The following is a 264,334-nucleotide window of genomic DNA, read 5'->3' as shown; positions in this document are numbered from 1 at the left end:
GTTTTAAATTAACCAACACATTCAATTTATTACATTTCCAAGATTTGAATTTGTACATGAAGAGCAGTATTGTGTATATTTGTGTTCTTAAAAATTAAAGACCTACAAGCTAAATCCTTGAGCTGTTAATAAAAAAATAAATTCAGTTCAAGCAAACACCTGTAAGCAACAAGAATTCAGGATTATTCACACATACAAATTTCTGCAGCCTTACCACATTACTCAAAATGAATATTCCATAATCAAAATATTAAGCAATTTCAACTGATGTTTTATACAGGGAACAAGCATTTATCTAACCTTAGAAAGGCTCCTGTATTTGCACTGTAACAGCCTATTGCCTTTCCAGGCTCTCTCAGGCATTATCAGTCCTTACAAGCATTGAATTAGAATGAGAGACCTCCAAGATAAATCTGGGCAGCCACAGAAACTATTTTTGATAACAGAAAACAGTATTTTTCAGCATTTAGTAGCAATCTTAGGATCTAGCATGGTAAGAAGGTGGGTGTCTAAATTGTAATAGAAAAATTAGTCTCTGATATCTCTGCTTATTAAAATTCTATGAACGCTTTTGCAGAGGAGAGGCAAAAAGTATAACTATAAGGGGCTCCAATAGAAACAGTTTTGCCTATGTTCCAGCTTAGCATTGTACAAATAGCAACAATCAGCCTCATCCCAGTTAATTCAGCAAAGTGTTACAAAGCCAAAAAAAATATAAGGTGAAAGAAAAGATTACAAGGAGAGTTTACCAGTTTCACTGATACCTTGACTTTAGGCAACTTGGGACTCCAAGAAGAATCTACAAAGGTGAATTAGGCTTTTGAGGAAAGTCTACTCCATTCCTTGTGTCTGAACTTACAGCAAGCTTGCATATCATTATGTGAAAACGCTACCTTAACTAAAGAGCAAATTATGATTTATGTGGAAGCATGTGGAACAGATGAACTATATTTTAAGATATATATACTGTGAAGGTCTAAAATGCAATGGCATGAATCACAAAAGTCTTTATTTTTAAAATGCAACAGAAAAATCATTTTTCATCTTGATAAAGCACTGATTTCATGAAATTCAGTCTCTTTCAGACATAGCATCTTAAGGGAAACTTAATGGCAGGATTTCTAACTTCTTATAATTAATGGCCTTCTTGCAGAGACCACAGAAGTATCATATAATGAAGGTGATGGCTTGGATTTAGGGATGGCGTGTAAATACATCATATGTCATGTAGTCATAAAGCTGATCAAGTATTAACAAGGTAAATAGCATGATCTTTTGTAATTTAAGAATAATGTGGTCTTATGAAGACAAAAACAATGACCATGAAATACAATTACAGCAGAAAAGTTTTGGTATATTGCCAGTGAATGAAAGTTAGTGTGATTAGCCACAAATCCACAAGAGGATTTAAGACCCCAGAAGGAAAATTTAGAAGTGCTGGTGCTGAAAGTGATTTATTGCTGTATTTAAAGTGCATAGAGCTGGGCAGTATTCCTGTCCTCCTTTTCTAGTGCTTTGCAATGAGTGAAATATTCACAGAAGTCCCTGTGGGAGCTTTGACATATAGATCTCTCATGACTGAAGATCTGCCAATAACAACTGGAACTTTGTCCAATGTCTTTCATCTTCTACCTCCCAACACTGAGTTACTGTGAAAATTCTAGCAGTGGCAGCACACTTTCATTCTGTACCCATCACATGAAAGAACAAAAAGAGATGTGTGTAAAAGTAGTAAAAGTACTCAAGTAAAGGACAGAAATACCTATAAAAGGAGAAGAATGAGGAATCCTGACTGGACAGAGGCTATAATTTTGAGCGAGGAGAGAGAATGCTATAGCATGAAACTTGTTTTATGCCATAATTATGATTCTTGGCAGTTCTTACTAGCTGCATCAGGAGTCAATATGATGGCATTAGTGCATCCTATTCGGAAGAACCTTATTGTCTCTCCACACTGTACAAAAAGCCTCAGCTTTGCTTGTCTAGATACCTTTCCTTAGACAGTGCAACTGTCAAGTTTGTGTTATCAACATTATGAATAAGAATCCACGGGCAAAAGTATTTTATTAAATTGAAATAACAATGCTTGAACTCACCACCACACTTAAAATATTTTCTACTGTTCTGCCTTACTGAATTGCCTGGTAGGTTTCCCAAGCGTGGCACTGACTTTCCAAATTTATTATTTCATTTGTAATTATTTTTTTTTATAAATTGAAAGATTAAGGCAATGGTGAATATTAGCAGAAAAAAAGAAAATTTTTCGGAGATGGAATTGTCAAACAGTTTGTAGAAAGAGGTATTAAAAGGAAACAGACATTGAAAAATTAGATTTCTATTTGGTAAATGAAGCAATAAAAATATTTTCACAATATGGCTACCAGCTCAATAAATAGATTGTTCAGTAGACACATCCTACATTATAAAAAACATTTTATAAATTGAAAGACACACTATAAATCTGAAGAAATACTCGTACTGTTTTCAGCTAAGTTCATATTCACTTGAATAAATGTGCATGCTTATGAATCATTCTCTAGTTTTTTGTTGGTTTGTCACAAATCAGGAAAGTAAATGATCTGCAGAAGTTCAACTAAACATTCTCCACAAATTAAGAGGTCACACAACACCACTCTGGGACATTTAGTGTTCAAGTGTATCTTACGAATGTGTAATATAAACATCTTGGCTATCTGACGTCACGTCAAGGTTCCACTGAACTTGAGCTGTTGATTTTAATGTCCTGCTGAGTTTGAAGTATTCTGTAGCTTAATGTATGTTTTAGAAAAGTTTCAGACTGCAAAAAAAAAACAACAAAAAAAAACAAAAAAACCCAAATCAACCAACAAGTAGTGCTCTAGTATACACAGGAAAAATGAACATGACAAATATTGGGCTCTCAGCATGAAATGTTAACTAATGAAAATGAATGAAAATCATCATATTTAAATGAATATTAAAAAGAATCAAACATTAAACAAAGAATGGTTCAAGCAGTTGAAGAGATGAGAGAGCCAATGTCTACGTGTATATATAATATTATGTAGGTCTACACATAAAATTACATGGAAATAGTCACAGTAAAATAACTCATTTTTCACTAAGGTCTCCATCACCTAAATGAGGCAAAAAATAATGAGACACTGTATTAGACTGATAAATCCAGCTACTCCTCCTATTTTAACTTCTAGCTTAACATAAACTCTGTAGTAGCGTGTGGGCTGGTATTTATTATGGGCAACCTGAGACAAGATGACAAATCAGCTGATCTGCTCATGTGTATATTGCCGTAAACCATCTGGACATTTTTGCATACTTGTAACATTTTTTTTTTCTAAAAACATATCCCATATTTGTTTCTTTGTCATTTAATCTTGAAGTTCAATCACTATTGATAGCAAAACAAATCTGTGCCCTAGTCAGCTGAATGGTATTTAACAGCAGTACTGTTCACCTCCTGAGAGGATCATAGTTCCCCTCAGAAATAACTAAATGTGTTAATGAGAAATAAACACTCTGTAGAAATGTTGTTTGATGGGAAGCAACACTTCTGGGTGCTTTTTGTTAGCATAGTCTTAAAGTAAGTATGCCATAATATAATTTGTACTGTGCTATATTTCAGCATCTAGATACTCTTTAGATCTTTTTTCTGGTTTTCAACAATACCATCAAGGATCAAAGAGCTTCTTATAATCTAAAAGACATGGGTGTCTTTCACTGGTAAATACTACCAATGTTATGTATAGGAGTTTGTACATCAACACTGGAGTGTCTGGTACTGAAAGCTACTGCTGCTAAATTAAATGTAGCTGGGATATTATATAGCCTTCACCTGTGCTAGTGGAACTCCCCAATCAGGAGATATGTATCTAAACTGCCTGTAACAAACCTTACTAATTCTGCAGGCATGCCTATAGGCTATTTAATGTGTGAGAAAAAACTGTACCAGAGATGATTTTCAGAATTATACCACAAAGATATGCAGGCCCTCTGAAGATTTTCTGCTAATGTTCAATTTACTAGCATTGAAGTAAGAAAAGGATCTTCCATAGGGAAACAAGTTGAGAATCAATCAATCTCTCTATACAGTTTTTCAGTATGATTGAATGCCACAGAAGACAGAATTATCTCAGACTCCTCCCTGTGTGGTGGAATATACCATTATAACATTCCTAGGCTTTCCTGATGCCTTCTAAGACAAAATGAGCTTTTCAGAACTCTAATGGGAGTACACGGTTAATCAGTTCCAGTTGGGTATTCAAATAAGGGGATACCACATGATAGGACCAGGAGATAGTTGGTGATGTGACAAAGATAATGAAGTACCTTTGAAGAACTATGAACAAGAAGTCACTCTTCTGCAGACGGAGTAGAAAATACTAAGCAGAGTCTGAAGTCCTGTGCATAACTCAAACAGATGATTATAATCTTCATACATCACTTAAAACCAAATAATATTATGACACCAAGTAATTTTTCTTAATATACACAAATCTAGAAATGATGTTCTCTTTTTTTCCCCCAACACACAGAGAAGTTTACATCATAGAATGGCCTGGGTTGAAAAGGACCACAATGATCATCTAGTTTCAACCCCCCTGCTATGAGCAGGGTCGCCAACCAGCAGGCCAGGCTGCCCAGAGCCACATCCAGCCTGGCCTTGAATGCTTCCAGGGATGGGGCATCCACAGCCTCCTTGGGCAACCTGTTTCAGTGCGTCACCAGCCTCCATGTGAAAAAACTTCCTCCTACTATCTAACCTAATGTCTCAGTTTAAAACTATTCCCCCTTGTCCTATCACTATCCATCCTTATAAACAGCTGTTCCAGTACTTGAAGGGTGCGTATAAACAGGAGAGGGAAGGCCACAATGAGGTCTCCCTGGAGCCTTCTCCAAGCTAAACAAGCCCAGTTCCCTCAACGTTTCCTCATAGGAGAGGTGCTCCAGCCCTCTGATCATCTTAGTGGCCCTCCTCTGGACCTGCTCCAAGAGCTCCACATCCTTCCTGTACTGGGGGCCCCAGGCCTGGACACAGTGCTGCAGATGGGGCTTTACAAGAGTCAAGTAATCACCTCCCTCTCCCTGCTGGCCACCCCTTTGTTAATGCAGCCCAGAACACAGTTGGCTTTCCTGCTGCAAGCACACACCGCTGGCTCATGTCCAGCTTCTCATCCACCAGGACCCCAAAGTCCTTCTCTGCAGGACTTCTCTCAAGGAGATCTCCTCCCAGTTTGTATAAATTGGAAGGTTTGTATAACTTGGAATTGCCCCAACCCAAGTGTAGCACCCTACAGTTGGCCTTATTGAATCTCATTAGGTTTTCATGTGCCCACTTCTCCAGCCTGTCCAGGTCCCTCTGGATGGCTGCCCTTCGTTCCAACATATCGACTGCACCGCTCAGCTTGCTGTCATCCACGAACTTGCTGAGGCTGCACTTGATGCCATCATCTGTCATTGATGAAGATGCTGAAAAGCACTAGTCCCAAGACCAACCCCCATTACTGAAAGGTGAGATGGGCCCCATGAGTGAAAGTAAAAAGGCAAATAGTCTTCACAGTGACTGAGAATAAGGGGGGTGAAGGGGAATAGTTAGAGATAGTTTATAGAAGTAAGAATGTACAGCTTGTTAGAAAATAAGGAATGGCAGACACCAAGTCTGGGATAGTGAGGGGGATGAAGACCATACCGATAAGGTTTGAGAACAACCTGAGGACATTTGGCAGGGAGGTGATTAGATGTTCACAGGGCAAGAAGAAACTGGTCTGGGGGGATGCCCCTCTGAAAGGTCAGAAGTTTACAGCAAGAAAGGTCAGAAGCCTTTGTGAGAAAGACAACAAATCGTCATCCCACAACCCACTACGGATGCGCAAGAGGGGAGGGTCTGCATGCAATGAACTCTTGGGGGTGTAATGAATATGCGTCTGAATTCTAAGAAAACTATTGATTATGTATTAGTTTTGCCTATATCTGTAGCATGATTTTTCCTGGTAACTTGTGACCTGGTGGAGGCAATGCACATTCTCACAGGTTATTTATTCTGAAGTCTAACTGTAACAGATAAACACAATGGTCTCATGGCCTCCAACAGACAGGTATTTGCTACCCATGCACAGGGAAAAGCAGTGGAGAAGAAAGGAAGATGCTAATGAGTGTAGATCTCATATTACCCAGAGAATTAGCCACCAGAGGAGCATGTCCTGATTGCCCTGAGTTACCTGTCACCTCTTGATATCTCATCTGAGACAAACAGCTTTATTTGCCGAGGCAATGAATATATCTGCCTTATCAAGAAGTTGATTTTTATGCAAGGATGTCATCATTTTGTCAGATGTGAAGTACTCCACTGCTATATCAGCACTATATCGATACGATCAAATTTGTTGCAGCACAGGAAACTCATCTGGGATAACGTGATGTACTTTCTCTGACAAATAGGGACATTAATACAGGCTGGGAAAGGCAGAAGCAAACAGGTTAAAGGGAGGTAAAAGGTGGCAAAGGCAGAAAGTGTATCTTTTAAAGTGGGAACACATGAGAAGAGGCGATAGTAATGGGCAGGAAAAGGCATAACATTCCTGGAAGTCTGCCTGCGCCAGTAGCAGTAATTATATGGCAGAAGAAAGCTGCCAGCATCACTGTTTATTTCCTGTGGAACAGACAGGCTATGGCACATATAACTAGCAAGCAGATGGCAAGAGCCCCATGAGAAACGGAGTTCATGATGACTTTTGCACTCCACTGTTTGTGCCATAACATTCTTTTGAAAATAGTGCATGTGCCAGGTCTGGTAATGGTTTAACAGATGCTTCATCTTGGTTTCTGGACAGAAGACAGGAAAGTTGCCCTGAGAGTCAGGAAGGAGACACTCATGCAGCTATGAATGTTCCAGCATGTAGAACTTTTATACATATACTATTTTGCCTCTAAAATGCCATGGGCCTACATATCTCTGTGCAAGTTCTGTTTTTTTCCTAATTTTTTTCTGTGCAGAAAAAATTGGCATCTCTCTCCATGAGAGCTCATAGAAACTTCATGAATCTCATTATACAGTGAAGTGAACATTTCGCTCACTTATTGGACTGAAGAATTTGGGTTCAAGACGTTGGAAAGCCAAACAGGCACAGACATAGCACAGTCCACTTCATTATGGGACATCTTGCAGAAATGTGAAGAGCCCTGAATCGAAAGTACTAGAAGTAAATATGTTTCTGTACTAGAACTAGTACTAGTTCTAGAAGTATTGTTTCTGGCTTGTTTCAGGGTATTATGTGTCAATCAACTCTAGCAGTTTTCAAGAGTAAGCAGCTTCTCAAAGGATGAAATAGTTAAGAATTATCAAAGGACATCTATTCATAAGCATTTTAATATGCTTAAGTACAATACTTCTGTAAAAATAAAATGTTGTCCTGCTATTTTAATCTGCTTCCTGTGTCCATGTTAACTTGCTCTATGTGTAAGCCATTATGTCCAGGAGGCTCAGCTATCCCTGCGCATGTGACAAGTTACTCTGATCGATTTTCCACAGTATTTTTCATTCGATTCCCCAATTTTTTTTTTTTTTTTTTTTTTTTTTTAAAACCCTAAGAGAAAAATAAATGTTATTACTCTGAAATTAGCCACTGTCTAAACACTCTGGCTGCAGTTGAAATAAAAATATGTTTTCCCAGTTAGCAGGAAGTTTCTTCTCTTTTGGACTGTGTATGGCATGAAATAATTCAGCTCCGTAGTTCCAAGCATGAAAGAAAACAAAGCGGCTTAAATAGTTAATATAATTTACTGCACAGCAATTACATCTATTACCACGAGAAGCAAAATTTACTACCACAGGGAACTGAAAAAGTTCAGTATGTCAATATGTCACAGTAAAACACAGTATAAACCGCATGTAAATGAGACCTTCCGCACAGCTCTGCATTTTGTGTCACAGAGCTATTGGATGGAGAATGGATGATTCCTTTGGACTGGAGCTCAGGATTACACCTCCCCAGCTGAGAGCCCTGACTGCCAAGTTACACAGTGCTTCAGGAGGAAGCCAAGAAATGCTGCCTCTTGAGATGTAGTAGGCAGCTGCCACATTGCTTCCAGGGCCTTAGGAATATGTTGAGGCAACAAAGAGATGTTGCTTAAAAGAAAAGTGCATCCTCTTGCTACCTGCTCTCCCTCAGCTGTGCTTCATGCAGTAAAGCTGCTTGAAGCCTGGCATGCTAATGGTTCCCCTTTCAGAGCTCACTGGAGCTGAAATCCAGGCTGTGAGTCATGAGGTAGGCAAGTATCTTGGTGCTTCTTCCAAGGAAGTATCCCTCAGCAGAGAAGGTAGGTAGGCATATTAGAGTACTTCAATTCATGACTAAGAGATTTTGAACATTTTATCTCCATATAGGTTGTCATTGGTATTAACAAAGAAAGCTTGCCTCCATTACTAGCACACACTGTTTTCCTTTTAGTTACAAAGTAATATTTATTTTCATTCATAATGTACTATTTTCTTGAAATACTGCTATTTCCTTTAGGAAGAATGTCTCTCTACAGTTAGCACCACAAAAAGTCAATGATTCCACTGTTAACAATATTAATATCACCTGCATGGTGGTAAAGGTAGAAAATTAGAAGAAAAAAAAAAAAGGTTTATAAAACATTTCTGAAGTCCTTTTTTCAAAAATCTGCTCTGTAGTGTCAACAGTGATTCTAATGGTTTGCATATTTTCAGTATATTTCCAACTTTTGTGTTGGATGGGTGCAACATTTTACATCTGCTAGGACAGCAAGCAACAAGTACACAAGAAATCTCAAGTTACAGATGAGAATTCTGCTAAGATTTGAAAGCTGTTGACGTGTTGCTGTTTAGTACCTTTGGGTTCAGGACTTCACTGCTGACCTTTTACTGAAAAAATACAATATAAATTGTGGTCATGATGCCTCAGCAAATCCCAGCTGTATGTTTAAACCATGAGTATCCAAACTTTGCCTTGCCTGGGCTAAAATGAGTGAAGAGAAATGGTCTTGGGCTGCACACAAAATAGATAATATAGTTAATATATATAAGTAACAAAACTTCTTTTAATTTTTTGTATTTTTTTATTTAAACATAAAAGAGCAACAAAATCATAAAACTAGCAAGTTGGACACATATGGATTAAACCATGGAAAGTGGGAGTGTTTCAGATTCCTTATAGATCATGCCAAAACCTCACTCTTCCTTGTTATTCATCCCTCCCTCCATATTTGATCTCCACTGCCAAAACTGCTCTTCATGGCTGGTGGAAACTAGAGGGAATCCTGTCTGGTTGATCAGGAGAAGGACTTCTTGGTGGATCATAGATCATGCACACAGCCTATGTCAAAGAAACCAGGCTAAGCCAATGATGATTTATTAAATTAAAAGTGATGTGACCTAGTCCTTTACTGATCCAATGACAAAACTTACCTTTCATGAAACCCACCAAATTACTGATGATATATAAACCTATAGTAACAACTAACAAATTCCTTGTATTTATTTATAAATGACAAAAAGTCATGATGAGCAATAAATTATTTATTCAAAAACAACTATACAAAATAACACTTTTGGAGATCAACACTTCTACATTTTTTTAAAGTGCATCTCTTCATTGCTACAATATTTGGTTTACTAATTTACACTGTACATTCATAATCCGTAAAAAAAATAATTGGTGAGTATTTTCCCAGTTGGATGTTAGTAACATTGACAGGGAGCACAGATTCCATTATAGAAATCACTTTTAAAGTGTATACATATACAAACTATTCATAATCAGAAGACAGCACTGTGACAATAGCAATCACTAGAAAGTGGAATTACAGAATATACGGTACGACAATAGGTTCTCCTATAAAAGATTATGTAAAAGTGCAAAATATATACACCCTGCCTTTATATTACCTCCTAGTTTAATCTTTAATACTTATTAAATCTTGTTCTGACTTCCTGAAATGAAGAAAAAATTACAGTAATTTTACACTATGTACTACAAACATGCACATGTTGCAAGACTGCATTTATATATAAATAAAAGACAAGCAGAGCTTCTCACACAAAAATACCTTTTTAAAAATTTTACTTAGTAAAACATGACAAAGCATATTATGAATATAACTCCAGCTGTGAAATATTATGAATATGAAAAGATCTTGTTAATTTTTTCTTTTCTGTCAGTTATAAGATTGCAAATAGTTCCATGTGCAGTCCACAGATATTATCAAATTTACTTCATCACTTTGTTCTGCAGTATTTTGGCCCTCAATTCTTTCCAGTACACTGGAAAGAAATCTATAATTTGCAGATAGTAAAAAAAAATACCACACTTAATTGCCACATAGCCAATATGAATGACATTTGAACAGCCCCTATGTGTCCATATAGAATATTAACATACATTAGGTTAGGATTTATTATGATCTGTTAAATATTTTAATATACTTTTAGGACAGAGCTAGTGTACTTTGAGGAAATGCTTAATAATATATGGTTATTGCTTGTCATAAGGATACTTTTCAAAATATTTTTCAAAATATTTTTCAAAATAAATTTCAAAATATTTTTCTTAAAAAAGAACCTGTGCATTTATGTCATGTAAAGTTTAGAACAGAAATCTTGTGTTGATGATATAGCATAGCTCACTTTTTTTTCCTGTACCAGGGAATTCAACACATTTGATCTTTTAAAATTTGATTTCTTGGAGGATGATCTTTCCTTTTCAGCACGGAAAGATTTACAGGCTGGAAGTGAGAATGAATGGCAGTTGTGAAAAGAAACTTGAATGTTTATGTCACCATTGATGACTTACTCCTAGACACTCTGTATTCTTAGGTAATTCCAATGATGGCCAGTAATTTTCAAAAGCATTTGTCTGGAAGTGGTTTTAGAAATTTCTTATCAAGTGTCTAAGATACTAATATCTTTGGCTGAGAAAAAGAAAGCATTCAAAATAATATCTGAAACACACATTTTTCAATGAAGAATAGTATGCACAATCAGCCTGTTGAATGGGGTCCTGGGCAACCTAGTCTAGTACCAGATATAGAGGTTAGAGGCCCTGCGTGTGGCAAGGGGGTTGGAACTTGATGATCATCGGCGTCCTTCCAACCCAAGCCAATCTATGATTCTATGATTCTGTGCTGAGAAAACATTTCATTGGAGTGCAAGCAGACTCGAGAGAGCACTGTTGGTGATAGTCACACTTAGGAGAAAAGTGTTACTGTGACAATTAAAAAAATAAATTATCCATACTTCACTTCTACAATGTGTTTTTTCATATTTCCTCCAAGAAGTAAAAATCACTTTTTACTTTGTAAAAGAGAACACATATTATAGGGAGGTAGGGAAGCAAGGGCCACATATTTCACACTGGTCATCTTGGGAAGGAAATTCACACAGTTGTAATACATGGCTCTGGTACAAATGGTGCTTCCCAACCACAGTGAACAAATTTACTGTGGTATTTGAGATGGAAACTCTCGGAAATATGCAGGAATGCTATAAGTACAAATTTTAGGGATTTTTCTTATAAAGAGAAGTCATTTAGTTTTCCCATGCATTTACTAACCACTTTCACAAAGAATAATGTCATCTCCAGTTTTTTACAGTTAAGTGAAACCTGAGCACACTGAGAACTTTAAATCCCATTAATTTAAAATCATCAGTGATTTACCACCTAAGCCATTAGTCATGGTTCTGTTGAAACTGGACTAATACTGGATGAAGATAATATGAAAAATGCAAAAATATTGAGTTAAAATGCAATACAGATCTTTTTGCAGAAAATTTCATTCATTTTCTTGGATTTTCCAGCAGTAATAAAGGCAAAAACATTATAATTTTTTTTTTCATCTTTAAATAATCATATAAAAATAATGCCATAGCATTAATAGCATCAACCTCTTATGTACACTAGATGTTGTCAACTTTAAGGAAAATTTAAAAATAAATGGCATTTTGTATGTCAACACAAAAATAGTTGGACAAATAGGAGAATCAGCCATCTCTCATTTCTAGTACTTCTCATGCTATCAGAAAGATGTATATGCAGCTAAACTCCTACCTCCTTCTGACTCTGAGAGACTTAGGTATTAAAAAATATTGGCTCAAAATGCAAAAATCAGGATAAACTGTTTAACAGAATATAATTTTTGGTTTCTAGGTGAAATGGATGAAAAGCACTAGACCAAATAAACAAACCCAGAACACAATAAGTAAATAACACTACAATCACTAACAAGAAACAATGATGCTGACATAGATGGACGAATAGAGCAAACAGCAAAAATAGAACTAGTGAATATGTATTGGCTGCAGGGTGAGCAAATGCAAAAGGTTGAGTTGGGAAAGCTTTCAGTGGCCACCAGGGATCCAACCTCTTGGAGAATGTGATTTTGTTTGCTTGGGAAACGCTAATAATGTCTCCTCAAATGGATGGATGATATTACAACCTGGGTAGCTGGATAATGAGGTATACATTTACATGCTTTAAGAAAGTACTTACATTTGCAATATCTTTCACTAACACAACAAATATTTTAAAAAGCACCAAAGATTTCACTTCCTCTGACAAGTCTGCTGTTACTGAATAACTGAGCAGTATTTCTTCTTCTTATGCTATGTAGGGAACTGCTGTGTAATTCTCTTTTTCTGCTCCTTACATTTTTAGTGATTGTCTACTCTCCATACTCTGGCAAGCTTAGCAGTGCCTCAGAACACACTCAGCATATGCCCAAGCACCTGGATGCATCAGCTCCAGTGGAGCTCAACAGATTGCATTTTTTTCTGTTTATTTTGTGGCTCCTTCTTTTAAGAGAATCCTTTTACAGTTCAAATATCATTTTTTTTTTTTCAATCAATGAATTCATATTAAAAAAACTTCTAAGCATCAGTGATCTTTATGGGACAGATTATGGAGTCCTGCTCTTTATTCTGAACATTTCAAACATCTGTAGCACAAAAAAAAAAAAAAAAAAAAAAAAAAAAAAAAAAAAGCTTCAACATAAGTATATCACTCTTATATAAGTTCAAGTCAGAAGATTTATGCATGCTTTCACAAAGCTTTGTGGTCCACAGACAAGTGCCTCATGAATGCATTTGTCCCATTTACACCCTGGAATTACTTAGGTTTTAACCACATTTAACCACATTTAATCACATGCATTTATTTGATAAATCACATAAATATTAAAGGCTTGAAACTAAATGGCATGTCATTCTAGATGAAGTGCATTTGTCTCTCACAAGCAGCCTAACTTTGCTTGAACACTTTAGACAAGAAAAAACTGCAAATTTACACTACCCAAGGTTGGCTATAATTCCATAACTCCTCTGTGTGATTAGGCACCATTCTCAAACCGAAAAAAAAAATAAAAAGGTGTTTGTGGTGATCATGACTGTGACAAGCTGAGGAAGCACCACTAAAACTGTGGAATGATACAGAAGCAAGACAATTAGAGAACACAAAGCAGAGAATTAGACATCTCTCACTTCTAGTACTTCCTGACAGTGAATTACTTGAGAAACATACCATTGTTTCCTACATTTCAATACAATTCCCGTCTCCATTCCTTTCTTACTTGCACTCCCTTTCCAGGAAATCCATAATATGCTATTGACAAACTCAGCGTTTTACTGAATAACCTGAAGAACTAGAAGCTACAGAAAAATACATCAGACAAAAGGTCTCTCCTGCAGAAGGCCTGTGCTTTACTGTAACACATCTATCGCCACCAATATTGTTTGTGCTACATGAAGCACTGAATAAGTCACTGTGTCTTTTCCACTTCAAATGATCTGTTCATCAAACCATTTCCTGCTCAGCCCAAGCTCAGCCTGCCACTACTTACATTTGTGCAGGGACAATTGAACCTGCCCTTTAGAGCTATTACAGTGACATCGTTTTCAATTCCTCACTGAATTTCAGCAGAACACTATTTGCTGAAGTGATTTATTGTATGACAGAGAATGAGGGGCTCGGCAGTCCGCAGAGCAACTTTTACTGCTGGAACTGAAATGCCTCTGTGCATGCAGGAGGCTGTGGCTGAGGTTGCAATTGTGATTACTCTGCATACGTTCACAAAGACATTTAGCATGAACTTAAAGAAAGAAGCTTCAATCAGTGATGCAACTGATCAGTCAGCTGCATCAAATGACCTTTCATATTTGAAAATGTTACGCTATTATAGTTTAAAGGCTGACTTTCCTATCCTGCTTAAATATGCTGCAATGAGTACAGAACAAATAAGTTAATTTGATACAATTTAGGAAAATATGGACAGCTATTTAATAGAGTTTTCAAGTGCAAAAATGTACTTATTTTCTTTTATTCTTATTGCCACTACTAATGTTTGCTTTTCTTATTCTAAAAGTACTTTGCAGAAATTTCTCTGTTTCAAAGAATCGTAATAGCTGGAAGGGACCTCTGGAGATCAAAACCTTGTTAAAGCAGTTCCCTACAGTAGGTCTCAAATCATCCAGGCTGGTCCTTAATATCTCCAAAGAAGGGGACTCCATATATTTCCATATTCTTAATTTTATTTCAAACCAACCCTGAAGCACATTTTGGTTAATCTATTTGACCCCAGAAGTCAAAAGATGGATGTCAAAAGATGGATTCACTGATAAACAAACAGGTAATCAGCTTATTATAGCCTAATGACTTCCACTCATCAGCTTAGGCACAGCAATCATCTGCAAGTATGCTCCTAGCCCACTGCAGATATAAAGTGAAACATGCCCAGTAAACAACTGCAAAGGTCAAGGAATATGAAGTGAGTGTCTTAGTAGATGGCTGTGTATTCAGCAATTTTAATTATTAGACTTGTGTCGGGAAATCTAAACAATGAGAACTAATTAGAAAGGTGAGATGTTTTTTTCTCACATCAAGACCTGCTCATAGCAAGGGAGGAGTTATGGATTCAGATTACACCGAATGAATCCCTGTGGATGTTTCAAAGCCTGGTCTCCTATGGTCTTTCTATCCTTTTTCATGAGCACCATCATGTCCATGTTTTTCACTAGTTGGAAGTTGTTCTCTGTTGGGGATTCTTAGAGTCTGCAAACACACTGCCAATAGCACACAGAGAATGCAGGTGTGCCATACTGTTGAATGTTAAGTCTGGCTTTTAAAATCTTGTCTTTTTAAATCTGATCTTTTTTAAAGAGGTCTGCCTATTTATTTAAGTGCTGAATCACTGGGAAAATTCTTACTCAATATTTGATCCTGGACCTTTGCATTTCTAGGTTTCAAAAATCTTAATTGGACTCAAAATTGTAGTTCTTATATGGTTTGGGTAAATTTTTGATACAAAGAAGTCATTTTATTTCCAGTACTGTGATGTTCTGTCTTTTTTGTGTAAGAAAAATATTCCTCATATTTGCAATGTTCGATGAAACATCAGTTCCCTCAGTTTCAATTTTACAATGGGTTCAAACTAATTAAACTATGTCTGCATGCACTCTTGACAATTTTCAAGGTCTGAGATGTCAAAGAATAGTGAATACTGAGCTGCCCTATGTAAACACCTGCAGCTCTTTTTTCATACAGTTTGAACTCCAAGCATCTGAATTTGAAGCAGATGTTTTCATGCCAAAGACATAATCAGTTCAATTTATCTTCTAGAAAAAGCTGCTTTTGCTTTGAAAATCAAGATAAAAGAAGGAAGGTATGAAGATATGAAGAGCAGGATTCAGCATGCCATTAAAAAATTCAAAATCTGACTTTTATTTTTGTCAAAAAAAAAAAAAAAAAGTAGTGAAATGAACAAACAAACAAACAAAATTAATGAAGCAAATTGTTTTAGAACAACTCCAGAGAGTTTCCAAGCTGCTGAAGGGTTTTTTTTGTTTTGTTTTTTTTTGTTCTTTTTTCATATCAAGACATGGGAATCTAAATAGAGAAGAACAAAGGTTGATTGATTACTTTGGAAAGAAGTATAACCAATGAACACAACATGTAATCTTACAGAAAAATGAACTGAAAAATAAATGTGAAATGGTGTGATAAATTAAAGAGAAATGTGTAACGCAGATAAATATGCAAAATAATAATAAAAAAAGCAATTCATTAGTAAGCAATAAGGAAAACTGGGACCCATTACTATTCAGTTTTACATACATGTGTTTTCAGCTAAAATACTTTTGCAAGCAGTTTGAAAAGCTGTGGATGGTAGAAAAAATATTGTACTATATTATAGTTATAATTATTATATTATATATTATAAAAGAATATTGAAAATAATAATAAAAAACAACTGAACCTCATCTATTTGTTCATTTTGTTAGGAAATAAATATCAGTTGTGTCAGACGAAGAGAACAGTTCCTCTGAAGGCAAATGAAATAAGCAATTCTGAGTACAAGAAACCACATGATGATGGCTGGTAAAGCTATTTAGATAGGGAAAGCAAAAATCCAGGAAAACTACATGCCTCTTAGCAAGATTAAGTACAATCATAAGAGGGCATGCCATGGAAACGGATTTACTGCTGATGAAAAGGTGGCTACTTTTGAGTGCTGTATACTAGTTACAAAGGAAAAACGTACTACTCATCCTAGAATATACCAGACAAGAAAGGAGCATGGTGCAATATTTTCCAAGAGAAAAACCCATAAAAATTCTACAAATAAGTCTTTTAAAAAAGATTCATAAAGGAAATTACTGCATAAAAGGAAAAGAGAATTCTCATTTACATTCTTTTCATATGAGCTCTCACAAACTATGAGTTATGTGGTTGTTTTACTATTGCAATTGCAAATTTTCCTCTCCATGATATAAAACAGTGTTTAAGAAATGTGTTAAGAGAAATGTATTAAAATGAAATGCAAAAAAATCTTAAATGAATAGAAATAGTTTATGTGTCAAGAGAAGACATTAGCAGTATTTGACTTTATAGAAAATTACTTCTTTTGGATGAAAAAGATTCTGATAAAAAAAAAAAATTAAGAATGTTTTGATGTCTTTTTAAAACTAAAGATCTAAAACAAATTCAGGGAGTTAAATGGCAGGGAAAGGTAATTCTGTATAAGTTACAATGACCGCAAATTCAAAATGTGGGACTGCCATAAGACAGTATTCTTTCCTACAGTTTAGAGTAATATACAGTAAATTAATATTTTGAACTCCTCAGTGCCTTGATTCAAAGAAAGGTGAAGGGCAAATGAAGTATGAAACATTTTTTGATCCAATTCTGCTTCCTTCCACCTTGCTATGAATACTTTAGTGATGGGGAGAAATAAATCTGTAATAATGCTAAAAATGATGATAAAAAACATAATTTGCTGCCATGAAGAACTAAAGCCCAGAAGTGGTTTTGACATTCAAACCTGCAGATGTTTTAAAGTTACTACATTCCCTATTTCTCCCTGAGTGCATTCATTTTTCACTTGAGGACTAAGAAAGGTCAAGTATATACAGCATACCAAGATGCAAAGTGTGCTACTAAGCGCTGGGCTTTTGTGGTAGTCACTGTGGTTTTAGTAATAGACAATTGAGGAAAAACACTGCCTTTACTCCAAAATCTCTTCTTTGCAGTACTGGCTAAAGCTAGAACACAAGTCAAATGCAAAACACTGTACTACCCAAACTCTTGGTGTGAAAAGTTTAAGGAATTTTTTTTTTTTTTTTTTTTTTTTTTTTCCTGTTTTATCCAACAACAAAATAATCTGCCTAACCATATTGGTTCAGTAAAGGATTTCTACTTTAAAACAGGGAAAGTTTTATCCCTAAAGCCAATTAAATATTCACATTAAATCTGTTGGGGCATTTTTGTCCAGCTTCTCTGCAATAAGAAAACAGTGAGCTGATAATGTAATCTGCTTATGGATAATTTAGGATATACTAAAAGACAGTAATTTAGCTCAGTTCCGACTGCTAATTGAACAAAGTGCTTAAATACACAGTAATATATATATATATATATATATATATATAATACTAGTAGCTTGATGTTACAAGAGCCAACATATCCCATGGGATATAGACCAGTCTACAAATTAACACAGTTTTTACTGCCTCATTTTAGAAATATTTTATACTAAGCACTAGGCAGTAAGCGCTGGTTGGAAAAACAGGCTCTGTTCTCTTTTTTTTTTTTATCTCTTCCTTCCCCACTGCTCCCTGCCTTCTGGGCTGGTCAATGGAGAAAGATGAATACCTTTTCCAAACATGATTCAATCCGCTGGTTTTAGGCCTTCTGAGCAAGTGGGAGGAAAGCACTCCTCGCCACTTCCAGTTTCTCTCCAGTGATTACAGAGTTGAGACCAGCTGATCAATGGAGATTAGATAATTGATTTCTACACAGATTCATGAATAAACTCAAATTCATAAATAAATTCATCACATTGTGTGTGATGTTTCTACCATATTTGAAGAATGTAAGAATCTGGAGGCTTCCTACACTATAAATATGACAAATAATATTCCAAGAACAGTTTGTAACAGAGAGAAAAATAAAATAGTTTTTACATTTAACTTTCTTTCCCTGTTTGGTATTCTGGAAATCCTACAGATCTATGACAGTCACAATCAGCTAAGCATTAAATAAAGAAAGAATGAAGCACTCTCACAGCTCTAACAGCAGTAAGAAATTAGACGTATGAACATTATATATTTTTTCATCCAATTGTTCTGTGATGTTCTTCCAATTCTTGTAAATCCGATTTCTAATAAAAAATGAATTTCTGCATTAAAAAACAACCAACAAGCACCGCCAGTAAAAATCTCCAACCCTTCACTAACAAAATTTCCTTCCTGTATCCTCACACTCTCTAGAAATTAAAACCTTTTTGCTTGTAATGCTTTCCCTACATATTACCACTGCAGTGTTTACAAGAACAGAAGGCTCTTGTGCAACTCAGTTGTCTACGCAGCTCTGACCTGTCTGCCACCCTCAATTCCCAGTTTAACAAGACTTACACAATATATCATGTTTCTTCCCTAAAAAAAAAAACCAAACAAACAAACAAACCAAAAAAAAAAACTAAAAAAAAGAGGGTATTACACATCTGGACTATAGGGCTGCAGGTATGAATACCTGCATAACTGCAATTCCTGCAATTTATTCCATAAACTGATTTTTCAGTTTATGTCTTGTTTAAGTCACTGAGAATCTGTTCCTAAACAGGAGTGGATTTTGGCTTGAGTCCACAGCTCTTAATAAATTTAAATTTAATGAAAAGATTTTACTTGTGGAATTCTTATGATTGAACCAGATTAAAATACATCTTCAATTACATCTTGCATGCTGCACAAGTCCTTTTTGTGCTTTCTAACATTCTAACATTTAACTAACAGTCACTTCAGCATAGACTAGGGCACTGGACTTGAACAATGCATCGAGTGCACCCTCAGTAAATTCGCAGATGACACCAAATTGGCTGGAAGCGTGGATCTGCCTGGGGGTAGCGACGCCCTACAGAGGGATCTGGACAGGCTGGAGAGCTGGGCTGGAGCCAATGGGATGAGTTTCAACAAGGCCAAATGCCGGGTCCTGCACTTCGGCCACAACAACCCCAGGCGACGCTACAGGCTTGGGGCGGTGTGGCTGGAGGACTGCGTAGAGGAAATGGACCTGGGGGTATTGATTGATGCTCGGCTGAACATGAGCCAACAGTGTGCCCAGGTGGCCAAGAAGGCCAATGGCATCCTGGCTTGCATCAGAAACAGTGTTGCAAGCAGGAGCAGAGAGGTGATTGTTCCCCTATATTCAGCACTCGTCAGGCCGCACCTCGAGTACTGTGTCCAGTTTTGGGCCCCTCACTGCAAGAAAGATATTGAGGCCCTGGAACGTGTTCAAAGAAGGGCAACGAAGCTGGTGAGGGGTCTGGAACACAGGCCATATGAGGAGAGGCTGAAGGAGCTGGGAATGTTCAGCCTGGAGAAGAGGAGGCTCAGGGGAGACCTTATTGCTCTCTATAACTTCCTGAAGGGAGGTTGTAGTGAGCTGGGGGTCGGCCTCTTCTCTCGTGTCATTAGTGATAGGACCAGGGGGAATGGTTTCAAGCTACGCCAGGGGAAATTCAGGCTGGACATGAGGAAGTATTACTTTTCAGAAAGGGTGGTCAGGCACTGGAATGGACTGCCCAGGGAGGTGGTGGAATCACCGACCCTGGGGGTGTTCAAGGAAAGACTGGATGTTGTGTTGAGGGACATGGTTTAGTAGGAGCTATTGGGAATAGGTGAACGGTTGGACTGGGTGATCTTTTAGGTCTTTTCCAACCCTGGTGATTCTATGATTCTATGATAACATTGTCTGATCATAGTCTTAATCCAGTGGCAAGTAGTACATTTTTCCACTCAAGTTACACTAGTGCCTAGCTAGTGCTGAACTTCGTACATAAGAGAATAAAAGCAAAAAAGAGGAAAATTTCCATCGCGCTTCAATCTATCGTCACTTCATAATCTATAATTTTTTCACGCTAATAATTGAGAATTGACTATGAGAAAGCCTTTCAGTTTCTAATGCTACCATTTGTCAATGTTAAAATCTCAGTAAACATAAAAAGCTGAAATTTAAAAGCAAAACTGAAAATTAAATTAAAATTTTTTAATATAATAAAAATTTATTTACAATTAATAAAAATATTGCTCAGCTTTTCTAAAAAAATGTTTTCAAGGGAGTTGGCTGTCCTATTACCCCTCCTTGCAAACATCAGGTCTGTAAACAACAATGGAATTGCAAACAGCATCCCTAACATTTAAAATAATTTCTCTCAAGATACCACTTTGCAGTAGGCAATCTTTATGGTAGGATCAAATCACCAACTATAAGCACTTTAACTGTGCCTATGCTTTAGATAGGCAAATAAGCATTCTTTAGAATTAAGTGCCCAAGGCTCCACTGCTGTCTTTCAAGACAGTTACCTGCCTTAAGACAGAGGTGGAACCTTTCTAATTAAATTCAGACATCAAAGTTAAAACAAAAAGACATCAAAGGTAAAAAGACTCCTCACCTAAGAGCTTTTAAAGACACCTACCGACTTTCCTTAGCATACATTGATTTTAGGCTTTTATTCTAGGACACTTTTTAGACAAAATTTAGAACGTTTGATTACATTGATCTATATGCATTTTGTACATTGCCTGATTCTTAATTTTTTTTCTTACATTTCTCAAAAAAATCATAATTTTGCATGATGTTGCCTCAAAACTACAGTTGAAAACAACTGAGATTTTTATCACAGAAGCCTGGAATACTTGTTTTTACTTCCCCCTAAGATTAAAATGTCTTCCTTCAACAGTTTTTTAGTAACAGGAAGCATTATCTGTGCAAATAAGAAAGTGATTTCAGAAGAAATTTAAAGAACAAGTCAAAAAATAGACCCATATCTTCTTTCATTTGTGTTTAAGCATATATGTAAGACAGGGCTAGAGGTGGATGGGCCAGAAAATTCTTTATGTTCACCCCATTGAGAGCATCCTCTGTCAAACAATGAAGTTACAGAGCATCACACTGGAGGATACTGTTAACGGAATATATGAGTGATATGAATGATTCATGGAAGCTTTATTAACAGATAAGAAAATCCTATGGCAAGTTTTCTACAACTCAGTGCCTACAGTTAGGCTCCTCAGCTTAGAACAAAGCTCTTCAGTTGATCTGGCAAGGTATTTAAATACATATGTAGCAATACCTTCTGCATACACTCAGGCTACGTAATAAGGCCAGAATCAAGTACGGGCTTCAATCTTTTCCTCAGACTGAGACAGATTACTTTCTGTTATGCCAGATCTAACTCTCTGGCCTCAAAAATACTGGAACAAGGAACTGTAAATTTTCAAACCCATCAAAGCAAGATGAAAATCCATTTCCTATTGTAGTTTTCTACAATAATCAGTTCTTTTCAGGGAGGACTGTAGAAATTGTGCACAGCAATTTTCAAAATACACTTAAAAATCCTAATTTTTGGACACCCATTTTCAAATGTTAGTTTGTGTTTTTATCTAATATACGGGTAGATATGCATGACCATAAGAACAGAAATCAAAATGACACCACAAATGTTACTGAATGAATATCTGCTCAGAATATTAGATTAGTGCTGCAGACAACAAACTGATTCAGTTTAATATTTGTTAACTCATAGATTCAAAATGTTAAACAAAGTGTGAAAACTGTTAGCATTACAGATAACACAACCATAGACTTAGAAAATCACAAAGTTGCAATATTGTGCATGAAATAACTACTTTCTTTAAGAAAATAATTTATTTGCCATAGTCACATATCAGTTACTGTACATATATTTTCTCGCAATACTCTGGCTGTCTATGAATACTGGATCCACAGATGCCACTTTTGCAGCTATAAAGGAGTGAATACAATGTAAAACTGCTGTCAGATCCTGAAATTCAAGTTCCTGAAAGAGAAAGCAAGAGAAAAAAAAAAAAGAAGAAATTCAAATTCAGGTTAGTAAACATTTGATATAAACACATAAATGACTCATTAGTCGACAACAATGAACTTAGATAGAAAATTTGAATATTTATAAGGAACTGTAAATTTAAATGTCCTAAGAATTAAAGATGTCTATACATAGCTCATTCACAGGCATTGCTGTATGTCAGTTTAGATTTCATCCTTTGTTGCTTTACTGTTTACAATTCCCTCAGTTTAGACAATCAAAATATTCAACTCACAAGAATGTTCAGACATCACCGCATGTTTTAAAATATTTGAATTTAAAGATGCGGTTTCAGGTCCCATTCAGGGGAGGGTGAGGAGGACACAGAGTTTGGCAGCCTCAAAGGACAGTCAAAGAAGCAAGCTGTGAGGCCAGAGGCAAATGGAAGCAAAGATAAAGTCACACCACAGTTTGCACATATAAATATGGGTGTTTGAAATTCACGTGCCCTAATTCAGCAAGAAAGGCAGAATTACTCCTAATTAATTCTCAAATTTCTTTGACTGTATTAGTAAGTATTTCATAAATGACATTTCTGTTTCCCAGTCTACCCAGAGAAAAATGAAGAGATATTCTGACGCAATGACAAAAAACACAGAATAAAAAGCATATTCAATTTACACAATAGTAATATTTACAGACTCTGCAACCAGACATTTTGTATGGTATTCAGTTTGAGGAGAAGGTTTCAACAGAACATTTATTGAACGTATTGGCTATACAACAGCATATCAGGAAATATCCTGTTTATTTTAAAATGAAAATTTAACCACTTCTGCTTTTCATATCACAGTAATTTATGGTATTTTCTAACAAAAATTGCCTCAGAATATTTGGTCTTTATTCCTGTTCAGGAAAAGCTAATTTTCACACGCTTTTCTGTTGAAATCTGTATTTACTAGGTAGGAATGGTATTACTTCTAATGAATGCTTAATTGTAATCAGAAATTCTATTTTCCATTTTATCCAGATGCATAGTGTTCACTGAAAGATTTTTGGCGTTAGAGATTTATTTTTCCATCACAGATTTTATTTTTCCAATATCTCTTATTATCCCACTTCCAATTCGCTTGTGATGAAGCTCTTTCCAGATATATGTACCTTTAACACATACTTTTGTGGTTTTTGTTGTTGTTGTTATTTTATTTTATTTTCCTTTTCAACAGCCTTATTTTACTGGCTTTTTAGTTTGAAATAGGTTGATTCCTTCAGAAGCTGAAGATAACAAGACAGGTATCCTTGCAAACAGCTTGGTATATGAACATACTGTGCAGTAAGCAACAACTACAGTGACAGATATTTGTATTACATTTAATAAATATTTTATATCTCTCTGCTATGTGATAGTAATCATACTGTTTTCTGTGGCAGTAAGTATTACCAGAATGAGAGGTCACTGCATACATCTCAGGCACATAATGACTAACCTAGGTGCTGATACACAATAAGTAATACTGCGATTTCATTACTGAAAAGCAACCTGTAAGCATTAGGTGAGATTCATGAGCCATAACAACGTTCACGGAAAATCTGTGAATTAGTTCAGCCATATTTCTTTGCTTTGCTTCTGCTTGGTAAGTTCCTGTACAATGCTTTGTTTTGAAAAAAAAATTGTATCAGGCTCAGTAGAAATAAAATCAATATGGATTCGTTAAGTAGACACAACTAATAGGTGAGATACCGGTCACAGTATTTCCATCCAATTTCCCTCTGAAACTAATTCTCACAAGAATTTTTACAGTATAAATACTTCGCCAACAGTCTGAATGAAATGAACTCATTGGAGATTTTGAATTATTTTAATACATATATATTTGATTAAAATGGTCAAACCCAGAGGTTCATTGTTGATTTTTCTATATTGATGAGGCTGCAAATATGGCAATGCAAATTTTACATACTTACTGTACCTCACATACTGCAGAATAAAACCAAGTCAATATTTGGCTTTCCAATGCTTCATTCTGAAAATAGTTAGGAATTCTAGTGGGATTGTGATTGGAGACATGGAAAATAAAAAGGCAGAAGAAGGACAAGGTGGTATCAGACTTTCAGTGTTGGAAAATAATAGAATCACAGAATTGCTCAGGTTGGAAAAGACCTTAAAGATCATGAAGTCCAACCACAACCTGACCATACTACCCGAACTCAACCACCCTCTGCTAAATCATGTCCCTGAGCACCACATCCAAATGATTTTTGAACACATCCACAGATGGTGACTCAACCACCTCGCTGAGGAGCCTATTCCAGTGCTTAACAACCCTCTCTGTAAAGAAGTTTTTCCTGACATCCAACCTAAACATCCCCTGACGCAACTTAAGGCCATTTCCCCTCATCCTGTCACCTGTCACCAGTGATGATCCACGGAAGCGAAACAATCACAGCCTCCCTCTGCAATAAATATTAATGTCTATGCATTGAGGGCTTCAGTTCGTGATGAAGAGGAGACTATGAGGATTTTTTCCAACACTTGTGCATGATTTCTTTAAAACCTCAGGCATATACAGCTTATTGTCTCAGGTATTTTATTTTCCAATAAGCAAATTTATTATTCTCAGACAAACTTAACTTCTGTTACCATCTACTTTCTCCAGCATAAGATGACAATAAGCAATATTAATGTACAAAAAGTGTAATGGGATCATATTCAACATGCTCCCAGGATATGCTCTTTCTAGCATGTTAAGTAGTTTTACAAGTACCTTTGTTTTCTACTAAACATCCAAGGAAGCTCTCAGAAAGTCCTCACACATTGTAACTTTCAGACAGAGGAAGCTTTGGCAGCAAACTGTCTTCCTCATAGTGATTATAGCGAGCACACAGAACCCTAAGAGAACAATGCTTTCAGACCCTAAGTCCTGCAAAGAATATGTAAGCAGAGATATTTATATGCATATAACACATCTTGGGTAATTCATCATCTGATAAGTAATTTGATACTGTTTACTACAGTGCTGAGCTTTCTGAATATGTCATTCCATGCATGTGAAGTGGAATACAAACTGCTATAGCACTTCATGCTACTTCCAGTCTCTAGACAGCCAGCACAAGTTTACCAAAATGTTGTATTCTGAAACATGTTGCAACCATCATATATCACTGCAAAAAAGTTTGTAAACTCCTGTTCCTTTAAATGCTTCACTTCATAACATGTGTGAGCCAATATAACTGATGGACAGAATGTGCTATATTTTATTATCATTCGTATCTAGTTAAATAAGGAGGAAAAAAAATAACATTACGGGATGTTACTCTCAACCTTCTGCTTTTGTGTACTTCCAAGTCAACAGCTTAAGAAATAATTACCCTAAAAGAAGAAAAATCTCTTGAGAAATTATATCAAACCAGGCATTTAGGTAACCAGTAATTGGCATTCAGTTGCTGAAGTATTCATTTGGGCCTCGTATTCAAAATTAGATCTTGTTGTGGAAGAAAAATGAAGTGTAAATTTTCATTAAAATCCTTTGAAGAACTTAAGCACATGTAATCTTCATTTTGATTTTTGGGGGAGTAAAGAAGTGTTTTTTTCCATTTTGATTGATATATATGAACATAAGTAAATAAGTATTTTATTGACAGTAGGTATATTATCTATTGTAAAATCAAAATAAAATTAATATAAACACTTTCATTAAGAAGTAGTTGCACTATTTAACTCTCATTGTTTAGGGTTTATAAAACTAAAACAATGTACATAAGTCCCAAAAAGATTTACACGACAAAGGTTTTAAAGATTTAAATATAGGTTTAAATCTCCTGAATAGCAATCTTTAAAAGCAACAAATTATAAAATATGGAAGTACTCACTTTAATCTTAGGTTTGCTTCAAAATAAAATGAAATTCAACAATTTAACCTCAGGTTCTGACTACATTTGACACTTTGACCAACTGCAGCCAAGGGTGCTCAGAGACTAGAGCCCTTCATAAAGCATTTCATTCCCATATTGCAGGTATATACATTTCCAAGATGCACATATTTATCAAGATAAGTGATCAGAGATACCTAACACATATTGTAGGCAAGAACTTCAGGGTGTTCCAGCAATACTATTTTGCTAGAGTTTTTGGATAAGAAAAGAGCAAATACAGAGATGTCTCATCACTAGGAGTTCACCCTTTTCAATGCTCCTACTGCAGAGTTCTCACTGTTTCTATGAATTTAGAATACATCCTACAAGAATCACAGAATCACAGAATTGTAGGGGTTGGAAGGGACCTCCAGAGATCATCGTGTCTAACCCCCCTGCCAAAGCAGGTTCCCTACAGCAGGTCGCACAGGCAGGCATCCAGGCAGGTCTTGAACATCTCCAGAGAAGGAGACTCCACCACCTCCCTGGGCAGCCTGTTCCAGTGCTCCGTCACCTCACTGTAAAGAAGTTCTTGCACACATCTGTGTGGAACTTCCTATGCTGCAGTTTCCGGCCATTTCCCCTTGTCCTGTCTCCACACACTGCTGAAAACAGTCCGGCCTCACCACTCTGCCCCCCACACCGTAGATACTTATAGACCAGGATCAGGTCCCCTCTCAGTCTTCTCTTCTCAAGGCTGAACAGACCCAGTTCACTCAGCCTTTCCTCATAGGAGAGATGCTCCAGGCCCTTCACCATCTTTGTGGCCCTCCGCTGGACTCTTTCCAAGAGGAGCTTTCCCTCCTGTGTACTTTCCCTCCTGTGTTTTCCCTTTTCCAAGCTGGAGCTTTCCCTCCTGTGTACTTCAGAGATGTCTAATCTGCTGTGATTCATCTTTTGGATACTAATGATATGCTCTTATTTCTATATTACATAATTTATACATAGTTGAAATATATACATTACTGACAAAACTGTTTTGACTGGAGACAGCACTTAGAATAGGAAATACCAACTTATTTCTATGAAAGAACACCAATTAAAATTCTTTTAAATAAATGAATTGATACATTATTTTTTATTTATTTTTATTTTTAAAAATAATATATTTCTGCTCATACTCAGCCAGGCAGACAACTAACTAAACATTTCATGTGCCCTGTATAACCTAACTCTATTGTTCTGCTTGCTTGATTCCTCTGTGATTACTGTTCTTACCTTAATCAAGATTGCCCATTTCTAAGTATTTAGAAAAAATTTTACACATCTAATATTTCAATAACCAAGACTATTTTAGTTAATTATACGCATCCTAATAAGTAAAATACAACAAAGACACTAAAAGGAGGACAGCAAGAAAGAAAATGAAAGATTGCATTAAACCTGTGTGAAGACAAGTCTGCAAAACTGCAAGATACTGAGAATATTAAATATGTGCACAGTGTACTGATCTGGATCGCTATGTGTGCAGAGACAGATGATTAAAAAAAATATATGGTTTTGTTTTGCCCATCCACTTGTAACAAATGGATGTATTATATATCATAAAGACCTTAACAGGGCTGTTGCATTGCTACCACACATACACTTAGTTTTATTATTTCTGAGAGCTACTGAATCACTATTTGAGCAAGACATGAGCCTGTATAACGTAAGAGGCAGATAATGTAGGTACTGACTGTTATTGTACCCCGTGTATTTCTTGACTTCTTAAAGGACATTCGTGAGTATCCATGTTTATTAATGGTTGACAAGAGTGCAACTACTGTATTCTTCAGCATATAACTTCATTCCTTCTGACTGAAATACTTATCATGCTTTTTGGGAAAAACAAACAAAACAACAAAACAACACTGATAACGGTATCTAGGTTTTAGCTCTAGTTGTGTGGAAGTGAAAACAGAACAGGTAATTCTAACTTCAGTTCTAAATTTCGGCAAGTATACCAGGGCTTGACTATCATATCATGGTTGAAAAGAACAAATGTACTAATACATCCCAGCTTGTTAAGACTGTTATAAAAACACACAGAATCACACAGTATGGCCAGGGTTGGAAGGGACCTGAAGGATCATGAATCTCCAACCCCCCTGCCACATACAGGGCCACCAACCTCCACATTTCATACTAGACCAGGCTGCCCAGGGCCCCATCCAAGCTGGCTTTGAACACCTCCAGGGATGGGGCATCCACAACCTCTCTGGGCAGCCTGTTCCAGCACCTCACCATTCTCTCTGTAAAGAACTTCCCCCTGACATCCAACCTCAATCTTCCCTCCCTCAACTTAAAACCATTTCCCCTTGTCCTGCTGTTATTTACACTTTCAAAGAGTTGATTCTCCTCCTGTTTGTAGGCTCCCTTTAGGTACTGAAAGTTGCAATTAGGTCACTTCACAGCCCTCTTTTCTCCAGGCTGAACAAGCCCAGCTCCCTCAGCCTGTCTTCGTAGGCAAGGTGCTCCAGCCCCCTGATCATCTTCGTGCCTCTCCTCTGGACCCTCTCTAACAGCTCTCTGTCTTTCTTGTACTGGGGGCTCCAGACCTGGATGCAGTATTCCAGATGGGGTCTCACAAGAGCAGAGTAGAGGGGGACAATCATCTCCCTGTCCCTGCTGGCCACCCCTCTTCTGATGGAGCCCAGGATATCATTTGCTTTCTGAGCTGCAAAAGCACACTGCTGGCTCATGTTAAGCTTTTCATCCATCAGGACCCCCAGGTCCTTCTCTGCAGGGTTGCTCTCAAGGACTGTTCCTTCCAGTCTGTATAAATGCCTGTGATTCCTCTGGCCCAAGTACAAAATTTTGCACTTTGCCGTGCAAACCTCATTAGGTTCACCCAGGTCTACCTTTCCAGCCTGTTGAGGTCCCTCTGAATGGCATCCCTTCCTTCTGTCGTGTCAACTGCACCACTCAGCTTGGTGTTGTCAGCAAACTTGCTGAGCGTGCACTCGATTCCATCACTGATGTCATTGATAAAGATGTAAAACAGCACTGGATCCAAGACAGACCCCTGGGGGACGTCGCTCGTTACGGGCCTCCACCTGGACATAGAGCCATTAATCACCACCCTCTGTCCGTGGCCTTTCAACCAGTTTCTTATCCATTGAGTGGTCCACCCATCAAATCCACATCCCTCCAATTTGGAGATAAGGATGTGGTGGGGGACCATGTCAAAGGCCTTGCTCAAGTCCAGGTAAATGACATCGGTCACCTTTTCCTTGTCCACCAATGCCATCACTCCATCATGAAAGGCCACCAGATTGGTCAAGCATAACCTTCCCCTGGTAAACACAAAGGAGTGTGAAGGCTTGTTCAGCTGTAAGGTTTTATTTGGTCTCCTTTTTGCAAATGTCATTTACACAAACAAAAGATAAGATAAAATGGTGCTCTTACCAATATAAGAACTAGATCCATTATGCCAAAATGAAATGCCAGATGAATTACAACTCTATGTATTGTCCTTAAGTCTTTTAATAGTGTTCTACAGGGATAAGAATGAATCAAATTGATTTTCTCTGCCAGTTTCAGTGATTCCAAATGCCACTGTCTACCATCAAATCTGGAACACTTTCAAATATTCCACTGGCAGACAAAAAACATCTGAAAAGTTTTATGGAGATGTTTGTCTAAATGCAGCCAACTAAAGTCACCCCTTCCAGCACATGTAAACTAAATTCCAGCAGCAGACTGCCCAACACTGTCACCCAGTCAAAGTCTTAACTCATGTCCATCATCATCTTGCAAATGTTTTTCAAGCTCTCAAGATATTCAGTAGTAAATTGCCAGATTTCAGCAACAAAAGACCCATGTTAATAAAATACAGAAGTGTGTGAGTGCTAGATCATGGCTGTTTGATATTAGAGATCAATGTTGCTGTAAACAGCTCTGTTTGCACTATTTAATATCCTTTATCTCTCAGCAGTACTAATATGGAATAAATTTTCTCTCAGGTGAAAATAGTAAATCTAAAGAAAGAAACACACTTGCTGATCTGTCCACAATCACTCTCCTGCAGCTCTCCTGTTTAAACAGCGTAGCATTTAGCAAAACTGTACTGCAGTCTAATTGCAAAAGTTAGTAAGTGTGAAGGAAGTGAAGAAAGAGTACTGTATGTAGTCAGACAAATATGCACAGTTCTTAAGTTACATGCATAACAGTTGGAATGGATAAGAGACAAGCAACATACAGTAGAATGTTCTATATGTCTGTATCAAGCTTTATTTCACATGTAGTGGAAATGAAACTTTACTATTTGGTGACTTAAATTCCAAGTCATTAAATTCTATCCAATAGATGGTCACGTATATAGTGATGATAGCAGTTCCTTTATGTCTCCAAGGAGAACCATCAGAAATGAAGTGGAAATGACCTGCTACCATAGTCATATTATTATAGTGTTGTATCTTTTATGATGTTATTGTATTTGCTACTGCAGTGCCAACAGATAACTGAGGTTCAGTTTGCTGGTGAAAAACTGAATAATTTATAAATATAGACGTACAAAGAAAGACATGATATTTGTTGCTGCTTTATGATGAACAAGGATGTTTAGAGATTATCTCCTTATAGTTTTTTTTTTTGTTTTTTTTTTTTACATTTTAAAGAATAATTAAAGGTATTATCTATGCTACCTTTGTAATACAGTCATTATAGCAAATTTTCACTTTATAAGTCACTTTAACCTGTGTAACTCTGCGTAAAAGTGAGAATTTTCAAATACATTTATATGTGCTTTTTGTTTTCATTGAGCTTTGTCTACCAAATCTCAGTTGGAAGCTGAACTCACTCTTAGCTTCACTTCTTTGTTATATCACATCAAAGTTATCCTCATTCCTTTCAGAACTGCATGACGGAATAATTCTCAATTCATTTATTTATGTTTTTTTAAATTATTCACCACTGTCCTTATTCATCAGCGATCACTGCCTTGGTAATTCATTTCTCCAACTTTCATCCTACCCCTTCAGTTACGTGTACAACTGTAAGAAGCCCAGGTTCACAGAGAGAATCTGAGGCCAGATTGAGGCATTACAGTTGTATCTCCAGATGATGATTCAAAGTACAATCCTGAATTAGAAACTGATGAACTTCAGTTGGGAATCTGAATTCTAAGCTTCACAACTAGATCTGATAATCTCTAGAAGATAAAATACATCAGTATCTCATCCTCAGTAGTGAAAGCATGTTGCCACAGCTTAATGCCAGATCTTGCAAAGCACTGAGAACTCTTGAGTCGCAGTACTGAATGCACTAGAATAAGTTTCAAGAATTACTTGTCCTCTTGTGAAATTATTTCTTTTTTATTAAGCTAATAAATATTACACAGCACTTTATTTTATCTGTAAATCTTAAGCTTGTATTTGCTTGAAGTTGTAAGTCTGCAATTTGTATTTAGTAGTTATATTTTTTTGCTTCATCCTCTTTAAAAAGTTTTTATATATTATATTATTATGCCATCAGAACACAGCTCAGTAACAGATTTGTACAAATAGTGTAATAAATAAAATACCTCAATTCTTTTCATTGTGGTGTTTCTACAGAGCAGGATAAAAATATATAAACTATGATTTGCAGTTCACTAAATGCGAGCACAGCAGTAAATGGAATTGATTGTTCCATTTCATTTTTCACTAAGCTGAGAAAGATTATGTCACTTACCTTTGTTTCTATTTGTTTGGTGTCTGGATTCTGAAAAAGCAGCTTTACTTTTGTTTTCCCATCATCTGAAGAGCCTTTCAGCTGAGAGAATTTAAACCTCCACAGAACGTTCTGAAGAGAAAGAAATTTGATTAAGGACTTGTTACACAGTTACCTACAACTACAGATAAATGATTAATGGTTATGTATTAAGATAAAGCATTGGGTCAGTAAATACAAGCTGGCCGCCGAGCAAACAAAATTTACAGCTTTGCATCATGTCTGAGAATAAAAGACATGATATCAATGCACACTAATTAAAAAAAAAAAAGGAAATTCTCTGAAATTTGAATGATTCCATTGCCTACGTGATATAATTTCAAAATCCATGACAAAAGATTTATTTCTAGAAGTATTCATTAGGATATTTGTATCAGTTTCATTATAAACACAATTTCACACCATATCTTGATCTGTCATCTTTCATCTGGCTCATCTGCACAATGTAGATAAGTGTCTTACACAGACATTGGAATGCTATTGGGAGTAGCAAATACAATGCTCAATATACCTGCGTCAAAAAGTATTTTTGAAGTGGTTTGAAATCCTAAGATAAATATGCTAAATATGCTATAAATATGCTATATTTATATATTAAAAAAAAAATCTTGGTCTTGCAAATTATAAAAGATATGTTCTAAATTACAGTTGTTTCTAAAATATACAGGAACTCTAGAATTCTTGCAAGTTTTTGCAGCACTTACTATTGCTGGCAAATTACAGATTGACAGGAATTTTTAATTGTTATGGGGATATTTTTCAAAAGCAAATGCTAGGAAACCATGCTTTTGAAACCAATATCATTTTCTGCATTTGAATGTTTTCTATTGATATCTACAAACGTATAATTACAAAAAATAGTTAACAGATTGCATACAAACCTTCCACTGATGTTTTCTTAATACCTGCAATGTTAGTGAAAATTTTATTTACATGGTAAAATGTGATTCAGTCTCTGGACACTGCTGATGAAACTCAATTTAAATGCTTTGAAGGCCATTTCAAAATCACACAGTCAGAAAAAATTGGCTTTGTTCCATTTTTTAGTATACCTTACTGTAAAACACTTTCTTCATGTGGGCCAGTGATCTTCACTTGCAAATTTTCTCACTTTTTATCTGTGAATTTTTCCAATATTCTCTAGATAGCATTGGATTTGGAGTGGTTTAGCTGCTTTGTGAGTCAGATGTCATTACAGAAAAATAATTTCTTTCTATATGACTTTAAACAGATATTTTCACTACCTGAGAGCAGAGACATTCTGGTGAGTTTAGAATTACTCCATACATAGGGTAGTCCTGCCACATAATTAGTAAATTCAAGGGCACTATTGCCTTACTCATTAGTACTTCGTTACTTCTTCATAACATTGCCAATTATTATAATAGAAACCTTAATATCAATGGTGATAATAAAAAATTTACATTTAACTTGACATATCCTCACTGTGATTAATCTTGGTGCTACCACAATGGTAAATAATAAAAAATACCAGACTAAGAGATGATTAGGATAAGAAAGAGAAAATCAAGATTTTTTATGTCTCATTAGACAACAGTTTTGCTTTTGTAGTGGATATGGGCAACTTGAATCAAGGACAACTCGTAAACATGATAATCGCTACCTAAAATGACAACAGCTGCCTCATGGATTCCAATGATTTTCTTCATGATCTTTAGAATCATGCTGTTTGTTTGAGAGAAAATGCCCTATAAATAAAATAATTATTTGTACACTTGTTTATATAAAAAAAACAAGGCATGAAATTTTTATGAAATCTCTTGACTTCATCCTCTGGTTCCCTGCAGACAGGAACATCACTGCCCCTTACTACAGAACTGTGAAGTTGTTTATGATTTACATTAATAAACAAATTTCACTGCCTGGATGGCATTCAAATCTTAAACAGGTGTATATCTAAATAGTAAAGATGAATGCTCACTATATACTATAACTTCTAAAGGGAGGACAAAACAAGAACAATTTAGCAATAACAGGCATTGCTGAAGTCCATAGTTGACATAGAGGGAAAAAGAAATGGCTTTGGAAGGCAGAAGAATATGTATACTTTGGGATCTCTTTATCTTGGATAGCTGCAGGCACAGTGGAAGGGCTGAATCAAGTAGGCTAACTGATAGAAAAAAACTCTGTGATCAGATACAAAGCAGCTGCACTGCAAGGGTGTCTCTGTGATGTGCCCCAAATCTGAATGTGTTAGTCCCATGACAGCCTCAAAACAGAACATATATGAAATGAAGTAATTATTTCAAATATGTTTGGCAATCCCCCAAAAATGTTCTAATGAAGAGTTTTCTAAAAGATGCATAAACTCCTAAGGAAAAGTTCTTGCCCTTTTTATTTTGTCATTTGTAATGTAGAAGGCTCTCTTTCAATCTCTTTACAAACTGCAATAAAGAACATTTTTAATAAGTAAGTGAGCTGATTGCCCAAAATGTGTGATCCAGGCTTAGAGTTGTAGGTCAGACCAGGAGACTGCCCTGCATTTTAATAAGCCAGTATGAGCACCTGCTGTGCTGTAAAAGGATTTTTTTTTTTTTTCATCAAAAGTTCACCTTAATTTGAAATTCATTGTCTATGAGGATCTAATGAGGGATCAGGAGGTGATTGTGACAAGCATTGCTTCACTAAGGGAAGATCATGCCTGACAAATCTGGTGGCCTACGATGGAGTGATGGCATCAGAAAATAGAAGAAGATCATCTACCTGGACTTCTGCAAGTCTTTTAATGTGGTCCCACATCACATTCTTATCTCTAAATTGGAGATACATGGATTTGAAAGGTAGACTATTCAGTACATAAGGAGTTGGTTGAATGGTCACAGGCAGAGGGTTGCCAGAGAGATACTGGACCCCAGTGACTTGTCCGGAAAGGGCACCATCCAGAGGGGCCTGTCCTCTTCAATATCTTTATAGATGACGTCGATGAGGGCATCGAGTGCACCCTCAGTAAATTCGCAGATGACACCAAATTGGCTGGAAGTGTGGATCTGCCTGGGGGTAGCGACGCCCTACAGAGGGATCTGGACAGGCTGGAGAGCTGGGCTGGAGCCAATGGGATGAGTTTCAACAAGGCCAAATGCCGGGTCCTGCACTTCGGCCACAACAACCCCAGGCGACGCTACAGGCTTGGGGCGGTGTGGCTGGAGGACTGCGTAGAGGAAATGGACCTGGGGGTATTGATTGATGCTCGGCTGAACATGAGCCAACAGTGTGCCCAGGTGGCCAAGAAGGCCAATGGCATCCTGGCTTGCATCAGAAACAGTGTTGCAAGCAGGAGCAGAGAGGTGATTGTTCCCCTATATTCAGCACTCGTCAGGCCGCACCTCGAGTACTGTGTCCAGTTTTGGGCCCCTCACTGCAAGAAAGATATTGAGGCCCTGGAACGTGTTCAAAGAAGGGCAACGAAGCTGGTGAGGGGTCTGGAACACAGGCCATATGAGGAGAGGCTGAAGGAGCTGGGAATGTTCAGCCTGGAGAAGAGGAGGCTCAGGGGAGACCTTATTGCTCTCTATAACTTCCTGAAGGGAGGTTGTAGTGAGCTGGGGGTCGGCCTCTTCTCTCGTGTCATTAGTGATAGGACCAGGGGGAATGGTTTCAAGCTACGCCAGGGGAAATTCAGGCTGGACATGAGGAAGTATTACTTTTCAGAAAGGGTGGTCAGGCACTGGAATGGACTGCCCAGGGAGGTGGTGGAATCACCGACCCTGGGGGTGTTCAAGGAAAGACTGGATGTTGCGTTGAGGGACATGGTTTAGTAGGAGCTATTGGGAATAGGTGAACGGTTGGACTGGGTGATCTTTTAGGTCTTTTCCAACCTTAGTGATTCTATGATTCTATGATTCTATGATTCTAACTGGACAAGCCTGAGAAGTAGGCTCACCTGAACCACATAAGGTTCCACAAGGCTAAGTTGCACTTGGATCAAGACAATCTCAGATATGTCTACAGACTGGGAGACGAACGCATTGAAAGCAGCCCGGCAGGGAAGGTCTTGGGGATCCTGGTGAATGGAGAGCTTAATGTAAGACAGTAGTATGCACTCGTAGTCTGGAAGGCTAACAGTATCCTGGGCTGCATCAAAAGAGGGGAGGCCAGCAGAGGGAGGGAAGGGATTATCCTCATTTGCTCTGCCCCATCTGGAGTACTGTGTATAGGCTTGGGGCCCCCAGTACAAGAAGGAAGCAGAGCAATTATAATGTGTCCAGAGGAGGGTCATGAAGAATTTCTGAGGGCTGGAGCACTGGTGAAGAAAGGTTGAGGGAGCTGGGCTTGTTTTGCTTGGAGAGGAGAAGGCTCCAGGGAGACCTTCCAGTTCTTACAAGCAGGAGGGGTTCCAGTTCTTACAACCAGGAGCTTACAAGCAGGAGGGGTTCCAGTTCTTACAACCAGGAGCTTACAAGCAGGAGGGGACTGACTTTTTACATGGTCTGAAAGTGATAGGATAGGGTGAATGTCTTTAAATTAAAAGAGGGGAGATATAAGTTAGAAATTAGGAGGCATTTTTTTGCTCATAGGTGGTGAAGCACTGGAACAGTTTGCCGAGTAGCTATGGATGCTATGTCCCCAGAGGTGTTCAAGGCCATGTTGGATGGGGCCCCGGGCAGCCCTGGGTGGCAACCCTGCCCACAGCAGGGAGTTAGAACTAGGTGGTCTTTAAAGTCCCTTCCGACCAAGCCATTTTATGATACTACAAAAGCAAAGTTTGACTGAAGCCTCCACACCATCAACTATAATGATGGTAGGCATGCTGGGTTAAGGCCCTACTCTTTCTATAGGTAATACTTTGGTTCTACTAGTAGAATTTCTACATACTATGAGATTTTAATTATGAATAATTTTCTGGTCTTGTGAAAATGAATTTCAACAGAGAAGTTTACAGTTCTCAAGGAGGAGTACACTAAATCAATCTTCAGATGTAAAATAAACATTATATACAGTCTAAATTAATTAGACTTTTACTGTCTATACTTAATTTGTGGCTATGCAGAAATTGTGCTATGCAGAGTACAATTTCAGAATGTATTATCACCAAAGGCATGGAAAAGTATGCAAATATATTTTCTGAATTTTCATGTTATTTATAGGATAGCACATGCAGCACAAGTTGTCTGAATTTCCAAATAACAATTATACTGGTTATTATTTCTCTGCACTGAAATTTCAATAAATTTGTGTAATTGAGCCAAAAATACAAAAAATGCCAACATACAAAAACTAGATCCTGCATCAGTGTTTCAAAATGCATTGTATTTTCTTTTAAATCAAAATGACTAAATGAATTTCTTTAATATACATTGTAAAATCATTTCAGTTAGTAGTTGCAGACCATATTTTGGAGTACAGATCTCATACTAAACAGCTGTACTAAGGTAGAAACTTCTTTAAATTCAAACTCATTTTCACCAGGAAACAAATCTATAAATTCACAAAAAAATGATGACAGATTTTATTTAAAACAGTAGAATTATAGATATGGTTTGGAAGTTGTCATGCGCCATAAACCATTCCCTATAGTCCTTTAACACTCAGTTTTGCAAGAAAATTGAATTTAATCACATAGATTGACTTTGGAATGCATTTGCGCTTTTTCTGTGCTGTTCTGATATAGCTTAAATTTCTTATGATGGAAGAATAATTCATTCTATTTTATATCTGTAGCTTCAAAACAAATAGAATGTGAACAAATAGGTGAAAGTTCAATATTTTTCATGACTGATAATCTTTTCAAAATCTGGACGTTTCTCTGTTACTAAGAAACCAAGCACTCTACTGCACAAAATCTTCTTTTCCTATTATTGCTTGAAAAGGAAATTACTTTTTTATATATATTTATCCAATATCTAATTTACATGCTATGGCACAAATAGATTACCCTCTTCGAGTCCCAGACTGACTCAGTGGAGAACAGTATGTTTGAGAAAGAAATACTCCACATCAGTATAAAAGATAGGGTTACTGATAATTTAAAGAACACTGAAATAAAGCTGAGTTATGTTTTCTTTTCTTTTTCTTCTTACCTTTGTTTTACTGTCAAAACAGGTAAATCCCAGAGCAAAGTCAACTGTGAAACACAGAGTATCCCCTTGCCAACTGCACACATACGTTTTAGACTGGAAAAAAGAGATGAATTTTGAGAGAACAACCATCAACTTCACATATCACATGATAATACTTTATGTGATTTTTTTTGTGTGTATGAGAAGACAATTAGCTAACAATACTCATACTACTTTACAGTATTTTATATTAAAGTTGCCAAAAACCTCTGACCACATTCATAGCATGTCTGTGAGCTAGAGAGGAACTGGAGGTCTTTGTACTGAATCACTCTTCTCAAAATAAAGACTATATTCTTGGGAACCATCATTATAAAATGCTACATAGAAAAAAGTCAGTACTGACTATTTCAAAACTTTTTGAGAACTGCTTAGACCTCACGTATGACTTCTCACATCATTTCCAGCGATGTGCAGGTAAAAGTGCCTCAATGTTTAGTGACTGCAATCTAATTGTAACAGTTATCCGACTTCCTTATTTCTCTGTCTGACAGAAAATTTGAAGACAAGCTTTCACCTTGCAACATTTCTTCACGTGTAGACTTGAATGACTGAAAAATGCCAGCTGATTCTCTTAGCGTGCATTTTAAGATACCTGGCATCTTTGCTGGATTTTGTAAGCATAAGAGAATGTGTCATTTAAAAAAGCATGATGAGCATTGAAGTAAATAGTAAAGAGCTACTCAGTAAAAAGTCAGCATGAATAGAGATAGATCCTGCCTTCAGCTTCTCTCCATCTGACCTTACCATTCATTTTAAATATTACACACACATATATATATACTCTTGAACTTTATGAAATCTGATTTTTTTTTTATTTTGGTTTTTTTCCAAGGGAGCATTATTTTTCTCCTGTTGATAGTTATTAAATCACGTGTTTGCCTCACCCTTGAACATTTGTTTGCATGAATTTTTGTATCTGTATTATTTCTTCAATGCCAAAAAAATGGTATTAATACAAGAATGGTCTGAAGGAGACTGAAAACATTAATACAATTGTTTAAGGTGAAAGTTGTGCAATAGAGTTGTTCTTCAAAAATTTTGTGTATAATCTCTGATGGTTCCCTCCTTCTACTACTTAAAGAAATATTTACAGATTACAGATTTAAATTTTATGTAGGGTTTTGAAGGGGCTGGGAATTAAACTCACATAGTAGTACAAATTAGTATTATAATCAATTGAACGGTGACAAATATACATTATTTCCAAGTAAATTACTTTGCTTATTGGTGTTCAAAGCACATATTATTTGGCACTAAAAAGATTTCAGTAATCAATAATCAATTATAGCAGTATTTAAATATTCCCACATATTATTCAAGAACCATAAGGCAGTATCAAGCACCAGTCTCAACTTATTCTCCAATATTTTCCAACTGAAGAGGTAAAAAAAATGGTTTTTGACTCAGCAAAGCAGTTTTGAAAATATATTAAATTAGATTTCCCTAATGAGTAAGCATTCTAATTGCTCAGCCGCATATGGAGGTTATTAAAACAAACTATTCATGCATAATTAGCCTGGAGATTTTACAAATATTCAATATTTGCAAATATTGGAACTGTTTTAAAAACGATTGGCAGACAAATACTAAAGACAAACAGTCTGTGCTGCATTTTCACTGTGATAACCATTACAAGTAAACGTATCAGGGTTTATATTTACCAAAAAAAAAATGAAAAATACTAATAGTTTTTTTATTTACAACGGAAGTTGCTTGCATTTGGCCATACAGGGAAGAGATTTCAGTTATTAAATTTAAAAGCTTGCCTCTGGCATACACTCAATGACTTTGAACAGGTTCTCAGAGAGCACTGTTACAAGGATCCTCATCCCTGCTCACTCACACCGACACAGAACACTATGCCTTCTCATTCCAGCCTTTGCAATTAACTTGCCATACATTTGCAATTATTTGATTACCCTTCGTTATTGTTTACATAGAAGTTTAACAATAGAAACCTGGGTTTAGCTGTCTTCCACTGTAATTGTCTAGAAAAAAAAAGAAAAAGAAAAAAAAGGTAGTACTGCATATTAGCATACTAGTCAGTGCTTTGCAGGTGTATTCAACAAGAGAACTCATAGTTGAAGCAACAGAGAGGAAAAACATAGGTTATTTTAAACATTCTTCCTTACCAAATGGATATGAGATTTTTTCTGGGCTTAGGTCCAATACTGGTTTATCACAGAGCACTTGAATATTATCAATAGAGATAGATGAGAGGTATCACTTAATGGTACACATTAAAATATTTTTCTATTCATGCACTTATATTCAAATAGCCATATTAATTTTAACAACTGCAGTTACACAGCTTGTGTTTAAAAAGATTCAAAACATTAGCAAACGTGGCATAGAGATGTTCTTTAGCTAGCACTGCTTGAGTAGTTGTAAAAGTTTTCTTGGTGTCTCTGAATATAGTTTGTAGGACGTAGACCATGAGTTTAATACTGATTTGATTCTTTAGTACGAAGAATTATACCATTAAAAGGAAGGTGTCCTGTTTGAACTGTGTCAGATCAGAAAATGGTAGTATATATTCCAGATCAATCCAAGCAAAAGTGAGTTCTAGAATGATCATTCATAATTTGTAACAAAAAACAATTAAAGTGCTCTTTGTATTTTTTTTTTCAGATATCAGCATCACAATGCATATATGTTTATTTCACAAAATGATCATTAATTTCACAATATGACTGCAAACAGAACAGCATTTATGACTCACAGAATTTGTTAGACCTCTTGTGTCTATTCAGAAGCAGAATGAAGGTATATTTTTGGCACTGATATCTGTCCTTCCAGGTCTTGAGAGACTTTAACAGTTGCTATTTGGGTGCACTCACTATCTTTCCCATAGATGTAGACATTTCCCAGAACTCAGCTTTGATCCATCCTACTTTATTAGCCAGGATCCTGGAGCCTGCCCTCTTGATGGTAGGTTCAATTGTAGGTATAATGCAGAAGTGATGGATGTCCCAGCTCCTTCTTTGGGCAGTTTTGTGTTAGATTGTGTGAAAGCATCATATGAAAGCATCATATCCATATGAAGACAGTATGCACATTTTATATCTATACATTCCTTATAATTAATTTTATAATTAATTTTTAGTTAAAATATGCACTGTGCTTCTTTGTAGAAATAATATATCATCCATAAACCGGGAAAATCTTAACAAAACATTTTCTTTACTTAGAGTAAAAAAAAATATTTACATTCAAATTAGCAACATAATTTTATTAATCTATTTTCTTTACATTACTAACATCATTTTTTTCAGAGACAAGTCATCCCGATTATATGTAAAATAAACATTACAATTAATGAGAATTCACCTTTATCTGGACAGTAAGAGCAATATACATTCCAGATAGTATAAAACAGCCATCATCATGTGCTTCTGATCTTTTTTTATTATAATAATTAACTACCAGTCAATGTATATAGAACCCAATAACAATAATTCATGCTTTTTGCACTGGTTATTTAGCAATGACTCCCGACTCTGATAGAGTTAATGGCAAAGCTCTTCAAGATTTGTCTGTCAATGTTGATAAAATTATAGTGATCAGCCTTATATAGATCAAAATGAAATTAAATAACAAAACAACAAAAAAACAAAAAACACCTAGAAATACTCTACGCAGTTTTTCCTACTAAAACAGTTGACTTATTAACAAAGCACATTATTTCATAAAGACTTAAGGAAGTGTGTTGTATGCAGATGAGGACATTGGAATTTTTATTGGCCTATTTTATTGGTCATATTTTATTAGAGATTAACATAATAATTGAATTTAATTGTAAGGAGTTTTCCCAAGAAATCAATTACTAGTCAATGTATTAATCATATTAGTAAAAGACTCTTTTGTTGCCTCTTTTTACCGGTCGAATTTTAATAGCACCCAAATACCAAATAATTTTTTCTCTGTTTAGAAGACACAATATAAATTTATTTCATACTTTCTTTAGTCTTTCTATCAGTGTGGATATGTGGATAGAGCATAAAATTTGCAATTGTTGTACTGAGAAATAGATCTCAGCCCACATACAGTAAGTACCAGGAGACTTACAAACCCCTTAATTCTGAAGACAGCCTGCAAAATTGTGAACAGTGTTTTTGTACAGAATTATCTGTGCTGAACAGAAGTGCTTTTAAAAATCTTTAAAATTCCAAAAAGCTGAGTTTACAATGTATATTACTTGGCTTTCCAGAGTATAAAAACCTCCGATAGTTATTGTAGAGAAAAAATATATTATGTATTATCAAAATTAAAAGAAAAAGATATTTATAATGTATATGAATACATTCATGATCTGAATCTGTAAGATATATCAGAAAATGAACTTAAGATGAAAGAAAACATCAAAAGCGTGAAAGTTTTCAGAAATTTCATCCAGAACAGATTTTCAAACCTCAGACGTCTTCTTGGTCCACATACCTTTGCAAAGGGATCAATGAAATCATTTCTGTGTGTACGAATGAATGAAATCTTAGCTTAAAAATACATCAAGTTCACTCATCTGGGCATAAGGGATTGATGATGTCACAATTAAAAATTTACAGAACTGCAATAACTATGGATAAATACAATTAAAACCATTTCACTGAAATAGAAAAAATCTAAAGTATTCTTGTACGTGCCTACAAGATCTGCAGTTAAAATTACAGGAGCAACTGCATCTAATGCCCTGAAATTACTACTTAAACTTTTTTTTTTCTTTTTATGGTTTATTGGATATTAGTATAAAAGAGTAATTTTGAGAAGACGTTACACTTGTGTCTTATTTTTAAGAACAGATACGTACATATTCAGCATATATGTTTCTGTTCAAGAAACTGGTACTAAAATCAAGATTTTTCTAAGAATTCAGACAATGTCTCTTTTCAATTTCAAATTAAACTTCTACTGATTTTGGCAGAAGTAGTGCCAGTTCAGTTGTTAGTGCCTTAGAAAATTACACTTAATGCATTCACATTTTAAATGGTGTCTTTCTCAGGACACTGTGATGCTTGGAACTTCTACGTCTAGGTCAGCCATTACAACATGGACCACACTTAGTAAAATCACTGTCATACAATAGGTGGCCTAACTGAAATAAATACTTATCTAACCACTGGTAATAGATTGGGCTTCCTCATCTCTGTCATTGAGCAACTGTTCTGTGGTTTTGTAGCATCTGTGTTTTTGTTTTGTTTTGTTTTCCTGCAGAAGGAAAGAAAGTTGCGACAGAAATGAATGCTGCTTTACAACTTAGAGATTGCCTCACAGATATTTCCACATACCAGAAGCAGATTCTCAGTAATCAGGCTGGAATCATTCATCTTAGTGAAAATCTACTAGTGGACTTCAGCAAAGGTGCTGACTTGTTTTTTGGGACAGTTCTTTATTATAAATTAAATGATCTTTCTTTCCTAGTGATTGTAAATTTCTAGAATACTGCTAATTTTGCAGTGCAGAGAGAATTTTAATTAGAAGTACCTACAAGAGACATTACCAGTTCATTTCTAGAACAACTAAGCAATTCAATTATTTATTAGCAGAACAAAATTAGGTTCTTAATCAATGCTTCAATTGGAATTTTGGATTTCTACCATATTATTAAAAAAAAAAAAATAGGGGGAGAAAATAGAGAATGCTCACTTTTGAAAGCAGAATGTAAGATTTCATAATGCTAGAATCATATTCATCTATAAATTCAAACTTCCCTTAGAATAACTTGAATATTTTCATCCTTATTCAATTCTGTAATATCCTCTGGAAAAAAGTAATAAAATTACATTACACTACATCACTATTAACTAAATCTATGTATTTATAGATAAGTAAAAATATATTGATATAAATGTAAGGGTTTAGATCAAACTTTTAATATGGATCATTTGTAATTTTAAGAATGCCATGTTCAGAAATGCTTGTGTAGCAACTTGAAAATCCACATTTTATGTTTATCATGTTTAAAATATAGAACAAGTAAAGAAGAATTTCTTCAGTATCATTGTAAATCAGTTCTTATTGTAGAAAATGAAAGAGATTTACACAGTGTCTGAATTGCAGAATTATTAATAATTTTTATGAACATAGCAATTACTTTCACAGTTATATTTACAACTAATGCATACAATTCTCTTAATCTTTCTTTAGGTCTTGGAGAATGTGAGTGTTTTTGTTTTGGTTTTTGTTTTGTTTTTGTTTTTGTTGTTTTTTGCATTAGCATGAAAATGAATTTAATGGTATTTCTGATGATAAGCAATTAAACTGGAATTGTAATAACCCTTCTGTACAGAATGGAAACAATCTAAAGCTTAATTGTGTAATTAAACTGACCACTTCTGGTAACAAACTGATAATGAACTTTTAATGACCCTATGAATCTAACTTAATCTAACTGCTATCTATTATTTCACCTCAATTTAAAAAAAGATATTCAATTTGTTTCAGAAATGAGAATGAACTATCTTCTGAAAATAGTAGGTGGTAGCACTTCCATTATTAAAGGTATTCCTATATATAAGCCTGCTTCATATATGCTTTGTTATCACAAAAAAAAGAAAAAAAGAAAAAAAAGACAGCATTGCCAACTGTATTTAACTTTGTATATATTTTTCACATCTCCTGTTTTACATCTTCTTAGTTTATCATGAAGAATTAAGAGATTTGTGGCAAAAAATATGTCAGTTATTGGTTATTCAGGTTGCCTAACTTCTGCTTTTTTTTTTTTTTTTTTTTTAAATTTAAGTGAGTGTTTCTTGCTTAATTTCAGCTGATGATTTCGACCACTCAAACACTTTTTAATTCCAAAATATGCCCAGGAACAATCAGCATGTTTCTTTTGACTGCAGACTTGCTAAAATATTTGAAATCTTCTATGCATCTCAGACACTAGTTAGAAGAGTCAGGTTACCTGCAATTCAAAGATGAGTGGAAAGATACTACATCACTGCCAGCAGGGACACAGATTCTAAGATCCACTCTGATTATACCAAACTTGGGTTGTAACAAGATTAATTCAAAACGTCACTGGAGAATGACTGGAAAACGCCTTCAGTATATTGTGCCACTGAGGGGTTCAGGGAACTACACATTTTTTTTATGCTGCCTGGTTCCAAACACCATAAGCTTCCTTTAAATCAGTTTTCTCTAAATCTAAAACATTCACTTATATTTTTTCATTTCATACGATTAAAGAGATTCAGACGGATCTGTTTGGAAGCTTCCAGGCAGCTTGGTCACTATGCAGTGACAACACACAAACTACACATCACTGACAAGTGCATTCCACCTTTCCTGTTCTTAGCTGCTTGTTGAATGCTCATCTCTAACCATAAGCTGCTTTATAAAGGTTTTTAGCTAAAATATCATTTACCCTAGGAACAACAAACGATTAACGTAGAATCCAACTTGAAGCACAGGTGTGGCAAATGTTGTTCTGACCAGCAGGCATTTAAAAAAAAAACAACAGTGGTTATGCATAATCGTTTCCAGTTGTTCTTTTATGAAAATATCAGACTATGTGATAAAATATCTTGTGGAAACCTGTGCATCAATTGCTCTTCTTGTGCAATGTATATTCTCATCTAGATCTCAAACTGGTTGGGATAAAACCTTTGGTCCACAAAATAATGCTAACTGGTATTCCAATGACTCTCTAACTATATATTATTTCAGAACAACAATATTGTCCTGCTTCATCACAAAGCATTGTACTACAGTACAATTACTAGAATCTCATCCAAATGTTGGTGCTTATGGATATTATTTAGAATATAAACATTAACATCTTTATCGATGACACAGCCAGTGGGACTGAGCATACCCTCAGCAAGTTTGCTGATGGCATCAAAATGAGGGGTGTGGTTGACACAATAAAACTTGCTCTTGTGAATCCTCTGAAAGTTTTTTTAACACAATTACACATGTAAAATTATGTAACAGTACAAAACAAACAGCAAGTACTTAGTAGGAATTAGAGAACTGCGCATATTAATTCCTCATTTATACAACAAACACTTTGTTTCATGGAAGGCAACTTAGGTTAGAAATGACTTTTTGTTTGTTTGTTTTGCTTTGCTTTAACCATCAATAGAGTAGTTGTAGATTCATCATCCTTAAGAATATACAGTAAATGGAGGAAAATGTTAAAGCATAGAAGTAGGAAGGTCGTGAACTAATGATACTGCAATACATGCCACTTTCATGCCTGTCATCTTTCATAACTGTGGAACACTGCTCATAATCACAGATGAAAATAGAGATTGGCATAACAAACCAGTATTGAAATGGAATTCATTGTTGCTTACAGAACAGAAAAATAATGGATTAATTGCATCTGTTTTAAGCATTGCTACTTTTTAAAAGAATTTTACTCATGGAGTTTTAGTAATACAATATTTTTTTAAAGAAAGTTGAAAGCTTCACGTAGGACTCTTACAGAAATAAAACTCTGGGTTTGTGTGCACAATTCTTCCCAATAATCATTCTTGCATTTATCCAGGAACAAACATAATCAGCAACTACTTCTGAGTCCCAAGGAACCAGTCTAACTTACACTTCAACATTAAGAATCTCACTATGAAGAAAAAGCAATTAAAAAAAAAAAAAAAAAGGATGGAACATCCAGGGAAATAGATACATGTACAGTGAAAATCTGTCATACATTTATGCTTATTATACTGTTTTTGGATTTCCAAACATTATTCACATTGCATGGATTTATGTGAAATATTACATCATGTACAAGAAAAATGTTTATTGTCATGTTATTTTTAATGCATTTCTCTGACAAGAGGAAACTGTATCATTTCAGAAACATGAATGTTACCCGTTATCCCTTATGTGTGGGGATACACTCATATTCTTGTCCTCAACTAATGCACGCCTATCCTGACGTGTCAAAGAATTAGTAAGAAATCTAGTAAAAGCGATAGAATTTTATTTTTGAAGACTACAAAAAAAAAAAAAAAAAAAAAAAAAAAAAAAAAAAAAAGATAAAAGAAAAATGATTTCATCTGAAAGAGTTCTCTACTGCTGAGGAACTGCTGAGGATCATAGAATCATAGAATGGCCTGGGTTGAAAAGGACCACAATGATCATCTAGTTTCAATTGCCTCCTATTTGCAGGGTCACCAACCACCAGACCAGGCTGCCCAGAGCCACATCCAGCCTGGCCTTGAATACCTCCAGGGATGGGGCATCCACAACCTCCTTGGGCAACCTGTTCCAGTGTGTCACCACCCTCTGTGTGAAAAACTTCCTCCTAATTTTTAACCTAAGCCTCCCCTGTCTCAGTTTAAAACCATTCCCCCTTCTCCTGTCACTATCCACCCTCAGAAACAGCCATTCCCTCTCCTGTTTATACGCTCCCTTCAAGTGCTAGAAGACCACTGTGAGATTTCCCTGGAACCTTCTCTTCTCCAAGCTAAACAGGCCCAGTTTCCTCAGCCTTTCCTCTTAGAAGAACAGGATATCAGCTTGGAGGCTTGCTTGCTGGAATTTGTGAGTGATGACTGAATTTCTAGTTGTGATTGAGAAAATGTCACAATCTACCTTTATCCACTGCAAAGATAATTTTTATCACCAATCTCAGGAAAATATTTCTTAACAGTGCTTTTTCTGCCTTCCAACTTCCTATTTCCCTACTTTTGCTGCATTTCTAATGCCCCCATCGGTCCAAGTTATGCTGTCAATTACAATACTTTTTCTAGGAAGAAAATACAGATATCTCTACACAAGGAATTAAAAGAACTTCACCTGCTAGCACTGCAAATAGATTAATTTATTTATGATCACTTAATTTCACAGTTTTGTGGTAGGCTCCTGTTTGTATGCATTTGCAGCCTGAAATATGTCTTTAAGACAGCTGAAGAGGAAGGGATGTTGTGAGAGGAACTTCTTTCTACTTTATTACATTCTTCCTATCACTTAAAACAGCTATTAAAAATGTTTAAGATATAATTTCTCTGAATAAATCATAGAACATTAAGATTTCTTTTCATAAACTAAAGACAGGTTAACCTGTCAGAAATACCATGTGTATGAAAGTATCAAAAACAACACATAGAGGATACAGTTAAAAATAGCATTGCCAAAGAAAAAATTTAAAAGGCCCTAATAAGCTAACAGCATGAAGCCACGCTTAAATAAGAATGGCTAGATTGACACAGTGACATTTGACTGCCACCATGAATCTTGCCCAATCATCTATGAATAAAAATGAATCTCTTGCTGCAATTATGGTGCTTATCCAAAAGAAAGAATTTTTATGGACAATCTAACCTACAGGTTACAACAATTAATTTCATGAATACTGAAATGTCAATTCTCTCGCTATGACTGGGATTAATCTACGTAATATTGATTTGCAGCTCATGCTGCTCTTAACATCTATCTGAAAACCAGGACATGCAGAATTTATGTTCTGAAGGAAGAAAAAGAATAATGGGATCAAAAAGATTTTCCAGTGCTGAAGAGTAACCACACCACTTTATATTCTACTGACAATGAGGCTTTCAGCAAACATGAATATATACAACTGAGGAAGAAAATTAATTTGAGAACACACACATGGAGACCTAAGCATTGTAATCATGATTTTAATTGAGTGCCTCTAATGGAGGTTCCAAAGAGGTTAAACCACAGCTGGACGAAACATTAATGTATTTAGTAGCTATTGGTCTACCATTTTGTTGGATTAAAATGACAAAAGGTCATTGCATAAGCAAACAAACATCTCTAAATGTTGAGATTGTTAGAATGCAATAGAAGAAGTTTTGAGATTTAGCAATAAACTCTTCAGAAATTGAATCAGTGACAGAACAAGTTAATCTCCAAACTTATTGCACTTAATTTTAATGACATTATCTGTTTTTTTTATGCATACTAAGTAGGGTAATTTATATGTTGTTCAAAGAGATGTATCATAATTATTTGAAGATTTCATGTACAAAAATATTTTATGCATACTCAGCATTACTCAGCATGAATCCCTCCTTGATGCCCAATAGCTTTTCAGGAAGAATCCTTTCTTTTTTTTTCCTTTGAAGAACTGTATTCCTTTTCAGAGGAGCAAAAGAGACAGCATCACCATATCACATAATCATTTTTGACAACCCATCAGTCCAAAGAGACATTTGGAAGTGTTCTATGAGAGTACTTGAAACTCTCTTTATGATCCCAGAGACTTGGAAGTTTAGAAGAGCTGATTCAACAACTGTGCTAGGAGTCCCATTTCTTGAATACTGTGTTAATGCAATGCTGGGATCCACTGCTCTTTCTTGTGCAAACATCTTTAGGTTGTCTGGAGCCTACCAATCAGCATATATCAGATCAAGCTTTCATTTGGTCTAAATAATGTAAATATGTTTATGACTGGAGAAGGCCGATGCTCTTAATCCATGTTTTATCAAACCACTAGTCTAGTTTGCTTGAATCCACACATTCAGGAAAAAATTATCTGTGTAATAGTACAGTGAAGAGCACAGTGAAATGGTGGGTGATGCGTTTTAGCAGTGCTGACACCAAGAGTAGGTCACCTCTGTTGGTGCAGATTTTTACATGTGGCATGCAGGTTCTTGATAACTGCTATTGAAAATGCATAGCTAATGGTGGTGACCATATTAAAAAACCAGTGTTTGTAGCTGAGAATTTGCTCTATCAAATGGAGTGAAAACTCTTAAGAAGGGAGAATTTCCAGCTTAATTATTATTTAAGGAATTATTGGAGAGATCCACAGGAAAACTGTACTTAGGGACATAGGAATGGAGTACCATTGCCAGCTCTTTAAGGAAACCCTTCTGAGAGCACAAGAGCTCTCCATCCACCAGCATAAGAAATCAAGCAAAAGAGGCAGGAAACCAGAATGGTTGAGCAAGGACCTGCTGGTTAAATTGAGGGATAAGAAGAAAATACAGAGGAAGCAGGGATATGTGGCTTCGGATGAATGCACGGATGCCATCTGGACATGCAGAGATGGGATCTGGAAAGCCAAGGTATAGATGGAACTGCATTTGGCGAGGGATGTGAAAAATAACAAGGGATTCTATAGGTATACTTGTCAGAAGAGACAAGGCAGAAGAGAAGAGGCAAAGAAAAGTGTACCCTCAGAGAAATGAGAAGGGAGAATTGGCTTCAACAGATATGGAAAAGGCAGAGTTCCCTGCTTCAATCTCCACTGGCTATCATGCTTCCCACACCTCTCACGTCTGAATCTCTAGGTGGGATTCAAAGGAAGAAAATCCCTCTCAAGAGCAGATAAAGTTAGAGACTACAAGTTTATTGGGTCTGGCTACATGTTAGGAGAAAATTCTTTACTCAGGGGTGGTGAGGCACTGGTAAAGGCTGCCCAGAGAAACTGTGGATGCCCTATCCCTGGAAGTGTTCAAGACTATGTTGGATGGGGCCCTCAGCAGCCCTAGTGGGTGGCAACCCTGCCCATGACAGCGGGGTTGGAATTAGATGTTCTTTATGGTCCTTTCCAAATTAAACCATTCTATGATTCTATGACATGACTTTCTTATCTCGCTGATCTAACCTCACTGATTCTAATGGAAACGTAGTCAGCACCATGTTAATAGACATACATTTATGCAGCTATACCAGCTACATTAATGTTAAACATCAAACTATCTAACAAGGAGTGCACACTCAGGTCTAAAAAGTAATTTGGTTTAGAGAATTTTACAAGGCAGTAAAAAGTAATAATCCATTGTGTTTTTTGATGAATTTAAGAATTAATGTGATTAACTTTCCTCTTTTACTCTGATTCTTCAAATTTTTTCCAATGTTAAGAAAGTCAGCCCTAATTTTCAATTAATGTCATAAAAGCAAACAATTTATATTTTGTAAAATAGAACCATAATGTAAAGCAACAAATTTTAAATTCAATTTAGGCAAGTAGAATTAAGCTTTATGGAAGAAAATGTTTAAAGTAGTTTAAAAGAACCTCCACAAAAAAAAAAAAAAAAAAAAAAAAAAAAAAAAAAAATTGTATTTAAGTAGTAAAATGAATTGATTTCCAGTTTTTTCAATCAAGGTGAATTCATACATTTGAAAATTCTAATTTCCAAACATTATATACTCAAAGATTGTTATTACATGGGCATGGACAGATCAATATTGCTCTTATGAAGCTTTCAGAACCCTTCTATGCATTAAAATGTATTCAGATCCTCATTAATGGAGCTCATCAATCTCATGCAATTATTGAGCATATATATTATCTAAATATATCTTATACTTATTCTACTAAAAAAATGGCTCCAGGATTTAAATTATTCATTACTTACCCCAGTTCTTTGAACTTCCAAGAAAATTGCTCTTTGAAATGATTTCTCCCAAACTGCCAACTCGCTGCCCAGCTCTACATTGAAACAATGACTCTTGCCATGTCCAACCATAACACTGAAACAATAGGGCCTGTGGTTTTCAAAATCGAAGTCCTGATGAATACCAAAATACAAGTTTGCTTGTAGCCAACAATCATCAGCAAGCCAGAGCTGAAAGATATGTTTCAGTATGTGATTCTTCATCTAGCAAAACAGTTAAAGCAACATTGTCTTTTGTAAGTAGTGAGTACTTGGATATGTTGTTATTAATAATTATTTTGAAGAAACATTCCGACAATTAAGCAATATTTCCAAAATTCTCTAATTGGTTCTAATTCATGTAACCTTGTATCATATATTCAAAGCTACTTCAGTAGTTCAAAATTACTGTCAAACTTATCTAAGCAACACATTCACAATTTAAAAGGAGTTTGTACAGTACATTGTTTACAGTGAGAAGAAACAAAATTTCTTATTTGTTTGAATGCACTTCAAGAGCCATCCATAAGTCTTACTGATGAATATAGCTAATGCATTCTAACTGGGTTTCAATTTCCTAAACACTCAGGAAAGTAATACTCTACCAAGTACACAAAGGATCATTCAGGAAATGATGACCTGAACTTTCTAATATCCTCTAATAGCTGCCATTGCTGCTCTGCTACAACAAAAGGAGTGAAATGGGATACTGCCACCATCTTCAGGATGAAGAAGATGAAAAATTTCACAAAATTTTCACTTTTATCATAACAAATATCCTTGTAAAAGAAAGTTTTTCACTGAAAACAAAATGTCACGTGAAACTTCTCAAATATTAAAAGTGACTAGCATAGAGAAAAACAAAACTAAATTAAAAGCTTTTACAGTTGAGTACTTTCAATGATTGTTTTTCCATATATATATTTATATATTTTAATTTCTATTTATCAGGGACTTTTCCCATCTCCATTTCTCTATAATGATATGGAGCAGAAAAGATTGAAAAACCATGAAAGAATTTACAAATGGAATCTTTTTTCTCATCTTATAAAATCACTTGCAATCAGAATTTTATTTCTCTAGCAATCCACATCAAGTTTGGGAGAGCTGACTCAGGTCAAGCAGATCTGAGGTAAAAGCAGTAATGCTGGAGTGGATATAGCTTTGAAAAGATCAGAATGTAGCTCTGTAAAGGCACCTAAGTCCTGGAATCTCACAGTAAAAGATTCTTTAGACTTCAAATTTATTTTTTCCAAAGGTTCCAATGGTATATCATAGCCTACCAGAGACTGGAAATTCCGTGGACATAAAAACAAGCAAACAACTGGGATCTGAGCCTTGTCACCTAAAATACTTTGCTACATGTAAGACAAATGTTTAAAAGCACAAGGTTTTGCATCCTTTCTGTTCTAGATGCACAAACAACTTCGCAGGACAGCAGTGAAGATCCAGTTTCAGTAATAAAAAGTAGAGGAAACAAATGATTCAGCAGTACAATCTTCCTTGTGTACTGCTCTCGTATTCATAAACAGGATCAAAATAACTCATACTGAATATTTTGTTTATATAGGTGAATTACTGAATAACGTTAAGCTGGCATATCTAAACTTACCCAATTTGCCTATCTGTTCAATTGTGGATATTTGAGGGCATACCTCTGAGGCAATACATAATTGTACCAGGGTACATGAGACTTTGCTGTCAAAAAAGGCCCTACAGCTGGCATAGGAGAGCTTTTTGTCTTTATGCAGTTCAAAACTACTTTCCAATGCTTGTTTGCACTGGCAAAAAGGAACCTGAATAAAAAAAGTGCATATCATCTCATGTTAAGTACACATGGAGTAACAAGTAATAAGCCTACATCTACTTCAATACTACCCAATGAATAGTACTCATCGTGGCTGTTAGACTAAAATATTTTTGTTTTATCTTTTTGTACTTAGAAATGTGATGTGTGAAATACTATGCAATAAAAGAAAATCAAACATCTTTAATACAGGTTACTTTTAAAAACACATATAATGTTATATACTGCTTTTCGTTAACAGTTCCAGTAAATACAAAGTATGAAGAAAATTTAGGAGGAAATACATAAATGGGATCACATTTTCAGTCACCTGCCTGTTACCATTAAGTGTTCATGTATATGAATGCTAATTAACATATTTTCATATCTATGTGAATTAAAATATGTATTTATATGCATGTATACACACACCATCCTAAAATACAGCAAAATGGTTATAAGATGCCCTTCCCATATTGGATGCTTATTTTCCATTTTTAACTCTTTTTGCTTAATGAACACAGGTGAGACGCTTACAGTTGAGTAACAAGTGCACCTTCCCTTAAAAATAGAAAAGCACTCTCCATCATGGCTTTGCAGTAGTTCTAACCAGCTCCTGAAAATCCTTAAAAACACTCTCCCAATCTGTATTTTTTACAACATAAACTCCACCTTTCAGTCTATAATGTAGGAACTCTAATCTCTTAAGATTTTTTCCATCTTTTTGGATTTGTTCAGTTTGCCTCATCATCATTCATATCAAAGGATCAACAGAAAAGAGGTTAAAGTGCTGAACTTGAGCTTTTGCACTTTAGTTAATGTATTCATGAAGACTAGCAATTAAACATTAATTTATTAAAATGTCAAGAACATTAAAGGGTTGAATCTTTGGTAGTTTACTTCCCATTTCCTTTTCTTAATGAAAAAGTACCACAGAATGTGATTTAAGGATAGACTATCTTTGAAATTAAAAAGGGGTGGCTTTCAAATTGGCAGTGATATTTGAAGGAGAAAAATCAAAAGCAAAACCCACACTGGAGAAAAACCTTTTCAAAAAGTATGAGTATTTGTTTTGTTGTTGCCCAAATTATCTACCTGGAAAATGTAAATTTTAAGAAAACCTAATAAGACAGAATAAAAAATCAGGGTCATATTCTCTGCTCTTTGCTGCTGTCTCAGTGATGGTCAGGATCTTTCCGCACATACCCGTGATCAGTCACGGTCACATTAATCTACATTAACGCTACATCCACAAAATACTGAGCTCCTGGCTGAGTGCCTGTGCTCAGGTCTGCAACTCCAAGAGTGTCAGGCTCTTGGTAAGGCACTGGCCTAGACCCTTCCCTCTCTCACTTCTGTCAGAAAAGGGAATCATCCCCTCCTGCTCAGTAAAAGAAGGTTTCCTAGAGTATAAAAGCAAACACTGATGGGCTGGAATTTTCACTTACAGCTGCAAAACAGGCATCTGACATCAGGTTCTTTTACCAGCCAGTTAACGGAGCTGACACAACTCTAAAAGGGAGATGTCAGTGCAAGGCTGAGAGCTATTGTTTGTTTTTTTTATTTTATTTTATTTTGGTTTTGTTTGTTTGTTTTTGTCTGTGTGCTTCTTACTCTGTTTGTAACTTCATCTTGATTACTATTTATTTATTTTTAAATTACAATCCTCAAAATTGATGTAGGAAATATATCACTGCTGTGGAAAGTCAGTTTGGGACAAGCAGTTTGAGCAGCCAGGACATGGAAACTCCATCATTCCATTCTCCAAACAATTTGGTCCTTTAATGAAATAGGTAACAACACCCTTTTTGCTGTACAGGGTGGAGTGTTATTGTCAGGTCTTTGCTTCTGTACACTGCCCCAGTTAACTGTGTTCTGATAGAAAAGCATCCACAAGAAGTACTCCATCAACTAAGGAGCTCTCCCTTGGTAGCATTGCTAAGCCAGGATCTGCACCAGTAACACAGCAACATTCCTCCTCCACAACATGAGTACATGCTCAAAGGAGGAACATCGGAGGGAAGGACAGCAGCTGGTGAGAACTGGAGCTTGTTTGGAATTTTTCAATGAAACAGCATCTCATGGGAAAGGATTTTCTTGTTTTTTCCTTGAGAAAGTTTTCAGTTTTACTTTCTTAGGAATATCTTTCATCTAGCTCTATCTTGCCTGCAAAGTTCTTTTTTATTAGTCGGTAGTGAACTATACTAACTTATCTGATGCAAGTACTTAAAAAATATCTTTTGTAAGTCAACTATTTAAACAGACCAATAGAGTTTGTTCTAAAGCCTTCCTTGCTACAAGCTAAACAGAAATGTGACACTCTGTCTAGATGGTGGAAAAAATAAAGAAATTTATGGTACACAAATGGACATCACTACACCTTTTATGGTTAAAAACAACTATAATGTTATCAAATTATGAATGATCTAAGAATGGCAGAATTGTATAGTTCTTATTACTCAAATAAAAGCATCTTCATGTAGAAAACATTCTTCAATACATTCACTTAAAAAATCTAAGCTATTAGGAAAATAACATTATCTGATTCCATTATGATTAGCTGATTGTCTCATCAGCATTTCATGTCTGATTCTCACATGGAAAGAAAATACTCTTCAGTTTGGGAGAACTTAAGGAAGTTGCCTACTTGGACCTTAAACTGTTTTCCAGATTCAATTATACTGCAACAGTCATTGCAAAAAGGTTTTATTACAACAAATAAGCTACTTGAATGTCAGCTACCCCTAAATGAGATTAAACTGATCTCAACATCAACAGGAAGAGGCAAGCTTTCTTTACTGTATAATATAATTGTAATTGTCCGGAAACCTACCTTGTGAATTTTAAATAGAACCTCACAGAGGTTATACATTTTTTCAGCTCGTACCCAGTCTAGTGTGCTTACCTATAATATCAAAATACAATATTAAGAACAAATTCTTCTTCATTCTAAAATCATTTAAAGATGAAGAAAATATATAGATTTCACCAATCATTATTCTATCTTTAAATATAAGCAAATGTTAACTACATTTAATATCTAGCATTTAAAAATACTGTCAAATAGCATTCAGTTTCTTCCAGAAACAGTATCTACATGAGTTTTACTATAATTAAAATATATGATATAATTAGAGAGATTTCTTTTCCATTGTTACTACAGCATGATGGAAACCTTTTTGTAATCTCTGTGGTGAGGTACATAATAATATTTATTTTTCACTGTGCTAACATAGAGAACCTTCTCAAAAACAGAGGTATTCTGCTCCATATCTCAATTTAATAAAAACCTTAGCATCAGCAGACCAAGATGTGGTCCTAAATAAGGTTTGAGTTGACATACGGTAGGGCACCATTATCTTAATATTTATATTAAAAACAGAAAAGGATTATGTGACTACAATATTTGAAATTAAAAAGCTTGTCAGCTGCGCACATAACAATGAATACTAATAACTGGATTTTGTTTTCTTTTGGTTTTGTTGTTTTATCTTGTTCACATTATAGGCTATTCAAATTTGACAGTTGGAATGATAGGTGAAGACTTTTCCTTAAGACTAGGTCATGACATACTGTGCTAATCTATTTTCTTTTAAAAACAGAATCTAGCCTAGATAGCATAAGGAAAAGAGAACCCATGCATGAAAAATATCAGGGAAATACACATTGTTTTAATTACATGTTTTAGCGCAAAATTCTAACTTGATAAATTAATAGGAATATCTGTATAGATTTATAAAGAATTTGAGTAAACTGAACTCTGAAGCTTTTAGCACAAGGAAATCAGTGTTTTGGTAACTGTTCTAACAGTTTGGATGCCTTAAAATACCAGGGAAGATGTAGCTTGGTTTGTTTCCCCTCCCTCACTTTCCAAAGGAAGAGAGCAGATTCACTCTCTCAAAGTATTAGCTATAACAAAATGTGTCTACAAATCATCTCGGTTCTATGAATAGAAGTTAACCAGGAAAGAATGGTGAAATTCTTTACCTGATTATTTCAGTGTATATAATAGCATGAATTTCAGCTATAGTACATGAATCTTGCTCATGTTGTTTCACATGAACATGATTTATATTTTTACTTTCAATGGGATCATCTTCACGGACTCTAAATCTCAAAGGTTCAGAAATTGCATTGTAATACAATGATGATATCATTTTATCACATCACAACAACACCGAAGACAATTGTGACTTCTACCGGTTATCAAACTGTATTTCTCTGAGGGCCCTTGGAAGAGTAAGGTAAACTCGGAGCTAGTTTCTATCTAATCTTATCTGCTTATGTTTTTTTCACATTAATTTGAACTAATGAACATTACCATTAGTCCTCTTTCATATGCTTTTCAAAGCACTGTTTTAGAATTTACTTGAATTCTGAAGATGGCAATTATCTCACCTAAATTTAGACAGAGGTGGTATCTCACTTGATTGTTAATAACATCTTAAAAAACGTAAAACCAAATTCTTAGAAATTTAATTTTAATTTTTGTTAACTGGGAAAGAAGAAAACAGCCCTTACAGCTCCCTTCCATAAGATTGACGAACAGACCTTGGAAATTCTTTTTATCTTCAGTCATTGAAATAAAGTTTATAACAAATTCATAGTAGATCTTTAACTTCTAGATGATTGGATTTAGTTCAGATGAATCACGTACTGCAAAAGGAACTGAAGACCTCTACAAAAAAAAGTTCTGCCACCACTTATTTTCAGGTTATAAAGAGAGTCATACTTCAGGGTTCTCATTGTGAAACTTATATATTTTAGTAGTCAAGTGGGAAGAATCACTTGAATACAATGCATGCAGTAAAATATGCAAATACACTATGTGTATATATTCTGATATATAATGAGCAGTTTCTCCTTACAAATTAAATCTCACAGAATCACAGAATTGTAGGGGTTGGAGGGGACCTCCAGAGATCATCTCAAACCATTACTTAACAATAACTTTCAAAGTACTCAATAATACCCGAAGGAAATTTGCCAGATTTAAATCTAAAGATAATTGTCTTAGAAAATTAATTTAAAGCATTTTTAGATACTATACTCGTCATCTCATCACTAAATAAGATGTAGGATTTTTTAGTCATACATTACTAATTTTTATTTTTTCCATTAATCTTTTCCTTCACGTAAGGTCTATTCAATATTTTATTTCAGGTTTGCTTTTTGCTAAGAGTAAGAAATCACAAAAGATTAGAAACAATTGGAATTGAGGAATTGTAAAGCTAATTCAAAAATAAACATTATACTTTTTAATATGTTCACTTACACAAGTACTGTACACCTTTTCTTGATCCTTACCATATGGAAATATTTTTTAGTTTGACAGCTGATGTGAATATAAAATCATTAAGTAAAATAAAATCATTAGAGGCCAGATTGGATGGGGCTCTGGGCAAACTCTGGCCAAAAATAAGTGTCTGATTAAGTGGTTGGCAATCCTGCCCATGACATGGGAGTGAGAGAACTAGGTGATCTCTGAGATCTGTTCCAACCCAAGCCATTCCATGATTATATGATAAATAGAACAAGCTTTAGCGTACCATTGTCGACCCTCAAAGGGGATCTTCATGCTTCTTACAAAATAAGGTTTACAGCCTAAAATGGTAGTTAGTTCACTATTTGATCTGATGTTTATGAAACATAATTTAGTGACATGTTCTATAATCAAGAACAGGTGAGATATGGCTTACATTTGCTTTTTTTTTTTTTTTTTTTTTTAATTATTATTCCTGTAGATTAATTTGGATTGTTGTAATTCTTTTGTGCCACCAAGGATGGGAAATGGTGCAACTGCTGTGCTATTAAATTTTTTTCTGAATGCTTCTGTTTTCTCCTTAATACCTTTGAATTTCTTTCATCTTTTGACTCTCTGTAACCTATTATGATATTTTCAGCAGAGATAGCTAGTAATCATAGATCACAACCAGCACCTGTATAAGCCAGGATTTTCTTTTTCTGCGTACGTCAAAAAAAGACCATCATATCTAAAGCCAAGTGAAACAATCTGAACAGCATGGTGTGCAAGGTCACCAGTACAACATAAATGACATGCTGAGAAATCTTACGGAATGGAAACAACAAAGAGATACTGGAACCCAAAGAGACAGCTGACATTAATATGGTTTCCACTATAGAACCACTGTAGTATGCTTAAATTTAAAATGCTGTTGTCAGTGGCTGCACATGATCACAAATGATTATATAATTCTAGTCAACTAATAAATCTGGAATCAAAACACTCAGAGGACCAAAGAGATAATAAACATGAAGTAGGATACAAAAATAGGAATCTTAAGTTAAAATTTTAAGACCATGGGAGACTGAAATAAACACAATAAACAGTAACACTTACAATAAAAACAGTTACAAAAATGCTAATTATTCAATTAAGTACTTTTTAGTGTGAGTTGCTTGTAAGCACCTCATGTTTCCTAAACAAGCACCACAGTGGACTTAAGAAACTACACCAAGCTATTCAAATCTTCTAGTTTTAATTAGTTAAATCAAGTAATCTCAGCAAATATTCCAAATATACTTTGGTTTAGATGTATACATGATATTTTTTTTCTTAAAAAACAATTTAAAATAGGATAGAGAAAATAAATTAAACGCATATTCCACATACAGGTAGTAAGCAGCAAACTGGAGGAACACTTATTATCTAAATAAATTCTGTAGTGAAATTTTGTGAAACCAATCACAAAAGATTTGCTTGTTCATTCATACATCAGCACTAAGGATTATACAATGCATACAGAAAGTAATGGGCTGCATTTAAAAGAGTATCACTTTTCAAAAGCATCCAATCCACCCAGAATAACAAAATTGTAGAGGTAAAAGGTGAAATACTTCTGGGTTGATGGTAGTTTATTTCACTGCCCTCTTTAACAATGGGAAAAAATTAGCCAAATATAACTCTTAAAAATTATGAACAGATTAAAAAAAAAATTACACATGAAAGAAATGGTCATGAGATGAACTGTGATACAGCAGTATAAGATTCCTAAAGATGTCTAAACCAACTAAAACTAGATGCTACAAAACACATGCCAAATAGCAATCAGATCCTAGCAAGGAAGTGAAGACAAAAAATAAGAATTAGAAAGTTAACCAGAAGCATCCATAGTGAAGTCTATGCCCCACAACTCATTGCCACCACATTCTTGTTAATTCACATTCACATTAATTCATACCCATACATTTATCACATATTCAATAAGAAGAAATAATTTCCATTTTGTGGAAATCAAAAATTATATATATATTTTAAGTGACAAATTTGAATGATGCTTCCATTTCTTCCAGGGTATAAATTCAGAACCTTTTCAAGATATGAAAATTGGCAGAAATTTGTCAGATTTTTGTTAGAATGAATTAAAATACTGCTTGTATATTAGCACTTCCAAAAGAATAATTTCTGTTCGTGCCATGGTATTGTTCATATGTGCATTTTCAGAAGTATGTCATATTTCAATTATAGCAATCTGTAAACTAAGTCTGCAAGTTTTTAAAATACAGTTAGATAATCCACATAGATGATGCATAAAAAACATTCTCTCATAAGCAACATTTTCTTGACATTTATTTTTATTATGATGCTTCCATATTTTTAGAAGAACCATCTGAGACACTGTTGAAACAGGTTATAAATAGAATACTACATTTGATAGATTCTTTCAGATTATAGAATTGACATTTGGTCTATGCTTCTCTTGATTTTTGTGCAGGGATAACCACGTTTCTCATCCTTAAAAAATAAGAATTCTTAAAGAAAGTTAGCAGCTGTATTTCCACTCATGATCCCCTACATAAGAAGGAAAAGAGTAAAAATCATACCAGATCCTTTCATAATCAGTTGAAAACTTATGAGTAAAGGCATTATAACTAAACTATACGATTTGCACATCGTCTACTCTGCATAAACCACAGTGATTCACTACATTGATTCAGCACACAAACAGCAATACAATCAGAGCAACATCTCTGAAATAAAACATAATCAGAAACTCTTATCTTGTAAAGATCAGACAAGTTAAAATATTTTATTTTTGTGACAGAACAATCCCATATTTAATCTTTCATTCATAATAATAAAAAAAAGCAAAACTGTAGAAGAAATAATAAGAGAAGTACAATTGAATATCTCTAAAAATGGTGAAGTAGTTCTCTGCATGGTTTTGTTTGGAGACCTATGTCTCCAGCTATAAACCTGGGATGTGTTAGAGAACTGGTGTCTGGGTGCAGTATTGACTGGCAGCTGCTTGGGGGTGGTGGGAACAGCGTTTGGCAGGGCAGGGTCTCTCCAGTCAGGGTCTATCCCACCCACCACACTTTGATGGATTGACCCCAGCTTAGTACCCATTCTGCTTATCACTCACTAACCCCCACCTGAAGAAGGAGTAGGTAAAGGGTAAAGCAAAATCAAGAAAACTCATAGGTTAAGACACTTCAGTAAATGATGGAAAGAGGGAAAAAAAGCAATCACACTCCAGTTCTCCATAAACAGACCAGTGCTAAGTCAATATGCAAGAAATGTGTGCTTTTTTTTTCTTTTTTTTTTTTAAGACAAAAAACCTGTTTATCATTTTCTCATTTCATATTAGTTTAAGGCTTTGTGTGATTTCTGCTCTTCAAATGGATTGTAGAAATCAAATGAAAATTCTTTCATTGACATAACATATGGGCAAAAAATAAAGAAATAAAGAAAAAAACTCCACAACTTTTCCTAAGATGTACTTTTGCATTTTAAAGAGTCCTATTACTTGATCATTAAAAAGAAAAAAAAGGATTGAAGTTAATAGAAATTCCTAGATTTAGAATTTCAGTCAAGAGAAAATGTTACTGATAGTTTCAGCCTATAAGGTTGAAGAGTACATACTTAAGTAAGGTAAATTAGATAGCACAGTAGTACACAATGAGATTTTCACTGGATCAGCTGAAGAAACTGGAAATTGAATTACCTTATGAGCAATAGAATAAAGCTATTTAATTGAAATTGATTCTAATTTCACATACTGTTCTTTTGATTTGTTTAAAGCAATGGCACTCTGGAAGGAAAAGATTAAAATAGACTATGTGAAAAGTAACACATCAACCCCTTGCCTGTATACAAGATCCAGATCCATCTACTGTTAGTATGGATGTATCTTCTCTTTAAGAAAAGAGTGACTAGCGACTCACTACATCTATGAAAACTAAAGAAAAGTTTAATTAAAAATGTTGGCTGTAACTAGCTGAAGAAAAATTGATCTTAAAACCTTTAAAAAGTAAAACCACTACATTTCCTATTGGGAATTCTTTGAGCTATCCAGACATGATATATTTTCAGAAGACCTTGAAAGAGGTTAAGTAGCTAAAGCTCATTAAAATTAAGTGGAGTTTACAGCTTTAACTTCTTTTGAAATCTCATCTGACATTCACTTGGTAACAAAAAGCAAACTCAGATAATAACAAATAGGTTTCCATTTACAATGGAACTGTTGCAAAACATACTATATATTTTTTTTACCGGTGGAGTACTGAAAATGTAGAAGGATGAACCCTTCAGTGCTAGAAACTTGAATTTGTAGAGCTGAGATGAATCAGTTCCTTCAAGTCTCTCATGTACCCATCCCATATGAATGACCTGTAAAAGAAAATAATTGAAGATCAAAGATCTATGTTTTTCAATGATATATCTGAATAGGTTAAATCTTTCCACAAGGAAAAGTGGTCATCTTAGTGAGAATGTATCATTTTCTTCATGCTTTCCTTCCTATCACTATCACACTCTTGAGCCCCTTAATCATGTCAAAAAGACAAATCAGGTCAAAAGCCCTCAAAGAAGCTTTACTTTTTCAGTGCAAGTTGTCTGAATCTTGCTCCTATCCCAGGTAGTGAAATTAACAGATCCGTATATACTGTCTGTCTACAACAACTAATGAGAAAAGGTGGATTTCACAGGAAAAAAAAAGTAATTTTCATAAAATCAAGTGTTCCAAGACAGTGAATCTGTCTACATTATGAGGTCCATAGTTACCATTTTAAAAGTCAATATATGTGTTCCACTTGAGCCAGCAGAAAGGTGTACTGAAACAGTCCAGCCAGCAGTTTATAAACCTACATATAGCGCAGTCAAATCTTGGACATAATAGAATTTCAGTTCCTTAAACCTCTAAAATACATCTGAGTAAGTCACTAGAGTTATCTGAAATCTAATAGATTTCTGTATGCTTACATATGTCATTGTTAACAAAGGGTCTCTGTCACACTAATTGTCTTACGGTGTTTATATATGTTTTATCTCATGACAGTGATTTATATTCTGCTGGAATTAAATGTCAACTTCATCAATTAAAGAAGTTTTCTCTAACAGTATTACAATATGTTTCTTTATATTTCAGACAGATTAATCTTAAGAAAACATAAAATTAAGTAGGAGCACAGCCTTCCTTTCTGAGGGAAATGCAAATTTCTGAAGGTATAATGCCATATTGTGGCATTAGAATATTATGAATGTAATTTCTCATGAAAAATGACAACCTAAATGTACACAAAATGAAAGCTGAAGTGTTTAAGAGGAGCATATTACCCTTGAAACAGGTTACCCTAGATTGACCAACCTGGATATTTAGCTACTGCTGAAATCTTTTCTCATTTTCAATTAAGGATACACTTACGAAAAATACAAAAATATAGGGGCAGAAATGTCATAACGCTTGTGAATATTCTGACTCTATGGAACACTGCTGGAAGTCAGTGGAAATAAAGACTGGAGAAAGTATTCATTAAATCACATGAAAGCCTCAGCATTTGTTCTATGGATACATTATAAAACAAAAACAAAACCAATAACTAAAAAAAACAAAAACAAAAACAACTCCAAACAACTCAAAAATGCATTTTTTATTGAAAACTTGGTGTGTGTATATGCAGCTACTGCTTTAGAGCAAAAAAAGTTGAAAAAATGATAGGGAACAGTTAACAGTATAGAAATACATTCACAGTTTTGTATCACATATTTCACGATTTCACATATTTATTTTTCTAGTTATTTATTATATCAAACTAATAGCTTTTAGCTATAAAATTGTTTAGGAATAATAATATAGATCAATATGTTGATGATGACTATGTCTACTATACTCTTCTGAGCTCCAATGTTAATGTTTTAAAAAGTTCTACGAAATAACACGATAAATATAACACTCTTTACAATTCTCACTTTGCTATTTTGTAAATCCAATAACTCTCATCAGAATGTTGCATCTGTACTAGTCAGTAAAGGTTTAGTAACAATAAAGGCTTAGCAACCAAATGTTCAGATACTTTAACATTTTAGCAAAATATGCCCCGGTATCACTGATAAATCACTCCAAACTATAAGAAATCACAGAATCACAGAATCTGAATTGTAGGGGTTGGAAGGGACCTCTAGAGATCATCGAGACCAACCCCCCTGCCAAAGCAGGTTCCCTACAGCAGATCGCACGAATAGGTGTCCAGGCAGGTCTTGAACATCTCCAGAGAAGGAGACTCCACCACCTCCCTGGGCAGCCTGTTCCAGTGCTCCGTCACCTCACCGTAAAGAAGTTCTTGCGCACATTTGTGCAGAACTTCCTATGCTGCAGTTTCCGGCCATTTCCCCTTGTCCTGTCTCCACACACCGCTGCAAACAGTCCAGCCTCACCACTCTGCCCCCCACACCGTAGATACTTATAGACCTGGATCAGGTCCCTTCTCAGTCTTCTTTTCTCAAGGCTGAACAGACGCAGTTCACTCAGCCTTTCCTCATAGGAGAGATGCTCCAGGCCCTTCACCATCTTTGTGGCCCTCTGCTGGACTCTTTCCAAGAGATCCCTCTCCTTTTTGTAGTGGGGAGCACAGAACTGGACACAATACTCCAGATGAGGCCTCACCAGGGCAGAGTAGAGGGGGAGGATCACCTCCCTCGACCTGCTGGACACGCTCTTTTTAATGCACCCCAGGATGCCATTGGCCCTCTTGTCCACAAGGGCACACTGCTGGCTCATGGCCAGCCTGTCATCCACCAGGACACCCAGGTCCCGCTCTGCAGAGCTCCTCTCCAGCAGGTCATCCCCCAACCTGTACTGGTGCATGGAATTATTCCTCCCCAGATGCAAGACTCTACACTTGCTTTTGTTGAACCTCATCCGTTTTTTTTCTGCCCAGCTCTCCAGCCTGTCCAGGTCTTGCTGAATGGCAGCACAGCCTTCAGGCGTGTCAGCCAATCCTCCCAGCTTCGTTCTATCATCAAACTTGCTGAGGGTGGCCTCTATCCCCTCATCAAGGTCATTGATGAAGATGTTGAACAAGACTGGACCCAGCACTGACCCCTGAGGAACACCGCTCGTTACAGGTCTCAAACCGGACTCTGCACTGCCAACAACGACCCTCTGTGCTCTGCCAGTTAAATATTGCTTTTATCAGCATGATAATATAATATGAAATAATCCTGAGAAAAAACAACTATGTCCAAATCGCAGGATCCAAACAATACGTTATTCTCCTTTACATGCTGAAATTCATGATTGCTGACTTGCAAATGCATGCAATTCATTAATCTGTATAACTACTAAATAATTTACTGACTACATTGAGAAATAAAAGATTTAGCTCACTATTGTTTTTCATTTATCATTATCATCACTGCCATCAGAATCATCATCTTTTAAAACAGCATTTGCAAAAGAATTCCACAATGTCAAATATAAAAACATAGTCGTGGATAAAGTCTTCAGCTTGACCAGGCCATTCAACAAGCACCATATATTAAACCAATTACATGACTCATATTGAAAAATATAATGATATATCTAGCAACAAGCCAAAAATTTACATTCTATGTACTAGATCAGAATTTCTTAGAAGTTCTTAGCTGAAACTCTGGGCAGGATGGTATCTGAAAACTGCAACTCCATTTGTCAGGTGTATTTTCACTTCAAACTGTGTGTCATATTCTGATACTGAAAATAAAATTTTTAGCTTGATTCATCTAGTTGACAGGAACCAAAACTTGGCCTGTAAGCATAGGTCTTATGTACCAACCGTAATGCAAAAATCAACCATAACCTTCTTTTGACTTTCTTACACTTAGAGAAAGGGTACTGAATTTCTCTAACTTGAAGTAAAAGATTTCTTTGCAATGAACATGTTCTTTTTGCCAAAATTTTCCATCTGCGAGATGGGAATAATATCCTTTACTTACTTTATAGATTTTGTATGAAGACTCTGTCACTCTTGTATTCTTATCTATGACTGCAAGACGTTGGTAGCAGTGCCAAACATTATAGCCATGATTTAGTGTAGCACTTAATCTTCTACGTAATTCTCTTGAAAATGTATTTAGCTATCAACACAGAATGCATTTTTTTATTAGCTGCAGACATACTTTTGGGCATGTGCTCTAAGTTTTTTGCTGAAATGGAACTGCATTATTATTTTTATTAGTCACACAATACTGTGATCAGTCTTCCTGCAATAGATCAGAATCAGCTTTAAAGTTGATTCTTCACATCAAAAAGAGGTGGTTTTCTTAACTACTAACATCCATAAAGTGAATGTTAAGTTGTCCCAAGGGTCGCTTGTAGAATCCCTTTCAACCTCAGACAAAAATGAATAATACAATAAATAATACAATAACACATCCTCTGAATTAGATTCTGGGAGAATTCAACCTCTTTCTGAGGGAATGGTTCACTGAACTATTACAACATTCTAATATTGTATTTAACTTCTCATTCATCTAAATTCTTATGAAAAAATACATCAATATGGAATAAGGTAACCTATACTTCCTCAAAAACTAAACACTACTACTTCAGTTACATTTCAAATACACTGCTCTCTATTTAGTCTGCTTAATGGAAACAACTTACAAAACTTCAGTTTCAGGAAGAACTTATATAAAAATAAAAAAACAGCAAACAATGTATGATCAAAACAAACATTATACTAGAACCACTAAAAACATTGAGAACTTTTTTTGTTTCTAAATGTCATTATAATTCCCAAGAAATATCAGAAAATGATCAACAGTTCTTCACTCTTTATTCCCTTAGGAACCTTTACTGAGCTTTGTCCTCATAGCTTGTGGAAGAAGGAAATAATTATATACTTCATAGTAGAAATAAGAAAAAAACAGACTGCTAATTTGTGTCTTACAAAAGAAAAAATATATATATATCCACAAAAACAGGTTGTGCTACTGCTCAATGTTATTTTAAAAGAATAAAACACCCATCAAAAATCTTTTAAATTACAAGATTGAAAAAGACAATGGAAAAGATACTAAGCAGTTTAGGTTTTTCTTCCTACTGAATAGAAAATACAGGAATATGACAAAACAGAAAATTAAAATGGAGAGAACAAACAAAAGCACACTATACAGGTATATGAAGGGGAAAACATGGTAAAAATATCTAGGAGGAAAAAAACATAAAGAAGATACCAGATGTATTGCTTGCCCCATCCCTGGAGGTGTTCAAGGCTAGACTGGATGGGGCTCTGGGCAGCCTGGTCTAGTATTAGATATGGAGGTTGGCAGCCGTGCATGTGGTAGGGGGTTGGAGTTTGTGGTTCCTTCCAACCCAAACCATTCTATGATTCCATGATAAGAAGAAAAAAAAATGTTTTTAAAATTAAAGAAGGAAAATAGAATTTCCTTTATCAGAATCAGTGTTTGCTTAACTTCTGCATACATATATACATTTTTAAAAATGCATTTTTTTCAAATGGAAATAGCACACACAAAAAAAAAGTTCTGTTATTTGGACTGAATTCTGACATTTGAATTTTCAATGAGTAATTAGGCATTATACTATGAACTATACCATTCTCAGGACAGCTTTCACCATTCTATTTCCATACTACATAATCAATTTAAGACTACTATCTGATTCTGTATGGAAAATTACCCACAGATCATCAACGTATTATCAAGTTTCTACTGTGATCTAATATGAATAAGAAAAGTTCCTGTAGAAACAAAATGAACAACAGCACTCATTATGAGGAGACTTAACAAGTCAGTAATAAAATGTAATCCAATTCTAGCAGATAAATGGAACTTATTTATGCTTATTATTTTCCTACAGCAATAAGACATCTCAATGCAGTAATGACTGCAAACTTAACGTGTTACATTTAATAAATCCATCAGTACCTTTTGTATATAGTACTTATTGTTAAATTGTTACAAAAGACAAATGAAGCCTAACAGTCAAGAGGGAAATAAAGAAAGTCAAGTAGATCTCTGATGTATGAAAAGTCAAAACAGATGGGTACACTTGTATTATTAAAGTGAGATAAGAACCTACCACAGATGCCAGCTTGGCCTGCAGATCAAGAATCAGTGTTGTTCCCTGTTGCATCACAAAACAATACAAAACTAAGAAAGCAAAGAGAAGTACATCTTGAGATAACTTAGTAAATTGTTTATAGTCTTTTTGAAAACAAGTGGTAGAGCTTGTTTTGAAAAGAACACATACTGGAGTGATGACTCCCAGTCACAAGCAGTATCCCCCAGAGCTCGGTACTGGGGCTTCTATTTAACATCTTTATTAAAGATCTTCATGAGGTGATTGAGAGCACCATCAGTAAGTTTGCAGTCGACACCAAGTTGGGAGGGAGTGTTGATTTAGAAGATGGTTGTTATTTAGGGTAGTATGTTTAGGTCATGGTTGGACTTGATGATCTTTAAGGTCTTTTCCAGCCTGAGCGATTCTATGATTCTGTAGAGGGAAGAAAAGCTAATAGATTTCCTGTATCTCTATGACCTTCTCTATCTGTCTTTCACATACATAAAGATTATTCAGAGTCTTATGTGTAGTGATAATTAATTTACATCTTTACTTGTTTTAATAAGGAGGCAGTGAGTCTTGGGGCTGATGACACTAACTATATTCATAATAGTCGTCTTGCTCAGGTTAGGATCCAGAACACAAAGCTCACTCCTGAATGCAATAAATGGCATTTGAAAAAAATTCTTTCTGAGCACTACAGACAGTGGTAAACCAATAATGTATGTACTACAGCTCCGAGCAATACTGGCCCAACTACTGATCTGAGTTCTGTGGCCCTTCTACAGTGCACAGTTGCCTGTCATGTGAAAGGAATGCCTGATGAAAAGCAGGCAGCATGCAAATCAGTTTCCATGACTAAATATCAGTTGTATCTGTCCTGTGAGCAGATGTGAAAAAACAAAATGCATATCTCTACTCAGTTGAAAATATTAATCTATTAGCCTTCTGTCAGACATCAAAATAGCTCTGTTAGAGCCCAGATTTTTCTCTTTGACAATATATAAGGGTCTTTCTGGAAAGAAGAGCCACACAGAATTACAGAACAGTTTTAGTCTGAGAGGGGTCGCTGGAGGTCATTCAGTCCATTATCCTGTTTTGTAGCCAATGTAAATAAGTTTGCTCAGCAACACGTTCATTTGAGTTTTAATTATCAACTTATAAAACATATAATATATGGCATAATAATTAATATGATTTGTTTTTTAATATCAAACAAAGATAGAGATTCCATAGCCTCTCTGAGCAACTTACTCTGGTGTTTGATGAAATTACCAGAAGTTTCAGTACTTGAGCACATTCACACCTCTTTTTGGGAGACTGTATTTGTTTAAATACTTAGTGATCTAGATAGGAAAACATTTGAGTTCTCTCATTGAATCTAGAGATCAAGAAAATGGCTATCAGCAAAACAAGACCCAGATTTTTAAAATCTGTTAGATCCAATTATAAATCCTTTTCCTTTCAGTTCAATCACTTAAATTTTATGTCTGTGATATCAAACTGCTGAAGTTTTATCTTGACCTCTTAATACTGTACTTTCCCCCTGTCTTTTCCTGTTAGTTCTTCCGGTTTAGTTTGTCATTTTTATGGACATCATTTCACAGAGTATTTCTGCAATTAGAATTAATTTTACGTGAATCGGAACATTCTTTTACCTAATTAGATTTCATTCTTTATTCATGCTGCACAATAGTTCCTTTTCTCACTTCAAAAGCAACATTCATATCTCAGCAATATGTGGTCAAATCTTATTTAACTATCATGATCCTCCTTATTCTGTATTAGCAGATTTCCAGTTCTGTTTGCATTCTTGTATTATACTAAATCAGTAGGACTGTTTGTGTAGCAGGAGCTATCTAAACTAATTAAAAATGGAAAATTCATGTTCTCATGCTTTTGGTCCTATTTTTCTATTTTATATCTTAACATATTACAACAACTAGAAAGTATACCTAAAAAGCTATTCCCTTTTTCACCAAATACTCAAATTGTTTCTTCTGCCTTTTCGGAAAAGGAAAAAAAAACTTTGAAAACACAGGTACTGCAAAAGTGTCTTCAAAGAAGAAAACTGATGAAAATATAGTCTTAGGTTCCTTTTACATGTTAAACAATGAAATAACAGTTCTACTTAAAAGTCTGTTAAAATAATCTTAATTGGAGAATCATTCAGAAGGAGGACTGAACTGACAGTGTTAATCCAGTGAAATAGTTTTATAGTTCTATAATATTACTTGGAAAAGCAATGGGTTCTAAAAGCTGCAAAGAGACACACTGCCAGAGAAATCACAGAAAAAGCTTAATGTTGGAAGAAGTAGTCTTCATTAGGGCAAGAAGCACTACTGACATGCACTTTTTTGAACATTTCAACTTAAATAGGAGTACATTTCCTTCATTGAATCTATTCTACATTTTTTAGAATCCAATGTTTAGAAACTTCACAATTTCAAAGAAAAAATTAAGATAAACTATTTCATTAACATAACACACACCAATTGGAAAATGTAAACACTGTGGAAACTGAGAAATGTGTGTATTGTAGACAATGTGCCACACTCCACGAAATAAGTTCAGAAACACAGTTGTATAATTTCTTGATTTGTTCTGGAAAGTCTGGCAAATTTTGCCTACCTTTTCATCTGCAGCAAGCTTCTCTCAAAAATAAGCAAAATAATTATTTACCCCACAAAGGTACTACATAATAGCGAACTGATAGGTTAAAAAGTTCAAGTGCTTTGAAGTGGTACTTATCTATTAGAATAAGTTGTATTTTCAGTGAAAGAGAAGAGGTCCAAGAAAAATCTTTGAAGCAGATCAAGAGAATTTCACTAGAATTCTCTTGCACAGCTGACCTCCCATGCAAAAGAAGTTAAAACAGCCACCAAGGAACATCTCAATTGTACTTTAAGTGGTTACTTTATGCTTGAAAGAATTTAGTTCTGCTGTCTTTTTACAGTTGCAAATTACAAAATTGTCTGTAAGAATCTAACTTCTCCATACTAACAGTTCAGACTTACTAATTTTATGAGCACATTCTACACTTTTAATTGATCTTACAAGAGTATATGTAGGGTTCCTTTTAACTTGCAGCATGAAACCAAGAGAAAATGTTCATGGCATACCTGGGACAACAGTTCACAAGGAGGAATAATGGGAAAACTCTCCATATTTGAAAATCTCTTTACTCAGAATTAAGACCACATAGTATCAAAAACATAGGGGAAAAGAGGCTTCTGATATTCCTTGCCTTTTGTACTTGCTATCACTAAGCATTAACACTCTTGAAAATTTCATTTATATCTCTGTGCTCTGTTCTTTAAGTACCAAAACCCCATTTCTTTCAGTGTTTCCACATAGGTCATGGATAACCTCTGGTCAGTATTTTCAGTATATCATCACATGCAGTATACCTGCCAAGGCCCTACAACAGAACAACTTGCTTGTCTTGAAGTAATTTAGTACATACAACCTTGAATGCTTGCCTCTTTTTCCAAAGCCACAATGGAGACATGGTTGTGGAAGATGGCCAGCCTGGACTGACATTTAACTGACAAGGTAATACCTTGGGAAACTGTGGAACATTGCAGACAGCACAATAGGAAAATCGCCTGGCTGCTCAAGCCCATGGCTAATAACAATGGGATAAACTAACAGGCCAGATAGATGAGTAAGATGTCTTAGGAATTCTACTTGGGTAAACAATGTCAAAATACAGTAAAAAAGAGTACAAGCTAATTAACAGTGGAGGTGGTATCACAGTTTGTAGTTGAAATACCCAAAGAAATAAGAAAAAAACATAAAAAATAAGGACCAATGAATATATTAAAATTTAAACAGACTTTGACCAGCCTTTCTTATATCTCCAGGCCTCAAAAGAATAAACATCATCAAAAATTTCCTCATAGTGTAACTTGAGATTTAGTAATTTTTAAGGTCAACTTAAAAGCCTTTTAAGAAGGCTGACTTCTGATGTGCTGTGTAGAAGACAAACATTTGTCTTTGTCTTTTTCTAACAGGTAAGTTTTGTTACCTATCTATCCCTTGCTGAGGCATCTTAATCTATGTCCTCTAGTCTTTCCTCGTCACATGCTGTGCTTTCATATATGTTGTTTCCAGATTTCATTTTTTGTATAATTTCTGCCAGAGGTCAAGAGCGAGCTCATGGTTTAGACAATTGTCTCTTTACTTACTGAAGACATTTTAGAAATATCAAAATAAAAAACAATGATCCAAACTTCTGTTGGTTCAATTAATGCACAACTGCATCCATTGCAGGTCTTGGCTCTGGTTGTGAAGGCCAGTGAATAGTTCTGGTGAAGTATTTCTGCGGTGAAAATACTGGATTCTTCCAGTGCTCTAAATTATTGACTTCTATAAATACTGAAAACCTTATAATCACTACAAAAGAGAAAATGAAAATACACATAGAGAGAGTTCACCTTTTCCTCCATCTGCAAAAATTGAAACAAACAAGACAAAAGACATCACAGGAAACAGTGAAAATCTGTTTTATACCATAAAGACTATATTGTCCTGGTTAATATTTGATCAATATTTTCCTATTTCTACCAAGAAGAAACTGTATTGTTTTAGTGGAAGACAAGAAATGCTTCTATTAGTTTTAAAAAGATTAAAAAGAAACAGCAAATGAAATTTAAAAAACTACTCTCAGAAGTAGTTTTTCTGTACTAAGAATCACCTAATTTACTGTTTCATAAAAGGCACACAGCAATCTAGCAATGTGTCTCTTACAAAATTGAGTCCCCATTCTAATTGCCTGCTGATAACACAGAATCAAGTGGTTTCAAGTCTCTAGAGAACTGTCATAAATTGCATCAGGCAGAATCAAAAGTTACAGTACTTGGAAAATGGTGACTGTAAACATGCTTCATACTCAATAAAATAATGCACAACCTGGCTCAGCCCCCCTTTCTTCTGAGATCTACAGAGGTTATATAGCCACTTGGAGCCACAGCTTTAGCTGAGCTACTTACCAAATAACTTAAATTTTTATAATACCTGTATACCTGTTAATACTTGTACTTGTGGACAAACTGGCACAACACAGGCTGGGGTAACTCTCCATACAAGGGAATAACCCAGTGTTTGTTTCTGTCAGTCCTGTCTCAAATATTCAAGCCTGACATTAAAGTTCTGATTCTGTTTTGTTATTCTCATACTCTGCACAGAAAAAGTGAGATAAGTATTACTTAATTTTAGGCACTTACTGTAGATGCTAACCTAGGAGGTTTCTCTTCTAGCGATGAAAGGAAAGACAGAAAAAAAGTTTCCTATAAGGAATAATTTAAAGAAGCAGTACCAAGTTCCTCATATGAATAACTCTGGAAGGGGATAATTTTCTGCACTGAGAGCCAGTTTACGGAGACTAATCTGCTAATTCAGGAAATCAAATGTCAGGCTGTATGACTGTCCTCAATATTTTTTAAAAAACAAGGAAGAACACGTCATTTCATATTCAATACTTTTTCCCCTACCTTTCGTAATCAACAGTTTTTCATACGGACTTGATTAATAATTAAAAACCATGGCAAAGAGATCAATTAAATGCTTCCTTCTTATACAATGTAGTATTTATTTTGGTTTGGGGACAATTGCTGACTATCTGCCATACACAGAATTAAAGAGTGCATTTTTTTTTCAGGTGCATTTTTTTTCGAATACTGACACAAATATAAGAAAATAACATCATGTGTAAGAACATGTCAATAGTTAAATATTTCTAATAGCTTCTAGAAAAGTACGTAAATTTACAAGTACGTTTTACAAATGACAAATCAGTGACATATAAAAGAACATTCAATCTGCCATGCTAGTAACAATTATTTATTTATTCCCAGTAAAAAGCATTTTTGACTCAGTTTTTAATATCTGCAATAAAATTCTATAATAAATTACTTTAGTAAAACATTAAATATGGAAGATACTTTGCATCATTTTCAGTTTTTAATCCATAAACCAGCATTTTTTAGAAAGTGCAAGGATTGGGCTCTTTCTTCCTGAGTAATGGTTCAATGCCAGACTGATGCTGTGAAAGCACATATAAAGTGAAAATTTCCAATAAAACCTTCAAAGTGTTTCCCAAACTTACAGGATTAACCTGAAAAAATGCTAAAATTACGTTTTACATAGTAAAAGAAAAAGATCTGAAGTAAGAAGGCTTCCCAGTTTGATAAATTCATTTGAGACTTCGGGACATTTGACTAGCGGGAACAGAAGAAATAGCTCACCAGGCTGACCTTTAGAAGTCCCAGACAAAAGGATGATGGCAAATATGCCATCTGCACAATATGACATGTTCAAAGCAGATTAGATCCATAACTTGTTGGCTAACTGTGCACTATGTGAGATTGAAGCACACGCTTAACTTGTCAGACTCACTGTGATTATACTACACACAAACACACTTGGTGCTTTCCAAGGTACAGTTGTAAGTTACACTGTACCCCTCTGTCATGTATATACATCATGTACTAAGTAGAATTTAATTCAGAACTTAAAACCATAGAAAACTTTCAGCGTTTGCTAATGGCTTACTGCTAATTTTACAACTTAGCAATCATCAGAAAACGTGGATAACATAATGAAAGTCTTACCTGGTCTGAGGGAGAAGAGCATTTATTTGCCATTTTCATCTATAGAACAGAGAAGCAGAATACACAGTTATTAATACTGTAAAGTGTTTCTGTGATGCAGCTAGCACTGGGACAGTTACTAAACACTGCATTCACTTCCAAATAGTAAGAAATTTAAAAATTCCATGCATAAATACTACATTATTGCTAAGTTTATAAAACAAAAGACTCAAAAGTTTTCATAAAATCCTTAATAAAGATATGCATTTTTGAATTTAAGTTTTCCACTCTGTGTAAAAATATTATACTGTACACACCTTACTTACAGCATAAGACATGATTAGAGATGAATCAATCATTACTTAGAATTTCCTCTTAGTTTACCATTCAGTATAAATTACTTATCTTTCTTCTTGTTTACTGTTCAGATTAGAGTTAGTCTGATTTTAGATTTTCTTTGGCAGATACCATTTGCAGAGATGAGTGGTGGGCAAACCCTGGCAGATACTCTCTGATTTACGTGAAGTATTAGTAAGTATACTAATAGTATGGAATCTAAAAAGAAGACTTAATTAGTGGAAATATACATTCCTCTACATGCAGGGATAAAGACTGCAAGAACCAGAAAGATGATGAGTACCTCCAGTGACATTGTTGGCCTACGTTATAAACGGTGAAAGCTTTATGATAAATACCAAACGCTACAATTATGCATGGGAAAAGCTACAATCGATACAGGAAAAGAGCAGAAGAAATCCATAATCTTGTCTTGTATCCTGGCAATAGTAGATTTGTAAGATGAAATCTGGGGATAAGCAGAGCATGTTTGCAGTCACGTAGTTCTCAGCCTTCTTGCTTCCTTGTTCCGCCAGGAAGAGGTTAAAAATAGGAAAAGCAGTAACACTTAAGGGTGAAGATAAAGACAGTTTAATAAACAAAGGAAAAAGGAAAAAAAAGAAGTGATCCAAAGGCAATCTCTCAGTGTCTGCTACAAGCAACAGATGTCCAATTAGTCTCCCAGCAGTTATGGAAGAAAAATCACCCATCTTTTCCCACTAACCCATACTTATTGCTGAGCACAACATTGATGGTATGGAATATCTCCTTCATCAGTGTAAGTTAGCTGTTCCAGCTATGACCCTTCACAGCTTCTTGCCCACTCCTTACTGAGGGTGGTTCAGATTGAGAAAAAGATAAATCCTTGATGCCCTAAAGGCACTGACTAGCACCAGCCAAAACACTGATATCAACACAGATTTAGCCACAAATGCAAATCACTGCACCATGAGGGCTGCAATGAAGAAAGTTAATTCCATCCAATCCGTGTCCTGAAAATATGCATGGAAGCAGCCAACAGGCTTTGTGTTACAACTAATTGCAGAGGTTTCAGGATGTGCCAGGGTTTGCTGGAATTCTTGTGGGCTCTCTGAAGCTGTTTAACTTGTTTATCGATAAAATAACAATATACTGACCACGAGACTGTTGCTTATTTGGTTTTCACAAAGTACCATTGTGGAATGTAATGATATATACGTACACATGCACATGTAACTAATAGATGGTGATAGCAAGCAGTTATTTTGCATAGAGTAAATTATCTATGACTGCAAACAAAATGGCCCTAGAACAAAACATGAAGTATAAGAGGAGTACAGGACGACAGCAGGAGCCTCTACTGTACACAGACTAAAACCAAGGCCCTTGGCTAGATGAAGTTATTGGTCAGCCCTAATCCATCACGGTCCATCAGGACTCCTTCTCTCTGAATATTTTTCAGCCTATTTATATTGAATTGAGTGGTCAAACAGAACAGGCATGCTGATGAGAACAGACATGTGGGGCTAACTGCACCTCAGGGGTTGAGTTGGCCAAGGCTGACCTGCTGGGACCCTGGGGCAGCTGCCATGCCTAGCTGTCACCCTGTGCTGTTGGGAGAGCTGATCAGACTCCCAGAGGGGCCCCACCATGCTCTGCTGCACCTTCCCACCATCCCAGAGGAAGAATGGGAATAACCACAACAGACATAGGGAACTGCCTGTAGTTCATGTGCACCATAGCAAAGACAAGGACAAAATGAGAGGACTGAAGTGGGGCTTCTGGCATGGCTCCTCGCAGCTCTCACACACAGCTCTGACCACAGCAGCTCAAGCCATGGTCCTGCATGGACTTGGAGCCCTGGGGAGAGGAAAAGGTAGAAGAGCTTCTTGGTGCTCTCAGGGCCCTGACAGTATCAAAACAGTGGGAACTCAAGAACCACACTCTGTAATGTGAGTATTTGTACAGGACATAAGGAAAAGACACCTGAAACACTGTAACATCAGTAAGAATACCATAAAACAATGCTCAACTTCAGCTACAGGTGATCTCCAGTGCTTCAGAAACAAACACATGCACAAAGTAACTACACAGGAGTCAAGCTACACGCACAGAAAATATTATTTCCTTGTAAGTCAACTCAAAGACATCATAAATATTACAATATAAACCAGTGCAGATAATCAGAACTAGTGGAGATCATATCTCTTTCATCCTCCTCTACGGTTCAGTCAAATTACTTCAGCACTCAATGTAACAGGAAGAATTTTGCTACCTTGCTTTTATTTTACTATGTTCCAATAAGCCTGGAAACCTAAGTATGAGACAGGACATGCAGTTTTTCTGGTGAGTGAAGGAAGAACATTCTCATCATCAGTCCAGATTCCTTCTGGTACAGGAAGCAATGCTTCCTATTCCACAGTGTTTCACTGCACAGCCTTAGCTCATTCCCCTATTCAAAGCAGGGATGGCTGCAGCCCTAATGTAACTGAGGGGAGCAGAAAGATCCCCTTCTGCATCACGTTACATCAGGAGGAGAGAAAAGTATGCACTCTCCACTTTGCAAGGCAGCAAGTGCTCTCTATATCCCTGCACAACTGATGCACTTAGACAGGAATACAAATGGAATAGGCAACACCTTGCAGGGACTGCATGAGTTTTCAGCACTGCAGTGTAATAACTGGAAACATCAGGAGAGGCTAAAAACAAAACCTTGGATCTTCAAAGACAGCAGGCAACTTGGAAGCATTAAGCAACTGTAATTACTACACTGTTTTAAATGAATACATACAGGGTAGGAACGGAATGGGGATGAAATCACTCAGAACTACACACCTAGATCTAAATATCTCCCAGGTAGGGATTTATCTCACTATTGACAATGTTAAAAATAATAATAATAATAATTTTACATCTGATATACTATCTTTCTAGTCAGCAGAGAGAGAGATAAAGATCTTGACAGGTACCTACTTCTTCTTTTCTGCCTCTAAAAGGGTTGTACACAATTGCTTACTGTTTGTCTAAATTTAGGTGATGAAATTCCTATCCTTATTGACTTCCCTTTATAGTCTCAATGGTTTGATAAGTAGCACTTTCAAACACGATTTTCTGAATTTAAAATTAAAAAAAAAAGGCACCAAGAAAAAAGTATCATATTTTCATCCCATCAGTAAAACTGTTTGTAGTACTACCGAGACAGTCAAATTTTTATGTTGCTTCCTGTGTATTATAGACATTCAAGGATTTTATTTCCATCTGTATTTATCACACATATTATGTGTGTATGTTTAATGAAAGGAAGCCATCTGCCCTCTTTCTTTTTATATGTAAGTTTAAAACTCATAATTCTTAAGTCAGAAATTTCTCTGTACAGTGATAGAATGTATCACTTATATACACCTGCACATTTAGGCATAGCAGAAAGTGTTTAAATACTACAACACGTCTTTTAAAAGAGGCAAATATTCCTGTCTTCCAACCAAATTTTAAATTTCTACCATCCTCCAGTGAAGCTGCTGGAATTATTTACAAAAACTATAAATACTGCTCACAGTGGCACAACTGCGTCTTAACTCACTCTTTTACCTGCTTGCAAATTACTCATCTATTTGTGATTAACGTACTGAAAAATAACAGCTTTAAAATATGCTGAAAAAATAGAAAAAAAACTTGAGAAAGTAATAAATTTTATATATATATATATATATATATATATATATATATATATATATATATAAAATAAGTCTTTTTAATGCAAATGAACTGACAGCATTAAATTTAGGATCATAGAATCACCAAGGTTGGAAAAGACCTACAAGATCATCCAGTCCAACCGTCCACCAAACACCAATATTTTCCACTAAACCATGCTCCTCCACACAACATCTAAACGTTCTTGAATACCTCCAGGGTTGGTGACTCTACCACCTCCCCAGGCAGCCCATTCCAGCATCTGACCACTTTTTTGGAAAAGGTATTTCTTTTTTTAGGTGGCTTTTTTTTTTTTCTGTTTGAAAAAAAAAATTAAGATCCATGAGTAAAGCTTTATTTGTTGAATAGCTGGCTACCTGAATGGTGCAAAGCAGAGGGAGAACTTATTCTAAAGAACTCATGTAAAAATCATCCCCAGCTCAGCACTGCCACTTCATCCTACAAAGAACCTTCTAAGTAAGCAAATAAGAACAGGAGTGAGAAGCAGATGCAGACTGAGTTGTCTCCTGTGCTTTTGAATTTGGCAGTTTCTGTTTTCAATCTCCCCTCAGTTTCTTCAACTATACCTCCTCTTGCGAGAAAAGATGTGCATGAAGAAATAAATATGAGGTTCTGATTCACCAAAGGTAAATGTGGAAAGCTTGGGGAATACTGAGAAGCTTGGGGATTGAAACACAAATGGCAATGATGGGGAAGATTCATGTGGGTGTAACAGCATGTGAAATACAAGAATATGAACAGACTGGTGAATAATTTGGGGCAAGGGTTCTTAGCAAAAAGCAATCCACTGCTTGTATTTCTGTTATCAGGAGATTTCCCTAGCTGAAAGTACAAGGCATTGATCAATAAGCAGGGCTGGAAAGACACCCTTACCTCTTTCACTGTGTTGTAACATTCCCCGTGCTTCTGCGTTTTATAAGAACTATCTATCTCACAGCTTAGTACCAGAATCATTATTTCTCATCTACTGATTAACTCTTGCTAGATATACTAGCATCCTGGGGTAGCAACCTTACGCAGCAATGACTCTCCACATCTTCATTATTGAAAGACAATTTCTCCTTTCTATTTTATCCCCAGATAGCTTGCCTTTGCAAAGAAGTTAGATGTTTTAGTACTTCAAAAGAGTAGTCTGACATTAGCAGAAGTGTCATGTTTCAGTAGTTATTTTTATACTGCCTACAATAAGGTTGTCTTCTGGCATAACTGGGAGATCTGACAGAGAGCTAGCTGTTGTTGAACAAGACTGCTAAGTGGCAAAGTGGCAAAATAAATTATATAGAGAAAAGTGTGGCATGAAAGAGAGGGTGCCTGGCACTATGAACAATTTAAGAACTAAAATTCAAAACGAAATTATTCAAAATGGTATGCAAAAGTACATGACAAATGTATATAAAAGAGTAGCATTAACAGGCATAACTGAATTAAGAATGATTAAGCTGCAGGCAGACTGGATCAAGTCATGAAATGAATATTAGCAAAATCTAAAAATGAGCAGAAGTAAAATAGAAGAATAGAAAATATTGTTTAAATACTTAGCAATAGAACTAGTAAGAACACTGGCATTCTTTATGCCAACAGTATCAGTGAGAAGGTCCATTGTGATTGAGCATTAAGCAAATAATTAATGTGAAGATATAAAGGCATGGGACAATAAAAATTTTTTAAGTATTTGGAAAACAATTGAATTCAATGTCGGCAAAATAAATAAATTAACTTTTAAATAGATAAGGGATAATGTGAAGTAGTTTTTCAACAGGTAGTGATTCTCTTCAAGGACTACAGGATAGATGCAGAAGGAAAAAGGTAGGAGGAACTTCAGATTTCTTAACGATGATAACAGCAGTAACATTTTGTGAAATGATAACAGTGAGGTAATAAAAAGCATCCAGAAGACTAGAACACTATTCCAAGGGCCTTGCCGTTTTTGCTGTGGTGTCAAACACTCTGTGTCCCTTGCCCCTTAGAGGTGGGGAGCAGACTCTTGCTGTATTTTGCTATACACTTAAGGTGCACTCCAATCTCATCTTCTTGATCTTAAAAAAAGTAGTTTGCAATGAAATAGATACTATTATGCTATTACACCTCCTGTTTTGATTATTAGTAATTAAAACAGCACAATGTGCAGACCAGTCCAGTCACAGCACAGGCTACACATGTGACAGAGCCTGTCAAGCGCTAAATTGAAGAAATTTACTCTTTTCTAATGTGATTTGTACAGACTTTATATCTGACTGAGAACAGTGAATGCATTAATTTTTCAAGTTTGAAAAGAAACACACACAACAGCTTTCTTCCCTGAATGGCCACTTAGAAGAACACCAGGTGGACTACTTTGTTTACACAATTCATTATTGTGATAGATAATTGAGAGGACCAAGAAAAATACTCAGTACAAAAAAGAGTATTGTTGCTGACAGGTTGCAAAACCATTAAGATATTGTGTCAGGACACACTCTACTGGGCATAGCACATTAGGAAAATAACAGACCCTTCCCATAATAAAATCTGCTTATAGCTGCTTTTTACTGATTTATTCACCTATATCCTTAAAGTGGCATTTTCTCACTTTAGAAAGTGAAAGAAACAGAAATGTGATTAGGAACTATAGTCTGGAATTGCTCTAAAAATATTCCCGTATAATTTAGAATAGCAGAATTATCAAATACCAATATCTATAATTTATAAAGAACATATCACAAGCAACTGTATTTGATTTTGTCAAATATATTGACTCAGTAATTGAATGTTAAAAAATAATTAGTTTAATAAAAAAACTATTTTGGTCAAATGTGATTACAGGTAACTTTAGGAGACTAGAAAAATAACTTCTATTTATAATCTGGTTTGACCAAAGATTTATATTGAAACCCAATAAAAATTATACAGAATATAATTTAAAGAACTAAGCAACAATTACTCTAGAATAAAAAGTATCAACTAAAGATATCTATCAGATCATCTAAGCAAAATTACAGTCTGAGCACATCTGGAAAAAAAAAAAAAAAAAAAAAAAGACTAAAACCAGTGCAGGCATGGAGAGCTGCACACTTCCTTTCTCATCATTGATTTCTACCATTTCAGAAAGACTGAAATATATTTCCAATATAGAACATGCTTGAGTTGCCTGTTTAACTCTATAATTCATTCCAGGATCTTCAATAATTTCTAGTTGTTCTTCCTTGGAATAATAATGTCCTGTCCAAATAATGATTTTCTGTTTCTCCAGGGATTATTTAATACTTATGCTTGCAACAGCAAATGCCACATATAAATTTACAGCCTTAACTTACACCAGGATAAGCACCCTTACGCTTTTGCAGAGAAGGATGAAATAATGCAATTTTAAATAACACAACTAGAAAACTTACAGAGGTAAAAATACCATCTCCCAGTAAGCCACTATAAGTCGCACTTCACTAGCTTCTATTCTATTCCAGCTTCTAGCTAGAATTTCCACACGCCTATTTCAAAATCAATACTCATTTTAAGAATGTTTTAATTACAAAAATATAAACACAAACTATTTGGCCATTTCTAAAGCTCTGTGAAATGACTAGGAAGGATCCATATTTTTCCTTAAAAAGGCTTTAAAATCATAGTTAAAATCTGAATTTTTTTACTGTTATTTGTTTTAACATAACACTGCAAGTCTTGAAAACTTCTTACTACTTCTGATTGATCAGACAACCACTTCCTGGTGTTTAATTTGTCCTTTTCCTTCCCATTAGAACACATTTTATATGTTTATATGTTGTATCTTACGTGTGAATTGTTTTCTGCCCTTGGAAAATTAGATATAATTTTACAACATCACAGACAAGAAAATATGCAGAAAGTAACATACATTTTGCAGTGTCAAATCACTGATGTTAGTTGATATTGCTCTCAGCCAGTCAGCACTCTCCTGGGCTGTATAAAACTGAAGTATCCCAGTGCTAACTCCATCGAGTGCCAGCACTTCAAATGCATTAGATCTGCAGTAAGAAGAAATATATCCATAAAGGAAGATATGTCAGTTTTCTGAAACTGTCCAATATTTCTCAGTGTCTACAATATCTTAACAACTTCTGAAAAGTCTTGAGGTTTGAATTTACAAATCAAAATAAAGGCAACAAAAAGAAGGATAATAATGGACAGTATCAGGAGCAACACATACAATAAAAGCTTTATCTGTACAAGCATCTATATGTGCTGATTATTTACTTCCCTTAAGTACATAGACTACATTTATTATTTCTGAACATAGGGTATTGTATTCAATAAGTATGCATTAGATCTTTTTGAACAAACATAAACATTATTGAAACCAAAATGCTTTTTCCTCTTTATTGTGTTTTGGTTTCATTTGCTAGTAGCATATATGCTGCAGCAAACTGCCTTCTCCAGTTTTAATGTCTATGATTGCTATATTTTCTATATAAAAATCTAAGCAACATTTCCTTTAAATTCTTTTACGATACAGAAATTTAAAGATTGTACTCAAAAAATTCTTTAAATCATTTTTGAATGTAAGAAACTTTCTCTTAACAGCATGTACATACGCTAAGATCCAATTGCATTTTATTCAATTTTTATGCGTACTTTCTGTATTTACAACAACTTTGTTCTGCAGATGCCAATATCTTCCTTACTGTCTGCAGTATATTCAATACTATGCATCTATCTCTGAAATCCCACACATCTGGATGTTGGTGGAATGCATTTTCACATACTAAGACTATTAAAACTTTCAGAAGGAACAACACAAGTTTATTGGATGGTAGCATGGAAGTACACCATTCTTTAAAATGTATGACATGCAATGGTTTCATCAATTAAACTTCAGAAAGCTGCACAGGTGACTTCAGTGCCCGTGGGTGTCATGATAATTAGATTTCATTTATATCCTTTTATAGAATCACAGAATATCCTGAGTTGGAAAGATCTGTAAGGATCATCAAGACCAATTCTGGGCTCGACACAAGACCATCTCAAAATCAGGCCATACGTCTGAGAGCGGTCTCTAGACAGTCCTTGATCTCCTGTAGCTCAAGGCTGTGACCGTTAATATAGGGAACCTGCCCACTACCATCTGGTGAAAAACCTCTCCCTAGTCCCCATCTGACCCTCCCCTGACACAGCTCCATGCTGTTCCATCAGGTCCCATCACTGTCACACAGTCCACATCACTGTGCAGAGCTCAGCGCTATCTCTCTGCTCCCTGTGAGAAGTTCAGGCCATCACGAGGCCTCCCCTCAGCCTGCTTTGCTCTGGGCTAAACAAACCAAGGGACTTCAGACCCTTGTCATATGTCTTCCCCTCTAGACCCTTCCCCACCTTTGTAGCCCTCCTTTGAACACTGCCTAAGAGTTTCATTTTCTTGTAGCGTAGCACCCAAGCCTGCAAATGGTACACAAGGTGAGGAAACACCAGTGCAGTGTAGGGCAGGACAATCCCTTTCCTCACCTGGCTGACAATGTCATGCTCAATGCATCCCAGGAAATGGTTGGCCTTTCTGCCTGCCTAAGCACACTGTTGACTCATGTTCAGATTACTGTTCACCAAGATCCCTTTCAGCAGGGCTGCTCTCTAGCATCTTATCTGCCAACCTGTACTTATAGCCACTGTTGTGCTTAAGTATCTGCTGCATTTACACAGTTGATGTATTTATATTTATGTGCTATACTGCTTTATTTTTGGAGCTAAACTAGAAGTAAACAAACTTGAATCAAGAGCACTATTAAATTGCAGGGTTATTTAACCTGTGATTCTCTTATCTAAGGTGAAGTCCTCTACTATTTAATTTATAATAAACATCAGCAAAAGCATTCAAAGTGACACAGACTGGTTAACAAGCAGTTACTCACTCATAACTTACTGAAGGAGTTATTAAACTAACAGTCATAATAGAGTTCTGACAATGAACGTGAAGAATTAAAACTACACGCTTGCTGAAAACAGTAATATAAAATACCCATCATATTCAATATTAACAAGACCCCAAATTCTAATAGACACATATATACATCAGCTGATATACTTTATTGGTAAAGTATAAAGTGGTATGCTTGCAGCTAGCAAAAAGTCCTTTGTCTGCAGGATTAAATCCATAACAGCTGATTCCCTTGTCTTCCTTTCATGATAGAATTATCATGGTATCTACTAAGACTTGACAGCAATGGCACAATTCTATGTCACTTTCATTTCAGCAGATCTGTTTCGCCACTTTGGAAAGAAAGAAAAGGTCAAAACAAATCCTTATATTGTCTTCTGGTGAATAATTGCCTCTTAAGAATACAGTTCCCTTTATCTAAAGCTCTCAAGAAGATCCCAACAGTGCAGTAATGGAAGTACTTACGGTATGATCTCTTCAACATCTGTCTGAGATGGGAGATCTATCTTTGCCTGTGCACTGATACACAGAGGAGCACGGAAACAAACTATCTACTGCCATAAAAGGAAGCCATTCACAATGCCTTCTTTAGATAATATTCTTACAAAAAGGCAGAACAATCCAGAGCACTTAACAGAGGCAAAAAAGCAGCCATTTCTCCACTGAATCCACAGGGTCCCCAGATAATAACTTAGTTTCAAAAGATGCATAGAAGTATGAAAAGTGAATTCCTTATCCCAGTGGCACAAAGTTATACAAGTTACTGATGAAATGAATTCTTAGGAGAACGACGAATGCAGCTAACACAAGCAATCATGTAAAAATCATGTTTGAAATAAAAATCGCTAGTCCCCGAGCAGACCACAAACTGCACACAATGTTTTAGGTGCATGTATTTCAGATGCGACCTCACAAACAAAACACAGAGGGGAACAGCAAGTCCCTTGACCTGCTGATTTCGTTATTAACTGCAGCCCCATTTGTGGCTACCATTCATCACTGAAAACACATACAGCTGACTCATGCTGTAACCTGATTCTGCTGTGCTGGTGGTCACATAGTGTGGTGCAGGAGACTGGGGCCTGTGGGGCCCCTGCTGATCCCACTGTGCTGACCAAGGCAGAAAACTGCTTTTAGCAAAAACCAGTTCTTCTGAAGCAAGCAAATGAAATGGAGACACCTGCTAGACACCAGTGCTAGCAATACAGTGGTTTTGCTCTCCAATTTGCTCAAATTTACTGTGACTATTTCTTGTTTTCTATTACAATTGTTTCTCTCTACAAAACCATTATGTATTGCTGTATGTAACGGCAACTTTTCAGACACTGTGGTCTATACAGCAGTATAAAAAGCAACAAGTAAAATCAAACATCGAAAGTAAAACAAAAGCTGAACAAAATGATGAATTTTTTGTTTCCACTTTAAATGAAACAAATGATAAATAATGCAATCACCAAGACAGCACTGGAATTCAGGAGGTAATAAATTCTAGAGGGTTAAATACCACACTTTTCTCCATTTCATCAAAACAAACATGGAAAAAACAAGTGACCAGTAAACACCTACTCTGGTTAAATGACAACAATAAGAATTCCACTGAGTATCAACTAATAGGTTTGGGATGTCTCAGGATACAATAAAGGTGCATCATGAAATGACGTTTTTTTGTTGTTGTTGTTTTGGTGTTTTCTTTTTGAGATCTCAAAGCCATCTTAAAACACAGATCAGGGAAATTCCCATGTCTTCTATTCCTCCTGTTATTGTACTATTGGTGAGGGGTCAATATTGGTGAGGGGACACTATTGGTGAGGGGTCTGGAGCACAGGCCTTCTGAGGAATGGCCGAAGTAGCTGGGATTGTTCAGCCTGGAGAAAAGGAGGCTCAGGGGAGACCTTATTGCTCTCTATAACTACCTGAAGGGAGGCTGTAGTGAGCTGGGGGTCGGCCTCTTCTCTTGTGTAACTGGTGGTAGGACCAGAGGGAATGGCTTCAAGCTGCATCAGGGGAGATTTGCGCTGGAAGTTAGGAAATACTACTTCTCTGAAACAGTGGTCAGGCACTGGAATGGGCTGCTCAGGGAGGTGGTGGAGTCACCGATCCTGGAGGTGTTCAAGGAATGTTTGGATTTTGTGTTGAGGGACATGGTTTAGCGAGAACTATTGAAACTAGAACCAGAAATTAATGGACTGGAGTTCTTAAAGCCTGATAGTTTGAAACAGCAGAAAATGAATACTGAGTATAACTTACATACAACTATATATAGGGCTAGCAGGCTACAAATCTGAAACTGCAAATACCAGCAACCACAAAATACAGGGGAAAAGCACATAATGGAAATCAGAAATGTAGGCAGTAATTTCTCTGTCCTCTTACACCGACTGTCATTTCAAATACACAATTAATGATACTAACAAGAATTTTACCCAACTTTGAAGTCACTACCAAAACTCATGGAACTCTTCCCTGCATGAAGCACAATACAAAATCTTTCAGAATACTAAAGCTTCCACTTCCAAAAACGCATCAACTATACGGAATTTTATCTTCTATACCATTTCTTCATCACAAAGCAGCAATCACTGAATATATCAATTATATCTTACTGTTGAACTGTTTGAAGGCTGAGGAAACTGGAGGCCTGTCAAGGGTGCGTTTCAACATCCAATGTCAGATACCATTTCTGCTTATATGTAATTTTTATGGGGAAATGAACAAATGCCGCAGACTTAAAAAAATATCTTGGATAGATAGAAATATTTTCCTTTTAATATTTCATTTAACACTATTTGTTTTTAAAGCTTCCCTCTCTCCCCTCCCCCCATCTTTCTCTCTCATACTGCACCTGGCTATACTGCTTTTAACTCTAAATTGCATGAGTGTAAATAATAACAATATCAAGAATGTTTGCTTTTCTGAAATTCTTGAAATTTAAAGTGAATTACCCTCACATTTCTTCATATTATTTTCAAACTTGGATCCCAATCTGTAACTGCTTCCTGAAAGCATTTCCACTAAACAGCATGAGGTGCTATCTTCTACGTTTATATCTCACGTTCACGGTGAACTGATGAATGAACCTGCATACCTGTCTGTTAGTTTGTCTACTGAATTAATTTATTTTAATAAAATAAAAACTATCTTAGCAAGAATGGCAGAGAAATAAATGGGCATCGGTAGACTTAGTTCTCTTCCTATTATTGACACTTTTTGACAATTAATGCTAACAGACTTTAATAAAACATAAAATGGCCACTGGGAGTTCAATACAGAGCAGTTAGCAAATAAAGGGATGTTACATCAAAATACTTTTCTAAGAGAAAATATATTCTCAGTGTTATCTGAAATGGGAAAAGCTGAATTTTTATGTTATCGGAGGCTAAGGATTTCAGCAAAAGACATTTTAAGATTTTCAGCATCTGTGGCATGTGAAACAATCTTTCCTTTATTTTTATCTCAATGTACTATTGTTTTCCTTAATAAAAGCCTAAATGCCAGCCTGACAGCAGCTGTTTCATCTCAAATTTACTACCATGCTGATGCAGACAGACGCATTTGATCAGCTTTGAATTTCCTCAGGTCATAACTCAGTCTTCCTGTTTCAATGATTTTTTGATGTCTGAATTCAATTTTTATTACTTTTCTTACGGTGTTTTCTAGTGACTTGTTTACATTCCTGTATGTCTTTCTTACTAGCATTTCTATTTAGCCTGAAGTTTTATGGATTATGGAATGGAAATTCCACAAAAGACAATTGTCTGAATTAATCTCTTTGAAATTGTGTTTAAAAATATGGATTTTAGTACTGTAAAAAATATATAGCCTTATGTATTAAAAAAATTTGACATTTTCTTACATAATCAGACAATTAACAGAAACTATGAGGCTAAAAAGCTACCAAGGTATTAAACAAACTTGGATCGTGTATCATGTTTGCTTTTTTTATGAAGAATTTGCTTACAGTATTGTAATGTTGTTTTATTTTATATTAAACACAGAATAATGAAGGAAGACAACTTGGAAGTGTCACAGACATTTTCTCTCTACAGATATTTTCTTTATCATTGTTCCACAGCAGCTGTATTGCATTAGATTTGTAATAACTCTTGCAGAAGAAAAAAGCAGAATGAGATGGGATGGTTTCAGCATTGATTAGGCCTCTTACCCTGTCCCCCATGAAATCCCACAAAAGGTTACAAAAGCACTGCTGATGGGAACTGACAAAGGTACTGTTGCCCACTAAAGGAGAGAAGAGTAGGATTTAGGTGTGAGATATTTGGCTTTGCTGAAGGGAGAAATAGTAGTGGAATTACAGTCTGCCAGACAGCATGCTTTACTTGTACTAAGTAGAAGCACAAAGAAAAATGCGCAGGAGCCATGCTGAAAAACAGGATCTGCTGGAATGACTGAGAGCCACATGTGGTGTCACTGCATGACTGCCCTCTCCTGAAAGCGACTCCGCAGAGAAGGACTTAGGGGTCCTGGTGAACAACAGGTTGGCCATGAGCGAGCAGGGTACCCATGTGGACAGGAAGGCCAATGATATCCTGGTTCCATAAAAAAGAGCACAGCCCAGCAGGGTGAGGGAAGTGATCCTCCCCCCCCCATACTCTGCTCTGGTGAGTCTGTATCTGGAAGATTGTATCCAGTTCTAGGCTCCTCAGTCCAAAAGACAGGGATCTTCTAGAGACTGTCCTGTGGAGAGCCACAAAGGTGATGAGGGGGCTGGAGCATCTTTCCTATGAGGAAAGGCTAAGAGACCTGAAATGGTTCAGCCCATGGAGAAGACTGAGAGGGCATCTTATCAGTGCCTATAAATAAGTGAACGGGAGGTGTCAAGAAGATGGGGCTGGGTTTCTTTCAGTGGTGCCCAGCAACAGGACAAGGGCCAATGGGCACAAACTGAAACACAGGAAGTTCCACATGAACACGAGGAAAAACTTCTTTGCTTTGAGGATTACAGAGTTTTGGAACAGATATTTACCAAGACAGATTCTGGAGTCTCCTTTTCTGCAAAATCTACCTGAATGCTACTGTGCAACCTACTGAAGGGAACCTGCTTTTGAAGAGGGTTGGACACAAAATCAAGGGATCTCAAGAGGTTCTTTCCAACTCCCAAGATTCTATGATTCTGTTATACTCTAAATATCTGTTCTCCTTTGTAAGTCTGCAGGACAGCAGTATCTCAGAGATATTCTGTGCCTAATTACAGTATGGACCTTATCCTCCTGCTGCCATCCATCTCAAGGCTTCTTTAGGCTCCCTTGGAAAAGTAGTTCATAATTTCTTTATCATAGTAGCAACACCAAAGTTCTTTCATTCTTTTGCACTTTGAACTATTATGTTACATTCCATTTCCAATTATCTTAGCCTTTCATAACATAGTCATAACTCCTCTTCTGTACTGACGTCACCATTGATTTTAAATAATATACTTCTGTTTTCTTTATAATCAAGTATTCCTTAAGAGGCAATAATGTCCCTTCAAACCTTTACTTTCTTTCTCATCTTACCTGTTACAGGTGTTACTCACTCTCTCACCCTACTGCTGCATTTCAGTTTGGCTGTGATATTTCTTATGTAAATATTCATTCTTGTTTAATTCTTCTCCTCATATTCGCCCTAATCTTTAACAAAAAACTAGAATCAAATACTAATTCAGTTTTTGTAACTCAGAGAGAATATGTTTAATTCCCACACCTCGATCAAGATGGCTTATTTCATTATTTTCTTAATTAAATACATAAATAAAGGCTTTTTGTTATCATACTGAAATGCTAATATGGGAAATAGAATCTCTCTGAAAGATTCTCTGTTAAGAATATAGTGAGCCAATAAAAAACACACACAAAACCCTGGAACAATACACTGCAGTAACTGCAATCTCCAGAATACCAGGAAACAGAAATTAATACCAAAATTGTTGTTTTTGTAGTTGGGATCGTAGTCACAAGAACATCTAGGGCCTGGATAAAGTAACTTCTAGTTCACCAATTTCTTCTATTTACATTCCATCCTCAAAACAAGAAATTATTTTTCTTTCTCTACACTCATAATGTACAAGAAGTTATAGCTACCTTCACTTAAAGTTCCTGTCAATACAGCAAATAAAAATGATTATCTAAGACTATCTAGTAACTGCTGTAAGCGCTATAGATATTTTCAAATAAGTATTTAAACATTCTGTAAGAAAAATAAAAATTATAAATGAATGGTACTACATTCTCCAACATCTATATTACTATTTTTTTTTAGTATTAAAAATTTTAAAAAGCCCCAAACTACCCCATGAACAACAAGCTCTTGGGTGAGCAAGACATACTTATTTCACTTACACTGAATTTAGTGATGAACTCCAGCAGTGAAAAAATGCTATGTACCCACACATGGAAAAATGGCAAGAACTGCAGAATGATAAAAGTAGTAGTGCTATATTGTAAAGGCAAGGTAACAGTAATTAACATAGTAAGTAATCAAAAAGAAGAAACTAAACTCACATGTTACAAACAAATATACTCTAATGACATCAACAATATCAATTGCACTAACTGAAGGGGATTTGGGTAGTCAATACACTTATCTTCACACCTACTGAAGATATAACTATAAATGTGGGAAAGATTAATGGCAGCCAGCAGGTCAAGGGAAGTGATCCTGACTCTCTAGTCTGCACTGGTGAGACCTCACCTGAAGTACTGTGTCCAGGTGTGGAGTCCTCAGTACAGACCTGAGGTAGAGCGCATCCAGATGAGAGCCACAGAAATGATCCAAGGGATGGAACACAAGGACAGGCTGAGAGAGCTGGGGCTGTTCAGTCTGGAGAAGAGAAGGCTCTGGGAAGACCTGAGAGTGGCCTTTCAGTATCTAAAGAGGGGCTCTAAGAAAGAAGGAGACAGATTCTTTAGCAGGCTCTGCTGTGATAGAACAAAAGGAAATGGTCTCAAACTGAAGGAAAGGAGATTTAGATTGGCTACAAGGAAGAAGATTTTTACAATAAAAATAGTGAAGCACTGGAAGAGGCTGCCCAAAGAGGGGGTGGATGCCTCGTTCTCGGAAATGTTGAAGGTTAGGCTGGATGGGGCTAAGAGCAACCTGTAGGTGTCCCTGTTCACTGCAGGGGAGTTGGAGTAGATGACCTTTAAAGGCTCCTACCAACTTACACGATTTTATGATTCTATGAAAGAAGTTGAGGAACATCAGATACAATTTTTGTCTTTCCTTTGAATTATGCTGTGATTGGGATGTTTTTCTTTTGTTTCATTACATGGAAGAGACGCTTCATACTCTTTGCAATGTATTTATTCTTCTTTAAATATAAGGTAGGAAAAACATCTTTTTTTTTTTTTTTTTTTTTTAAGTATGTCTGCTACTGACATAATCTATCAGAAATATACTTGTGTTGTTACCACCAGTCTTCAGTCTTTGTGGGAAAAGTCAAACGAAAAATGAAATGTAATGAAATGTCAAAAGATAACTCCTTTTTCTTTCACTGAAAAAAAAAAAAAAAAAAAAAAAAAAAAAAAACCAACAGTTGAACAGATACAGATGTTCCTGATTATCTCAGGACACAAAAGGACAAAAGGGTAAAAGTATGTCCTTTCTTGCCAAAGTTTCTGGAAAATTCCAGTGTATTTAAACTGAGGTAATTAAAAAACATTTTTTAACCACAAAGGAAATAATGTTTTAATCTACTGAAATTAGACTAGATTCGATCTAAGTCACAAAAATTTATACTATAGTCTAATAAACAATAAACTAGATATAAAACCCATTTCTAGTTGAAATATGGTCAAAAATATTGAGGTAGATGCTGGCTTTCTATACATTGTTATACTCTGTATTTTTTAAAGTAAAGGCAACAAAAATATGTTACAGTAACATATCAGATTCTGTTTGACCTAACAATAGGCAAATACCAAAAGAAGCATTACAACAAAACAAAGTCATGAAGAGAACATGAGGGAGAGAAAATGTGAAAAAAACAATACATAGACTTACAAACTCAATATTGGAAAAGAAGGTATTTTGTTTATGTATTTATGCAGATAGATTCCAAGTAAATATTCAGAGAACTGCAAAATTTGTCAGCTGGATCCATGTTACATTCAGGGAAATTGGCATGAATTCATTCATACGTGAAAGAAAGCAAAGGAATGTAAGTATGATTGAAAGGAGGACTGTTATCCTGTCTGATGTCACCATTTATACTTACAATCATGTGTAGGTTTTATTTCATGCAAAGCAGACTCTTCATTTTAGAGAGCAATTACTGAGATAAATGTTGTAATTTATACTTATATGAGCATGGATAAACATAAAAGAAAGACTGCAAGTAGGATAATACTAAGAACATGAATATGAATTCCAGAAAAGGAGAAAATGGGGTAATAGCAATCTGGTTCTATTAGATAAGAATAAACACCTTGCCCCCAACATTGCCTGGTCGTTATGCCCAAGGCCTAGTGCATACAGTGAGGTGCAAAAGACCTTGTCCTCTGGACTGACAGCAATCAAGGTTTTACCAGAGACAGTTAATGACCACCACACTGTCTCAAACTGTGTGCTCAGAGAACTAATAGGAGACCTCTACTTCAACAGAGCCAATTCTAAGGTGTATACTGTAACCCAGTCATCTTACCCCATAAGTACCAAGCAGCCTAAGAATCTCTTTGAGATTCCATCTTGCAATCAGCTGGCTGCACACCACAATCTCTCCTTGAATAGAGTCACCTCTCGAGGTTGAGGTTACTTAATGCTTGCACAGAGATTAAACTGAGACATAGTGACACCTTGCCAACAAATCCTCAGTAAGAGAGTTATTGTTTTTAAAGCTATACTTGCTTGGCTAAGATTTGATCTTAGATTTTTGCATCCTCCACCCGGTAGCAAATAGTGAAAGATATGTAGCCATTTTGAATCTTTTTAAGTCACTGTCATCACTGTTCAAGTTACCATGTTATATCTATTTTATATCAACAAATATCTTTCTGCTTTCCTCTTACAAGCAAAGTGTGCAGTGAACATGGGAATAACATTTGTAATTAATCTCACAGTGGTATTTCTTTAATGCTCTTTTAGATATTCTTGTTGGATTACAAAAATACACAAGGAATGTTTAGTACAACTAAAACACCATAGGATGCTGATAGTCTTTATGAAAGGATTCCATCTTATTTTGGGCTGTTTAATAACAGCAAAGATAACAGAACAACAGTAATAAAGGAGTGCAGTGTACATGAAATATACATGAAAGCCAGACGCTTCACAAGAGAATGCATCTGTCCAGGACTGGGACTGAAAGCATTAAGCTCCTCCTTCCTCATGTGAAAAATATTTGTATCTGTGATGAGCTGAGGGACATAGCAGCTAGGCATCCACACAGCTGCTCACTTCCCACCTCCAGCAGGACAGATGAGAGACCTGGGAAAGTGTGAAAACTTGCAGGTCAGGATAAATATATAAATTATCTTAAAAACAAAAGAAAGAATGCTTGATGCAAGCATTGGTCAGCAACAACCAAAACACTGATGCATTATTTATACTGGTCTAGTCACAAACTCAAAACACAGCACTGTATGGCTACATGAAGGAAACCAACTCCATCTCAACCAGACCTGGTACAGTATCAGACTGTATGTTACCTATAGGCATTTTCAAAATGCACAAATTCGAAAGGGTTGGACCAAATGAAAAAGTCAGTTGAAGGAGGAATGAAGAAACTGATGGGGGCATTCAGACTAAGGATACACAAGAATTTAAAACATTTCTGGGCAATTTATTATTATTGACTTGTGATGCTTGAACACTTATTTGACTGAATATTTGACTAATTGCTAACCTTTCTCAAGTATATTGTTTACTGAAGTTTCATTAAATTGCACTTTATTTTCACATATTTCCCAAAGTCCAGGACAATCTCCTCTGCTATCTTATTTCATATATGCTTTATGAACTACTGTCTAAGTGTGTGAGATGTGGCAAGATTCTACAATCAAAATGCAACGGAGGAGAGTATACTCTGCCAAAAATCTGGTGTCAATATGAGTTTCTACATGGCATAGTCATGATGATTGTGCAGTATGTTATCATTTGTAAAGAAAAAGGAATGTTAACTGACATTATCAAAACCTGAGAATAAAGTATTATTCTATTACAGAGATACAGAGGGAAATGTTTATATCTTAAAAATTAATTCAAGTGATGGCAAACTTATTGTCTGTGCAAACTGCTGATGCTAACTGAATTCCCAAGATAAAATAGGTTATGGAAACATATTTGTGGGAGCTACACTTATGTTCCTTTTTTTACTTTCTCTTTGGTAATCACCATACATGGTGTTAATCTCAAGAGAAAATGGACCGTACAGTTTTAATAACATGACTTTCATATCTCCACTCAAAGAGTTCACACATAACCTACACTTCACAGCAAAATATTATGTACAGCTAACTCATGCAGTGCTTTCCTTTTTAGATTACAAACCTCAATTTATCTGTTCCAGTTTTGTACCTCGAGATTCGAGCCATTGACAAAGGAACTGATAAGGTGTCTAGCCAGCGCTTTTCGTATTTTGGTTCATTAGCTATGGGCGAAGAAGGTGATGATGGAGCCTGTACAGAACAAATGAGAATCAGTAAGTACAGTCTACAAGACAACACAGCACAAAATCCATGAATATGCCTCTCTAGCTCTGCTTGTCTCAGAAATGAACAATACATGCAATAAAATCATTCAAGAAAATCAAGTTTTAATAGAGAAATAAAAATAATCATTTATGTAGAAAGAAACTATGGCTACCTTGATACTATGCTTGTCAATTTTAGTATTGCCTTTACACTAAATATATTTATGTTTTTGTTAATATTTATAACTGACAATAGAAGTACACTGTCTTTGTTTTAATCACACACATATTGATTTTTTGCTAAACACAACATAAAACACTTTTTTAGTTTAAACTAATTTTATCTGTGCAACCCCTTAACATGTCTCAAATAATTATCAAAGAAAAAGACACAATAATATCCCAATGAAAGGACTGTAGTAGTCATTAAGAAGACTGGTTTATTATTTATTTAACTGACTTTTATTCATAGTGTTATTTAATAGTTGAATTAAAATTCTGATTTCTGTGATACCTCTATCCATGTATGAACTGCAGAATTTTGAAATTTCTCCTCTGAAGTTTCCTTTCAAATGCTTCTACTTGAAAGACAAGATTGCTGATGCTATCTAAGCAGTACGGAATACCCTGATCTCAGAACAGTGAGAACTCACTTTTATGATCTACTTAATTCATGTTATTAAAACATATAAAAGAAAATAAAACAAACATTTACAAATGCCATTGCAAATTACACTAGAGGAATTGGCCCATATATTAGTTAACTCTGGAGTAGAGATTATATAGAGATGGTTCAGCCTGTTTATTCATTCATGCATCTTATGCCTTGCAACTAACTATTTAACTAATGCATGAAGGCAACACAGTATAAAATGTGTTTAAAATAAAATATTTATAAAAGTTCAAAAGTTGTTATAGAACTACTAACACTAAAACTTGCAGGGATCTTCAAAGAGATATACATCTTAGTCAATATATAGTTGCCTAATATGCAGTTTGTGCCTTCTGAATAATAACCATTTACACCAGTCTATCAGGGACTGAAAGTACAGAATCATGTCCAAAGTGTGAAGAAGCAAAATTAAAGGAAAAAGGGGTAAAAAATAAAAGGCAAAAGGAAAAAGGAAAAATGAAAAAGGAAAAAGGAAAGAAAAAGTGACAGAGAGACAGAGACCAACTAAGGGACAAAGAGAAATAAATGATGGTAACTGGCTTTGTTTGTAAATGATTTCAAAACAGTTTCTACAGATAAAGATCAATTAAATTAGGAACAGATTAGAAAATGATGGAAACTAATGCTCAGTGTACCATTCAAAATTTATGATCATGATTATGAGCATAAAAAGGCTTATTAAATGAACAGTAGAATGAGGTAGGAGTTTCTTACTAAATGCATAAAAATAATAAAGCTGAAATTTACATTAATATTTACATCTCTGCAGTACCATAATACCTGCACATTTAACTTCATAAAGTTAGTTGTTGTAGGCACAGAGAGGCAAATGGGGAGAATTCAGAAATACAAATTCAGGTCAAAGTCAGGCATCTGTGCTATCTATATCTGAATTGAAATTTGTCCCAGCTTGTACAGAGAATTTAGAGGTAGAAAAGTAGATTATCTTTTTAAGAGCCATAAACACGCAATGAGTAGCACTTAAGAAAGCAAATAAACCATACAATGATCCAACTTCAGTTCTTTCATACTCAGGTGTTAAAAACCATAAAATTTACTCAAAATACAAATCATTCTGGGAATTGCTTTATTTATTCTTCCTGCTTATAAGGTTTTAGGGTTGTGTTTTTCCTAAAGCTCTTTCTTACAGTAATCAAGGGTTGATCTTTCTATTTATTTATTTAAATTTAAAAAAACCACTGACTTTCAGTCTCTAACAAGATGACTGAGAGTTAGTAATTGAGGAACACTTCTCTAATTAATGAAAAATGAGTAACAAAATTGCCAGAATTGGTAACACAAAACTATCTCTTAGACAGCAAATCCTTCAGGGAAAATAGTTTCATTTAGGGTATTTACAATGCCTAGAACAATCCAGCTTTCATTTGATTGATGTGTCCTGATGTTGTAGCAGCATGAATATTTGATAATCAAGTCTGAAAACTAATTCTGTGTCCTAGATCTAGCCACAAAAAGCTAAGGTGTCTTTAAAACTTAGTTTTAACTTGGTAATATCATGGTGAAGAATCTCATGCATATTTTGGTCTCTGCACAGATAAAACTCATTGGCAGAACTGCAAGAAATCCAAAGCTACAAGTGATCAGTACAATCTAATATTCAGAAAGTTCAGAAACTGAAATGTCTAAGAATAAAGCAGAAGGTAGCCTGTTCCAATCAAACATAAATGCTTAAATATGCTCATTGAATTTAAATCCAGGAATCAGAAGATAAAGTAACATAAAATTTGCCAAAACATCTTCACCTATTTCTCCCATCCATTCCACTCTCTCTCTATATATAATATCTAGATAATTTATATATAGAAGACTGTTTCATAAAAAATTTCAGTTGTTCTATTAAGAGGCTATCAATGTAGTATTTTAGTGTGGTCTCTTATAATTCAGTCAAATGCTTTAGTAGGACACCAGTGTAAAGAAGAAATATCTCCATGTAGGTAATTATCAGAATCTTCAAAAATCCTTCACTGGATTCATTAATTAAAAAGAAGAAATGGACAAAAAACCTTTTAGGGTCAACATCTTTTAAACTCAAAATTATGATGCTGCAATAGTACAGTACAGTATTCTTACCAAAATGCTAAACTTTTGAAACTGATGTAAACTCCTAAGGAAATCTGGCCTTGTAGAACATTTCAAAGTTTTGACATCAGATAAGCACATCAGAAATTGTTTTTCACAGAGGATTCCCCCACACCCACAGCCCCTCCCAAGGTCTATACTACTTATACATGCAGGATCCCTACTGTGTGATTTGGCCAGAAATGACCAAGAACTGGGAAAGGATAGAAAGCAGTCAAGCTGGTCCGAGTCTCAAATGTCCGTTTCTTACAAAGCCATATTCTACTAATGAGTTCATGGTAGTGCAGAAAGTAGAAACCTCTTTATCTCGGGTAAGGACAAAATATACAAAACATATCCATGGCCAATATTAAATACTAATTTAATATAACATATATTAATATAACATAACTAAAATACTAATACAAAATTAAATACTATCATAGATCCAGCAGTTCAATTTGTTCAATTTGCCCTATAATCTACTAGCACTGAAATCTGAGACAGATTCTTCAATGCATTCTTCAAAACACATGGATAAATATAACAACCTTGGGAAGAAGCAAGCCAAATGTAACTTCTGCAAACAGAGCTCACACCTTATTAGTCTTCTAGAGTTGCCCAAAGCAATTAGTAAATATGAGAGGACCAATCGCTAATGCATACTTGGGCTGACAAAAAACATTTGTTCCCCACAAAGGTTTCTTAACTGATTTACTATGAAGTAAAGCAAAGCCCTTTACTATTAAGTAAAACTTAATTTAATAACTAAAATAAATCAAGCAAAACACTGCAGTCAATCACTAGTTTTCACTATGCAGGGCACTATCAGGGGAATCCCAGATATATATGTCTGGAATTATCACTGATTAATCACTGATTTATCATTGATCAGTGATCTGGATAAAATGGTAAGCAATAGACTAAGTTTACTGCACACAAGAAGTAATGAAGAAATGTCAATGGTTTCAGGGCTGGTTTGGCCTGTAAAAAAAAATCAAACTGCAAACTGCAGCAGAGTAAGCTCATGTTGCTGAATGACTGAGAGATAAAGGACTGCTAAAATATTATAGATAAATATACAATACACATGAGGAAAGATAACATTAACTTTACTGTAACAGAAGATGAACAGATGATTAACATTCAAAAATAAAATCTTGCTGCTGCAGGAAAAGCAAATATTGAAAAGTATGGAATGGTTTCCATGCAAATAACGATTAAGCAAACAAAGATTAATTAGACTGAAAAAGAAGCAGCTGACATGACTGTATGAGAAATGTATATAAAAGCAAAAACACAGAGAAAGGGACTGTGAAATAATGGCTCACTTTCTATTAAAATACAGTAGGATCCTAATATACAGTAAGGGTAGAAACAAAGAATACATTTCTTTATGTAAAAATCTCTGGCTCCAGAAGCCCCTATATAAGAATTCTTTGGAGGGGAAGAGAATATACCGCATAAATCATTCTACATATTCCTTCTATTCTTGGGTTGTCTTGAGAACATCTGCTGAGGATGACCTTTTTGTCTAGATGGTCCATTTGTCTGATTCAGGGTACTGAGATGGCTTGAATTTCAAGCCTTTTGTTCTACTAAACAGCTGCTGCTTGTGTTCCCCACACCAGTCCTCCAAAAAAACTAACAAAATGTGGCTATATAGAGATCATCTCTGCAATCACAGCATTTATCCTCTTGTTCATTTCACACCTTTGGATTTCTACTGAGATCACTAACAATGCTGCCAATTAATGCCAATTTATTTGTAACACCTGCCCATTAAGAAATGGATTGAGTACAAAATTCTCATTTCTGACAGAACACTGAACAAGGATCAGTTTATAATAACACATAATCACTACCCACCTGGGACAGCTGTGTACTGCTGCCCTGGAGGAGGAACTGATCTTATATCCCATTAGCAATCACTGACCTATGAAGGACAATATGGACAAGGGCTTTTTTGCTTTTTTAAATATATTCTACAGCTACGTATTACGAGACAATCAAGAAGTAATACCATAAGTAGAATGAAAAGTCTTCCATTAAGTAGAAGTAATCAGATATGTCTCTGTAATTAATCTTCTGCCAAGAATATAGAAAAGAAGTAAACAGATCATAAGTGGCTGGGATTTCAACTTTTTGACTTCAAATATAATTCATAGGGCTTAGACAACTCAGTTATTTTACCTTACAATTTATTTTATTTACTCATTAAATGTAAAACCTCTGCAAGAAAAATGTCATATTCTCAAAGAGAAACACTTTTGAATTCTCCCCAGTAATTTAGTTTGCAGCTTCTGTTAGGGCTGCAGCTTGAAAGCAGCCACAGTGATATATTTGGATGTATTACACACTGCTCTTTCCTTAAACATGGGCTATAGGCAGGCTAAAACTGGCTTAATTCAGTGTTAGACTCAGTAATGCAGCCACTTTGTCCAGCAAGCTTAAAATCGCCTTTAAATATACTTTTCAATTCATACTACAATTCATAATAACATATTAATATTGTCCAGTTCACAGAAAGGCAAAAATCTTCCTAGAGGATGAAAGTAAGGACCATACCTGAAATACTAGTGTATTTATTGCAAACATTCCTATATCGCAGTTAAACAAAGAGACAATGACAGTTAGTGCAGTTATTTTCTTAGAAGACTTAACTAGCATGAATGATTTATTCCCTTGAAAGAAGCTACTTATTTATTACTGTGCTGCTGCCACCAGCCCTAATGAATAAAGAGAAGACAGGACATCTTCTTACCTGAGTCTGAGGTTTTAATCATAAATTCAATCTTTGCAAAAGACTTGTATTCTGTAAGACTTCCATTTTCTATCAAAATCTCTTAATTTTTGCAAATATTTGCTAAATTGTTATGGACAGTTTCAGAACACAGGAAAGATATACAACAGTAAAATTAACTTTCATTTATTCTGTTTTAATTTAAATTAATTAACAATTTCTGTTTTGGCAAAGACTGAAATGTAAAACAGACAAAAAGAAAATAAATAAGAAGGAAATATGATACTCATTACAAAAATTCATAATGTAAATTTGTGATTTTGTCTTGCCTCCTGTAAGACCTTTACTAACCATTTGGAATTAATTGTTTTACTTTAAAGAATTTGTTCTTTCAAAGTGTATCATTACACTGTTGAGCCTGGTTCTTCTAGCAAGCATTTCTGCCTGTGTAAGTAACAGACGTGACTATTTCTAGATTACTGCCTGTGATGACACTTTATTCAAGTGATGATTATGATATTATTTACCTTCCAAGGGTTTTTCTTTCTTTCTATTTTCTTTTTTTTTTTTCCTATTTTTTCTTTAGTGAACATCATTAAGAATTTCTGAAAAGAGTATCAAACATTTCTCTGTATATGTACATGACAATGCTTGCAAGAGTAATACAACATCTGATCTTCACATATTGAAATATTTTCCTAAGGAAAACAACTTTGAAATGGTCTAGCATAGCTTCATCTTTTAAGCCATAACTGAAGAAAATAGTTAGTACATTTTAATGGATTTTAGTTTTTTTTTTTAAAAAAAAAAAAAAAAAAAAAAAAAGGATTAGCTTAGTAAATACTAACTTCATTGCACCTTTTTGGTACAAACTGGAGAGCACCTTGTCCAAAACCAATTAGTGAAGATACTGCAGCACACTCAAAAGAAACCCCATTATATAATATTCTTTTCAAAGTAGGAAGATTTGTCTTACAGTTATTTTGTAAGAAAGGAATTTGAATTATTAGAATTGTATCCTTTATTCTAAAAGCATTGGCAACACCTCAAGTCACAGTGAATTGGATGAGCTCTCTCTATAGGTTTCAGTCAGGTCACTGACAACACTGACAAATCTAAGTGTACATTGTATGTATTTCTGCAATAAATGCATACATAAACACATATTTAGAAATAGGATTAGTTCTCAGTGAATCAATGAACTGATCTGACCAACGCATGGCTAAGCAGTTGCCAATATTTATTCTAGGGAGACACAAAATACATGCTGTTGAACAGCTATGGAAGGAAACAAGACTGCTCCATTTTGCAGTACAAGAGCCTTACCTAACATTAATCAGGGAACAACACAATTACAAATCTTTAGTCATGAGAAGAAACGGGACTGAAACTTGTGATGCCCAGCTAAAGAAAAATTTAATGAGGTATCTACTTTAATAGGAGTCAATTAGAGCATTTGACTTGCCTTAAAATTCAGAGGCTTCTAATGAATACCAAAATACTTGTGCATTCCTTTGATGTAGCATTAGCACAGATGACGGACTGTGTTTATTTATTTTTAATGGAATGCTTAGATGTAGGTGCACAATTCTGTGACAGCTTTAAGAAGACAGTAATTATGTGATTAAGTATGCACCACCAAATCATTTAATAGATAAAGGTTTTTACATAGAAAACAAGCCCTTCCAGATGAAGTAACAATTTGTACAAGTAATTTCATGTCTTTAAAATTGAATGAAAGAAGGAACTTTTAATTATGCAGCTCTATTCTACATTAAGTGACACAGATTGTTTAATTAAACGAGAAGAAGGTAAAACAGTATGTGAAACAAGGATACTACTCCATTTCCAATACAAAAACAGATTCAATTTTAATGCTGCAGACTTCTGAAAGTTAACATGCAGACTTCTGAAAGCTAACAGCAATTCTTGAAGACATTTAATGCTTTTTAATTAAAGGATGGATTTGCAGACACCTAGCACTTATATGTGGTGTTTACATGGAGAGTCTGAATATGTGTTAAGGATCTACACTGCTCTACTCACTGCAATAGCTAGGCATTTCAGTGACTGGGATTATTATTCCGCTGATGAGCAACAAATTAAAAATCTTACAATTATATAAATTTCTGTAGAAGAGATTTACAATGGAAAAATAAATGAATATTTCATTACAGCTGTTGTGCTAGCTGTTATTTTTTTTTTTTTAATGAGCCAATAAGGTACAAACCTGACTAAGGTATTTTTTGAGAATACCTAAGGACTATTATGCCTTTTGCTATAATTTGTTTCCCTCAGTTTAGGTTAAATCTCAGCACAAAAGCAGACAGAAATCATGACTCTTCTCAAACAACAACAGAATTCAGAAATCAAAACACCACATTAAAGTATATAACAAACAGAACAGAACATAATGTTGAGATTATTGCACTATTTATAAACAGAGGTGTACACAATTTTTGGCTGCTATAGACATCTTTTGGCAGTGTTATAGATCCCAAAATGGGGTGTGCTGCCTTGGTTAGAAAAATTGGCTCCTGGTTAGGGAATTTTTTTGGCCTTAACATAATCTGACTACCCTTCTGGATAAATTTGAAGCTTGTCTTTTACTCCTATCACTGATGAGGAACTCAGTAAATATAAATTTGTTGTAGGAACTTATGGAGTGACAATGAGTAGAACTTTGTGGAAGGACCCATTGCCTTGATTTCATTGTTGGTTTTTTTTTGTTTGTTTGTTTGTTTTTTTATTATAAGCCTTTCACACATGTCTGAACTGCTAAAGTTCATCTGTGCTAACATAACAACTTCATATGGGTCATTTTTCTGCAGATAATCACAATAATAATAATGCTTGCTTTCATTTCTAAAATATCAGATTCTTTACATAGTCGTCAATCTCATGAATGCTCCCACATATTACTAATTCCTTCTAGCCAATAACTTCCAATACTGCCTGTAAGTATATCTGAAAGATTACTGTTTTTTCTGTTAATGATTTTGCCAACAAGTGATAAATAGTAATAATTTTGCTTAATCATGCAATAGATTTCTAACTTCTTTTGATAATCTAGCTTTGCCTTAAAGCAGTCTACTTTGTACCTTTGTAGTTCTAAATAGAAGAACAGATAATGAGGGAAAAAAATATGTGATTTTGTACAAATAAATAAATAAATAAATGGTTCGTAATGGTTAATTCGTACGTTGTTCACATTCTGCATTTCTGAACACAATAGGTCAAACAGAATAGCATCACCTATAACAATAAAAATTGTCCCCCAAAACTTCTTTGTCTATCTGTGCAAATGAAGGGTACTCAAAGCATTCAGAGAAATACACTGAGCAATCCAACACTCCCTAAACCAGCTTCCTGTTGACTGGTCATATAAGCTACTCTCCACATCTCATCAAGTAAGCAAGGTAATTCAAATATTTAATCACAAGTGAAATAAATAAACAAATAAATAAAAGCATAATGATCCAATTTCTACCAGCAATTGTATCTCTTTATCTTCTTTTTATCTCTCTTTTTGCTGCTGCTGAAAAGAAAAAATGAAAAAAAAATCATAAGAAATAGAAGAAATTATGATTCACAAGAGAGGGCAGCATGTGGGAAAGTATGCAAAATCAAAAAATAGAACCTAATATTAAGCAGTTGCTGCTTTTTTACTTGGCACATTATTTACATTTCTTTTTCCTGAAAGATAAACAACAAAGCCAGAACCTTTTATCTAACCTTTCTTGGTCTTTGATTTATTTTCCAGTGAAAAAAAGAATTGGATTTAGGCCATCTGCACTTAAAAAATTTAAGCCTTCTTCTCAAACTGTGTGTGAATAACAGATTAACGTTCAGTGTTTTATCAGAACATTTCTGAAACTACTACTAGATGTCACAAAGCAGCAAATATTGTTTAGCATTCATTTATTTATCACCTAGGCAAACTTTCTTTTTCAGTGTCATTATTCCTTTCACTGCAATTTGTTGAGTCTCTAAGTTTAAAACAATTGCAGGAACAAACAACATCTACAAAACACTAAAACAATATTTGACTTTTATTTATCCAGAAGAAACAACTAACTTGAATCAGATATTAAATAGTAAAAGAAATAAGTCTATGGAAAGGATTAACAACGACAGTGTGGATCAATACAACTAAAAGATTAGACTTTTAGAGATACCTTTTATTCATTTCATTAATATCATAGTAAAAATCAACTCAGAATTAAAGAAACAGCACTTTTGAATATCTAAATCTCAATTAAGCAATTTACTTACTCAACATCAAAAGCATTTCATAAGCAGATCCATAAAATTATTTCCTATTCTGTACTAAATAGCCTTTCTTCCAGCTTCTACAGCTATGATCCCTGAGAGGTAAAATCAGAAATAGAAAACTTGCATCATTTTTCCCCGTATGTAAAAAGAGGGTGGTCATTTCATATTTTATTAATGGAAAAAATTATGATTATTTGCAGTATGTTTTCCTCACTTCATATGGCTTCTCACCATGCCAGCTGTCCAAAAGTGTAACTAGCTCTTTTTATCTGTTTTAAGCATTTTGTGTTCAGCAAATGGAATACATAGCAATGATTACTTTTGCGACTGTAGCTAGCACTGTTACCTCTCTGTAAGTTACCTACTTTTTTAGTTATTTCATGTATTATGTTTTATGCCCATACATTACCAAATAATGCACTATGAATTGGAAGTCAATTTAAGGTTTTAATGCTTTCATACTCAGTAATAAAATCATGGATTTTCAGATTGTGAGTTCTCAGAGTCTACTGGTATCTTTTTCTAACAGAAAAAGTTTTGATCTGAAATCTTAAAACTTCTTTGAAGTGAGCTACTGATTGCAAAAATGGAGAATAAAATACAACTTAAGAATGACAAATAGTATCTTTATACTGAATTGGAAAGCACTACAGAAACATGCAAAAGTGAAACAGAACAACAGAACAACTTGATCTCAATTCAATGGTCTGTTCACTGCATTAAAGTACCCATCAAGTATAGCTTTTACTCAGCAAGAGAATCTCCATGCCCTTGCTTGGATCCTCTTCCCTTTTGGCCTGTACTGGCTTGGGATTGACCTGTATCATTCTTTAACTCTGAAGCAAGGACTAGTATATACACTGAAGAGTTAGCATTCTCTAGGTTCCATCAAGTGCTGGGCATCTGTATTTTTTCTTTTTTTATGAACCGTACTTGGTGCTGAAGTAGGCGATATCTTTCTTAGAGCAAAGCTTTCATTTAAACAGATGAAACAAAACAACTGAAGAAAAAAAATTTCAGAATATCACAATTCAGCTGCGCTTTTCAACCAGGTGAAAAGCTACTACAGTCTCCCTTTGCATGGCAACTTCCTTACTATTCAAAAGTGTCTTAAGAATTTGCTTTATCCCAGGCCTCTTTTTTATTTACTTATCTATCTATCCATATATTCATTTTTACAGAATCACAGAATTGTAGGGGCTGGAAGGGACCTCTGGAGAGCATAGAGTCCAACCCCCCTGCCAAAGCAGACTCCCTACAGCAGAGGTTGCACAGGTAGGCATCCAGATAGATCGTGAATATCTCCAGAGAAGGAGACTACATTAGTCCCATGGGCAGCCTGTTCCAGTGCTCCATCACCCTCACTATGAAGAATTTCTTTTGTATATTGGTGCAGAACGTCCTATGCTCCAATTTATGGCCATTTCCCCTTGTCCTGTCCCCACAGATCACTAAAAAGAGGTTGGCCATGTCCCTTTGACTCCCACAATTTAGCAGAGGAAATCTAGAATATTTTGGATAGTTAGGAACTTATCTCTTCAGTATTTTTGCCATTATTTTGTAGTTAAAATCCTTCACATATATACACAGCAGAGCATTTCCATTCATGACTATATAAGCATTCTCTAAAACAGCGTGGATCTGACTGTGGTTTGGAAGGAACATATGACTGCAACACAAGCCTACATGATGTAGCACACTACTCAAAGTGAGGTGATATTAAAATGTGGCTTAAATATCTTCTGCCATCTTTCTATAGAAAACTTTCTTTTTATCAGATGAAAGATAGCCTCAGGGCTATTTTACACAGAGGGGTAATGGTAAAAAAAAGTGCAACGCTTGGGAAAAGCAGCAGAAACTGGTAGGTCTGAACAAAAAATGGAGAGAGAGAGCGCATAGGAGAAGCTTGTACTCTGTTCACTGGCATTCCTTCTGCAAAATTTAATATCCAACTACTGAAGAGTCTACAGCTGCAATTAGTTAAAAGTGAAACAGGTTTAGAGAAGGAACAGCTGTTCCTATAAAGCTATTATTTACTTCTTCAATCTTCATTTTAAGAAGACAGCAATACTGTCACCTGCTAAGACATCCTATCTTCTTTGGTTTTGACAGCTAGTTATCTTTGCCAGAAAAAAAGAACACTTTATTTGCACAATGATGCATTTAATTCAGTAACAACTGTTTGCTCCAGAAAAAGATCTGCATGTTCTCTGGATTAAAAAAAAAAAAAAAATAGACTTTTGTTTTGCTATGTTTGCTTTTCCTTTTTATTTCTGTTTCCTTTTCTCACATTTTTTCTATCATGAAACTTTTGCTTCAAGAATTCAACATTTATATTCTTTTCTGAATTCTGTGTGCATTTCAACATCTTTAGCTGTACTAAATTCCATAGCACAACATTGCAGTTAAACAAAATATGTCTAAATTTCATGTGTTAATCCGCATACAATTATAGGGTCTTGCTGTGCTCATTCTTACGAGCTTCTCAGTTGCCTCAGAGTAAGAACCTAGCCATTCAGGACCCCATGTTGACCACTTCACAAGTACAGAATTTTGCAGTATCTACACTTGAAATAAAAGATTATACAACCAACAAAGAAGAAAATAAAACAAAAAACCTCAACCAACCAGAAGAAAGTCATCAAAGAAACAGAATAGCAATACAGCATTATGTTAGCATTAGAAATCTCAGAATAGGGAGAGAACTTACTTATTTTATACCACATTTTTAACATTAATTTGCTTACAGTGTTAGCCGAGTTCCCATTTAAATGCAAGCCACTGTCAAAGAGAGGTGATGAAGCTCCACTACTGTGATCACTGGATGGTCCAGGGGAACCTGGAAATCAGATCATGAAAGACAATTGCTTATGTAAAAAAAAAAAAAAAAATATATATATATATATATATATATATATTATATCTATCTATCTATCTATCTATCTATCTATCTATCTATCTATATAATGAAATACTTTTTCCAGCTGTAGAAGATGGAAAAAAAGTTGATACCTATCACCACACTACACCAAAAAATAAAAAACTAATTTAATGTTATTTTTTAGAGGCTATGCTCATGGAAACTTCTTCAATGCTTAATTGTTTGAAGGAGCAAACCTTTATTTTTCTTTTTTCTTTTTTTTTTTTTTCTCCCAAGAATGAGACATTCAAAACCAAATTCCATTAATTTAATGAACAGATTTCCTATTCAGTGTTTAAATTCTCATCTTGGACTATAATAATGGACAGTAAACTTTCAGACAAGTACTAACTGTACATGTATGTACATTTTGTTAACAGATATATATCTTTCTTAAAATGCCTATTATATTCAAGAATGATGCACCTTCTCAAACTAAGAAATTAAAAGCAAATAGTCATCTTGTATTGCTGACACTATGTTAGTAATTTAGTATAACACAGCTGTATTCTTTGAGATAAGTCTGACAGCTGTGCATAGTGATCCTGCAGTTATTTAGCAATTAATGAGACTAGAAATGCATTTGTATGCAGTGACTTACTTGTAATGACAGAAACAGCATGAAGGCACATTATTGCATAATTTTTGCTTAAATGTATAACACTAACATATAACACCAATTATGCATAACTACAGCCAGAAAGTACTTTGTCTTACAAAGTACATAACATCAATTTTACAGCATTATATTCGACATCACTGAAAACATTTTTTTGTCTGAAGAAGTCACCTGAAATTTCCTGTAAATCAGTTCACATTAATATGTGTGTCAAGTCTAACATCACTAGACTCAAAAAGTTATTCATAGTCATACATTTTCATATATATCTGAATATATATATATCTTCATACATATATTTAAAATATATATCACATATTTGAAAGATTGAGCAAAATGGAAGTTAATTCAACAAAAGCTCATCTTCTTAACAACTCTGTCAGTTCAGTCCTGAGGTCTCAAAATTATACTGTGAGCTTTAAAGCTTTGGTGTGTTTTTACTGGTGGTCCTTATTTTATTGCCTGAGATGATGCTAGCAGGAGGCATTGTCACATTCAGCTTATACAGGTCTACTCCAAGTGCTAACTTCAGTATCTAGACAAATTCTGTTGCTACTATATACCTAGAGCAGACCACACATACAAAAAAAACAAAAAAAACAAAAAAAAAAAACCAAACCAAAACAAAACAAAAAAAACCAACTATGTTCAGACTTGTAGATCACCACAGTGACCGGCAATAAGAGAAAGTGATTTCCTTTTTCTTTTATTGAAATATTTAAATAAATATGTTGTCATTAAACTCCCCACAGAATAGCTTGACTGTTGGAATCATATCAGAAAATGTTTTTAGTAGAGAAAACTGACATCCATTGCATAGGAATGCTTAGAATAAAAGGTGAGGCAACAATTTTTGCTACTCCCAGCATGTTCCTACAGACTTGCTTTTCAGTTCAATAGCATTCCTTGGTTTTCTGAGTCTCAACAAACTACACAACCTCTCTCAGTCTACCACAGAATCACCAGGGTTGGAAAAGACCTCCCAGATTATCTGGTCCAACCATCCATCCATCACCAATATTCCCACATTAAATCATGTCCCTCAGTACAACATCTAAATGTTTCTTGAACACTTTCAGGGATGGTGACTCTACCATTTCCCTAGGCATCTTGTTCCAGCACCTGCCTACTCTTTCAGAGTAGAAATTTTTCCTAATATCCAACCTGAACATCCCCTGGTGCAACTTGAGGCCCTTCCTTCTAGTCCTATTGCTATGTCACCTTCAAATTTTTCAGTCTGCTCTCTGCTTGTTCTGCCCCACTCACTAATAGATTTTTCTATCTTGGCCTCACTCCATATTTTGAAAGTTTCTACTGTTTATGCTCAACTGCTTTCACGAGAGGTGCAGCCCTTTCATCTCTCCAATGAGCTCCAACTGCTGCCCAGCATGGCATCCCAAAAGCTATCAAGTGATCTTTCCTCCTCTGAAGAAAACATAGGATATGCATACATGATAAACACAATTAAAAAAAAAAAAAAAAAAAAAAAAAAAAAACCAGAAACAATAAAACAATTATTAATTGTTGTTATTAATTGTATTAATAATACAATTAACAATAATTAAAAAAAATTAAAAGTAATTTTTCTCTATCTGCCATTGTAGACCTTGCACAAGTAGCTGAGACTTCAAATCAAGTGCTAGGCATCAGTCCAATCTCTGGAAAATTAGTTCATAACTACATAAAGAAAATGTTTATTTAAAACAAACCATCTGCTATAGGTAATACCCCCTCTGTGACTACGGTATCCCACTAAGTACTGCTGTCAGAAGTATGTGGTATGTTTTGAAAGTTTCAGCAGTCTTTATTATTACCTACCCTCTTCTTATTCCATCCAGATTGCAGCTAGACAGTCAACCTATGAGAAGTGCAAACTTACACTATGAAAGGATTTATCTATGCATTTTTTCTTAGCTGTGTCATTTTTGTTATTTTAAGAAAGCTAGGTCAGGAAGGATCCTCTGAGTGTGAGGGAAAATGATTTTTACCTATGCAATATATGAGAATGCTCAGAGGAAAAACCCTGTGAGATGAGAAGGGGTCACAAAGAGAGATATCAAGGATACACGTACTTGCAGTTCACAAAAGCAACTGACACACTCCTGAGGGTGGCAAGAAAAATCCAGAACTCAGAGGTGAATGAAAGAAACTGAAGGATCACAGTGGATTTTGCAGATCTTGTGGTGATTCAGTAAACCAAAAGTTAGCTGACGCAAAATCTAAAGCAAGAGCTCATTTGCAGTGGTACAAGTAGGAGTTGTTTATATATCCTTTAAGTTCTTTTTGACACAATGACTGAGATTTAAAAAGTTAGGGATTCTATTGCTTAATTTAATAAAACCTGGATTTTATTTACAGTTTAAAAGGCTTAAAATTAATAGACATACAAAATATTTTAAAGATCTTATTACCTCAGAGTCCCATCAACAGATTTTACTTTTTTCCCAATTTAGACAATTAATTACACTAAAACTGTAAAAAAACAAACAAAACCTCCAAAATGAAATAAGTTGGCAGATTGCTGTAAAGCAGATGGTCAGCAGGACTTTATCTTTTATGCCATTACAATTTGTCTTACAGTCAATGTTGCTAAATGATACTGGAGAGCTCCTTAGCAGGGTCTGCTGTGATAGGACAAGGGAAATGGTTTCAAACTAAAAGAGAGGGTTACATTGGTTATTAGGAAAAAAAAGTGTTTTACAGTGAAGGTAGTAGAGCACTGGAATGGGTTGCCCAGAGAGGTGGTGGATGCCTCATTCTTGGAGACATTCAAGGTGAGGCTGGATCAGGCTCTGAGCACCTGATCTAGCTGTAGGTGTTTCTGTTCATTACAGGGGAGCTGGACTAGATGACCTTCAAGGGACCTTTCCAGCTCTAGTGATTCTGTGAATCTATGAAAGATCATGCATGGAGAAAATGAGGGACATCAATTTCAATTTTCATCTTTCCTTTGAAATGTCCTGTGATGGCGATGTTTGCCTTTTGTTTTGCCACATGGAAAACACACATTATGCTCTTAGCAGTATTATTATTCCTCCTTAGGTGTAAAGAAGGAAAAACATCTATACTGCTCTCTCCTTTTTTTTTATTTTAAAGTACCTCTGGTGCTGACAAAATCTATCAAAAATATTGTGCCGTTAAATTGCCAGTCTTCAGACTTTGTGTGAAAAGTCAAAAGATGAACTTTAAAAGTTCCTTTCAAACAGTTCTGTGATTCTGTAGCATTCCTGAACACCTGAATCAGAAACCTTTACCTTACTAAAACCATCATCCTCTTTCAAAGGGTCTGTAGCCAATCATTTGGAATCTGCCCCTGTTACTGTTATTCAAGAGAAACCTGTTCGGAGTAAGAATTTCAGTGTCATTTTAGACAGGCTATCACAGGCTATCAACAAGCACAAGAAAGACAAAATGCTTCTTAACTGAAAGAGATATATTGGATACAAACTGCCTATTTGGGGCATCTATTTAGGCCTGCCTCCTTTACACAGAGCATGAGCAAATCTGATACATTACGCTACTCTGCTCAGTCTGGTCCGCTATGTCATGCCTGAAGTGCAATATTCAGAAATAGAAGTCAGTACAATCATACATTTGAGGAACTTAAGAAATGTCCCTTCTTCCTAACTGGACTTGGAACCTCAGCACAAAGCTCACTAGCTCCTCTCCTGGATGTTCTCTTCAGCCATTCAATACTGGCTGAAACCAAGCTCAGTGAGCAAGATGATCATTGTTAAATGATTTGATGTAAGTACTCATTCCAGCGGTGAGCAAATAAGCAAATAATGTCTGGAAAATCATGGCATATAGGTCTTCTTTAAGGGAATACACAAGTGGTGGGACTCCCATTCAAGAAGAGCTTTCACGAGACCATGCACAAGGTGGAATTACAGTCATGAAGAATCAGTGACACATATAACAAATTAAGGAGCAATTCTACTGAGCAGTAAAATGCATCCCAACTCACACTGCAGGCAATACTGAAGTGCACACATGAATAAATCTGAAGTATCTTGTCCTTTCCTGGCATCCCAGAAGACTCAAGCTCATGGGCCCCTATTTCTAAGCGTACAGTCAAACCAGCTGCTACCCTGGCAGTTTTAGTACTACAGTGTGTTCACTTCAAATGCAACTATGCTGTCTCTTCCCATTATCCAGCATTATTACTATTTCTCATAAGTACATAATTGGGAGCAGTATCTGCCTCCCCTGCTTCCTTCTTAAAGCTCTTCCTTCCTTCCCTACTATATCTCATACTGTGGTTACTGAAGACACAAGTTGTCACAACAGGGAAAAATGTGCCTGCAGTTCTTGTAATATTTTCTGTGGCTCTACTATTTTGAGTTTGGCATGAGTTTAGACATGAATACTCATTAACTGGCACTTAAGGATGAATTGCTTGTCTCTGTGTTTGGAGAGACCCTAACTGCACCAAACTGGTGATCATCTTGAAGACATGCACAGGACAAATGGGTGATCAGGCCTAGCCTAGCACGGGTACATGAAAGGCAGATCCTGGTTGACAAACCCTATCTCCTTCTATGACCAAGTGACCTGCCTAGTGGATGAGGGAAAGGGCTACTGATGTAGTTTACCTATGCAGTATGCATTAGATTCTTACAATGTAAGCCATGGAGTACACAAATAATTTCCTATTTCTTGCAGTAAAACACTCTAGGATTGAATTATCATTTCTGTCAGTACCATTGTTTCATAAGAATACAACAAAGAGGAAAACAAATTACCCTTATCCATTAATTGTCTCTTACCTAATGGGAGCTTTAAAAATGATGGAGCTTCTCTGAAGTACTGAACAGTAATGGTAACTTCATCACCAGCATTTCGCAGTAGGTGTACCTGTCAGCGTGACAAATAACAGCTACTTTAAACCACAGAACCACCAGTTGTGGAAAGCACATTAACAAAATCAGTATTTCTGTTGGTCTATAAGGTAGTCAGTATGAACATTTCTGAAGAGGAATGAAGACTATTTTGGGGTTAAAGCCACACCAGTAAAGGAGTAGGCAAAAGAGTAAATAAAAGAGTAGGCAAGCCCAATGGAACAACCTGAAGAAATAATTTAGTGGGCAACCTGATTTTATATACCAGCTGAACATAAATTCTCCAGTCAAACTCATTTTATAAAGCTGCTACAGAGTAGTACTAGTGGTAGGGAGAAATGTATTTATGTAGATACATTAATCATGTACATGAATACATACATAAGTACATAACATAAATTAATACATCACATATATTTTATATAGGGCTTATATTTTGTCTGATTCAGGTGATAAATCACAGTCATTTTTCCATTTTCAGCATAGTTTTCATTTTTGTGACTGTCTTCATTAACTACAAATATTTGCTAATCAGACGTGAACACATGTAGGCGTGAATTTCATATATACACACGTATGGGTACAGCAGCTCACATCAGAAACATCAGAATTGAATTGAAGACATAGCACATTACTGCATGAAGAACTTTTTAAAATGCATAACTTCAAATAATATCTTTGATGGAACTCAGTTCCTAGTAGAGGACAGAGGTATTCTCCAGCTTCATATCCATGATTGAGGAAATAGGTATTATGTTTGGCTGGTACGCACCCTGCAGCCTTGGTCCCGTTTGTCAGAAATAGATGTTAAGACCCATGGTCTCTAATCTAAGCATAACCAGAATAAGTGAGTATCAAGCAGAAATGTAACCATAGCAATCAGTAACTCCTATAGAAGTATTTACAGGTCTAACATGCTCGGAGGAAGCAGGTGCTTGTATTGCTTCAGGCCACTATTTCAGCACACTGCCACATCGAGTAACACAAGAAGCAGGATTACCTCAAATATTATAATTCTTCCTTATGTGTACCTGAAATAATGCTTACACCAGTGACTGATCTATTCACCTGCATAAAAAATATTAAGCTTATTCCTGATGAATATGAAAATCCAGAACAAGTAAAGAAATCAAGTAGTCATCTAAGCTAAGAATCTTAGGCTTTAAAAATGTGTTGGAAAGGACTGAGCAAAAAAAATGACCATAAAAAATACAACACTACTGAGAGTAGCACAAAAGCAGCAAAGCCATAACCCATTCTGTTTCTTACAGAGCCAGAAATAAGTTGTGAGACAGAGAAGGTATCAACTTAGCTGGAGACAAAAACAAACATGGAAGGGAGGAAATTATCTTAGTTCATTGAATTAGCCCTTTTATCTTATTTTTGCTTACAAATACAATAAAACATGTTTCGAACCACAAACCTTCATTATTCTTTTTAAAAAATAACACTGCTCTTGAACAGCATAATTACCAGTAATTATAGAATTTTTTTTCTTCATGATTTTGTACATTATTTTATCTACTTAATTACATACTTCAGTTTTTGATTTACTTGAAAACAATGCATACACAAATATCTGGGATATGACACTGTTACATATTGTGGATTGAAAAATATACTCTGAGCCAAATCAGTTTTTCCCTGAAGGAATGGAAGTTTAAATAAATTTGCTTAAGGCTAACTCTTAACTGAAGCATGAAGACCCATCCCTCAGAAAGTAATACTGCCATTCTTCAAAAACTCCACAAATATCAGAGCACCACAGTGACTTTTCTCTGGAACTTCAGGTCTGTCTCAACTGTGATAAATGCGCTATAATTGAAAGGACTTCAAAGCCAAAGAACTCATAATTTTACAATTAGCAGCATGTTTTACTGCTCACCTACATTTATGTATTAATTATGAAAAGAAAGAATTATCCCAGGAATCAAAAACAAAACACCAATCCCTCTCCCCCCCCCACCTCCCAAAGAAAAACAAACAAACAAACCCATAAAAGACAGAAATGGATAAATTACAAAACAAACATAAAATTCCTAAATGGAAAATTAATCAATTGTTACTGATATATTTAGTACATAAAAAACACATCAGTCAGTCAGAAAACTGCAAGCATCATCCACTCGCAATGGTATGCAATGACAAAGAATGTGATTTCAATTGAAAGATGGTCAGTTTCTAATGAAGGTTGTCTTTTTTCACTCGATGAAAAATCTAAGCAACTAACTTTTGAAGTTATCAAAATAAGCAAGTGATGTTCTACATTAAATTTGGAAATTGTTGATGATTTGGACACCATTTCCTCTTCTTACAACAAACTTTTTCAGTTATCCTTTTTTGTACTAAGCCTTCCTAGTATAGCAAGTATTTTGCAGACATCCAGAGTTAACACAGGAGGAAACATAAGAATCAGTAAGAACCACTCTTGGTGTCCATGTCAATGAAGTACAGAGAAAAGTCACAGATCTATGGACTGATGAGCCTTAGAATTTATCTGAAATCATGCACATGTTCAGCATTTCAGGCATAAAGAACTGAAACCTGGGGCATCTAGAAAGTGATAATTAAAAAAATCCTCTTTTACATATAAATTTTTACAGCTTGTAGAAGACCATAATAGCATATCCATGGACAAAATGCAGCAAAATACTACTTCCTCCTTCCCCCTCCCCCACAACTTCCCAAGCATTGTAATATTACTGTCACCACAAAACAGAAAATCATTTACAATATTCTGCATGTGTCAGAAATAAACATGTTAGGCAAAATCTTTTGCACACTATTCCAGAAAACCAGTCCATGATTCACTGCAACAGTGCTACCGTAAAAGCTAATATTTATTCAGCATAAGTCAGAGGGATTTTTATATATTTTCATTCGATATGCAAATATTTTCTATACTGAATAGAATCATATGAATTGATTAGAGAACCATCATGCAAATTACATTAAGTCTTATGAAGGATTAGTTTCTCTAGAGTATTGGCTGTAGCTATAGTTGTATTTGTACAAATACAGAACTACGCTTTTTTCCTATTAGACTTTTTGCTAACACTGTATTGGACAAAAAAAAAAAAAAAAGAAAAAAAGAAAAAAAACTAATCAGTTAAAAAACCTTGTGATTTCCTAATCCAGTTTTTTAATAGTTTTGATTCAGTGTGTTAGTTTATTCACCACCTGAAGCATATGAAGAGATTCACACTCTATGAGTTTGTCTGGTATCTACAATATTGAACAAGAACAGGTAACTAGAATCTAGCCTCAATTCAGTAGCTAAACTAACATTTCTAAAATATTAATGATAGCTATGAAATCTACACGCTTGTTTGAGCTCTCTTGTTTGTCTCTCATGCTCACGTGTGAGATGACTCTTCTGTTAAGAGTCAGTGACTTTATGAAGAGAAGCAGTAGAAATGTTGGATCATGTAAGTTGGAAAAACCTTCAAGATCACCAGTTTAACCACCAATGATCACTAAAATAAGTTCCTTAGCATCACATGCAAACATGTCTTGAACACCTCCAGGGATAGATAATCAAAAGGTACACCTGGCAGCTCATTTCAATGCTGGTACTTAAGTACGACTCATAAAGGGATTTTTTCCACCCACAATCCACAGAGTTTGTTCATCTCTCCTGTCATCGTACATAATAATTTTACTAGTAATTTAATTTTATGGCGCTGTAAGTTCTCTACATGACTTTCATTTTGAGGAAATTTACCAAATGCAAAATAACTGGGCTCTTCTTATGTAAACAGATTAAGTCTGATCTTTTACAAATACATTTATTTAATTAATCAATCCAATATCACATGGGCATGCCCTAAGTCTTTTTTAGCTTGTAGATGAGTCCTCTGAATAATACCAGGCTAGATTCCACAATTCTTTATTCTTTATACCTGATGAAAATCCAAGGCTCACACAATATAAAGTAGTGGATTAGTCCAAAGCACAAAACATTACTTAGGTAGAAAAGGATGGAAAAGAAAGCTGGAAATAAAAAGAAGAGGATACTGTTTCAGAGAACCTATGTCAGCCACAGCTGAAATGCACAGGTGTGACTGAAAATTAAGCTACTGGTTAGTTGTGCATAAGACATAAGAATCAAAAGAAGCAAGAGTGGAAAGGTCTTTCTAGAGATGGCCAGGGATAACAAAGGACATTATTCAATGTTCCTGAAATCTTGTTTTAGAAAAGAAATAAAAATAAAAAAAAGAGTTCTATCAATTCTTTCAAAGACATTCCAGATTTATTCATGGTCTGCACTCTTTTGTTCTTATTCCATCAATCTTCTTTATCAGTATTTGGCTTTCTTTCTGACTTTTTATATAGCAATGATCGACAAAGTCCCTGAAGGTAAGAATTACCTTCCCTGTGGTGATCACCTGCCATACTTACTGCTCCTCACAACTCCACTTCTAATTCCCTCTCCTTCTAACTGTTTTTAGCAGTGGCTGTCCTTGCACAGGATGCTGAGGGCCATGGTCCAGGTGCTGAAGATGTACAGATGGAGTGCTGGCAGCAATGCCAACAGCAGTGAGGATGCAGGTCTCAATGATCACCTTGTCCATGTCTGGGGACAAGCAAAGGTTTTGATTAATTTAGTCAATTTTGTAGAAGAATCTACAATGTCATGTGCTAGTATTTCTGAATATTAAGATAGAGATTTCCTCATTTTAACCATAATAAAATATGCAAAATGTGATCCCACTTCAAATATATAATGTCTACTTATGCATTTTTATTTATAACCAATTATTAGTTATACTGTTTCCCCTCAAGAATTACATATTTTTCCTTTATAACACCAGAGACAGAGTCAGTTTTAATTTCTGAAGTATATTTCTATTAACTACAGTTTACACATGCCTCTAATAGCAATTCAATTTTTGACTCTTTATTTATGACCGAAAAGGCTACTATAGGTTGTTATAAATACTTTGTAGGTTGGAAGATCTTTGGAGTCCAACCTACAAAGTATTTATAACAACCTATAGTAGCCTCTTCATTTATAAAATGAAATTTATATATTTCATTTATAAAATGAAAAGCCTTAAAAGAGATACAGCTGCAGAACTGAATGGAAAAAAAAAAAAAAAAAAAAAAAAAAAAAAAAAAAAAAAAAAAAAACAACCCACAAACAATACTTTTAAAACTTTTTACCTTTAGGAAATACTGCTTTAAAAGGTTTCCGCCTAGCCACACTCACTGTGTGCTTTATCTAAGTAGCGTGATAGTGTAACAAAAGTTTAATTCTAGCTATAGCTCCTTTGTGCTAGGTAGCTGAATTCTTCCATCAGTTTTAATTATACTAATTCTACTTTTGTGCTCAAAAATTATCTGCATTGTAAATGCTCTTAATGCCAGAGTATTTGCTGCTTTTCTAGCCCAGGGAATTAAATGACTGTGAAATAGATAGGGATAAAAAGTATTGAAACCTAGAACTACTTAATTGTGGATGCTTTCTTAACATGCTTAGAGCTTGAGAGTAAGTCAATTTCCAAGAGTATATTACAGAAATTATGTGATATTTATTACATAAAGCATAACCCAACAGAGGTACCATAAGTCATTTCTCTATTTTTTTAGTATCTCTTTTTTTTTCTCTAGTATTTTACTATTCTTTACAAAAAGCTATAGAATTGTAAAAGGGTACAAATTTCAGAAATGTATGCTAACATGTATGAATTTTATTATTTGCATCTAAAAGTTGTTGGAGACTAAAAGTATGCTACAAGTTACTTCTTAATGAGGAACGTGCCAGATGATAAAATAATCACATTTCTTAGGGCATCTGGAAACTGAGGTTGAATTGTATATTCCACAATATTTTGAAGCAGTACTACAATTTGCTGATTTGATCTGGCTTTATTTTAATGTAGTGCTAGGATATGCAATACCTATGACAAATTAGGACCTGGACAAATGAAATTAAACTCAGATCTTTTTAACCCAAGGAATGTGAAGAACATTTTAAATTTTTGTCTCCTTGCCAGCTAACAAGGCTGCTTTTCTATCATGACGAAACTCCTGCGAGAATAGCTCAGAGAAAACTAACAGGGTAACTGAAAGAATAAGGAAACTATGCATATCAGAGCTTTATTCTGCTAAATTAGCATTCTTACAATAATTGTTGGTATTTTTCCTCTTTCTGCTACTGCTCACCTACAAATCAGCAGTCGATTTTCTAAAATACATGGTAAGTCTTAACTAAAGAAACCAACTATATAGCACCACTTATAAATGTTCTCTAATAACAGCGCTCCTTCTCTTATAAACAGGAAAATGATTTTTTTACGTGGGCAGATAGTGATAGGACAAGGGAGAATGGTTTTAAACTACAAGAGAGAAAACTTAGATTAGATACTAGGAGGAAATTTTTTACTCAGACGGTGGTGAGGCACTGGAACAGGTTGCCCAGAGAGGTCGTGAATGGTCCATCCATGGAGGTGCTCAAGGCCAGGTTGAATGGTATCCCTGGCAGTCTTATTTAATGTCTGCATGCATTCAGAGTTTGGGATCGTTTCAACAAGCTTCCCTTCATTAAAATCCTCAGAGATTATAGATAATATCAATGTTGATTCTGTTCATGTATGTGTATGCAACATGAGATAGTCTCAGCCTGAAATACATTAAAAAAAGATACAACCCTTTTACTTTTTGCACCAAACATTTGAAGAAATTATAGTAAAAGTAAAATATTTGGAAGACAACAAGACTGTTCACAACCTAATGAAATTACCTTTCGTACGCAGAGGAACTAGTCATAGGGAAGTCAATAGGCAAAAACATCTACAATTCGTCTCCTGTAGCAAATGGCAACATAGTTCAGAGCTGGAAATCATCTTGACAAGGAAACTAGAATCTGCTAAAGCTTTTTGCTTTGCTAATTAAAAAAAATATATATACTTAAAAATTAAAAATATATACTTTAAAAAAAACAATTTAAGTAAGAAAATTCAGAAAATGATCAATCTTCAAAAGATGAAAGCCATTTCACATTAAAAATACTTTGGAAAGAATAAGGGGAGTCTCAGTGAATATTCAGAAATATGAATCCCCCTATATTATTTTAAAGCATAGCCCATCAAGTTCCTCCAGATAAATCTATGTCAGTTTCCTCTCTATTCAGCTCTCACAGAGAGATCTTGGTTTCATTTGACACATCTTAGTTCTGGTTTCACTACTGGCAGAGACACTGAACAATCTATTCTTTACTATTCTTTTCATGCCAATCAACTTTACAAGCCTACATAATCTCTCATCTCAATTATATCTTTTTACAGAGGAAAGCTCTACCTGACTTATAGCTTATTCACTGTTTAGAAGCTGTTGCACATCTTTGATCATGCTGCTCAGTGCCTTGTTGCTTTCTCTGAACCTTTTCCTGCTCTTTTACATCCTTTGAAGTGAAAGGACCAGAAATACTGTCAGCACTGAAGATACAAAGCCACCCTGGATGCATACAGTGACACTCTCAGTTCTGCTTACCACTTCTTTATAAAAGACCCCCTGTCATTTGCTTGGCTTTCATTAAATCCTGAAGCCTGAGATTTTATTTCACAGCTGCAGTGGTAAGTTCAGAGTCCATCAGTCTGTACATGGAGCCAGGACTCTTCCCTCCCACTGTGGAATGTACTGCTTAACTTCCCCATTAAAGGAGATCTCCTTTCTCAGGTGACAAGTGATCTTGGTGTGAGAAAAGAATATCAAGATGCACCAGGAGATGCTTAGATTGGGCACTAGAAATAATTTCTTCATGGAGATTGTGACCAATCTTTGCAGTGGACTTCCCAGGTAAGCTAAGGAATCCCCATCCATGGAACTATTTAAGAGATGTGCAGATGTGACATGAAAGTTTTGTCTTGGGACTCTAGTTCAGGCTGATGGGTGGACTTGTCTTGAAGATCTTTTCCAACCTAGATGACTCTTAATTTCACCTTCTATTCTACTGACACTGAGTCACTGAATGTCATTGCTGTTCTTCACAGTTCTCCCTTATCCTTCCCACTTTGAATAATTATGTTGAATGAGCAAAGTGACACCTCAGGTTTTATTTTCTTTCACAGTTTACTAAGAAATCTTGAAAAAATAAGTCCTAGGAAAGTGGAACTGTGTGGGATATTCCTTCATCGTAAATCACAATCCAATTACTCTTCCTCTCAATTTCTATCTTTCAAACAATTATTTATCCAAGCAAGAATCACTAGTAAGTTTCCTTTAAGGCATGTATGAAACAAGGGTTTTATTGAGGGATTTTTGGAAATCCAAGTAAACTATAGCAATAGTTTCCTTTATCCATGTTATGTTTTTATGTTTTTATCTGTATATTTGTAAATTATATTTTTTTTATTATGATTGTTAATAATTTTGCAAGAACAGACACTAGGCTTACCAGACTGTGGTTCTACAGATCATCTTTTGCATCTTTCATTGATATGTATTTATTATCTTTCAATCCCTGAATACCAGTATACCTTAGACACTCTTCTAATTTGAAGTGATATTATTTAAACAAAGAAAAAATCATAACAATGTAATTTTGATTTTAAACATGTATAATAGTTATTATTTTATTCCCTAACCTCTTCTAAATGCAAATTATTTATACAATTTTCAGTTTTAAACAAATCGTAAGTGTTTTGTAATCTAAAATAAATGATCTCTATGGTTACATTTATATTGGTAAATTAAACATGATGAGGACACAAATCCAAACAGTGAGACATGATTAGTTAAATTCCGTGTGTTAAATTGTTAGCACAGACTGGTACGGCTTAAACACTTGCTATTTATCACTTTACCAAATCCATGGTATGGATTAGGTTAGCCTAGGCCAATGGCCATAGTGAATAAGTATTTTTGGGACTGGCAATCATATAATAAAATATAGAACTAGTTCTTTTCCAACCAACATCCACTCTGTCAAAGAAAGGAGTATCCTCTGATGCATTCTCCCCTGGTGCTTCTCCCCACCAGCTGACAGACAGGACTACCCAGTGATGTCCTGAACTGCAAGAGTCCAGACACTCACAAGAATTGCTAAGGTTTTCTCCACATATACCACTTTTTAATTGGCACAAAATGTTTTTGTTCAGAGTATTTGTTACTGCTACTTAAAAGAAGTAATTAAGGTAATTCAAGACTCTAGTTGTAGAGTGCTAGCTCACCCTTGCAAAAGGCCATTTATTCATGGCTACCAGATTAGGCTTATACTATGATACCCAATATAAGGTATTCTATTTTGTATTCATCTGATCAAATGTTCCAGAAAATGCTCAGGAATACTTTTTGATCAGATGTATTCCTGTTCACTGTAGACAATATAGTGGTGTTTAACAGTAGTATACCCTAAAGCAGTATGCCATAGCTTAAAAAACAGGCTCCAGTGCTATGGACATGACTCTCCTTGACAATGATCTGAAACAGTCCCAAAACTAAATGTAAATTAACATAGTGGGAGTTTGTCAAAGTAATTTTATAGTTTGGCAGGCATCTCTTTTCCATTTCCTAATGAGTCCTTCATCAATAGAGAAATAAGTTCTATGTTGTAGAAATAGGCTACTTGGAAAAATATTTCTAAGTGAAGAAAAACAATCTTAAACAGCACAGTTACTGTAATTCTTGATCCAATTCCATTAAAAAGATATTAATTTTTATTTCTGTTAGCTACTGAAACATTACCAATGGAAAGAAACATGAATCAAAGATTTTAGCTTTAAGTTTTGAAAGGATTAAAAATATATATGCAGTTTTATTTTCATAAGTGCATCTTTCAATACAGGAGATTGATGCAGATGAAATATAATTTTGCATGCTGAAAACATATTTTAGTGTGAACATTGAAATGACATTTTATCAAGAGAACTGACTATTACGTTTGTGGTGCACAGGGTGATAATATGATTAGCCACCAGGGAAACAAAATAAATTTCTCTCTCAGACAATCAGTACCAAAACTATATTAATCTGCATATTAACATTCTCTATATTCATAGTTTTTCCACAGTAATAGACTATTTCTAAAAATAAACTTATTTTTCAAGGAATATAATTATTTTCAATTCTTCACAGTCTATTGTATTACCTACTATAAGAGAGAGATTTTCATCAGTCCTGATTTCCTGTTATTCATGTATCCATCCGTACCACTAACCTGAACTAAGATGTGGTCGCGGGTCAGTAGCAGCTTGAAGAGTTCCAAAGAAAAGCAAATTCATGGAATTTGAAGGGTGAAACAGGAAAGCCAGTTTGTCGTGACACTGTTGTAAGCAGACCAGCCAGTTGTTTTGCTTACAGAGAAGCAAGCACTTTTCAACATCTCTCAAGTATCAAGAAATTATGATAAGCTCTTTACCATCTCCAAGTGTCAGTTGTGAAGCTGGTAGGTAGTAGGAACAATGAACTGGCCTCCTATCCTACTATTCTCAGATCCCGTAGCCTTTTCTCTCATGTATTTACCCCAGTGGGTTTTAAATCTTTAAAATTGTGGCATCAAATTATATATAATGTCCATTTAATATAATGCAGGCTATCTAAATTTATGCCTGTACAGAGCATTTCCTCACATGCTATAAGAGTGAATGATCAGATATTCTAAAATAGTATAAAATAAGAACAGGAGGAGAAAAAGTCTAAACACCAAGAACAGCAAGACATGCCACTAGGGGGATAAGACAAAAGAAAATAATTCCTATTAGAGGTACAGTAAAAAAGAAAACAAAACAAATACCACACGCTAAAAACCAAACCACCAAACTTTCCAAAACAAAGGAACAGAAAACAAATGAAAATGGGTGTTCTGGCTTCTTCCCTTTAATGGTGTACCATTGTGGTAGCATCCATTTAGTAGCTTGTAGTGGGTTACCCATGCAGCTGCTTGCGCACACCCCACACTCACCAAATCTCAGAACAAATCACTTGCTCTACCACTTGATCCACTTACCTAACCTCACACTGATTCTGATAGCAGGCTGTGGTAGCAGAAATGATTTCTTGCAGATCTATCTCCAGGTACACTGATACTTCTTTTCCTTCTGGTTCTTCCTTCAACCATACTGATTATTCCCTATTGTTCCAAAAAGTTTTGTTTAAATGATCCCACTGAATTCCATGTACAGTGGAAAGAGTAGCATTATGCATTTCTCTTTTACTCCTCATCACTGTTTTCTAATCACTTTTCTAATGATAAGATTTGGTTAGAATCCCTAGAAAAATCCTTGAAGATACTATGCATTAGATCATCCATCACCAAAGCAGCATACCGCACTGCGGCAGAGGCAGTGGCTTATCAAGGCCATATGATAGAACTGCTAGAAGATGTACGGGAGAAGGATGGGTCAAAGATATAGCTGGTTCACAGTATTAGAGGGAGCGGACAGTACAGGGAATACGGATACTTGGATACATCCCCACAAATGATAGTGATTTGGTATAGTGACTTTCAAAACCAACGGGTTCTCAACCCCTTCCTTCCTTCTATGCACATTAATAGATTTGTCTGAGGACTGAAGTAGAAGAGATTCTCAATCTGATATAATAAGATATTCATCTTATACACTAGAGAATATGTTATAGTAAAAATATTCTGGAAACTCATCCAGCAAATTCTGCCTTACCTCTGTTGTAAACTCTGACAGGTAATACACAGCAACTGATGTTTTCTCTTTTGAGGTTTGACTGCAAACATCTGAACAATTAAAATGCTACAGAAGGAATTATATATATTTAAAATAATTAGAAGCAGAAAATAGTTACCCACTTGTCAACGGCTTACGGGCTGGTTCGGCCCAGTTCCGTGACCAGCGGGGCGGAGGGATTTTGCAAAATCTGCGCCTCCGGAAAAAGGGAACAGGGGACCCCAAAATAATTAAAAACAGTGGCAACGATCTGAGGAGAAACAAACTAATTTACTAAATATGGTATCAAAATGCAAGATAACACACCATAATACAATATAATCAGAATTGAAGCTAATAAATCAAATATAATGAGAGAGAGAGAATGTCCGAAAGGTGGATAGGCCTCACACCATAACACTGAGGCGAGATGCGCAGTCCAGTTGAGCAGCAGGGAGACAGGAGGAGAGCTGACAAAGAAGAGCGGATGAAGAAGACACCATCAGATGACCTTGGCAGGAGTTATATCTCCTCTCTGTGACCGCATAGTCCCCTGGGGAATGTAGTTCTTCTTCTCTTCCAGGCAGGTACACAGGACTTGAGCATTAACAGTTAAACTCCCAGTACCCACATGATGTTATGATGTGGAATACCGAAAACCAAAGAATCATAAAACCATGACATTACTGTATTTTTTTCCCCTAAAATACTGAGATTTGTCACCTTTTGAAAGATGGATAGGGGAGTTTGAGAAGCTACCATTTTATAATAAGAAGCCCTTGCCATCTTAATTCTATAAAAACATTAACAAATTTTCCTTTTAACTATATAACAGTTTCTGGATTTCACAATCTAAAAAGTATCAGATATTCACCTAATACTTATAAGCCACAGTCTTTTATTGTACAATATCTCCCTCAATGAAATACTTTGGAACTCAATGAAATACTTTGGAACACTTCTTGAACAGTACCATGAAAATGAATAGATTCTCAAGAGTCAGCATATTGTGCTGACTAATTCCTTTAAAAATCTCAAATTTTCTCAAAACTAAACAAAAGTTAAACATTAGGGATTTTAATAAAAAATAAGAAAATGTATGTATGTAGAATGTAGATGTATGTAGAAATGAATGTAGATATAATAATAGATATAATAAATGTAGAAATGAAGATGTATGTATTCTTCACATCATGATTTCATTTTGTCTCATTTTGTGTACAATGATGGAGACTTGATTTTGCAATAGAACATTTGTGCCACAATTAAATATTTCTTAATGTGACAAAACTCAAGTTCCTAATGACCACATACATGACAGAATCAAGAAATTAACTCATCTGGATCAAGCAAGTATGGCATAGAATATACTGCACGCTACAAAGGAGTCAGAATAGAAGGACTTACCACTTCTTCATGGGTAGCATTTTCTACGCTAATACCATTAACCTAAAAACAAAGATACAATAGGAACGAAATGATTTAAAATATGTAAGCTAGCTAATGAAACAAACATAAAGGTAAGTCTGAAATAAATATGGCAAAAACAAATGTTTACTGACCTGTATTATTGCATCTCCTATAAATAACATTCCAGTTTGGTCAGCTGTGGGATTACAAAGTACAGTTTAAAAGAAAGAAGTACTGAAAAGATGCATTTTATTCTCTTTCAGCACTTGGTTTAGCATGCTGTTTGTAGGCATCATTAGAAACTGATTTGCTCATAGAAATAACGATATAGCAATCAATATTCATCCTATCAAGGTAGTAGATTTCTAGCAACCTTAAACCAACTAACAGAACTATTTCCCATGCAAAAAGAACTTGTTTAATATGGAATACAAATGTCATTTCTCACTAATGAAGGATTTTATTAAATTATGTGGAAACTGTGATTCACACTTTTCATTATTATTCTACAAAGGGAAATAGAAATCTCTGAAACTGCTTAGCAATTCCTTTCCCCTGAACAAATTTACAGGGACAGGTATAATTAAAGAGGTTGTGCCTAGAATTTAATACAAATCTTTAACAAGAAGTTTGAGTTAGCTTTGTTCCTGAGAGTAAGATAATATATTTTTTCAGTCGGTTTCCTGCCTTACAAAATTAATGGGAATAATATAATGAAACTGCAAAGAAAAGACAATTCTACATAGACACAAACAATGGCATTTTTGAGGTGTATTCACCAGTGTTTTGTAGTCTTTTTCCTTTTTTTTTTTTTTTTTTTTTTTTTTTTTAAATTATTATTTTAGTGGAATTTGGGGATGTTTACCTCTTGAAATTTAAAACTTAATTGAAAATAAATCTCTCATCCTACAAAGACTAACAAGGTTAAATGAAGCATATGGATAGTCTTGCATATGATTTTGTCATGTCCTGGCTTCAGACTTTGAAGAACCAAGGTAGAATTTTGAAAGATGAAAACAGAGAATCACAGAATCACAGAATTGTAGGGGTTGGAAGGGACCTCCAGAGATCATCGAGTCCAACCCCCCTGCCAAAGCAGGTTCCCTACACCAGGTCGCACAGGTAGGCATCCAGGCAGGTCTTGAACATCTCCAGAGAAGGAGACTCCATCACCTCCCTGGGCAGCCTGTTCCAGTGCTCCGTCAACTCACTGTAAAGAAGTTCTTGCGCACATTTGTGCGGAACTGCCTATGCTGCAGTTTCCGGCCATTTCCCCTTATCCTGTCTCCACACACTGGTGAAGGTGTGTGAAGAGGTAAGAAAGAAAGAAAAGAAACAACAGCAAAACAACACAGAATATTCATACAATTTCTACAATATAGCCTTTGGCACCAAAAATGTTATACCTTTGGTAAAAAAAGCTTCTTTCTTTATATTTCCTATAGAATTTTCATCACTCTTTTAGCAAATAAAAGACACCTTTTATTAGGCACCCTGAGGAAAGAGCTTAGGAAAGATTTCACTACATATTATAAAAACTATGCTACAAGTTGTGTTGTTGTTGGTCCCTTACGTTTTTGGTGGTTTTTTTTAATCATTTTTTGTACTTAAAAATATACATACAATTTGTAACTGCTGCTATTAAAAATGGTTATCTATGCGTACAAAGGCAACTGAACTAAAGTAGTTTGAAAACAAAAAAGCAATTCAGAGTAGACTGTGTGGGTACCTGTATTGCTAAAGGTGATAAATGCTACCTTAGGCATCTCAATACTAAATTTCTGTTCAGGATGTCAGTATTGATACACTAATACTGTGTCTGATTGAACTGATGCTCAAGCACTATATTAGGAGGTCAAAATTTCAGAGACCATTTCATTGCTCTTAATCAAGGCCTGCCTTTGCAGTCCTTTACGGCATTGCTGTGTGATGCCAGTATGCCTTAGGATGAGGTGTGTAGGGGCCCAGACAGCAGGAAAAGAAGTTTTGTGTGACAGATCAATGAAAAACCGAAAAAGTAAAATTACGAACACAGACAAAGGTCTTGAGATTTAGTTCTAGAGAGCTAGTATATAGTTCAAGGATTGACATGACATGGCATGATATGACACAAAAACGGTATAAAATCTCAAGGAACTGAAACAGGTTGCTGAAGGATTGTAACTCAGCATTGCTGAAAATAAGTCCCTTCCAGGGAGCAATGGAGACTGAACATTCTCCATCTAATTTCTGATGGTTTATACACTCACTGGCCATCCCACAGTGATGAGTACTGCAACAACCCTAGCTATCTACTGTAGACATTATACAAAAAATAGTATAGCTTAAGTGTACAATGTAATTATATCCTGCTTGCAGAGTCTCTATGCACAATTGAAGCTGCGCAGATAAAGCGAACGGGAAGAAGAGAGTTAAATGATGGATACCAAATGCTCTGTGAAGTGAAAAAAAGCATAGAAAATAGTGAAAATCAGAGCGTTTGTTTCAGAAGTGAATTATACTGTAAAGTAACGCAATAATGTATACACGTCCATGGCTGTCATTAGCATGGCTACTGATGGTACTCTGGCAAACTATACTTATAAGTCTGTGATGAAAAATTTTGGCTTGATCTACAAATTAAAATCCATGATGATTTATAACAAAAACATTTTTAACAAATCCAACTGTAGAGGACATGTCACAATGATGCATAAATCACAATATATTTTGCAAGTATATTAGAACTAATGTTACCAGAAAAAGTCCTTGCAAAGAGACAAAAAGAGTTTTATTCTCCCTCATTTTAAATCTGAAGACAAATAGTTATATCATCTCAAACTCTTCTGATGTTTTCATAAAGTTATACTTCTCTGCATGAAAACAAGACAAAAAAACATTGTACAAGTGCAATGTTCCACTTTATATGTAACTTTGCTTCCCACTGGTAGCATTCTCATACAAAGGTGTCTATGAAAGGCTACTCAGCAATTATGAATCACTATATGTAGTGATTCATAAAAAATAAAATATTTGAGAATGAGCTTTGAGATACTAACTAACATACAGCCTTGTTCAGAGAAACAGTAAATACAGATCATCTGGAATTTAGTATGCTTCCTAATGATTTATGTAAAACGATATTTTATTTGTAATGAGTTGAATATGGCCAAAAAGGATTTTCAAACAAAAACGAGCACAAAGTAGTAATTAGCAGAAGTGCACTGGGGTTTAAAAGAAAATTAAGAGTCTGCTATAACAATTAGCATTAAATCACCTTTACACCTTAATTACCTTTAAAAAAGGTTAAACGCTGATTACATTTTGTACATTTGTGAAATTCGTAGGGATACTGCAGTAGAAGGAAAACATTTATAACCCTTAAGGGGCTTTTAAAGAAGATACAAAATTTCTTATTCTTAACACGTTAGACTTGAAAATATATTCCCAAGAAAAACTGATCCATCATTGTAGTCCTCTGACAATGTATTAGTGATGCACAAAAACTATGCTGTTTGAAGCTTACAATTAAGTTGACTACATGAATCTCCCAATTCATAAGCTTAAGAATATGTATTTCACCACAAAAAGAGAATTAAAATGATAGCTAAGAAAGTTTATGAATTGGAAACAAAAAAATGCAGAAATTGGTATCTACATAGAATTTAAGGGAGTTCATAACATTATCCAGGTGTGTTGTTTTTTTCCTTCTGTCTCATGAATTGGACTATAATGGTACCACTGGTACAATTCAATTTATATTTTCTTGAAAATAAGCAGTTTTGTAACTGCATTTGTAATCAATATTTTAAAACAGAACTGCATTATTACCTTGTTAGGGACATTTTTTAAACATAAAATATGCTTTACAGGACTCAGATTTAGTTTATCCACTCAAATAAAAAAATCCAAATTTCTATCCTTATTTCTCTTGTTGACCACGAGGTTTCTTTAGCTCAGTCTCCTTACTCCTTACTGTCCAATTTATCATGTGACAAAAAGCTGTATGTCAATAATGCAATGTTTCATAAAACATCCACGTCATTATTCTAATGTGCCAGGTTCTCCATGCTAAATTCAGAGGTACATGGGAAATTAGATTTCTCTGTCCAGTTGTTTCAGTGGACAGCCTATACAGTAGGCAACCATTGATCATTTTGTGATCCTAGAAGTACCACGTTTACCTGCAGACCCAGTCAAGAACTCACTTCTAAATCCTTAGTGTACACAAGCCAGAAGAACTGAAGCTCAACACACTGTAAGAGTCAAGTCAGTGTGAGATGTGTGTAGGATGACAGAGATAAGGCAGGTACTGGAGTAGGCAGAGACTGAATAAAGCAAGGACAACACGTTTGGATAGTCAATAATAGACCTTACGTGGCTGAAGAAGTAGAATATTCAGCTGTGATAAGAAAACTGCCATTTCCCTGGCAATTTTGAGCTCAGTACTCCTGATTATGAATGTCTTAATGGCAAAATGAATTTCCATCTGACTCATAAAAGGTTACTAAATAAAAATACTACTCAAAATAGATTAGGGAGCACTGAGAAGCTGAAGCCTTCTTGCAGACAATATTTTAGCTGGCACTTTGCCTAGCTGTATAGCATACAACATTCTATCTGCAAAATTAACAGAAAATAAAACTGGTTTGGTCTTGAAAATGAAGAACAAAAAGAACTACAAGACACACAGACACCACAGATGTAACCAGGAAAGATCTGACGATCTGAGCAAGAACTACACTGACGTGTAGATTTCCTGACCATGTGGCATACATGTAACTGATAATAAGAATTTTCTAGGACAGTGCATATGCTAGCAACGTTAAATTCCTTCTGATTTTGTTCAATTTAAGAAGTACTAAAAATACAGAATAACTGCATATATTCCTGGAAATGATCAATTCACAAAGTACGCTGTATGCAAACTCCTTTGTCTTTTGGATATTCGTGCATACTGCTATCATTACCAAAAACACTGGGAAGGACCTAAGGGTCCTTCTGGTGGACAAGTTGGCCCGTAATCAACAATGTGCCCTTGCCAACAGTACCCTGCAGTAGCCTGATCTACATAAAGACAAGTGCTGCCCACAGGTCAACAAAGATGATCCATTACCTTCGCTCAGCAGAGACACATCTGGAATGTTGTGTCTGGTTCTGGGCTCTCCAGTACAACAAAGATGTGATCTTACTGAAGCAAGTGAAGAGCCATATAGATGAAGGAGCTGCAGTATCTTTCCTGTGAGGAGAGGCTGAGAGAGGTGAGACTATTCAACCTGAGGAAGGGTCAGGAGGATTTCACAAATGTGTACAAAGACCTGACAGGAGGAAATAAAGAAGAGAGAGCTGGACTCAACTCACAGCGCCCATCCACAGGACAAGAAGCATGAAATTCCGTGTTAACAAAAAAAAAAAAAGATTTTTACTGTGAGGGTTGCCAAAAACTGAAATGTAGTTGTCAAGTCTCCCTCCTTAGAAATAATTAAAACTCAACTAGACATAGCTAGTTACACTGCTTTAGCAAATGGTACTTGAGTAGAGAAGTTGACTAGATAATTCAGAGATGTCTCTTCCAAGCTCAACTCTGTAATTTGCAAAGGTGCACAAAAGAGTTTATTGAACACATTTATATGTTTTAACGTGTTTTTATGTTTTAACGTTTATTCAAAATTCAACTATTAACCTGTTAAAAAAGTATTTGCTGTAAATAAAGATATTTGGAATGAAAATAGGATTTAGTTTAATAATTTCATTCTCGGGTGTTGATTTTTCTCAGAATTATCCTTCGTATGCCACTCATCTAAGTTTCTGGAGTATTTTTGTGGAAAGAAACCTAGGTATTGATTTCTAATTCCTGTTGCTAGAGGAGTGTAGTGATATGGGAACTATATTACTAGAAAATAATAGGCAGCAAGAGGAGCAAACAATCCTAGATTGAGAGTAGGTAGATTTTCGTACAGGGGAAATTGAGTAGAATCATTCCTCAAAATTATACATCACAGCAGAATCCAATCCAAAAGGGTAACTGAGTCCACTGCAAAAAAAAAAAAACCCAAACCTTAAATGATGGACATTTCTAACCATATGTATTTCAATTTCTTAGTGTCATATTCAGTATTGTGCTGAAATCTGAATTCCTCTGCTCCATTATTATCGTCTATTTTCTTCGCCGTTTTGATATTTCTATCTGCATCTGTTTATTTCTGTGATTTTCCCCACCTCACTTTCTATTATTTTCAGTGTGTCCCTATTGCCTTAGCCTGGCAATCAGCTAAACACTATACAGCCTTTTGCTCATTCACCCCCTTCCCAGTGGGATGAGGAGAGAATCAGAATTAAAAAAAAAAAAAAAAAAAAAAAAATTAGAACTCCTAGATTGAGATAAAAACAATATCCTAAGACAGAAAAAGAAATGAGAAATAACAGCAGTAATATATATATATATATATTTTTTTTTTTTCTCCACAAAAAAATTACTCTCCACCCACCAACCGCAGCCAGTCTCAGAACAGCAGCTTCCCTCCCAGCCAGCCCCATGCAGTTTTATAGTTTTTCTCATGTGATGTCATATGCTATGTAACAACCATTTCGCCAGTTTAGGTCATCTGTTGTGGTTCGGTCACCTTGCAACTCCAACTCCTTGTGCACCCCCCAGTCCCCTCGCTGGCAGGACAGTACAAGAAGCTCTATGCAGCACCGCTCAGCAACAACAAAAAACATTAGTGTCTTATCAACAACGATTTCCTCCTAAAGCCAAAGCATGGCATCATACCAGACACTGTGAAGAAAATCAGCCTCAAGTGCTGTAACTCTCACTCACTCTGGTCTTACTTTTTTTTCCCTAATGTTTATTAATCTTATGGGAAGGCATGGAAAAAAGATGTGGTAACAAGAAAAGCAGAGGGTCTTTTTGTTTTTTGTTTTTTAAATTGTGGTCTTTCAATACAGAAAGGGGACTTACATGATGGACAGAGACTTTTTACCCAGTTTTGTAGTGACAGGATAAAAGGCAACAAGTTTTAAACTGAAAGAGAATCAGAATTATAGAATAGCTTGTGTTGGAAGGGACCTTTAAGATCATGTAGTTCCAACCCCCTTGTTACAGGCAGGGACACCTATCTCTAGACCAAGTTGCTCAAAGCTCTCATCCAGTCTGGCAGAAGGTTATGTACATAAGAATCTAATTAGGTTTAACAAGGTCAAGTGCAAGGTGTTGCACTTGGGTCGAGGCAAACCCAGATACGTATACAGACTATGAGAAGAATTCCTTGAGAACAACCCTGCAGAGAAAGACATGAGGGTCTTGGTGGATGAAAAGCTGGACATGAGGCAGCAGTGTGCACTTGCAGTCAAGAAGACCAACAGTATCCTGGGCTGCATCAAAAGAGGAGTGGCCAGCAGGGAGCAGGAAGGCATTGTCACCTTATGCTCTGTCCTTGTGAGGACTCATCTGGAATACTGCATTCAAGTCTGGGGCTCCTACCATAGGAAGGATGTAGAGCTGTTGGAATGAGTCTAGAGGAAGGCCATGAAGATTATCAGAGGGCTGGAGCACCTCTCCTATGAAGAAAGGGATTGTCCAGCTTGGAGAAGGCTCCAGAAAGACCTCGCTGTGGCTTTCCAGTACTTGAAGGAAGCTTATACTGAGACTGAGTTTTTACATGGTCTGATCGTGACAGGACAACAAGGAATGCCTTTAAACTAGAAGAGGGGAGATTTAGATTAGATGTCAGAAAGAATTTTTTTACTCAGAAAGTGGTGATGCACTGGAACAGGTTGCCCAATGAGAGGCTGTAGATGCTCCATCTCTGGAGGCATTCAAAGTCAATTTGGATGGGATCCTGGGCAGCCTGATGAAGTGGCTGGCAAACCTACCCAGGGCAGGGGGTTTGGAACTGGAGGATCTTCAAGGTCTCCTCCAACCTAAGCCATTCTATGATTCTAGGATGATACAGTAAGATTAGTTCTAATAGATCTATGATTAGTGTCATTTATAGAAGTCTTACTGAGCTGAGTAACATAGACAAGTTATGAATATGTAGCATCACCTAAGGATATAAATTAATAACAAATCTGACAACTTCAGTCTTTTTAAAAAAATTATGTAACAGTTTCCATTAAATGCCGTTAGAGAGTGCAAGAAAGTTTTAAATGCTTTAGTGGTGAAGACAAATTTGCAGACTAAGTGGGAATGCCTGAAATAACTGAAGTACATGTGTTAAAAGAGACACAAAGAAGAGATGCAATTCTTAAACTAAACTAGAAAGTCTTTAGTTCAGAAATTGGTAAGGGAAAGATAAGAATAGTGAAAAGCTGAAAAGTAGAACTTTTCTGAAGTTGCTAAAGGATGTTATTAAATTTCATATATTATTTCATTTGACAGTATCTCCAAACAGTCTGTTACATTTGCTCTTTCCATCAAATATTCTACATTATTCTTGACTATGCTTCAGCCCAAATAATCTGAATGAGTTTTACTCTGACTTTAATTAATAGTTTTTGGTGCAGTAGGAATCTTTGTTACAGATTAGAAGATGGTTTCTGGCTAGCTGCTTGCTTCTCCAGTTTCTATACTAAAACACCGCGATAAAAGAAAACTCCAAATCAAGGGTCCAAAATACCATCCATCTTAAAAGAACAATTTATCTGAGTGAACATTCATGACATAGTTCTCTAATTTCACCATGAGGTATCATATACATTTATTTTCAATATGGACTGTAGTGGTAATAAAATCAAAAAGTAATGCTAAATTTATTTCATTATACTTCTGCAATTCATCAGAAGAAGGGAAACAGAAGAGAGAAAACAAACTGTAAGTGTAAATGAAATTCTAAGGTCTTTTTTTTTTTTTCACTCAGCTGCTAAATGGAGCAGATGATAATTGAAGAAATAACACTTTTTTTCATACATTTTCCTAGTTCCTAGTTTCAAGTTTAGAATACATAAATAATAACTATAATATTAGAGTTTCACTGAAATTACAAAGTTTTTAGATGTTATCAACCTTTTCAGTGGAGAAACTGTGAAATGCACCTTCCAAAGAGAATACTCATCACAAAAAAACTGAAGAACTGAACTAAAATTCCAAGCTACAGTTTAGCCAAGCCAAAGGAATGAAAACAAGATTCAAATTAACCTAAAATGAGAGTGCTTTGGCTTTCTCTATAAAAATTTCTTGGATTAATCAATTTCTAAATCTATTAAAAGAAAAACAGCACATATTCTACAACAAAATAAATTTAAAAAAATATTTCATTCTATTTTTCTTGTCTGGTAAAGGGAATGAATTTCTGGTAACTGAAAAGAAAATGTTACTATTCTAAAAACATTTCCCAAATCAGATTTTAATGACATACCTGCTCAGTTAAACAAACACATAAAAATTAACCACTGCATCCTTTTAACCAAAGCACCCCTTAGACTTTGGTCTAAGGACTTAGGTCACTCATGCCTCAAATCAACAAACACCAATAGTATAAGCTGTTCAGCTCAATAACTTAAATATCTATATGCATCCCACTAAATATATGATGATGCCTGTTTATATAATTGCACCTCAAGTATGTTCTTCCTTATGGCCTTGTATTTAGCATTCACTTTCATGAGTGTAAGGCATAGCACGTTTTTGATACATTCTGGCTTCCTTACAAAGCCCTTCACCTGGGCTTAAATCTTTCTTAATCTTGACCTTATTAAATTGAAACTATAAGGCTACTGAATCCAGGCTAAGTAGATCTGCAGCAATAAAGAATAATCTATGAATGTCACTACTATACGCTGTGCAGCTTGTTTGTAATCTCAAGCCATGCCCAATGGATGATTTATTGGTTACTCTAGCTGTAACAGCTTTGTGGACAACTGGAGTAAGCACAGAAAAAATACTCACGTGAGCAACATCACATATGCTTACATATCAAACCATCTTTGCTTGGCATGTATGTGTAAGCGAAACTGCTATAAGCCCTCATCAAACTGACACTGTGTCCTCCAAACAGATGGTCCTGAGTGCAGGCAGCCAGGATGTAATAGCTGGATACAGACTGTGTTTGGAGAGTGCAGGGTTTCAAGCCAAGAATGGTTCAGTGGCTGAATGTCCTGAGTTTGTTCTAATCCTGTCAGGGTATATGTAAACTCCCCTCAGAAATGGACTAAACACATTACACATTGTCACCTTTTATCACAGAAGGTGGGAAAATGCTTTCAAAGTAGTTTGAGAACCAATTTGGCTCTCAAGAGAAGATCCTTTGTGAAACGGGCAAAATGCAAACTATCCTTATTCTGCCAGGCTTTATTCAATTTTATTTATCTATTTTAATCACGCCTCAATGAGCTGCACCCACTGTTCTGTTTCTTCGTTGATGCTTGTCTCACTTCACATGCTTTATGAGATGCAGGCAGAGCTCACAAGCAGCAGACAGATAATTACAGCAGCACTCACAAAGATGGAAATTTGTATCAAGGTAACCGAAAGTGACTGCTAACTTGATAACTCTGTAACATAAAACAGAACTTAAACTGCTTGACCACAATAATATATTGCTTTAACAGTTAAAACATCCTGTACTGTATGCAACTAAAGTCACTTGCACTTATGAATAAATTATATTTCAGTCTGTTAATATTTACAGCCTCTACCCTTTGGCAAGTTCATAAAGATTTACTTAGTAATTATGGATTGGAATAACAAATACCAGACAGAAATTTTAAACATAGGAAAGCTTGTAAAATTTACTCCTATATGTTATATAAGACTTCTTTAAAGTATATTTCACGTATCTGACAAATTTTCTTACAGGTTCACTATATATCAAGTAAGCCTGAACAATCCGTTTCCTTTCCAAGTTCAGGATATTCACTTATGCTTCTCTGAGAATAGTTCTCTATACTTTTTTGACTGTAAAATTCATGCACACTTTACCATAAATAAACTGTTAATGCTGATTATAACACACTTATTGAAATAATGTATATCTAGAAGCTATTAACAAAACACCAACATTATTATCTAATGATTGGCTCTATCTTAGATTCAACAAGGAAAATCAATTCTGTTAAATTTCATCTGAGAAAACAATTAGAGAAAGAATGATTCAGTTTTGGAAAATCTTACTAAGAAGCTTCAACATCAATATTATCTTCTCAAAAAAAAAAAAAAAAAAAGCTGGGGGATTGTTAGTAATGTAGCTAATATTCTGAGTCAACAGGACAACTGGACACATGAGCAAGAGGGAAAAAAATCCTACCTTTAAGTGATTTTTTAATAGGATTAAAATGACTCTGAGACTAATTATATCATTTTAATTTAGAATTAATAAACATGTATGCATTTACTTCTGTCCCTCTAAAATTAACTTTAACAAAAGCTTTGTCAGTATGAAAAAGACATAACTTTTGTTAGAATGGAAGACAGAATCCACAGAGGAATGTAAAGTGCCTAAATTCAGGGATCAGTCAGCAGCATCAGCATAACTCACTTTTCCTCAATCCTGTGGAGAAACATAGAGAAAATTCAGGACAGTCTTTATTGTGATTATCAATACACTGGGACATTAGTCTCCAGTAGTGAAGGACTACTTAACCTTATCCTTCAGAAGTACAAAGCTAAGCTCTTGAATTGAGTTTCTGTGCAAGTTTTGATCTTACAGAACTTGTCATAATGAAAGTCATAATGAAAGAAAGTCAAATCAAATAGGTGATCCATGACATTCGTTTGGACATGGGAGCCTACTTTGGCAATGGGGTTGGACTAGATGATATCTAGAGGTCCCTTCCAACCTTTATAATTCTGTGATTCTGTTATAAACACCGCGATCACAGCTGAGTCTCTAAGCAAGTTAAGACTGTAAGTGAAGTATTTAATACCACCAATGTTACAGAATTTGGGAAATTTAAGGAGGACATAAATATTTCTAAATACTTCAGATAGCATAAAAGTTGTACAAGTATAAAACAAGAAACAACTTCTTTATCTTATTAAGCTTCCCACTTTTGGAACTATAAAATAGCACTGTATCCAAAATATAGTTGGAAACATGACTTTGCAGTGCTGCCATACAAAGGTTATTAAATTTCACAAAAGGTAGCAAGTTGTCAGATATTTTAGGAAATCAAAAATTTTTTCAGTAGGAAGAATTTTACTCACATAAGTTTAGCTAAATTAGTAAAATCCCTCATAGCACAATTCTATTTTCAAATCTTAAAGTCACCTGTGAAGCTACCTTATCAGTTTTACCACTATTCTACCACTGTACCTCATACAGTGAAAATCCATTATTAATTTATTCCCATTATAAACATACAGATTTTCAGTCCAAAATGCAGTTTGAGATAAAATTGTTTATCTCATACTTAACATTTCCTCTCTTTATATCCAACATGGATATTTTTCCCTATATCTCTTCATATAAATACTTACATTTAAATATGCATATATGTAAATATGGGGAGAAATAATGCACAAATGCATAGAATACTTCTCTTCTTTCTATTAAATAATATTATCAGATTGTTTCCTGCAAAATTAAAGCATTAGAATCATATAACTGTGTAATGACCATGATCACAGAACATCTGTGGGACCCACAGGATCACTGAGTCCAACTCCCAGTTCCAGGACCAACAAAAATCCAAGCCCTATGTTGTCGAAACACTCCCTGAAATCCAGCAAGCTCAGTGCTATGACCACAGCCCTGGGGAGCCTGTTCCAACCACCCAGTGATGTAGAACCTTTTGCTGACACTTGGCCCAACCCAACTCCTGGGACACAGCTGCATGCCATTCCTTCAGGCCCTGTCCCTTTCCCCAGAGAGCAGAGCTCAGTGCTGCCCTCTGCTCCCTGGGAGGAGCTGCAGCTGCCATGAGGGCTCCCCTCAGCTCATAATTACCATTACAAATCACCTTCTGTTTGCAGCTAGGGAAAGTCATTCATACCATATGACAATGAATTACTGTGTAGGGAAAAAATATGTTCAGTTTATTTATTTTATCCTCTGGGTTATTAAGCTTAAGTGTATTGATACATTTCCTAAGCCATAATTTTGTTTTCACAAATAATGTTAAATGCTTTGCCTACTACACAACTGTCTCACTGCAGTAAAATGTATGTTTTGGGGAGCTGTTACCAGGACAATTTCAAGCTTAGTTCCTGAAGACATGGACAGATTACAGATTTTAAATTCAATACAAAAGATAAGTTGGACATTTAAAGAAAGGCTTAAAGACACTGATGATGGAATGAGTCATAAATATATTTTAATTTTGAGTCCATAGAACATTTGATATTAAAAAGAAATCATGTATACAACAGTATTATACATGTAAATAACAGAAATATATATTTTACCTGCTTGGTCTTTAAACATTTTTGATATGACGACAGGCACTTTGTGCTCAGCACCACCCTGTAAAAGATGCATATTAGTCGTGAGACCACAATCAAGGCTGAAGCAAACTAGTCAAAAGAAAGAAGACTCTTTTCATACCTTTATGCTTAAGCCCAAGCCACCAACTGGTTGTCTATGAAGTGTAACAGTTCTGTGCTTTAAAAAATTGCAGAAAAAAATAAATTTAGGTGAAAACACAATATCTGAATAGGTACAGAAGATGCTTTAAAGTGCTTTCCACTTAAATAAATAAATAAATAATTTTCAGTGGTACCCTGGAAATTATATGATCAAGTTCTGTTCTGAAGTACCATTCAACACTGATTTATAGGCATTTATTTAATTCCTTAATACAGAGAGCATAGCTGTTCGATGAACTCTACATGCAGACTTTTAATATATTTTTCTACTACTGATGTGATATTCCTCCTAAAAAGAAATTTTCACTTACTTTTGCTTTATTTCAACAAATGTTTTCATAAGAAAACTATGAAGAGATTTGAGATGCATGTTTTCATAGCTAATTTATCTTCTTTAGCTACTGTCAGGCTTGCACATGATATTTATTCTCATATTTCCATCACAAATACTGATGTCTTCTAATTATTATCTTCAGTCATATGCTATTTTTGCAGCATATGCTAAAAGACTTTTTGTGATTGTCTGCATTATTTTCTTGCATTTCATGTTTAAGTGCATAAAGATAAACGTTTATTGATATCTTTATGTAGCAGTCTATCATACGTTTAATAGTACACTGAATTTGATGTTTCGTTAATGTGCAAATCATGGTGACTGACAACACAATATCAGTTCATTCACTGATAATAATTACAGAGCTAAAAGAACTTTTTTGCAACACACTGAACAACAGTGCATATAATGACACCTTTCAAGAACTGGAATGGCAGTTCCTAAATGTGTACAATTGCGTGGCCAGCAGGAGCAGGGAGGTGATCATCCCCCTGTACTCAGCACTGGTGAGGCCATACCTCGAGTACTGTGTTGTTTTGGGCCCTTCACTACAAGAAAGACATCAAGACTCTGGAATGTGTCCAGAGAAGGGCAATGAAACTGGTGAGGAGCCTGGAGCACAAGTCTTATGCGGAGTAGCTGAAATTGTTTAGTCTAGAGAAGAGGAGGCTCAGGGGAAACCTCATGGCACTCTACAACTTTCTGAAGGGAAGCTATGATGAGGAGGGGTTTGGCCTCTTCTCCCAGCCAACAAACAGGACCGGAGGAAATGGTTGCAAGTTGTACCAGAGGAGATTTAGGTTAGACATAAGGAAGAACTATTTCTCTCAGAGTGGTCAGGCGCTGGAATGGCTGCCCAGGGAGGTGGTGGAGTCGCCGTCCCTGGCAGTGTTCAAGAGGCGCCTGGATGAGGAGCTGCGAGATATGGTTTAGTAGCCTGTGGTAGCAAGGGTAATGGGAATGATCTTGCAAATCATTTCCAACCTTGTAATTCTATGATTCTATGATTTTGTTTTGCTATTCTTTATACCAGAGTTAATATATGATACCACTTTTATGTGTACGTATCTTGTTTAGGTATTTTATGTTTTCACAAAGTCAGACAAAAATTAATTAGCTGAAGTCCACAAGTAATTTTTTGTTTGTTTGTTTTTCCTAACACCCACCTTGCCAGAATTAGGTTTATTTTAACTCAGAGAAAAAGGGAACATGATGCGTAATTTCAGTTTCATTTTAGGAAGGTAAAACTAATGTAAACATATTTCCTTACAGTGAGAAAGACCATATCAAAGAAGAGATGTCAAGCAGTTGTAATGGAAATAAGCCTTATAGGGATAAAAACAAAGCAGTAAGGAAGCCAGAGCCATGTAATTCTACAGTAGGGTCCTCCAAAATTCTCCTAGTAGTCCCTGCAGAGCGGGGGAGATAAGGTATCAATGACTACCTAAAGAAATGGGTCCAGGAGTATAGATTCAAGTTCATCAGAAACTTGAGAATTTTTGAAGTAAGGGGAGACCGTACATGAGGCACCAAATTCATCTGAACTGTAAAAGAACCAAAACCGCTTGTGCTTAAAATACCGAAATGCTGTAACTAAAGTTCGAAACTGTAGTGTTAGAAAAGTTTAGTTAGAAAAGAGAGAAGTTAGTGCATCCCTTATGGATATAAACAGAAGAATTCTATATCCAGAAATTGAGGATAGTTACAGTGATATTACGGGAAATGTAAAACAGAATGCTAGGAAGTAAATCAAAATTATACCAAATCTGAACTAAAGGGAGGTATAAACACTCCGGAGATGTAGGGGGGGAAAAAACTAAAAACACTACTATACTTTACAGGATGTAAAGTATATAGGAAGATAAAATAGGCTAGATAAGCAGGACAGTGAATGCTATGTGCTAAAGAGAACTTAGGGCTCAAAACTAGTAAGCCAACTACCTCAAGAACTAAAACTTTTTGCATGGATTTAAGAGTTTGCATTAGTAACTAGGACAACAATGACTGCAACATGAAGACAGGCAATAGGAATATGAAATATAACACTGATAACAGACTTTGCTTATTTTCAGATCAAATACTCACATAGGACATAGCACAATTACAAAAAGCGAGTCTTTATCAGTTACTGCCTCATGGAGCCTCACAAGACTAGACTAAATACTTGCCCTACTGTTTATTAGCATGCAGGATACAGTGAAAACTTTCACAGTTGAAAAACTACTCTGTAATGGCAACTGCTATGCACTTACTATTCAACATCTATGCTGTGGTGATCTCTAAAAGAAAAGTGTACAAAACTTAGGAAGCTTGCTGAAAGGTAGAATTAAGGGGCACAGCTTAGAAGATTAAAATTTCATAGGCAGCGTGAGGAGTTCTTAAGGCTACTACACTAGAAGCACAGAGCTACTGAATGGTACTTATTAGAATGGCTTAACTAAGCAAAAAGGGGAACAACATGGCTAAGCAGGAGGCTGAAAGGTTATTAGATGAAAAGAGTGGTGGACATAATCTTCAAACAAAGTCAGGAACATAAACAAATAAAGGGAAAAACAGAATCATGCAGTACCAGAAGGGAGAAATTCAACAACTATCAAAAATAATCACAATTAATAATAAATCTTCAAATCTACCAGGAGCAGGAAGTCTGCCTAAGAAATCACAGGGCTGATTTATGATCAAGATGTAAAAGGCATACTCAGAGGAAGGAAAGATAAAATAACACTTTCCATTAGGGCTTTGTGTAAAAGAGACAAGAAGAATTCCTCCAGCATTCATTGTAGCATAAAGGATGTACAGATCTGAATTTGAAATCATTTCAGAAGCAAAGTGTGACTAAATAACAGTACCAAATCAACAGGTTCAATAGCATTCACCCTAGACCTAAAGGAACTCATGGATTAAACAAAGGATAGAATCATAGAAGATCCTGAGTTGGAGAACAGCTGGAAAATTCCTTCCCTAATCCTGCTGGCCACATCATTTTTGTTGATGCCAGGATGATGCTGGCTTTCTCGATCACCTGGGCATGCTGCTGGCTCATGTTTAGTCAATTAATGGCCAGCACCCTTGGGAACTTTTCTGCCATGCAACTCGCTAGACTCTCTTCCCCAAGTCTGTAGTGTTGCATGCGGTTGTTATGATCCAAGCACATGACCCAGTGTTTAGCCTTACTGAATGCAATAACAGTTAAGTTGGTTCATTGATTCAGCGTATCGAGATCCCTCTGCTGAGCCTTCCTACTCTCAAAGCAGACCAACGCTCCCACCCAACTTGGTGTTATCTGCAAACTTACTGAGGGAACACTCTATCCTCTCATCCAGATCACTAATAGAAATATTAAACAAAACTTTATAAAAAATTCATTTCCTCCCAAAGCTTGCAATTCAGAAATCTTTTTAGAGAAACAAAGAGATAAGCACTCATTGCAGAAGTCCAATTAGAACTATGATTTTTCTAAATATAGAAGAATAATGGAATTTGTAATTTGAAGTAGTATTCTAAACAGTTTTATACAGTGCTATAATAATATACATTCCAAGGATATGGATTATCAACAGATATTTTCATAAAAACGTTGCATTGTACAGTACATGAAATTTAAAAAAACATAAATCTTGGATGTTTTGGCCATTTTGGCCAATGAAAACTTTCCTTATGAAAAAAAAAAACAGAAAATAAAATTAAACTGGAACTGAAAAATAGTTCCCATACATAAGATGATTTCCTTTCTTCCAAGGCAGATTCTTTACTCCTTGCATTCTTCAGAAATTTGTTCCTGTGGTGTTTCAAATAATTTCTTTACATTTATCACTAAGCAATCTTATTCAATCACAGATTCAGTGATAATATCTCCTGATCTGTGAAAACAACTTCTCAACTACTTAACATGCCCAAGGAAACCTATTTAATTGCTGTTATTGACATACCTTCCTGAATGTCATGGTTCAAACTGAATTAATTCAATCACCTGTTCCAACTCTTCCTTTGCCAAGTGTCACAATTATCTCTTCTTTATTACATAGAACTTAAAAGCCAGTATGAAAAACAATCCATATTGCCTAACACACCCAAGTAAAACTTTTGTCTCTTTCCAAAGACAGTACCACTCATGGAGTAACATTTACTCTGCAGGAGGGTTAGATCATAATCCACCCGCTTTGTAACTCATCAGTGTATATAGCTTGGCAACAGGGTCTGTATCTTGAAACAATAACATGTGTACAAACAACTGCACTGCAGAAAAAGCTATCAAAAATTTGAATAGCAGAAATAATTTTGACCAAATCTAAGATACTGACAGCCATAGTCTACACGTAAAAGTTTACCTCTGAAGAGATCTTTTATATCTGTATTCATTCATATGCAGTGGCATGACCAGAGCTTAATCAGCAATGTGAGAAGGCAATTATAATCCTTATTTTTGTTAGTTAGATTTTTAACAAGATTTTATATCCCCTGTAATGCCTGACTATATTATCCTTATTACCAAGTTGTTAACAAATAAGACTAGCACTTGTGGAAAAAGATCTTTCATTAGAAATGATCTTAAGGAACAATGGGATTTCAGAAAGAAACAGTGCTTGAAGCACTGCACACGCACTGATATAAACAGATACATCTGGAAAAGATGCACCGTATTTCCTTAATCTGTGTCAGTCTGCAAGAAAATTTCAATGAATAAATAGACTATTCCCAAATATTAAACTGAAGGAACATCAGAACATCTCTTTTTTTTTTTTTTTTTTTTTTTTTAACATTTTGTTTAAAATGTTGTAAGAAACAAGCTCATTCACAATGGCTACAATAGATTGTAAGACAAAGATTGTTGTCAAGGTTCATTGGTTTTTTTTTCTTTCACTTAGTCAATAAAATACCACTGTGCCAACTATAGAGGCATCCACCTGGACTGTCCTGTCACTGGCCAGGAAGGTCACATGAGAAACCACTTTACTGACTACTCTTCTGGAGTGAGCATCTCCCCACTGCAGGACCTACATGCTGAGTCACTCATCAACAATGAACACAGCAATCACTAAATTCCTTTGGTACCTGAGCCCATCTAGTCCCCATAGTCCAACAACAATAGGCTATTATTAACTTAATGGCAAACAAACTAACCTTTAAACAGCATAACTGGATAAAGAGAAAGATAGGAAAACACAAGCAAAGAAACCATTCACTTACTACCACATTGTTCTGGGTACATCTTTGTTACACGAATAATCTTTATTTCCACTACTGTTCTACCTAGTGTTTATTGGAGACAATAACCTCAAAAAGTATCCTTAGTTGTTGAAAGTAAGATAACAGTTTTAGTACAGTTACCACATGGCAAGTTAAAAACAGAAATAAAAGCCTATCTTAGTAAACAATGTTAACAAGAGCAGAGGTAGCCATCCAAACATTTGGGAAACACGCGGCGAGAAAAGAAGAATCAAAACAGGAAGAGCAATAGGAAGAGTTAAAAGAGAAGTCTACAAACTGTCCCACGTGGACGCAAGTGAAGATATGGTCTGATAGAAGAAGAGAAAAGAAGATAGGTACTTAAAATACCAGCCATATCTTATCTTTCACTTGTTCAGCAACTCTTGAAGCTTCCAAAAGGAAGTTATGAGATTAAAAAAAAAAAGTTATTGAAGAAACAGATCTTGTGAGAATGTGAGATCCAGTAAAATGTACCATAAAATGCAGAGCTCCTGCTGGTTGCTGTACATCCAAAAGAAACAAGAGGATGCAGTGAAGAGGAAGAATATGTGAAATCTTTCAGGAAGTTGTCTGCTAAACAAAGATAGGGAAGAGCACACATGAGGATTTTCTCAGCTCACTCTCACCATTCCTGGAGTTTCCTCAGCAGTTTAAGGTGAATGTGTTTAATATTCTGCCATGTACCAAGATTCCCACCTCTACTCACACAACCTTCACCTCTCACTGATTTGTAGCACATTTTCACCTTCCCAGTTGTTGCAAAGGTTGCAGTCCACCTTCTGTGGACTCAATCCCTAACTCATTTCCTAGAAACATGGACTTTAAACTGCAGGAGAGGCCTGAACAAGATTTTTTCCAGGCAGAATTCAGAAAAAACAACATGCATAGGACAGTGCATACAGCAACCTTAACAGAAGATGGTGATGGATTTTAATTAATTTAATTATCTAACAATCTGGACATCTAGATGATACAGCTAGAACCATGCACCCTTAAGTTAGCATGAAAAGATATTGTGGAACATGTCAGAAGAATTACAGTGCCATTGTCCAGGACTGTAATACAGAGATTCCTTCTTCCACTGCATAGTAGTCCAGGGTCAAAGAAAACTAGAATCTGGAAAGCAGTGAGTTTTGATCACTTCCTTAGGCATTACATTTACTAGTTATATTACCATATGTTCCACAGTCTTTATTAAAGACGATGAGTATACAAAAATCCAAAGCAGTCAGTGGAGCATGAGGAAAAAGTAAATTTCACTTAGCTGATTTGGCCAGATAATGTGCCATATCTGTTGTTAATACTGTCCTCACAGGAACTGTAAAAAAACAGGAACAGATAACTGACTAGGTAAACAGTCAAATAAACAATATAACAGCTTTTCCATAAAACTATACTGGGGGTAGGATGTCAGTCAAACAACTTTACTAGAAATAATAATTGCTTTCCTGTTGGTTATAACATGTCTGGCCTTTAGGAAAAGCTTTTTGCTCAAAGGATGTTGTAATAATTTCAGTGCTAAGTCCATCAGTTTTCAGTGTCTTTTACAGCCTTAGGAATAATTAAATTAGTATTGAAGCGTAACTTCTTGGACGTGGAATTATGGAGCCAATGGAAATATAAGCCAAGAGATCCCAGAAAAGAAAGGAAAAGTATGAATTAATACTCCATGGCATCCCATGATGCCTAATTCTACACTTCCATGAAGAGGAGGCAGGCTAGAAAGAACACATAGCTAAAAAGCAAAAGATTACTATTAATGGAAAAGAGAGAGCTGAAACTTTTAACTTTTTGCATTGCTCAGTATGTAACCTTTCCGAAAAAGTAACAAGAAGAATGCATCTATAACAAATGACTGAGGCATGCCAGTAGCCCTCGAGTTTTGTATGGAGATAAAGTAAATCTTTTCACATGCTAGCTGAGATCTGGGACAGCTGCAGAGAATTCTTAATAAATATAGTATAGTATAGCAAGATACTTTTATCAGTTTATCTTATTATAACTGTTTCTATTACTGTAGATCAAAGTCTCAGAGTCTTTTTTTTTAGAGTAAAATGAAGTCACTCATTTTAGTTTCAAAGCCTGCCAACCTAAAGGAGGATTATATAGAAAACAGAACCAAATTGCTCTCAGAGATGCACAACAAACAGAGGAGACACATGTCCCTATTTGAAGCTAAAAAAATTCCAGTTGAGCATGATTGTAAAGAATATCACAGCAAAAATGGTTATGCATTAGAAGAGGCTGCCCAGAGAGGTGGTGGAAATTCCATCTTGGGTGATGTTCTGAACTTCAATAGACAAAGCCCTCAGTAACTTGCCTTTGTAGTTAAACCTGCACTGAACAGTGGGTTGAATCAGATAACCTTACGAGGTTCCCTCCAATCCAAAGTATTCTGTGACTGACAATACAGATGATAATACAAATCTGGATTTCCAGAGCTACTAATAACATAGACTGGAACGAATGGTAAGATATGTTTATGCTTCATTTTCCCTACTTCTTTCTTTTAAACAAAAAGGCATCCTATAACAGAAATTAGCAGCTGTTCTTTATTTGAATAATTTCATTTATCTTCACTTTGTGCAACATTTCATATGTTGGTGGGTAATATAATAAAGATGAAGAGCAGAGTTGGAAACCATTAGTATCTAACATACTATGATAGGAAATGCTCATGTCTCTATTGTAGTCATCCATTTTTCTCCTAGCTCTTGAAGACTTTAAACTGCTAAACCAGCTCTCACAATGTATACAGTAGCAATTTAACTATCTTTACAGTCTGCCATGTCTCCACGTACAATAGATAAACTGAAATTTTAATAAAGGACACAACTGTAGTAACATCAGTGCTGTGCTGCCTTTCCTTCTCTCTTGCGGGTATGTTAACTTGCCCTCAGCTGACTCTTTACACAACTCATGGAGAGACTTTTTTTCAGGCACATTCATAGTACCCTCTGCATCCCTGTGCTGTTACATTTATTAGTCTTTTAAACTTTAGCTACTTACTCTTTTTATCTTTATTACTGAGGTTTGAGGTTTTTCATCATGCTGATGAATACTCATATTTATTATTTATTTTGTGATAATAGCTCTTAACTCTTCTCAAAATGACAGCAACAGAAGCTTATGATCTTTCATAATAAAAATCCTAAAGAATTCCTAAAGAATCCTAAAGAATTGCTAAAAGATTGTTATCTTTTAGGTATCTAGGTCAGCTTTTCAGCACGTGAAAACAAATAACAAATAGTTAAATAATGCATTTTCTCTATACAAATGATCTTAGTTTCAAAAGGAAGAGTCTTCCTTTAATCATCCTCTTGGTGTTTCAAAATATAGATAAAAATGTAAACATTAGCTGATTTTAAAAGCTCTTTGAAAAATTATTTTGGATATATATGCATACTAGTGATGACAGAACACACTCTGGGCAAACACAGTAGTAAATGTAGTTACCTAGACAGAAATGCAACTTAGCTTAAAAAATAAACTTTAGCCCTTAATGTCTTTTCTCTAGAGCTTCGCTAAAATAACATTTTTTTCTGTGGCCTTATCAGTATATGAGTTATAAAGAAAAAGAATCATAGCAGTTCATCAGGGATTGAAACAGCACTTAATGCATTCTAATTTTTAGTTTAAAAAATCGTCCAGTTTTTCCTCCCTGTTTGGAATGGAATGGTTCAGCTCAAAGAGATCTTATTCATCTACCTCATTTCACTCTGCCCAACTCTAGCTAAGAAAGGACTTTCAAAGCCAGAAATTTGGGCATGTAGAAAACAAAGATTTTTGTCATTCTGATCCTTTTGCCTCACATAATCTGTTGAAGACTTCTCTTCCTATTGAAAACCTGCCTGACCATTGATCAAGTCAGAGAAATTCAGCTCTGTGAGAGGGACTGATTGTGGTAAAAAGCCAGATGCAATTATTTCTTTATTTATTTTTAACTTTGCAAGTGGAATTAAAGCAGAAAAAAGAGAGACCAAAATAAAATGCAAATTAAAAGAGAAAAGTATTTATAAAAAGAAGAGAGGCACAAAACTGTGAGGTTAAAACAGGAAAAGGATAGGCAGAGTAGTAAGGAAGGGAATGAGGTACCGTGAATATGTAAGAAATTAATTTTAACATATTAAATGACAAAAAAGTTATTAAAAAATCATACTCTTCAGAAAAAGCGTATTATGAGAAGTATAAAAAGGAATGCCTCTCTGTTTCTCCTTTAACTGAAAATAGGTCTTACCCTGGCGCTCATTTAATTGATAATTGATTCCTTTCTGTGTTATTAAACTACTCATATAAAAGAAAGAAAAAAAAAAAAAGAACCTTCTGCCAAAAATACTCAGAATTTATTTTAAAAAATTCATCTTTTTTCCCATATACCATTTCTGTCAATATTTTCATGCTTCAAGGGTGCTGATCCAACCTTACAGACTTTTTTCCTATGAGTTTGAACATTTTGAACATAACACTGAGTCATGAAAATTTGCATGGACTCCTGGATTTCCCAAGCCCAAATTACTGAATTACATTTTGATGTACACTGTGAAAAAGCTAAATACTGAGGAGAATAATTGATTGCCTTTACATTATTTTCCTCTCTACGTATCTTGAATTCCAGAAACGACATTCCTCTCTCTATATATACTTTACTTCCAAGTAAAATGATAGAAAACAAGCCCTACAACTGCTCATCAAAGATAAAGCTTTCTCTGTGCATAAAGACAGTACCTAAATATGAATGTGAGATGGCAAAACATGAAACAAGTAAAGATCAAGATGACATCAGTAAAAGATGGGCATTCTACAGAGACAGATTTTTATCTGCACAATCAGTGTGAGATCCTTGGGAGTGATCTGTACTGCTGAAAGTCCAAACCACCAAGGTAGCACCTGTGATAACTGACACCTTTGCCAGCCCTCATCATTCAGAAATGCATGGAGCCAGCAGTTAAACATCTGCAAACCCTGTCCTCAGTATTCCTCAAGGTCAATGAATCTGTGAGCAAAAGGAGTGGAAACAAATGTGTCAAATACATTCCATGAATGCTGTCTCACAATACTGACAGAAGGAAAAAAATATTATCACAAGTACATACAGGGCTTACTTCTTCAATTTGTCCATTCATACATCCCACTTACAGAGAAAGATTTTGGTTTTAGAGTAACTTTTCTGTATTCTTCCTACATGTTCCACATCACTCCAGGAAGACAAACATTTTACTTCTATTTTTGTTGCAAAGGCACTACTGTGATAAATGGTCATATCCAAATAAAGATTAACTATGAGTAACTAAGAAATAATAAGTATAGAAAGGAGAATGAATCAGTAAGAAAAAATGTTTGTGACTGCTATAGAATTGACTTTCAAGTTACAGTTTTCCATTAATATTTTGAGTCATACAGAGGAGAGATGAAAATTATTTTCTTGAACCACGTGAAATATAAAGCATTTATCTCTTCTGAATCTAGCATGTGTAGCTGTAAATTTAAAACTTCAGAGTTACCAAAAATGTCACTACCATGAACTACCATGACTACTACCACTACTACCACAGTAGTACCACTACTAAGAACTACCATGTATTTCAGCCTGATTTCAAATTCTGCTTTTGAGCTCCTGAGTAATTTACATACTGTAAAATACACAGTGCTTATCTTAATTGGCCTTTATTTCAAATGCTAATTTTCCAAAAGTTTTTATTTGATTATGTATAATATAGAAAAAGCAAATATTCCCATCAAGGTATGACTTAATCCATTTTTATGCATTAAAGTTTGACAAAGGTAGCCTACACTGAACTAACCCTTTCAGAGCCTGTCTTCCTGTCCTGTCTTCCACCTGGAAATACTGTTTAGGGTATCTACAAAATGTAGGAGAAAATTGTATCAAAATATGAACCAACACAAATCTCGATACTCTCAAGTGAAGATTTGGATTAACCATTCCTTCCTATTTTTCTATGAACGATCAATGAGTGATGATAAATACAAACACAAATCTGATAGAACTTTTCCTCAGATGCACTCAGCCTATGATGATTCATTCAAGAATTAGCCAGGGACTGGGCAAGACAGAATTTCAAATCCTTTTTCAGGAAAGAAAGTTTATTTACAAGGCATTTAAATATCACTAGCATAATGATATACACTTAGGTGCACAGACACATTATATTGCAGCCATGTGACACATTACATACTTCTGTTACTCAATAAATTCTCTTGCACTCCAAATACCATAAACTGATCACTACAGAAAACAAAGTGCAGTCGAAAGCACAGAGATATAGAAGCACTTACATTTGCACTGTGATCACTTCCACTAACACAGACGACATCTTGTTTCTGAATTGTTAATACCTCTTTTGTGAGCTTCAGTCGGATGTCGTGAGCATTTTCAGATACTTCATCATACAACAAAGCAATACCAGTTTTAGTCTGTAAAAGCAAGGCACAGAAACAAAAAATTAAGAACACGAATATTTCTTAGTGATAATTAATAACTTGTATCCCATTCAATACATAAAATTCATATAAACAAACACTGTTTAAAGAAAGAGGAAAACTGGTCTGCTATTCAGGCTCCAAATGAATTAGACCTACAAAGCCTCTTTTATGCTGTAAAAAAACAGGCTAAATTGTCTTTGAAGTAATCATTAAAACACAAAAAGAAATCATCCTCCCTTGTACTTTTTCACAAAGAAGTATCACTGCTGAAGTATGTTCTTTTTGTTTTCAATTGTATGACTTGCTGTGAAACTGCATTATAAGTAGATAGATAATGTACGTATAAATCTATGTGAATGCATTTTTCTGTTCAATAAAGAAATGCAATATTGTTTCTGACTCAGAGGTTTCCCTTGTACCATGTCAGGTATCTATCACAAATGTTGTTTTTATGATAATTCTATCACAATGCAAAACTAGGTTTCCATCTTATAAAACACACAGATATACATACTCTGATCACAAATGCTGGTGTCACAGGACTTCAGTTGGCTAATGTCAAGATGGACATACATTTCTGAAATTACCACTGGACTGTCAACTAGTAAACTCTCTTAAGTAGTCAAGTATTTTGGTATCAAAGTTTTTCTCCATGAATAGTAGTAAATAAAGTCAATTTTATTTTTTGGTATATTCACTTATCTGCAAATTTTTCTTATTCTTCAGTCAGCTCTTTTCTTAAATTATGTGGAATTAGCGCTGTTTACAGCTACTTGTTAAGAAAGGAAGACTAGTGCAATTTAATAGCTTTGCAGTCATTTCACAGAAGAAGAAAAGAAACAAACCTGTTATCAAATACATTATCATATTTAAGAATAATATTTACTAATTTATGAGGTGTATAACAATATCATAACATCACTGCACTTTTTTCTATGCAACTGAAGAACAGTCATACATAATTTAAGGTTTAGCTGCAAGATTTGTTTTCAAAAGATTGTTTTGAATCAAGTCTATTCATTTTATTAAATAGTAGATTGCCAAAAAGAACAGAGTAATGGAATTAAAGAAGAAACGTGCCTTGTACCCTGTGTACTTTTAAACAAAGGACTTGAAAGTGAAACCAAACATGAAACATTATCTTTATAATATTTTCATTTTTCTACAAAATTAGGGGAAAACTCTGTGGTGATCATTAGTAAAAAGTTTTGGTCTGTGAAGTCATTTTAAACTTAAGGCACTGAAATTTAGATGTGTAGCTCTATGGATAATCAAGTGTCAAATCTTCCCTTATATTTAGTGGAAATTGAAAGCACAGAAATTATATTTACTCTTAAGTGCATACACAGCAGATGATCATGAGGTTCTGTTCTCTCTAAGCTCAAATGAGTTACCCCATGTATGTCACTGTCACCATTTAACACACTTTAGAATGTCCAAGACACCCACTCCAAGATGAATGTAAGGCTGATGTAGGGCTTACAGGAGGTTCATGTCCTTGTAGCAGGAGATGAGGCCAGATCTCCACAATATGATGGGATGCAGACAATGATCATGCCACCAGACATCCACAAATAGGTGTCTTAACCTTGAACCAAATCTCATGAAAGGTTTGCAGTGCAGAAATGCACACCTAGAATGGTCATTTAGATTCTGTAACCCAGTGGTGAGCAACAGACACCTCTGAAACATGATTTACCTGACCCCTTCTCTAGATCCATCTTGAAGGGAACAAATTGCATCATAGCTCTCTACTGCGACTTAAAAAATAAATATAAATGATAACTCAGACACAAGTGTTTAATTCTAGAAAGATAAATCTTGCACATCATGTTCACAGGGAATTCACAAAGGAAACCAAGTACAGCAAGAGTGGAAGCCTTAATCATTCTTACCTGTTTGGAAACTGACATGTATTAATTATCCTAAAATTTTGACATATTTTAAATTTCCAGCAGTTTTGGATGATTTATCAATATCCTATAAATGAAAACATATTAAATTTGTGTCAAAATCATCTGCTTAAAAACTATGCTATATAGCAGTGGATATTTTTGTATAGTGGACACACTGCCTTGCAAAACCATCTTCCCAGCACCTTTTTGCTATCTGCTAATTTTACATCTCTATTCTACCCACATTGGCAATCACAGTTTCTTTGGCTGACACACCAAATTGTGCTCTACAGAAACATCTTGAGAGAGCAAAACTACGTGAGCACATTACCCAGTCACAAAGCAGACCATTTCTCTAGCTAGTAATTGTTTCATAGGTTTAGAAGAAACACAATGGAAAATATCCTGAAGTATGTAGAGTAACAGATTAAATACCTATCAAACTACTTAAAGTGAAAGTCTCACTGAAACTCTTCTATTCCCATTAAATTCTAGTATTTAGCTCACATTTCATTTAACTCCTTACATGAGTTAAGATGACATGCGACAATACCTTATTTGCTTTCAGAATCAATAAGATTAATCCAGATCTCTCTCAGCCTTTTAAGTGTGCTTTTTTAGACCATTATAAATGGCTGCGAATCAGAGTTCAGAACATTCCCTTCTTTGCTCTGTGTTGAAGAGGGTGGTACATGCAACTCTACTGGGCAAATTTCAGTCCACAAAAAGTGCTTCTTCAAACTAAGAGCATTTAATGGGAAATAGGGTAGATTTAGGTTAGATATGTGGAAAAAATATTTTACAGTGAGGGTGGCGAGGCACTGGAACAGGCTGCCTAGCGAAGTGGTTGATGCCTTGTCCCTAGAGGCTTTCAATGTGAGACTGGATAAGTTTCCAGGCAACCTGATCTAGCTGTGGATGTCCCTGTTAACTGCAGGGGAGTTGGACTAGAGATCATACATCAGAATTATGTGTTTTGCAAGAAAAAAAGAACAAGTAGAAAACATGTAGAGCTGTATAGGATTTAAGTGCTATAGAGGAATATAAATTAAAATTCATTTGTGCAGAGGAGAAAAGTAAATGTTGGTTTCCATACTTCTGATGGGGTTTCTAGATACTGTCCTCAAGAAAAGAAGCAAGAGGCTTCATGCCTGTGTCCATGTGTGAACATTACCATAGAGGGAAGAAGAGGTAAAAAGAACAGTAGTATAATTGTCATGTGAACCATTAAGAAAGTCACTATCACATTTTTTGAAAGAAAAGTTACTGAAACTTTCTTACTTAAGCAAGCCCTAAACCTCTCAATACCACACATAAGAGAAAAACATTCTCAAGAGGGAGATGAATGCAGATGAATGCTTTTATCGGTTTTGTTCTTATCTTCATCAGGCACATCCCTAGCCAGCATATCTGCTTTAAAGCAGTCCCTGCTGGCAATGTTTCGGTACCCTACTCAAAATACTCTAATTCTTTCTGTGTATATTTTATCTACCGCCTAAATCTCAGAACTCTGAATTTTGTTTCAAAATAGGCATCTCTAAGTGAAACTTTGGTCTAACTGACATAAAACACTTGTCTTCCCTGCTTTAAAATTTTATTTTGAAAAACCTCGTAAAAAATTAGGCAGAGTGTGAAAGTGTTGTTGAAGCATACTAGGCATTCCACAGTAACTACTGACTTGGTTACGGCCACTTTTTTCTCAGATTGGTAGAGTAGTATTTGTGAGGCTTTTCATACTAGGTATTGAAGAGTGGCAGAAAGTGTTCAAAGATAATCAGTAGTCCTTTTTGTCCTTTTTGTACTACGTTGCCCAACTGCACACAGTACTCAAGGTGAGGATGCACCAGTGCAGTGCAGAGCAATACAATCCCTTCCCTCGACTGGCTGGCAGTGCTGTGCTTTATGGACCCCAGTTTACAGTTGGCCTCTCTGGCTGTATGGGCACATTGTTGACACATGTTCAGCTTGCTGTTGACCAGATCTCCAAATTTCTTTCAGCAGAGCTGGTCCCCAGCATTTCATCCTCGAGTCTGTACATACAGCCAGGGTTGTCCCTGCATATTTATAAATATAAATTAAAAAAAAAAAAATTGAAAGGACAAAGCTTTAAGTATAATAATTGAATCTCATTTTTTTTCCAATTAAATGTAACACATAAGTATTTTACCAGTGATATTTACATCTCAGAGGATTTAATGACCAAACTGTCTAATCGGGTTTAATTTTTGCATGAAAACACTCAGTTGAAATTCTGCATCTGCAGCACACTGATGATTGCAGCACCTGCTGAAGATGTGAAAAATGGAGTCACTCATTTTTGTTCTACCTAACTTAAAATTAGACAGAGAGAACTTCAGGCTATCCCACATAGTCAGATCTCTGACCACTACATTACAGCAGACTAAAATTATTTTCTCTCTTAAATCTTTTGATATGTATCTTACACATCTACTACTATGATCAAAAGATAAAGACATTTGCTCAGAGCAAAACAGAATTAAAATTTAAAATTGCCATGACTAATGTAAAAAAAAAAAAAAAAAAAAAAAAAAAAAAAGTAGTACAATAGTTAAAAAGTGCAAGATTCTACACTTTAAGAACAGTCAGTTGCACAAAAGAAAAAAGCTTGAACCATTTATTCAGGAAAAGAAATTTAGCATTGAGGATTGACAGCAAAATATTGGCATCAATATTTTTGCTATAAAGCAAGCATATATATTCTGATTGCTCTCCTTTGAGTTCTTTCCTACTGATTTTCATTTTCTGAGTCACACAAAACAGTGCGCACACATAAACACATTTCTTCACCAGAGCATTACAAAAGATTTCTCAATACCACTGAATATGAAGGAGGAATAACTTCAAGTCTGTGAAGTTATCTATCACCGATGGTGCATTTAATACTTCTCACTATATTGTTTCCTTTCACACAGTATTATGACAGCGTTAATTCACAGCAAAACTAAAGAAAAAAGATAATGAACTGAGAAGAGTCCTGAGTAATGCAAAGCAAATCAATGTGATCAGAAATTTGGAAAACAGAAGCTATAAAGAATTCTGCACTAGGTTGTCTGTCTTAAAGGCTGAATAAAAAAGAGAACATAATGAAAGCTTTAAGTACTTAAAACTGTTGTGAAAACAAATCAAACAATCAGGTAAGAAAAACGTGAAATCTTTTTTATTCAGTATGTTTTAACTACCAGGAAACTGATCTGCCTAAATGGTACAGGGCAAAATCCTGAAGATTTTTTTCACACCAGTTTGACAATACTATTTAGAGACTTCTTGCTTGTAAATTGTAGAATCATAGAGTAGTTTAGGGTGGAAGGGATCTTAGAGATCATCCAGTTCCAGCCCCTTGCCATGGGCAGGATTGCCAATCACTAGATCAGGCTGCCCAGGGCCCCATCCAATCAAGACTTGAGCAACTCCAGGGATGGGGCATTTACAACTTCTCTGGACAGCCTGGGCCTGGGTCTCACCATCTTCTGGGTAAAAAAAATTCCACCTAACATCTAAGTCTCCTCTCTTTTAGTTTAATACCATTCAGCCTTGTCCTAACACTATTTGCCCACGTAAAACATCAGTTTCCCTCTTACTTGTAAGCTCCCTTTGGTTACCAGAAGGCCACAATGAGGTCTCCCTGGAGCCTTCTCATCTGAAGAAGGCCAGGTCCCTCAACCTTTCTTCATAGGAGAGGTGCATATGAGATGACCTGTGGTCATCTTCATGGCACTTCTCTGGATCTGCTCCAACAGCTGTACATTTTTATGATTAAAGCTCTTCGTCCAGGAGGAAGGCTGACCAGCCTTAGAAGTGCACTTTCACTGAACAGCTTGCAACTGACATAGGAATGATGAAAACTAACTGGAAAACCTGAAGAAGTTTATCTTTTAGGGGCCTTATCAATGGATGTATGACATCTAAACTAAAATTTGTTAATAATCTTGTAGCAGTTAATCTGAAGGAGAACTGTACCCTAAAGGAACTGTAATTTTGCCTTTCATGAACAGAAGATTCCAGGCTTAATGGGCCCTGAGTGAGAAAACAAACACTGGCTTTTCAATAGACCAGCATGGGATATATGAGTAAGGAGAGTAGACATGAAAGTTGAGAAGTAATGCAGCTGTGCAATACAGACAATTAATGATATTTTTTGTACGGGGGAACCAAAACTGCATGCATTATTCTGGATGCAGCCTAATGAGTATTGATTAGAGGAGGAAAATCCTTTCTCTTTATCTTCTGTATGTGCTCACACCAATACAGCCCATCATGCTGCTGAATTCTCTGCCATCAGGGCTCACTGCAGGCCCATCTTGCTGCCCACCCAGGGCCTCTTCAAACAGAGCTGTCCTCAGGCAGACCACAGACATGAGCTAAGAGCTCATTCTACCAGGTGCATGGATGGCATTGGAATTCATGACTTCACCTCATGAAATTTAGTGAATTTCAGTAATTTCCTGGCAGTTAATTTCTCTGGTTTGCCCAGGTCTTTTGTCAATGTTGTACTGACAGTACCTTCCATCTTGGTGCCATATGCAAAATAGTAATCAGTCTCTCCATTAACTCCTTCAGGCTACTGACAAAGATATAAGGGTCACGTCACAGAATACCACTTGCTAGAGCAATCTAGTTAGAGTACAATCCACTCGCGTAAGCATTGAGGGCTTCCATACAGCATGGAATAAGGATTAAGAAAACTCATTCGACAAAACTAGTGCTGTTTTCCAATAGGCGATGACAGCAGGAAACCAGGATCTTGCTGGATTTGTTTTGTGTTTCTTTTTTAAATCCTCAGTACTCTGAAAATTATAAAAAATATCATTTGAACAGGAAAAAAGAAAAAAAACATTCAGTGAAAAACTGAATTATGGCACTGCAAATTGATACACGGAAGTCATCAAATCAGTGACCTATGAGACAAATCATTACAACATTTGTTATGAAATTACACACATTACAACAGCATCCAAAGTTGCTTCAAAACACCAACACGTTCTGCTGGGACATCTTTCTCCTTCTTACAGTCAAGGACTTTAGACTTCCTAACAGAAATATTGCAGAGAGAAAAAAATAAGAGGGAACTCAAATTTCCAGACACCTTTCTGCTCTGAATTACCACTGCCCACCATCACCACTGACACAACTATCTACTTTCCAAGCACAGGATGTGGTGTGGTAGAACCATTATATATGTTAGGCTCTGAGGTGCTGCCAGACTCTTATTCATCCAATCTGAGGCCAAAGGCCAAGACTGTGGTGAATGTACCTAGACCATCCACATTGTACTTTGGGAAGGGTCCACAAGCCTCATTTTCCCCTCCATCTGCACCAATGCAAGTAGCTCCTCACCAGCTGCTTCCATCTCCCTTACAAACCAGTACAAGACTTGTAACTGAGACCTCAACACTGACAGCTCAGAGGAACCCTTGCACAAGAGATTTATGTCTGCACCAGTAGTCCAGCCCATTGGCTTCCATGTAAATTGGAAGACACGTATCTTACAGCAGTTTGAACAGGAATACTTTAGTTGAAAGAAAAAATGAAAAAAAAAACCACCCTAAATCTGGATTTCTTTCCAATTAGAAAGCAACTGGTAATATTAATTTTTTAAAGTAAATTACTTTTAATTTCACAAAATTTCAACAAACAACTTTTTACCTAGAATAAAAAACAAGGAAACTAACTTTACACGTGCCTAATTTTTATGATGTATTTGAAACATATGCATTTTATTTCAGCTCCTACTTCAAATAAACCAACATCAAGCCAAACAGACAAAACAGCAAAATAAAAAAAAAACAAAAAAACCACCAAAAAAAAAACCACCAAAAAACCCAAAAAAGCTCTCACTCAGTAGGCTCTCTAAATAGCTAGCAACGACATTTATTCTTGCCTAACTTTTAAAGAATTCTCTTAAGCATTTCAATTATGACCTTATGCATTTTTATTAGAGCTCTAACACCATATCATAGTTTCACACTGACAACAAGCACTGCTGAATGGAGATGGATGGATGGATGCTGAATGGAGAAGATCAGAAATTCCTGATAATCCATTTTGAAGTGTTGATTTACATACAAACCAAAGCCAATGGAATACATCTGATGGACATCAGGTCAATTAGGTCAATTAAGAATAAAGGTATTGAATTACAGTATACTGTAACTTTTCAATGCAAGATACTTAACAGGTATATATGATAAGAATCAGAATTTGAAATAAAAATGGTCAAAGGAGTACATTTTTCCCAAAAGAACAACTTCTATCTGAAATATCCATCTTGAAAATTAAACCTTTTCATAGAGCCTTCTTTTTTTTTAATGTCTGCATTTATTAATGACAATATTATGGATTTACATATCACTACATATAGTTGGAAAAAGTATATTAGTATTACATGTTGACAGTAGATTTTAACAGCAGCATTACAATAAATTCTAGCAATTCTCAGCGAAGTTTCTTCTAAATATTTGTAGCATGTGGAAATCTACAAGAAAGAATGTTAACTCAAGACAACACCAGTTTGAAAAGATGTTGGAAATACAAACTTTAAAAATCTACTTTGTTGTTTAAATCACATACTACCCACAAGAAAAGTTCTGTTAAAAATTACCTTAGGGGCAGATTCTTGGGATTTTCTGTTAATGACGTTAGCTGTGCAAGAAAACTGATTAACAGCTGGGTCTCAATCTCTGTAATCTTAATCATTAGAAAGTAAAGCTGTAATGTCTCGTTTAATTACTGCAAGCACAGTGTGTCACCAGCTAATTAGATATGATTGATTATTGTCATCTTCATACACCTCTGAAAACATCAGACACAAATATTTGAATCCTGTTATACATATTTGGAGAATGAACTTTCAGAATGTCATGTTGAATAAAAATTGCCTGATTAAAAATAAAAATTCTAATCAATACTAAATACTAGAGTCACACAGTTGAATATGCTAGAATACAACTTCTATTCCATAAAACAGACAAGACACAAACTATTAAAAAAATTACATAATTTTATTTTGATCTAGATAATATCTTCAAAGAATTTGCTCGCTTATTACTAAGCTTCACTTTTCTCACAAGTGGACAGTACCACAGAGTTAAATAGCCTAAGAATATAAAGATCTTCCTATGTTTACAGTACATTTTTATTAGTTTAGAAAACAAAGTATAACATTCACAGTTCAAACTAAATCATCTAGCAATAGATCAAAAAAATGAAAAGAAAATAGACTTTGGATATTATTTAAGAAAGATGAATTTTATAATTACTATTAGTGGTACCATTCAGCCTGTGTAGGATGTCAGCTAATACACAAATGTTTGCGTTCAAATATTAAAAGGTAAATGAAGAACATATTCCCTTATAATACACAATTAGGAGTATAATTCAAAGTGACTCACTTTCTTTTCGTATTCTAGACTACTTATGGCCACTGATTCATTTGGTTCTCCTTCTCCTCAGCTCCGTTACAGCTCTACCACACTCCTTATTTTTAAAGTTCTACCATCGTGTTCTTTCTTTCCATTTAACTGTGTTGACTTGTTCTGCCAGTCATAAAATCATAGTCCCCTAAGATCATCCGCCAACCCATCACACCATCATGGCCACTAAACCATGTATCTCAGTGCCACACTTGCCCTCATCTTGAACATCTTTAAGGAACAGTGAATCCCATCACCTCCTTGGGCAGCCTATTCCAATCACTCACCACTCATTTGGAAAATAAGTCTTTCCTAATATTCAACTTGAAATCTCCCTGGCTGAACTTAAGGCCGTTACCCTTAACTCTATCACAGTTATCTGGGAAAAGAGGCCAGACCCCAGCATGTTACAACCTCCTTTCGGGTAGCTGTGGAGTGTGATCAGGTCTCCCCTGAGCCTCCTCTTCTCCAGACTGAACAATCCCAGTTCCCTCAGCCACTCCTCATTAGACTTATGCTCCAAATTTTTATTACCCAACTAAGCAAAGCTACACCTAACTGCTTAATTTCTGAATAAGGTGATATAAATACTTTTAGTCTCTTTCTAAATTTAAAGTGGTAAGATGTGGTTTAATCACCCTACTGCCAATTATGATGAAGCAAAAAAATAATCACCATTATTCATAACTTCCCACACTATGTTGGCTTCTAGCAATATAAAACATAGAAAGATTTAGATAAAGATTAATCATAAGGATTTGAAGAGTCCCTAAGTATCAAAGCAAGTCCAATGAAAAACTTTTTCTTTCAACTGTAGTTATTGTTTTTACAGACCAATAGCTCAGATAGATCCAGTGGCTGGAACCAGAAATCCTTTCAGTCATGCATTTGGCTGCTAGCCTGAAAAGTAATGAGACAGTTCAGTTTCACGTTTTATCCAAATACTTAACAATATGTTTATCTTCTTCTTTTCCTTAGCTCTAGTTCTCAAATGGAGCTGTGATGAACAGTATATTTTTAAAACTTTCCATATTTAGCAGACAAAACACTAAAAGGACATCAAACTGGTTGAAACATTGAATATAATTTGAATATCGATGCCATGAAAAATATAAGAGCAATAGTCTGCCCATACCTAAATCATGGGATAACATGATTTCCAGCAACAAGAGTGCTCTACCAAATTAAACTATAGAATCAGAACACACTTATAAAAGCAGAAAAAAAACATTGGAAAATATAAAGTGATGCCACTAATACTAACAAGAGCAGCTGAAGGGAAGTTGTTTGATTATAGTTGAATATTTTATGGTTTGTTTGTTTGTTTTACAGAATATTTACCAAAAAAGAGTATAACAAATTTGCAGGATTTGCTTTTTATTCATACCTTTCCCTCCAGTGTCACCTATCTTTCACTGATCCTTGCCACAGAACTCAATGAAGTGGCACAACGCATGGCTGGCACTACAGGGAGAACCTTCACTGCCACAGCTGGGGCACAGGAGCACTTGTGCATTGCTAAGACCAGAAAGAGATGGCTGAGTTAGCTCATGCATTAGCCAGCATAACATGGGCAAGCACCCAGCTGGCCCTGCAAGTGATACAGCATCAAGAAAGTAGACAAGAGGGACAGGGATATCAAATTTACTAACTACATGTTGAAACAGCACGCAGAAAGTTAGGAAAACAAAGCTCCTACACAAAATAAATTGTGACTTGGTACTCAGCATGGAGGAGCATGGAATAGAAGTCAGACTGTCAAGCGACACAGAAATTTTTTAAGTTAAGGTTTTTAACTTAAGGAAACCTTAAGTTAACCTTGCTGTCAGGGTAAGAGATAACAGCATGAGCAAACTCATTGTTGACAAATGACAGGTTAAAAAAAAAGGAGGGATTGAAAGGATTTAATTTAATTTCAGAACACAGATGCGAGATAACAGAGCCAGAAACAGACAAAAACTACAAGATGGAGAGAAAACTGACATTCTAACTGTTCCTTTCCTGTTCTTTTATTCATTTTCCTGAATAAATTTTATTACTGTTGTAGAAGGCTACTGAATGAAAAAAAATCTTCAAAACTATATACGTGTAGGTGGCTGCAAAAGAAATATCTCTTATTTATTTCCATGGAAGCTACAACATATACAAAGAGCACGTTAGTACTACTTGAAAGAGCAAATTCTCAGCTACAGTACACTATTTTCCAACATGGCTACCATCATTAGATATGCATTTTTTGCTGTAAGTGAACAAGAGCCTGCATGCTGCATTCATACAAATCTACACCAGCAGAGGTGACCCACTGTCATTGTCACCACTACTGAAATGCAATACCCACCGCCTCATTGTGCTCACATCCACTGTTTGCTCTCCATAAACATTCAGCAAGCATCAGTGAATGAGTGCCATTTTTTTCCTCGTGGAGGATTTCAGTGACAACTTTTTGCTTTGTACACACCTCCACATTAGACACCACTGTATCAGACTACCCTCTATTACCATCAGTCATATGGCGGCAGAGAACATTGGTAGTAAGATTCAACCTCTACTGCCATACCATCAACATCCAACTGTGATATTATGTGCCAACATAATATAATAGGAGGCATTACTTTCAGAGTATCCCTCATGCATATACATATATACTTTTATATTGGTATATGTTATAAATAGATAGAAAGATATAGCATATTTTATAGTACAGTATAGATATATATGCATATCTATATAGAAAACAAACAAGCAGAAACATGAGTTCAGAATTTACAAGCAAGTTTCCAGGAATAACATATCTACATCAGAATAATCAATTACAGATTCATTACATTAAAGTAATTGCTTTGTACCGAATGCACTTGAATCACTTAACCAAAGACAAACAATTTGAAAACTTCAATAGAAGTATTAAACATCATGTCGATAAGATACTGGAGGAGAGCCTGATTCTAGAAATAATTTTCTTTTAGGAAACTGCATCCAAAGCCAGAGATAGCCATCCTGAGGACTCAAAACAATATTCTAAAATATCACAGAAACCCAAAACTTCTGACCCAAGCTGTTCTATGATTCCATGAGAAAGGAGGAATTAGTATCACTTATGAAATTCAACTCTGTGCAAATGTTGGTAATAAAGCAATGAAATGAATGTTCTAAGTTTATGTTAGATTTCACTTCGTCACAGAACACAGATCACAACTGTATCCATTTGACAAGAAGTCAAATCCATGTTCAAACTGTTTTGTAAATACTTGATTATGAACTTTATTTATAATAAGCTTCTCCTCATATGGCAGATCTTAACCCTCCTCTAAGTATGAGACTTAAGCATTTTGAGATTCAGATGTGAGAAGAAAAAACAAAAGCTACAAAAAGGGAAAATGTCAAATCCCTCAGAACTCAATCCTATTTGCATTCTTGCTACTAGTGAGAGAGTCAACCTATATTTGTTATTTTCCTTTCACATTTGAATGAGTTAAATAATAACATTCACAGGAAGCATTTTCAGTCTTTAGATATCACAGAAATGACAGGATAATTAAATGCAGTTATAGCTGTTTTCTTTTCCTTTTTTGCTTTCCTTTTAAACAATGTCTCACACACACAAATAAATTGTATTCTGTATGATAACAATAGAAAAGTTAGGCAATTAGCTATTCCTAGGAAAGCCAGAATAGCAAAGACTTGATGAAAAGGAGGTTATAGCGTGTCAATACAAAAGTATTCAGCAGTATTCAGCAAAAAAGACAGCCTGTCTATATAGATGCCATTTAATTGACAAAGAATAAGACTGCATTATTGCTCTAGAAACCTGTGGAAATTAATTTCAAAAGCACACATCCCCTGAAGCAAGTCATGATCAAAAATACTGCATAACCAAATATTACATAATATTCATATGCAAGCAAGTAAGGAATGAGAATATGATCATTTTTGAGGCTTTTTTTTCTTCTTAGCAAATATAAATGACATGTATACTGCTTGTGTGTTCTACTTTTTTCCCCACTGCCTCAAAACAGACAAAAAACTGAAATAAAAAAATTCACTTAGCAAGACATTTGCCTCTGATGATCTCTGTATTAAAGCACTAAACAATTGGAAATAACACAGGCATAGTCATTTCCTTTCCATTGCTAGACAGGAATACAAATAAAGTGAGTCCCAATTTTCCCAGTTAGCTTCCTTAAGGTGGTTTTGGTAACAATATCAGCAGCACCATAAAATCTTGTCAGTACCTTAACAGAACTATTGCCAAATTATCCTGATGCTGTTCCACAGTGGAAGCATCAGTGAGAGATGTCGATGTTTCCACAAGTATTTTGATGATAGGATAGCTTGAATAATCTTGTGTTATTTATGTTTGAAGAATACTTATAAAAGGCTAAGGCTGAGAAAAGATATAAACTACCAACATTTTCATGGTTTTATGCAAGTTTAGAAGTAAGATTTGCAGGACAAGAGATGCGAGTGTTTGTGAAGGAAGACGGTAAAATACAGGTATGGGTGTGGAAAGACTGAGGAGTTGCTCTTGGCATGACTTGTAAGAGAAGCAGAGAATACCAAAAACAATAAAAAATGGAATAAAAGGAAGGCCAACAAGAGGAATAAACAGCAATAGCATGGAAAGAGAGAAATGTAAAAAAGAAGTACATGGAAATAACGAAAAAGGGCAAATGAAAGCATTGCATGCTTCATGGTAAGTAGTTGGCATCTTCGTCATTTGCAGGAATGTGCAACCCAGGTTACTAATGCATAAGAGAATTTGACAAGTTAACTCTACTCAGAATTGATATTAAAAATCTCTGAAAAATGTAAACAGAATTTACAAAATGTACTTCGCAGTAGTGTTATCTAAAACAACAAGCCAAGCTAAATCATGCCTGCAAAACACAGCTGGTGGTAAGCAGCATCCTGCCAGAGGTGAACTGGTGCTTCTCCAACTGTCAGAAGGTTCAATGGCATGATTGCTTATGGAGAACATGCCACTGCATCCTACAACTTTCTTGGTGTGTGCCAGTGCACAGATGCACCAGTCACCCTAAGGATCTCAGCCAAAGGAGTGGCACAGACAAAATGTTACGGACTGACAGCCCCCATTCCCTATTCCCCTTTGCTGCTTGAGGGGAGGAGATAAAGGAGGTTGGATGGGAGAAAGATGTTTGTAGTTTGGTTCTAGTTCTCACTGCTCTAGCCTGTTATCAATAGGTGATTAATTACACCATCCTCCCTGTGCTGAGTCCGTTTTGCCATATTTTGCCACGTCAGTAATTGCAGAGTGATATCCCTGTACTCAACTCACGAGCTTTTTTATTTCCCATTACATTTTCTCCCTCTTCCTATGGAGAGGGGGAGTGAGAGAGCAGCTGTGGTGGATTTTACCTGCCTATCAGGATCAAATCACTGCAACTGAAATTCACTGAGTTTTCCACAAAACCTATGCTTATAAGGCTCTGAGGATTTTCTGATTAAAATGAGCGGTGCATGGCACCTCCATTCTTCCTGGTTAGGTTTTCTCCTTTTCATAAACGTCAAAGGCTTACTTCAGCCTTCAGTACCTTCCTTGGATTTTTGTGCCACAGGTATGCACAACATTTGTATTCAGACGATTAGCATTGATTTTAACGAGTCATTAAAAATTCTGGGAGTGATCTTAAATAATCTGAAACCAGCATATTACTTTCCTCTTGTAAAAAAGAAAGCATACTAGCACAAATAGGGTTTTGTGCTAGTAACCCTAATAATTTAATTTTAGACTCAATGAAATTGAAATCAGTTGAAAGTTTACAGTTGAGTCACAAGTTTAAATTGTCGCAAATGTTCACAGCATTTTAAAATGTAACATTGATAGCACAGTTACTACCATAACTATATAAAATCATGCACAAGTACATCTTTCAGAATACTAAAAAGTTTTTTAGATGAAATCAATGTGAACACTCTTGTTCACACCTCATTAAAAATTCCTTCAAGTTGCTGAACAAATAAGGGGCATTTTAGTAAATAATAAACATATGCAATTTCTCCATTAAAGATACAAGAATGATATTTAGAAATATCTTTTTTTTTAAATTTTCTCATAATTTTATTAGTTTATTAGTTTAGTTTATTTTTTAGTTTTCTCATAATATCAAGGGTCTGAGTAAATACTAAATACCTCAGGTTAGAATTACCAAAATATTTACTATGTAAAGGCACAAAGAAACAACCACACAAAAGCAGTTGTAGTAATTGTGTAAAAAAGGTGGAAATAAACTATAAAATCAAAACGTGACCAGACAGCCAAGAAACACCTATAAAAGTTGCAGCTGCGGCACAGGAGAGAATTTTTTAAGATAAAAAAAGTAAGAAACATTAAGCATGCTAAGTAACCTATTCTAAGATATGCAGAAAATTTGCATAGCAGCCTGTTTGTTTTTCTGATTGTGTGATTTAGAAAAGGATCCGTTAATGAAGCAAATGCAACTGATTATTTTTCTAAAGTCTATTATTAAAAACACTGAAATACCAATTGAGTTCATTTTCCTGCTCTCTTAGGTACTTTTTGAAACTCTAAAATTCACAGAAAACACTTGTAGGAAAACACAAGGGCAGAATTACAAAAGGGCAAAGGTTGGAAGGCACTTTCAGAGATCGTCATCTAGTTCAACACAAAGCTCAAACTGTGGTCAACTAGACTACATTCAGTTGAGTTTTGGGTATTTCCAAGGATGAAGACTGCACAACCTGTGGGACATGTTCCAAAGTATAATTTTCTAATTCCTCATTTGTTTTTTCTTTCCTCTTTTTTCATCAGGAAGACCTGTTCAACATTCAGTTTGGTGCCATCTGCAAAATTCCTGAGGGTGCACTTGATCCCATCACCTATGTCATGGATAAAGATGTTAAGGAGTACCAGTCCCAAGACTGGTCCCTGGGGGACATTGCTCGTTACCAGTCTCTACCTGGACATAGTGACACTTACCACAGCCATTTTGTTGCAACCTTCCAACTAATTCCTAATCTACTGCATATTCCACACCTCAAATCTATATCTTTCCAATTTAGGGATAAGGATGAGATAGGGGAGCACAACAAAAGCCTTGCAGATGACCAGGTAAATGACATCAATTGCCTTTGTTCACCAATGCCACTACTTCATCACAAAAGGCCACCAGATTGGTCAGGCACAACCTTCCCTTAGCGAAGTTGCGCTGTGCTGGCTGTCTAAGACCACCTGCTCATCCTTCATGTATCATAGAATGGCCTGGGTTGAAAAGGACCACAAAAGGACCACAATGATCATCTAGTTTCAATCTCCCTGCTATGTGCAGTGTCGCCAGCCACTAGATCAGGCTGCCAGAGCCACATCCAGCCTGGCCTTGAATGCCTCCAGGGATGGGGCATCCACAGCCTCCTTGGGCAACCTGTTCCAGTGTCACCGCTCTCTGTGTGAAATATGTTATTATATGTGAAATGTATATCAACATATCTTCCAAGATGATCTCTTCCATGATCTTACCAGGCACACAGGTGAGGCTTGTGTTCTCCAGGTCTTCCTTCTTCCCTTTCTTATAAATGAGAGTGATGTTTCCCTTTTTCCAGTCCCTGGAACTTCATCTGACAGCCACAACTTTTCAAATATGATGGAGAGCATCTCAGTAACCACATCAGCCAGCTCCCTGATGACCCTAGGATGCATGTCATGAAGCCCCATAGATGTGCACACATTCAGTCTAATGAAGTGGTCTCCAACTAGCTCTGCCCATCCAGTAGGGGGGGGAGTTTGCTCCCCCAGTTCCCACTGTAATGGGATTCAGGGATGCAAGAAATACGAGAATCCTGTCTGCTACTGAAGATTGAAGCAAACAACTCATCAAGTACCTAAGCCTTCTCCATATGTCTTGCAGCCACTTCTCCTTCCTTATTTATCAGAGGAGGTACCCACTCTCTGGCCTCTGTCTTCTGAACAATGTAACTATAGGACCCCTTCTCATTGTTTTTAATGTCCCTTGTCATGTTAATTTCTATCTGTGCCTTGGCTTTCCTAATCCCACCTCTTTATGTCTGGACAGCATCTCTGTATTCTTCCCAGGTGACATGTCCTTGCTTTCACTGCCTGTACTTGCTCTTCTTTTCCCTCAATGTGACCAAAAGGTCCTTGACCATGCTATGCTGGTTTCCTGACTCCTCTGCCTGATTTCTTATTCTGAGGTATGGAGAGCTCTTGTGCTCTCAAAAAGGCATCCTTAAAGAGTTGCAAGCTTTGCTCCACTTCTTTGTGCTTAAAGACAGCTTCCCAGGAGAGCTCATCCAACAATTCCTTAAACAGCCTGAAGTTAGCTCTCTTGAAGTTCAAGATCTGGACTCCACTCATTGCCAGGCTCACATTCCTCAAGATCACGAACTCAACCACGGCATGGTTGCTGCAGCCCACACTGTCCCCAGTCTTCATGTCTTTAACAATCTCCTAACTTATCAGTGAGTATCATGTACAATAGCATTTCACCTGTGGTATATCTGTCCAATACCTAAATCAGAAAGTTATCACTGATGGACTCCAAGAGTCTTCTGGATTACTTGCTGCTCACTGTTTCACTTGGAACTCCCCAGCCTTTATTGTTGCTTTTGGACACCAATAATGCCTCCCATGTACAAGACTTGGCGTTTCCCCCTCTTGAACTCCATGTCAGCCCACTTCTCCAGCCAGTGCTCTCTAAAAGGCAGCACAGCCATCTAGTGCTTCCACCACTTCACAATTCTTTTTATCATTTGCAAACCTACTCAGGGTATGCTCTCACTGTCCAAGTCATTAAGGAAGATGGCATATAGCACTGAGTCTATTGCTGATACCCTGGATACACCAGTAGTGATCAGTTTCAACATGGATTTCATGCCAGTGATTACACCCTTTGAGCACGACATACAGAATTTTTGGTCTACTTCTCCATTTAGCTGTAAAAATACTTGTTTTCCATGTTGAGTATAAAGTCCTCTTATTTCATAAATGGATTCCCAGTTTTTAAGTAGGAGGTTCATGTTACAGTACTTCATAATTGTGCAGAAATCTTGCTTTCTTCAAATAGTCTGAAAACGTGCTTCCATCAAACAGAAGACAATGGACACAGTGGGTAATTTCCATCTTCTGAGATGGCTCCATCTATGCTCTTATGAGCTGAAGAATAAACAGTCTGGTGAAACAGCTGCCTGAAGTATCTTTTACACTAAGAAATCCTTAGGGCTGTCAGGTAGAATGAAGGAAACAGCAAGTGAGAAAAAGATATTACTTGGCTAAGTAGATTAGACTCAATGGTTAAATCCTGAAAGATCCTGATGGTGCCTTGGTTTGTGCTAAGCAGCCTAGCTCCTGTTGACTATTTTCACCAGCAGAATACTCTGGACTACACAGTCATTTTTCATAAAGACTATGCCATTAAGTATGTGAATAAAACAGGATTTTGGGGACTCAGGTAACACAAAATGTTCAAAATAAAATGGGATAAAATTCTGAAAAAATCTGCAAAGTGAAATACTCAGATTGCCTAGTTTCTCCAACACTAGCAAAAACAGCGAAGTCCATTCTCAATTTTTCAGCCACCTGTTCCTTTGTAAACTTTGAATACAGAAAGTATGGAAGTAGGCCTTATATCATAAGGATATTCTTTCACTAAAAATCAGACTTTGGAAACTCAGATTCTGGTTTGAGGTATAACTTAGTACAGCATATTTACTGTTAGGCAGCAGCTTTAAAACAGTTGATGAATAAAACTGTAGGTTCTCAGGCTACAAAGAGAACCCAAGAGTTATTAAAATAGTATTCAAATTGCCAGTGGCATATATATGATGAATTATCTGTATCAAATATGTATATACATAATTATGCATATGTTCACACTTTTTAAAAGGAGCTTTCAGAATTATAGGTGTATTAGATTGAAGGGAGGAATAGTGATAAGATCTAGAAATCACTAAAAAGTTTGGGAACATTTTCCTAAGTATACACCTTATGAAATGCAGTTCTTAGTTAAGTAAAACATTACTGAAATTGCAGTTCCAATATTAGTATTCTCCATTTTGTACTATGTACATTCAATATATCTTAGGACTACAACAGTTAATGGTTTCTCATTAGCTTCAATGTCTTTAAAGCATTAAAAATAATACGACTATTTTAAAAAGAGATAAGTAATTATCCAGCCAAGTAGATTGAGTGTTGTGTGTAGTTTCTCGTACCTTAATTATGGACCAAAAGCCTGTTTTCTGACGCTACAGAATGCACTGAGATAACATAGCCCAAATTTATCCCCATTATTTTTAAGTAGTTTGCCAAAATCTCTTAAACAAGAATGTATTTATAGTAACCAGCACGTGATTACAATGAACAAAGATGTCAATATCCAATGGAATCCAGGAGATCAGGAACCCCCTGAAAATAAACCAGGAAGCAGTAAGCCAACAAAGAAACACTTTGACAGAAGGCTTGGAGAAACACTCTCTAAGCATGAGCTGAATTTTACTGAAACTTTTTTTTTTTTTTTTTTAACTTTTTTTTTTTCTTTTTTCCCCCAAATGAAACCCTTCAGAAATAAAACTTCAGAAAAAAATTAATGTGCAGCTACAGCATGTGAAGAAAAGAAATGCTGGCATTATGATCTGACAATTGGCAAAGGCCAGCCTCACTACCAAGCAAGAGGAAACAGGTAAGACAGGAATAGCTTCTGAAAAAAGAAAAGTGGTCTGTGTTTGACACAATACAAAAAAGGCAGAAACAACAAAGAATACAAAAGGAAAGAAAAAAGTAACTGAATCTCACTGCCTATTCATAAATCATAAGCTTCCTTTGCTCCGCCAGAAACACTGATTTGGATCCTTTTCACTTAACATCCATCTAGACTGGGTCTATCACAGTCAAACAGTTCAGAGGAAAAAAAAAAAAAAAAAGAGAGAACAAAAAGCAGTTATCCCTTTCATTAGATATTCTAAAACATATTTAGCAATTTACTGAAATCTTCAGAAAGTGAGGAAGAGTGGTTGCTAACCCTACTGAAACTTCATTTAAAACAATCCAACTATTTCAGTTCCATCAAAAGCACGTTTTTTTTTCTCCAATTTATATTTATTCAGTAGTAATTTTGTCATTCAGGAAAATGAAAAACTTCTGGAGGCCAGAGGAGGTATAATGCAAGCAAAGACGTGAACACTCAGCGCAATCCCACCTGTGACACCTTAGCCATAACTAGGACCATTAACGTACAGTTCTATAGATCATCACTAAATTACATAAAGATATAAATAATCACCGTTTTCTTAATTGTGATTTAATTATTCCTTTTACAGTGAAGCTTCAATTATACTGCCCTAACTAGGGGGCAATAAATGTTGTGGATCTATACTTAGAGATTAATAACCCAAAACTAAAATTCCTAACATACAAAGGAAGAGAAAAATACAGTAATCATCATCATCAAACAACTGCTTCAGGAACACAGTAAATGATATGAAGCCCTGCTAATCAGATGTTAATTTCTGAACTACAGCTTTACATACATCTTGATGTTTTGCTGTTAGCACTTGCTAATATTACTAGAAATAAATTGGATGTTTATAAAACATTTCATAATTCTAATTTTAATATTGAACTTGCTTATACAACTTCCCAAGTAAAAGATGGAGAAATCATAAAGTCAGATACCATAAGCCATCCTAGCCTATCTCTCCTGTAAGGACACCAAATCTGGATACAGTATTCCAGGTGAGGCCTCACCAGCACAGAGCAGAGGGGCAGGATCACCTCCCTTGATAGCTAACAATGCTTCTCTTTTGATGAATTTCAGGACATGTTGGCTTTCTGGGCTGCAAGGGCACATTACAGGCTCACGTCCAGTGCCATCACATTCCTTATTGGCAGGGCTGTGCTCATCTACCAACTTGTATTGCTAGTGGATGCTGCCTATGCCCAGGTGAAAGATGTTGTACATGGCTTTGTTGAATCTCATAGGTTGTCCTGGAGCCACTGCTTGAGTTTGTCTACGTCTTTCTGGATGGCATCCCTTCCCTCAGGCACATCCACCACACCACACAGGTCTGGCATCATTCTCTCTACGGCATTCATACTGCCTTTAGTCTTCCAGTAGATATTGTCTTACAGGTTTTTGTTGATGGTTTTTTGTTTTGTTTTGTTTTTCTTTTTTTTTTTTTTTTTACTTCCAGGAAAAAAAACAATATATTTGCGTGCTTGTTTGGCATCTTTCTATAGCCTTGTTCTGACACGTTCTGTGGTAGTAAGAAGAGGAAGAGGAAGAGGAAAGAAAAAGGAAAAAGGAAAAAAAAAGGAAAGAGGAAAGAGGAAAGAGGAAAGAGGAAAGAGGAAAGAGGAAAGAGGAAAGAGGAAAGAGGAAAGAGGAAAGAGGAAAGAGGAAAGAGGAAAGAGGAAAGAGGAAAGAGGAAAGAGGAAAGAGGAAAGAGGAAAGAGGAAAGAGGAAAGAGGAAAGAGGAAAGAGGAAAGAGGAAAGAGGAAAGAGGAAAGAGGAAAGAGGAAAGAGGAAAGAGGAAAGAGGAAAGAGGAAAGAGGAAAGGAAGAATTAGGTCCTTACAAAACATTAACACAGTCTGTAACCAGAGAAGACTAATTTCTTGACAGACAAGGAAATAGACAGAAACAGTGTGCATAGGACTAAAAATCCAACTAGCTTGGTTTTGTTTTTTGTTTTTGTTTTTGTTTTTTTAATTTCCTCTGTGACAAAAGCTAGAAAGCATATCAAGCACAGGTCTGTAAAAGTAATTCCTCTTTGCATTCAAAAGCAGAAGACAATGATATTAAAGACTTCATACAGGCATATAACAGTGGTCAAAAAAACCACAAGAGATTTCCCCAGATAACATTCCTTCTATATGGAAGAAGGAAGAGGTAACTCAGATAAAAACACAGAAAATAGAAACTACCCTTCATTTGAATTCTAACACTTCAGTATATCTTTCTCTTTGGTTTGGACTGAGTGGCATACAGGGAATCTGAATTACAGTCCAATGTGTATCTATATTCAGTCACACTGTTTGCCAGCAGCCCCACAATTTTACACTGCATTTAGGCAGCTACTAGCTCTAAGCTAAAAACTTACTCATTTACACAACTCAACTTTTACTATCCAAGCAGGGAAGAAAGGACAGATGCATATGAATTCAAGTATGGTCTTAAGACAAGGAGAAGAAAGCTACCTCAGGTCAGCTACACAATAAATCCCTCAAGAGCTCCTTCATTTGCCTCTCTCCCTATGTAACTGTTTCCAAATCATGTAAAGCACATTAGTGCAATTGGTACCCCCATACAAAAGCCTCACATCTGTGAAAAGCCTTTACAGGACTTCATGAGGTGCTGGACTGAAGCCCAGATCTGAAGTTCAAAAGGAATAGGAAAACACAGCACAGTAGCTACCTGGATAGTTGAATTTTGGCCTGCACTCTTAAGGATTTATTTAAATAGTTTAATTGTAACACAATAGTAGCTTACTGGGGTGGGTCAGTCTGTATGTCAGAGTGAGTACGTGCTGACAAACGTACATTAAATAATTAATTAATGAAATTAATTTTAAAACAAAAGAGAATACTAAATTTTGTATAACACTAACTTCAGTAAGGCCAGGTTTTACAATCAAGAAGAAATCTTTACATATTCATCACAGATAGGCAAATTTGCCGAATGCTAATCACTGTAATTAATTCAGATATAATGAGAATCTGCAGATGCATAATGGCTAAAATGCATAGCTGACACTTTCCTGAAAAATACAACCATTCAAGTGCATTTTAGAGAATTGGAAAATAGACCATTGTGCATACTCAAGTTTTGCAGAAAAAGTAAGCAAAGAGTGCCTCAAGCCTTTGCCAAGCCTCGAGTCAAAAAAGAACTGCAGTGTGCATAGGATTTAACCAGCATAGTGCTGAAGTACAGTCCTGCTGCTGAAATCAGCAGGTCACTGCAGCCAGTTGGTGATGCCACACATTGGGACCCACAGCCTGGCGAGCCCGCAAGGCCCACAGGGACTTCTGTATGAGTGAGAGCCCCAGCAGACTACGAGGAGCACCAAGGGCACATAGAGCTGTATCACCCATGTCTCCATAGTAAGATGGAATGATAGAATATCACAGAATGCCTTGGGCTGGAATAGATCTTAAAGATCATCTAGTTCAAATAAATAAGTGTTGCATAACCATGGACTATTTAGAAACGTGGATCTCTTAACATTTTATTAAGTGTTTTGTATTGCATTCTATATCTGTTATTGCTATTACTGACTTCCAACAGGAAGTATACCAATCAAGAGCTGTTTATCTAACATTTATATATAAACAAGCAGCTACATGCTTGGTTTGACTTCAACCACACATGACATTTTTCCTGCAACGTGTCTCCAAGGAATGGAAAAAACCCTGTTTCTTGTCCCTGCACTCAGACAGACTGTTACTGAAAAGATAAAGACAGCTGAATAATAATTAGACCTTCTTTCTTTGCTCAATCACTCAGGAGCAAACCAAGCTATAAAAAAACAAGCTTTATAGCAGAGAACATACTCTCTTAAAACATACAAGCAATTTAGCTGACAATAACCTATTGCAGGGCATATAAAGCTCCTGTTCTGTAAGTTTGTACTTCATGGATTGCTCATAAGGTAAAGCCTAAAAGCAACAAATAGCTAAATGAGAGGGGAAAGATGCTGAAAGAAGCACCAATGACAAAACACAACTGCCAAACAATGTTTTGGTGGTACATCTAAGTATCAAAACTTCAATTAATTCACTAGTGAGATTTTACTTTAAGAAGTTTTAGACTTCTTTTTCTTTTTAATTACCTCAAACCATCTCTTCCCAAAACAAACCAGTTAGAAGCAAGGCTAGAAAGTTAATAACCCCCTAGCACTTACTTGCACTATTTTTAACTGCATGGTTATCTGTCAAGGATTAATTCAATGTGATTTCATGAGCTCAGTTCTGACTTTACATAATGCTGATAAAGGAGGATTGTTATTTCCTTTTTTGGAGTCCAGTTTGGTTTTACTTCATGAGCTTAGTCTGCTCTTAGACTGTGCGAATGCAAACACTGGTTCTAACGTTCAGAATCATTCAGCTACTTTAAGTGGATTAGAAATTGAAAATAGATAAAAGTATATATTTTATGTCCCATTTAATAAAGACAAGGAAAGTAAACAGTACTGAATTCTTTTTCCTTGTAAATTTGAAGAGAGATGATATAACAACAGACTCCTTCATGAAGCTTATACTCTCCTCTGTAACACCGGCAGTAATTATTACTTAATGATGACTTTATATCAGTGTTCCCTAGAAGATACCAGAAATGCAGTGACAGAGATCTAGGAAGCCATGCTAACAGTAACTAATGTTACATGAAAAGGAATACAGAGTTTAAAAAAAAAAATAATGCATCAAAGAGCTCAGGAAAGGGATATCCACAAAAATTCCTCATATTTCAGTATATTTCATATGCTCCAATAAATACCCCTTAATCCTATGAAGTGATTTATTATTCATGTGTTTTACATTTTGTGAATTCCTTTCACAACCATCAAATAATTTTCACCTTTCTTTGTGTCGTAACTTCTCTTTTCCTTTTAATTCATATTCAGTGTTTCTACAGCAACAAAAAAAAAAAAAAAACACCACGTAACTTGATGCTTGAAAAAGAGCTTTTACAATTTATTTATTCTTATCTGTCTAGCCCAGGAACCAAGAGTAAACTTTCTGAGTGAATCTTCAAAATGAGTACACATCCAATTTAGGGAATAGTCCTTACCAGCAAAAGTCAACAATAATACAAGTCAAACTTTGACAAGGTGGACAAGTGTTATTTTCAGTAAGAGGTATTTGAAACGCTTATTACTTGTACAACACTGAAAACCTAAGTTGCATTTTTAGAAACTAAGACTGAAGGTGGAATTTTAAAATTTTGAATGACAGTTAAAGCGCAGTACCACCACCAAAATATACAGTCAGGGAGTGAAGAAAAGTGGCAACTGTAGGAGACAGACATCCTTCTTAACATTCCTGCCCATCATTATTATTTGCAAGACAGGTGGGAAATGAAGCATGGCTACATCCTGCCATTTTGTCATTTTACCATTATACTATTTTACTGTTGAGATCTTTTAGAAAATTATTTTTCCTTTAAAGACAAATAAACTTTTATTAGGATCTTACCTTAAGAAGAAGAAGCAAGGTTTTTGACAAAACTGTGTTCTAAGTATCATTATACATTATATCCATACATTTGTATATGAAAAGGAGCTGGAAAATACATTTTTGTACTTTGCATTCACTGTACAACCAAAATACGTTGAAGTCCACTCAAATCAAACAAGTTCTTTACATTTCACAGAGGCTATGCTAATCTTGAAAGCTGCATTATCACAAAGATGGGCTAAGGAACCCAGACACTAAGTGGGATATAAAAAAATGCAAAAAAAGAAGTTAAGATCACTGTTTAACATTATTTCAATTACTCAAATATTATTCTCCTATGACGGCAGAAAAAAAAGAAAACACTTTTTAAAAACACTGTGTGCAGAAAACTGTCATTCCCCACTCAAGATCTCCAAGATGTTCTTGTGCAGGTGGTAAGAGCTCACACCTAGAATGGAAAAGATCAATTTGCCATGAAAAAAACAAAAGTCAAGAAACAAGGTCTTTTCTCATTCTCCAAATCTCCAGAGAACTTTTGCCCAGTTTTCATTTGTCTATTTTCACACAGACTTGCCTCCATTTGGCTGCTACTCCAGTCACAAACTTCAAAAAACAAAGCTTTTCTCATGGGCTTAGTGATGCTTTAAGTGCAGAAGGAGGAAAGGCAGAAAACCAAAGGCCATGTATCATCATTTCCTGCACTGCTTTTGAAGTCTGAACAGTAACAGAAGGCAAACTGACCAGGGTTTATCTGCAGGTGTCCCCAGATCACATCCATTACCTTCATGGAGATTCACTCTGAAAAATTTTATTGAAAAAGGTTTTTTTTCCCACTGATCAATGTCACATATAGTCAATCATAATCTCAAAACCATCACTGCTCAGAAATCAAGAAAAAAACAACAAATACAGAGCTCAGTGCTTTGGACATCATTCTATCTATAGGTTTTAGATCTGCTTAACTGGTCTTCCTATTCCTAAGGTTTTCACTGATCTATTGGTTTTCTATGGCAAGGTTTTGGTAGTGGAGGACTGCAAAGTGGCCCCAGCGAGCAGAGCCCAGCACAGCCTCATGTCAGAGCAGAGCAGCTCCAGCTATTCCAATAGGGACCCACCATTGCCAGAGCTGAACCATGAACAATGCTGGCTTTGCCCTGGTAGAGCAAATTTAAGGAAGGGAAAACTGCTGCACAACAGCAGCTAGGAGAGAGGAGTGAGAAATGAGAGAGTGAATAAGGCGGAATAGTTTTTGTTTGCTTTTTAGTTCTCAGTGCTCTAATCTGCTTTCAATTGGTAATACGTTACATTTATCTCCCTTAAGCTGAGTGAGTTTTGCCCAGGATAGTAACTGGTGAATTACTTATCTCAACCCAGGAGTTGTTTTTTTCCCCATTGTGTTTTCTCCTCCATCCTTCTTAAGAGGAGTGAGCGAACAGCTTGGTGGTGCTGACTTGCCCACCAGTATTAAATCACAGCAGGTAGGTTGGCCAAATAGCTCATTATAATGAGCTATACAACATATTCAGGAGAGATAGATCAGATAAATTCAGCTGTTCCCAAAAGAAATAGCAAGAGGTTTGTTGCTTTGAAGGCATTTAATCTGGAAGCATTTGCGTTACAGATTGTCCTCTGAAGATATTGCCATACTTACAGATGGCAATCTGTAAGAATTATTTAAAGAAAAAGGATAGCAATGCATAGAACAGTTAGGCACAATTCTGCTTTATTTTTATACATATATAACACATGCACACACAAAAATAGTAAGGTAACTATCTCTAATTGCTCTCCTACTGGATGATTAATAATAGTGGTCAAGAATGAAGTCCTGGTCCATAACACAATGGAACATAACTAGATTTACATTTCTGTCACTTAACCAATTTGTAGAACATCACACTGAATGAAGAAGTCATCCACAAAACATAATGAAGGCATGAGAGCAGGCAAAAGAGAACCAATATTTAATTGACACTATATCAGCACTGTAATTATCAGCACTCTTCATTAAGCTTGCTCCTTCCAAAATTAAACACTTGGATTCCTGTTTTATACTGTGCATGGCAACAGCTCCATAAAAACCTTGCGTCTGGCTGCTTGTATTCCACTCATCTGCACTCTGTTTAAAAGCTGCATTAAAAGTTATAATCAAGTTATTTTATGAAAATGTAACTAGAAACTACTTGTCCCTTTGTTTGGGCGTACATTGTCATCTCATCATTTTGTTCTTGTTCTACTTTCTCTACACTTTAAATCCCCAGCTGTGTGCATAGAGGAGATGGGAGCACAACAAAGGAACTTGCTAGCCATTAAATTTTCTCAAGGATCAACGTTAATTAGCCTTATGGTATTTGTTTAATCCAACTGTCAGTTTGAAAACACTTTAAAAGCAATGTGTTTTCATGAACCCTGATCTGGCCAAGCACAGGGGACCACAGCAATGCCATAGTACAGGCCTTTAGATTTCATAACTGTCCGCTGCACAAGTGTCCAAGCAGTTTGGCACAATAGCCTTTTTAGGGACTAAAATTTTGCTACTGTGAAAGTGGAGTGCACAACATATATTGCTCATCTGAATAAAATGAACTTCAGCAATTAAAATGAATTTTATCAAGCAAGTTCACAAATTTGCATTACTCTAGTGTACCAGACTGTCTGGAGTACCTCCATTACTAAATTATCAAATAGATTCAAATATTTATGAAAAATATTTTTCTAAAACCATTTCATTAATAATATAAAAGCTGAAATGGAAAGACGTAACACTAAAAAGAAACAATTTATTTCTCTGTAAGCTGTATGACCAAATCACTTAGATGATATATCATTGTAACTAAAACCCCTTGCTAAATATTTGATATAAGACCATAATGAAAAATACATATATATCTGCAGTATAAAGCTATGTTGTATCACAACAGTATATGAAAACTGAAAAACAGATACCAGAAGATTGTTTACACTGAATTTTTTTCATTAACTGTAAATTCTATGCATTTCCATGGTCTATCATTTTTTTCCTGAATGTGACTAAAGGCACATACTTTGAGGACTAAAAATTGCAAATCATTCTCAAGTCTCACTGTACCACTACCACATTAACTATCCCTTCCATCTCTACACCTTTACATTTAAATGGGAATCAAAATTAAGAAACAAAATCATCCCCGCTCAGCCATGATCAGAGAGCTTCTATTCTCAGCCCATCACAAGAATCACAAGAATCACTAGGTTGGAAACGACCTATAAGATCATCCAGTCCAACCGTCTCCTCATCATCATTGCCACCACTAGTACTAAACCATATCACGCAGCACGTCATCCAGACGCGTCTTGAACACTGCCAGGGATGGTGACTCCACCACCTCCCTGGGCAGCCATTCCAGTGCCTGACTACTCTCTGAGAGAAGTTCTTCCTTATGTCCAACCTGAACCTCCTCTGATACAACTTGCGGCCATTGCCCCGTGTCCTGCTCGTTGCCTGGGAGAAGAGACCAAATCCCTCTTCACCACAACCTCCCTTCAGGAGGTTGTAGAGTGCAATGAACTCTCCCCTGAGCCTCCTCTTCTCCAGACTGAACAATCCCAGCTCCCTCAGCCACTCCTCATAAGGTTTGTGCTCCAGACCCCTCACCAGTTTTGTTGCCCTTCTCTGAACACGCTCCAGGATCTCAACATCTTTCCTGTAGTGAGGGGCCCAAAACTGAACACAATACTCGAGATGCGGCCTCACCAGTGCTGAGTACAGGGGGATGATCACCTCCCTGCTTCTGCTGGCCACACTATTTCTGATGCAGGCCAGGATGCCGTTGGCCCTCTTGGCCACCTGAGCACACTGTCGGCTCATGTTCAGCTGAGCATCAACCAACACCCCCAGGTCCTTCTCTTCTTCACACTCATCCAGCCACTCATCCCCAAGCCTGTAACGCTGCATAGGGTTGTTATGGCCAAAATGGAGGACCCGACACTTGGCCTTGTTGAACCTCATCCCGTTCACCTCAGCCCAGCGGTTCAGCCTGTCTAAATCCCTCTGAAGGGCCTCCCTACCCTCAGGCAGATCAGCACCACCTCCCAGCTTGGTATCATCTGCAAACTTGCTGAGGGTAGACTCAATCCCCTCATCTAGGTCATCAATAAAGATATTAAACAAGGTCGGCCCCAGTACCGACCCCTGGGGGACACCACTTGAAACGGGTCGCCAGCTGGACTTCACTCCATTCACCACGACCCGCTGGGCACGGCCCTCTAACCAGTTCCTTACCCAAAGAAGTGTATATCTGTTCAGACCACGGGCAGCCAGTTTCCCCAGAAGAAGCCTGTGAGGGACCATGTCAAAGGCTTTGCTGAAGTCTAGAAAGACTACATCAACAGCCCTTCCCTCATCTATCAGTCTAGTCACCCAGTCGTAGAAAGAGATGAGGTTGGTCAAGCACGACCTGTCTTTCACAAACCCGTGCTGGCTGGGTCTGATCCCCTGGACACTGCGTACATGCTGTGCAATCTCATCCAAGATGATTTGCTCCATAACCTTCCCTGGTACTGAGGTAAGGCTGACAGGCCTATAGTTCCCCGGATCCTCCCTGCGGCCCTTCTTGAAGATGGGAGTCACATCAGCAAGCCTCCAATCCTCTGGGACCTCACCAGTTAACCATGGAAACATAAAAAAGTCTAAATAGTATTCTACCATTCATTGTCACCTCGAACACTGCTTGCTCCCTGGTGTACTATGTACTGTCCTCAAATAAACAGAGATATGTTGTGAAAACCACCACACATTCATCATGAAGACAAATGATGAAGAAGAGTTTCTGTGGAATAAATCACCCTTTTAAAATTCACATATTCTTTGAACCTTCAAGATAAAAAGAATATCATCAACTGTAAGCAGCTGATTGTATAACAGCAGTTAATATTTTGGAGGAAATAATACTGAAAACAGAAGTTGCGTTTAGAGTTACATAGCAGAAACAATTAGTGATGCTGTTTTCATCAAGAATCATTTAAGCCTTTTACCATTTCAACCATAATTACTAATCATAAAAGTATCAATGCCATACTAGAAGCACTATAAATTATTTTAAAACAATTTATGAATAAGACAGCTCCTTGTTTGTATCTGTCATCTCTAAAAATCATTACTTTTTGTTTTCTTACACAGGTGTAAAAACATTCACGTACACATGTAAGCACTTAGAAAAAGCCTCTTTCCTACAGTACATGTTTATCCAACATCCAAGGGCATACACAACCCATACAGGAATGAATTATTCAAAATTTAGTGGATTTACCAGCAAGCTATCCTAACAATGCTAGGAGCATCTATGAGGAGTTTTGCACCACTGATCTATATAAGGTCTATATATAACTGTAAAGCTTTAAGAATTGACTTTTGTCACTTTTTTTGTCACTGTAGTTGTTTAACCCAGCAAGTGACTCAGCACCACACGGCCATTCACTCACTCTTCCTCTTCCCAGTGGGCTAGGGGGAAAACCAAATAAAACAGAGTAGAACTTCCACGTTGAGACAAAACTATTCATTAAGATATTAAGGATAATAGTGAAAACTATGTGTTGTGTGTGCATGCATGTGTGTGAACATATATAAAAAGAGGTACACAAGCAATTGCTCACCACCCCCCAGCCAATGCCCAACTAGCCCCCCCAGCAAGTAGAAGAGAGATGAATTCCCATCCACTTCAAAACTCCTCACACATGATATCGTATGGTATGGAATATCTCTTTGGGCATTTGAGGTCAGTTATCCTAATTCTGTTCCTTCCCAGCTCCCTATGCCCTTCACTGAGAATGGCCTTGGCTCTGTACAATGCTGCTTAGCAGAAACTATAAACACTGGTGCGTTACCAACATTGTTTTTCTCTTACAACCAAACCACAGCATTATAGCAGACCCTCTGAAGAAAACAATTTAGTCTCAGCTGAAACTGAGACAGATGAGCTGTAAGGAAGTCCTGCATTACTAATTTATATAACAGTAAAGCTTTAAGAATTGTTGGGCATTGTGTCACAAAAAACAAGTGTTGGCTCTACTGAGCACACACACTGTAGCTTTATGCTCCCCGTCCATACTGACCATAGAAGAGCCTCATTAAGAAATAAACAGAATACAACATGAAATTCCACTGTAAAAGAACAATCTCAATGTACTTTCTATTCACTAGGCCAAATTTCTTAAAAATACTTGAAGGAAACGTGCAGAGATGTTGTTGAGTGTGCAGTGAGTGTGCATAGTGAAAAGATCCTGAATGTGGTGAGAAGTCTATCTGCATGTATGAATGCATATCCAAAACAGAATATCTTTCCTTAAGAAGTCGAAGTGAATTAATGAAAATTTTTAAAGCAGAATGTGATCTTTCTATGCGTTTATGTGCAACAGACAAAACATCTTTAATGTTCAAAACATTAAAAATGCTTCAAAACATTTTTAATTCTAAATAAAGATATAGCAGAGAAGTCAAAAGAAGCTCTGGTGAAATGCACTGTTTAGAAAGTTCATCCTTTTGAAAACTGTGAATAGCTGCTATACAAAAAGCAATAGTTCAAGAAAGGATTTGTCGTTCTGTTTTCATTCACAGTTCACGGAATCATAGTATTAACTCCTTAGATTTGGAAGGGACTTTCTGAGGTCAGTTGGTCCAATTCCCCTGCAGTTAAAGGAACATCCACAGCACAGGTTGTCCAGGACTTTATCCAACCTTGCCTTGAAAAGCCTCCAGGGATGGGGCATCAATAACTTCTCTGGCAATCTCTGTTCCAGTGCCTCACCACCCTCACTGTAAAAGACATCTCATAGTACTTCTACATACTAGATCTTTTAACGATCATGCAGAAGGAGTTCACCAAATAAATGAAAATAATTTCTCTCTAATTGTCAGTCATTATCAAATGGAGTATCTTTGATGTCTCTAAAAGGAAACAGATCAAATTCAAGGGAGAAATACTGGAGTTTAAGCACACGTGACAGGTTAAAATGATAGTATCACATCATCTGTGCTTGGAGCGCTTTTTGGAATAATAATTCGTGACAGACTGCAGTAGTACATAGTACAGCTGCTAGGTGGCTTTTGCATACTTGTTCTTCATAGTTATGCCCTTTCCAGCCATCATATTCTGACCAGGAAAAACTAATATTATTAACCAACTAAAAATTATTCAGTTCACTTAATATTTATATGAATCCTTCTTTGTTTTTGGCTCAAAGCTTGCTTCCTGAGGTATTTCTTGTGATAAGACTGACTTGTCTAGGAGATGAGTGATGGGTGTTGCGTGTGGCAATCAACATCACTGTGTGGACAATTTTACATTTGAAAGCACTTCTCTGGAGCTGTTTGCCTTCGGAATAGAGAGCTCAGGACTGTTTACTGGTGGAAGATCCAGCCTGCGACCAAATAACTCCAGCTTGCTATGGGAGATTAGGGGATGATATAACTATATCCTGTGAAGGCAAGATACAAGCGGGCACTTCCCTGCTCCCTCGTATCTGCTGGCAAAGCCCAGAAGATGGGAACAAAAGGAGTTCCTGCTGAGATCCAAAAGCAAGAAGCTGTCACTCCAAGAAGAGCTGACTCAACCACTTTGGACTTATAAATAAGTTTGTACTACCATTGGAAAGTAGACACCATCATTCACTGTCGTTGTCAACAGAACAACGCCTGATGACCCACCAGTAATGAAGACTGAGCTATGAACCACGCTGGATCCATGGTGGTGACTATCTCCCTCTTATAAAGACTCCTTGCCTCTTTCTTATCTTTTCTTTTGTCCTTCTTCTTCCCTTTCCCATCACCCTAATTTGCAGTAGTGTTCGTCCTCCCCTTCCCCATCTCCCTGATTAAGATTTGTAACAAACTGGTCAGACCAACATTTGAACTGTTATTTCTTAATCTCGTGCCGGGTATATAGATATCAAAGAACCTCCTCTCCTTCCTATAAATTGGAGACAATATTACGAGACCATCTGAACTGGAATCACACACACAAAAAAAACAAACAAAAAAAAAAAACCCCACAAATTAAAAAGTTGGGCTTTTTTGAAGCTAGACACTGTTTTGAAATACTAGTGTCCTTCTCCTGTTTATCATATGTATTCAGATAATGCCAGTATAGCAAATGAGAAAAGGATGATTCTTATTTAGGAAAGACAGTAAAGTGGTAATTAAGTACCACATGTGATTTTAATTTTTTTTTTTTTCCGTTTTTCTTTCATTTTTTCCCTTTAAATTTAGATGCTTATACTGCATCTTCCAAAAAACTCAGACTTTATTATTCCCTGAAGAAAATGAGACTCTTAACAATGTTTCCCTAGCTAGTACTTTCTGCAAAATTGGGCCATTTACTCAAAAAGACAAATCTGTCAATTTTCCCATTGAGAAAAGACAAAAGAGGTGTTTTGACAGGTTTTTGCTGTAATGTCTGACTAACTTGCATGGCAGATCGTAGCACTAAGTAGTGATTTTCAGCTGTGTTCTCAAGACCATCAAAGAGGTTTTTTGTTTTTACTGAAGGACTTTTTTTTCCCCTCCTTCAAATACTTGTACTTCAAATACCATTTCACAGACTCTTTATGGAGATTGACTTCTTGCTTCACTCCACTGCAGGAGATGAAGGCAGCACCTCAGTTGAGCAAAGGCCCTGTGACAGGGAGGTGGGTTCTATGCGGAATGGCTGAGGTAGTTGGGTTTCAGCAGCTCAATGGAACTTAATAGCAGCCCCTAGCACCTATAGAGAGACTTCCAAGCACACAAAGCCAGGCTATTCAGTGCTGCATGGCACAAGGGCAAGAAGAAGAAATGGACACAAACCAAGATAAGACAGGACATAAAGCAACACTTTCCCTCAAAAGCAGTCCAGCCAAGGAGCAGGCTGGCCACAGATGTTGCACAATGTCCGCCCTGGGAAATTTCTTCGACCTGACTGAAGAAAGCTCTGATCTCAGAGATGACCCAGGAAGAAGGTTGGAAGAGAACTTTAAGATCTCTTCAACTTGTATTATCTTCGCAACCTCTGAAAATGGAAAGCACTCTTAACACTTCCATAAAAATCTGCTAAAAAACAAAAAAACAGCACGAACCTGACGGAGATTTAAGTGACCCACAAAATTGTTGACTATTCTGTACTCATGTTTTGAAGAGTTATTTTATCTATGCATTCTGAAACTAGCTTATTAGAAATTTGGTAACTTTGCCATACGTAACTTCAGTATTTTTTCTTCAAAAATAAAATGGTAAAGTATAACCTCACTGCAGTGAGCTCCTCACAGCTTAGCACACACAGGAGCCTTTACAATTATCTACAGTTTCTCTGCAGACAAGTACTAAAGATGCGAGCAGCTGTCCAGTTAACCATGTGATTTTTTTTTCTACCATGTTGGCCCAGGTAGTGTAACATCAATGCTTCATACAAGCCACAACCTGGTGGAAGGTAATCAACATGTAGAATCCCTGAAGCAGAAATCACTGCAAAAGTAGAGCACTGCTTTGTTATCCTCTATCACGTTACGTGTGGGCAGCTCTTAGAAACCACTGTAAGCACCACTGGTGAGCCTGCTGTGTCAGACCATCTTTCCCACTGCACCAAATAAATGAGATTCAAAGCACGTTTCACATTCACCTCAAATCTCAATGCCCTCACTTGATCTGTGACAAGCAAAGAAAATGCACAGCTGTTTGACAAGAGATGCTGCAAAAAACTGTCTGCCTACAGACTGCAGCACTTCACAGAAGCACAGTCAACTTACCAGAGGAAAAGGTGATCTAAGCCATTTTTCAGGGCCTTGACAAATCCTGAATCAGTACGCAATTCCTTTGCAATTAGCTCCACACTTCTGAAAAAAAATTTTCACTAAGTTCACATTAATTCCTATAGGAAGTAAACACAAAGCACTATTCAGCCTCAAGTACCATCTTGCAATTCAATCCGTCGAAATTCAGACTGCCCCGTTTCACCACAGGATATGCTCATTCTAACAGTGAGTCAAACAGCTCTCCCCAGCCACTACAATAACTTTGCATTGCTAAAAAGCCATTTTTTTAATCTGAGCCCAGCAGCTAACTATAGAGAACGACTACCTCCTGCATCAGAATTTCTTGTGCTGAACAAAAAAGCATCATGACACTCAGACATCTCTCATGAGATGGCTTTTCTTTATCTTAATAATTGCAGGAGCTCATCTTGTACCTCTTCTGTTTTGGAGCAGTTTTTTCAAAACTTATGATTAAAACAGCACAGTATGTAATTTATATAATAGCATTTGTTCTTTCTCATTGCTACTGGACATAATTCATTTGATACAGTCAAGAATCATATTTGTCTTTTCCCTGATAGTATCTCTCAACCATTTTGAGATTGCTAATATAAATTAGCTTTGTTCCACTTCTGCATTTGCAATTTCTGAATCTCACACTTGCTGTAAGTTGCATATACTTTTTTCTTAAAATTAATGAATGACTTAACATTTTTTAACATTGAGCTTCATTCTATTTCATTTTCTTTCTCATTGTTATTGTTACCTTACTAGATGCAGATTTAACATCAATTTACTGTGTATCACCAGTAAGTTTGTTGATTTTACTGTCAGATTGCAAAACTCTCCTCCTTAGATTACTTATGAAAACAATAATGACATGAATGCAACTACTTTTAAATAGTACAGTACCCAGCACACCAGTAGTTTCTGTATAGCTCGTCTTAGCAGTTCAACAATCAAATTTTAAATTCAGTTACAAATTTTACTACCTTAATATTTACATACAGCATATTACCAAAAGCATTCTTGTAAAGCTGATACAGAAATTCCATAATTTACCCCAGTAAGTGCTTTGCAGGAAGAAGGATAGCCTACATAAAACCAATTTTTTATAGTAGAAGTTTACGTCTTTGGCAAGGCATCTGGCTTTACATTATGCAATACAATATCCAACTAGAAAATAAATTACTTTCTACTCCTATTTTAAAACCTCCTCGCTACTTCTTTTTGTGCAGTTCAGAAGAATAATATCAGAGCTAAAAAACACGGATTGGAAGTATGAGAACTAAGTTTACAGCAAGTCAAAAATGCTGTCTAGCAAGTGACATTAACTCATATTTTTAGGTAATGATAGCATCAAAATGATACGTTAGTATAAATGCTCAAAATAAATGAAATGGAAACTTCTGTTTTAATTCAAATCTGCTCTCCATTTTTTCCACATCTTCAATCATCTTTGAAATACCTCACATAAAATTTCCAAACAAACTGGAGTTACCCATTTACTTCTCAAAGAATTTTCCATTTTTGGAATCTTGGCCTTATAGTACACATTGCCAAGGAAACAGAAGCCAAGTAAGTTATTTGGAGAATCTCTGGAGTCCACCAGTTCAGAATCCATCAGAAATCAACTCGGATGGTATTTATGATCTTTGTTTAACAAATAATTTACCCAACAAAGAATGATAGAAAAAATCATATATTTAAATAGTGAAGAGGGAATTTAACAGTACTGCAGCATTGAAGTATAACTCACTCAGGCTACATAACATGGAATATAACTCCTTTAAATGTTCCTTATAAAAAGGGCAACAACACAAAGCTCTCTGAGTGAAATACGTAGGGTTAGATTTAGTTTTACACGTACATAAAAATTGTATTCATATGTATGCATTCATATAGAAAGTCCTCATACAGCATATTATCTCTGTATAAATGTAAAACTGAATTATGTCTATGTACCTACTTGAAACCACCAGCAATTCTTCTACAAAACTGAGCTAAAAGATCAAAAGTCTAAACTGAATGTGTATCTTTTAGCAATGGAATTTTAACTTGCTAGCCATAAATCAAAAGACAACCAGAATCATTAAAATGAATGCTAGAAGATATTTGAGTGAGGAAGAGATCTGACCAAAAAAAAATACAAACCAAAAATACTTAAGACAGAAAAGATTCAATACATGAAATACTGTTCAAATATTTGATGTTACGGCTAATGTGTTTTTCCCTACAACTCTAAGTAAAAATTGAACTTCTAATCTACCATTTAATGTAAGTAGCATCTAAAATTATTACCTGAAGAATGTAAGAAACAGAATGGTTTTATATCAAGCCCTATAATTTTATTACATTCTGATTGCTAGCCTCCACTCACTCCAATTAAACTTTAGTTAATTGTTTTCTTCACACATGCATACACGAAATCAGTGATGCCAGGAACCATGCATATTTTCACACTACTGAAATAGTCCATATAAAGGAAAATACACCTCCAGCAATACAGTTAGTAGAAACCTGTTTGGGATCAGTTAGAAATTTCACAGTATCAACTTAACCTGTCTTTATTTCATTTGTTTTTCGTCTTCATCCATTTTAAACAAGTATCATTGACTTCCCATGGCAACCTTAGCTTTGGCAAGAAATTTATTTTCTCACTTTTTTGCAATGGGAGAACAACTGGGCTAAATCATCTGCATGTAAATTATTCACTCCAGCAACAGACAGTCAGCATAGTTCAGCTCTTTAGCTCTGCTCCAATGATTGAACTGGGGCTAGAAGAGACACAACCACTGCCCAGATAATTGTCTGGCTCAAAGTACAGGAATAATGAAGGAAGTTTTTAAGTATGTGGCAATGCTGAGCATGTATAATGCATGTTTTCTGACTGCAGTTTGCTGACAGGGCAGATTCTTGGGTCTGATGAGATGGTAGCACTCTCAGGCCAGGAGGAGAGATATGGATTAGCTTTTCCAGACTACCTTACTACTTTTCTGTTAGCCTCTAGTCTTCTTTCCTGGCAGGAATTATTTTGGCCTTAACAAACTACTCAGATCAACTTGAAAATTGTACTAATTAACAATAAGCACTGATGCAGAGAATAGGTCAGGACTTCATTTGAACCCCTTTTCTAAAGTTTTCTTTCTCTTGGTAGGATATTTTATAATTTTAAAGTTGTGAGATTAGAAAACAGGTAGCATATAGAAGCAGATTGTAAATGAACATAAAACTACTAGCTCAGTATTAAATACCTTCTACTTAATGAAATTAGCAAAACAGTCTTTTAGCTATGCAATATCATATTGATTAAAACATTATTCTAAGAATAGGAATTTGCTTTCATTATATGCCAAAATTAGCACATATTGAAATTCACTCAAATTCTGAGTGATTTCCACTGCCCCAGACCCATTCTTATTTCTCTAAAACTTAGTCTTTAAGACTTACGACTGTATGATTTTATTTATACACAAGTACTACTGAAGACAGTTACCAGTGCAACAATCAGTTCCAAATCTACATTTTCCCTGCAGCAGCTCTATACAGATACAAAAAATGCAAAATATGAACAAAATATTAACAACAAATTATGGACATCACAAGCCATCACCATAAACTACAAAAGATAGAGTTAACAGATAGGCAAATTTATATAAACTACTTTTTAAAATATGTACTTCAGCCATCAATCATTATGAAGTTTTCTCAAACAAGCTCAATCCTTTTATCTAAAGACTGTTGTTAGCAGTGTTGTACCAGATCCCTTTGTGGCTTTAGTTACTGCCCTTACAAAACTGAGACAGTAATTATATTTTAGTTAGCAAAGTAAGCTTAAAGCAGTCTCTTGTCAAGTGCATCCTTGAGGCAACAAGTCTAGTTGTCTTCAACTCCCAAGGAATAGGGGAGAGAAAAGAGACTGAAACATAATCCATTCCAGCTATGGGAACAACAGCATAAACAAGATGGGTCTAGGCACACTTCATACCCGTATGATATACTTTACCAGATGTTAACAAAACTTAATATACTCAATAAAAAAAGGTTATTCACATTTGCTACAACTATGTTCAGCATCTAGCCTCTAGTTTTATAGTAACACTGTTCTGTTGAGCATTTCCATGCCTGTCATAGTTCCCCCTCATGGGAACATGGGTTCCCCCCCTTCTGTTTTGTCCCACTTTTGTATCACCAACATCAAAGGTATTACTGTCCTCTTCAGTCATAGTACAAACCTAGAGAGAAAAGGCTTTGGCAGCCTTACTGGAGAAAGGCTAGTAGTGTTCCCATATCAACTACTGCTCCACTGCTTTCTCAAGCCCTGTAGTGCTTTCTGGATTGTAGCAGTCATATTTAATCCTGTTTAAAACTGCTTTCAAAAGCAGTTTCAAACATACTGCCTCCAACATCTTGTTTCACTCCTCACAAAATAACTAGGCAGGCAAATATCAAGTATACAATTGTCAAAAATAATATGCTGCCCTTCATAAGTTACTAGAGATGCAAAATAAAACCATTACCATCTAAGCAGCTTTTTCGAAGTAATACAGACCATTCAATTTCATTCTAAAATATATTCACGTGAATATACTCCTGTTTGAAAAGCAGACTTTTGTGAAAATCACTAACTTTTTCTGAACAAATTTTTGAAGCATGCTATATGAAGACAACTGAGTAAAATTTAAACAGAAATCAAAATGAATTACTCCTCATTAACTCCATTTGAATTCATTTAGCTTCAGCATCTAAGTCTTTTTGGTTAAAAAATCCAACATGCAAACTGGTAGCAATATATTCACATCAGAAAGAGAGCTGACTGAGTAAACTGTAGCCAATAATTTCTTCTTATTAGAGAACTGGTTTGGAACATTAACGCTATAGTTTCCTATTGACTGTAAAAAACTAAACATAAGCTATAGAAACTATGCTGAAGGATTCTACTCTTTGACCATGAACGGTATGCATCTGTTGCCTTTACACAGAGCATACAGATCTACCTCATTTCCAGGGTCTAATACTTTCACCCTGAAATTGTTATTTTTCAGGTTGCACCAAACTTCTCATCCTTGCAGAGATAAAATGTGATTACTGTCTGCTCTCATTCATGTCCCTTTAGAAAGAAGAGTAGGCCCTACACGAATCTCAAAGTTGAAATATTATGTCGTTAGAGCATGTTATTGCTCATATTTAACAGAACTTCATTAGTTTTTCTAATTAATTCTTTCTTAATATGCAGTCATCAAACAAAGTGTTTGTTACTTTGTACTCAATTTGTTACTAGTTATTGTAAAGAAAGATTGTGGGGATTAATGGTCTGCATTATAGCCCTGGCCTACGATTCCACTCTATTGAGAGGAGACCATGGAAAGTACAGATAAATTCAAGCTGAGAGCTCTACAAATGTAACAGTAGCAGTATGCTGCAGAAGCCCAACACTGTCTAATGCCTGTTGATGAAGTTTATCTCTAAAGCAGATGGTACAAGGGAACCATGGCAACTGCTCAGGTATGGTAAAAGAGATAAGAGCATGAACTGTAAATAATCAAAATGCTTGCAGCTTACAGTTTTACTTTCAAATATGTAAAGAACAAAAATTGTGTGGCTTCATACAATACATATCTTCCTGTAATTTCCGCTAGCATAAAAATTCAAAAGTTTACAAAAGTTCAGGCAGAAAAGAGCCAGAGCATCAATGAAAAAAGTGACAGTGAGTGTATGACAGCCTTGATTGTGAGACATACTAAACTAAGCATGTTTCATAACTTAGGTTTATCCTACAAACACCACACACATCACATCCAGACTGCGCTCAATCAACACCCAGTTAAGAAGAGAGCAGTGCAGACAGAAGATGCCCCTCTTTTCTTCTGCCCTTGCAACTTGCTGTAGAAGCTGAAATTTCCTGTGAATTTAGACTAGAGATATTTGACTGGCCACCTCCAGTTTCCCAGTGTTCTAGAAACAGATAACTTTTAAAATTAGACTCGATTTAATCATTTTACAATAACGTGTCAAAACACCTGACTAGCTTTACAGCATTTTAAATGCATCTAGAGCAGGAAATGTCATTACTTAATTTTTCTCAATTTTCCACCTTCTTTGTATTGATGCTACTGCTTCAGCATCAGAATGATGGAAGAACACAAATTCTTCTAGGACTAAACTACTATCACATGAATGCCCTGTACTGAATCAACAGAAAACCTGTACAACTTGACTACAATAGCAATCTAAAAAAGGGATTAACCTCACTGAATGAGATGCAATCTTCTTAGTCTAGATTAGATTTTTCAAATGATGTCTTTTCCCCTTCTTTTATTCAACTTCAATTACTTAAAGAAATAAAAACTAAATAAAAATTATGTGACATTATGCAGTTCAGCAAAGCACCACATCTAGTAGTTTTAACTGCTAATAAAATTGAGACAAAAATGACTCATCTTCATTTTGCAGGATGAAATCACAGATCACCTCCAATTTTATTTCATTTTATTTTTTGTAAACAGATACTCATTCATCTTCCAGAAAGATCCAAGATGACTATTTCAGCTTTAGATGAAGAACACTTAAAAGTCTAAATTAGGAATAAGAACACTGATTTACCTGGAGAGAATGAAGCACCGTTTTTCCCTGCTTGATCCCACACAGTTGTCCCAAAGGACTGTGAACAGAAAAACAGCACTTCTATTTAGCGTTTGATGTGAAGAATTTTCAGTTCAAGAAGTACCATCATCTTCACATGAAACAACAAGAAAACTTCTCAACCCTGAGAACTATTTTTAATGAATTACTTTCTTGTAGTGTTAGTAACTGACTATTTAAGAAATTATATTTTGAAGTATTTACTCCTTAAATTTAAAACATAAAAACAATTATTTTTGTTTAGTTTAGAGGGAATACAGACAGCATCTTACCGATCTTTTCCTAATTTTAAATCAAAATTACTCATTATCAGCAGTTTTTCTGATTTTGATTATTTATCTCCAAGTAAATTAATTGATACAATTCCACAAAACACTTAGAAAACACAGAGTTGGTTTTTGTGGTGTTTGTTTTTTTCTGTTTTTTTGTTTTGGTTTTTTTTTTTTTTTTTTTTTTTTTTTTAACATAATGGATGTGTGCAAGCAATCCTAATTATTAATTTTTTATGTATGCAATATTTGTTTACTAAATATATACTCTGAGCAGGAATGACTCACTGTAAATAAATAATCTATTTTAAAGTACATGCACTCTCCCCAGTAAGATTTTACCTAATAGAATCTGTGTAAATGTATCAAGGAAGAAAAGAAACACCAGAATATACACACTGACTTGCATCAACTCCTGTAATTGAAATTCAATTACAAACGACCAACAAAAATTATGTAAATGACAGTAATCAATTCTATAGTCTTATTACAATCCTCACTTTTTGATCTGTGGTACTGTTAATGCAAAATATCTTGAACCATGGCCCAAGTACTCATTCCTGTTTCCAGTTTCTCACATAACATTCATTTTCCATCTTAAAAATTCCCTTACACAAGTCAAACGACTTTCACTCATATCATCATAAAAATCCACAGAATAGCTTTTGAACACTGCTGTAAGGATATCCTCTTGCTATAACTGCAGCACTAACAACCATGTCGTACATCAGCTACTATGTTCCTAGACAGAAGTTTCATGGTAAATCAATACCCTTGTAAATTACTTCCTCGTCTGTAGGGAAGGAACTGTAATGGCTAGCAGTTCAACAAAGTATCAGATATCTTCTACTTGTGAAGGCAAATCAAACTTTTGTTAAAGGAAGTTTGTATTTCAAGTTAAGGAGTTATTTCCCATGCTTCTGAATCAGCATCTACTCTATTATTACAGAAGTGATAAAAGAAGTTGCCTTTACTGCAAGAGTACTGTAATTATGATATGCTCTTTTTTCCCCCAGATCCAGTCAATTAGGACCTTTCCACAAGCACAGTCTTTTTTTTTTTTTTTTTTTTTTTTTTTTTTTTTTCTTATTTTCTAAGCAACTAGCCCTAGATGAAGCCATTTGGCTACTTCAGTAAAATGCTGTAACTCAAAACCTTTGGCAAACTGGAAACTATGCTGATGAAATGATCCTGGTTCCACTCTGAAGATGGACAGTCTCCTGCTGGCACAGACTATAGATAATTGCAACCTACGTTTATAGCCATCTGCTAAATGGGTAAAATAAAAAAACAGAAAACCTGCCTTTGTTCAGAGAAAGTGGTTTGGAGAACTTGATTTTAACTCATTTCACCTTTCAATTTCATTCATTTTTGACAACCATACACTCTAATGAAGCCCAACATGCGCATTATCTTCTGGCTTTTTACCCTTAATAACAATGTTCTGAATGAAGAAGAACAATGAGATATTGGGCAAGTAAACAAAACTCATAGCTTAACTCTATAATGTAACCTATTAAGGTGGCCACACAAAGTGTTAAATGAAAAAAGCTTTAGGCAAAAAAAAGATATTTCAATACAGTGCTTGCAAAATACATATTTATCAGTCAAGCTACTCAAAACTAGTGTGTGCAATGTGTAATTAGAAGTAAGCACTAAAATAAAATGTCATGTTTCCTTCCCTACATTTGTGTAGGTAACAATTTATTTCCTATAAAATTTACTGGTCTCTCTGCATACTCTCTGTGCTTCTTCCTTCCTTTGTTATTTACTCCAATAGTAAATATTGGACTACGAGCCTTGAAGATGATAAACTAGGCAGGGGACACTGCAGAAGAATAATTCTGGACAACGGTTTCTGTTCCTACTTAGCATAGCTGGTGTTCTTGAATCTTGAAATGAATGTTATGTACATCCCTTTAATTTTCTAAAGGCATTATTCATAAGTAAAAGTGGCGAGTTTTTTTTCTATTTATACTTGCACAGCAAGAATAATGTAATTTAAACTAAGTACCGTGCCAAGAAATTTGTGAAGAGTATCTGTCTGTTAACAGCCTCTACTCCCAAAGCTGGGTAACTGGTAATTAGCAGTATTTTAGATACGCAAGCTTGCATTAATAGGGGATGCTTCAATTTCCAAAACATTAACTATGACCAACACAAGCTATGTTATTCCATGAGTAATCTTTTCAAGTCTTCTTTGCTTGTCCAGGCAGAGTTTATGTGTTAGAGATAATCAAATAAAGGTATTTCATTTATAAAGATTTGGATATATGAGAAGTACCTATATTACACCTGGGAGGAATGATCTAAACAAGGATGGCATCCTATCCTGACCTCTTCTATCATAAAAGAATTCAGTATGATTTTAAAGGCAATAAGTAACAAACAGGGTAAACAAAAAATATGATAAAAAGAAACAACATTATAACGAAAGCTACATTGTGCAGGCTAACTTAATATCTACCTTGTCATTTTAGATAAGAAGTATTTGATAGATTCAATTTGCCTAGATGTAAGTAAAAGAAAATATAAAACAAAAAACAAGCAAAGCAAATAATGACGAATTTCAATGAAAGGAGAAAGTATCAAACTAGGGCGATATTACTTCTTGTACTCCCAGAGAATACTTCATTGCCCAAACTTACCTAATAGTGTATTTATAATTTGTTTTAAAAGTCTGTTAAAATAAAAGTGGTGAGGACACAAGGGTAGGAGGTTCTGTCCATACAAGACAGGCTCAAATACAAAGAGCAAGGGCTGTACTTGCTCAAGAAATACTTAAGATTTGGTACTATGTCTTAAGGCTATGAACGTCAGGACTAGAAACATTAAGATCTCGGTCAGGGGAGAGAAGTGACTCTGCACAGAATAGCTCTGATGTATCAATGTAACACAACCACTGCTCAGACAAATGTAACAAAACTTCATTTGAAGCACAAGAAAAACAGTGGACTGTGCATAACTGTAGTAACTGTAGTTCAAGAAGGACCAAAATAAATACAAGAAAATTAAAAGGAAAGGGGAGAGGAAAGTGTGACTGAACCCAAACACCTCAAGTGAAGAGAAAAATCCAGGAGGTAAAAGAGCTGCTCAAGTTGAAGGCATTTTCATCAGAATAAGCAATACAAGACACCATAATTTAAGAAGCAAAACCAGAACAAGTATTCCTACTTCCATCATGTTCTCACGACCTAAATAAAATCATAATGTCAATGAAACAACATCTGTTTACACTCAGATGGTGTTTGTTTGTTTGTTTGTTTTTGACAAAATCATTTAGAGACATCTGAATGAACTATTACATATGTATATTGATAGGACATAACAATAAACAACACTAAATATATAAATTTTTAGAAGAACATGCTATGTTGTGGAACAATTGGAAACCAGTTGCCAAAGATTCCCAAAATAAGTTTAATTTATTTATTTAATTTGAACTTAAAATACGTAGGAAATTTAAATGTATATTTACAGAACTTGCAGTTGACAAAATAAACTTCAAGCTTCACTCCTGGATACTTAAACACTGATGATTATGAAATATTTTAAATTTAAGTAGTACTGAGTTGGTTTGAATATTGCTTCATTTTTCTCCTTTCCATATTTTAAAGGATGTGATATCAAATACGTACTTTTCAAAGACTACTCACACAAACACTATGAACATGCAGAAGTAAAACGCCTCTCTTCCTTGCTCTTTTCTTGAGAAAAATAGATATATGATAAACAGCAGTGCTTCTTATGCAATTACACGAATTATATAAGAAGATATTTCACCCCCACTTCAAACTAAAAAATTGACAAATTTACAGTAAAGTCAAATGAATGAAACAAAACTCAGTTGACTACAGAATAACCATCTTCTTCACCTCTGAAAACCTAGGAGTGTTTTCAGAGCAATTGAACACCAAAAATTCAAAGCCAAATTCTTTCCTACTATTAAAAAGAATCTACTCTAATATACAGAAAGCACACAGTCTACCATTCAATTAAGCTTTGACAGAGTAAATTAGATTTTACTCCTAATAACTTGGAAGAATAAAGCTCATTATTCTGTAAAAATAGCTTTACATTTCTCTTGTGCTAGGGGACATATGAAATAAAGAAAATAAAGCTCTTTAAAGATCTTATTATTTTCTTGCTGTGCTTTCCATAGTAGAAGTAGCAGGACTGAGTGCCCAAAGCCAGATTAGAATGCTAACAAAGAACTTAAGAGTAAACAATTGAGTAGCTGTTGAACAAATTGTTATTTAATGGGTCAACAATCTATTTTCATACCTGCTAAACTTGAAAGGACAACAGACAAATTTATAACATTTCTTCCTGCAATAAAATCTATACTTTTACTCTTTTGGGGAAAATAAATGCATTTTATTTGTGGAAGTTAATGTCAATCAGAATAATGCAGTACTCTAGTGACACTGAAGTCAACACCTGTAGGTAATTTTTGTAGGTTATTATTGAAAATGAAAGCTTAACTGACAAGAAAATGAAGAATACACAAGCTAAGTGGACTATGACATATTGAGATATTAACTATATCAAACTGTGTATTGCCATTTTTCATTTATGACAGAAGAAAATTAGTACTAACTGCTTCTCAAATACCAAAGAAAGAATGCATTGCTTCTAAAGTTCTGCTAAAATAGCTTCTGTTCTCTTCATACTTCAGCAGCATTTCTTAAATCTTACAAGCATTTAGAGGACTGTGGGAGTTGGTGTCAGGTGGCTCACAGACAGTGATTTTTACCCACTTCTCCAAGAGGCAAAGTGCACAGATATACTGCGGACTCAGGGTAGTATAATTTAAAGGGATGTGGAAAATTGCCAAGAAAGCAGGTAAAAGAACAAGGCATTGTAATATGGGATCAAAAGAAGCTGTGAAGCTTGTTAGGAAAAAATGAAAAACTGGTAAGAGCTCACAAAGCACTGTGGACACATAATGCATAGCCCTACTCCACTACATAACCACAGAAAAGTTGAGGTTGTAAGGAGCTCCACAGCTTGTCTAGTCCAACCTCTGTTCACAACAGGGAAAACAGAGCAATTTGGACAGGACTGTGTTCAATCAGGTTTTAATATTTGCAATAATGGAGATTTCACATCTGCCTGACCCATTCCTGTATTTGACCAACTTCAGAGTAGAAAGTTGCTTAAACCAGAATTTTCCACATAACAGTTCATGCCCATTGCCTGTCAGCAGAAACCTCCAAAGTCAGTCTGGTTCTATCTGCTTTAGCCCCCCTGTCAGGCAGGCATGCATATGTATTGGTAAGAATATCCCCTTCTCCAAAGTCTTCTGCAGACAGCACAGTTCCAGTGCTCAGTCTATCCTTGTGGAACATGAAAAATGTTCCATACCCTCCAGCATCTCCCTGGCCCTTCACTGAACTTGTTCAAATCAGCGTATCCATGTATCTCGTACTCAGGAGCCAAAACCTGGACACAGCACTCTAAGCACTGCTTTACAAGTGCTGAATAGAGGGGAAGGATTGCCTCCCTCAACCTGCCAGTAACTTAACAATGCCATCAGCAGTGTACCCTGCTGCATATTCAATTAAGTATCTATGAGAACCTCCAGGTTCTTTTCTGTAAAGCTGCTTTTGAGCTGGATGTTCCTCAGCCTGTGGCCATTTCTCCCCTTAGGGAGCTTAGAATTACCCTTTCTTGAGTTTCATGAGGGTCCTCTTGTTTCCCCAGCTAGTAAATGCCTCTATGCAGCCTTCTGGCATATCAGCCACAGCCTACCAAGTTGCCAATTGTGCACTCTGTCCTATTATCCAGATCATTTATGAAAGTGTTAAACAGTAATGGGTCTAATATCAAATAGAACACCAGTGATCAACATCCAGCTGGACTTCTTGCCACTCATCACAGTACTTTGACCCAGCAGTTAATTCAGTTTTCATCATGCCTCTCTACTTATCTTCATTCATCAGTATGGATATGATAATAAAAACAAGACAAACAACATCCACCCACTGAGACAACTGGGGAATGCCATGAGGTGCATCAGACCTAATTTTCCCTTTGTAAGACTTGAAAGGTGGGCCCAGGTGAATCAAGAAGGAGCAGGAGCAGGAGCTTCAACCAGGAGCTTCAACACAGCAAAAACCAATGTTTTACCTGGTGTAGGGAACCTGCTTTGGCAATGAGGTTGGACTCAATGATCTCTGAAAGTCCCTTCCAACCCCTACAATTCTGTGATTCTGTTTTGCACTTAGACTGGAGGAATCCCAGGCAAATAACTGACTGGAAGGAGCAGTCCTTGAGAGTAGCCCTGCAAAGAAGGACCTGGGGGTCCTGGTGAATGAAAAAACTTAACATGAGCCAGCAGTGTGCTCTTGCAGCTCAGAAAGCAAGTGGTACCTTGGGCTCCATCAGAAGAGGAGTGACCAGCAGGGACAAGGAGGTGATTGATTATTGTTTTAGTCCCTGTGCTGCTATAACAGGATGATGGAAAATATGATAATAGCAGGGTGGCAAAGTCTTTGACTGCAACAAATGAGAATGTGCTCAAAATGCAGCAACCATGGTTGCAGAAATGAAAGAAAAAGCTGCTTATCCTTGTAAGGCCTCAGGTAGGCAGTGATCTCCAGCAAGACACCCTTGTCTCCACTGCAAACCCTTAAGTGTGGTCTGGGAAGGGTTGGATACTGGCTCCATTCCTTCTGGTCACTCAAGTGCATTGCATGCCACTGAGCTGCCTCGTGTTGGCCCTGGCTTCCCACCAGGTGCTCCATCAATGGTTCAGGTTGTGACTTACCATTTCCACAGCAAGTACCATTGTTCGACAAAGGCAATGAATAAGAACTTGCAACCTATCAATGGCCAACCACTTCAAATAAATTTTTTTTGTTTGTGTTTCGGAAATAGATTACAATGCTAATTCAAGCTCTTTTTTTTTTTTTTTTTTTTTTTTTTCAGCTATAGGTAATATGATTACTCAGATTTTTGTTACTATTTGTAGTTCAGTTCACAATTTTTCCCCAGTAGCTTCAGGTTGTAGCAATTATGTTATTAGGAAGATTGATTATTACATTACTCTAAAATCAAAGAGAAACTTTTGAACGTGTTAAGGGTATAGATTACTTTCCTTCCTCAGCGAATATTCTTGCCCTTCAGGATACTGTTCATATCCCTTCCTTTTCCATTCAAAAGTTAAATGTTTCACAGTCATATTCTCCCTGAAGTTTGCACTGACAAGTTGCATACTACATATTCTGCATACTATGTATGTTAACCTCCTAGAAGAATATTTATGGTGTTGTTAACTCAGAATAACACACCAAAACCCGATTACTGTAAAGCACGCTATGTGCAACGTGTATAATAAATATAGCTATAAAATACTTACAGAACAAGGAGTGTTACCTGCACTAGCATTTAATCTTTACTATCAAGAAGTGATATTGTATTCCCCCACTGAGCTAACAGCTATTATAAAGGCCAGCAAGAATGAAGCAAATATTAAACCTGACGATAAAGCTAAAAGGGAACACAAAAATGATTGCCATGCCTGACTCAAATACTAATGCAAGACAGTAAGATGTAATACTGTACTTCATAAAGATGACACAGAAGACCATGCTAGGGTGCCCATAAGGAAGACCCTCACATCCCACAACTACTAATTTACTGTAAGTAAACAGGATTAATAATTAATAAAACAGTGTCAAGATATTTTCTAATATTTCAGAATTTAATTTTTGGGATACAACGTCATCCAACTTGAAACTTGTTTTGCCCTTATAACTGTGCTTCAACACTTTTTAGTCAGTTACTATGTGGCAGAAAACACATGATGAAAATTAAAAAATGATTGGTCATATAGCTAGAAATAGATAACTACACAATTAACAATTTATGATTGCCATACATTTGACTTTCACAAGTGCTCAACCCAGTAAGTCCCTATGTCATTTCTTTAATAAAAAGCTGAAACGTTTTTCTTTTCAAGTTTCTTCCTTCATAAATACCTTTTCATTTGTTAAGAATATTTTGTTTCTTGTTCTTTGACAGAAGTGTTTAAAGGAATCTGGTAAAAAGAAAAAAAAAAAAAAGAAAAGGAAGAGTTTGAAGCAAGAGCTACATTAACAAATCTTGCAGTAAGCTTTAAATAGATAGGTACTAGTTATGTTTTATTATTTACTGAAATTACACTATTTACTGATTACACTATTCAAAAAATTATGTATATTCAATGTTTCCACACAATGCAGACAAAGGCAAAACAGGTAGATTATAAGCAAAGACGACACTTGAAAAAAAATGTTTGCACCCTATACAAATGCAAGATGGTTAAAAATACATACTGAATACGCATTGATTTTAAAAGTACAGTACAGTGGAACATTTTTAGGTAAGTAGCACTACCAGATTTCATGGTAATTCATTTGATTGCAAGAGAAATCATAGAATCACCAAGGTTGAAAAAGACCTCCAAGACTATCCAAGTTCAACAGACGACCTATCTCCAATATTTCCTCGCTAAAAAAATGCCCCTTAGTACAACATCTGAATGTTTCTTTAACACCTCCTAGGATGGTGAGACTCCAGTACCTCCCTGGGCAGCCTCTTCCAGAGTCTCACCACTCCTTCAAAGATTGAGTTTTTCCTAAACTCCAACCTGAATCTCCCCTTGAAAAGCCATTCCCTCTAGTCCTATCACTAGTTACACAGGAGAAGAGTCCAATGCCCACCTCACCACAACCTTCCTGCAGGTGAGGTTGTAGAGAGCAATCAAGTCTATACTGAGCCACCTCTTCTTCAAGGTAAATAATCTCAGTTCCCTAGTAAGACATGCGCTCCAGATCCCCCACCACCTTCATTGCCCTTCTCTGCACATGTTCCAGGGCCTTGATGTCTTTCTTGTAGTGAGGAGTCCAAAACTGAACACAGTACTCAAGGTGCGGTCTCACAAGTGCTGAGTACAGGGGGACGATCACTTCCTTGCTACTGCTGGCAAGAATCCAAGTCAACTCTCCTATCCCTCAATTTGCAATTTCCTCAATTATTTCAATATGATTGGATTCATGTGGATAACTCGTCAGCAAAAACCCAACTTCATCACGTTGACAAAATAGAGTGAAAAAACAATACTCCTGCTCAGATTATCCTTTTTTTTTTTTTGATGTTTGGGAACATACTTATGCAGAACTGCAAGACCAAGTTGCTGTCTTGGAACTCTGCTGAAGTATCTCATCACACAACTACATTTCTTACTCATCCCTTTCATAATAAATACATTATATGTGCTATTTCATGTAAGTTCTCATTAGCAACAACCAAAATAACTGAAAGAGAAAAAAATACAGAACATAACTACTGTAGGCAAGAAAATAGAATTTGTTCTTCTTTGATCCACATTCTATTTAACTTGAATATGCTTATTATCCTATCCTATGTTTTCTATGTTGGATGATTTTTTTTTTTTCTAATTCATAAAACCAATTTTACTTTATTCCAAAGAGTTCATTTGCTCTGTGATCAGTAATTGAATATTGGTGAATTCTTTGTAGTCCAAGACTCTGCATATCATTCTCTATGCTTGCAATTTTTATTCCTTTCAGTCATTGCATCCCTCTATTCCTCTAAGCAGTATCCCAGAGATAGTTCATTCTATGCTGAGGTAACACTTCAATCCTACTGCATTATTAGTAATAAAAACGTATGAAATTCTAAGAAAAGTGTCTCTTCACTACATAATCCTACAAAAATCAGCTAGAACTAAAATGGATAAGGAAACAATTACATGGTTTTTACATAATTGCTATTGCATTTGAACAAGTGATAGCTGAGCTCTGGGCAAGCTTAAGGTCAGATAAAATAAGCTTGATAAGCCCTTGTCAGGAACCGGAGTGAGGCAAGAAAACCCACGGTCTGTCGTGGACAATGAGAACATTTCTTGTGATATAGGCTTCTGGTCTGGTACAAAGATCCATGGTATTGAGAATGGCCAACCTGCAGACAGTGCGAAGGTATGCTATAACATAGCATTTCTAACAATAGTGCTTGGCCAAAAACAATCCTATAAACTTTTAATAAGAAGTACAGTTATACATCCGTATCTATACTTAACTGAATGTGTACCAGTCCAAAGCCACTGAGTGCACACACATTTTTCCTCCTTTTTTGAGCTAAAATAGACAAAGGAAGACAGCTATTTAGCCTGCAAAACAAAGCCCAAGGTACTCTCCAACTACTGCACTTTTTCATTTTATGCTTACCAAAGGAGTACTTCCAAAATTAAAGGTCCCTTCCCGTGCTGCTTGTGCCATCTCTGCCTTCTAGATTCCTCTGCCTTCTAGATTCATTAAAATTTCAGCCAGGTATCTGTTTGGCTGTGAGCAGAGCACGTCCCATTTCCTTACTACCAGTACTAACTAATTCCCCATACTGTTCTTACAGCTTTCCAATATAACTCTGGGAGGAAAAAAACAAAACAAAACAAAACAACTGTTTGGAGAACTGAACATCTCTAGTTCTCAAAAAGAAACATATAAAGCAATACAAGAACAAAGCTCCTTTCTTTTCCCCTCCCCCTTTTTTTTTTCTTCCCTTGACCAACTTACAGGAAAAGTTAATTACCTATTTCTCAGCTGACAGTAGATAAGGAAAATTGCAATTTTTAAGTGAAGAGAGACACCTACATATTCTTCTAAATCCAGAACTGAATTTCCCCCATAATATCTTTACTGAATATCAAGTGTTTGCTGTACAATTAGGTTAAGCTTTAAAAAAAAAAAATCATTCACTTTAAGCACCTTTTTTTTTTTTTTTTTTTTTTTCCTTCTTAAGAGTACTCATTTAAGCTAGGAACAAGACTTTAAACAGACTCCTGGTTCTCCACATAAATCTGCCACTAGTTCACTGTCAGGGCGTTCTGCAAGGAATGGAATGAAATAATACTTATTTCTAAGGAGATTGTTATTCTGAATCACTTAAAAATCTCCACTCCATTTTTAAAATAGCTCTGTTTTGACTTCAAAGAAAAGCACACTTACTGACAATAGTTGATTACATATACTTCAGTGCTTTTAAAAAGCTATTAAAAAACAGCTAATGCATTTACGTAAATAAAACATATGTATATTTATAAGTTTACAGTTTAAACAATCATTTAGTAGGTCAGTAATCAGACAGGATCATTTGCTAAAGGGATCACATTCCCATGTGAAAATACCATTCCAAGAAAATTATTTTCAAAGGCTGCTCTCAATAAAGTAGGTTTTCACAAGAAAAGTGATATTTAAGTAACTTAATTTTATCTGTTACAACCATGCAACTTGCTAAGGATTAAGTTCTTTCCTTCAGCATAAGATGAAATACATTCCACTGAATGCCTGAAGTCTTTCTATATTTATCTGTTACTCAGAAGAACCACTGTTTAGTAGTCAATGGTCTGCTCCATCACACGTGAGACAAAAGTGGGTTCTAAGAAGGTTCATGAAATAGGATGAGTAAAGGCATGAAGTCTGAAAAATACTACCTTATTTAGAGAAATAAACGTTTTCAGAATTAGAAACCTATTTCTTCAAAAAGATAATCAAGTGAATGTATAGCTTTCTCTTATAGCACAGAAGACAACCTTTCTGCCTTCATCTCCCATGCCCAATATTACTGATCACCATCAGGAGATACGCTTTCAGAGTTTTAAAGCTTGGTCAAAGTTGCATGATACTCCACAGGAGAACAAAAAGCACTTTTCTCTCCAGCTATCATCCTTCCCAGACTTCAAGTTACCTACAAAAAAAAAAGCAAAACAAAACAAAAAAAAACAAAACACACATCACCTCAAAACTAGAATCCTTCCGGTAGTTTTTAAATAGCACCTGACAATGTATGGCAGACAGGTACTGCATGCCAGTAGATTTAGATTCCACAAAACTAGATACAGATAGTAACTCAGATTTAAAGATTAATTGAAACTTGCTTTTCCCCCTAAACAATTTCCTATTAGAAAATTGCGTTTGGACCTCTTAGAGCCTTAAATACATATCAGCCTGCTACAGACACACAGGACAGAAGTGGTCTAAAAAGGTAATACACAGAGATTACATGGTCTCATAATCAGAGTCATGAAAAAACAGAATGTATGCATCTCTGTGGGTGAGGGTGCAATCTTGAAAGATATCTGTGCCAAGGTCTTTTGAAAACACGAGGAAAACCAGCAGAGTATCTGGAGGCTAAGTGAACCATGACGGCAGATAGTTACACGTACCAGGTAGCTTAACTGATTAAACACTGAATACATAACCAGAACAACATTCTAGAGGCACAGAGTTGCCAGCTCCATCAGTGAACTCTCTCACACCCTGGAGAAGCTTTGCTGAACTTTACTGCATTGTAAAGATTCTCTCCTGAGACCATGCAAAGATGCAGCTTTTTGCTGAGGGGTATCAAAAAAGCACTATGAAGCCTTCAGGAAGTCTCACTTTCAAAGGGGCCACCTGAAGCTTCCCTAAAATAAAGAGGAATGGGGAAAAAAAGTTTTGATATAAACAGACTTATAAATAAATAAATACTAAAAAAATCATAGACAAGCTGACTTAAGAGCAAAAGCACACCACATCGGCAGTTGTTGTAGAAGTTTCTGAAGCAGAACTGACTTCTGCCAAAGCATAAAAAAAGGACTCAAGTACATGTGTTGTTATGCTGGCACATACTTCAGGGCCTGTGTCTCTAAGTGATGCAGAATTAATTACTGTAATATAATTAACATTCTATAAGCTTAATGCCATATTATAACTTCTGTGGAAAATACTTTGTCAATTAAAATTCCAAATCTGAGCCTGAATAAATACATCAAATTAATATAGGCATTAACTGCAGGGGCTGTTCCAAAAATAATGCCTTCCATTGTATTACGTTAGCCCATAACGTTGGAGGTAGATGGTGATGATATGGCAGTAGAGGTTGAACCTTCCCTGACAACATTCCATCACATTTTGTTGCTGTGTGACAGATGGCACAGGACAGACTGACACAATGGTGTCTGGTGTGGAAGTGAGTACGAAGCAAAGATACGTCACTGAACTCCTCCATGAGGAAAAAAAATGCACCCATTGAGATTCTTTGACACAGGTTTTTGTTCATGGCTGCTAAATATGCACAACTAATGATGGTGACTATGCTCAAATATAGTGTTCCATAGACAAGAATTTTCTCTATCAAATAGTGTTACTGCATTCTGTATCTGTTGCAGTTTCTATAGAAATAAACAGGAGGTATTGCTTTTGGAGTGATTTACGTACCATGTATAATGTAAGAAAATTATCATTTTTGCAATATTATCAACTTGTAAACTACTCTGAATTTCAAACTGTGGTAGGAGTGCTTTGGGTAGTGTAACTGAATCTTAGTTCTTGTGAATTTCAGCTCTGTATTTTAGAATCTTTCATTTCCATTTCTGTATTTTGATAAGTTTTGGTCAGCAAAAAGAAACATTAATATTATTTAAAAAGTGTAATTGCCAGCTAATCTTTATTTTCCAATTCTTTTAGATAGATTGTTAGTAGAAAGGAAGTGGATCCAGGGACTGCACAAGAAAGGCAAAAAAAATTGTCCTGAGTTTATAATGGGAATACAAGAATTTCCTGTTCATAGTCCAGTTTTGTCTGGTATTTCTAGACTAGTTACAAGCTGTTCTTTAACATGTGATTAACTTTTTCATGAAAAAAAGAACCACCACTAAATAAAGGAAAAGGAATAATCATTTTTCCAAACATGTTTGGTGCATGGTACTTCCTTAGGTTCCTCTGAAAGGAATACCTCATTTATTTAAATGGAAATTAAAACAGATATAAATAGCACAATAAGACTGTTTGATAGAGCAACTTCTCAGCTACAAAACACTATTTTTCAACATAGTCACCACCATTAGCTGTGCATTTTTGCCAGATATGAACAAGAGCTTGCATGTCCCATTCATGGCTGTCCAGAACATGGCTTATTTTCATGTTACTGTCACCACTGCTGAAATGCACCGCCCACAGCCTCACTGTCCTCATATCCACCATTCAGCCTCCATAAATGTTTAGCAAGCACCAGTGAATGTCAACAGATACAATTTCTTCCTCGTGGAGGAGTTCAGTGACACATCTTTGCTTCATACTCAATTCCATGTCAGACACCACTGTGTCAGTCTGTCCCTTCTGCTGCCATTTGTCACACAGGCAACAAGATGTGATGGAATATTGTCAGGAAAGATTCCACCTCTACTGTCACACCACCAAAATATGCCTCTGATGTTGTGGGCTAACATAATAAAATAGGAAGTATTACTTCTGAAGCAACTGTCATATATTATCAGAAGTATAGCAAAGATCATTTTTTGTTCTTTCATATCAATGTAGTTTTTTCCAGCACCAATGAAATTTGCAGTCAGAATGCTTGGGTCACTGACATTACCAGGTATCTTTGAAAAAGATGAAAGACATTTTTCTATAAATAATTTCATAAGTCAATTGGATAAATTAACAATACCATAATTGACACTTGCCTCCTGTTTATAGTTGAAACAAAGTTAAATGCTGAAGGCAAAACAATTGTATTTTAAAGAACATGTGCTACACACTCCTTCTGGAAGAACTATTTCAAGATTTTGTTTTGCATTTTCTTGTTTAATACAAAGGTTTACATAAATACTACATAAAAACCACCAAGTACAGCATTAATGAAGGTGATTAGCATTGAGTTACTCAGACAAATCTTCTCAAATCAAATATCACTTTTCTCTAAGAGTACAGAAACAGAACCATCATTTTCTGGGTATTTAAATTTAAATATTTCACATTCTTAAATGCATTCAGTCATCTATGGAAGTCAAAATGTAGGATTTGTTTATATTACAATGTGTCAGTTAAATATAAAATACTCCAATACTACTATTTCCTAAAAGGCATAAATATTTTATGACTTCCATCACACTGCCTGCTTTGTAGAAGTAGAGAATTAACTCAGGTCTGAGTGACCTTCTTGCTTCTTCACAAATGCAGGTGAATCCAAGGTTAAGACACTCTAGAACAGAGCTGCCTAGAAGCTGCAGGTAATTGCTTCTAGAGGCTCAAAATAAGAGAAGGGCTGACATTTCTCCCCTCTGCTGCTGTGCTGTAGGATGCCACAGGATTTAATGTTTCAGATGAACACCTAGACTGGAGTAAAATAAAGCATACATGTCATTTCTGTTTGAACCCTCTAACCCTGTACAAATTAATGTAATCCTTTAAACTCTTGAGAGAATGGCTGGTGTCAGATAGTCAACAGCATTCTCACTGTAGGCCACAACTTTTTTTTCATATAATTATTTTCTTCCAAAAGTAAATGCATCACAGTGTCTAGTTTAGTTTTCTAGCTATTAATTTTTGGGAATCTTAATGTGATCAGAAACCCCTCACACGTTATATCTCATCAAAAATCTGCTCAGGCCAAAGTTTGGCCTTCAACAGTTTGCAGGCATTTTCAATAGCCAATATGACTAAAGATCTTCCCAGTAGATTCTGGATTGATAAATATTATTTCAAAGTAATGAAATTATTCAGTTAGATATGAGTTGCTAAAGACATACGGGATACCATACAAACCATAGAACAGGTTAATAAATACTACAGCCCTGCCATCAACCTCAGCAGAAAAAGTAAAAGCTATTGTGGAATCTCCTCACTATTCCCATTGAGGCTAATATGTATGCAGTAGGATAAAAACCCAATAAATTCAAAAGAGCCAGGATTGTCCACTGTCACCAAGGCCAAATGGCACAACACAGCTCAGGTACAGAATGCTTGATCTCATCTGCCCTTGAAAAAAGGAAAATGATAGCCAGCTGGTTATGGGGAGCGGTTTATGTTCCAGCTAATTCCCACACCATGCCCTGAATGACCAATAAGGCAATGTCCTGTAGTCTACATCAAAGCAAAGCCCAAGGAGGACAATGAAGATGGTCAGAAAGCTGGAGCACCGCTCCTATGAAGAAAGGTTGAGAGAACTGGGCTTGTTCAGCTTGGAGAAGTGAAAGCCTCAAGAAGACATCACTGCAACCTTTCAGTACTTAAAGGGAGCTTATAAACAAGAGGGGGACTAAGTTTTATATGGCCTGATAGTGATACGGAGAGGGGTTTAAAAGTAAATGAAGGGAGAGTTAGATTAGAAGCCAGGAGGATTTTTTTTTTTAACTCATAAGTTGGAGAGATACTGGAATGGATTGTTCGAGAAGCTGTGGATGCACCATCCCTGCAGGCTATTCAAGACTAGGTCGGATGAGGCCATGGCAGCCTGATCTAGTGGCTGGCAACCCTGCCCATGGCAGGGTGATAGGAACTGGAGGATATTTAGGTTCCCTTCCAACCCAAGCCATTCTATAATTCTATGATTATTCTAGCAACTAGTAAGATCAGGCAGCTGAACTGATGAACTGATGGAAACACCGTCGGGGCTGGCTCAGCTTTCTGCAGCAGATGTCATCAGTGAAGCAGAAAGGTGAAAACCATCAGCACCTGCACAGCATTCAAGTAGTGTGGTTGCTAGTTATTTATAAGTGAAATACGTGGCCTTTTCCCAGCATAGCATTTCTGATTTTCCCACTTGTTTTCTGCTTATAAAAACCTTCATGAGCTATAACATTATTAGTTAAATAATTATTAATTTCAGCTACTATTTCCCTTCACCAGGTGCAAAGCTGAAGTTGTAAGCTGCAAGAATTTCAGTATTTACTTATGTTTACAAAATAAGAAACATTTGATGTCAATTATACAGAAATTCAATGCCCTTCAGTCTACTAAAACCAAATAGAAAAGGGTGGAGGAATAAATTTTTCTAATGCATATGCATGTATGCTGCCTTAAGTTCATCAAGTGAGTTTACAAAGATATGCAAGTAATTAAAAAGAAGAACATAATGAAATATCAATAATCATGTACTATGTTATGACATCACAGGACACAGAAAATAGCAACTGAGATTTAGAAACACCTATCAAACCTGTGAAAACAAGTCAACCATTTCTAACACAGCTCTTTCTTCCATTTTTTTTTTTTTCCTGTTCCTTCTGCCCTCATTCAACTGGAAACAAAAAAAAGTCACTATTGAGATCAGTCTGCCTTCTCTTAGTGCAAGATCTTCACATTTGCTTACCCAACAGTCACTACCAAAACACGTTCACCCTCAAAAAATTAGCTTAATCACAATTAAATCATATGGCTTTTTTTGTCACGTTTGCTTCTTTATCTTTTCCACTAGGAAATATCAAAAGGCATTCTGCTTCTACAGCTCATCTAACTGAATCAGACTTTGGCATAAGCTTTAGCAGACTTTGTCACTGTCAGGGCAGAGCAAGTCTGAGATCGTCTATGATGAGACCAAATGTGTACTTGCCTATGGGGCTTCAGTAAGAGCAGAATCAATTTTCTAGCAGGATTCAAAAGTTGCAACTTGACAGCTTCTGAGTTTGGTGAAAAAAGTTCCATCTAATAAAAACAAACCTGCACACTACTCATTCTACTTAAGTGGCCACTGCACTAACTGGCTGTTAATAAGCAAATACATAAAATGAAGGAAATATTATTCTCTTCTCTACAGGGCATGCTTACTGTTCTCAATGTCAAAGCAATTTGTATCAGGACAATTACCTGCAAATTGCATTTATCCTACCAAAATGAGAGAGCAGACAATATATTAGATATCTAACAGTTGAAGTAACTGACAAAATATGTTATTTTAATGGTATCTAGCAGAAGAGATACAATCAAAAATATCTAAAATGAATGAAATCTCTACCTAAACTTAATAGAATCTCTAAAGAGATCAAAATTTGTTATTAGATCAGAATATGCCATACATAAACTTATAAGTTAACAAAAAAAAAGGGAGGAAAATAAGTGTAAACTTCAGCTCAAACAGACTTGATGCATAGCTCTACTCACAGCCTTCACATAAAAGTCATGCTCTCCTTGGCCACAACCAGAATTAGCTGCAGTGATCATGAGATGCTGAAGTTGCAGATCTTGAAAGAAAGGAAGAAGGCAAAAAAAAGTAGGATGCTACACTTAGACTTAAGGAGAGCAGACTCTGGCCTGCTCAGTGACCATCTTAAAAGAATCCCATGGGATAGTGTCTTGGAGAAAGGAGTCCAGGATAGATGGCTGATTTTCAAGGATCATCTCTTTCAAGCTCAAGAATGGTCCATCCTGACAAGCAAGAAGTAAAACAAAGATGGCAGAAGGTCTGCAGGGATGAATGACCTGCTCCTGACTGAACTGGCATAGGAAAAAGCAGTAAACATTAGGTGGAAGTGATTTGGGAGAAATAGAGACACAGCTCAAGTTTGCAGAGTTGATGTAAGAAAAGCTAAGCTTGAACTTGAAATGGCGAGGGATCTGAAGAGCAGCAAAAAGAAACACATATATAAGAAGCAAAAAGGAAGACTGCGCAAGAATACAGACTAGCCCTTAAAAAGGTGTTACAGCTGATGGGAGAGTTTGCTGTTATGGCGTTATATAATAATATAATGTAATATATTATTACATTGTAATAAATAATAAAAAAAATTACAATGTAATATATAATATAATAATGGTATAACCATTTTTAAATGTATCCTTATGTTTCCAAAAGATTTACATCTGTAAGCCAAATAAGTGAATAAATGGCTTGTTTTTGAATTTCTTATCTGGCATCGGGAAACTGATAAGTTTCCTAACTGTCAGATAAGTTCCCTAACTGTCAGATTCCTAACAGTAAACAGTATTTACCTCAAACAGTATTAGAAACATAATTTGAGTTTCAAACAATAAACCCCAGAAAACTCCTCCCCCAAATAACTCTTATAAATTTGGCTAGAAATGTATTTTAGTATACAGTGTTGTATGGGAACTGCTGAATCACAGCCTGAACCTCTGATCACCTGAGGCAAGCAATGAGTCAGCTATGGGGGCTGCCAGAACAGGTGGAGTCTGGCTCCACCTCTCCTAGACCCATTTAATAGCTGATTACCAGTGGGGAAGGACCTCTTCTGGAGATCCCCTTCTCTGGAGTCTCGTAGCGAGCCCAGGATACGGGTAAGCATTCTATCTATTCTGTTTTGATATAACAACTGTGCAGCTGAACTCTGGTATACTTCATAACATCTGTACATTCATTGATTATACAAGTGTAATAGCAACAACCATGTTTTAAGTGACAAAAAGGTAAGGATGTTATAGGAGGGTGCTTCTCTTTAAATGGAAAAAGGTTTACTAACAACCAGTGATTATATGGTGAAGTAACTTGTGCCTAATGTCTGCTAAAAGTATTAATAAATAGCACAGAAAAAGTGTAACTTCTCCCAAAGCACATCCATTCTAACAAACTAACAAGGACCAGGACATGGACACAAGTGACCCCTACTAATTGTTAGCTTACTCCTTGTACAGTTTAGCTTGAGCTAATGAATGTTTCCACAGCAAATGCCCCAGCAGAGACCAGGAGACTAACTAAAGACAGCGCTTCATGGGCAGTACGCGTGGGGCCATCCACTTCTAAGCAGAAAAGAGACCAGGAACTTCTGAGTGAGCTTGTCCTCAAGTAGCATCCTCCCCATGTTCTTTTTTTTGGTCAGCACTGACTCTTACCCAAACACTGTAATCCTTGAAAGTTTAGCAATGGAACTATCTCAATCTTAATTACAACAAAGACAATATTAAAGACACCATTTTTCATTTTTTAACAAAATCATTAGCTAAAAGGGTGCATTAACCATTTACTGAATCACACAATATGTATACTTCTAAAAAATATGAATTGCTGTTTAAAAAAAAAGTGCTACAAAACACCAAGAACACTGTCCTTAGAGGCAGTAATTAAAACAAATGAAACTATAATCTCTACTATGGGGTAAAACTCACTAAATATTTATATTTTGGCATTCACATTAGAAGTTTGAGATTATTCTTATAAAAATGCCTTTTTAGACAACAATCATGACAGAACATAAAATCCAACATATTAGGAAAGCATAACATATTTTGACCTTATAAAAACAAAAATCATATTTTTCCAAGCAATTTTGAAGTATCAAGATGAACACTTTTTCCTGAAGAGATAGAGAAGGTCTCATAAGAAAAAACAAAAACAAGCAAACAAAACAAGCACAGAATGCTAGTCAAAATAGAGCCCACTTGTATTTTTCATGTCTCCAAAAGTTTTCTTTACAAAAACACCTATTAACTGCAGAATTATAGAATGGTTTGGGCTGGAAATGACCTTTAAGATCATCTAGTTCCAAGCCCCTGCTATGGGCAGGAACACCTTCCTCTAGACCAGGTTGCTCAAAGCACCATCCAGCCTGGCCTTGAACGCCCCCAGGAAGGGGGCATTCACAACCTCACTGGGCAACCTGTTCCAGCATCTCACCACCTTCACAGTAAAGAATTTCCTCCTAATATCTAAATATCTAACATCCAAATCTACCCTCTTTCAGTTTGAAGTTATTTCCCTCATTCTGTTGCAACATGCCCTCATAAAATAAAAAAAAAAATCTTTCCCAAGCTTTCCTGTAAGCCCCATCAGGTACTGAAAGACCTCAGTAAGATCTCCTCAGAGCCTTCTCTTCTCCAGGCTGAGGGGCCCCAGCTCTCTCAGCTTGTCCTTGTAAGGGAGGTGCTCTGGCCTTTTAATCATCTTTGTGACTCTCCTCTGGATCTGCTCCAACTCCATGTCCTTCTTGTTTTGGGAGCTCCATAACTGACACAGTAGTCCAGGTGGGGTTTCATGACAGCAGAGTAGAGGAGCACAATCACTTCCCTCAATCTTCTGGTCACTTCTCTTGATGCAACCCAGGATATGGTTGGCCTTCTAGGCTGCAAGCACATGCTGCCAGCTCACGTTGAACCTTTCATCAATAGGCAACCACAAATCCTTCTCCTAAGGGCTACTTTCAAGCTGTTCTCTACCCAACCTGCATCTGTGCTTGGGATTGCCTCAACCCAGATGCAGGACCTTGTACTTAGCCTTACCGAACTTCATGAGGTTGGCACAGACCCACCTTTCAAGCTCACCCAGGTTCCTCTGGATGGCATCCTTTCCGTTTAACGTGTCAACTGCAGCACTCAGCTTGCTGATGTCTCCAAACTTGCTGGGAGTGCACTCAATCTCACTGTCCATGTCACCTACAAAGATGTTAAACACATATGGTTCCAATCCCTGAGAAATGCCACTCATCACTGGTCTTCTCTTGGACGTTGAGCCATTGACCAGAACTCTGAGTGCAACCATCCAGCCAATTTCTTATGCAGCAAGTGGTCCATCCATCAGATCTTTTTTTTTTCCTCCAATTTGTCGATCACGATGTCATGTGGGACAGTGTCAAATGCTTTGCACAAGTCCAGGTAGACTATGTCAGTTGCTCTTCCTTTACCTACTCATGCTGCAACTCCAATACACGTGAAATCTTCCAGTGTCAATATAGATCTGGACTTCTAAACATTTTACAGACTCAGCAAATGCATTGCTCAAAACTGCATCTAAGAATGCATTGGTATACATTGGTCTCATATGCAATTTATGTCGTACTAGGGACAATTCTGAACGCATTTTAAGAAACAGCTTGTAAGCATAGGTTACTTTCTTTGAGAACTAAAAAGTAAGACAAGCATATTTTGACAAGAGTGACACAAAACTTGCCAAATAGCTGTGCAAAGTTTGACTGCTTTGCACTACTTAGTGTCCCTTGCAAATCAGGACCAAGATTCTATCATCCTTTACCTTTGACTCTGGACATTTCAGGCAGTCCTTACAAAATATTTCTTAACATCTCTTTAGTACCATCTTACACAATTCTATTAGAAATGTTTAGTTCAAAGGAACTATTGACTCTACTCATGTATCTCAAACCACACAGAACACATTACAAATTCCCCTATCATTCTTAGGCTTTCAAAGGAGTCCTTTCAAACTAATTTCTGTTATTTTGGGGGGGGGGGGGGGGGGAGGGGAGGAGGAGGAAAAAAGATTGGAATTCTCTGTTTAAAGCAAAGTATAAAAGTTTTCCTTGTCTATTTACTATCCAGGCAACACAACATATGGCACAGGCATTATGATTTCAAGATTAAAGAATAAAACAGATGATGCCTGCTGAAAGACAATGAATATAATGAAGCATCCATTAAAGTGAGATAAGCAAACTTTTAGATTTATTGTAATTCTACTCCTGTGTGTAATTAGTACCAAAAGTTGTTGGTTTCCTCTTTTTAATGTAGTATTTTACATTTATGGAAAGACTTGCCATTCTAACAAATCATTTTCCCAACACTAGTTTATGCAACTTAAATATATGCTGTTATCTAATTCTATGGAACTCCATTATCACCTAATACAACATAATTTTCAGTTCTTTGAATATAATGGCACTTTAAAGACCTAATATCTTAAACCTACAGTATCAGTCCAGAAGATAAAATAACCTTATCTACTACTGCAAGGCTACAAAGCTTTGGAAGTTGTTACTCCCGTTTCTAGTGCAAAGCCTCAAAAAAAAAAAAAAAAAGTTCAAGCATATTCATGTGGATTTCTAAGAATATCCTAGAAATATCTGCAGTTTACGTGAGCTTAAAAAGAGGGTTACCTCATGAAGTAACTAGTCAAGAAATAAGCTACTCTCAGTATTTTTCATTGATATGACTGACTAAAGCTCAAGAGAAAGATGCACACTTCGACACAAAAATGCACCTGTCTTGGGTCCTTTGCCAGGTTGGGCCAGAAGACCCATCTAAGTCATAGCTTAACATCTTGGAGCAATGCATTTCCAGTCTTCGCTTCCAGTACATGCTGGTACCACCTTCACATTTCACCATCATCTATTCCCACCTCTCTGCACTACCAGCAGCTCCACATCTCCTCACAAGAAGGCCTGAGTCCCCAGCCTAGAAGAATAGCAGAAGTGAGACATTTTAACCAAGGATAAGCACAGCCCCTGCACGTAGTGCAGAGAAACCAACTGTGCCAAGAACGGAGCATGGCTTTCCAGCTTGCTGCCTGCTGCACACCAATGTCCAGCGCAGGTGTTCTGTCAGCCCAGCAAGCAGGAGCTTCCTTGCTTCCCTTTCACAGCATAGTGCAGTTAGCACTTTTCAAGCCCTTCCAAATAGGGCTGTGGGAGAAAATATCCACATGCAGGTACAACACCAGCTAAACAAGGCTGTTCTCTCACTATGACTTGATGCAGTGAGAGCCCATAGCTGTGGGAGAAAGAAATGAGACCCTCACTATGCCAATGATATGGCATTAGAGCTCACTTGTGCAAGAGTCATTAAACAGCCTTCAGCAGGAAGTGGGAAACAAAACTTCGGACTAAGTTTTCAGTCCATCATAAATTGAGTACAGGAGGCAAAAACAGTTTAAACTTATCCCAAGAGAGGGCTTAATTTCACATTACATCCACACAGCTGAGTTTCTGTATAATCAATGGATATTAAGATGTTACAATCACAAAATAAACAAGAGAGTTAGGTGAAGTAGATTATGATAAAAGAGAATAAATGGAAGGCTTACCCTTACGCTGGGCTCACCCACAAAACACCAGAAGGAGGGATCTCCAGAAGAGATCCTTCCCCACTGGTAGCCAGCTCTTAAATAGGTCTAGGAGGGGTAGAGCCAGGCTCCACCCCTTCTGGCAGCACAGGTGAATTGCCTTCACCTGTGCTCCTCTGGCTGGCTCATGGCTCGCCTCAGGTGATCAATCAGAGGTTCAGGCCGTGACTTAGTAGTTCCCATACAGTCTCACACCAGCAAACAACCTGGTGCATTCCATCAGCAAAACCTTTCTCCAAAAGCAATCTGTTGAAGTATTGGAAAGTTTTAATTTGGAAATACAGTTCTTACACAAAGTTGCTACTAAACAGAGTTGCAGAATTGGATAGACAGGGGCAGCAGTAGACGAAACAGACTTTGCAATGAGATAAAAAGAAAAAAAAAACATCAAATCTCTAGGCTTAATATATTTGGTGAACAGGCAACAGAATTCAGAACACAGAAACTAAGTCGTGATGCACTATCAAATTTGGTTTTCAGTAATGCAACTGAACAAATTTCCAAATGAAAATCTAATGCATCTGAAATCTGATTGTAAAAACACTTAATGTGCAATTCATTGCACACCTAATCAGCGAAATCCATTTCGTTATATACCCTGTGTCCAACACACATAATGACCCTCCTGTCACTCACTGGTTGAGCATCTCAGGCTCACAATCTGATGCTGTGCTACACTACATTTCCACACAGTGTCTGTTACCAACCCACTATTTTTAGGTATGTTCTACTTTTTAATGGCAATAGGAGGACCATATTTTCAAAAACTAGCGGTTCTCTCCTGTACCAGACTCTCCCCTACCCTATATAATTACCTTATCTAGTGCCTGCACCAATTCTACCCAGGTCAGAACGCCCCAGTCTCAACTTCACTCTGTTCAGCAGCTTTCTTTTGAGAAAAACAATTTGTCTTACACTGCATAGAAAAATACTGAAAATTTCCACTGCAGGAACACAGTCTACCTCTCACATCTTAAAAGAGGTGACTTTGAGACATACTCAGTCTGGTTTTCAGTAATGCAACTGAACAAATTTCCAAATGAAAATCTAATGCATCTGAAATGATTTTAAAAACACTTATTTTTATATTTTAATGAAATTTTAAGCCACATTATTAGATAACTGAAATATCATCCATATCTAGTTTCCTAGAATAAGTTATAAGGAACAACAGCAACAAGTTGTTATATTAAAGAATAGTTGACTATTGAGACATCAGATTTTTTTTTTTTTTTTTTTTTTTTTTTTAAACTGAAGCTACATGATTTAAGAGAGGCTAAACATAATTTTGGCTGCTATGAGAGGAGGCAAGTGAATTTTTAGCACAGTCAGGCTATAATTAACAACAGCTTTTTCTGCATTGTATTCTGTTAAAATTCTCTCTTTTTAAAAAAAAACTTGTTTCACTGCAAGTAGGAATGTTTCCAGTGACAGCATCTTCTAGTGTATTTGTGCAAACACCAGATCTAAGCTCAGGTTCTTAAATGCTGTTGTAAAATAAGCAAAAACATCTTTTGAGCTAAGACTTATTTTGGCACTCCAGAAAAGGATATAGTTGCACAGCACAGAAATACTATGATGATTTTGAATGATTTACATTACTTGTTGAAGGATGTTAATTCATCTTTACTACTTTGGCACTGATAATACCTAATTCAGATATCTCTTCAGCAAATTATGTCCCCTTACATCCAAAATTCTTCAGCAGCACAGTCTGGAACAGCTGTGACAGCTACACAGAAATGCTAGAAAACATCAATGTTTTAACATAAATATGAAAGACTACTCCCATATGTAAGGCCTGATAATTTAAAATCAGGATTACTGCTTTTTGTACCTTCAATTACACTGAGTCCTTTGATCCCAAAAGCTCTCAGGATGTAACATACTGCATATACAGTTCTGCACTGATGAAAGAAACTGAACCTTAAATACATGGACATGCTCATACAAACTCATGCTATGAATTACTTAGATAAAATCTTTCTCCTGTGAGCAATGGCCACAAAAATATTTTTGTATTTTTTTGTATATTTGTATATTTTTGTATTTAAAAGATATCTTTATCTCTCTCTCCAGTCACCTCCTATCTTTCCCTATCATTTTTCTCTCTCCGCATTTACCTATGCTCATTATTATATCTTTATCACACATCCAGCTGAAAATTCAAATAACTTTATTCTGAATCAGTGATTTTTATCCACTATGTTATTGACTTTTCTCTTACAGAAAAGATCTTCCTCTATCCTTCTTTGTGTAGAGTAACTGTTTATAATCAAATGTGCAATGTAGTTTTTATTATTTCTAAGAAGACATCAATTCAAGAGAGCAAGAAATCCTTTCACTGACTACAGCTGAATCAGATCAGGCATACCCAAATATAGTACAACCACTTTACTAGCAATAATCTATCAGAAGAGTATTCCAGGTAAAGATAAACATTTTACTGATCAAGAAACATTTAGGTATTGTACTAAGGGAAATAGGTTAGTGGGGAGATATTGGTGGTAGGCGAATAGTTGACTAAATGACCTGAAAGGTCTTTTCCAGCCTTAGTGATTCTACTCTATGAAGTGCTAAACTAGTAACAGATGAGCATTAAGCATGCTCTTCTTTGAGCAAGTTTGGCTGTTTTTACAACAGAAATGCAAGTGAAAACAAAGTTTCAATTTTTGATAGCATTTTCTATAGACACGATATTATTATGTTATATAGACAGATTTTTTTTATTAGTATTCTTCAAAGGCTAAAAAAAGAAAATTAAATACATTAGGGTAAAAGGCTAACCTTTACAGCTCCCTGTGGTCATCCATTTTATGGCTGCAGGGTAAAGCACACACAACTTGCTCTTAGAAAGACTGTATGCAAGGTAGAAGTCACGAATTTTGGGACGTACCACAATTTTCACTCAGGGTACAAGTAATGTAAGAAATTGTTTGCTGTTTTCTCATTATTTTAGATATCTAAATAATATCTAAAACTGTCAATCAAAAACATTAATTGCTTTGGACAATTTCATTCAACAACTGACATAGAAATTTTGATATTTTCAATCTCATTCTTTCAAAGTCAAGCTGTAATTACATTTAACATACACACAGATGATCCTCAGAGATTCAGATTCAAATCCCAAGAACAGATCAAGAGTGTACTCCATTTGCAGTCATATTCAGTTCTATGCTCCTTTCTCACATAGTTTAATACTATGTATGTTCACAGTTGTTCCATATGATGCTGATAGCTAAAAGGTTTGCTCATCTACATTGCAATATCTTCAATGCAAAGATTTCTCCACACTGAAAAACAAACAAAACTTAAATACAATTAAAAAAAACGTCTTCGCTGTCTGCGCTTCGCTATCTGCGCTTCGCCGCCTGCGCTTCGCCATCTGCACTTTGCCGTCTGTACTTCAGTCACTCAACTGGACTGCACTTCTCACCCCAGCATTGTGGTGAGGTCTATACAATTCAAACAGATTCTCTCTCTCTCTCTCATTGTATTTTACTAATACTATATTTAGTAAAATCATTTGTTCCACCTCAGATTAGTGCTGTTGTTTTCAAGTATTTTGGGGTCCCCTGCTTCCCCTTTCCCAGAGGCGCGGATCCGCAGATCCCTCCGCCCTGCTGGTCACGGAACTGGGCCGGACCAGCCCATAAACCGTTGACACCAACAAAAATAACAATAACTCTATACACAAAACTCTAAAGATATGCAGAATATTTGCCTGTATGACAACTTCTCTGTTCAAGCAGGAGGCTTGTAAGTAGGCACATAACAGGTATGTTCTTTCTAATACCACTCACCATTATGATTAAATGCTCTTTAAAAATAATGGAGCTTTGAAAATGGTTATTTTTTAGAGGTTACCTTCCAGAATAAAAGTTATGGGGAAAAATTAAATTCAAAAGAACCACTGTCCTGTCAAACACATTCCATTATGCTTTCTTTTGCAGAAAAAGTAAGTTTTCAGAGGAGATTTGAGAGATATGAACAACACTCGGAAAATACGCAGAAGTGATATGTAAGTCTATTCCTCTTCCATCTGAACCACAATAATTACTGCAATTCTTTGTCTTTTGAGGTTCTCAGCACCCAAATTCCTTCCCTCAAGCATGTTAAAAAGCTCTCTGTTTAAATGTTCTTACTTTCCCTTCTTCCTTCCAAACAACATTAAAGCTTTCCAAACTCCCTTTTCATGAGAAAAATACAAACATTTTGTCCTTACTCTTTACAGACTTATTTTTTCCCCTCTACAAACTGACTCACTCAGGTCTGTGCACAGCCTTCCTCTCCACTTTTTTCTGCCAGTGCACCAGCAGCAAGATCCTGTTTGTGTCCAACAGTGTAAAGAACTCTTTGCGCTTTCCTGTACTGTGCATGACATACGAAAAGTTATTTCTGAGCAATGCTGCTCTCCTCTATCAGTGACCAAGAATATTTGACTAGTTTTAGTTTTACTGTCTGAGAATAATGAGAAAGTATATGCATAAATTGCTCTAGACTTACTTTTGGTCTTATTGAGATGCACTATCAAAAGGTTTGATGTGAGGGTGGCCAAATACTGGCACAGTTTAACCAGAGAAGCTGTGAAGTGTCCAGCCTTGGGGTTATTCAGGATATTCCAAATAGACACAGTCCTGAGCAATCTGCTTCAGCTGACACAGCTCTAAGCAAGAAGTGCGACCACATGATCTCAAGACTACTTCCCACTTGAGAGGCTCCATGACTCCAAGGGCAGACACAATCTCAACTGAAGCTTGACCTCACTGCAACGTGGGGCTCCATTGGGCTTCATTTCAAATGTCTACGATAAGCTCCCAGGACACCTCTTTTGGATTTCTGCAACATTTCTAATTCCTTAGATATTATACCAACCTCTTCTGTCTTCTGTCTGTCTTAGACTATTTAGTCCCAAATCCTAAATCTAAAGCTTTCTAAATGATTAGAAAATAACTCTTCCATAATTTCAGTATTTTTTCTTTCCGTACTGAAATTGAAATTCTACCATGAGTATATAACTTGATAACAAAGACCAGATGTTTATGTTTTGCAGAAAAAGAAACTACACATAAAAAAAGACTCTTTTTAAAAAATAAAGAGCTGAGCAAGAAAAATGAATGTATAAAAGAAGTTATACAAGCAAATGAATAGCAAGGAATAAGCATTCCTTATATACTTGGACGCAAAAAAAAAAAGTCAAGGGATTCTAAGGACTACTGAAGGACATCATATTAATCAACTTCAAAAACTTCAGGCAGAGATATGAAGAATCTTTCGCACCTCATGTCATATAAGTGTTACTGTTTCAGTCCATGACTGAGAAAAGTTGAAATCCAAACTGCTCATCAATTTCAGTGGCACCTTTATTGCCCAAAGATTACCTAATCTCCTATCATAATATCTTTTTCATGACTGTAAGTGTAACAGTGTTGTCACAAAGCTCCTTCAAAACTGTCTTATGAATAAATGAAGTTTTCAGTCTTCACCAGTACATCCAAATTTTTAATATTTGTGCTTCTCTTTGCATTAGATATAACTGTTAATTATGAAATCCTACTTTCACATTTGGTGCTGCAATTCAGTTCTCAAACCAACCTCTAATCAACAGGGTTTGCTGGGACAATCCACACTGAAACACAACCACTAAAACAAAAAGCTGGAGTAAAAAAAAAAAAGTGCTTATTAACATTACACAAACAATTATTGCAGGTTTTTTTTTTCCCCAAAGCAAATACTACAAAGACATTGTGGATTAAACAGGGAAGTACAGATGTTAAATAAGGCACTTTAAGTGGAAGGAGAATCCAGTTTGAGAACAGATTCTTGATGTATTGAGTGACAAAGATCCCATTATAACAGATGAGACTTTTTCAATAATGTAACTGAATCAAAGGGTTTGATTCGGGTGCACACATGTATGTATCCAACATCACTCAAGAGCCACTGGGATAAGACTGATGGTACCTGGAGACAAAGGAAGACATGAGATTTGCAGCATGGGAGCAAAGGCATATCTTATTAAGGTACCTCATAAGTGTCTTCTAACACTAGATGCTTGTGTAGTACAGAAGGCAAAAGTGCAGAGCAATTTGAGTGAATAATGTTCTGGACGAGAAAATATACGTTGTCACTTAACACCAGAAGCAAACACTACTTCAAGAGATATCCCATACCTGCTGCACCTTTAGTGCAACACACCCATGCAATACCTAATACTAAGCTACCACATGACAATCAAAGCTCAATTCATGTATGCTGGCAGGCTTGCCACAAAAAAAGTTCTGTCCCCATCACCTACTGCACTTACTGTTTGCTCTTCTACTTGAGAGTCTGCACCACTTTCCTGCTGGCTACCACCTCATTCTGAACACAGTCAGGTAAGATAACATTATGCGAAAGCTTCTAAACATAGCAGAACATGTCTATCATTGCACTGGGGACAAGCCCCATAACCAATCATTTCAGAGACCCAGGATATGAGTGATAGCCTGTGGGACAAAAATCATGCTATACATCTGGGTAAACTAGAAGCAGTTACAGGACTTTCATAAGAGTGGTTGGCAAGTATCAGCATATCACCTGTGTGAGCCACCACATTTTGAAGCCATTATGTTCCAGCAGTCATTTTTGTTATGGCCAAAACCACAATCTATGAAGTTATCATTCTGGTCACAAAACTACAGGCATGACAGTCTGAATGCCTCCTGAATACTTCCATAGTTTAAAGTAGTTCTCTATTACACCATCATCCTCATTTATACTCCAGGATTGAAACATTGTTGATAATGTCAAGAAAGCACTTCCATTCACTGCAGAGATGCAGGCAAGGCACTTATCCAGTTCCCACCACTCTGCCCTGAAGAGATATGGGAAAGGAAGAGACAAGGAAGAAACACAGAAAATTCAGAAAACAAGTTTCAGCAATAGGAGAGTAATTGCAGCCAGTCCATGAAGTTGTCTGACTCACTGGGCTCAGAGTTATCGGCCTTCAGAGCTGCCAGCATTGATCTGGGCCATAATGATACCCAGATCCACCAACGCAGCCTCAACATCAATCTGATTCCGCAACGAGCAGCCAAAATTAAAGACCTCCCATCTGACTCCAAGTTAAATTGTGAGGTAGAACTTGGCAAGCTTTGTCTTAAAGGGATGCAGTACATTAAGCTCATCATGTTGCCTAATAATCCAGAAGCCTTTTAATACCCTCAAATAGCTACTTCACAGAATGATAAATTTGTTCAGTGTAATTAAGTTAACCACTTGAATGGCTGGAAACCATCTCAAACTCAAACAAGAACTGTACTTACAGGAATGTTTTTTTCCCCCCTAAATTGAAGAAAAAGCACTACTTAGAACAATATTTCAGAACATTCTGTTCTGATTCTGTTTTTTTGGTTTTTTTTTTGTTGTTGTTGTTGTTGTTGTTTTTTTAAAGGAAATACTTTTTAAGCACAAGATACTCAAGTTTAAGTGCGCAGTTGTCAGAAATTTGGCTTACTTTCACTTTTAAAGCAATTAATGTGTGTAACTTGCAAACACTTTAATAAGTCATGGAAATTTCCCAATACAAACTGAAATACCTACAGACTGAACCAAAAACTCTGAAAATAGTATGGTAGTTTGGGAGAATGTACTTCTGGGTTATTTACTTCTTAATCATTATATTCTGCAGTCACACATACATGACAATCGAGCTTACAGAATATTGAAGACAGCCATCAAAGACCTAGAAGTAGAGGATGGTTGTGAATTCTTAGGAAAAAAAATGAAGATGCTGAATGTTGGGGCTGAATTAGAGTGGGCATATGAGAAAAGCATAAATTAGCAAGTTTCTGCCACATGCGTAAGTTTTCATTATTTAACAAATTAAACAAAGACTACATGCTCTCTCCCCAGCACTGAAGAGAGACTTCACTTGATTGCATTTTACTTCTTGCATAATTTTAAATACGCTAAATTGCCATTGTACAGTGTAAAACTTTAAATAAAATTTGAGAAAATCTGTGGCTTGACTGCACATTGAACATATTAGTTCAGTAAAATATAAGAAAAAACAGTGAGGCTAACCCAAATTGGAAGGGACTCACAAAGATTATCAAGTTCTGACTGCATAGTTTCATATTAACTATCCCAAGAACTGCATACACACATCAAAATATATTTCTCGACTGTCAGAGGATTTATGTCCTGATTGCAAGCGTTCTAGGTATCAAGTACCCCAGCACTTGTGTTCAAATTTGTCTGCTAGCATCTATTGAACCAAAAAAAGGTAGATACTATATTATCAAGTATAGTAAATCTATTTAAAAGCATACTATATTTAGAGATCTTGATGAAGTAAAAGATTTTAACAAGGAATGTGTTATGATGAACTGTTGGTTTTATGGAGGCCTCTTCAGTTAGAGAAACCATTTTCATATTCACACGTGTCACGTAGAACAAACAAAAAAGCCTCCACACCTTTACTTCCAGATTAAGTTTTAGTATTTTCATGAAGTTTGATGTGACTTAACACAAGAGCTGCCCTTGCTGGTAAAGAAAGAAAAATTGAAAAAAGTCATTCCAAAGCTAACAATTGAAATCCTTTCCAGAAAGGAACAGGAGCAGAACAGATAAGAAGCAACAGAACAGACCTGTATGTCATGCCATTCTCCTAATACATACGGACCTTATAAAAAATTTCTTTGGAGAAAACTTTAGTTTATGAAATCTTGCATAAAAGCTTTCCAGAATTTACTCCTTGGCTCTAACAAAAACACATTTGATATAGAAAGCCTGCTAAAGAAACATAAAAGCACAGGTTTCTACCTCAAAAATATGAGAAGCTATTCTTGTGACATTTAGAACATGTTGTAAGGCAGGTAAGGAAATTCTCTGGAAAACGGTCACCAGAGAATAAAACAAGACTTTTGGACTTGTTTTGAATACTGTATGGAATACTGTATGGAAGCCTGAAATATAACAAACCAAACTCTTTAAAGTGATTATGCGGAAGTGAGAATACTAATTTTGCAGCACTGTGCCACTGCTGTGCTAATATAATAGGGATGAACAGAACATATTATCACATTATTACTGAGTGAAAATAAGACCTCTCCCAGGCAGCAACTCACAGATGCATCAGCCTTTCTTTGTAACACATTAATCCTCAGTACGGTTTGGTATTTTGGTGTTTGTTTTCCTTTTTTGCTCTTGAGTAGTGATCCAGTATATATTGCCAATTAGGAACTGAGAATGATCTCATGCACTCCGCCTTCATTCCACCTCTGCAAAAACAGTGGTGATAGAACAGTAATAAATTAGGCAATAGCTTTTTAACAGCCTATTTAGTCAAAAGTAAATTATGCCAAAATACTTCTTTATGAAAAACAGTAATAGCATGAATATACAGATCCTATACAATGTCTATTTTACTATTTTTCCACTGTTAAACAAAACTAAAATGCTGTTTATTAGAAGCTAGAAGCACCTAGAGAATAACCGATAAGTCTTTCAGATGCATATTAAACTAAGCATCAAGTTTCACTACGATGATATTGCTCTGTTCTACAAAAAAAGCATTCTGATGTTCATTTTCAAAAAGTAATTTAAATATAAAAGAAAGTCCCTTTAAAGCATTCTTTACTACAGAGATTTGGGTATTTGTTTCTAAATAAAACAGAATGGTTTATGTATTAAAATAAAACAGAATATTTTCATACCTAATTTACTTGTAGTCATAATACGGCCTTAAAGGATTGCCAGAAGTATTGTACTTAATCACAACACATTAGTCTTTCATTGGATTAGCAAGAAAAGCCTGAGCGACAGCCACAATACTAAAGCATTACAGAAATGGAAGCATTCATGTTTCATCTTCTTGGAAAAGTCATACTGACCCATCAAAAATTAATTTAAATTTTTCTATATTAAGCCGATTAAGACTTTCATACCTGGAACACTCAGTTATTTCAGTGTCTATGCAACATCAGAAAGACAGTTCACTAATAAAAAAAGTCAGATTAAAAGGACTAAAGAGAAAGAAAAGTGTAAGAAAGATACTGTCTTTCTAAATACGTGAAGAAAGCAGAAACATACGTCAGCAACCACTCGTGAAAGGTACTTCACAGACCCCATCACAAAGTCTGATTATTTTTCACTCCTGAAAGCATTACAGACAATAGGTTTGTGAAACAAAGTACTAATTGCTTGCTGTGTAGATATAAGGAAAAAAAAAAAAAAAAAAAAAAACCAACAATAACAAGCACTACATCTGCTGAAAAGTCAGACATAAGGATTTCCTGCTTTGCTCCAAAATGACCTACCACAAGCAAATTCCAAGCAAGCATTGGCACAGACATAGATAACTCAGAGCTATTCACAAATTTCAAAAGTAGAAAAAAAAAACAACAAGTTGTTCAGCTCAATTCCCCATGTTCAAATTTACCTCTGATGAGAGGAAAAAAATAGGCTCAATGAAGTAACTTTCAAGGGAAGTCCAGGTTGGGTATTAGGAGAAATTTCTTCTAAGAAAGAGTGGTGAGATATTGGAATAGGATGCCCAGGGAGGTGGTACAGTCACTGCCCCTGAAGGTATTCAAAAAATGTGTAGAAATGGCACCTAAGGACATGGGTTAGTGGGCATAGTTATGATGTGTTGATGGTTGAACTAGATGATCCTTGGGGTCTTATCCCAATCTTAATGATTCTAAGATTGTAACTGAGATAGAAAAAAAAAAGTGAGAATTCAGGAGTGTAACTAATTGATTTAGCAGCATGGTTACATGAAAAAATGATGTATGAGTTTCTCTTCAGAAGGCATTGATGCGACTGTGCATACTCCTTCCTGTTTGAAGTTTTGTTTCAAGCTGGCTGCACTGTATTTTACATATAAAAGCTTTAGCTATCAAGACTGTGTCACTGACCACACCTTAACCTGTAATCTACATACAGTAGAAATCCTGTTTCTAAATACACACAGTGGCTTGAAGAAATACAAATAAAAGAAAAAACATCAACAATTGTTTTTCACAAGTAGGTGCTTCAGTGCTTATTAGCTGGGTATTCATATTATTTGCACTTTTTGTGAGGAACACACTTCTACAGTGTTGATCTTTACAGTTTAAAGAAAATATTCTCTCCAGATCTGTGACAACTTCCTTTGTGCTGTCTCACAGAGCACAACGGACATTGAGCTTTCTCACATAAAATAAGCATCAAACTTTCCTACCAATCTGTTTTATACTTCTTGAACTTGAAGCAATTATGTCTGCCCCTGAGAAATCAAATGAAGTACTGCCTGAACTCATGAGCTAACACCACATTATGAATTCAACAGTGCATATACCTATATAGCCTACACCTATTATTCCCATTTTATTCCCCATTATGGAAAGTGTCCTTTTTCCTAGCTCATGGCTGGAAACATGGACCAGGCTGTTTCCAGGGCTCTAGCTCCTTGTGCAGCCTACCATTCTTGCTTGCTGCTTCTCCCTGATGTACAGTGAAGCTCAGCAAGTCCGGCACTCCACTGCGCTAGCTCTGTGCCAACAAGGCAGTAAGTGTCTCTGCCTAAACACACTGAAGTCAAGTTATTGGCAGGCCTTCTCACAGCACATAATTTGCAGTAAACCAAACACTTTCTGGGATCCATCCTATCCATTTCTGAATGGCGATAATTTCATGACGCAACAGCATCACAAAAAAATTGTTTCTTGGAGCAACAATATGAACTACCTGTATACATATATTCACAGTGTTTTCTCAAAGTAACATGAAATCACACTTATTTCAGGATTTCAGACAGACATTACATGATGTACCTTTACCACAGAATCCCAAGGATATGAGAAATGCAACACATTCGGTACCTCCTTTCTTAACACCCAGAACAATTTAAGAGCCACAGGGCCTAGACAAATAACACAGAAATGCCACTCTGCTGCCGTGTTGAGTGGTAGTTGTTGGCATCATTTTTAAGGATTCAGGAGAGAGACTATGAGAGTTGCGCATTTAACTGTCAAGTTCTCCGTATCTTGATTGACATTATGGAAAGGGCCACAAAAACTTGGTTTCTAGCATTTGTAGAATGCTGCATAGGCTAATATTTTCCCTCTGTTTAAAAATCATTACTAAGTATTTTTTGCAGAACACACACAAAAGCTTCATAGGTTACAGGCAGATATAATATTTTGGGAACCTTAACCCTCTTGAATCAAATCTTCAATTATTTCCCTTTTTCCAGACAGTAGATATTTGCTGTTGGAATAAAGTTGATTTAAACTGTACATTATTATCTACAATAAACAGATAATGCATCATTCTAGTCACTGCCACAACATTAATCTAAGTCTGCTGACATCATTATACGCTTCCATGAGATTCACAGGAAGTGCAAAAAACTCAGTTTAGAAGGGATCTCAGTAAAAGGGATCTCACCCAAACTCCTAGACCAAGCAAGGTTAGTTATGAGATCAGATCAGTCTTGTCAGGGCTTCATCGGTAACACAAGTAACAGGAATATCGGGCAGCAAAAGAGAAGCATTAAGGCCATGTTGGATAAGGCCCTGGGCAGCCTGATCTCGTGGGTGGTGACCAATTATTTTGTCTCAATCCACCCATCAAACATTGTGTGTCAGACCATCCCTAGTCCATGACATGAATAACTATGTTCACCTACAGATATACATTTAAACTATTTAATCAAATCAAATCCAACTATGTGTGTTATGAAATGAAAACAGCTCTAGGAAAAGTTTTTTTTTTTTTTTTTTTTTTTTTTTTTTAAAATGAAAAGCCCTGCTTCTTTCAGATAGTCCACAGAATACGCAATCACCCAGCAACTCATTAGGAAAATAAACAGGAAAAAGTTATATCTTGGTTCAGTTTCTTGACTGCATTCCTAAGAAAATATTTTGATAAATTAACCTTTGTCTCTTCCACTAGTTTTTACCTAATTGTGTTAGTAAGACTTACAACTATGCTCCAAATAATTATACAATGCAAGACTGCAATCATCCCTTACGATATCTCTAATTGTACAAATGCTAACTACTATGTTGTACATATATTAAGAAGTCTTGCTCCTGAGAGAGTCAGCTCTAATTGTTTATGTAGGGTTTCAGCAAAACACTTTGAAGGTAGACAGCAACTCTTTGATCTCTAAAACCTTAAATGACAGACTCAAACATATATCCTCAAACCCGCAAGTAATCTGAATTAAAACTCAAAATGAGAGACTTACATTTCAAATGAATCAGGCATTTTAAGATGACACTGGCTAACTGATTATTCCCGAGAATATGCCATTTTTGTAGAGGCATAAATCCTATGAAACATTTATCCTGGAAAATGTTGTAGGTTTGTTGTTTTTTGAGGTTTTTTTTTTTTTTGGTAAAATTCTGAAAGACCTCATTTGGTAACATACTCAAAGAGAAGCAATTTCAATTCTTACTGAAGTCAACAAAATGCAGTATACAATAGAGACAGTATGCAACTACTCACATAAGAGCTTGATTTCAGAACTTTCATCACAGCTAAAAGAACAGCAGCATTCCTAGCTGCACTATATTCCACTATAACTTAAAAGACAAGTGAAATATAAGCCTTAAATTATTTACTATGCATCACAGTAATTTCTCTATGTTATTTTTAATAGAAAGCAGATTGCTTCACCTCTCTCCACTTTCATTTCCCTAATTATCCCAGCACCCCCAGAACCCCAACACAACATAAACATATATATAGACATACCTTTTTAAATGATTAAAACAGATAAAACTGGTATTAAAAAAGATGAGAAGGACACAAGTACAAGATTTCTATAACATCACTTAATACTCTTGGTTCAAAATGACACCATTAGTTGTAACAGATGCATTCCTCTATTTAAATACACAGTGCACACTCAAAGAAAGCACACAGACTCCTGAATTTGCAAAGATGCTATGATTAAGTCTGCAAATAATCTTAATAAAAGGTGAGGCTAACTCAGTGTCTTGACATGACTCAACTTTCACACTGCGGGGATCACAAAGATCACTCTTTATCAAAAGAAAAAAGGAAGTAAATTAGACTTTGTCGGACACTGGCAAATTGAACATCAGATACACCTAAAAGCTCAAACAGAAAAGCTGAGGAAGGTCATTTCAAGAGGACAGGTAGATAGACACACATTCACTGAGCTGACAGTGCAGAGTTACAGAATAACCCAAGTTGGAAGGGACCAACCAGGATCATCAAGTCCAACCCCTGACTCCACAGTGTACCACCCAAACTGAAACCCTATGTCTGAAAGCGGTGCCCCAACATTCCCTGAGCTGCAGCATGTCAGGGCCGTGCCCACTGCCCTGGGCAGTCTGCTCCATGCCCACCACCCTCTGGTGCAGCCCCTTTCTGGCTGCCAGGGCACACTGCCAGCTCAGATTCAAGGTGCCCCCAACCTGAACAACCAAATCTCTTTTTGTGGGACTGTTTTCCAGCCCCTCACCCCACAGTCTGTACATATAGCCCAGATCACTGCATCCAAAGTGCAGAACCTGCCCTTGCTCTTATTCATACAGATGGGGACCACCCACAAGTTTGTCCAGATCTTGGCACAATACCTCTCAATCATCAATGGAGTCAACACACCATCCAATTTAACATGATGGACAAATTTACTTAATACAATTTCCAGATTATTGGAATCTACAGAAAAAAAATCATTAAGGATAAAAGGTCTTGAAATGGAGTCCTGCAGAATCCTAATGGTGACAAGCAGAGCAACTGTCAGGCCATACCCACCCCTTGCTCAACACAGCCATCTTTTGGTTGTCAGAGACATTTGTACGGTCACATCACCAAGGCCTTATGTCATGAAACACCTCCCTACCAACTGCTAGAAATACGTGGATCCTGACAACAGAACACCAGTTGTGATATCAGCCAGCCAACAAAGGCAGGCAGGGGCTGTGACGCCAGCCAGCCCTACCAAGGTGTCAATAGTTTATGGGCTGGTTCGGCCCAGTCCTGTGAGCAGGGGGTTGAGGAGGGACCCACAGATCTGCACCTTGGAAAGGGGTAACTGAAAAGGATAGAGAGACGGGCCCCAAAAGTAACAGCGGCAGCAATCTAAGGAGAAACAAATTTACTGAATAAGATACCAGAATGCAAGACAACACACTATAATACAAAATAATACAGCATAGTTAGAGCTAATAAATCAAATATAATGAGAGAGCACATCCAAAAACTGAAGGTCTTACTCTAATGCTGGGGGAAGGTGGGGAGAAAAAAAAAAAAACAAAAAAAAAAACCAAGAACGCTCTCCTCCCCTACTTTTTAGTTTTAGGTATTACTTGCAATGCCCAGTAGCCAATTTCGCAACACAAGTATACTCTGCACTGAACAGAGCCCAGTTACATGGAAATGCCCATTTTTAAGCATGCTCCCAACCATGAAAAAACCTCCTGTTTGATATGTATGAATTCAGCTTAATGTGGGCCCCACCTGGGCTCTGGATGGAGCACACTGGGACTTTAAAGCATCTCTTTTGGAAAGTAAAGCAGCCAGTCACACCCATATGAGGTAAGGGTACCTTCAGAGGTCAGAAAGCTTCAGCACTTCAGTCCTGATATTAAAAAAAAAAAAAAAGTTAAAACTATGGCTCGATGGAGGATTTTTCCAAGGAAAGGGGCTGAACTTTTGTTGATGGAGGTGAAGCCTGAGCCAGCGGTTTTCCTTACTGTCTGGAAGCACATATCTTCCTGAAAAATCGATAACCTCATTGCACCTACTGCAAAAAGGCATTTAGATGCAAACGTACACTTTGACTATGTTTGCAAGGAAAAATTGGTTTCTACAGTTAGCCAAAAAATAAGGGCTTCTGTGAATGGGAAACGGTATACAGACACTTTGTCAGAAAGTCGCTTGGCATCCTGCTGTGCTTATATAGCACCTGGAGCAAGCAGGCACCAACTATAGAGCTTGAGAGGGCTAACAATGCTCAGATATCAACCGAGGGAGTGAGAAAATGTGTCAGTAGGTGCAATACATTCATAGTGCAGCAACAAAGACCAGAGCACTGCTAAGACAGGTAGCAGAGTGTTTTCATTAGTGGTAAGAATGCTAGCCTCATCCAATCAAGGCTGAACAAAATGGGGACAACAGGATACACCCCACAAAAGATAATATTTTCTTCTGGCTTGGCTATATTTATTTCTTCATGTATTTTTCTGTTTGGTTGGTTTTGGTGAGATGCTAATAATTTATGCAACTTCCACCTCACTACCAATCTCTATCAGATGATAAGATAAAGGCTGAGATGAGCCCTTCTTCTAGCTATACAGTTTAAAGGAAAGAAATTAGATGTTAGAGATTTTGTGACGGAGATGGATATGAACAATAAAAGCAAAGGTAAAGAGCTAGCTTGTACAGCAGCAGGCAAACGATGGACTAAGGAAAAACACTTATCTGTAATATTCACAACCATATCTCATCTCACATAAGACCCAGACCACCACAATTTTCAAGTAAAAGTCTAGCTGACCTGTACTGTACTAAGCCTCTAAGCTGTAAGCTGTCTTTGCTTCTGTAGTTTAAGTTTCTAATTCAACTTAACAGGCAAGCCTCACCATAAGGCAATGACAATATGCAAAGTATAGGTGGAGTACATACGTAGCCAAACTGGTACAAATTCCTTCAATATGATACAGTGTACAATCAATAAGTGCACAGAGGTATAAAATGAATTAGCACACAGAGATTAGGCTAAGCAGGATTATCGTGATGGAAAGATAACACAGGCTCACAATAAAGTCCACAACAAGTGATCTCCAGGAAGAGATCCTTCCCCAGTGGCAGTCAGCACTTAAATGGGATGTAAGAGAGGCAGAGCCAGACTTCAGCCCTTCTGGAAGCACAGGTGAATTACCTTCACCTGTGCTCCCATGGCTGACTCATTGCTTGCCTCAGGTGGTCAATCAGAGGTTCAGGCCATGATTCAGCAGTTCCCACACAGACAAAAAACATATGAGACCATACTGTCTGAACTGGAAGCACCCTGACTTTAACATATTTGACAAAATGCTAGAAATTTAATTGTTGTCATATTTGAGAACTTTGTTACATAACCAGAAACTTCAACCTGCAGGAACCTCCAACCCTATCCCTTGGCACTGCACAAAATAAAAGAGAAGAAAAATATCATGATATGATAGATTATCCCTTATTTCAGAGTTGCTAACTCTCTTGTAGCATCAAAAAATGAATAAAAGGTCACCCAAGTTAGCAAGCAAAGAAACAGATTCTACTGCCTGGTATGGCTGAATAGGATCCTATGATGCTGCAAGTTACAAGTTTGGAAGAAAGGAGGGTAGGGTCTACACAAACACCCAGCTAAGAATGCTCCACTAGTATTTAATCTCCTTCACTGGATGTGTACCACAGGATCTCTCTCATGTATTTTATTGCATTTTACCTGCACCTCCTTAACCATATTCCTTGCTGTTTAATCTCTTTTACATATAACATGTAGGACAGTAATCCTGAAATCCTCAATTTAGTGTCAGCACACAGCCACCAGTTGACACTCATTTATGCTATGGGTGCCTTACATACTCAGCACTGGCTGCAGTCTTCAGCTTTTAATCACACCATGACTGCAAAGGCATGTTTCCAAAGAGTTTGCCTTAAAAAAAAAAAAAGACAATCACTTTCTTATCTGTCACTTAGTGCAAAAGTGCTGATGAGTAGCTTCAAGTTTTCCTCATCTTTATCTAGTTTCCTAAATTCTTCTCTTTATTTTAGTGTTAAAGTCTTATGAGTCTGTCAAGAAGACAAAAATATTTCAGCTGAGTTTTCAGCTGTCGTTGATCAGAAGAGGTTATGAGAGGTTTGCATACTCAGCATAAAATAAAGCTGGATTATCAGTTACAGGAAATATTATTCATATCTACACAACCTGATTTCAAAATATAATTAACTTTAAAATGAGGAACTGCACTGTTTCTTCATACTCAGTAAAATAATTATTTTACTGTCTTGTGAATAGGGACACATAACTTCCTGAATTCACCAGTACAGCTTCTTCCTGCACTGCTTGTTGATAGTCAGACAAGGCAGCTGTAACTCAAAAGTTAATAATTCTGTAGCACACCTTGTGTGGTGCAAGAGAACCCCTGCCTGCACAGCTCAAATGTAAATGCTCTCTGAATCAGAAGGCAGCCTTTAAAAAAAAAGTCTGAAAAGAGCATCCAAGGATGAAATGTAGACTCTGATCATCTCAGTGGGATGGCAGTTAGTAATCTGACACTGTCACTGGCATTACTAGGTTTCAGAATGAATTCGCTGATAAAAACAGTAAGATTACATGTTATAGCAATGATGTCAGTTTTGACGCTGCCTTTGGGCTCCCACAAAAGACGAACACGACCTCCACTCTTCCCATACACATTTGCCATTTTCCAACCTGTTTTGTGACTAAATTGTGAATTTTCAATTTAAAGTGTTACTGCCTATAGAAACATCTTGAAAATCTTAAAATATACTGTATTATCTTCAAATTTCAATAAGTAGACATTATTTGAATGAAATAAAACTACAGGCTGCTTTCTTCTGGGTTTTGGTCAATCTTCTTCCAAAATTCAGATGATTTGCTATATAGAAACTGTATAGAAACACAGAGACAAAATACTCCTCATTTGACTCCTTATCTCCAACCATTGCCATTTTGACAGATCATTTACTGGACAGCACAGGCGCACTGAAAATTATGATGGCAGAGTTGACAACTATTTTACAATGTCCCGTTAAACATTCAGAAGAGAATGAGAAACAATTAACTTCCTTGTCCTTAATGACAGAACAATACAATCATAGATTGACCAGGGTTGGAAGGGACCTCAAGGATCATGAATCTCTAACCCCCTGCCATATGCAGGGCCACCAACCTCCACATTTCATACTAGACCAGGCTGCCCAGGGCCCCATCCAGTCTGGCCTTGAACACCTCCAGGGATGGGGCATCCACAACCTCTCTGGGCAGCCTGTTCCAGCACCTCACCACTCTCTCTGTAAAGAACTTCCTCTTGACATCCAATCTAAATCTTGCCTCCCTCAACACCATTTCCCCTTGTCCTGCAGTTATTTACCCTTTCTAAGAACTGATTGGTGATTCTATGATTCTATTTAGTGGGAGCTATTGGGAATAGGTGAATGGTTGGACTGGATGATCTTTTAGGTCTTTTCCAACCTTGGTGATTCTATGATTCTATGATTCCCCTCCTGTTTGTAGGCTCCCTTTAGGTACTGGAAGGGGAAACACTTCAATCTTCAGTACTAAAACATTAACATTCCTACCAGAGAAAAAGATTATAGTAACCACATCATTAAACAATCTGCCAAATGAAGTTACAGAGTCATTACTGCTTAAAACACAATACCCATCAAAGAAGCCAGAAGTAGTAAATCTGTCTTGCCAAACTAGTAACGAGTTGTCCATAAATTTCAGGAGAAACACATTCCAGAACTCAAATGGTTTAATTAGATTACCAAAATTGCTTATTATCACAATCTGAATTATTTTCTTTAATCAGCAATAATGAACAAGATAAATGCTGTTCTAAACAGCTTCCTCAAAGACTAGATTGGCAGCGTATTTAACATAGCTTTTCATTATAACCCTTGTATTATTTCCTACTGTTTTAAAATTGATAACTTCAGAGAATATAATGTCATTCAGAGCAAAAATAACATCACTTCAGTTGTACTTCTTGTATATATTTTCTATACACACAAACAAAATCAATGCTGCTTACTTGCCCTTTATCCCACTCTATACTTTATCTGAGGAAAAAACACCAGCTGGTGCAGGAATGAATGCAGCCTCAGGCACGTACTAAAGCAGCAGCTGGCACATTTAGGTCCTGTGCAGCAGGATCTTGATGCTGGGCAGCAGCATTGGGGTCAGAGTGCTCACCAAGTGCAGGTGAGCTGGCAACTTGGTGATGGGCCACCAAACACCAAGCATGGATTCTAGCCAACAAATTAAAACCCAAAGGGCACCTCTTCAGGAAAGCTGGCACCAACTAGAAACAAAATGGCTCCGGAAGGGTTTGGGCCTAGACTGAAATGGGGCTCCTGGGCACAGGCCCCAGGAAGGCTAGGCAGGGAAGCCGTGGCTCAGCTCCTGCCACCAAAATGCATCACTTCTGGTTCTGAAGACAGGAGAACTTTAAAGCAAGTTCCGTTTATGACTTACAAGTTGTGAAAATTAAACTACTTCAACACAATTAGGCAAACCTCTACGAGCAAAATGCATCCAGTAGAGCCACATCATGCTTAAAATTGGCTCCTCGGCAGACTTAGGCCAGGCTAGGAAGAGACTCCCTACATACTTCAGCAGCTTAAATAGGCAATACAAAAAATCTATAATTACTCAAAGCTAGAACTATGAAAACATTGATATTAGTAGCATGCATGTGTTTATTTAGAGGGAAATTAATTAGCGAGTGGTCTAACTGTGGACAAGACTATGAAAGCAGTGAGAAACACTGCACTGGATACTTTGAAAGCACTGCCTTTGAGCAAGTTTCCATTGTTCAGGAGGGCCTGGTGTTTAACCCTAAAACTCAATGTTATTTCAGAGATCTCAAGCCTCACATTAAATGGTTTTCAGAAAAAAAACATGAAGATACCTGCATTGAAGCTTCAGTAACCGTCCTCCCGCAAATGCAAAAGTAACTGGCAGGTTAGCAAACAAGCAAACTCAGTCTAGCATATCACCCACTGCAGTGTCAAGGACAGCTCAGTTTGATATAGTGGCATTTTGAAGAAATTTTGAAAAGAAAATATGTAAAAAAAAAAATTAAAAGATAGTATCTTTCCAATAGAAAACTGCTAGCAGTGAAATAGCAACTAAAGTTGCAAAGATTGACAACTTAGTAAGGTTTTTTTCTTCTTCTTAGATATAAAGTTAATTAAAATTGGTGAAGTCATAGAGTTATTTTTGACCTATTCTAAATGTAATATAATCTCATCTGAAAAGCATGAAATTACTCTGCCTATATGTATTACTTCAATTCTTGATAACTATTATAGTAATTCAATAATCCAGTTGCTATAAATTACTTTGCAGAAGTAAGAAAGAAGTAAAAAAAGATTTGTGGCATTGTCTGCAGAACATTAATGAACCAAAAGAAACTTATTTGATAAACTAAAAAAAAAAAATAAATAAATAAACAACCAGAAACAACTTGCTTTGACGTCCTACCTGAAAGTGTTTGCATTATTGCAAAATAAGACACTCCTGGAACTCTTAACATTTTGAAATGCTAGAGTTGATATAAATACAGAATCTAGAAAGTGACTCTAAAATTGGCTTTTAGTATAGTTCGGAAAGTGCTAGCAGTAAACAAGCCTCCACCACTCTGGGAAAGGAGTTGGTCCAACTTCCTAGGATGCAGAAACAACATATGTGTCTGTGTTGGACACCAGAAAGTACAAACATAACACGCAAACACAATCTTAAAACAAGAGCACAAAATGCTTGACTGAGTGGGGATAAAGTAGGGAGTGTAAATACAGATTTCCACAATTTTCCAAATACTTTCAATCAAATCTCAAAATACAAATAGTAATAATAATAATAAGCAGCTAATGAATCTCTTAACTTGCAGTATAAGCCTGGATAAATACAACTTTAGAAAAATCAGTAGCAGTAACCCTCACCAAAATTAAAGCATCCAACAAATAACAGACATCCAATGTTGCTGCTACAGAAGTCCAACAATCCACATGGGATGGTGATTTTTGTAAGGATGAAAATAAGACAAGAAATAAGCTTTAGTTGTTAATGTGAAGTAACTGCAGATGTTATTTACACAGATATCCACTCATCATTTCACACAGAAGAGATCTGCTTAGTTTTTTTACTGCTTGAGGTAAATAATACAGTTGTATCTTGATAACTAAGACAATCACAGCTACAAAAGAAAAAAACAGCTGAAAATAATCTCACACTACTTGTTTTCATTTCTATTATTTCTATGTATTTTGCTCCACCTTTTTGATTATACATATTTTTTCTGCAAGAATCAAGTTTGCTTTTTTTTTTAAAACCAAGACATAAAAACAAGTTGAGTTTCTAAGTTTATTGTTTGAGTATTTTTGTTAAAGTGAAAATCTTCAACAGTATGACTTAAATTATGATTTAAATTATCTACCTAGCTACTATTTTAAATGATCTCATATTAAGTGATTAAAAACTGTAATAGTAAAACCATAAAATTGTGTTTCCATTTGAAATGTAGTTCTGCCTATTCCCAATGATACATCTTCAATAAATTTTTTCAACTTTCAATTTCTAATATAAAAATATTTATTCCTTACTGAATCCTGGCAATTTTAAGGTTTTAATAAATTAATTGCTGCAAAACAGCATCATATATTTCACATTAAAAATATATATATACTCAAAAGCATGAAATTTGCTTTCAAAAGTCTCCTAGAAAATACTTTCTTCTATACCACTGAAACATACAAATAAAGTTAAGTCCCTGTATTAGAAAATAAAACGTTCTTAGTTATTTCCTAATATAAGCAAGTGTACATCTATCCGATGCGGTATCTCTGAAGTAACAGTCACATCTGTGATCTTTCAAAGATCCATTCAGTTACTTTCAAATTCTTCCTTTGTAGCCCATCTTTGCTAAGTTTTTGCACTGAAGCTTAGTCATGATTTCTCCATTCGACTATGCTCTTATCCAGAGAAGTCTACTTATTGTGGAAGTGTGATGGACATTATTGCTTACAAATCTGCTAGCTCTCCTGAACATATTTACTTTTCAGTGGAATCTACCTGTGTAGAAGAAGGGGAATCTTTGGCAGCAGGCTGGCTATCCTAATGAGGCAGGCTTCAAACTGAAGGACTTGGGGCTTGGAGTCCAAATTGGCAATACTCACATCATTGAAACTGACCAGGAAATAAGCCAGGCCAACCAGAACAGTGACAATTATTCCTTAGCTGCTTCTTATTACATGATTCAACATTACAAAAGTAATCTCATGTAGCAAAGAAAAAAAAAAAAACCAACCAAAAAACAAACAAAAAAAACTAAGCAAACAGAATATAATTCTCTTTGTTTACTAGCATGAAAATAAGATCTTTCATCACTTAGATGCAGAATTCTCCTTCATCAAGAAGATAGATGTCATATTCAAATCTTTATTTAATTAACTTTGAAAATTGAGGCTTACTTCTTCCCCTACATAAAGTAATTCCAGTAAACAAAAAACTTTGGAGAAGAGATAGTAAAGAATATTTCATAATCCCCAGAACTGCGCTCTTCTAAAAATATTCTCCTCTAGAGGAAAAAATATTGGGTAATAAAACAATGCAACTTTTGAAAGGTGGTCTGAGTCTCCCTGTGTTTACTACTGGAACAAATGAAAAATATCTTCACCTGCTCAGGAACATGCTGTTCAGAGGAGTTTGTGCATTTCTAAGGAATGAGATTTCACAGTTTAACTGGAGATAGACCTGGCCAGCAGAATGATTCTCCCTCACAATTCACAAAGTAAAAAAAATTTAATCCTGTTCCTCCCATATAAACTGAAAAAACAAAAATAATGTGCATCTGTGAACGTGTTAGTAATACCTTGGATGAGGGGATCATACACAGAAGAGCATTCTGTGTGCAACCATACATAGGGATTTTTCCTCAAAAGATTTGGAAATACAGGTGCAGAAGAACAACCTAACTGTCAAAAAGACAAAGCCACTTTCTAACACAAAGAAACATCTAAGAAACCATTAGAATTCTTTTACAAGAAATTGGAAGATTAGAGAAAAAAAATCAAAAGCTGAACATGAGTCAATGATGTATTCCATGCTCCAGGAATTATAATTAGGGGTACCGCATGAGATAGGCTTAAACAAATCCTGCTCAAATCAGCATATTGACCAGGCCACAGTCAGAGTCCTGTAAACAACCATAGACGTATAGAGGCATGATTGAAAAAGTCAGGAAACAGATGCTGCTTATGCTGTGGAAGACACATCAACAATCTTCACACACACAGAAAACTGCTGCAAAGAACAAGAGTTGCACTAGAAAAAGGAAAAAAGAAAAATAACAGCAGACCTTAAAAGCAGAAGGGAAAAAAAAAAAAAAAAAAAAAAAAAAAAAAAAGAGCCAAAGAAATAAAGAAATGCAGGTTAGTAATCTTGCTTTGATACTGATAAATATTGGGCTCCAGATGTCAGGGAACAAATAGAGTGGGCTACTCCAGCAGGAAAAGGGAGCAGAAAACCCTGGGTGGAGCAGGGGCAGCAACCTTACCCACCAGAAGCATGTTCCAGAATACACAAGCAAGGAAAGCTGTGTAAAGTATAAGACAAAGTATAATATCAAAGCAGAGGAACTAGTGAGAAATGTTTATAAACAGGCATAGGAGATGCACAAACAAGAAACATTCCTACTCTGTAAAGAAAAAAACAAAACATTGTGCCATATTCTTAGATCACTATTACTACAATTAGAGTAGTGACTGGCAGTCAAGACATTAGCTAGACCTAGTTGCATGAAACAAGAATTGAGAATAACTGTGAATTCTGTAATCAGAACAATGCAGTCACATTTATACACTGCTTTCTTCAGGGAGAAAAGGTACTACCTTAACGCTACTGTAATGCAATAGAAAGCACAGCAATTATAGCAGGGTAGCAAAGTCCTAGGCTGCAGCAAGTAAGAATATGCCTAAATACAGCAACCACCAAAACAAAGGAAAAAAAAATCCATTTACCCTTGGAAGACATCAGGTAGGCAGGGATCTCCAGCAAGATAGCCTTGCCTCCACTGCCAACCCTTAAATGAGGTCTGGGAAGGGTTGGATCCTGGATCCCCATCCCTTCCAATCATTCAGCTGCATTGCATTTGCACCTGAGCTCCCCTAGGTTAGCCCTGCGTTCCCACCAGGTGCTCCCTCACTGGTTCAAGCCATGACTTGAACCAGCTTGAACTCAACCTGGTCGCTGGAGTAAAAAGGAACAAGAAACTCTTTTACAAATCCATCAACAGTAAGAGGAGGACTAAGGAGAATCTCCATTCTTTACTGGATGAGGCTGGGAATGTGACCACTGAGGATAAGGAGAAGGCAGAGGTTCTGAATGCCTTCTTTACGTCTGTTCTTAAAGGTCAGACCAGTTATCCTCAGGATACTCCATTCTCTGACCTGATAATCTCAGCTGGGGAGCAGACTAAATTCCCATTTCAGGAGGACACAGTCAGAGACCTGCTACTCCAGCTGGACTGTCCTAAGTCCATGGGGCCAGATGAGATTCACCCGAGAGTGCTGAGGGAACTGTGGCGGAGGTGATAGCCAAGTCGCTTTCCATTATCTATCAGCGCTCCTTGTTGACTGGTGAGGTCCCAGAAGACTGGAGGCTTGCCAATGTGACTCCCATCTACAAGAAGGGTTGTAAGGAGGATCTGGGGAACTACAGGCCTGTTAGCCTGACCTCAGTGCCATAGAAGGTTATGGAGCAGATGTCTTGAGGACATGTTTGGGACAGCCGGGGGAATCAGGCCTAGCCAGCATAGGTTCACTAAGGGCAGGTCCTGCTTGACTGATCTCAAGGCCACATCTCGAGTACTGTGTCCAGTTTCGAGCTCCTCACTGCAAGAAAGACATTGAGGCCCTGGAGAGGGTTCAAAGAAGGGCAACAAAGCTGATGCGGGGTCTGGAGCAGAGGCCTGATGAGGAGCGGCTGAAGAAGCTGGGATTCTTCAGTCTGGAGAAGAAGAGGCTCAAAGGAGACCTCATTGCTCTCTATAACTACCTAAAGGGAGCTTGTAGTGAGCTGAGGGTCAGCTTCTTCTCCTGTGTAACTGGTGATAGGACTAGAGGGAATGGCTTCAAGCCGCACCAGGGGAGATTTAGGCTGGACATTAGGAAATACTACTTTTCTGAAAGACTGGTCAGGCACTGGAATGGACTGCCCAGGGAGGTGGTGGAGTCACCAACCCTGGAGGTATTCAAGGAACGTTTGGATGTTGTGTTGAGGGATATGGTTTAGTGAGAACTACTAGTGATGGTTGGATGGTTGGACTGGATGATCTTGAAGGTCTTTTCCAACTAGGTATTCTGTGATTCTGTGGTTCTGTGACTTAGCACGATGATTTCTGCCAGAGCTACATTGTAGGTGCTATCTCCTATTCAGAGATGCTCTAAACCAGATTTGAAGAGCCTGCACATTCTTTTCAAAGGAGTAAGTCTAATTTCACTTCAGTCTTTAACTTATTTCATAACTTCTGATTATTAAGAGAAATCATTTTCCCTAGCAAATAGTCAAATGTTTTCCATGCCTTGAAGATTACCCATGTCTACTTACTGGAACATTCTTCAGCAGTCTGTTTTGTCTTACTCAAGAAGCAGGAGCTCTGTCCTTGAGAGAATTTGCAAATTGAGGAAATATATTCTGTCATACATCTCATATGAGCACATTTGAGAATAATACTCAAAATCAGACCTTCTCAAAGATAATAAAATTGGAAAGGATTAGGAATAAAATGTTAAGAGACAGAGCTGTCAGCATTTATTCATTCAGCCTAATCTACAATACTATGCATGATATTAAAGCTTGGAGATTCTAAGGAAAGTTTAGCAGGCAAAGTCAAGAAAGAGACAAATACCGTTCTCATTTATATACTACTGGGTAAAAAGAGACACAAAAAGCAGTTAATAAAAGGCTGCCTCTTTTAATCAGTTCAAGTATGAAAATATACAATGAGATTTACTGAGACTATTTCCAGATAGTCTAGTAATGTATTACAGGAGAAGTAGTTCTTCCAAGCAAAACTGCTTTTTCGTCAAGGACCCAACACTTCTATCATTAGCACTTTGGGAAGTTTCTATTTTAGAATTACTATTACACATTACCTTGGATTGAAAGCTTATTAATTAATAGCTGCAATTAATCAGGTGCCTTATTTTCAGAACAAAAGAAATTCAGCTACGTATTACATTTTACTTCAAAACTGAAGTATGCATTTTGAAGCAAATCTTTTCCAGATGCCCCCCCCCCCCCCTCTTATTTATCATACTGCTCTTTACACTGTGGCATGGCTTCAGGGCACATGTGCTAGACGGAATTAACCTTAATGGAGGCATGCTCCAGGACACACCTAGAGGGTTCAGCCACAAACAGGTGTGCAGTTCACAGGATCAGGCATTAGTTAATCTGTAATAAAACACCAGAGATTCATACAGTGTGAATATTCAGTGCCTCTGTCTTACTCTGTCTACTCCTATTTTGATGTTCTAGTTACCAACACTGGATGTATCTTTGGTGCATTCCAAACCACTTTACAACGCAAACTGCAGAGCAGCAAATACGGATGATAATGAAAGTCACCTGAAAAACACATTCTTAATCCAAAGTAAAATACTTATATACGTGTTTTAGGATGAAATAAAGCCTCTTTGGAATGGAATATTTTCCACTGCAGTTCTGTGCTTTGTTCTGCAAAGTACATAAATATCTTTTTGTTTTGAAAACAGTTTTCAACCACCAGTGATCTAAGTACAGAATAACTCCCCTGGATAAAAAAAGTCAGCAAATCTCAGACATTTCTGAGCACATAAGGTTAATATCATTGCCAAAAAGGAGTGCCACAATCTAAGAGGTAACATCTATACTGGTAAATAAAGCACCTGGTGGTCTTTAGGTCAGCTGGCAGCGCAAAGCTCAAATCTGTGAATCTAAACTCTATGCCTTTCTAAAAGATATGAATACCACAATTGTGCTGCCCGCACGAATGTTCCCGCACTAGGGTCTGGATATTGTCTGAAAGACTGCTAAGTAGCCCAGGACAAAATTATGCCAAGGAAAATGCTGACAGTTAACAGCATGATCAAATGCATTTGAATGCTTGAAGCCATGCCTTGCCTCTTTTAGTGTTCTCAGTAGCCAGCAACACCCATCTACAGAATATAGAGGATATCAAATCTATCTTCAGCTTATTATTCTGCCTATATAGGAATTGTTTGACCAAATAGAAACTTCCCAAACTTTGAGGTATGACTGTATGTCCAGATACCACCAGTGGAGACATTAGAAGACTGATTAGTTCTGAAAAACTAAGACAAGTTGTTCTGTTCTAGTTCACGGAAACATTCATAAAAATTATCCATAGCTCTCAGTACTGAAAGTACCTTAGTCTCACATACGAACATGAAATTAGTTCCATAAGAAACTTGATATGAAAATACCAAGCAAGCTGATGACTGGCTATTTAGACTGCAATTTACAATTAGTGTAACTAATTTTTTATTCTGTGAAATACTATTCAAGGCAGCTATTTTTCATGATATTTGAGAAAAGACTTTCTTGCGACTTATATAGAGAGCACACAAGCTTCTGTTAATAGTCTTCTTTGAAGCCATATTCAGCTAAACATGATATAGAGAATTAGCTCTCAGAGCAGATGTATTCCTAATGAAACTTCAACACCACAAATAAAAGCAAGGATTATAGTCAGAGAAGTCAGTTAGAAGGACATGCTGTCCTTATCCTTAAATAACTTTCCCTCATCTCCCTTTTTAGAGACTGTTTTGATTAATTTAAGGCAAAAAGATTCCTTCTCCTCAAGACAAGGACAAATATTTTGATAATACTCTCTTGACAGGAGTCTGTTTGCCAAAGTTTCACAGAAGTTCTTGAAAAATAATGATGCTCTGCAGAGCAGTCTAACTTTTTACTACTTCTAAATTGCATCCAAAAGGAACTTGCAGAACTACATCATGTTCATGTCACACCTCAGTGCCTTAAGCCATGGCAGTAGGCTGGTGGGTTTATGTTGTTTATTTTTCTTCTGCTAGATGTACTGGGCTAAGTCATAAGTTTTGTAGGGCTGCATAGTCTGCAGCTAATTTTCAAAGAAAAAATATCTCCCGGAGGAGACAGCACTAGCACTAATTGCTTAAAAAATACACATGAAGCACTCTGCACTTTTTGGCGGCATTCAGCAGTGAATCACACATTAGACTAATAGAATGGAAATGATATAAAATTTAAAAATGAAGCCTTCATTTTATGCTATAAATTGATGAAGCAAGATGCTTTTGTGGAAGAGAATTAGATTGACCCCAGTTGGATTAAAATGACACTAGAATTATGAGAATTACAGAATCAACTCAAGCAGGTTTACTCCATTTAATTGTATTTAGCTACAAAACCTACATCCAGTAGACATTAAGTTAACCTTACTGACGTTTCTCAAAATCTGTCAAACAACTGAAAGCTGAAGAGAAGAAACAGAGCTATCAGAGTATAAAGTATGGACTCTCCGTACTACACACAGATAGAAATCACCCAGAAAAAAACAACACAGTACTCTTCTTCATTCACATACATTTCCCTTTAATAACCACTCTAAAGTCTACCCTTCAGTAATGTTTCTGTTCTCTAAAAATCATAGAATTGTAGAATGGCCTGAGTTGAAAAGGACCACAATGATCATGTAGTTTCAACCCCCCTGCTATGCGCAGGGTTGCCAACCACCAGACCAGGCTGCCCAGAGACACATCCAGCCTGGCCTTGAATGTCTTCAGGGATAGGGCATCCATAACCACCCTGGGCAACCTGTTCCAGTGCGTCACCACCCTCTGTGTGAAAAACTTCCTCCTAATTTCTAACCTAAACCTCCCTGTCTCAGTTTAAAACCATTCCCCCTTGTCCTATCACTATCTTATATATATATTGTATATATATATATATAAATATATATGTTTCTCTTCAATTTTTTTTTCTTGTCAGCCAGTGAAATGGACTGTCTCCAAATATCAGATGTGTTAATGAGAAAGCCAGAAACTCTTCTTTTGAAGAGTAAAGCAAAGCTTATAAAGAGGAAAGGAGCAGAAAAAAAGTGTAGAATAGAATTAGAGAGGAACATTAACCATTTGTTTGCCCTAATCCCCTCCATTCTTTCTGAATTAGTCATGGAGTAAACTAAAAACCAAAGAGGTGATAAAAACAAAATCAAGTCTTAATTATTAATGATCACTACTTCTACTTGGAATCAGTATGTGATTATCCATTTTCTTATCCTTCATGACATCTGAAAGAAATGTTCTTGAGAGCATTAGCCACAGATTATTCCATTTGCTGCAAGTGTGCTCTTTGTAACAAGTACAAGTCTGATTTTTGTTTTCTTTCTCTAAGGGCTCAGTTACAGGTAGTAAAAGACAGAAGGAAGCATTCTTCCAAGCTACAATTTAAACTGTCAAAATGAAGAGAAAGCTCTTCTGGGTTGCTTATGTAAATCAGAACCAAACAATTCCAGTTCACTAATTTTCATCAGTAAACTGTTTTGATATCATTCTGACAATTCAAATTTCAGATTTGCTTCCTGGAATACCTCTCTTTAAAAAAGTCACAGAACATAGAATAACAGAATGGCTTGGGTTGAAAAAAAAATCATAAGGACTATCTAGTTCCAGCTCCCTGCTGTGGACTGGGTGGCCATAAGCCCCACCCAACCTTGCCTTGAACATTTTCAGGGATGGAACCTCCACATCTTCTCTGGGCAATCTATTCATCCAATGCCTCACCACTCTCGCAGTGAGGAATTTAAACCTACTGTCTTTCAGTTTATAACTATTACACCTCATCTTTTCACTACACTCCCCAGTAAAGAGTCTTTCCCTATCTTTTTTCTATGCCCCCTTTAAACACTGCAAGGCTGCTTGCAATTCCTGGAGCCTTGTCTTTTTTGGCCAAATAACTGCAATTTGCCTAGCTTTTTTTCACAGCAGACATGCCCTCTGATCATCGTGGCTCTCACCTGGGCCATTAGCTCCACATCCTTCTTGTGCTGGGGGCCTCAGATCTGGACGCAGTACTTCAAATGAGGCCTCACAAGGGCTGAGCAGATGGGGACAATCACCTCCCTCTCTCTCCTGGCCGCCTCTTGTGATGCAGCCCAGGATACATTTGGCTTTCTGGGATGCAAGCACACACTATCAACTCATGTCCAATTTTTTATCTGTCAGAACCCCCAAGTTCTCCTCAGGGCTGCTCTCAATTCTCTTATTCTCCAGCTTGTATTCGTACTTGGAATTGCCCTGACCCAGATGTAGCAGACTGCATTCAGATATGTTGAACCTTATTCAGTTCACATTCTCAATCTTATCCAGGTCCTTTTCAATGGCATTCCTTCTTTTTATCATATCTACTGCACCACTCAGCTTCGGGTTATATGCAAACTTGCTGAGGGTGCACTCAATCCCATTCTCTATGTCATTAATGAAGCTATTAAATAGGTCCCTCAGACTTAAGCAAAAGATGCTTAAGACAGATTTCTAAGGTATATGGTTTAGTGGGAAATATTGGTATTAGGTGCACAGTTGGACTGGATGATCTTAAAGGTCTTTTCCAACCTTGGTGATTTTATGTTTCTTTCTTGTTGGAATCAGTATCTTTTCTGAAAAGATCTTTGAAACCAATGCATCCCACTACATCTCCAACCTTGATGGCTCCAACTGAGTCGTAATGGTGCTGTTTTCGTTCACGCAAAACATTGAACAAAGAAAATAGCACAACTATTACATTTCTGGAAGTGTAACTTCAATGAAAAAATTAATTTTTGAAAAGAAAAAGTACAATGGATATATTTAAGTTTCATCTTCCGAAAGTTCTTAGGTAAAAAGGGTGATATGTATCTAACCTGTTATCTATAAACTATATGAAGGCTAAGAAGGGCACATTATGTCCATGGATGTAATTTCTCTAGACAGTAAGAAAAAAAAATTAGTGCCTTACAAATCGTAAATTGAATTACTTATAGCAGTAGTTTCATTATAATATTGGGAAAAAGTATAATATTACTACTCCATAATACAGTCCTTGTTAGAAAATAGTATTTTATTTTTTTCCTATTTTTAAAATATTACCTATTTCTAGAAAAGAAATAAGAAATAAAAGAAAATATACAGCAGGAATGCACATCTGTTTCAGTAGAATCAAAGATTCCTTTAATGATCACAAAATCCTGAATAACAGACCTAGAGAATTTAGTACTGTAAAGTTACTCTTCAAAGCACACTTAAAAGTGTAATCCTTTTACATAATGTCCTTTTTCTGTTATTTTTTTTAAAAGATTATTCTGTTCAGCACATCCAGCACATACACCATATGATGCACCAGATGTCTTAGTAATTAATCTATCTTTCAAATGAAAATACAATGAATAGTATAAAATAGTGTGTTGATGCAGCAGATAAATAGGCTGATGATTTATGAGTAGAAAAAAACTTTATAAAAAGCTATTGCTACATCACAAAACAAGATTGTTAAGACTGAACTGGAAACATTTCATAGAAATATAAAATATCCTGAGTTGGAAGGAAACAAGAAGAATCACCAAGTCCAACTCCTGGCTTCACTCAGGACCACCCAAAATTCAAACCCTATGTATGAGAGCACTGTCCAAACTTTCCTTGTACTCTGTCAGATTTGATGCAGTGACCACTGCCCTGAGAAGCCTGTTCCATCCCCACCGCCCTCTGGTAAAGAACCTGTTCCTAACACCCAGCCTGACTTTACACTGACACACTGTATGCTGTTCCCTCGGGTCCTATCACTGCCACAAGAAAGATAAGGTCCTGCCTCTCCTCTTACCTCATGCCGCTACATGAGACCTGATGTGGTCTACATGTAACCACACATTCAGCCTCAGCTGAATCTTCCAGTGGTGTTCCTGACTAAAGGGTGCAAGCGTTGGGGTTCAGGTTCAGTGGTCTCAGCAATGTTCCCTTGGGTACTGTCACTGTCACCACAGACAACAGAGGTCAGCACCTGCCCTTCCACTGCCCTCACAAGGAAGCTGTAAGGTTCCATGAGGAATCCTCAGTCTTTTCTCCTCCAGGCTGAACAAACCAAGGGATTTTGGCCACTCCTCATACTTGCAACTCTGGACCCTTTTCCATCTTCGTAGCCCTCCTTTGGATATTTGAACTCTATTCTTAAAATCAATCGATATCATGGATTACTGCACATCCTTATGTTACCATTTACTCAGGGCTCGTGAAGGGTAGCAGAACAACAACTAAATTTTACATTTACTAAAAACATTGCATAAAACAGAAGGATATCGTAAAAAAAAAAAAAAAAAAAAAGAGGTAAAGAAATAGCACAAAATTAGATTATAATTCCTGCTTGAAGAAAATATTTTATTAGTATGGAAGAAACTCACATTTTATTAACACAACCACACTGATAAGTAATTCCTTAAGCCTTTCTAAAAACATCACTTAAAACTGTTAAATGGGATTTGTATGGAAAGATATGTGCCCATGAATTTCCTTGCAGTATCTGGGTCTTAGCTGCAGGCAGTGAAACAAATGAAAAAAAAATAATCTTTGCCTGTTGATGGAACAGCCTTTGCTGAAGAAGAAGACTGCAACATATGCTTGTAATAAAAAGTTTTCGAATATGAATACATCCTCATGATATCTATTGTGAGATCAGTTTTGGTGTTTTCTGCCAATCAACTTAATAGTCTTATGTATGCTTACAGGAGAAAGAGCTTTTGTAGAGGAAACAAAATAAAAACTCATCACTATCTCACATGTTACTTAAGACAGTTTTTAATGTGCGTGCTTGTTCTTCAGTTTAATATATTCATGTAATATACCAGCTATTATATTTTGTAACATAAATCCATTCTCAATGATGTTAAAGTACTACTCCTGATGTACACAAGCAGCAGAAGCAAGTATGCTTTTACTCTTCAGTTAAATGAATGCATATTTTTCAAATAAGTCTATATCCATTATTGGATAGGATAGGATAATGCAAAAGTTATTAAAGCAAAAATAAATAAATAAATGAAAATGGAGATACGGAAGAAAATTTTAAAACTGAAAATCATTTTCCATGTAGTTTTCAGTAAAGTTTCATCACATATTCATGAAATATAAACTACGGAAATACAATATTCTCAACTCACATTTAAAATACAAACAAAACAACAACAACAAAAAAAATCCAAAGCCTTAATTAATACTTTTTTTATTTAGCTTCCCCACTGGTAAAGCAGAAATAATAATGCTCACTAACTTGCCATTGTACTCTGAAACTCTGTATGCCACTATTTTTAATTGATGTCTTTATAGGTAGATGATAATAGCCATTAACAGTGCAAATCACAATAATAGTAACAAGGAAGCCCTGTCTACCAGCACACATAGCATAGCAAACACACATTTTTGTCTGCTAGTTTCTGAGGAGTATTTCATCACCAAACACAGACTGAGCTTCTCTGAGCCTGACATGAACTCTCTCTACTTACTCCTTTAGTCCTCCTGCAAAACTGGGCATAAAAAGGGAATCCACATCAAGAGTCACAATGACTAAAATTCCGTTGTTTTTACAAGGAAGAATAATCAAGAGTTCACAAAGATTTGACACCCACAGGCTTTGGTTTCATCCTTGTTTGGTTAAGTCTGCTGCTGTCGTCCTCACCAAATCAATTAGCCTTTCTGCTATACATCTCTAGCACTAAAACAGGGAACTCAGTAGTAATTCAAATCAAGGAAGTACTATGAAACTTGGCTGCTCAGACTCTGGGAAGTGCTTCTGAAGCCTATGAAGAAAGCTCTCTAGCTGTGTTTTTCCCAGCAGACAGCATTATACAGAATATGCCTGGTCACAGGACGAGTTTCTCCTCATTCTTTATTTATATCATGACTTAGAAAACCTATACAAATTGTGCGGAGGCAAAAATCCCAAAGTAACAGGCAAACAGTTGTGCAATTTTGGCATGACAGAGGGAAGCACTGTAAGACTAAAGACTTTATGGTGTTGTACATGGTATAAACATGCACCACACCTCTCTAAATACATTGCAAAACCTCAATTGTTTTTCACTGATTTTCCTGCCCAGAACTTCTCTAAACACTACAAACGCATTTCGTCCTTACTACAGTCTGAACTTCACAAAATGATAAACATAATATTGATTAGATTGTGCTGAAGTGTTACAGCTTTTCAAGGTTATATTCTTTAGAGAGTTTGTAAATCTCATTACAAAAATCTGCCTGCTAATATACATAAATAAAGAGCAGCAGAAGGATTCCAGCACAACGGCTCTCACTGGAGTCACAGTGCTTTTTCAGACAGAAAGTTCAGACAACTGGGTACAGAGGAGCTCAGAATATCAGCCTGCCTTCTTTTCAAGAAAACAGACAAAAAGAAATTCATATCATCTCTGGATTAAATGAGTGAAACTAACACATGGTGTCTGGAAAGAAGCACAGTCTTCGGCCTCTGCTGGCTCTAACTATCAGCTTCATCAGTAAAATAAAGGATGAGCAAATCCTTCCAAGTATTTTATTTCAACTTGCATCGTAAATGAATCTTAGCTTCAGATGAAAGTCAGCATCAGCCTTTCTCTCCTTTTGGCAAATGAACTCAAAGAAATAAAACAGCACGCAGAAAGGTAGTACTATAATTTGCTAAATTCCAAATTTCTCTCGAGGTACACATCCATTCTTAACCAATGGAGGGAAAAAAAAAAAAAAAAAGAAAAAAAGAAAAAGAAAAAGCACTTTTAAGAGCTATCTGCTTTTTAAAAGTGTTCACTGCTTCCAGTTTCTCTCTGAGACATTATGGAGAAGAAATGCATAACATTAAGAATGTCCAGGTGGCTCTGGCAGACAGAAGGCCAGGCAGGAGCCAGCACTGCATGCTGGCAGCACAGAGGCAAGAAGCATCAATGCAGATGTGATCAACTTGACTAGTTCTCTTTGCTTAACACTTCCTTGATCACACCCAAACATCAAGTTTTGGGTCTCTTGGTACAAACTGGACCAAGCACAATGGATGGCCACAAAGATAGCTGGAGAACTTCCCATGAGAGGCTCAGGAAGTTTGTTAAACTTGGAAAAAAGATAGCTTTGGAGGACAAGCAGCATCCTCCAGCTTACCATGGGAATGGTCCAGCAGTGCACAAGAATGCCCAAATAGGTTATGCACTCTCCATCCCTGGCAGTTTCCCAGATGTAATGAGAAAAAACCTTGAATGGCCAAGTCTAAATTCAGGACAGATGCTGTTTTCTGCAGGTTAGACTCACTGACCTCCCAAGGTCCCTTCCACCCTAAGTGAATCGTACTTTTGTATGTTGTTACTGTTGCCATGATGCCACTGATACGCAGTATCAGCTGCCACTTTGCAGGTATGTGTTATGCTCCTTCTGCTGAGCTCTGCTACCACTTCTACTCTCAGCAGTCTCTGCACTCACAAATGAACGTAATTCTATTTATATTCATCTCATAAAATGTTTAAAACTTCAGAAAAAAAAAAATGCTTACAATTTGAAACACAGATCTGAGGTGTAAAGAGAATACCAAAATTGTTGTTTTTTTCCTGAGATAAGACATTGTTTTTCAGAGCAGCAGGTGGGAACAAGACTTATTTCCATTAAGATGTTAAAGCCATAATCTCGAATATGATTTTTATCAGTTTGGTAGCTATTTTTATGGAGTTATGTACAGACAGAAGCAGGACTCAGATTTTGTTTTTGAGGGAAGAGATAAAAAATGAAGAAAAATTGTGGAAGAAAAAAAAATAGAGGAAAAAAAAACTTGTATAGTCTAGTTTTAAATAATGTGTTTGGTAAATTTCTTTAATACAGTCTTCAAACTATTTTATTCCAGATTTTGAGTGGAAGGCTGGGGAGGGGAGCAAAAAACCACACTTCCCCTATCAGTGAGAAATCAACAAAATTTGCAATGGAAAGTAACTATGAGGCTTCATACAATGGTATACACAGATACCCCTTCTCTATCATGAAGCTTCACCATCTATTCTCATCCCCACATCAGGATGCAAATTCTGTTCAATTCTTGACAAAAATTTCAGAAATCAGCTTTTGCCCAGCAAGCAACTGCAAAAGAAAATGACTGTGTGGGTGGAAAAGCTTCAATTAATAAGTATATCCTATGGATTTCTATAGTGATGTAGACAGGCACTTTGGAAATAATTTTGAAACCTAAAGCAATCTAAGTGCAGATATAACTTGAAATTAAAAATAAAAAAATAAAAAAGAAGAAAAGAAAACAGAAAAGCTGAAGCAAGCACTGCTTCTTATGGTCATGGCATACCAAAACACTGGCGTGAAACATTAATGGTAGCCATCTATTTCAGAAAAATGGCACGATTGAATGTTGACCCTAAAAAGATGAGTAGGGAAAAGGCAAGAGGCTGATGTTTGTGGTAACACGACACCTAGCGATCACATTGAGGATGTTTCTGTATTGGCGGGTGCAAAATCAAATAAAAAAAATAAATTTGCCAGGCCTTCCTTTAAAATAAAAATAAAAAATAAAGAGTAAATATTATCATCTCTATCCAAGCACCTAAATTACATAGACATAATGTGGGGAAAAAAAAAAAAAAAAAAGAGGAAAAAAAGAGGAAAAAAAAAGGAAGAAAGGAACAGAAGATCCACATATGCATTTTGTCCCTTACGGAGATCAGAGTTGGAATAACTCCAGAGCAGAACAACATCCAATGTTGTATAGTTTCCCAATACTTCTTTCATTTGGGTCTTTGCTGAATGAAGAAATCTATTGATAACTTCCATACAGAGTAAGAAAAAAGCTTTAAAAAACTTGGTGTGTTAGTTGATGGCATGCAGTATAAATAATGGCATTTTAGCAGAATAGTCTCTGTTCTGAGAAACCACTGACAGGGTACTGATACATAACAATGAGATATATGCCTTTATTTCTTCATTTTAGAAGCTTGTCAGGCTATCACTGCCTTTCACACTTCCGGCAAGACAAAGAAAACCACAGAATCCAACTCATATTGCATCGATGTAAGATTCAGGGAAAACTGTGGCACAGGCACACTGACACAGTGGGTAACTATCCCTAAGGGGTTGGACCTCTTCAGAATTTCTGAGGGGCAAAAAGGGGAAGAGTTATACAAGAAAACTAAGAAGCTCACTACAGATAAAGGAAACACACTCCTTTCTGAAATCAGCTCAATATGAACATGTCTGATCCAGAGGGAGGCAAGCAGCACAAATTACACTGATTGGCAAAACATTAGAGACAATGTCCGACTGAAGCTTCACTTGTGTAGAACAGAATACAAACACATAAACTTTAAGGAGCTTATGCAAGAAACAGACTTAAAAGAGCTTGTTAGTGTTAAAAATATAAGTATACAAAATATTATAGTACTGTGTTTCAAATCTAGCATGCTATCTTGTATTTAAAAGTGAGCTGAGCTACTTTCCAAGGACTAGTACTTCTCTGCCTTCCTTCTGAAAAGTAAAAAAAAATTAGAATACAAGTACCTTTAAGAACTATGTCTGCCTAATTACCATAACCCCAGACAACAAAATGGGCTCAGCATGCAGTAGTTACATCATAACTAGCATAGTTCTATCTTATTTCTGAGAAAAATTCGCAAGACACAGGCAATACACAGATATAAAAATAGTAAGGGAAAAGAATTTGGATACCAGTAGTGTTAAAATAATGAAACAAATACTCATCACACTGTTAATCATAAAAGCAAGGTCTTGTTTTTAAGATGCTGAGAATGGCTCATGCTATTCCCTGCACAAGTACGTGGCATCTCTGGGAAGCTATGCAGTTACAAACTCAGTGTGTAAATACCTGTCATAAAATGCCACTGTGGAATCTGAAGTCTATATGATCACATTTAAAATACTCTGGAAAGTGAGGTTAAGTTGTTCTGTGTTCATTGGAAAGAAGCAGCTTGCAGAGCTTTTGATTTACATTCCTGCTTCTGATGTAGGGTTCAGGTAAGCTGTACGGCCACGAATCTCTGGTTCCCACCACACCTGTCCTTTCCTTCAAAGCCCAGTGCTGCTTCAGGCAATACCGCAGGTGGAAGTCCCATGAATATCAGCAGGAACAGCATGTCCCAGTGGCCTTAAACATATACATTTAACAGAACTACAAGAACACCAGTCATAAATTTCACCCAATGATAGTGATTATGCCTCACTTTTAGTGCTGAAACATTCTGAACTCCCATACAATCCTTCCAGCTGTTAACATTTTAAGTAATTGCTGCACATATTATTTTTACAGCTCAGGAGCAGGTCTTACAAATTAAGAGCTGTGAAGCAGCTTTAAAACACAGACAATCGTACAGCAGGTTTAATTCAATTCTTTTCTTTTTAATTACAGAAATTCCAAAAGCCAAGAGGTGAATGAATGTGTTGCAAGAGAGACAAACAAGTCAGATGAGTGACACAAATACACAGCCCAAAGTAGCTTGGACAGGACAACAGTTAGTTGCCACAGATTTGTGGCATCTGTTGCACTTGCTTGTGGTTCCAGGTGTCATTTAATTTCCTTTCCTTCCACACTTGTTCTTCCAAACATCTACTCTCTGATTATGGAGGCTTAAAGAGGTAATGAAATTGCTGTGAAAAGGAAAGCATCTTTAAGCCATACTGCATGGAGCAACAAGCAGGTGGCTTCTGAATGATGCTCAGGGTAAAATACGACGAAGGTGACACAGTTCTTTAAAACCACACAGTTGTAATCACTGAGACAGCTTGAAGGACAGGACAAAGAGTGAATGGGCTGTTTATTTCAGCACCAGTAAACTATTTTATAATAAATGAAACTTTCCAGACAGTGGCTGAAAAATGCTGCAGTTACACTTCCACAGAATAACCGCATGCCAAGAGGAGCGTTACACTAAATCAATAAGTCCATCATTACTTTAAAAGGTACAGAGGACGTACCAGATGACGCTAATTTAATAAATCAAGGACGCTTGAGAACCACCATCAGAGGGCATCATTTATAAATGGTGTGCCAAATGCGCTGCCACGAAGTAGCGAGTCTCTTCCAACTCCCCGCTTCCCTCGCCAGCGCGATACCGCACAAGTCGAGACGCAACGAGCCCCCTCCCCGCTTCCTCCCCCGGACCCCGAAACTTTCCCGGGGCTGAGAGAGATAGCAGCCCCGCGTTGAGAGGGGACGCCGGCCGGGCCAGGGCCCGGGGCTGCCTTTCGTCGGCCGGCAGCGTTCCTCCTGCTGAGGGAGGCTGAGGCGGTGCCCCGCTGCTCGCTCCCCTCCCGCAGGCGCCTCCCTCCCTCCCTCTGCGCCGGTGGGAGCTGCCCGACCCGGGCGGCTGCGGGAGTCGGTGCCGGGACGGGCGTGGGAATCGCGAATACTTGCCCAGGTGGGAACGAGGAGGCTGCCGGGGCGCTCAAGCGGTGCGGGAGGCGGCTGCTTCCCCGCCACGCTCATCTCCTCCCATGCAGCTGGCTGGGTCCTTCTGTCAGACGGGCGTCTCGGCGGGACGCGGCGCCTTAGGCATGGAATCCCGGGAGCGAGCGGCGTCGCGGCTCCGCGGGGCGTGCAGTGCCGGGGGGTCGCACCGTACTGCGCTGCGCTCTGCCCCGCCGCCCGGGAGGGGCGGCAGCACGGGCACGGCGGGCGGGAAGGAGGGGTCTCGCCGGAGGCTGGGAGCCAAGAGGGGAGAGGACCGCGGCGGAGGCGCGCTGCCTATTTAACTTCGCTCTTCTCCGGGGGGAAGGCGCCGCCGCTCTCGCTCCCCTCCCCTCTGCGGCCACATCTCCACAGCCGGGCTCTGGGTGCAGCCACTAGCGCTGCTGCGCTCCTCCCCGGCACGGCACCGCGCAGCCCCCCCCGCGAGCCTCGTCCCGAGCGCGGCGGCGGCGGCGATTTTGGGTTGCTCCCGTCCCGCCCCGAACAGCCCAGGACGGGAACGGGGCGTCGGAACGGCAGAGGGGAGCGTGCTGCGGGCCCACGCGATGTTCCCCTCGGTGTCGGGGTCACTCAGTGATATGTAGGTCTCCCGCAGGTATGCGCCCCTCTGTCATAATCTCCAGACCAACATCACCAGGTTTTGTTCTTTCGTTGGTCTTTGGCCTTCATCCCAGTGTTTGAGTACATCACCTGGATAGCCTGGGAAATCAGCTTTGGGAAACTTCATGTGGATCTGTGGTGCAACACCTCACGAGGCTGATGGGAGGGAGATGAGGCAGTGCACAGGACCATGTGAATTGAAAGGGACCCTTAGAGGCCATCCAGTCCAACCCCCTGCAACGGACAAGGACACCTACATCTAGAGCAAGTTGCTCACAGCCCTGTCCGGCCTGACCTTGGGTGTCTGCAGGGATGGGGCGTCCAACACCTCTCTGGGCAACCTGTATCAGTGCCCGCCACTGTTATCATAAAAACCTCTTTTCTCATATCCATTCTAAATCTTTTAGTTTGAAACCATTTCCCTTTTCCTCTCACAGCAGACCCAGCTAAAGAGTCTGTCCCTAAAGGCATTGCTCTAAGGGCTCACTTGCCCCGATTAGCCCATCCTGAGGATAAAAAAACAAAAAACAAAAAAAACAAAAAACACCATTTATAGTGCTACATGTCTGAAAAAGAAAAAGGTGTTGTTGGCAGTGTGAAATGCTTGAGAACCTGAGCCACAACCTCATGCAACCACATAAACCCATGTACATGCACAGCGTGCTGACACTGTGAGAGATGGAAGGAAAAAGAACAACCACACAAATGAGCTGCAGCCTGTCAGAGATCGATTGCCCCAGGCTGCCAGGGCTGGGAGTGAGAGGAAGCAGCAAATAACATTGGATGTTCTATAGCTCTGGAAACATCACACCTTCAAGCTTGTATTTTGTAGAAGTTGCAGGCAATGCCCATGCACCAAACGTGTTTTGTTGGAATGTACAAACCTCAGCTGAAAAAAATAATGTATGAGTAGGGTACTGTTTATTAATGTAAATGTGCTGAGACTATTTTGGAAGGCTGCAAATGTGAGACAGATATTTGCTAGTATGGATAACAGTTTTGCTACAGTTACCAACTTGTTATCACATACAGCTTTTCCTTTCATGTTTCTTCTTCATTCTCTTCTTCCATAAATACAGGATATAAGCAAGGATTAGAAAACAGGTGCAAGTCAGTGTAAATAAAAACCATGTGGCATAGTACTATTATGATGTTCAGGGAATATATATGGGAAATGACTTACAGAGATAAGTCCCTACTTTTCAAAATGTTTCTATTTATCTATAAGCTGTACTTTTCTAAAATTTAAAATTCTTTTCCAATTGGGTACCATCAGTCTTGCACACAATGTATAACTTCTTGAGAAGCTTATCTGAAAACTGACAATTGCATAAATGATTTATGTAATGCACTGAAAATTGGGTAACGTCAGACAGCTGAGGAACTGTTAATATTTTGTACTTTGGGGATTTAATGAACACATTTCACAAAATTATACTCTCCTATAGTACTGCTGTACTGAAAGCAAGTAGGTATATGTGATTTGGGGGAAGATTAATAAAAGATAAAGTTATTTAGTATGTTATTTGAGCTAAGCCAATTTGTGATAGACTGCAAAATTAATTAATTTTCCCCTATATTCAGCACTAGTGAGGCCGCACCTCGAGTACTGTGTCCAGTTTTGGGCCCCTCACTGCAAGAAAGATATTGAGGCCCTGGAACGTGTTCAAAGGAGGGCAACAAAGCTGGTGAGGGGTCTGGAACACAGGGCTTATGAGGAGCAGCTGAAGGAGCTGGGAATGTTCAGCCTGGAGAAGAGGAGGCTCAGGGGAGACCTCATTGCTCTCTATAACTTCCTGAAGGGAGGTTGTAGTGAGCTGGGGGTCGGCCTCTTCTCTCGTGTCATTAGTGATAGGACCAGAGGGAATGGCTTCAAGCTACGGCAGGGGAGATTCAGGCTGGACATGAGGAAGTATTACTTTTCAGAAAGGGTGGTCAGGCACTGGAATGGACTGCCCAGGGAGGTGGTGGAGTCACCGAGCCTGGGGGTGTTCAAGGAAAGGCTGGATGTTGTGCTGAGGGACATGGTTTAGTGGGAGTTGTTGGGAATAGGTGAATGGTTGGACTGGATGATCTTTTAGGTCTTTTCCAACCTTGGTGATTCTATGATTCTATGAATTTCAACTAATAAATTTCTTTATTTTTAAGAGACAGTATAATTTCATAGCTTAAGAAACATATGAAATTTTTAGGAGTTGTTAACGTGCTTAGTTTGTTACTAATGAAAAGCTTATATGTGGTTTTCCCTTTCCTCTGTCAGTAATTTTTCACCGCATCCCTGATTGTGCAAAGCCTTTGCCATTCCTGAAATACAGTTAATGAATGCTAGCTGTCAAGCAGCTTTTTAGTGATGAAAGACTTGTGTTTTTTTCCAGATTATACTATATCCCATAATTTGGGATAGGGCAATTATTTATAAATTTCTAGCCCTTGAGATTTCATTAAAATACTAGAAAATAACCATAAAGTGATCATACAAAAAGAGAGTAAATTCAGAGGATGCAAAACATGTTTTTTGATTTAAAAAAAAAAAAAAATAACATGATTTTCAGTTAAATTCATGATATGAAGTAGTACCCAAAAAGTTTCATTAAAATTAGACTTAGCAGACAGCAAAAAAAATTCAAATCATGTGTAAAGTTTAAATGGAAAGAGCATTCATGAAAACAGATGCAAACTGCTGAATTCAGAAGCTGTCACATAACAGATCTGTTTTCTTCTGTTTTCATACATGTTCTTGCATTCTTACATACAAATACACACACAGATGGTTGAAAGTGTGTACTTATATTTTCCAGGAAATGTTACTCTGTCTTGAAAGTATAATTATAATTATGTGTTTACATACAAACAATCACACAGCTACTCAAATCAGGTTGCTATCTGTATAATCAAGATGCTATAATCGCAATATAGTTGTTTAATCAACAGATATCAAGATGTTATAATCACAATATAATCGAGAGAATCAAGCAAGGTAGACAATGATCACAAAAGAGAATAAGTGGAATAGCTTACCCTTTGGCTGAGCTCACCAGAAGACACCAAGAGAGATGATCTCCAGAAGAGATCCTTCCCCTCTGGTAGCCAGCTCTTAAATAGGTCTAGGAGGGGTGGAGCCAGGCTCCACCCCTTCCGGCAGCACAGGTGAATTGCCTTCACCTGTGCTCCTCTGGCTGACTCATGGCTCGCCTCAGGTGATTAATCAGAGGTTCAGGCCGTGACTCAGCAGTTCCCATACACTATCTTAGTACAAAACTCAACATTTGCAGATATTCCACTTCTCATTTTTAGACATTATATTCAGAAAAATGCAAGAATCATAACATTATTGGTTTTATCTTAGGTCTTTCCGTAAAGCTTAGCTGCTTTATGAACTTTATTATACTAAATATTTTACTAGCAAAATAAATGCTCCTTCATTTCATTTTGTGGAAAGGCATCTAAGATAAGAGAAAGTAGAATCACAGAATTATAGAGGTTGGAAGAGACAGAATCACAGAATGGCCCAGGTTGGAAGGGACTTCAAGGATCATGAATCTCCAATCCTCCCACCACATCCAACCCATCTGCTGAAGCAGGTTTCCTACAACAGTTTGCACAGGAAAGTGTCTAGGTGGGTTTTGAATCTCTCCAGAGAAGGAGACTCTGTAGATCATACTTTTCTAAGGATGTCAGTTTGAAATTTTTAATGTAAAAACTGCATGTAAGGCAAGATAGAAACACTACATGTCCCAGGGAAACTGCAGTCTGTATTGATGAGGAAGCTGCCATTCAACCACCGGTATCCCTTATTTTATTCAGGTGCTCCACCATGGCACCCTGCTGCCAAAGTCAAAGGCTGACTAGGGCAAACTGGTATGATTTTGTCTGTCACTGCTGAAGGAATGAATATTCCTTCAGCATCAGTCAGGAGCTCAGTATCAGGCTGTTTAGGAGAGTAATTCATCAGCGTACTATGAAAGACAATTAAAAATGGGTGTCTGAGCAACTGGATATCTGAATGAGGTATTCCCAACATGTGTTTATAGAGGGATATTAGAGTGATCGATATATATTCTTACCTCAGAATCAGATGATTTTGGTAACACTGTCAACATCTATGTGTACGCTTCATCACCAGCTGCAGTAAAGCAGCAAAGAGTAAGTAGCAGGCAGGTGGCTAAATGGCAAGTGTTTTGAGTACTACAGAACCAAGTGGGATTTTGATACTCTTTCCTGAAGTTGTTCTTAAGTGCTTGCCTGTCCTTGAAATCTACCAAATGGAGGAGCTGATGTTCTGCAAACTGGTATTTTATGTGTACTCTGCATATGTTCTCTGCAGATAGCAGCATGTCAAGATGTTAAAGCTGTGCCAGTGTGCAAAAAGGACTATGGTATTACTATGTGGCCAAAGAAAGCACAGTTGTGAGAGGGAGAAGAACAGAGTTCTGGAAACCTGTTGTAATTACTCACTTTTACCCAGTTTTTTATCCAGTGATTACTTGGCTCCAAAATAATTGCCAGTTCAGAGAAAAGGCACAAGGATATAGAAATCTCTGCTTTTTGGAAACTGCCTGCATCCCTGGAGTAGTATGTGACTCTGCTTCCATCTTTTGCTTTTGCTCTGATTTCTGCTTGTAACATTTGGAGCCAGTGTATAACCATAATTGTGAGCTACTTCTCATATGACAAATATATTCATTATTTATATTTCATCAGTATTTGACCAGTGACTCATAAGAACGTAAGCATTAAATTTAGAAAGAAGATGTGATTCACAAAGGCAATCTGGTTGTACATAGAAGCACAGGTAAGTTATAACTGATGAGCAGAGGCAGCATTTTGTGGTTTGAGTAACCAATAAATAAATCTGATAGAAACTTCTTAGTATGTAATTCATGGCCCACTTCTGCCAAAAAACCCCTTTGCCTTGTACGCTGAATAATTTTGAGTCTGGTAGACATGATTTTTATAGATTTGTTGACTCATTTGTGGGCAACAGAATTAAGAATGCAGTACATTTCTTGAATTGTTCATGTAGCTGCATTACTATACTATTATCATTGTGAATCAATTGGCAGCTTATTTTCAAAAAGATGTAGTGCAGCTTTATTTGAGACAGACATGCTTTGTTTCAAAAAAAAAAAAAAAAAAGTGTAAATGGACAATTAGAAAGAATTTTACTGCTGTTTTTATTGCCTGAAAAATGCCAGGAGAGTCTACATTTAATAGTTTCCGTGCAGAATAGAAAAGGAAATAAAATGTTCATTACACTGATAATATCACAGAATCATAGAGTGGCCTGGGTTGAAAAGAACGACAGTGATCATCTAGTTCCAACCCCCCTGCTATGTGCAGGGTCGCCAACCAGCAGACCAGGCTGCCCAGAGCCACATCCAGCCTGGCCTTGAATGCCTCCAGGGATGGGGCATCCACAGCCTCCTTGGGCAACCTGTTCCAGTGTGTCACCACCCTCTGTGTGAAAAACTTCCTCCTAATATCTAACCTAAACCTCCCCTGTCTCAGTTTAAAACCATTCCCCCTTGTCCTATCACTATCCACCCT

The 264,334-nt window shown here is 36.4% G+C and overlaps 1 protein-coding gene across 1 annotated transcript; it reads right to left on the bottom strand.

Moving 5' to 3' along the window:
- Positions 1-22,227: 22,227 nt before the first annotated feature.
- SNTG2 (syntrophin gamma 2) lies at positions 22,228-258,205 on the bottom strand (the record flags this gene model as incomplete). Its single annotated transcript, XM_079532539.1, has 17 exons — positions 22,228-22,359; positions 31,912-32,022; positions 37,989-38,081; positions 51,311-51,520; positions 55,948-56,019; positions 62,632-62,748; positions 75,037-75,075; positions 82,892-83,021; positions 95,399-95,526; positions 108,058-108,149; positions 113,619-113,706; positions 126,719-126,760; positions 126,874-126,917; positions 140,046-140,103; positions 140,185-140,241; positions 152,062-152,199; positions 258,134-258,205. The coding sequence occupies 17 exons, from the start codon at positions 258,203-258,205 to the stop codon at positions 22,228-22,230; spliced, it is 1,623 nt and encodes a 540-aa protein (XP_079388665.1).
- Between the last annotated feature and the right edge of the window lie 6,129 nt (positions 258,206-264,334).

Source organism: Tetrao urogallus (assembly GCF_951394365.1).
Source record: "Tetrao urogallus genome assembly, chromosome: 2".
NCBI lineage: Eukaryota > Metazoa > Chordata > Aves > Galliformes > Phasianidae > Tetrao > Tetrao urogallus.
This window is presented reverse-complemented; position numbering and strand designations above follow the sequence as displayed.